The following is a 216,696-nucleotide window of genomic DNA, read 5'->3' as shown; positions in this document are numbered from 1 at the left end:
CCATTTTAAAATGCAAGGGCTGTCCGAGAGTTTTACCCATTACTGCACCTAAGGAGAGCAGCTACCTCAAACTCCCTCCTCTTTTGGGGTCCTTGATGTTATGATTTGTAGAAAATACCAGAAACTGCACAGAACACATGTGATCAATGACATGTAATAAACTGAAACCACAGTTTTACCGGCAACTTAATCCAGCTTTTCCTGCTGAGTTATCTTTCATGAGTTGTGCATCATTCTCACTGCTTTATGGTCCCTGCTTGCTCTGTTAACAAAAATACAAGTGGTTACGAAATACCACATGCCCTGACAAACTGTCCATCCTTTTGTGACTCTCCTGTGAAAAGCAAGTTCCCTTCCCTTGCAGAGAATGCTGGAAAAGTGTGGGGCGCAGTCTCAGAAGCTGGTTGCGTACTCATTTCTTGTGCTAGTGCTACTCTCTGTGCAGCCGCCAGTGTCTTTTGTTACCGTGAAAGCCCTTTCCACAGCTTGGTGTGGCAATGGCAGCTTGTGGGCTGCTGCCCTATACTTCTTTGAAGTGAGGTTGTAGAGGATAGGGTTGATGGATGTGCTCAGGTGGAAAAGCTGCAAGGCAAATATATTAAAGTACTGGGAGAACAGCATCATCCTGGTGCCCTGGGTATTTATAAATATGATCCTGCCACTGTGGAAAGGCAATCAGCAAATTACAAAGGCCAGAACCACCACCACAGCTATAAGACAAAATAACACATGCAATAGTTAAGGAGTGAGTTAACTTTTCAACCATCCAGTAATCTAAATTTTACATGGCTGATTTTGCAGGTTCTTCTAACTGGTACAAATGTTACATAGAAATCATGGTTTTCCAACAATTTAGTGCCATTAAAATGGGAATAGCATGAAGTCTGATTGTTAGTCTTTGAATTAAAAGATAACTGCTAAAATCTTCAGCCAAACTGTGAGATGAGTTTTCTGAGAAAAATGTAAACAGCTGACAGTGGTGTCACATCTGTGGAATAGCATCAGGCACAACAAAGATTCCCCTCAGCAATGTCTGTAATGCTGTGCATGTGGTATGAAAATGAAAGAAGAAAAAGATGTGTTTTTATGGGAGCACACAGCAGCTCCATTCGCTACAGAGTTGTTCTTTAGCATATCTACGTTAATGAAAAAGACTAGTCTAAATGCTGAACATGTCGCCTGAGCTCCCACTGAATTAGCACTGCTGTAATGGGGTGGTTGCTAACGTAAAGCATTGCAGTGCTGTTGGTCTATTAATTTTTTTCCACTGAAGGTCTTACATGTATCCCCAGTCACTGCTGGAGACAGATGTTTGACTGGACAATCTCCAGCCTGAGGCACTCCAGCTGTTCTTGTAGTCTGGTGCATTTTAGCACATACAAACAAATCCAAATACAAACACTCTTGCAATGGCAACATAGCAGAGGCAGATGAGGAACAATAAAATAAGTGTATTACTGTATCCATCTTTTAATTATTTTTATTTATAAATGCACACAAGTAAAACAAATGATCATTTATGGAGCATCCCTTAAAGTTTAAACAAAAGGGATATAGCCAAAGCAAGTTTATGCCTGAAATACATCACGTGCATAGAGCTGCTGGCTCTGTTAGGGGGAACTGGGCTGGTTCAGTGGATTCTGAGGGGATCGTGGATGGGTGTTTCTGTTGGAAACCCTCCTGCCTACTCCAATGTAAATACCCTCCTCAAGTAAGTTAGCAAAATGTACTCTCCCAGGCTTATTAGTTTCTTCTCTTTGTGCTATGCTGTTTCCATTCAGCTGATTACATCCTTGGTAAAAGAAGTAGGAAAAACCCCAAATGACCAGGGCATTTTGTTTTATGCTTATTAATCAATAGTTGGATTTCTTTTTTCTTTCCTTTTTTCTTTCCTTTTTTTTTTTTTTTCTTCAGATCAGTGACTACAAACTTCAGTGCCCTGGGGCAGATGTAATCTCTAACTTTCCAGAGCCTGACACTAGGCTAGTGAACATAGGAGTCAGAAAAATGAACTGAAACCGAACAGCATCCTACCTCAGCCAGAAGCACTTTGGTGTTACAGGATTTGTCTGCAAATGGCTCGGAAGGGTTGAGCTGCCGTTCCTCAGCCTGCTTGGGCAACCAGGGGGTTTAGCCCTAGGAGAGCTACATAAGACTGCTAAGGAAATCAAACTTATTTTTCAGAAGCACAAATTTACTACCCAGAGGTGTTGCTGCCCACTGGAAGAGACCACTGATATTACCCCACTTTTTCTGAAGTTGCAGACTCCCTTGTACTCAGTTCTGCCCGGCAAAATTCAGGAAAAGGGCATTTCTACAGAAGGCAGTCGTGCTGCTGGCTGCGCAGTGCTGCACCAGGGGACGTCTCAGCTGTGAGAGTCAAATCCCGGCCACAGCAGCAGCAGGGAGCACCGGAGGGCTCGGTGGTGTGGCTGCGATAGTCCCCTTGTGCTACCCCTACCCCAGCCGGGAGCTGCGGGCACTTCAGCGCTGGTCCTGGCCCCAGCCGTGGCTCCCCAGCCCTGGTCCTGGCCCCAGCCACGGCTTGAGGGGGGATGGAGGAGGGACTCACCCACCACCTTGACCATCTGGCGGTGCCCCTTCTTCCGGAGGACGCTGCAGGTGGGTGTTCCTCTGCCACAGCTCCAGGCTGATGAAGCTGTACATGTTGAGACAGATCATGGCCAGGATGAAGTAGGAGGTGGTGACCCAAACATGGTGGCCAGCAGGCCTGACTCCAGGGCCTGCAGGGTGGGCTTGCACTCGCGGCTGAAGTTGTTGTCAGGCTGCTCCATGCTGACCGGGAAGGGTCTGGCAGAGAGAAGGTGGAAGGCCCAGAGGGTGCTGATGGCAGCCTTCACCTGGCGCTTGGTGACAACCACACTGGCCTTGAGGGGGAGGCAGGGAGCTGTCCCTGGTGAGGTGATGTGGAGGGCGGTGCAGCAGGTGCAGCCCTCGCTGAGGCAGTGGGAGGTGGCACAGGTCAAAGGGCAGCGGCAGGAGGATGAGGAGGTCTGAGGCAGCCACGCTGCCCAGGCACAGGTTGGTGGTGGTCTTCATGTAGCAGTAGCTGCAGCTGACCAGCACCATCAGGACGCTGCCCACCACGCTGACTGCACAGAGTGCCAGGCAGGCGGCTGTGACAGGGACAAGTGCCCACAGTGGCAGCGCCAGGCACAGCCGCTCATTGCAGGGCAGCAGTGGCCACAGCTCGCCCCCGCTGCCACCCTGGGTGGTGCCAGGGGACATGGCCGCCTCAGCCCCTGCAGCTGCCAGGCGGGACACGCAACCCACCGGGCAGTGCTGCTGCCCCATCCCCATCCCCCCCCGAGGGGCCAGCAGGGGTGGCTGTGCCCCACCTGGGCCACCAAGCCCACCCTGTGCCCCACAGGGTCCCCGCCACCAGCACCGCCGTGGCAAGGGAAGAGCTGTTTTGTCTGAGGCTCATTACTTACAAACTTGGCTGCTGTTGACGAAGTGTTGGTGCGGCACGCAGACAGGACGGACTGACCACCACAAAAAAGAATGATACTTTTATTTTCCACAGATTTTTAAAGATACTTTGCTACATAGTTTATGTATTTTCTATCAGACTATACAGGTTCGTCTTCATGGAGTCCGACGTTGTACAATTGTAAAGTGATATGTTTGGTAGTGTATCTATAACGTTTTAAAAAGTTTAGAGTTTTTCTTTTTTTAATTTGTTTTTGGAATGTACAGTATATGAGGTAAAATTAAGATTACATTAAAAACTGTCTTCAATGCAGTAATATGCACTGAGGCTCAAATGGCAAATACACTATTAAATGACTATCAAAAATAGGAGCTCATTTGAATTTTACTATGAAAAACATAAGTCACTGCAGATTAACTGTAGTAACAAATCTTACCGTTTTAGACATTCAACCGTAAGAAATCTCTGGGCTGTTACACGCAACCTCATTTGCACTGCCAAACATGGCACTTTTAAGAAGGTTCTAGAAAACATCAGTTATCGCGGTATCCTGCGGGAAGGTATCAGCCTATACGTACAAATGACAAATTCAAAATAAAATGTAAACATACAGTACATTTTAAAGACAGATCGTTCTCACCACGTGGAGGCCAAGTTCTTTGCCATTTCTTTTTTTTTTTTTTTAAAAAACCAAACAAAACTCGGCAACGTTATTCTACAGCACAGATCATTGGACGTATAAACAAGTACGATACATGCCCGTTCTAATATAAGAGAAATTCTTCAGAGATCTTCAAAGCACAAGACAGAGGTTCCTTTTTTTATTATTATTAAGACTGACAGAAGTGTTTAATACCATTAAAAATGCTAAACTGAACACAACTAGAAGTCATTAATGATCCACTATCTTGTAACTCAAATAAATTAAAAATAGCTAATTACAAAGTGTATAACAAATAACGTAAGTGTGATGAGACAAGGATTTTTTTTTTTTTTTTTTTTTAAAGATAGTTTCACTACAAGCTTTGTGTCACTGGCAATCGTTGACATCCAGCAAGATGTTCAATGGGATACTTGAAAAATTCAGTCTGGTCATTCAGTAACTCACAAATGCAAGCTCACAAAACATTGATGAGTTATGCAATTGCAAAGTGCTCTAATGCAACATTAACCACATGCAATCAACAATTTGGTACAGTATCCAAAGAGACATTACATTAAACATTAGGATCTCAAGAAAAAAGCAGCTTTAAGTTTTCTGGTGCAAATTACTACACTTCGTCTTTGATTTGGTGCCCCAAAGAAAGAAAGACAGAAAAACGAAAAAAAGGCAGTGCTTGATTCTGGTGGATATGGCAAGTGAATGTTGGGGAAACAACAAAAATTCAGTCATGAATTTTATCTCAAAAACCTATTAACTAGCCGAAATCAGGGGGCACAGACATCTGTATAAACTGCATCCAATGAAAGGTCAAGTTCGGAAATGTGTTTTTTCAATTTAAATAATAAGTCTAAGAAGTTCTGTCATACTCTCCCCTTCTATGTTCGTTAAGAAGTGAAAGAGGCCATTTTTCTAAGTAAACATCAAATCCTGGGGGTAAGATAAACCACTTGTGCCATCCCCTTGCAGTCTTTCGAAAACATCTACTTGCAGTGAAGAACTCCACATTTATCAGATAAGAAGCTTCCTTCATGCATACTCTTCCATCCAGTTTATTATTTGCTGCCTGAGAAAAGCCCCTTCTGTTTTTCAGCATAGATCCTGCTTCCCAAATAATTAAGACAAATGAGGAGGTAGAAATACAGCGCTAAATTGCTTTCACAGCATCAGATTAATATTGTATACAGCACAAGTTTGTTAGTGTAAATTTTAAATGCGATCTACACATTCTTCCCTGTTATGGTAGCAACCCTTAAAAGCATGGGCCAGGAAACCATTTTTACACTCTTATTTACTGGTCAAACCCTTTTCAGGAAACATTGCTTGCCTGCCCCATATAGAGTTTGTACTGCAAGAAGGCATATTAAAGAAAAGATTGTATCTCTGTGGCTTGTGTTCTAGTAACACGTGCCAGCCTATACCTACCAGTAAGCATTTTCAAGTGGCTGAAAAGGTCTGCATCAGTCCCAATGCCGGTGCTAAATGCCTGTTTTTCGTAAAAGCAAGAGAACAGAATTACTTTTAGATTATGGGAAAGTAAAATGTAATGGGCAGCATTCTAAAATAAATCTCTTTTCTTCACTTTATTACAAAGTACTGAATGATAACAGCAATCAGAATGGAAAAGATAGCAAAAAGTGCAAGGATGACAGCAGCACACACTTGGTCGCTCTGCGACCACTGTGTCCTTGTGGTTTGCACAGTGTCCTTGTTGGTGCTTGCCGGCGGTTCAGTCCTCTGAGAGATGAATAGCACTGGTGCACTGTAGGGGCCTACCAGGTCCTGATGGCCGACTGGCTCTTGGCACTGTCGAATGGCACATGCGCGGAAACGGTATTCACAGTTCAGCTGGAGGCCTGTGTAGCGGAATGACCAGTCCGGACCCTTATAAATCTGGCAATAAAGGGGAGGCAGGGGAGGAGAAAAAAAAAAAAAAAAAAAAAAAAAAAGAGACAGACATTCAGTACAAATGTCCTACATACACATATGTATCTCAGTACGGTTCTGTTTATGGTGAAGGTAACTGTAAAAAGGACGACTCCTCACCAGTGTTCTCACTCACGCAATGAGAAGTGGACAAAGAGCTCACAAACTCAATTTAAATGCCAGATAAAGTCTCCAGTTCTTTTGGTGAAACACAGGAAAGAACTACTGCAGGAGCGGGCTGGAAACTAGGACCATGCGTGGCAATCAGTTAGCTGAGGGGAATGTGCTCGAGCTTGTCTAGACAACAATTAACATGATGAGGCATGTCTGCAGAGCACAGGGGAGCGGGAGACGGATGGCGCCAAGGATGGCACCAAGGAAAGGTAACACCTTGCTGTTAATTGATGGTAATTAACCACCAATCAGGGATTGCCTAGTATGCAATGCTTAGCTTCAAGAACCAATCTGTTTAAAACGCGCAGCTTCTGAAAGTGTATATAAACTCGTGCTTCTGTACAATAAATTGACATTTGCTTGCATCAAGCTGCGTCCCATCTCTTCATTCGCCGCAAACTACAAGTGCTTTTATGGCATAATGAGTACACACCAAATAACCTCTGTCAGAAGCCCCAGTGTTGAGGTGTTTTAGTGACCACTTAACGATGTGACTACTACACCATGGGATGTAACGTACAATATCGTTATCACAGAATTTTAGGTAATCAGCTCTGTATAGAGCTACTCCATTAAGTCTAATCCATTCCAACACACTCTGTTGTAGTTAAGATACTGTGTGTTTTAAATACTATAATTTATCCCAATAAACACTGTATCAGGAAAGCCACAAGTCCTCTCTGTGAGTCTTAATTTCATCAGATCCGAAGACACAGATGACTTCTTAGGGTGCTCTCCAAGGGTCTCTCTGCTGGCTGGTTGAGTTCAAAACTCTTCAGCATGGAGTGCCGAATTCAGTGAAATCTAAATGCTGGTTTCTCAAATTAATTAATTTGCAGCTACATAAAGGTCCTGTAAGAGCCAACAAAATCCCATGCAGGTGCAATTTCCTGTTTATAGGTATACCGATAGGTACTGAGCTATTAGGTGGGTAGCAAAATACAATTTGATTTCTCTCTTTAAACCACTTCACCTATTCTCCTGACACCCCATTATCTGGATTCGCTTTATTTGATTGGTAGCAGGATACAGAAATCCCACATCGTGCAGAAGCATTCCCTATGGTTATCATACTGTTAGAGTGCATTTCACAAATGCAAGCTACCAACTGCTACAATGAAAGAGGCAGGAAATCGCTTCCAGTTCTGTTGTTTGACGAGCTCTTGCTGTGCTTGTGGCTACTTGTAAGACCTAGAAAGTCCTCTGGCAGCCAGGCAGCTGAGCTTTGCTGGAATCTACAACTCGGAGACTTTTCTTTCTCTCAAGAAAGTTTTCCCACACTGACACAGGGCAAATCCTCACAAGCGTAGCCTCCTCAAAATTCTGCTAATTTGTATCATGCATTTGGTCGCCATCAAACAGGCCACAGACAAACATCCTACTGTAGCTACAGCTACTCCAGCTGGCATGGGTTGCTGCCCTCAGCTGCTTGTCCCCAGTGCCTTGCCAGAAGCTGCCTTCCCCTCAAATCTGTTTGCTGGGGTATTTATACAGTTGCTTACTAACATCTTCGAGAATGTATATAGCTGATGTATATAGCTCAACAGCAGGTTACTAACTTACTTTGTCTGAAGCATGAAGGGACCAATGACATGAGCAACTTGGCTGACTGATCAGGGAGAAGGAGGAGAGTGAAGTTTTGCAACGGAAATGGTAGTAAACAGCTTCGAGTGGACTTCCAGGCAGTTTACCTTTTGTCCACATCAGAGAAAACTGTCACCATTGTGTCTAAGTATCTTAGACCGTTCCCATGGTGTTTACTTCTTGACTGTTACAATTTTAATTTTTGCAAACTAATCTTCTCATTTTATTTCAATTTACTGTGCTGAACTGCTCTGGAGACGCAAAAGGAATCACGCACCTCAGTCTACTTTGTTTTTTCCAGGCTTAAAGTGTAACCTTTATTTTCTTGTCCAGCTCCTTTAGCAATGCACATTGGTAATCAAAGTGTGATTTGACTCCATATCTAGAAGCAATGCTTGACCATGCCCTACTTATATATTTAATGTTGCATTTACAATTTTCAAGTTACAATTAAAGAATGTTCACATAGCAAGGTAATGAACACCTTGGATTATGGTTCACCTTTCACTGAAAAATTTAGCAAATGGACATAACAAACACAGCACAACACTGAAAGTTTGAATTATGAAACTATTAAGGCCTATAATCTACCAAAGCATAGGCAAAACTTATTTAATATTGACCTACAATAAAATTATAATATACCAGAATTAATTGTGTTTCCTTTCTGGAAGGAAACCTGCTTACTTAATAGTGTGAAACAGAGCTTCCAAGGGGCTAATTTCATGTCAATTACCAGACTGTTTATAGGGAAGCAAAATTAGCACTGCACATCCTCTTATAAATGCACACTAATTTGTAGCTTGGCGTTTTGAACTGCATGTTTAGATAATCAAACCTGAAATTAAAACACGCTCTCAACTGCTCACCTCTTGTTGTTAAACTGAAATGGTCCTATGGTAAAAAACTAATTGCTGAATTACATTTAAAAAGTTTCTCTACACCTGAATGTCCACCTTGCATAAGTAGGAGGTCCTTCCTATCTGCAGTTCTCTGTGCAGGAGTATGACTTTGATAAAATCAAAGCTTTTACAATATTGTTCACTGCCATCAACCAGCTGAGTGCAAAGAGAATCCTTTGTTCTTTTCCTTGCAAGTCTCAATTCTGTACCATTGGGTGGATGTTTCCTTTTTGCCAGTTCTTCCCATTAGCGGACAATTTCCTCGCCACTTGAGGGATCAAGCTGTATCTAGTAAAGATCACTGTAGGACAGAGAGCCTGCAACTTACTGCAGTAAGTATTTCTATTAAATAAATCTCTTTTCTCTATGACAATGATTTTAGGAGATAATACCTTATATTATTTAGTAAAAAAAGTTAGCATACTGAAACACAATAATCTTTAATCTAAACTAGTTACCACAAATAACTAATCAAAGGAAAATACAGTAACTTAAAAACATCATACCTGTTTGAATTCTGAGTCTTTTCCCACCATGACCTGAAGACAGTAGATAACCGGATCACCCTTCATGGGCTGCAGAACCTCCCATGTGATTTCACAAGTGTGATCGTTTATTCTCTCTATCCTTGGTGCTGAAGGCAGAAAACACAGAAGTGACAGCTAGCTCAGCCTTCCCCATCACTTCATGCTATATTCTAACATCTTGTAAAATTCCATATTCTTTCTGCTATTTTGTCTCAGAGAAACAAAAGATTCATTCAATTGTGTTCTTCCTACAAAATTTTCTGGAACAACAAATTCACATAGGTCTCTATTGCTAGTTTAGGTATCATCCAAGAGAAAGCAAGTAAAATTTGGTGACTGCAAGTGTATACTGTATGCCCGCCCGCCCCCACCCCCCAAAAAACCCCAAACCCCAAACCACCAACCACAAAACAAACCAACAACAAAAAGCTGCTATGTTTAAGATTATTCTAAACATGCTAGGGAGAATTTTCACCTCAAATTACCGTAATAGCCTGGTCACTCTCTCCTGGTAAGCAAGGATTCAAAGTACAAACCTTCTTATAACAAAGAATGAATCAACTCCAAGTCTCTCATTTTTGGAGCGAATATTTTAGGCTTTAGGCAATTACATGAAAGGAGCATTCCCTTACTATCCCTACCTGCACTTGGAAAAGGGGTTAGCATTCTAAATACCCCAAGTACAACACAATACCGAAAACAACCAGGCATCCCCCCACCCTCCAAAAGAAAGAAGCAGCACCTTTACCTTTCAGGGCAGCTGGAACAGATTTGGGAGTAGTGAAAACATATTCTTGAGAAAGGGGACCTTCACCAGCTTCATTACATGCCTGAATACAAAATTTGTATGACGTAGATTCACTCAGCCTTTGTACTTTGTATGTGTGACATGGTCCTCTGTATAAGGATACAAACCTGAAAATGGAAAGAGTAGCTTATTTTAAACACAGAAAAGGACTTCCAAAGTAGCTACAGAATTGTCTTGCAACCTATTCCCATAATTTCCCAGAATCTAAGGAGAAGTCCAGAAATACTTATTTCAGAGTTAAAACAATGTTCTGGCATTATTATAAAACAATAAACTCACTTTCCAGCACCGAATTTTTATTTCCTATGTCATCTCCTTTACACAGAGTGCTACGGATTGTGTCTTGGCAAAAATGATCCTAAGCATTTTCAGAAACCCTTCAGTGCTTGAAACAGAAATGGGAAAGGACAGCAGCCCTGTCTCTCAATGAGCTGCGTACACTGCTTCTTTTTGTGTGCTATGTACTCCTCCAACACCTTTAGCTTTTCAAAAATCAGGTAACTAGGTTTTAGCTTTTTGCTCTTTGCAACACTACACCTAAGAAAGGGTCATGATCCAACTGCTCTTGTTCATCCTTGTCAGAGATGGGTGACTGATGAAGCTCACTCAGATCTGCACAGGAGGCCAGAGTCACAGTTGTAGCACAATCCAAGTCCCATTCTGAGAGCTTTGTAGACCGGCCACTTTCCTTCATGTTACAACTCTTACGAAGACTGATCTTGGCAGCTCTCATTTCATTTTCAGTTTTGGTATCCCCAGGACACAGCACAAGTTTTATCTCTTTCTGCAGGGGTTATCATCTACTTCAGCTTTTTCTTTTCTTTTAAATTTAATACAGGTACCTGCACATGTCCTAGTCTTTGGTAATGGCAATTAATTTCTTTCCAGTTAAGAGCCCAATTTCTTTTTCTCCTTACAGCAGAGCAATTTCACCTAGCAGATCTATTTTGTCTCACTGTCAAGCTAAAGCTAGTCAAGAGATTTAGACATGAGACACAGTGTAGCAGTACTGTTCATTTTACCATTTAGGCAAAGGTATTTGCTGTACCATCTCAACTTACATTCTGATTTAACATGAGAGAAGGGATCCCTTAAAATAATAAAGTATACTATGTGAGTTTTGTTTTCCACTAAAAATAATTGCGTATAAAGACAACAGAGAGTAAAGAATTCACCCCTTCCAATATTAAGTATGTAAAATCCACGAGACTGATTAGACGAGACTTGGACAAAATACTTAACCAAATGCAGAACAGAGAAAAGTGTGCTGGTACAGAACAATTCATTGAACTCTTCATATTGAACTATAAATAAAAAATTATGAAGTTTTTAATCTTGTACTTCCCAGCACAGATCTCTAGAGCTCTTCTTGCCTTGCTAGACGAGATGACCTCCTGTATCTGTTGCAAATTCAGCAAAACATATGGAATTTTGCCCTTTGCTGCCATCTCCCAAGCATCAGACCAGAGCGATACAGGGCAGATTAAAGCGATGCCAAACCAACCTTCCGTTCTTATCCTCCATTTGAAGGTGGTACTGAATGGAGTCAGTTAACGCTTTTGCAGTTCCCTCTCCCCACTTCAGCTTGAGAGTCTGAGAACTGTATGCAGCACATTCCAGGCGAGGTGGATCCGGGGGGAGAGGCTTTGTTTTCAGTTTTATGGTGTGGCTGAAAGGACCCGCTCCAAGACTGTTTAGGGCTTGAATTCGTACTCTAGTTGGGGGCGGCAGCCATAGAGAGGGAGAGAAAATTAACTTGAAATTATTCATTCTAAAAAACAACTGATCATTTCCACCATTTACATGCAAGAGATTAATGGTACCAAATAGACGGTACTTTCTACAATGAAGGTTTTTATCAGCATTATGCTTTGATAGACTGTCATGAATATGCAGGAGTATCATTTTCCGTGCCACGTTTTAAGGAGCTGGATCAATTCAAAATAAAAATATGTTAGCAATTTGCATCATTCACATTAGTGAAAAGATGCAAAAACTCTATCAGCTACTTCAAGAGTGGACCATCCTCCTGACCCTGCAGGCCTTGTACCAAAATTTTTGATAAGACACATTGGAGAGATGAGGGAAGGTAATGCCCCCCCCCCCCCCCCATCCAAAAGAGGTGAATCGGTATCTTTGGCTATCACAGCAGGTGAGTTCAAGGATGACTACAGGAAAGTTTTACAGGCTTTTTGAAAAAGATCCAATTCATGTGAAAATAAAGTGACGGTGCCCAGCCACCTCTCCTGCTGTTTTCACTGGTAACACATCTCTGGGTGCCTGCAAACACAAGCCATCTTGGGTCTGTTTGGAAAGGGAGAGGGGGAAACTAGAAGAAGTCAAAGGGCAAATGGCTTAGGGTCTGTAGAGCTTGAAATTCAGGGATAATTTTTTTTTTTTGATACTCCATGGAAAAGAATGCTGGAATTAGGTTTACAAGTAAGAATTAAAAGAAGTAGCCAAGAAATCTATTTCTAAAAAGAAAAAAAGCAGAAACGAGAGAAATCTGAGACTCTTCACATATCTCACATGTAGCCATAGAACGCCAAATGTGCCAAATCTCATTTTGCAGACTAACATTTTGTCTAAAGTAGTGTGTGCAGGCTTATGAATAAATATTTCTCCTTCACTACTGTAATACTGAATGTTACGTTATCTTATTATAGAACAGAACTAAAGTTAATAATTGCAATTTTTTATTTGCATGAAGAGTTGACAGTGTATCCTATAAAAGCACTTTTGTGGGTAGAAATACTGAAGTGTCTGCAATAGCAGCTTCTCTTTTTTCAGTTTGTTGACACAGAGAGCAATGGCTCTTCAAATTGCTGGCATTATTGTTAAATACTTGTAAGACACAGAAACACTGTAGTCTTACATACAGCATTAAAAAAGTAAAAATGCATCTTTAAGGATTCAGAAAAGTTCATAGCTAGATGATATCCTAACTATACTGAAATAAGCGTGGGCTTAAATTCTGACTTCAGTGGGACTGGCATTCTCCTCTAAGTTTTAAAACTGAGGACATGTTTTGGTAACAGGAATGTAGAGTACCCTCCAGTAGAATGATTGATTTTTACACTCATATTTTCCCATAACCATTAGGCCAAACTAAAGGGATGATTTCAGCAAATAAAATTCTTCAAAAAATGTAATAATGATTGACAGATTTTCAAACCACCACTCTTCATGCTGACTGTCATACAAATACTTGCTACTTCTGCAGAAAAGGCATTGCAAGTTGTGATGAGCTGCCATTACATCAGACAATCCAGTCAAAGACTGGACATGGTCCTTCCTTGGATGGATTTTATCTTGTCAAACAGATTAGAGGTCATCTATCTATGAAGCAACCAGTCCAAAAAAGTTATGAATCTGAATCTGTAATCTGAATTCATTTAAACCGACACATTAATAAGACAGGCGCAACAATACAAAACTAACATAAACTGTTCTTGAAAGCAAATAAAACCAGCACAGCTCATCTATTTATGATGATCATCATTACAAAACTTCCTTTTGCTCCATGCCCATGTACTAATGCTTCTCAGAGAGTAATGCAGAGAACAAAAAATACAAGGAAACAAACAAAGACTCTGCTCTGGAGGAAGAAACAGTAGGCTGTCAAGTAGCTGTGCATGGCATACCTGTAGGTAGTATCCGGCTGTAAGCCATCTATAATACAGGTCAGAACCTTCCCAACAGTTATTGGCTGCTTATCTCCAAAATCTATGCTGTAGCCAAGGATTTCAGATCCATGGTCACAAGGTTTTTCCCAGCTTATAGCAAGGCATGTGGAAGGAGAATAGTGCGGACTTTCAACTTCATCTTCACTCAGTCCCCGAAGACAAGTCACAACTGCAGGTACAGAGGCTGGAGTCATACACGCCACTACTTCACTGAAAGGGCCCACGCCTGCAACATTCACTGCCTGCAAACGCAAAGGAGACCATGTTTCCACAGCAGGGTCAATTCCCATTTCCCAATGTCACTAACAATAGTTTTACGCCATACCTGAACCCTGCAATAGTATATAGTGGCAGGCGAAAGCCCTTTCATTTCACAGCTGAGCCCAGGCCCACAGTAAGAGATCTGCATGCATCCTTCCACACCACCCCACTCCAGTCGATACTCCGTGATGTCAGCTCCATTACTTACTGGAACCTTTAAAATGGATATAAACAGTTAGAAGTTAAATTCACTGACTGAAAAAACAAACAAACAAACTGAACTCTCCACATATTTATTGTTTTTTTCCCCCACAGGAATGTTACTCTCCCACTTCTTTGCAGATTTTTGATTTAGTACAATACAAATAAATCAGAATGCACTACTGGCCTTGGGTCACCTATACTTTAAAAACACTATTTACTGTTGCAGAGACTACTCTATACAAAGTTAATTGTGATTTCAGTTGTTAAATACAGGAATCATTTGGCATATGGCATTTGGCTTAAGAGCCTGAACAGTCAATGGCAAGAGATGGTCTTCTTGACAGGGTGATTTAGGGTACTGGAGTTTTCACCGACTGGGTCTATTGGGTCTATAGCGCAGGGATGACAATATGCAAAAGCACACTGCAGAAACACACAACATGCAAAATCCTTACAAGATTAAAGGACTCTTCCTTTGGAGCGTGTCATGGCTCTAGCGCATAGAAACTAGGCTGCGAGCACAGTGGGAAGCATTGTGCACTCTGCCTTTTCCCAGGATAGAGCTGTGAACCAACTGGGAGAGACACCTAAGCAACACCACAGACCTGGACTGAAACACCTGCTCCAGTAGCCTGTTTTTCCTCACTACCTGCCCCAGGAATCCAAACTTAGCCTCCCAATTTTGGGAGTTGAATGGTTTTAATACTCCTTATAAATAATTAACTGAAGTACAGTTAAAATCACATGTACCAGTGCCAGACTAAGATACAAGACTACAGAAATGTATCAGCAGTCAATGAAATCATAAAGAAAAAGCCAACCAAAAAGCCAAACATTGCCCTGCACCCCCCCACCCCCACCAAAAAATTTCTTAGATCATGAAGGAAACAGGAAAAAAAATGGTGCTGCTGTTTTGGATTAAATATTCCAAGATGGCAATCACACCCAGGTGCACATAATAATTGTTCCAAAACATGTTTTTTTTTTTCTTTACCCTTCTCTTAAAAGAAAAGTATTTGCTATTTCCAGCCTTAGGCTTTGTAAAGCTAAGTGACGGAATACAAACAGCATTTCAAAAGATAACAGTTGATGCTCTTGAGCTGTGGCTGGTAAGGACTCCCTTCCCCTTCTCTCATTTACAACGAGATGTGTTTGGCGAGAGAACTAATGCAGCTGTGGATGGCTGTGCAACTGTCAGTGAAGACAGAGTAATTTCTCTATGTTACCGCTGTTCCTGCTGTAGATCCAAAGGAGTTTATCTTAACAGAAGCAGGGCAATCCAAGCCAACAAGTGCAGAAATGACAACAAACTGGGGGAAAGCATTTCAAATGCTGAAGGGTATGGCTACCAGAGGAATTTCAACAAGCAGCATTTGATACAAACTTCAGGAAGTTCAACTAAGACAAAGGCAACACAAAGTCCTGGATCTGGCGTAGAACGGTACAGGCTGAGGAGCAACTTCACCAAAAAAGAACCTCTGTGTCCTGGTAAGAAAGCTGATTGTGAGTCAGCAATATATATCTGATGAAGGTGAACTACATACTGGCTGCATTAGCAAAAGAGCAGCAGGAAGGCTAAAAGGACTAATGATTCCCCTTTGCGCAGCACTTGTGAGGATGCATCTCCAGTACTGTGTCCCATCTTGGGCTCCCCTACACGAGACAGACAGTGACGTAATGGAGTAAGTCCAGTGAAGGGCCACAAAGGTGGAGTGCAACACACAACAAAAAGGTAAGGCTTATTTGATATTAAGATGATAGGGCTAAGGGGAGATCTTACTATTGCCTTAAATGACTTACTGGAAAGGTACAAAGAAAATGTCAAATTCTTCTCAGAGGTGGCACAGTGGCAAGACAAGAGGCAAGAGTCATGACCTGCACTAAAGGATACTTTGAGTAGACATAAAGGAAAAAAAATGCTACAGCATGAGAGGGTTTGCCCAGAGATAGCTTTACCAAGCTGCAGAATCTTCACCCTTGGAGATAAGTAAAACTTGACAAGGCCCTGAGAAATCTGACCTAAATGGAAGTTAGCTCTGCTCTTAGAAAAAGGTTGAACTAAATGACATCTAGAGGTCCACCTCAATTACTCCATGATCTATAAAGCAGGCACCTAACATCAGTCAAATTAATCCCACCTGAACATTGTAAGAAACTTCTTCAAAAACCTTTGCCTTGTAGACATTTAAGGAGAGCTCCTCTGACATACCCAGTAGAAAGCATGAACTCTTATCTTCCAGGTAAAACAGTTTAATCTTCTTTTTCTGTATAGTTCTGTAACTCAGATACTTCAGTCTGTCTCAAGCCACTGAAAAGCTGTGTTTAAACAGTATTCCCAGGCAGAATTTTCCTTTTTACAAGCTTAATTTTTATGTATTGCATTTTTTTAATCAGGCATCTAAATACTATGGGATTATAGGAAGTCTGTGAGGCTTTTGCTACATTATCACTGATGTAATTATATAGAATCAGATCATATTATAAAAACAGCAAATGCACAATAATCTATTGTATTATGTGGATATATTTGCCCTGAGGAAAGATAACTACATTACAGAAAAATTTCAAGAAGAGCCTGCATCAATCAGAAATGCAGCAGTTGTAGCAAATCTCTTACAACAAAAGAGCAAAGTAACATCTCAAGTACCTGCAGACTGCCAGCTTACAGCTGTCATATAATTGTGTGATGAATTACGTTAAGACTTTACCTACTGAGAATTGGATAATCAGGTAGGTACGTTTAAGAATGTGATCAAAATACAGTCTTATGCTTTTAAAGTTGAACTTAATAATATGTAGAAGACAATTGTGTTATGACAGGTGTAACGTGGCATTCTTACCTCCCACAACACCTGAGCACAGGCAGCAGATCTGCATGCCACTTGAGGGGGCCTGCACTGATCTGGTGGTCCAGGTGCCGTAGTTATTTCACATTTTTCCGAGTAAGGTCCAAACTATTAAAAAGGGAGTTGATACAACTAAATTGTAAAAATAAAATTACTACTTTTTAAATAACAGTTTACCATAGTAGGGACATATAACAGCAACCTGAAAATTTATATTACTTGCTTATAAAATAAAGCTTTGCAGACTGTGGATTCAGGATTTATCTCAGTATCTGACTACTCTCCAGAATAGCCGCAACACTCTTTCTTCTCTACACCAATATAAAATAAATGAATAAGTTTGACACTTCAAACTCTCAGGCAAAACAGGGAAGTGCCGTCCAAATCCTTATTTTGAAGTTACATGATGGCTGCACTGTAACATAACACACTTTGTAACTGCCTATTTATATCTATCTAAAAGAAATAAAGGATTCAAACAATGCTTGAGCTATAAATCACTCTTTGCAGGGGGCAGATAAAAAGTTAGGTCAGTGCTTCAAAGCCTTAAGCTGCAGACCTCTCCACAGCATCAACTGGTCCTGATAGTTTTTATGAAGAAAATGTTATTGAACAAATGCAAGCAGACGTGCCTCTCTGTCTTTGAATTAGGACTTTGGATACATAATTAAATAGCTTGTTCTACAGCAACAATTTATTGAAACACATTTAAGACTCCAAATAGGGAAAGTAGTCTTGTATCTGACAGAACATGTACTCAGAACTTAAACAAAATTTAAAAAGCAGTCAGGAAACGCCAATTATTATGTTCTAGAATACCAACAGCCGTAAAAATGAATGTCAATCAATTTACAAAGCTGTATACAGAAAACAATTTACTGTTTTACTTCACATAAGAATACTAAAGTTGCAACAATGCTTTGATAAATTACTTGGCATATCCTAACCACTTCCCAATGCTATTATCCAGATACGACATAATTAGCTATTTTCTTTTCCCTTCATTTAAACCCCCTCTTATTATAAACTGTTTAACTAACTGTTCTGACACACAATAAGCTACATGAATCAAATGAATACAATGGGAAATCCCAATTTTAGAATTACTGTTAAATGCTTCTTTTAAAAGAGAAGATCCTTAATAGTAATTGCAGTCTCTGGAACTAATTTCGTTTCAGACTGCCTCCTTACCCCAGCCTTGTTAGCTGCTCGCAGTCTGAAGTTGTACATCCTCCCTGGAAGAAGGCTGCCTATTGTGCATTCAACATCAGAGCCTTGGTAAACTTCCCTGTGTTCATTGGTTTCTGTCTGAAACATTTCCAGACCATAACAAGTAATGGGTGAACCACCATCTACCTGAGGTGGTCCTAAAAATAAGAAAGAAAGAAAGAAAGAATGAAAAGCTTGTTTAATTTTAACACATAACACATTTAGATCCCTTACACTCTTAACAGTTGTAATAGAATTACCCCAGCGCAGCTGAATTTCTCTTGCTCTTGGTCTACCCTGTAGCCTTGGAGGCTGGCATGGACCAGGAACCACTGCTGGTGTCTGCACCAATAAAGAATCAGATGCCTACAAAGGAAAGATAGATTAATGAAGTCATCTAGGCCAAAACAAACACTATCAAATTACGCCACAAGTAAAGGCAAATACTTGAGTAAGAAACAGAATCTTCCATTATTTGAACTACATCTTCAAAATACATGAAGATGCTTAAGTGATCTGGTATGTATTTCTCATGATACTTACATAAAACATGCTACAGTAATCAGAGAATATACAGAATTCACTTTTGCTTTTTTGTTTTGGCACACAGACGGGGGGCAGAATTAAAAACAGTGGTTAATTATTGGTGCAAACGTAGTATAGATGCTTGAAATATGACTTGTTCAATGTAAACTCTTCTCTTTTCCATCAAACTGCAGTTTAATGATTTCTAAAACTTTAATCTAAGGGCTGTATATTTTCCATGCAATAACTCTCAGAAAGCAGAAGTGGGCAGAAATGTCATTCAGAAGAGATTAAAAAATGAGATTCCAACTTTTTCATTGCTTAGTAATACTTAATGTGCAACAAACTTCCACCTCTGATTTGAAACGTGTGCAAAAATAAATAGCGTAACAACAAGCAGCAGATGGCACTGACTGCTCTGGATGCAGACAGAAATGAGTCAGAGACAGTGCGGGGTTATTAGCTTCAGTGTGATACAGAAGAAATGTGAAGTTAGTAAGCCTTTTAGTTTACAAAAGAGATGCATTGTAGAGTCTCATTTCACAACTTTCTACATATGCTTCAGAAAGAGTGGATTGGAAGCTCTGCTGCTTTTCAGTTCCTTTGAAATGTACTGTTGCACTGAACAACTCATTCTACTTAAAAAGCAGAATGTTTCTCTGGAGGCTTATGTCCATGACAAGCTACAGAAAAGTTCAATTACATCTTTATTATTCTTCTGTTGATTTCTGACACTTTCAGAAAGTATCAGGACTTTCTGAAAGTTATTTTCTCTTGGGTACTCAGTAATGTTTATTCTAAATTAATGGGGTTAGGCTGCGGGGAGGGAGGTTGGCAGAGTGAAAGTCTCCAACAGCATACATGCACTTGTGGTTAGGTGGCTGGGAAGTATACTGCCTTCTCCCTTCCCCAACAACAGCGAGCTGAGCTATGGTGAGGGGAAAGCATCGCAGCTGAGCCAGCACTGATGGAGCCCAGATTTACGCTTAAGACAAGGTGGCTGTGGGCAAGGCTATCTTTGCAGGAGACTTCTATGCGGAGGAAGATACTAAAGGGGGCTGGGAAAGAAATGGCAAACACCAAGATTTTCAGATCAGCTTGACAGTGAAGCCCTGCTGGAATTCTGTAGAGAGCCAAGGCTAGCTTTGTTATACTTGCTGCTGGGGAGAAGAGAGAGAAGAATACAGCATGAGATTTTGGCACCGGAGGCTGAACTACATACACCACAGAAGTGCCAGCGCAAGTGTGTGTGTGTATGTAATGTGTATATATGAGGGAGGATAGTATGACACGTCAAATTGCCTGGAAACAGTGAAAAGTAGGACAATGTAAACATTTTGACGGTGGCTAAGGCAGCACGGGAAATGCCCACGGAGCACAACCTGTGAAGCCTAAGGAAACACTGCCCTCCCCTGCCTGCTGGGCTGGCTTGGCTGCTCAGACAGGATACTCCACTGATCACATGGAAAATACTAAATTTCCATTGTTGTCTTGGGTTAGGCGTTAGGAAATGACATTCTATCAATGTATCACATAGTAAAAGACATAGCATCTGTTTCTGTAAATAAGAAAAATCACTTTAAACAAACTAGAGTATCAGAGAACATTCACATTTAATTCTTTAAGAAGCGGGCAAAAACTTGAAACACTGTGCATCAGTACTGGAACTTTTTTTAGGTACTAATTATGGCTATTTTCCGAGGCATTTCTGTACAGTTTTTGCTTATTAACTAGTGGACCAGATTTTCTTAAAGAGAGAAATTTATTTAATACAAATATTAGCTCATGTTACCGTGCTTTGTCCTCCTTCCCCAATGCAATATACACGTAACCGATAGGAACAGCCAGGATTTAGTCGGTCACACACATGTTCCCTCGCAGCTCCGCTGTAGACTGTATCCCATTTGTTTCCTGAAAGGTACAGGAGTAAGTTTGCCATGAACCAAGGTGTAATTTGCCACACTTCAGTACCAGACACAGCAGGTATCCTTGCTTCATTAAGTAAGTGTGTGCCTGATGTTTATAAAAAAAATTAAGGCTTGCTTTGAGTTTCCTGGCAAAAGAATCCAATCATTTAATAAAGACAGTTTCCTAGGTAAATTTATGCAGATATTCTGAAGTGAAATTTCTTCATTATTTGTTTTCACATTAACTAGGAGAGAATGTACTTTTAATGAAGTAGTTATTACTGGGCCAGTAAGCACATTCAAACATCATAACCAAACGGATAGGAGATACGAAAGCAAAATCTTCCACGGAAAAGAAGCTTTTAATTACAACATTCATTTTGCAGACTGTAACTACAGTTTACAATTGATAAAATTTGTTTTATTCCTAAATGGCCTAGCACCATCTGAAATACTGATTTCATTCTTTCTTACTCAGCCAGACTCTTATATGAGAAACTTTGAGCATTCTCTCTCTTATTAAACAGATTAAGCAGGGAACCTGGGGACTTTTAATTAGATCTCCAGCAACTCAATAAGTCACAGAATTTGGAGCGCTGGGAATGAAATGTAATGCACAGCTCACTAAACCTGCACGAAAGGCTCAATTAAGTAATTCCAAAAGTGACTTTATACGGACACATGATGGAGTAAGGAAAGTGATAGACTAATTATCCGAAGAACCACACAGGCTGCCATTACAATTTGGGGACAGTGCGCTGTCTCAACCAGAAACAGCACTGGAGAAGCATAAACTTGCATTCTCAATGTGACTATGTTTCTGAAATCAATGAGGCTACTGAAGAGGCCTGGATTTTTAAATAATTTAGCTGGACAGCTTTATGTCCAGTTCAGAAATATCGTTAATTTCCCTTCCGTAAGAAAGGACAGAAAAGCAAACAGCAGAAACAGTTATCCCAACTGCATCACTGTTCTCCTTTAAAAGTGACAAATGAAGCACTAGTTTTTCTTTCATCTGTCATACAACCAACAAAGCTACATGGCCCTGTCATCTTGCCCTAAAATGTCTGTAATGTTTCATTTCATTTCTAAAACAGAATACATCTAATTAATGTCAGACATGGAGCATCTCTTTTGATGCAGAGTTCTGTGGCATCCTCTTTCTAAGCCAGAGAAAAAGAACCTCATGTATATGAGCATCATCATTCCTATTTTTTTGATGGCACTTCCTTGCAATAACTTTCCCTATGATAATACACATTTTACTCTTCCCACAAGCACACACATGCAGAAAAAAACACAGCTGATTGCAACAGACGCTCCCAATGCTTACCATTTAAGCCTTCAGACATTTCCACAACATACATATTTATTGCTGCTCCTCCATTGTCTTTTGGCGGATCTATAAACAACAGCAACATTCCAACTAAGTGATGTAAATTAAATGGTTTTGTAGCTTTTGGAAAGAAATTTACCAAAGGAAAAATCAACAGCTGGCTGGAGATGGGTGATTGTTTAGACAGATAGCATCCTAGCTAGCCCTAGCATCCCAGTTCAGGACAGCCACAAATCACTTATTCTCCACTACGTGAAGCTGCCAGCTCACAACCTTACTGCATACTCCACAGTGAAGAGTGACAAGTTAATCAGGCACCTGGGAGATGCCACAGCAAACATTTCCATTAGTCTGAAGTGCCATGGAAGGCCGCCTGATTAAGGTTTCAGGGACATAGATCTTAATGGTCCTGTAATATGGATTACAGACAGGAGACTATTATCATACTGATTTGCATAGAAGAATATTTCAAAATTATTTAAGGACAGGATTTCAAAAACTTCAGTATTTTGGGAGAGAACAGAAGCCAGGAATTCTACACTGATAATCTCTTAAATTTTTAATGCATCACTAGAAATTGAGTGCAATATCCTCCCTGGTACAATATTCATGTACAAGATACGAACTTACAGACCTATCTTTGACATATAATCCTACTACTCTTTCTCAGAGCTGACTTAGAGAGCAGCAGAATTAAAATGATGTTGAAAAACAACATTCTAAACAAACATGAAGACAGTATGATACTTCAACACAGAAAGGTACTGCTGCCATGACATCACATTATGTATGTGCTGGATGAAACGGTGTTGGCTCTTAGACAAGGGTTACATATCATATCACACCTGCTAAATAAAATGAGACTTATTATATGGCACACAGCCTCTTCTGGTTGGAAGGTAACAAATTACTTGAAATTAAAAATAAAATTATAACATTATCTCACAAAAAAAAGTGTTACTGTTCAAAATAATGACTAGTAAAGGTTTTATACATAAATAGGCATTTTAGACAATTTTCAATTTACAAATTAGGTATTTCTAATAACTTCATATACATCATACATCAGTCATAAAATATCAAGCATCAGGCCCTAATGTAGCAAAGCACTCTGGAAAGATGCAAGACTGGACTTGCTGAGTACTACTTATACTCTGCAAGTAGCTTTCTTATTATTAATGCAAAATAATTAAACACACTATTAAACAGAAATAGGTAAGCAGTTTAATTATCTGTGACAATAAATAAAACCTTTAACCATTTGATCTTCTGCTCGAGTACTGCATCACAGAGTACTGTTTCACCTTCTCCTATTTCACAGCGTAACACTAAAAACCCCTGAGCCTAAGGAAGTTTCTCAAGATCCTTAGCAAATAAAAATATTGATCTATCAAAACCAAACACTTTGAATAGACAGGTTTAACTTGGATCTTCTCTTTTAATAAAAACCCAGAATGTTGTGGCACCTACTTTTTGTGCACAAGAAACAGAACTTCTTAGCACACAAATATAACCCCTGCAATAACAGTCTCTATTAAAAATTGTGTATTATTCTTCCCACACAATTACACTATTATACTGCCACCCTAAGTATTGTGAATTTATATTCTCCTCTTAGTTCTATAAGTGAATCACAATGGCTCAGCTGACTGAAGTGTTACTGAAGTAAAACCTGGCCTTCTGTATAGATCTATATATATAAAATATTTTTTTATATATGAAGTACATATTCTAAACAGAGCTGGGCAACAACCTTACCCCAGGTTATTTTGAAACTCTGTGCATGAATTTTTCCTTTCACTGCAGGTTTTGAAGGTACTCCAGGCTTGTCTGGACAAGTAATGTATTCTACTGTCTCACTTGGACTGCTTTTCCCTTCTGAGTTGTAGGCAATGACCTGCAAATACATTAAAAAAAATTACAAACAGAAGAAACACACTGGCTAGTGATATGCTATTCACTGTTAATGGTAAGATCAAACTAATTTATATTTATACTTAGACAGATAGCTACATATTAAATTATCACAAGAACTAAAGCTATTTTATGCCTTCTTTTTCATTTTCATTAGTCGCATAGTTAGACAACCACTATACCATACTTAAAAATTCCTGCAAATTGCCAGCAAAATAAAAAATCTTTAAAGAAAACAACCCTGGTAACTGTGAAGTTGAAAAAAAAGGTATTTCACAAATCAAATAACCTTCTCTATCCCCTGAGTTTCAAATGTTGGTGCAGAAAGTTACGCTTCTACTTAGGACACTTAAGAGCTGCCTGGCCATAGAAGGTAATCAGGACATGCAAATCTCAGTGACGTTAATGGAATCTGTGGGTGCTCAGTATAGCATGAGCCACTTTATTTCAAGTCAAGGATCTGAAAACTTCGGTTTTTTAAAACCCTTTAAGATACTCAGAAATTAGATAGGTCCAAGAACAACTCTTTCATCGGAGCTGTGCAATTTATTGATAATGAAATACATGCGTGAGGAAAAAACCTTTATAAAAGCATGGAAACAAAAGATGATGAGAAAGACATACTGTGAAGAGGCCACTTTTAAACTTTCACTGGAGGAATCTGGAAGTATTAAAACTTCAACTGCAATTCCCTTCCCACTGAGATAAAAATATTTTCAAGTAATTGAGAGCAAAAAGTGACGCTTTACTAGCTGCTAAAGAAACCTGGATAATCAGAGGTCTCATACTACTGTATACCTTCTTTTAAGGAAAAACATTCAGAGATAAAGTGTTTACATGAGTAAGTAACAGCAAAGGTGATATAAACTCTTCAGCCCCAGGGAAAATTATGGCAAATGTTGTCATGGAAGTTATATACAGGCACATAAAGCACAAGAAGGTAATTACATTTATCAAGGGTAAATCATGTTGGAAGGCACTCAACGTTGTTCAATGATGAAACAACTTGCTCTATAGAGGAGGGGAGAGCTGTGGACACCATCTGCCCTGATTTTAGTTTGACATGGTCTCCCACAACATACATGTAGGAAAACTCATAGGATATAGCCAGAACGGATGGATCACAAGAAGGATGTGGAAAGCCTGACAGAATGTCAGGCTTAGGTGGTTAATGGTTTGAAGGCAAATTGGCAGCTGCTCATGAGTGGATTTCCTCAGCAGTCAATACAATGTCAGATAATATTCAGTATCTTTAGCAGTGATCTGGATGACAGGAGTGACTGCACCCTCTTCCCCAGGTTTGCATAAGGCACCAAACTAGGAGCAGAGAGAGATCTGCTGGAAGGAAGAGCTGCCACACAGACTTCGACAGGCTGGAAAATTGCATCAACAAGAACTGTATGAGCTTTGACAAAGATCAATATAAAGTCTTGCACGTGGGACAGAATAATCCCAGGAGCAGTAGTCTGGAGTCTGACTGGCTAGACAGCTTTTCTTTTTTCAGCTTTGCTGAGAAGGACCTTGGGTCTCCAGTGGAGAGCAAGCCGAATGAATCGGCAAAGCACCCTGGCAGCAGCAAAGCCAAACTGTTTCACCTGGGGTGCATCAGCAAGAATTTTGCCAGCAGAACAAGGGATGTGATTATGCCACTCTATTCAGCACTTTTTAAGCCATGCCTGGAATACTGTGTCCAGTTTTGGTCCTCTCAGTTCAAGACAGACACTTGGAAACTGCAGAGAGTCCAGAAGAGGGTCAGCACGATGATTAGAGGGTTAGAGAACCTGACACAGGAAAACAGTTGAAGAACTTGGGTTTATTCTGCCTATGAAAAAAGAAGTTTCATTGCAGGGAGATCTAATCACAACCTTCCAATACCTAAAAGATAGTTACAGAAGAGATGAAGATTCTGCCTTCACAAGGACTTGTGATGATGAGACAGACACAGTACGCACAAAGTGTGTTAGTGAAAAGTCTAGCTGGATGTAAGAAAAAAAATGAATCACCAGGAGAACAGGCTGCCTAGAGAAGTGGTCAAATCTCCCTTGCTGAAAACACTGAAGTCTCAGCTCAACAGGGCTAAGAGTGCTGAATTGCCTAACCTAAGGCCCTGCTTTCTACACATTTGGCCCAGATGATCCCCCAAACCCCCTTTCACTCTAGACTCTTCTGTGACGCTAGGAAAGCAAATTGCTGCTATTCTTTACTTTCTAGTTGTGTCTGCATTTAACTACATATTCCTATTTGTTCCTAGAGAAAAGCTGAACGACCTAAAAAAGGGTTTTTAACTTTTACATTTCTGTTAAAAATGAGCAGAATCAAAATGACAGCAGCAATGTTAGTACAGACTGAGAAAAGGGAATGTGAGCTAACATGTCTCTCAGATACTAAGTCACCTGATACAGTTTACAAGATTAACAATCATCTGGTTGTCATTGTGCCCTTATAAATGAAGTTAAACAGGCACAGTTAGAGTTTATGTATTACAATAAGGTTTCCAATGGTTATAAAGCTTCTTTCAAAAGCCTTAAGGAATATTACTACTAATTAAGTCTCTCCCCTGTACAATAAAAATTAAAGACCTGATTAACACAACATTTGTTTCTCCTTTATGCCTTGTGAATGAGTGAAGAGAGACTCCTGTTTACTGTTTTGTTAAGAAAAATAGGGTAGAAACATTGATTTTTTTATTTTAATGAGAAACCTAGGATGTTTAAGTTAACTATGTATTTACTAGAAATGTGTGTGATTAACATACAAGATTACTTTAATCAAGTCCTGTAAAAGCCAGTTTCAAGTTAATCAGCTGTTCTTTAGTTTAAGCTCAAGTATGGCCATAACAGTCCTAGCTTGGTACAGTTCTTGGAATACACTATATATTTAAAATTATTTAAATATTAAGTTCTGTTAAAAATCCCCAAGTACTCTAAGATTAATTCCCACCATAACCTATTCTGCTTAAGAAAGTAATCACATTCATAAGTGCAAACTATCTCCTATCATTTGAAAAGGAGTACTTACATGTTTTAGTGTTAACTCAAAACAAACTGATCAACCCTTAAACTTTCATATTGCAAAGAGATGCTGTTCTTCAGCAGTTCCCACCTTCCTTATGAAATAGTATTTTTGGTGTATACAAGCAACAGCTATCAACATTTTTTCCCCTTGTAGACACAGATGAGATTATTCTGACTCTGCTTCATACTGTGGAACATGCCTTTAGCTTTGTTCCAAAACCCAAGCAACTGTTCAAGAGTGACTCTGAACACAGAACAGCCCAGGTTGGAAGGGACCTGAAAGATCATCTGGTCCAACCTTTCAGGGAAAAGTGAGCCTAGAGAAGATTATCTAGCATCCTGTCCAGTTGTGTCTGGGGACTGGACCATGTCCCTGGGGAGGCTGTTCCACTGACTGGTTGTTCTCACTGTGAAAGATTTCTTTCTTATACCAAGATGAAACCTCTCCCAATGCAACTTGCACCTATTGCCCCTTGCCATCTCCATGTGGCACCTGGTGAAGACAGCGTCTCCCTCCTAACTGTCCCTTAAGTACTGGAAAACTGTGACAAGGTCTCCATGAGCCTTCTTTTCTCCAGGGAGAAAAAAATCTCATTCCTTTAGTTTTTCCTTACAGGGCTGGTTCTCCAGCCCTCTGAACATCTTCATGGCCCTCCTCTGAACCCTCTCCAATATGTTTGGTGGTTTTTTTGAACTGTGAGGATCAGAACTGGACACAGCACTCCAGCTGTGGCCTGGCAAGAGCTGAAGACAGTGGGTGATCACCTCTCTTATCTGTGCTAGTAGTGCCCCTGCAGATGCAGCCCAGGACCCAGTCTGCCTTTTTTGCTGCAGTGTTGCACTGCTCACAGTCAGTTTGTCCACCAGGACCCCCAGGTCTCTTTCAGCAAGGCTTCTCCTAGCCTACACTGCGCTGCTTGGTTATTCTGACCCAGGTGCAGGACTGGCACTCATCTCTGTTAAACTTCATACTGTTCTTGCTAGCCTACTCTTCTAGCCTGTCCAGGTCTCTCTGCAAGATGTCACCTTACACAGATGAAGTCATCTCATCTTCTGGTATGTTCATCTCACCACTCAGTCTGGTGTCACGAGCAAACTTGGTAAGGATGCTTTCAGTATCATTGTTTAGATCATTTGTGAAGATGAACAGCGTGGGGCCCCATATTGATCCCTAGGGAATCCTACTTCTGCCAGGCTGCCAGCCTGAGTAAAAAACATTGAACTTCACCCTCAGTGTGGCCTGTTGGCCAGTTTTCTACCTATCTCTCAAACCACCCATCCCGTTTGTATCTTGACAGTTTGTCCAGGAGAAGGCTGTGGGAAACAGCATCGAATGCCTTGCTGAAGTTGAGGTAAACAACACCCACTACTCTTCTCAGGCCAACTGAGTGTTACTTTGATGTAGAAGGCAATCAGGCTGTTCAAGCATGATTTGCCTTTGGTGTAGGCTCTTCCCAATCACCTGCTTCATTTGGCTTGTAATAGTTTCTAGCAGGACTCTTCCATTACTTTCCCAGGGACTGAAGTAAGACCAATTAGCCTGTAGTTCCCTGTGTTCTCTTTTGGGCCCTTTTCGTAGCTGTGTATGACATTTGCCCTCTTCCAGTCATCAGGGATATCCCCTGATCTCCATCACTTTTCAAATATTATAGATAGTGTCCTTGCAACAATGTCAGCCACTTCTCTTAACATCCTGGAGTGGATTCTGTCCTAGCCCATAGATTGATGTGGGTTGAGCCCTTCTTCCACCACTGGTGGGTTGACACAAGCCTTGTCGTAGCTACTTGATCCTGTGACCTGGGGTCCAGCTATGATGGTAAAGGCAGAGGCAAAGGAGGTATTGAGAACCTCTGCCTTACTGGCATTATTAGTAACTTGCTTCCCTGCCCTATTTAGCAATGGGCTCATGTATGTCTTCCCTGTGTTTCTGCTTACTGCTCACATACCTAGAGAACCCCTTCTTGTTCTTGACATTTCTGGCAGATTTCAGTTCTAGCTGATCCTCAGCCTTCCTGGCTACATCTCTGTATGTCCTAGCAAGGTTCTTGTAGTCCTTGATGGCTATTTGTCTGCCTTTCCACAGCTGGTACGCTTTTTTTTTTTTTTTTGCTTTTAACCACACCCAAAACCTCACTGTTAAGCCAGACTTCACCCTGAGCTAACAAGTTTATCACTCAGGACTTAGAAGAATGGGCTCGGCACCACGGTAATATGAATGAATTACTAACTTGAGCTCAGTGCTCATTGACATGATTTTTTGATCAAGGTTGCTCTTTACCCCAATACTTGCGGGCATGTTTAGAGTCTATCAAAGAACCCCATAGCTGGACTAAGTAATATTACCTGTGTATAAGCAACACTGAAGCCAAATAAAAGAAAAAACAACTCCAAACAAAAAACCTGCTAAGAACATTTACTTATGACCTGGAATTTCAAGATACCTGCAACTGTCATGCCCTTGCAGCGGTTCTTACTCCTGCAGAGATGATTAATGAAGCAGGTGTTTTGAGATTGAAATTTTAAGAAACTGGCATCAAATTTGGCTTTCCTTAAAAAAAGGCCCTCCCCACTTCTAAGTCAATCTCAAGTTACTCTGGTGCAAAAACCCAAACCAATCCCAAAAGCAAATATATGAAAAAATCTTACCCTAAATTTGTATTTTGTACTACGCCTCAAATTCTTCACCGTATAGGTAAGATCGTCACCATCATATTTTGGCTTGAAACCGTATCCCTGCAGAATTATATAGGATTACTTGAAACATTATATTTGCAGACCAGACCACGTAACATACTTCATACAAGTAAGTTTCTGTTTCAGACCATAATTATTATGCTCCCCTGACAAAGTAGTAAGTGCACCTTCAATTACTTACAAAAACACAAGGTATTTTTTTGGAGAGGGGGAAACTAACCATTCTCCCATCAGAAAAGGAGAAAAAAACAATAAGAAAAATATACACAGTGTAAACAGGAACTATTCAAAACATTTTCAAAGGTAGAAGAGGACTCATTTTAAAACAAAGGTGGTTAGGCTGAAATGACACCTACAGGGACCACACTTCATGATGCAATTACTTTGATCTTACAAGCTCTTGTAAGGCTTAACTTTCACATGCAAACTCTAAAAGTCTTTGCGGGATTGGAGCTTAATAACACTGAACAATTACTGTCACAATAAAAAGGAGAAAGCTATGTGGCTTGGTCACAGCAACTGCAAGTCATTAGCTTAATTTCAGAAAATACAGTTCCTTGCAGAATATTCTAGCAAAAGTAATCACTGTTACACCTAATACAATAATAAAACAAACAAGACACATTATAGTCTCTTTAATTATTGAAAATAAGTATTCTAAACTTACTGAGTTCTCATCCTCCATCTCTAATATATATGAGATTCCTTCATCTGATGGTGTTCCTGAGGGTTTTGTCCACTGTAGGGATAACCAAGTAACTCCAGCATTAATCAGCAAAGGACTTGCTGGTGTGGTTGGGGCAGTGCCTGAGGTATGATACAGGACTTCTTCACTAAAACCACTGTTTAAAACAGACAGTATGTAAACTAAATAGACACAACAATATCTAGAAAAACACAATTCTTACTAAACACAACTAAGACAGTTTCTTGGACATACGCACAACTGGAAATCGCAGGCTGGTACATGAAGACTAAGCTTGCCTATGAGTCTGTCAGTTACAAAAGGTCTGAACAAGGTTAACATGTTCATAATTGAAAGTTTCCTTTATATGATATAGTTACAATGTTTTTCTAACAAAAATATTTTGCTTTTTCATGTTGTCATTCTTCTGAAACAATGGAGTTTTATATGCAGTAATGTACTAATACCACAGTGTCCACCCTATTCAGAATGAAAACACGAGAACATAAAAGCATATATGGGAAGACCTGAAAAAAAATTTTGCTTCCAAGGCAACAATTATGTGCTTCAAGTATACTGTGAAGTACTAGTTTCTCTAGTGATTCAGAAAACAATAGAATAACAGCCTCATTCAATGTTATTTTAAGAGTTGCCAATATGAAAGTCTTATTGCAGAACAAATTAAGTAGTGTACACCAGTGAATTTCCTAATACAACTGTCAACCTTATCTGATGATGCTTAGATACGTGTTGAAATGAAAACACATAAAAAGACCTACTGTGGAACAGAAGGACGCAGAAGTCAGTATACAGGTACTGTGTTTTCACAGATGGTCTGATATGTATCCAGCTAGACTAAAAAAACCCCACCTGTTCTCAGCTGGCATTTGCTGCTTCTACATCAGGTCTGAAGAAACATTTACAGTCTTATGAGCCAGTCTAATTTTTTTTAACTACATGAAATTTAATGTCAAAGATGTAATTTTAATCTAAAAGCTAGGTATTACCTAAGTGAGCATCAGGAAGCCCTGAAAACAAAATTCTCCATATGGCTTAAACAACAGCACCAGTTAAACATCTTGTGTGCCAGAACCTGACCTTTCTGAAATAATCTCAATATAAAGATAACTCAACTTCACTTTCTTTCCTACCCAACCTACTTATAATAATGCACAAGCTGTAAATTTTGGTCTGCACTAAAGTCTTTTTGTCATTAAAAAAAATAATAATATTTTAAAAAAATCTTACAGACAACACATTATCAAGTGTCAATAGCATCCAAAGCAGATATGCAGTCCGTGAGGACATCCGGACTGTGGGACAGATTTGTGAAGCAAGAAGAGAAGAAGTGCAAAACAAGAAAAAAGTTTTTAAATCTGGGGGGAATACTAATTTTTTTTCTTGCAAAAAAGTCACAAGCAAGAAAATCTCCAAAATGAAGATTAAGTGATGCATACTTATGCATCTACACAATGTATCTACTAATTTCAGCATTATACAGGTAGGTCAGAGAAAGCATGAAGAGATGCTATACAAATACTAAGCCTATCTCTATTCACGACAAACAATTGAAGGAGTGTCATCTTACAAGCAGACACAAGGTGAAAAACCCCACACCTTAAAAAGATTTATTATCTTTACTTGATTGAACCACTCCAAATTACACTGAAATCAACTAAGACTTCCAGTGACACCCACATTGGAATCACTCTTAATGCATTTAGAAGTACAATAATGCTATCTATCTTTGAAATAATTTTATTTTTCCAGTTTTCTTTAGCCACTGTTTCATATGTGGTTAGAATTAAATATAAAAATATGACTAACTCAAACATAAAATATTTGTTCTTGTCAGTAAAATAATTTAGACAAAATTCTGCCTCCAGATGCCTAAGGTTCTCAACATTCTTCATAAGGAATGATCTGGCACTCTACCCTAATAAGTATTATTTCAAGAGACTTCTTAATTAAATAATACCATAAAGGCAATACAAATGCATCTTTACAAGGCTATGAAATATTGATTTAAAAAATCTATTTGGCATGATTAGTTTAAGAAGGGTACTTAACTAACCAGTGTCTTCTACCAGCTTATGCTGTAGGAATCTATAGTACATGTAGGTATTCCTAGAGGGTATATTTACACTCAGATGTAAAAGGGGAGTGGGAAGAGAGCCCAGGCACTGAACCCTGCTTAACTGCCAGCGGACTCAGGTTTTATTTTTTTTTAACAGTTCCAACTAAATCACATCGTCAAGGCAAAGCAACTCAGAGAATAATCCATTCCAGAAACATCATCCAGAAGGCAGTAACATAATAAAGACTGTGTCTGAGCACATCAAAAGTCAGTCTAGCCTACTACAAGTGTCCTCTGACAGTAGCCCAAAGCAGGTGCCTAAGGAAAGACACAGGAACAAGCACTACAGGCAACACATTCCTCAAGTACTCTCCAAAACCTCCCAACACACACCTCATCTCCTGAGCCAGCTGTGGTTTTCACATACGTAATAGCCTGCCAAAGATTTCTTCCGCCCAGCATGAGCTACAACCCCAGGTCTGGCTCCTTATTCTTTACACTGTCCTTCAACACTGTCCAAGCAGACATTGTTCCCGCAAACACCTCCTTGTACACGCAACACACACCCTCTATTTCATGCTATAAAACCACCACTGGTGAGCTGCATCATAATGCTCATAATATTTCAAACACTAAATTAAAAAAAATGCAAAACAGCAAATTTAGGCTGATGCCTAGAGAAGCCCTGTTTTTATGCCACATAGGACCTCAAGGTCCAAGTGCTTCTAGGTAGCGTGGACACTGGCAGTCTGCTCTAGAGATGATGAGCCCTGGCAGTATGACTATTAGCCAGGTTTATTTGCTTTACCTGAAGACCAAGAAGCATTCCCAACAACTAATGCACCCAGTAGTACAAGTGTAACTTGAGAAACCAGTGATGATTTGGTTTTTTTTCCTCCAAGTTCTTACATATATTCTCTACTGAAGTCAACTGTCATACATTCAAAAGATCAAAATAAAGTTCGGTACTCTGTAACTTCTGAAAAGTAGCAATTTAAAGAAAGAACCACATGCCCTAAGCATTCACAATAAGCTCTAGAATGTTGAAAGAATTCAGTGTTATGGTAATGTCATAGTCTGTCCATTTCCCAGGGTAACAGGAGACTTGACACCTTAGATAAAGGGACATATCCAAGTCACAGGACATGTCAAAGAGCACAATACAGATACACCTAACAGGTCACAGCGGGGTTCGGTCTGACTTACTTCCTGATCCAGCAGAGTTACTGACACCTTTTCATACTGTCACCACTACAACTCTAAATTAAGGAAGGACAGTAAGCCCTAGAAAATTGCCACGGCAGCTTCAGGCGCTAACCTTAGATCTAGCACCATGTCAAACCTCCCTGGAACCAAAAGCAGCAGAGAGCAAGGTACGAGGTACCCTCTGGTCAGCACAGCAGCAGCACAAGCACTGCAGCATTTAAACTATTCATTTCTGGTCCTCTGGCTGAGTTGCTTGTCTTTTAGCACTATCCCCAGAATTTTAGTAGAAGTGCTTATTACATCAGACACAAAAGCCACAACTGCAATGAATGTGTGAGTCTCTACAATATAGTGCTTAGCCAATAATTCTATTACGAGAACAAGCAGCAGGAAACATGTCCAAGGTAGCAACTTCAGTGATCAATGTAGGTCTATAAAGACTGAAGCTAAAAACAAGCACAGCCTGAGCTGATTTCACATGAGAGCAGCCGGGTTGTCTGTGCCATGCTTGTGCTCCCCATTCCAGGAGCATCGCATACAAAAGTCTGAGGAGCTCTTCAGGAAATGAGGCCAAGTCTGGCAGAAGTAGCTGTATTATCTGCTTCTAAGAGGGGCTGAGATTCGCAGCATTTCTACAGTATGTATGGATATACGTAGTGGTTTTAGTATGTAGCCATTCCATGCCTGGACAAAACGCATTATGCTGGGGATCACAGAAGAGCTGAAGTTGGAAGGGATCTCTGGAGGTCATCTTGTCCAACCTCCCCTGCTCAAGCAGGGTAAAGTGGTTCATTGTATGCAGCTAATCTGCAAACGAAATAATCCAATCACACACTGTGAATTAATTATGTAGCTGGACTAGGTGATCACTGTCAGTCCCTTCCAACTAAATTATTCTATATTCCACTTCATTCCAGTTAGACAAAAGACCTTTTTCTTTAAATGCCTTAATATGTTTCTCCTAAACAAGCACGCACATGCACATGCATTCCATATTTATATATGTAATAGTAGTATTTACCTCATTCCCATGTCATTTTTGGCTGCTAGCCTAAAGGTGTACCCCATTGCTGGTGATAGTTTAGTAATCCTATACTGCTTCTGTTGGCCATAATAACACTGGCAAAACTCTCCATTTCCTTTTCCCTAAAAAGGAATAAGTTAATCACATTATTCACTCTATTATCTATGCACCCATCAACTAAAGTAACATACAAATGTGAAGTAAATTCATTTTTTGAAATTAAACATAACTCATGGCTCTCCCACATAGTGAGGTAGTAGCGTATGAAAATTTGTGTATATATTGAATTAGAGGTTTTTTTCCTTCCTTTCCATTTCCCAGCTCCACAGGGCTGGAAGGAAAAAGCCATGAAGCTTCTGCAGCTCTGCTATTTCAGGATAGCAGGTAGGGACTGGAAGATGCTCAAACAGGCATAGCAGATCCACTCCCTTTGTACAAAAGAAAGACTGTTAAAGGAAAATGATCCTTTGGTGTCAGCTCTTGAAAGAAGTATTGGACTACAAGTGAAAAAGCCACTATTAAGAGCAGCAGAATCATGTCCTTAAGATCCTACTATTTTATATTCCCCAGGAAAGAAATTAGGCAATAATCATATTTTGATAATTGCTTCAGGAATTACATATTTTTCACATGCCTCCAGACAGAAGTCATAATCTTCATACAACTTCACGTGCACAGTCACATACAAGTACTTCTAAAAAACCCTACAAAATAAAAATAAAATAGAGTAACTTGCTTACTTCATCCCATTCTAAAAGGTAACTGTGGATTTTAGAACCATTATCACAAGATGCCTGCAACAGGAAAAGAAGAAAGTTAGAGCTCTAACTAGATACAAGACCACTTAAGGAAAAAATGCATGTATGGGGCAAATCATGACAAGACCAGCAGACGGCAAATGACGCTCCCCTTATATGACTGTTTCTCTTCCCAAGACAGTCCTAGTACATTCTCTAGCCAATGAATGCTTGTACCATGTTTATGGGTTTGGTTTTTTAGACTTTGAAAAAGTATTCTGGCAGCAATGTAAAATGCTGTAGTATTTTTCTGAGCAGCTAGATTGCAGGCAGGTCAGCCCAAATCTCAGCCTCTCCAGACCACTCCATTTGGTTTGCACAAACAAGCCTATGTTCAATGACAGGGAAAGGAATTGATTCCACAGTACAGCAGGCAACTGGAACTCATCAACTTAATCTACAAAGGTCCCTTGCTTTTCTGGGAACGCTTCTCTTTTTGCTAAAGTCCCCATTTAATCCAGTACATCTATTTCCACTCATGGAACTGTGACTGAAATAGGTATGTTTGACAAAAATGTTCCATTTCAATGAACTGGCATTTTATTGACAGACCTGAAACAATTCTGAAGAGTTTAAAGTATTTCTTTTAAAGGCTGTTAAGCAAATTCTTACCTTCCACTGAAGAGTAAGAGAATTTTTGGTCCGATTAGTTATCCTGGGCAGATTTGGAGTCTCAGGTTCACAACTTGTTGTGGTAAAACTCTCTGCTTCTGAAGGGCTCCCCTTTACACAGTTGCATTCTACTTGGATTCTACAGTGGCAAAGAGCCAATTAACATTTTGCTTCAAAATCTGTGTATACAGTTTCCAAAGAAAACTGAGTGTTCAGAATTACGTTACTTGTCTTGCTACCTCGTTATTAAAATACCACTGTTGTAAACAAATAACTGGCAGAAGCACCTTGGTCACTACAAGTAACACAAAAGAAAAGAGTCCTTTACTTTGGACATACATCGTTACCGTCAGTCAGCTTTAGTTTCACAATGACATTTGAATTATGTCTGTTACTTGCTGTACTTTGTTTGGGAAATAATGGTAACATCTTGCAGGCTCATTATCTGTTATAGACATATTAATTGATATTATGAATAATTCTTCTCCTGCAAGTGCTTTTGTCATGTGAGCACAGTGAAGCTGTTGATACACTTACAGAGTATCCTCTGCACTCCTTCAAGACCTTGCTGAGTCTGTTCACCCTGTCCTTTCTTTTAGGAAGGCTAACTCTCCATGTACTTCAGCAGAGTGAATTCTTGCTTCTGTCTCAAAAAGAAGTGGTTTGTTTTTCTGACAGCTTGTCTCCAAAAGGAAATACAGGATTATCTTCCAGCCTCACCCTGCTCCCCTAGCTGTGTAGCTATGCCTTGTCTCTTCCTTGGGTGAACAAGCACATTAATTTCTTCCGATTATCTGTTCTTTTGAAAGAAAAAACATAAAAGCTAAAAAAGCACTTTCCTGTGATCACTGGTGTGAGACCTAGGTTGCCTGCTTGTGAAGATGCAAAAGTCCTTATATGTTCTTGTTGCATGAACAGCAAGTCACAGGAAATTTGGCTTTGTAGATTTTGTGAACAGGGAGACAAACATTTGAACAGTGACTAATGACGCACACAAAGCTGTGCTTGCATACAGTTGCAAGTATGTAATTTATCAGTTATCTTCACAGTTTAGACTTCCTGATCTTCACTATTTCGGGCAGTGTTCACAACTGGCATAATTCTGCTTAGGAAGAGCTTACATGGCTAAGCCGCCTATTCCCATATATGACCTACAAAAACCAGAACTAAACAAGAAAGAATCTGAACGTAGCCTGATAAAAAAGGACTTACATAGGAAAAAACAAGTCTTAGGCTCTGACCCTTATGGTCCATGCATTTGTTGGGTAAAGTGCATTAAAACTACTAAAAATAGGAACAAAACCACAGGGAAACAGTTGCATACGAAAGAGCTTTGAGTCAATTTACCATTCATCCTTCTCCTTAACCTGTGCTGCAGACCATACAGGAGCCCAAATCAAATGAGGGCTGTGATAATAACAGACCTTTTTCCTTCTGGTTCGGCGACCAGGGCAATACTCCAGAAAACAGCACTAGGAAGTGTAGAACCCTTCACACCAAGGACCATGAATGTAGCTCTCCCATACTTCAGCCTTCTCCTTGTCTGATGTTACCAGTTTGCCAGTTATGTTCATTGGGGGGTACATGTTCTTTGCCCTTCATTTTCTTGCTGACATACCTATAGAAGCTCTTACTATTCTTTGCGTCCCTTGCCAAGTTCAGCTCCAGATGACCCTCCAATATTTGAAAATGGAGGGAAGAACACCAGCTAACAACATCTTTCCAATTCTATGTTATTTCTTCAGTATGACGTATCGAAACAGCAAATTCTGCTAGAAGGGTAGAATTACATTGAGCTAGGCACGTATTTTGTAGTGCATATGAGGTCAGATTCACTGGTCTACTGGAGTAAAGCAAAAACAGCATAAGGTGACCTTCAGGTGGCCAACAATGAGCATCTTCCTATGCAAGGTACTTTGCTGCTTGTGGAAAATTGAGAGAAAGCACGTAGTATCTGTACCTGGCTCAAAGGACAGTAAAAAGTCACTATGCTGGCATGAAGGAAAGAGCATGGATGTTGGATGGTGGCACAACAATCTTCTCTTGTGTTTCCCAAAATGGACTGCGTGGTCAGCTAAGCCAAAAATGTTGATTTGTGACTCAAAGGAGGGCGGGAAGTGGTAAAGACAATCTCTGAAGACTTATGCAAATACACAGATACAATGAAACTTTTAAAACATTTCCACTGAATATAATGAGTAGAAAAAGAGATACTCACTTTGCATGGTAATCAGTTGCTGGCCTGAGATCATTTACAGTAACTTTATTTTCTTCTCCACTGGAGAGAGATACAGTTTTGTTTAAGAGACTTTCAGAATCCCGTATGATTATAAAAAGACACATCATCTAACCTATTCGCCTAACACTGCTAAGAAATTTATTCGCTAACAGTTTGTCTCTGTTGTTAAATATAGTGAAATGTAAATGCATTTATCTTTGAACTTTAGGGGTTTCTTGTGTTTGATTGCTGTTTTTTTGCCCTGGTGGTTTTCTGCCTTTTTTGTTATTTTGTTTGTTTGGTGGTTGTTTTTTAACGAAGAATCCTTACTTTCCTTTTTATGCAGTAAGACCAGCTTCATGTGTACACATACACATTATTACACAAAACCCACTGAAGTACCAGGGCCTATAGAAACTCGGTTCAGCTTTGCAAGAACGATTATCTAAAACTGTACGTGACTGCATACGGATACTTGTTAGCACCTAGTAAACAGAAAAGGTGCCTAAGTAACATCTATTAGACATCAACTTAAGTTAGCAAAGCTCGTTTCTTTTGCTCTAATTTCTAGGACAGGGACATCCAACTTGCAATTCAGGTACTGCTCCTAAGAAATCCATGGAAGGTGACTAAGATAACTAGCTAGATACAAAGACTTACAATAATTAGAGAGCTCTACAAGCTCTACACCCTTAGTGGTAAATTTTACTGTTGTATTTCTCCAAGTTGCAAAAAACTGATGGAAAAACGTTGTGTTAGGAATTAAACAATTGAATTGTTTTATTTGTTTTGCTGTTGTTGGAGTTGTGTTCTGTGTGAATCCAGTATTTTCATATCGTAAGACTGTCTCTTACTAAGAACATTTTCAGGGAAGGGAGGTATAACTTTACTGGGAGTAGAAGCATGTGCTCAAGTACATAACTACAAAACCAACTGCTATTTCTCACCAGTCTATCTCACTACTTCAGAACTGATAGCTTCTAGTGCAGCTGGTTGAAATACATCTAAGTGATATTAAAACACACCAACATCTAAGAACAAGGTCTTTACATTCTAATTGATGGTAGAGACTTTAGTAATAAACCAACAAATTCTACTAAAAAGGTTGTTAATTCCAAAATAGAAGTTAAAACAAAACTGCTGATTATTTAAATCTCCAGACATGAGACAGATTTTTAATGAGGTTTTAAGCCACATAATGCAATGCAACAGCAATTAAATAAAAATAACGAACACCTACATGTATACAGTTTTGTACTTCCCATCTTTTCCGGTATTTGAAATCATCACTTCGTAAGTGTAAACCTCTGGTACGTCATTTTTGTCAGCATCTTCTCTGGTATCGCTGGATGGAGGGGACCATGTAAGTAGTGCTGTTCTTGCCTGTATGTCTGATACCTGTAGAAACAGAACTTTTGAGATCTCTGCCATTTAAATGCTATTGTATATAAATGCTGCTTTGCCACACAGGACCAGATAAAAAGAGAACAAAATCATATACCAGTACCATATCAGATTATTTATACTGATATAATAGCTACTAAATAGTTTTTACAGGTAAAATCAAGCTAGAAATACAAGAAATTTCATGAGAAAACTAATCCTAGGGCACAAGGCTGAGTGCAAAGAAACTTCTAAGTAATGAATGCCACCTAGTGGGCTATAGAAAACCGAACGGTATCATTCGTGAAGCAGAAGAGATGGCAAGCATATATCATTAAATCAGTCATTTCATTAAATAACGTTTCAGGCATTTTTTCCTTTGATATCACTGGCACTAAGACTTTTTTTTAGTACTCTCTTGGTGATTCGGTTTTCTTATGAAATACATAGAAAACTCAGGAACTTCTCCAGAATGGCTGGCATTACTCTAACAGGTACGTGAAGAAACTCTGCTTTGGGAATTTAATTATGACTGTGAAAAGTAGGTTCTCCCATTAGATTAGAACCTATTTGGTTAACTACTCCAGCACATTTGGGTTTTTTTATCAGGATATTAATAGGGATACAACTATGTGAGGTTCTAATCTAGTACGCTAGGGAACAGAATATTCTAACATATCTCAATGTACTTTGAGCTCAGGCACTTGTGCTGAAGGCATGCTTACAAGGTCCGTGTGCATTTACACATATATACATAACAGGCAACATCCTAAATAATTCCTGTGGTGGTGCTTGCCTGCACAGCCCACCCTTTGCAGAAAGGCCTGAGTAACAACAGTTGGTGTGACAGAAATATGAGTATAAACAGTGTGTTGCAAACGCAACACCTCCAACTGTCTGAGAAGTGTCTGCCCCAGCAGACTCATTAGGCTAAAAGCCAGCAGCACTCTGGTGGATTAAATGGTAACCAGGGAATCACAAAGAGACTTCCAAAATGAAGAAGTAATCAGCTTTGGAAGTATGAAAGCATCACAAAAAATCCTAACAAGAATAAAAGATGCTGGGGTGGAAGAAAGCAATGATCAAAACCTGGCCTGACAGTACGAGGAATTGCCCTGCCACCATCGCCACCTTCATCCAGGTCTGATGGATACCACAAGTAGCTGCACCCCAGCTGGTACAACAGGATTTCAGGGTGCAGCAGGCAGGAGCTCACAACTTGGGGGGGGGGGGGCACATGTGACCTGGTAGAGAGCTTTATCAATGGCTTGTGGATTAAAAGATTGCAGGGAACAACAGATTTTAAGGAACAGCACAGTTACATGCAAAGCTAAAGCACCACCATCTCTCAGAGGAGACACGCACTTAGGGGCACCCATGCTCCCAGAAGAGTGGGTGCTGCTCCAAACCCACACATGCTGCAAGGGGTTGCAGATGCTCATATTTCTGTAGGTGAGTGCACAGGTGCATGCATGTGATTACAAATTTTTAGGATCCATTATAGAAGGAAGTTTAGAAATTTGTGTTTATTAATATTGCATGTCTGTTGTTGTGGTTTATATGTTGTACCCACCTATTATTTCCAATAATTTCATAAGAGAACAGAAAACTTTTCACTATATGAAATTACTAGTTTTACAATATGACTGTAATATATATCTATTTTGGGAATAATTGCTTTTGGGAATCTACTACCAGAGTATCAGAATCAAAATGCTATCTTCACAGCTGGTGCTCAAATTGCTATCATCTACTGAACTAAAGCCTGAATGGGGCAACTTCAAGAATGCAGCAGAGAGGAGATGACTTACTGAAAGTAGACAAGTAGAAAGGAGGAGGAAAATCAAAACCGATGAGCCTCAGTGTCTTGGAAATAATATCACTAAGCCCTTATATGCTAACAGGACAATAAATCACACCCTGAAAGGGATCAAATGCTAGTAAGATTACCCATTGAACTTCTTGGAAACACAATTCAAAGTTCAGTAACAGAAATTCCACTATAACCTTGATGTGGTCACAAACAAACACTCAAATCACCTCAGTAGAATGCTAGCATTTTTGGAAGTCTTTGGAGTTACGGGAAGCATCTGGGGTGGTAAAAACTCACTCTCAGATACTCTTAATCCCTCCCTCCTGGATTGCAGAAGGCAGCATGGGATACTGATGGAACTGTAGGTTTCTGGAGGACCAGCTGTGGCCCGGGATCAGTAGGTCCACTGTAAGATGATCTATTCCTATGTTTCGCTATCTTAGCAGTTGATATTTTTTTCCTAAAGTCGAGGGAGTACCTCTCTCACTATCAACTAAGCTGACTAGTCCTAGCCACCACAGAGCTGAACATCAGATCTTCCCTTCCTTTCTGCAGTATGTGTTTGAAGACTGATAGGATTTGTGTCTCCCTCCACTTATCTAAACCTCTGATCATTCTCACTGTTCTCTTTATTTCCTACAGTTTTATTACCTTTAGTGCTTTGCCCAGAACTGCACATAACATGTTATCTGTCACTCTGCTAATACCAAACTGCCTTATACACTTCACAGATTACATTTCTCTTCATATACTTTAGTCTGTCTATCTTCTTTTACACCAGAGAAGGAATGTGATTGGTATGAGTGAAAGGTGGCTTGGTACATAATTGTACTGGGTTTGCATGGCGTGGCAAGGTTTTGGTAGTGGGGCTACAGGAGTGGCTTCTGTGAGAAGATGTCAGAAGCTTCCCCCTGTGTCTGACAGAGCTGATGATGGCTGGCTCCAAGACGAATCCACCACTGGCAAAGGCCGAGACTGTCAGTGATGGTGGTAGCATCTCTGAGACAGTGTATTTAAGAAGGGGAAACACACCCCCAACAACAAAAGAAACCCTGTGGAAGACCAACAGCAGCCAGAGAAGAATGAGAATGCATGAGAGGCACATCCCCGCAGCCGCCATGGCAGGCAGGAGGGGCAGGGGGCTCCAGGCCCGGAGCAGAGGTTCCCCCCAGCCCGCGGTGAAGCCCACGCTGAGGCAGGCTGTCCCCCTCAGCCCGGGGAGGCCCACGGAGGAGCAGATCCCCACCGGCAGCCCCTGGAGGCCCCACGCCGGAGCAGGTGGGTGCCCGAGGGAGGCTGTGACCCGTGGGCAGCCCACGCTGGAGCAGCTCCTGGCAGGGCCTGTGGCCCCGCGGGGAGAGGAGCCCGGGCTGGGGCAGGTTTGCTGGCGGGGCTGGGGACCCCGGGGGGACCCAGGCTGGAGCCGGCTGTGCCTGAAGGACGGCACCCGTGGGGGGACCCGGCTGGGGCAGGGGAGGGGTGTGAGGAGCCGCCCCTGAGGGGAAGGAGCGGCAGAGGCAGCCTGTGAGGGACTGACCCCAGCCACATTCCCGGCCCCGGCGCTGCTGGGAGCGGGGAGAGGGAGCGGGAGTGAAGTTGGGCCCGGGGACAAGGGAGGGGTGGGAGGAAGGTGGTTTAAGATTTGGGTTTATTTCTCATTATCCTGCTCTGATGTGATTGCTAACAAATTAAGCTAATGCCCCCAAGCGGAGCCTGCCCTGCCCGTGAGGGTCACTGCCGAGGGATCTCTCCCTGCCCTCACCTCGACCCACCGGCCTTTCCTTACATTTTCTCTCCCTGCCCAGCTGAGAAGGGCAGCGGTAGAGCCGCTTTGGTGGGCACCTGCGTCCTGCCAGGGTCAGCCCGACACACGTCTTATCGGAACATTAAAATATTACGAGGTTTCAACTGTTCAGTACAGAGAAAGCAGGAAGAGTGGGAGCAAGATCAAAGACAGCATTACAGACTATTGAGTAACAGACAACTCACAGGACTTTGACTAGTAAAATTAAACCCAGAGTATTAGTGGAAATCATTAGATTATCAACAAGCATTAACTGAGAACAGGGTGAAATGCTCTTTAATCTCTAACTAGAAGAAAAATTGTTATCCCGAGTTACTAGCCCAGGGCAATATTTGTTGGTCAACTCATGTAAACCTTCCATAAGGCTTCTAAAATAATCGATGAAAACTGTTAACACAGTAACTATATCACAATGAAGCAGTATTATGTACCCACCCAACAATCAGCAACTAAGTAGGTTGCTCCGGTTGTTTCACTTTGTGTAAACAGAGTATGTGACTAAAGATTAGTATGAAAAAGCTTTGCTTTGGCAAATTTGCCAAAACTTTAAAGCAACACTGCGTGGAACTGAACATGATCAGAAATGCAAAGTGAAAAATATTCACAGAAGCTGAGAATTAATGACATCCTCATGGTGCATAAAAAGCTGCAGTGTATAAAGACCTACATAAATTCTCTATGCGTACACACGACACACATATGCATAGGGGAAAGAGGATAAATATGTTAGCCAATAAGCTATTATTTAACAGAATTTATAAGAAGTTAAAAGATTCAATGAAATAAAAACATCTAACAGGTTTAAAGATAAAACCCTTTTTTTTTTGTTTTTTAAAAAGGAAAATTATCATGGAAGGCTTCAAGTCAGGCACTGATCTGCTATTGGGAAATGTAGAAATTGAAACTGTAAAATGTTATTTTCATCCTGCATTTGCAGTATGGCAGAAATCCCTATCCGTCTTATGTAACTCTCTTGCTGGACTAGAAAATTTACAACCCACACCCAAGTCACTCAGCCCTGTAAATGGTGCCCAGTGAGACTCATGGGTCTGCAATAAACCAGGTCAAGTTAAACCACTGGTTCCCCATCAGTGATGTACACTCACATTAAACAAAGGAGTTGCAAGAAGCCAAGCCTAAACTAGTAAGCCCTGCTGAGGAGCACTGGGGAGTGAACTACTCATGGAACAGCAGATGTAAGAGGCAGATACTGGAGGGACTGGAGGGCCTAGGAGAACAGGCTCATGGGCAGAAGAACATAACAATAGGTTCAACACTTAACTCTTTAGCAGGGATAAACACTGGAAATGATTTTCAGACCTGTTCCTCATATACCTGAATCCCACTGAAGTTGCTACCTTCTTTTCTGCAACCTCAGATAACAGCAGTGGGGGAGTGTGAGGACCTTGTGTGAGGGGTCAGTAATCAGACAAAAAGAAGAGGGGCAACAGGAGTGGGACTGGGTAATATCAAGGTTTTCCTGCTGGACCTACACTTTATATATTGTTACGTATTTCATAACTTCTGGAGCTTTTCAAGAAATTCACATACAGGTGAATGAGTATATTCAATCACTCTCAGTTGCTAAAAAAAAGTCACAGCTGCAAGCACTGACAAGAGAGAATCAGAGAATATAATTTAAGTCCTTTTTAACTTGTTTATAAAACATTTGATACTGCTTTTCAGATTCAACTTCCAGCTAAAAACGTAATTCTTAAAAGACAGTTCTAGGTTCAGTTATATTCTTCCTCACAAGACTATTAATAAGGGACAAAAGCAAAATATTACAAGATTAAGTATTGCTAAAATTAAGATTTCCTATTAAAAACCAACTTTCCCCTATTGTGTATATGCACAATGGCAGTCTTACTATTACATTAGCATGTACTATCTTAACACAAAAACTCCAGCTTCACATAACGCAATCATATGACAGTAATTTCTAATTTCTTCACTGTCCTTTATCCTTGATGTTCCATAAAATCCCAATATTTGACTTTTTGAACACTAGGCAGAGCTCTATTATAGAAAAGAGTTACTAAAGTTTCAGAAACTCCTGTCAGTTCTCAAGCACAAAACACTAGCATATTTTCAAACAATCTCTGCAATACAAAGATGAAAAAAGCCTTTCTGAAGAACAAATACTAAGATCAGAAGAATCCACTACACGTAGGTGCCCTGAGACACTCAGGAGTAGCTTTTTCAGAAGACCTGGCATTATTTATTACTTTGTATGTTTATTCAAGCAGCTGTAATTGGTTTTAGTTGCACTCAACTCTGAACACTGTGTGCTTCTCCAAAGCACAGTACAATACTTGAGTCAGGCCCCAGCACCGAGGAAACTAAGAAGTGGGCATGTTTTCATTAGCAGTCCAGCTTGTGAAAGTGAATCTCCTTATTAAGTATATTACACATGCCATTCAGGTCAAACAAAAGAGCAGTTCTAGCACGTGCAAACTGGACTGTGTTCAGTGACACAGGGTGCGCTGAAACAGTGAGGTCCATCACAACCTAAAAGCCTGCAAGCATACATGGAACATGCATGAACCACAAAACAGGATTTACACACTACATAACGAGCCCTCAAATTTTGAGTTCCTTTTGCCTCTCATTAAATACACAGCCTTGCACTTCTTTCTTAATTTTGCTTTTGCCTTTTCAGGTCCCCTTGTCTTTTCTTCTATTTGCATTGTTACTTAGTTAATGGACATGACAGCTAGTGAGGACTCTGCTCAAATGCTGAGGACTCAGCATGGTGCAATCTGCAGAACCACTCCAGCTTACATATGGATATAAAAAGTTCAAGACCACTGTTAAGTAGAAGGGTCATCTGGTGGCAGTACCTTGTTATAATCTTAACACTGCCACGTATGAAAAGAATGGGGGATCCATAAAGGGAGAAGTTTAAGAAAATGAGAACACTCATAAAAGCACCTAATAGGGGTCTGGAAGCAGCAAAGTTGATGTTCCCCATACTGCACAGAATTCATCAAAGAGATGCGTGAACGAATGAACACCATAGAGTCCACCACCTGCTTCAGATGTGCATGCTCTTGGCCTGAGCATTAAGAAATGGGACAGCCCAGGACAGGTCACAGCCTTCAGCATTACTCCCTATCTTCTGGAACAGGATATCGTGCAACGGAATGTGACCACCACAGCCAGTATCCAGTATCGCCTGCACCAGCGCAAAGTTCGACCAGGGAACAATGTACTGACGATCCATCAAGAGCAGCACTGTGGCACAATCCCCGCAAGGAGTGCTTCAAGCAAAACATTAATCAAAAACCTACAGGAGTATTTCTGATGAGAACTATAAACGGAAGGTGTGAAAAAACACAATCTCCTGGTTCACTTGTGGGAGGGTGAGGAAAACGTTTCCTTGGAGAACCTGTGGGAGGGTTGCTTCTGATCCTCCAAGGCCTAAGTAGGTAATGCTGCCTCCCTTTCTCTTATCACTTCACACTCCCACAAGCTGCAACATCAGCTAGTCTTCCACCCACCCACAGCCCTGACAATCCCTTGCCTTCGCAATGTGTAAGCCTCTCCAAGTGCTGGGAAGTTTGGCTTTTTGCCTTCTGTACACTAGTCTGTAGCAGAGTACTACTGCCTAAGCCTGTGATGTCTTCTGAGGTCTGCAAAGAGATCACTTGTAGGCACAAAGCTATGTGCAATGATGTTCAAGTAAGGACATGGTGGGGAGGGAAAATAACATGCTTGCCTAAAAGGCATGGACGATTGAGTGTTGAGGGTGGAAGGAAGTGAAAGAAAACAAAGCAATACTGGCACGCTATTGCTGCTTCTTATGTCATTAGCAACACAGCAGAACACACAACCTGTTGATCATACTTCTCACAGTCTCACTCTAACCACCCTAGGAAGCTCACAGTTATCACTCCCACTGGTGGTGCAGCCACTGATGACATCTGGACTTGAATGGCATCCTGTATGCCCTGACCACTGGCAGAAGACTCTGCATTCTTCTAGAGAACTGGTTCCTGTACTTTCAGTCAGGACAGAAAGGATCATCCACATTTTCACGAAGTTAAGAAAGGGACAGCAGGCACTCATGATTTGAGGGCTGCTGAGAAAGCTGTCGTCCAGCACACCCCAGTGACAGCACTATCTTGCAGTAAGCAAACCTTGCAGCAAAATTGTTTTCTGCATCCATTCTGGTACAGTATGTGGCTAAACTAGGCACACATTCCCTTGTTGGGACAAACTCTCATTACTCTGAGCCAAAAGGGGTCAAAGACACCAGACCCCTTAGCTACACAACCCTGATCCATTCCCAGAGCAGGTATGTTTTGTACGGTGAACAGCAGGGACCATACAGAAAGAACAGCACGTTGCTGTGTTAAAAGAAAACAAAACCAAAAGGTAATTGTAATCCTCAACACAATGGGCCAGCAGTGGTACAGAATCTTTCCTGCTTCACTTTGAGAATGGAATAGAATTCTTCTAAAAGTATTTTGATGTGTAGTTTCCTAGGAAATGTGTGTGTGCATATCTATTATTCATATTTTTATGTATGTAATTTTTAACAACAAATAGCTCCCTTAAATTCTTTCTAGCACCATCCTAAGTTCAGATTGTCTCTACTGCTTGATCTAACAGAGTAAAAGCAATAAGTGTTTCCCAACATCTGTGGAGATGAGCTGCATAGCTGGACAGTGAAACAACAGGCAGCAAAACAAAACCTCTGCTGGTAGGACTTTACAAGTACTTGCTGTCAGAAGAAAGATGAGATGTGGGAAATCTGGATTACATTCCAGGTCCTGGATAAAGATCAGTGCTGTCAGATGTAGACTAAATTTCTTATAGCCATAAGCCCTTTTCACCTTTTTTCTCCAGCTTCTTGAAGTCTGGTCCTAATCACCAGTTCTTCATTCCAGTCTGTACTCCTCGTTTACTCCACCCAACTTCAGCCCTTTAGTCTCTCAGTAAAGTTACGGTATCCTTGTCTCACCAGTCTTCATCTTTCTTGGGTCGTTTCAAGTCAGTCTCTTACTACTACTGCCCACTATCCCCACTGCTCTCAGTCTTATTAGTAAGACGTTCAGCCTCCCATCACCCTTTCATGATCAGTTTGCTTGTAAAACTAAAACAGAAAAGCTACTTGCTCTCCATCTTGTTCTTCCAATAGTTCACACCTAAAATTCTGTTTGTTCCTGGTCTCATTTTCTTATCTTAAGACACCTCATGTATTTTAGGATCTCTCAAGTCTTGATTGTCCTTCAGACCGGTGCTCCTTGTCAGAGAGCTCTCTTCTTCACTCACTCCCTTCCTTCCTCACACTTTTATCTCCCTAAGCTTTCTTTTCAGTCCCAGTTCCTCCTCCAAAAATTCTTTTTATTGCCCCTCCACTAGCTCCCATCACCAAGGTCACCCTGTTAAACGCTGCTGAACTTGACTGTCCCAGCTACTATCTACACTACAGCAACAGCTAGATCAGCCAGCTTCCACCTCCATGCTGCTTAGCCACCAAAGACACTGGGGCACTGAAGACATGTTAACCCATTCTGATGCTTGGACACAGCAGGACAACAAGCATTCAGGACTTCCTCTATCATTCATTACAATCCCTGCTCACCCCTTGAAACATAGAATCACAGAATGGTTCATGCTGGAAGGGACTGCTGGAGGTCATCTAGTCCAAACCCCTTGTTCAAGTAGGGTCATCTAAAGCCAGCCAGCCAGAACCACGCCCAGACAGCTTTTCAGTATCTCCAAAGAATGAGTCTCCACAAACTCTCTCGACAACCTGTGCCAGTACTCAGTCATCCTCACAGTAAAAAAGTTTTTCCTGATGTACAGAGGGAACCCCCTGTATTTCAGTTTCTGCCCATTGTCTCTGGTCTTGATGCTGGGCACACTCAGAAGAGCCTGGCTCTGTCCTCTTTGCACCCTGCAGGTATCTATACATACATTGATAAGATCCCCCCCTGAGCCTTCTCTTCTCCAGGCTAAATATTTCCAGCTCTCTCAGCCTCTCCCAGCCAGGCTGTAAAGCAACATATGAAAGAAGAATCAAGACTGGAGCTCTAAAATCAGGGCCAGCCTGTCTGGGAGGTGGAAGGGAGAAGGTATGTAGCTGGTGAATGGCAGTGTTGGAAGTCCAATGATCATTCAATCTGATCCTTTTTCCTTCTTATCTTTTCTCTGTATGTTCTTTCTTCCATAAAAGTTTACTTTATTAGTTACGTGAAGCATGTGTGCTGTGGTAAGCTTAGGACTGACAAAGGATGAAAAGCAGGGTGCCTGATTATGGAGGAAGTAGCTGGCTGACTGGACAAACCCATGGCAAACTCTTCCTGGAGTTTCAGTTGCATAGACTTTTTGTAGTTTACAATAGGGAACGCAAACTGTTTTTACTCAGGCAAGCTGGTGGCCTCAGGATCGAGATGCAGATTTTTGGAAAAGCTGTGTAAATCCTCACAGAAAGGTCAGGACCAGGGAAGGCCCAGATGATGAAAGAAAAGGACACAGGCCTGCTGTCAAATGCAAGAAACTACTGAATTTACCAACAATGCTTTAAAGAGTACCTATGCAGAATTATGGATTACAGCTTTACAAACTGCAAAAAAAAGTGGTAGATTTTTCAAGCAGGTAGGTCAAAAGCCCACTGCTGACAGTCACCTTCCTTAGCAAATTTTGTGTCTCTTACCTGAAGGCACCAGAGACACTTAAAGAGAAATCTGTCATAATTTTTCTTTACTTTTCAGATAAGTTTTCCAAAACTTCTCCCATGTCTAGAGATATCCTGGTGTGTGAAATCGCCTCCTGGAGTTAAAACTAAACAATGTTACAGGTCATGGAGAACAGATTTTACAGTAAAAGATGGTGTTAAGCATCATCTTATGTTAAGCATCAGCATTGTGTTACCGGCAATGTTGCAAGCTCTTTCTCTATTTATCTTTTATAATTCTGTTAATGCTGAGATTTCAGAGTGGCCAAGAAGAATTTCACATAGCTATCAAGACAATTTGAGCTTCATAAATGTTAAAATACTAAAAATTACTTTGGTCATTTACATTTCAGTGACTGGAAGTAAGCAAGTTTTCTGCAAGTTTAACTTGCAAGTTAAGCAAGTTAAAGATCCTTTAAACTTGGAGAGAGAAAAGGACGTATCACCGTGTAAAACAGCAAAAGATACATTCTAATTTTATAGAAAGCTTTATTTACTTACCACTGGTTTGGCTATATTAGAAAGAAGTGCTTCAAGTGCTTTTGTTTCTTCATCCTTTTCTTAAAAAACAAAATCAAAGCAAACAAAAGGTATCCATGAATATTGTTCAGCACCTTTACAGTGAAATAGCTCTTCAAATTCAACAACACATGGACTGAAGTATGTATAAAATAGAACACCTTGCATTCATCTAGGGCAACATAAAACCAAAAAAGCTCCCAAAGAAGCTGTTCATACAAAACTACTTCTAAATCTGTTCTGTGATTTATGGAATACAGAAAGCTTGGTTATCTTTTATTAACATATAACTTTAAACAAACTACTGCTATGAAGAAATTAAGCTTTTGGCTGAGGTATTTCCTATAGATTTCACTTTGGATGTAGATACAGTCAAGTTCCAGTAGCTAAAATACGTTACTGCACATCCGCTGGAAGACTATTGGTAACACTATTGGCCTCCTTCAATTGCAAGGGCAAACCTTAGCTTAGCCTTCAGTTACATCTCCGGGAAAGAATCTAAGGTGTTTTGTTTCAGCTGAAGGTATAGTTGAGCTTTACGACTCAACATTTATAGAAGGTGGTTTATGTGCTTTCTCCCACACAATATTAAAATTTTATTATCTCAATAGTGTAAGTGAACAGGCTACTTAGTTTTTAAGATGTGGCCACGCATTTTTATTTAACCTGCCTTAAACTACAATGAAAAGAAAAACAAAGCCTGGTAACATTGTTTAAAAAAACCCAATGGGTCAAATCAATTTACAACGTTATATTTCTAAGATTATTTATGCTGTTGAAACTAAATGCATTTTCTGACTTCTGTTTGTTGTTACAAGTCTAAGTCACAGCACATAGTCTTCCCAAGCGTCTTTTGAATTAACTAGTTTTGAAAAATGGACTTTTCAATTTTTCATATAAAATACTTCTAAGGAACCATTAACATAATTTTCCTAAAATGTACTGTTGCTTACATATGTTATGACCTGTGCTTTGGTAAAGTTAGCTCACAGATAAGTAACACCCAACAAAGCAAACTGAAGCCAAGACAAATGCCACTCTGGAACTATAGTGACAAGTATTCATTGAAGTCTGGAGCACCAGTTCTCAACTTCTGAATTCAGGTTGTATCTCAAAGGTATCCCTTGGTACTAAGATTTCACAGGGTATCATCTACACAAGTTTTGAAACAGCTCTTGTAGGTTGCAATTTCCTAGTCTTGGTTACCTGTATTTTCTTCACATTCCTTTATGTTTACAGCAGTCTAATATATGTTGGCACAAAATCATCACCTCAAAGTAAACTTCACTGAGTTAAGAAAATGTAGTTTCCCTCAGCATCACTAGTTACAGATCTCTATTCTGAGAAAACTGTACTTGACTGATGACCAGTCTTTCACATTGTGCTCTGAATATGAAGTGCTATGCCAGTGACCTGAAAGTTGCACAGTGACACATCATCAGATTCAAAAATTACTGTATGACCAAGACCGAGTGAATTCAGTCCATTTATGAGATCACAAGCTTTCCAGTGAAATAAAGGTATTAATAATAAACACACTCCCTATGGTAGTGTCTTAGAAACCATGAACTCACATGGACTAGTGCAAGGACCAGCCTTTTTCTACAAAGGCTTTTCAACAATGAGTTGATAGGGATGGACATTACATGAGTTTTATGTAACAACAGATCTCTTTTACAAAATATTCCTCTTCAACAAGTTGATTATATATTTCCTGTGTCAGACACTTGGTTCTTTTCATGCTTTCTTCAATATTAAACAGGCCACCAATACCCAGCAATTCCTTAAAATATCAGCACCACTAACTCTGGACAAAACAATTTTCTTTAAACAGCTTTATGAAGTATGTTTAGTAAGATTTGCTCCAGTCTACATGAAGACTTGCACGTCACTAGTTTTGTTCTCTTAGGCCCATTGTTCTGATGTGACAAGCATGTTGATTGCCCTTAACTCCATTCTATGTAAGTCAGGGCAGTTACAGGCTGCCATTTAACTTCAAGGTTGTCAGTGTGGTGTTCTATCTATAAATGCTGTGCTCAGCCTGACTCTGGACTTGCACGTGTTTTTTTAATTATACACACACATATATATTTATAGTTTTTGTTAATACTTACCTTCTACTTCTGTATCTGTCTGAGAATTACTTCTTCCTTTACCCAAAGACTTGCTTTTGGTGGAACCTGTGCTTATACCAGCCGCATCCTGTCCTTTTGCAAGTCCATTATGTTCGCTTGTGGGAGAAGGACATTTCTGAGGAGATGATGGAGGACTGTTTAACTTATCCTTCTGAGTTCCATGTCGATCTTTCAATTTCTTTTGCAACCTTTCATATGTTTTACTAGACCTTTCATCTCTAAAGTTGGATCTTCCATGAGCAGACAGAGTATCTAAATGAAAGTAAAGAAGAAAAAAATTAAAAATCAGAACAGAATGTAATTAAAAATATATTTAAAAACGCTCTGTGTGTTAAGTGCAAATTTTTGTGTAAAATTACATCTCTGCTTCTACTGGAAAACTGAAGTTGACCAGCAGACGAACTAATACACACTAACTGGATATTAACAGTGCTAGGGAAGAAAATGTAATCTTTCCTTCCCACACTTTTTTTCTACTTAAAAATTATTCTTAAAATGTTTCTATAATCTTCCTTGAGCTGTACGCTACATGGTAAAGTCAGCACACTACTGTATTACATGGGAAGAGGTTTGCTCTAATGCTGAATAAAAAATACAGAAGTTTTAAGTTTTGGAATGCAACTAGAGCCCAATTACTCGACTGGTGCTTCAGCAGAAATCAACAGGGAAAAACCCCACAAAAGCACAGTGCAACTGAAAGATATGAGAAGACTGAAGATAGTATGGCTAGGTCTTCTAGTACACTGTATCTGTACACAGCAACCAGAGGTATTGCTGCAGTACCACCAAAGTCCCATCTCTAAGTCTGAACATGGTTTTGGTAAAAAGTCAGTAGCAGACTAATAAAACTTAAACTGCAGATTTGTGAACTTTTCTATCCCATTCTAAGGTTTTTATCCATTTCACCTTTATGCTGCTCGTAACAGCTTACTGACTCAAGACTTTAAAACAGTGTACCACATGGAACCAGCTCCTTCCTCAGTGTAACGCTATCAATGACAAATGAGGAAAGCTTTCAAAAAAATACATCCTTCAAAATCAGCATAGAATTTGTGTATTTTGAGGTAAGCTGGATTACTTGGTCTGAAGAATGAAGTGCATTATTTGTTACTTCTTATGTGCTAGGAAGTATAGAAAACAAGATCAAATAAAAACATCCTTGCAAGAAGGATAGAAGTCACAAAACTAAAGAGCTTTCCAGTTTCTGTTTTTTTTGTGTGTCAGCTTAGTTCCCAGAAAATTTGGCAAAGGACTACTAGATAAGCTGCGACCATTTAGAAATCTGATTTTCACTACCATTAAAAATTTAGGAACTCTTGTAGAGAACTACCATGCTCTAGAGTGCTTCTGGGTTTGTTTTTTTCCCTTAAATTCAGATTCCTCATACAGGAGCGTAACTGTGGGCTTTACTTCTGAAGGCCATAGCCAGCGTCAATGGTCCAGAATTAAATACAAAATCTGTTACAAATATGTAACAAATTACAGCATCCCTAATCCTCTCCCTAAATCCAAGGACATCTTACACATATATTTAAAACAAAGCAAAACCAAACAATCCCATTTTATCAACATTTTTTTGCATTAGCAGTTTAGCAAATTACCACTGAATTCATATTTAAAGGGATATAACCTAGCAGCAGAAATCTAAAAAAATCTTATTCCATTAAGAACTACCCTTTATCTTTTATGCATTTAATTATCATACTCCAACGTCTCAATTTAGCAAACTAGAAGCAAACAACTGCCAGCTACAGGAAACCAAGAAATTAGTAAAACTATAAATAAGCACTCGAAGAATATCTAATTATGTACTGTTACCAAAGTAGTGTGAGAAAGAAATGAAGTACAACTTAAGAATACAGAAACACTAAGAATTCCATGAAGATCAAGACATCAGTATATCCTTATCTGACAGCTTTGTAAATCACAAGTATTTAAGCACAGTAACTAGCTGGCAGATATTTTTAGATGATTTTAGTAGTATCATAGAATGCTGAAATCTACACATATGCAGTGACATGACAAAGCTGTGTTTAATCTACTCCTCCACAGCTTCCAAATTCTTCCTCTAAAAACAGCAACCTGGTGTTGCTCTCTGGAAGTTTTTCAAGGTCAGCATCCACCTTATAACATAAGTTTATCTAAAGAAAATCAAGTCTACCAGAAATGTAAATATTATCTAACAACATAACCAGAGTTAGTACACACATACACTTTGGCACTAAAATGTATTAAAGGCAGATGTCAATAGCACTACCAAAGACAGCTTCAACTACAGTTTGAGTTTAGGTTGGTGGCACCTGATTATTCAAACTGCACTTCAATATGGACATTGGACTAAATGCATACAGTTTTATAAAAAATAGAACACTTTTTTTTTCAGAATCAATACTAAGACCTCTTGTTTCATGCTTCAAACAGGATACTTGCAAGATATGAGATCTCAGAACAGTACTCAGGTATGGATTTAAACACTGAAACTCAGGGGAAGGCATCAGCATCACTACAAACACTTCGTGCACTGCTTTCCTGGGCAAACCTATAACTGATACACATAAAAAATAATATGCATGTTTAATGGATCACTGAACTGACAAGTCTAATTTATTAAAATAACTTTTTGTGGGATAATAAGCTTCAGTAAACAAAAATGGTATCCTCATAAAACTTTTTGTATAGCTCTCATTCAAGCTGTAAGTCTTGCTTGATAAAGCCTGTATATCAGCATAACAGATGATGGAAAAGAGTACAGCATTATTTCCTTTCATAGAACTTGCAATATTCAATAAGCTACTTACCCAGCTCCCCATATACTTGTGAGGTGTGATACTGTGGAATGTACTGCGTTGCCATGTCACTAGCTCCGGTCACAGGTGAGTATATATGACGTGGTGGAGGGGGTATCATGGCTGGAAGTGGAAGGAAGCCAGGCAGTGGGGGATGCGGAGGCCTGTGTATCACTGCGTGACCACCAGGATGAAATTCTGGAGCCTGAGGAACCACCACAACCCTTCGAACTCCGTTATCCTCAATAACCTGTACAATGAGAGAAACCACACAACAGAAGAGAAATGACAGTCTGAAAGGTATGTTTCTACAGATACTTAAACAATACCAGGAATAGTAACACCCTTCACTTTGAGAAAAGGAAAACAGGAGAGCATAAGAAAAAAAAGACAGGACAATGAAAGGGCTACCTCATTAAGTGTATTAACTGCAACAATGGCATTAACTTCTCAGTGTGAAAGGGAAAAATACTGTTAAAAAAATCTGACTGTAACATCTTATAAGCAACCAGTTATACTTACAGCATAAGCCCAGCTTCTTCCCAGGGTCCTGTTTCCACCCTTAGTCACACTGCTTGTATGCTACACTATGTGTGTTCTGTATGTTCTACAGTGCAACGACTACCTTGGTCCCTAAAAGTGATGTGGTGGGTGGACAGACCTCACTCCGCATAAATGGTGAGAGGAAAGGCACAAGAGTCAGGTCTTTGCTCTGTGCCCAAGGCAGTCCACCAACACTACCCCAGGAGGCACTTGCCATACTGCACCTGCAGGCATGCAGCAGCCATCATCTGCATCAAACTGTTAAAGCAAAAACCTAGCAGGATGGTGGCCAGCCCTCTCAAGACTCCTTCACAACTCAAGGTAGTTTTTATAAGGAATTTTTTCTTCCTTTTCTTCCCTCACCTGTTAAAACGTCTTGCACCCTGAAGGAAGCCACATGCTACTTGGAAAACAGGGCAGGGGCCTTTGCAGCCGCCTTTGCCAGACTCTAGTGTGCAAAGAGGCTTGTGCAAAGATGGCAAGCGGGAGATGTGACAAGACAGCGTTCGTCCGAGGGACCCGAGCGCAGCCCTTAGCAATGTTACCAGAAGTTCAAAGAAACAAATGCAGCATATGCAATCCCATGATGAGAGTAACTGTGATCACGTAAGATGTATGGAGCTGAGGCATGCTGTGCACAGTACATGCAGCATGTCTGGGGTCTGTAGCGTGTAGGGGTCTGGTGGAGAGCAGGCACGAAGGCATGTACTGTAGAAAGTGCTGAAGCAGATAATGCTCTTTCACAGAATGAGGGCCATCATCAACTGGACCAGAACCAGCGGTCTCTCCCTGAAGCACATCACAGACAGGGAAGACTGCCATCATTATCCTCTCTAGATGTTTGTATCATTAGTGGCAAATTCACAAAAATACATGACTGCTGGGAATATCCAGAGATGATCTTGGCATAATTTGACTATTACGCATCATGCTGTCACTAACTTTAGTGTCTGGGATGCCAATTAATAAATTGTTTTCCACTTCCTAGCAAAATGCTGTAAAGTAGTGCCACAGCAGGGACTGTAATACAAGGTTTTGGATGAACATTTACCTAGAAAACAGGGAAAAGAACAGAATCTGGAATGTCATGGCTACATTCAGAAGCAGAGGGCAAGGCAACCCTATGACATTAAGTTTTCACTGACATTTGAAATGAGGTAGGGACATATACATGTACACCAATGAGTAACCCAGTACAACAGGAGCAAATCAATAGATCAAAGCACTTGGTGCCAAGCTGCTTTCAACACAATCTGGAATGGAGTTTCTGCTTTTGTTTTCTCTGACAGCAATCTAATTTGTACACCCCAAAATTATCCTGCTAGCTTAACGAATGCAAGGTAAGGGAGGCTGGTCTAGGAAATTGTTTCAAAACATCACTGCTGTAGTGAGAAAGACAGCATGTGGACACAGCTGTATGCTCCTGGTGTAACAGCAGAATGAAGATTCTAGGCATATGAATAACATTCAGAAGCCATAGAAGTATGTGCACAATGGAGCTGATCCCCCCTTACTTACCTAATAGAGAGCCAGAAATTAATATAAATAATCCAAGTGAACACAGCTTTAACACACCTACATACCGTGTGACTTTAAAAAATGGGTTGACTATTTTCAGTGTACAGAAACTGTCCCTTGTTGGGACAGAACAACCACTCTTATAGTCTGTGCAACCATAGCTGTGTGGTGTCCTAAAGGGAGGATATATTAACAGCAGTAAATATAATTAAAACTTCTGCTGTCCAATGAAATTCTCTAAACACTGAAATGTAGTTTTAATTAAGTCCTTTTTGCTTACAAAAAAAACCCCAACCTGCAATTTATCATGATTTTATAAGCAGATTCAGATTATGTAGGAAGCAGCTTTTATTAAAAAAAACAGACTACTTAGTTTACAATGTATTTGTTTTCTTGGGTCTGCTAGTAGCCTAAGTAACTCAAAAATATTCATAGCAGCAGGGACATTAATAGTGTAAAATGAAGAGTCTGGCAAGTCTGTAACTGTGCCCCTAAATCAAACATGAATTCAATGTTAGGCCTCTACCAGGCAGCTACACAGCTAAAAACCCTCCAAAAAGCAGTAAGAGATCATGACAATCATAAAATTTTAAGTTAAAAAAGTAAACAAGCTATCTATTATTCTAATTATGCTAGCAAAACATGCAGTTCTGGCATAGGCCTGTTTGGTTGAGTGAGCCAAACAAACATCACTGGAAAACTCACTACAGACAGGGAATATAGACAGCTTAGAGGATGAATGAAGATGTGCTTTCAGAGATTTACAACTAGAGTTCCAAAAGAAGAGGAAGGGAAAAGGAAATCAATTTATGAACTGCTTTTTATTTATGTGATATAAGAAGAATAAATATGCTTTATTCTGTAGTTATCCCCTACTTCTAATAGAGGACAGTACGCTGTATCACTGCCAAACAGGAACTGAAGCAAGCAGATGTGTAACAGAACTAAATGAAAATGGATAGACAAAAGATGGTTATGCTGAAGGTGTTCTTTCAGACTGATGGCTTTAGACATTTAGCTGGTTTCTAATTTCTCTCAAGATACATCTGCAGTTGCTGTCATTTAAAAATTTACTATGGCTGAAGAAACCACAGAAGTTCCTTGGCTGGGATTGCATTAAATCTGGGATAACTCTTAGCTCAATAGTGTTAAGACCTTCCTGTTTGCAAGACTACTATCAAATCTCGCTTGTAACAGGAGCTTCCACCATAAACCTCAATGGCTGGTATGTTTTGTCAACAGTAAATACTTCCGAAGTCTTATAAACTACAGGTTTCCCTGGACTATGATACTTTTCCTCAGATGAAAACAGCAGACATGAGCTCATTCCACCTGTACTCTGAGCTGGAGAGATGTGAGGCACCTTCAGTTCAAAAGTCAGAGAGGTGTGTTAGCACACCACCTGCTTGCCCTAACAAGCTCCAAGGAAAGGCTAACAAGCCTGCCTCAGCAAGGCCCAGTCCTTCAGCCTGTCTGCTGCAAGCGGTCCTTGAAGGATAAATTCATTTTATAAATATTATTCAGATTGGCACAGGTTACCCAACTTTTTAAACATTAAGTACTTCATCAACTGAGATTAAGTACTCAAGAAATACGGTAAAATTCAGAATCTCGCTTATGTCAAAAATTCTTTTGGTTCTTTAAAAATGAATTCTAATAGGAATCAAGACTTTTTACTATGACCTAAAGCTAAATGGACTTTTATGATTATTTTTAATTAATTTTTCTTCTGCTTGTTTGGGAATTCAACTATGGAGGATACACGAATCAACTTATGAGCCAACTTTCAACAGAGGAAACTTAGAACCACATGGTATTAGACTGCCCAAGCCAGTAGTTTTTTCTTTTGCTAGAGGACAATTTTTTAATGCCATTCAGATAATTAGTCCAACATCTGCTAGACACTGTGGGTTTTCTGGTTGCATTTTATGTGTTGTAGTCTCTTCTCAGTATACACCATGGGATGCATGCTGAGTCAGAAGTAGGCTGGTCACAACAACAGAATTTAATGAGATGTTCTTTTAAGTTCTTTCTCAAGATGTACATCATGGAGAGAGCTATTCATCTGCTCTAACTTCCAGGTTGACCTACTAACCCTTAGACTTGTTCTATAGCTGAGGGAAAGAGATACCACCTAGAAGGTCACACCCTCTCATTATAATACAAATGTCAAAAATAGCCAAGAGGAATCACCCTTTTAATCTATTTTAAATGCTGGCCAGGTAATCTAGCTCACATTTAATTTTCAGACATCTAAATTAGGAATCGCACAGCAGTGAGAAAACGAGAGGCCCATTTTCAGATAAGCTGTGGAAACATGTATTATATGGTAATTTATTCCCAATGGACAGCTGACATTTTTTCCATCCTGTTTGCTACACTTTTTCTAATGGACCTGTTTTTACTCCTTACCTGCAGGGAACTTCCCAGACATGAACTATGTACATATATAAAATTATATCAGCAGAAAGAGAAAACATCTGCTAACACAGAAATCAGCACAGGTCCTGCACAATGAGCTATCTGGGTCATGATTGTATTTTATATTCAAAGGACATCTAGTACATTGGCATCCTGAACTCAGTAAGGAACTGGGCTTGTGTTGTCAGGTAAGCAGTAAACACATAACTAAACAGACACATACACAGCATGAGAAGTCTCCCATCACAGAGATACTACGGGACATCTCTCCTTACTTGCTTGCTTGACCACAGTGACTCTGAAACTTGACACATAAATTTACTGAATTAGCTATTATGGTTCTACTTCCATAATCTGCATCAAAATAAAGTAAAAATGAAATGAAGGGACATACCTGTGGGGCATATCCAGGAGGCACATAAATAGTAGGCACTGAACCATTTGGGGACATCATTGGAACCTGAGCAGGACCTAAATGGGTTACAGAAATACTCAGTACAGCACCATATAATCATTTGACAAAGTTGAAAGAACATACTTAACTGCAATATCTCTGTGAAAAATATTCAAAATAACATGGATAAACAAAGGCAACAAACTGTACAGATAAAATTATAGCAAAGGGCACTCTTGGAAAAAAACACCAGAAATGAAACTACAATAATCCACCAGCTGTATTTCTCCCTTCTCTGTCAGTAAGCTCACAGAAGAGCTTATGTAAAAACTTAAGAGGTAACAATTCAAAAGAAGTATCCCAAGATGGAAAGACAACAAAAGAGACTTTAAAACATAAACAAAACAAAAAAATATTTGAAACAAATTGCTGAAACCAGATAGTATTTAGTTAAGAGTTGTAAAGAAAATTACAGAATTGCTGCTCTATTATTATAGTCTTATCACCTGAAGTAGTCTCAGTCCCACAGGAGTGGCAAACACAACACTGACTTAAGGTCCCAGGGGAAAGCCAGTGTATTACAAACCAGTAAGTCTACTCCTACTAATGGGAAAAGCTGTGATACCCTGATGATCCTTCTAGCATGCAAACCAGAAAGAACAGAGTTCGTAGACACTTAGATAAGTATGACACAATGGGAATGTGTTAAGGTGGCATTTGTGGATGAAGTAATGCCTGGAAAATCTGATACCTTCAGAAAACAAAGGGATGCTGTCACATACCTGGGTTTTCCAAAAGCTTTTCACAATCTCTCTCAAAGACTCTTAAAGAAGTAATGCTGTCTTCAGTTAAAAAGGGAAAAGGGCTTTTAGTGAATAACTAACTAACTGGCTGGAGAACAGGAAACAAAGAGAAGTAAATGATCAGCTTTCTAAGTGCCTAGAGTGACCATCGGAGTCCCATGGGCACACAAAGAACCTGTTCAATGTATTAGCAAACTGGAAAAGGAAATGGACAGCGAGGTAACAAATTTTTGGTATGCTCTCAGAAAGCTAGTAGAAAAATCTCACAGTACTCAATGACCAACTGATAAAAAAGCAGCAGAAATACTGCTGGTAAGTACCAAGTAATGTACCTGGACAAAACTAGTATTTATTTACAGTGATAAGCCATAAATTAGCTATAAACAAACACACTATGAAGTTACTAATATATTTCTAAGGAAGTATCAGCCAAGCGTTGGTCAGTGGCATTTGCAGAAAGAAAAAGAACATTAAAAATCATTACTAACAGAACAGAGAACAAGCAGAAAACATTATGCTATGGTATAAATCCACGCTGTACCTCAATACTTTTGAGCGCTATGTTTGTCTCCACCTTTCAAAAAGAACACACAGACCTAGAAAATGACCCCCCCCAAAAAAGTTTACAGGCTTTCCTCCTGTTTATCAGAAAAAAAATCAAAGACACCAGGATACTTCCACCTGAAGATAGTTAAAAAACAAAAGGGCTGGCAGCAGAGGAATAGTAAAAGACCTATCAAAAAAACAAACTGCCTAAAAATGGAAAGATAGATCATTTTCAGTTTCTCATGTGCAAGGACCAGAGATATTAAATCACCAGGTCAAAGATCTAAAGCTGACCAAGGAATTTCTCATTCCTCTTCAAACACACAGCTGTGTAACACACTGCTTTAAGAACATTGTGGAAACCAAAGGTTAGTTTCAGGAGAAATTAAACACACTGCAAGAGGTAATCCATTAAGAGCTGTAAAAAACAAGTATTACTTTTGGTTCAGAAAGCTAGAAACAAGAAAGCTATTTCTGTGTGCCTGCCCTATTCTTATGCTCTCCCCCTTAGTATTTGATACCAAGCCTCTATCAGAGCAAGCATGCTGGCACAGGCTTCAAGAGGGACAGCCTACAGTTATTCTTAGATTCCTGTATTCAAAAATACATAAGGCAATATTTGCTGAAGTTTAATTATCAAAGAAAAACTGAAACACAATATAATCTGACCAGGCTTTGTGGCAAGTGCATAAGGTTGGGATTCAGATACTCCAAGCTACATCCTCTACATTTCCAATTCAGTGTAGTGATGCTAACCAAAGCACCAATCCAACTCTTAGTGAAATTTCTGTAATGCTTCTGAAAAGGGAATTCACAGTTACATGTTAATGTTTTATAAACTCAGTTAAGATCTGCAAATGGAAAGTACTAAGTAAATGCGAAGTGCAGCATATAAGATTAGCATACATCATTTTGGTAAGTATTACCTTGACAGAAAAGGAAAGACAACTGTCCAAATGCCAAGAGCAGAGAACCAGAACAAAAAGCATTCTTTAAAAAAGTAGCATGTAATCCAACTTGATTACACGTACTATAGGGACTTATTTAGAATTAAGATATGGAAGTTTTGAAATCTACTACCTAAAAAAATCGCATCTTTATTATTGACATTTTAACCTACAACTGGGGGAGAGGCTGAAGAGACTTTTTAAATAATAAGGCCTTAATTAAAAGATTAACTGAACTGTGTAACAGCAAAAAATATAATGACTACAGTAAGCTATAAATTGAGAACCAAACGTTCTTCAGGTCTTTTTGCTCAGCTGAAACTCAAAAATATTTCAGTGAAAGTTTCTCCCCGAGTATAAAGTACTAAAAAGAAATGGAAGTAAAAAAGATGTGAATGAGAAGCTGAAAAAGTGCTTCAAAGCATTAGCTTACAATAAATTCAAAAATGTCAACAGTAACGGGAGCGTATTTATTGTAAGCTACCATTCAACCAAATCTCAGTTTACATTCTTATATAAGAACACAGCTTGTTTCTTGTATTGCTTACATGTAGTTTTTCCATAATGAATACAAAACATTGTGACTTTTAGTAAACTCACAATTTTAAACTATATAAGGTTCAGGTAAATTGAGAACTAAGACTTCAGTTACTTGAACTTTTTACAGCAAACTCAATGTCCTTGGGGGATGAAGGAACTCTAATATGAACAGCCTGTTTCTTTGTGGACTGGTGGATATTTCTGTCTGGCTTTTTTGTTTTGTTTTGCTTTAAATATCTAAAGAACAATCTTTTTCAAGTTTACTTATTTAGTGCTTTTAATCTAACAAACAAAAAAATCCCTACCCCAGTTATCTACGATCCAGTACAAAGGTTGATCCACAAAGCCATTATCAGTATACCCATAATGTGGCAGTCACAAAAATAAAACACATAAAGGCAATGTATGAACCTAAAAAACTACTGCAATGTTAGAACAGAGTCAAATTAGTAGTCTGAAAACTCACATTCCATCTTTAGCACTTTGAAGTTCCAGAATTAATGAAAATATATTAAAGATCTAAGGGTGAACTCCAATTTACTTCTGATTAGATTTTCAAGTGGCTGCGGAGTGAAGTTAGATTGCAGAGGAACAATCAAGAAAACAGAAAGCATGGGAAAAAAGTTGGCAGACTTTATGTATTTTAATGAAAGCACCATTTTTACAGTGAAATTATCGATTTCTTGGCAGAAAGCATATTACTACCTGCAAAAATTTTTAAAAAACCCAAGCTTTCCTGTAAAGGTAAAATGCTGTAAAACAGTGTAAAAGCAGATTATTTTTTTTTCCTTTTAGAAACAACTACTGTGAAGATCTTGTTCTATTTCAGTGAAATACACTGCAAGAGGAATTTTCATGCTTTTAGGTATCGCTACACAGGTCCATGACAAAGCCGGTGTGTTTTACCCTGAAGTGAGACCGATTGTAAAGAACCAGCCAACAGCAGCATCAGGAAATTTGTGTTAAGCAAACAACTAGTTGTCTATATTGCACACAAATGGAAGTGACTTAATCCAAACCACTGTATTATGGATGTTGATGGCTTTTGTAAGAGAAGGTCTCAAACCTTTAATATACGTTCAGGTATACAAGTTCTCTTATGTAAGAAGTGGAAAAGCAGCATTGTGGGAGAGAAAACAAACATTGCAACATTTTGTTTTATTCTTCAAAAATGACTCATCAAACACAGGAGAGGTTTACTAAACTCAACTGAACCCAAGAAACAGCTGTTTCACCACACTTTGTTTATTATTGTCCTGAAATCTGCTATTTCGCTGCTATGAAAGGGAAAACTTGCCTTTAGGTAAGCACTGTGTCCTAAGTTAAAAAAAATAAAATATAACAACTCAAGGCGCCTATCAAAGATCACACAAAACGTAGAACACGTGTCCTGAAAGAGGAAATACGTTAAAAAAATTTCCCAGCAACGGAGGAATACCTCCCCTTCACCAGCAGCAGCTTAACTTCTCCAACACGTTTATTTGAGCAGCCTGTAAAAACCTCGTCATGCTTCATTACGGGCACCATACACGTGCAGCATAATCAACAGCACTGCACGCTCGCTAGAACCGTGACAAACCGATCTAAACATAGCAACACCTGAACATTTGAGGATGCCGCCACCGCCTGCCCGGCATCCAGCATGGCTCCATTTTCAGTCGCTCATAAAAGGGCCTGGGCGGCGGTGACCACGCCGCGCTCCCGGCGCAGAGGAGCACTCGCCGGCCGCCTGCGTGAGCCCATGCTCTTCCGGGGCAGTCACCGCCCACAGCCCGCTCCCGTAACGCCCGGGCTGGCCACGGCCTGCCAGGGCTGCCCGCTCCCGGCGCGGCTCCGGGCCCGCCCGGCCCCCGGCACGGCCGGCCCCCCTCCGGGCCCGCGCACCGCCCCCGGCGGGGTCGGCAGCGGTCGGGTTCCCCACATCTTTCTCCAGCCACCTCAGCTCTCCCCCATCCGCCGCCGCCGCACGAGCGCCAGCCGCGGGGGCCGCCTGCAGCGCCGCGCCCTGCTTTTGTGTTCCACCGCGGCGGCCGAGCCGGGCAGCCGGGAGACCTTACCGCTCATTTCGGGCTGCGCTGCGCCCGGGCCGGGCCAGGCCGAGCGGGCGGGCGGCTGCTCCCGGCGCGCCGCGGCAGGCGGGGCGGGGCTGGGCGGCTCGCTCAGGTGCGCGGCTGCCCGCTCCGCCCCGCACCGCCGCTCCGCCCTGCCCGCGCCGGGCCGCGGCCGGCAGCCAGACCAGCGGCCAGCCCGGCGAGGAAGGCTCCCGTTAGCCGTCCCGCAGGACTCCTGTGCTCTCTCTTTTTTACTGTAGCCTACCGATTGGCGTTGGCTGGTGCGATGCGAGTTCTTCAGTTGAAAGCTTTTACGTTAATTAGCATAATTAAGCTATAAAGGATTACTTCAGCCTGATCCTTCTGTAGGATTTACCTGTGTAGCTGAACTGCTAATCAGTTTACACCTAAGAAAAGAGGTGCACAGACAGACCTGGCTGCAAACACACACTTTCTGGCATCCATCACATTTGGAGAGCTGCAATGACTTTGATACTAATCCGCGTGGATACTGCGGCTCATGAACGCTGCTATACTTAGCATTAGTCTAATGTGAACAGCGATGAATCACTGTTATCCCCAGGAGGAAACAGCATTCAGGATTTACTGCAGCGCATTAGGTTAACTATGGCTCTATAACCGAACACCCACACTTTGACATCACACAAGCGATGATATGCATCACTGACGCAAGCACTGACAGGATCAAACACAAAGGCCACGGCAGCTGAAACAATAGAGTGCACAGCTGACGTAGCAGCACGGCCCTCCAACACCACCAGGCTGCAGCAAATCAATAGTCCCAGATGCCACAAATAGTTGCACCACTCTGTCTTTTACATAATGGCTAAGACTTCAAAGTTTTATTTTGGGCTCCCAGCAGCTACAATTAATTACAAAGGCCAGTAACAACAGTCACAATTGGTCTACATTTGGTTTGTAGGCCGTGCCTGGGAAATACTTCCAAACTAGTACTTTAGGTTAAAGGGCGCTAAAACATTGTCACAAAGCATCAGCAGCTTTACATTGACTAGGTGCAATGTAATCAAAGCAAGTACTAACAAAGAAAAGCAAACGCAAGACTTACTGTTAGGCCTGAGCTGGGGCAGTGGCACAAGAAGGAACAGTGAACACTGCAGGGACACAGGCCATCAGAAGACTTCAGTTTTCAGTACTGTCAGTTTAGCATATTCCTTCCGCTCTAAATTAACCTTGACAAACAATTCCTTCCCCCATCCATGCACTTTTGCCACAAAGGCTGGGAAATGGCAACTGACAATGCAGCAACATCCATTTACAGGTATTAATTGGCTACAAAAATCTATCAGTAGACTGCAAGCTGGCAAACGCAAGCAAAAGCTGAAGGTAAAATGTTCACATAGTTCCTTTCAAAAGCAGGGGGGAAAAAAGTATCAGTTTCATCCATAGAGGCTTTGGAATAATGGATAAAAGAGCAGAAAGCTATGAAGCCTAACTACAGTTATTTCTAAAGATTACATCCTGAGGAGATCCTGATCTTTCCCATGAAACCATACATACACTTTTGAGGGGTGGGGGGCGGGGGGAAGGACATGAAATCCCTTCTCATAGGCAAAGTGCAGAGATGACAGGTTCCTGTAACACTTTATCGTTAATACAGCTATCAGTTTTCTTTTATAATGGCCTCACATACTTTCAAAGGAAAAAGGTGACAATGGTTTCTATGTTCAGATGTTAAATGTACTTACATTTCACCTGTTTCTAAACAAAGACCACAGTGCAATTTTGTGATTAAAAAAAGACTGCAAGTCCATGCCTTTGCACGGTGCAAACCACAACACAAAGTTACACTTTGGAGCTTGCAGAAGGATTTTAGTTCTTTTGAGATACTCCAACAATAAAGTTTTCATATATTCTTTCTGAAGCAACTGTGTCGCACAGGAATTGACTCCATCCTACTTTGTTAAAAAAAGTACCAATGAATCAAAGATATTAATGTGGAAATACAACACAGACTTTATACTGTGCAGCCTAGATTGTTAAATTGTTCTGTTTTGTTTGCTGTTTTAGGTTTAGACTTAGGGCAATTGTTTAGTAACTATGTGGAAGAGTTATGTCAAAAAATTGTTCTCTCTCCCTCATAGTCTTCCAATTTAAATATCAGGTGAACCATAAATCATTGCAATTCAAAGGGAGTCAAATATGACACACTATTCTTAACACAGATACCTTGACAAAAATGTTTTTATTCTTAGCAGGAAAAATAATCTGCACTCATTCTAATCTAACTGCACTGCGTATTTGCTTTGCTTTTTCCTCAAGGAGAGCCTAAATACCTAGCACTTAAGCTGAGCAGTACTGATCCGCAACTTTTTCAGACTAATATTAATTATTTGTATATACTGGTTAATCATGCTCCACTTGATTGACAACATTCAGGATAAACTGCAATTTAATCATCCAACAGTTGTTACCACTAGAATTCGTAGTTTTTCCGAAATGTATTTTTTATTCATAACAGTTGTTACCACCCCTCCACCCCTCACCCCCATATAACACTGTAACACTGCAGCAGACTGGGAAGTTAAAAAGTTAAAGCACTTCTACTGATAGCTACTCTACTTGTGGTTAAGCGTCAAACAGCCTAAGTGAGTCTCCACAGCTGGCAGTTCTTGGTGCGTAGACAGTGGCTTCTACAAAAGAGCATGTTGATTCAGAGAAGTGAGATCTTGGAAGGAACAAGCATTAACCTCAACTCCCTGCCCACCCCCACCCCCTACCCCCCACAGCTGTGCTAAAAAATGAAATTACGTAGTATAATTACTTGTAAAGGCCTTTTCAGTATCATTATCTTCAACTTACGACACTAATGAAGTTGGTTTTTCTGTGCATGCTTACCTGGCTACATTGATTTGAAACTAGAGTGCAAAATTATCTGGCATGTTCTGCTGTCTCAGAACTGGCATTCAGAGAAGCTCCCCGCCCTCTTGTGAAAATTTCTTAATATTTTGCCCCAAATTATTATACACAGACATATGGGTGTGCATATATACCTATGTACAGATTATGACTTGAATATGACATGTTGAATATTACTTATATAAATGTATTTATATACATTTATAATGTATATAAATACATATATGTAAAATGATGTATTGATTAAGAAAATCAATAGCATACATATAAATGCTGAAACAATTTTACCAAATTCTAGGATAAGTATTTTAAAACCATGGATGAAAATACATAAAAGACTGTGGATATAATAAAATCGTGTTTGTGCAAACTGTGACTGAGTATTATGACACATAGTGTCAGAAAGTCAAGCAAGAAATTAATACCAGAAAAAACTGCCAAAAGAAAATTCAGTGCCCAACTCAGATTCTTATTTCTACCCAAGGCAGATACCTCTAAAGATGTACTGCTCTGAGTCCCTGGAATCTACTAGTATTGTGTACTCTAATGTGAAAACCTCTGAGTTGTCTAGGCTTCAAGCTAATTATATAAACAAATACAATGCAGATTCAGATGTCCATTTAAAATAAAACCAAAGTAGAACAAAAATTATTATTATCATAAGCAGCTGAAGTCCTTCTAGTATCTAAAATAAATACCACACATATTCTTCTTCAAAGGGACCAATTTGGGAGTGGTCATTCCTAACTGGAAGACATAAAACTAAATTAGGAGGACATGGGGTGTCTCAGCTTTCCAGGAACCCCATAATCCAGGATTCTACGTGATTCAGCAGAAAGAGAGGAAACTAGGTAAATCTAGAATGACATTGGCTCCACAACTAGAGTACTTCCAGGGTGCAAAACCAGGGCTAAATATTGTTCTTAAAGGTAAAAGGTTAATGAAAACTGCTGATTTATTAAAAAAAAACACAAACCAACAAACAACCCCAAACCCTCACACGGAACAGATCTGTCCCACAGAAGTTTTACTCTCTTAGATGCAATTCTTGCATTAGGTGAGTGAGTTTGCTGTTCTGGTCAGATGAAAAGGTCTTCTGTAACAACGCAAAGAAACGGAAAGAGAATACAGTCCTACAGGACTTCCTTTCTTCACACTCACTACATAAAATTATTTTTATGTCTGTATTAGAGGTGTTCATTTAAATCTACCAACACCGACATGCAGTTTCACAAACAAAATGTTCAAATGTAGGTTTCTAAGCTATGAAATACATTTTGAAGTAACACTATTACACAGTTATCATGAGTGAAGAAAACACTCCCCAAAGCTGACAATTCAAAAGGTGACATTTGATAATGCAAAATCCTTCTGTTATGACACAAACTGTAGGGAACAAGCCTGAAGCAAATTACACAATCACTGCACAACAAAAATGAGACATAAGGCCAAACTGAAAACTGATGTTACACACCTTACACTTTGCAGCATCTAAGGCAAACACTTGGCTTCAGCGGGGTGATTCACTGGCTACCTCCAGAGTACAACACTGTGCTTCTGCACTTTTATCAGGGAGCCACCTCATACCAAATGACACAAACCATTAAGCACACACAGCATGCCCTCAAGTGGGTACCTGGTTCGGGCTTGCTCTAGTCACTCTTCTGTCCAATTTCAGTAGAGTACATGAAGTTTTCTGAGAGTAGATTCCTACTGTTGGGAAAAGGTCTTCTGTTCAATTAGCAGGTAGGCTAAATTCTTGCTATGCTCAAGCAGATTAACCCCACAGCTTGCTCCTGTCTAGGAGAGTGCTATGAACACCACACTATGGAATAATCTGGGTCAACTCTGTTGAAGAGAGGCCACTAGAAACCAGAAAGCAACACACTAAGCTCCTGTCCCTGCTAGAGTCATTTAACTCCTTTAATCCATGAGTTTCTAAATGGAAAATACAGAGCTAGCCTTTAAAATAGGAACCAGAACCCAGGAGTTCACCTAAATCATACAGCAGTCCCCAATACATCAACAGAAGATGGCAGATTGCCTTCCCGTGTAGTTTCCCCTCTAGAATATTTTCTTTTTTTGAGGTGAAAATGCCCATCTCCCAAAAATGACACTGAGAAAAGCCTAAACTCCAATACCCTGAAGCCTCATGGCTAGGGGACTCTGCTGGAAACGGGGAGGTACAGGTTCAGATTATGTGGTACATTCAAAGAGCTAAAAACCTCAGATGTCAATTCTGGGCAAGTGCGTTAACCTATTTCCTGCTGCTGTTACCGTTTGCATTTGGGGATAAACAATATAACCCAAGTAAACAAACAGCCTTTCTTTTTGAAGAGAGAGAAACGTAACATTTATATACTGTCTCTATAGTGTCTCTGCTCTGGCACGTCTTTGATGTCTGGCTTCTGGCTGTCCCACTGCAGCCTCATGTTCTGTTCAATTACAGGTATGTAGAGGACTCCATGGTCAAAACAGGAGAAGCAATGATTGAGTCAATGTGCTTGCTCGGATTATGTCATAATTCAGTGGGTGACCTGGGCTGCATCTGAGACTTCTGCAGCTAAAAGCTTCTGAAGCTAGAATGAAGGTGGAATTCAAACACCCCGAGCATGATGCCTTGTGATTATAGTTCATTTCACAGACGTACTTTTCTTCTGTCTTTTCACCAGTAACAAGACAAGCCTATGAATCCAGCTACAATAGGAGATGCTCCGAAGACAGTGAAAATGGAAGTTTGAAAAATTATAGCTCTTGAAAATTCTTAACATTGCAACTGACATGATAAATATTTAAACATTTAGATTAAGACTTCTGATTTTTCTAATGAGTTAAGGTCAACACACAAGAATTTTCATGTTCAAAAAGCTTTGCAGAAAGTTTGGTCCCAAAATCATTAGCCTACAATCAGGGTACATATAAAAAAGAACATTCTCAGTCAGACAACATAGAAAGGCACCATGCTTAATACCAACACTGGCAGCCTCTTCTGTAGTGAAATGTTTCTACTATCATACAGATCACTAAACACCCTCAACCAACTCCTACTGCAAACCTCACGCTTTACCATTGAAAACGATTCAAAAGGGTTTTTCAGGATCTGTGTTAGCTTAAAAAAAATTGTCACAGGCTAACTAATAAAGACTTTTAAGAACGTTATTTAAATCTTTCAAACTTGTTTTAGCTTTTAAAATTTAAAACACCCAAAAGATCAAATTTTATGTGACAAGGGTTCCTTGATTCTCCACAATAAACTCTACAGATCACTTCAACAAGGAATCGTTTTCTCTAAATCTCAAGCAAATTACCACACAGGGAAAGTATGTAAGCTCAAACATTAAGAGCATCTATGACAAAGGTTGTTGTTGATAAAAAGCTTTCAACAATGTTAATAAATATGTATTATCAGAAAGAAAGTATCTGATAAAGCAGTAAGCAGGGACCAGACACAAAGATAAGCCTATGCCATTGCAGTGCTGTCTTCAAATTCAATTTGCTCTGTAACCAAATACATTTTAGAAAGTAACGTACCCACTGCTTCAGCAGCCAAAACGTACTCAGAGCCAGAAAGAACTATGAAAGGAATCTACTTACCTGTGCCAAATAAAGAGGCCAGGAATGAAATGACTAACCTGGCTCAGACATACAAAAGTTGTCATTCCAAACCAGAACAAGGAAAAGACACAGGCATATGGTGGAGCTCCTTACCATACATTATGTATGGATCAATATATCCCTCTACTAAGGAGCTGAGACAAGAAAATTGCTTAATGGCTGGAAAGTAAACATGTCCTTCGTGCAGAGACCTTTTTAGTACTTCACTACTGTCTGGAGGCAGGAGATCTAAATTTTCTGCTGCTGGACTGTCAGGGCTCAAGGACTGGAACAGACCTCATGAATCAAGTCTATTTGCCTGCATTTGCAGCTTCATTCCTCTCCTCCATTATCATACATCAAGATCCATCATAAATGGATTCTACATAAAAGCATCAGGACCAATTTTAGTTGGTTCTTTTACCCATACATTTCCCACTGGAGTGCTGTTCTAGATGTAGCCAGGAGGTTTCTTGTAATTAGATAAAAATTATTCACAACCATTTGACATCCAACTGGGCTCTAAACCAGCTCTGGCATTAACTATTACATTTTTTTTTACATGATTTTTTTTTTTTTAAGTCCCTGTTGTTTACTTACCTAACAAAACTCATTTTTAGCCAAACCAACCAAGCTCTTCTACTCTCCTTTTATAAAATAGGCTCCTTATTCTCTTGAATTTCCTAATAGCTCTTTTCTACAACACCTGAAATTAGTTTCATTTCATCTTTTGTAAACATGAATTAGCAAATTACAGAATCCTGTAAAATGCTACTAAACAACCCAAGCTGTACTAGCAACAACTGCCCTGATGCGTTTTATGATCATGGTAACCTTTACAGATACATTATATTGGAGATACTACTTATCTTGTGAGTCAAATAGCTTGCCTGCTTCTTCCTCCTCCTTATCAAGTTTCAAGTGAAGAGATCCCCATTTATTATTTATTAATCTTATGCACAGCCTTGCATTGTGTATAATTGCATCTCACTCAGTTCAGGGGTACCATTCAAACAACACTCCTTTAGACAGTTAATGCATGTTCTTGTTGATTTTTTACCACTTCTGGAATACAGATTTCCCATTGGTTGTTTGGATGATTAGCTTTGCTGAAATGCCAAGTATTTCTGGAATATCTTGATAGCTGAAAGATACCCGAGTGCATTGCTTACTGAGTGATTAAGAAGGGATATATTTACATTCAAAGCTAGGCATGCATCATGCTTTAGCATTCAGCCCCTTCCTAGTTCATCCACAACTTAGAACCTTAAAAAAAAGAAAATTAGTAAGGTTATATTGATTCTGCTGAAGCTCTTTAGAGATAGAGATCAAAAACATTCTGTACCATGCTTTGAATTTTGCAGCATAGAGACAACATGCAGGTATCTGGCCTCAAGACTCCACTGCATACCTGCAATTCTTGACACCTGCATTCTCCAGTCCTTCTATTTATTTCCCACTGGCTTTCATATCCTCCAAAGCTATATCCTATATAGATATACCCTTGTGTGACAGTCAGCCTCTTTTTCTGTGTGGCATGTTCCCAGAAACTTCAGACCTCTGTTCAGCTCTCTGAAGCTGCACAGAAACGTTTACCTGCGAACATACTGCTTGTCCAGACCCAGCAACACAATGCCACCATACAACATGATCCAGCAACATACATTTACATGCTTCTGAACAGAACCCGAATCCCAACACCCTTCTATTTAACTGTTGTCACCAACATGAGACTAGATTCTTTCCCATCAAAAATAATGGATCTGTTTTTCAGATTAGAGGACAAGGCTCAGTAACTGGGGGGAAAAAAAAAAGTGACACCACACTGAAATTCTATGAACATAGCAAACGGTTGGAATGCTATTATTGGCAAATCTGTGCTCTGGGTGGTATTTTAAAGACCTGTCAGAGGATGAACTGGGGAAACAACCTACAGATAAAGCTGTGGGGGCATAAGAATAAAATTCCTGGTCTAGTATGTGTCATACCTCTGCTGGAAAGGAACATAATGAAACTTGAGAGTGTATATATAGCTGCAATTAACAGAAAAGATAGGGTATTTCCAAGGTACATTTTCCTGCTTTTTATGCAGTCTTTCTTTGTATACAAATTAGAAGGGTGCAGTAAGCATAAAACCACACCTTTTACAAATCTTTTATTGAAAAGGCTACATACACATCATGTCAGATTTAGAACCTGTGTAGAAAAGCACCGTTCTAACAAACACGGGCCAGAAGTCCACAGTAAAAAGTCATCAAAACATCAATAATCAATCTCAAAAACCTCGTGCTTGCCAGTCCTCTTGTATCCAGCAGTACAAGTCAGGGAAGTGAGTGGAAGTCAGGCTTACACTAGCCAACCCCTCTGTGTCACTGTTGAGTATTTGCTGATACCCATTTTCATTTTTCAGCTCTCTTAGGAAGTGATTTTTAAAAATCATTCATGCTGGAAGAACGCTAACTGGTTCCAGTTGCTCAGACTGCCCTTGTAACTTTCTAAATACTTTCACTTATTGGTGCATTGCTTAGTCACCAGATACTCCTCAAAATTGCACTGCCAGTTGTGTCACACTAAATCAGAAGTAGTCACTCTGCTTTTGACCACTTACGATCCAATTCAGAAAAAAAATTGTTTAAGGAAAACCAAAAAGTTTAGCTTCCTGAATTCCCAAACTCATCTTGGCCTTTAGGCACTCCAAGGATCTGCCGCCTGCAAGGCAGCTTTATTTGTATGTACTCTCTTTTGAAAAATAAGAGTAGGAAGTCAGATGAGATTTCAGATTTAATTGAATTTAAAAGCTAGATAAGATTCAACTTACTTTTTAAAAAATCTAACGAAACAATTTTGTCCCTGATCACAAAATATATGGAAAGCATAACAAAAAGTAAGAATAAATGCTAACTTTTGTATGTTTCATACAATTTTCTAAACCTGCCTGCTTCTTAAAGAGTTTCACTGAGGTGTCTCTTGGCTGCATAAACCATAACAGCTAGCGCTGTCAAGAATGGTGCCTTTCAGAGCTCAACCTCTTCAAGGCTAAAGCAGCTGAGGATGTGATGTAACACAGTAACACACCACTCACACGCTGTCTTTCGAGAGACTATCTTAAACACAACTTATGGGGGAAAACAGAGAAAGGCTGACAACTCCCTGTAGACACATCTTTCTCCTTCTATCTGTCATCTTCAGCTTACTTTCTGATTCTTGGAAGAGAAGGCTGCAGTATCATTAAGTTACAGCTCCTGGACCTAACGGTTCTTTCCATGCCCTCTTCCTGGGAATTTGTTTTCACCTGCTATAGTTGTTTGGTTTGGTTTTTTGGTTTTTGGAATTGGCTTGCTAAAGCTGTGTTTTACAAGTAGGGCTTTCCCTATTTTAGGACTTTGACTCAGCCCCATGGTCCTGTTGTGGTCTTTGTTCAGCACAGTCCTCCTATTTTAAATGCCCTGTCTGTATTTCATAAGATTTTTCTAGGGTTGTTGCAATACTTCATAACAAAGAGGTCATCACGAGGAATACTCACTGTTCTACTCACAGTAATTTACTCACATCTTGTTGAAACTTGAATTCCATATTAAGTCCTTTTAAGAATTATTAATGAAGCAATATTAAAGACTATTGGTTTGGCATTTATAGTCCTTGTTGCAGCTCACCTTTTGGTTGTCACGGAAGGCACATCCATTCTACCTTTGAATACAACTGTCAAGATCATCCAAGGGAAACCCAATATACACGGTGTTCATGAAGATGGCCCATATGTAGAACACCAAAGGGAAAGGATAAGTGAAACTGCTGGTGAATGGCCTACTGAAAAAAAAAATTGACAACAGGCACAGGAGATGAACCATATGCTCACAGAATAGCTGATTAATCAAAAGGGAAGGAAGGTGCAGTCAGCTTCTCTAGCAGCGCTAATACTCAGGACCCATCTACAAGTTACAGGGTGCTGTACAGCCATTTGAAAAAAATCTGAGGCTCTTTCGATGGTGGTGTCCTGGGGCACCTGCTCCAGACAACTGCATTTTCTAGAAGAACTGGAAAGCCCTTTGCACTGTGAAGCTTCTCTTTCTCAAAAAGAAAATAAGAACAGCACTGTGGATAGCTGTATTTAAGACCGGTGAATCTGGCTCTTCCAGCCTTGAAACCCCATGTAAATTACACTGTTTCTTAATGGCTTTAAGTGGCTGAACATAGTTTGTAATTGGTCTTTAACTCACATTACACAGTAGCTGTTTATATTGCTGCACAGCTAGTCTATGTGTTTGTAATGACCTTGCTAGCTTTCTCCTCTTCTTCCTTTCCCTCATTTGGATAATGAACTGCTTTAGATGTAAAACAGATTGCTGCATGTCTGCAAAAGGAAGAAGGGGAGGCGAAGTTATATTACCGTGGTTTTAATGAAGTTGAAGAGTGTCATGATCATGTAAGTCATGCAAGCTGACAAAATCTCAGCCATTTAACAGACAGTCAAAAAAAGACAACTGTAATCATTTACTATTAATAACACATACACAGCCATATCTATCAAGCCATGCGCTGCTGAATCATCCATTAGAAAAAAAAGAAAAACTAAGAACAGGATAAAAAAAATCCCTGTATTCAAAGTTGCAACATTCAGTTAGATATTATATTCTGGCAAGAAAAGTGTACCTGGACCCACGTGTACAACACAGTAGCCTTGCACAGATGAAAATGAAGGAAAGGAAGACTAATATCCTGGTCTCTTCCTGTCGCTACCTTGGTGCTCTGTCTGCACCACAGCCGCGGAGGCACAGCAATGTCAGGCCCTGTAAGCTGCTGGCATGGCTGTGGCAGCCTGGGTGTGCATGGGGAGCTTGCTCCATCTTGAGGAGCTTGTGGAAAAACAATGGCTGGGAATGCTGCTCCACAGCCACGAAGACAAAGACTTCGGTTTCCTTCCCTGTCCATCTGCCACCCTTCACATGCCTGACGGTGATCCACGAGATAAGGCAGCCACGGCTACTTTTTGGAGTACAACTAGAACAAGAGTAATTAATTCAAAGCTATTAATTCCTTAACAGTAATTTTTTATAGAAGCCTGAATACTTTCACAGCTACAGCTATACATCAAGGTTGTAGTAATACAACTTGAATCTCACAAGGTAGAACTAAAAGAAATTTCCTGGGGTCTCATTTAACAATCTGCAGCATTTTCCAACAGATGACACACCGGCATGTATTCATCCTGTACATGTGGTGAAAAAGGATCTAACAAAAGAAGTACTTTATGCACAAAGTTCTAGCCTTTCCATTTTTTTGAAACCCAGTTCCAATTCTACTTAAGAATAGGTTTCTATAAAACAAAAGCACTATTTGTTTTAAAGAATCAGATAATTAAATTTCAAACCTTCTATTTAATAAAATAAGTTAGCATGTTTTCATAGCATGAAACTTCATTATTTCAATCAACCAGATTGCATCCAATACAGAAAATGTTACCAGCATAAGTTATTCTAAATTTTAGGATATTAAGTGAAAATTCTAAGTAGAATCTTTTTTCAAACTCCTCTTCCTGCATCTCTGATTTAGCTCAAACTGATTACTTACACTAGAAACCAAGAAGAGATCTTACACAAGTTCCCCCCCACACCACCACCCCTGTAAAGCAAGTAATACAGGGCTATTTCTTTCCCGTCAACAGCATAGTCAGGGACAAAATCTGATGAACTTGACTGCAGTGCCAGGGGATACCAGACACAAACCTGTCAAGCTTAACATGCTTCATACAAGACTCATCCAACTGATTCCAGACTCAGTCCACAGCAGCACCTGAATCTCAGCATCTTGAGTTAATACTTCACAGGCTTGTGGGCTAGACATGACTGACAACAGTCATGGAAACCAAGATTTAGGGGCATTCACTAGCTGCAACTTAGGGCTGTAACTCCGTTCCCAACACGCACCTCCAAGTACTGGTGCCATCCTTGTGAAATGTGAGATGTTAGATGCTCATAGAAATGGATGAGTTCGAAGAGTTCAAATGCCTGAGGACAAAGGCATTCACTGTAGGTAGGACTGTGAAACACCACACTCAAATGAGGTGTTTTCAGGATGCAGCCTTACTTATTTCAGCTTATAATAGCCAGGCTTTAGCTCCAGAACGGAGACATCTCATTTAGGTATCTAAAATTACGTGTCTGCGTGCAAGTTAGGACTTCAAATTCCCATTACAGCAAGTGGAGATCTAGTCAGTACAGACAGTGGAGCCTGGAGAGCTATTCGGTGCAAACTGATGTCAGCTGAAAAGCACTGTCTGTACTATAGCTAGTGACTAAATCTTCACCAGTTATAATGGCAGCTTAGATCCAAGGCCACATATAGAAACACACATTTAAACACCTAAAATTAGATGTCTTCAGTATGCAGCTGAAGCACTGGTATTTCAAACAAATGTCTCCAGAATCTTCCTGCAGTCAGGCTGGGTTTGCAGTGTGGAGCTTGCAGTGCAGTCCAAAGAGGGAATAGAGGAGGACATTGCAGAAGATACAAGGGAAGATTAAATGATCAGAACATACAGGAAAATGAGGAAAAGGAGAACCTGAGTGAACACTTTGTAATGCATACAGTAAGTTATGAACTCATTCACATCTCAAAATGTATGAAATAAGTCAAGACAGAATAAAAGTTAGAAAAATATCTAACAGAAGAATGAGAAAAATAACATGGCAAAAATGTTATAGACATGTTTTGTCCACATAAAGATAATAGATCTAACACATTCTAAACAGAAACCAGTAACAGAAAATGAAGTTTTCCCTAAAACGCACTACAACCAACATAACAAAAGGGATCTGAATTAATGCATTTCCCTTTTAATGTTGTTGGGTTGTTGTTGTTTTTTTCAATTTGCTGCTGCAAAGGCAATAAAACAGGTCTAGTTTGCTTTTTAATAAAACTTTTGCCAAGTTGAGTTTATGCTGGGAATAGCATGTTTTAGAAATCTAGTATTTATAATTCTAACAGAGTGGGCACAACAGTAATGCAAGCTGCTCTGGCAGAAAAGCAGCATGATAAAGCAAGCTTTTCCAGCAACAGCTTCTTGTATCATTGCTGACTGCCTCTAGGGGCTGGAGGAGATTGGGACCACCAAGATCGAGTCAGTTATCAGACTTAACAGAGGAAAAGTTGTCAGTTCCCAGAGAAGGCTGAGGGAGCTCCGTTATGAAGCTAATTATCATGGCCACTCACAGAGCAGAAAAAAGTTGGACCTAACCAACAGACTTCTGGATTGCTGTTTTATTCCAGTCAGAGGAGTGACCTTGTTTTGCACTACTTTGCAAGTTTTGTTGAGTTACTAAAACAAATTTGAGAGATGGTCCTGAAGAGTGAAGAATGCCTCTGCCCTATTGCAAAAGGAACTACAGAATCAAGTAGACATATCTGTGGCAGCTTTAATTCAGCACAGTACTAGCAGTAGTACTAGAAAAGCTCCGGCAGCAGGGCTTACAGGCAAGTTTTACCTGCCAATAGCACTTGAATTATGGACTAGATTTCTCCTACGTGTCAAAACCAATACATGAGCATTCTACATGCACTCCAGCAAGGGCTTAAATCCATCATTATTTCTTTACTTTATCAGAAAGGTATTTGCCATATCTCCATCCAACTTTTCTGCTAACCTACGTGTAAATGCAGAATGGTAAGTCTGACAAAATTTGCAAGGGCATTCATGCACCCTGTTTATCACTCTAAGCTATAAAAAGAGCAGCTCCTACTTAAAATTATTTTGAAATAAGATAGCTCCAAATCAAGCTGCTACAACCACGCTTCATGGCCACTTCCTCTCGTCATCATCCTGTTGCAATCAGAAGAGAATCAAGTCTCCTCTGCAGCCATACTCCTATATAGCTGACCAATACCAATGCTTTTATTTAGTTTGATTGTAACTACCTACAAATACAAAAATCTATAAAACAATTTCTAAAATGTGTATATTGAAGGCCATTTCCAAACAGAAGTGCTTTAAAGTTAAGCTGCTCCTAGACTCAGCTCTGAAATTCTACGAGGACAACCTCAACCAAGAGTTAAGTGGCTTGAAGTCACTGTGGCTTGCTGTGACCTCAGCTGACATGCCTTCGCTTTCCTGAATGCCTTTTATGAAGGTCCTCTAAATACTTCCAATGGAGATCCTAAGATCCTAAAATTAATGTGGAGGAGGAGGAGGTTAACTTAAGTATCCATATGCAGCTTCAGCCTTGCATATCATGTTCAGCTTTCTACAGCACTCACACAGAAGGAATGAGCAAGACAAATGAAATGATTTACCATTTAGGGTGGGGGTTGGTTTTTTATTTTAGCTTTTTTTTTTTAAATGAACTGATGTATAAAAACATGTATCTTTGTCTTCAGAAGGCTACAGTGGAGAAAAACTGTAAAGCGTCTTTCAATACCAAAAGGAAAGTAAACTTACACATCATCGTGTAACATTTTAGTACTCAGAAATGAGAAACAGGTAAATGGAAACAAGGATGAAGACCTATTTTCTTCTTGGGCTACGGAAAGAAAATATCATCTTCCCTGGGTGGCTCCAGTAAGCTGTTCTTAGTGGGAGCAGGAAAACTAGAACACTAAAAACTTTGTAATACCCATCTGTGTTTACATGTAAGGTTCATTACCCAGGCTCTTAAGCTACCTAAAAGACTAGATGCGCTCAAGAAGAGAATTATTGTTAATAGTGTCTTATTGGTTTTGCTAGTTTGTTCCATTACTACAGACCTCTCTATTTAAATAAATGTTTTTATTCCTAAACTTTGCCCAGTGCTAAGAAGGGTAACAAGTTACTTAATAAACAAGATGCAGTATTTCTAGAGGTGATGTGATACCATAAATTGACTTCAAGGGTGACGACTGCAGTGCCAGGTATCCTAGTACATTCTAAAATCACTACAGAATGACAGCACACACTTCCCCCACTTAACATAATGGCTTCAGGATTTGATAATAAGCTGTGGTCTTCTTGTGAAAGAAGCACCTTCTAATGACCTTTGCAACTATCCATCTGCAAAGCTACCCCACGCAGCCTGAAAGAACTCCAAAAGTTCCAGGCATTGTAGGATTCCAGAAAATAACCAAAACTTAAAAGGCTCCCAAAAACAAAAAATGGTGAAGCGCTCCAAAAAGCTCTCCAGGGTGGAGAGCATCCACAAAAGCACCAGAATGAAATGCCCAAAATATCCAAATGTTGAAACGGTTTGAAAAAGCCTGGGGTGGAGAGCTCCCCAAAGGCCCATGGCAGGGACCTTCTGAGGGGCAGAAGTCCCTTCTGAGGGGTTTGCAGCAACTTGTACAGAATTTATGACTGGTCCTTAAACCACCTCCAATATTAACAAATTAGTTTTAAATAAAACTCAACACCGAAGCACTGGATGATACTGAGAACAAAATAAATCTAGGGTGTTTTTTTTCTTGGTTTGGTTGCTCTAACACAATCTGAAAACAACCAAAACCACGTGAGACCTGGCAGCAGATAACAGTAGGTAAGAGACTGAAAGCAGCCCTGCAGAGGACTTGGTGATACTGGTGGATGAAAAAGTAGACACAAGCTGGCAACGAGTGCTTGCAGCCCAAAAAGCCAACTGTATCCTGGGCTGCATCAAAAGAATCGTGGCCAGCAGGTCATAGGAGGTGATTTTGCTCCACTACTCCACTGTGGTGAGACCCCACCTGAGTACTCCGTCCAGCTCTGGGGTCTACAGCACATGAAAGACATGGGCCTGTTGGAGTGAGCCCAGAGGGCCACAAAGATGATCAGAAGGCTGGAGCACCTCTCCTGTGAAGACAGGCTGAGAGAGTTGGGGTTGTTGAGCCTGGAGAAGAGAAGGCTCCCAAGGAGACCTTATAGCAGCCTGCCAGTGCCTGAAGGGAGACTACAATGAAAGCTGGAGAGGGGCTTTGTACAAGGGCATGTAGTGACAGGACAAGGGGGAACGGCTTTGAACTAGAAGAGGGTAGATTGAGATCAGATATTAGGAAGAAATTCTTTGCTGTGAGGGTGACGAGACACTGGCACAGGTTGTCCAGAGAAGCTGTGGCTGCCCCATCCCTGGCAGTGTTCAAGGCCAGGCTGGATGGGGCTTTGAGCAACCTAATCTAGTAAAAAACGTCCTTGCCCATGGCAGGGGGGTTGGATCTTCAAAGGTCCCTTCCAACCCAGACCATTTTACAATTTTCTAACAGTTCTGTTTACACAATATTCTGGGTAATGGGTAAGTCTGATGTTGCAAAGCTTAAGTTAGTCTTAGAACAAACTAAAGTTTGTGTTTCACAACTGTAGTCTCAGAACTGATGTGATCTTCTCTTCCTCTTGACTTCCTTGAAAACACTTTTCAGAAGTATTTTATTCCTTATTTTAAAGAGGAAAAAATGAGTTTAAGATCGCTCAACTTTTACCCCAGACACTAACCTGATACTTCATGCTATGAAATGAAGTATTTATGACTCATTCTAATTTACATATTTTTTCTTATTTTATTAAAAAAAATTGCAATTTTCCTTTGCAGAGACATATAGAACACAGTCTCTCTTATGTCAAGTAACATTTAATAGCCCTTAGCTGTAACTTGGGACTGTTATAAAATGTGCTCAAGATGAGTCATCGTCATTCATTTATTCTGCAATAGGATGAATTCATGAATGAGCGATCTGCAGTAATTCACTTCTACAAAGAGAGCCCATTCATACATTTCAAACCTGGTTTTCTGATTCACTGCAATATAGCTGATTATTTCACTTTAAACAGAAGAAAATTTTGGCTTAAGGAAAGTTTCCACAGAAGTTGTGAGGATTTCTAGTATTCAAGAACAGTTTCATAGATTTTAAAGTGCTCTTCTGAAAATGAAGATTTTGGTCTAACACATGGATACACAGACAGGTATCTTCCTATCTACCTAGCAAGCACAGTGTCTTTGGAAAGTAAGAGACTGACAAATGGTTTACATTGAAATTGCATCAAGGGGGAGCAGAAGTCATTGCTATCAGACAAACCACTAGGCAACCAAAGAAAATATTTTATGAAAACAGAAAAATGGCCATTGGCATACAGAAGTGCTCACATGAAGCTGTATTTAAGTCAAAATACATACAACCAATTAAGATCCAAGATTGCTAACTACAAAAATATAAAGCAACCACGCTTCTTATTTTGCAGAAAGATAAATGTAAGATACCAAGAATAAAATACACAAATTATTTTAAGTCATAAAAAATCCACCAAAACAAAGGAATGGGATTCACCAAGAAGGAATGGTCCCTTCACCACCACTGCTCTTTTGCCAGCCTTAAGAGATTTCAAACCCGAAGAGTCTATTCACCCCATCTTAACTGCCATGGAAGAGGCCCACATTACGAAGCCACCTCATAGTTCCAAAACAGTCAAAGCTTTACGTATCATCTGTGAGAGTTATACCAGCAAACAGACAGTAAGTCAGTACAGAGATCTGAGTATAAATACAGCATTTTCTTCAGAAACTTAGTTCACAGAAAAAGCACTGTGTGCTTTTCCATTAATTGGTGCTTTAAGTTTTCATTACTTCATTGATTCAAGGACAGCTCTAAAATAGTCACTTTATTCACACCTCTCCTTTCTCCTGGAGAGGCACTGACTCTCCTTGTTTTCAGGATGAGAGGTTTTTACCTTAAGTACAGAGTATCCAAAGTAAGGATAGTTCTATTTACAAATAAAATAACTGACAAAAGCAGCACAAAGATTGATGGAGCATCTCAATGTTTCCAGCAGACACGGATATGATGCAAGAAAATACAATTAACATTACAGTGAGATTCATAAACACTGCACACTGACTTCAGCAGACAGTACAATCTCAAGGTGAACTGACCAGCAATAAAGCACAAGAGAGATCTAGAATTATCCAAGGAACAGTGACTTACCAAATCACACAAACTAACATATCTGGGTATCAGTGCTCCTATTGGGTGCATCCAGAAGCAGCTCACTACCTCTCAACTTCCATTCCTCCTTTTTAGTACTATAATTACATAATTTCAATTAAAACATATATCCATGCAAATTGCCTTGCAAGAACCTAAATTTACATTTTATTGTTTTCATCTTTGGTCGATGTATAACATTTTAAATGCTTGCTACCCTTTGTAATCTCAAATGATTTCTCTTTTTCCTTGCGTATCTTTTAGTAAGACTTTACTCCAAAGAAACAATACTTTTATTAGCCATCATTTTGCTAAGTATAAGTTAGAATCCAGACTTTAAAAAGTAGTACTTCAAAATTTTCTGTTCCTTAAAAAAAAATTGTACTATGTTCAACACTGAACTGAAGCCCCTGTATTTTTCTAGAATACTGAACTTCCCACAAAATACAGGATTAACACGAATTAAATAAAGTTCTCAGAACCGGTTCATTCCAGAAAGCAAACATCAGAAACTAAGAGATATTTGTTTGGTGGTCACTTACCATTCTATCACAAATAATTAAGTGTTGTGAATTATAAATGTAAGCTTTGCAAGCCTCATTTTGAAAGGGATAAGAGAATGCTTGTAACAAAGTACTAAGTGCATTTCATGAAAAGTCTTTGCTTGTACTAATGCTTTTCGTCCAGGTGAATTCTGAGTGTGATACAAAACAAAACATTAATTGCAATATATTTGTTGTATGTAATTACATTTTTCTGTGGGCAATATGTGCTTGTGGTTTTGCAAAGCAGTATACACATTTTTAACATGCAATACTACTTCTTTTTAGATAATACATCACAGAAAAAGCTGAATATGTATTTTTTGCAGACACTTAACTCAATCCAGTCAGAGAAGAGTATAAAGATGGGTAAATATTTACAGGAAAAATTGAGATTGGAAAAAAGAAGAAACATTATAATTACTAAATTAATCCCACTGATTGCATCTCCACTGAATTTCAGCCATCTTTACTTTCTTCATGCCTTTTTAAAATAAGCATCTTTGCATGCTTATAAGTTTTTCTCCAAACCATACTCATTATGTATTTCTGCATTTTTAACTTTGATTTGACCTAATAACTGAGCACACACAGTGAAGAAAAGAACACGGAACTGATGTGAGCTTGCTTTCTTTCGAGTTAATGCAATAGCCTCCTGTGGCTGTAACCCATTTTGCAGACTGGTCATCCATTTTGTAGTCAAGTCAAGGTCAAACACTATGTTTGAGAAGTGGCAGGGCAAAAAAGGACCACTGGTACCAAATCACTCGCTACAGTGTACACTATCTGATACTGCTCACTTTAAAGAAATACCTACACAGAAAACATGAAAGGTGACATGCCTCATTAGTTGCAATACATATAATTAAAAAGGTACAGCATCAATTACTAAGGGGATTTTTTCTTTAAGACAGACAGACCCAAGAAACCAAAAGGTAGAAATATCTGTTGGCATAGCACTCATAAAATACAGAAATGTCTCAGGAGGGGCAAGAATACACCAGAAAAACAACATTCATGTGCAACTCAGATTCTGTACTAAGGTTAGTGAACATACAGATATAAAAACCCTCTATGACCCCTGTTTTAGTACCAACTATAGGTCAATATTTTCATCTCCTGGAAAGGGGAAGGACCAGAATGTCTGTAGGACAGGAGGTTTGCAAAAAGCTGTGGAACTAATTTGGGATGTAGGTTCTTAGATTGCCAGTGCCACTTTTCAGGAAAGTTGTAAAGACCATACCTCAAATTACATCTAGTGACTCCCAGGAACAATTGTCTGGTAACTGCTCACACTCACTTTCATATTTAAAGCATGAAGAAAACAGCAGCTGAATCAAATCGCAATAGCAAGCTGGCTATTCAGGAAGCAAGAAGGACCAAACAAGGATAAAACCTGTACCATGAAAGGTTAGAACTGTATCTATAAAGGTAAGATCTCCATATTTTTTCAGTTCATCACACACTTCCTGCTTTGAAGATGATCATGCAATGAAAGTGTCAATTCACACACAGCCCACCCCTCCCCTAAGCCCACCTGATAAATCAAAAATTGAAACAAAAAATGCAATGCATGTCACTCTGCTTGCTATTTTGTACAATAAAAGTAAAATATAACTTATCTGTTCTTGAACTTGAATTGCAGGACAAAAATCACTATGTTTCCCTCAGATATTGCCAAGTAATTATTACACAACATGTTTCAAATAAACCCTACAGAACTGTGAGCTGCTGATCCATTTGTGGTTCAAAGGAAGCAACAATACTATGCAATCAGCACAAAGTTTTGAAAAATGGTGCTAACTGACTTTAAGAACTGTCAACATAAACTTAATTACGGTCCAAGGTCTCCTTTCCATCAGTTAAAAGGACCTGCCCACAACACTGGAAACCAGACTCTCTTCTCACACTGGAGAGAGGGGGGAAAGGAGCTGGAAAATACTTACTTCGACTTCCCAGAACAGTGTCTGTTAAATATCTCATCTGGGCCAACATCCAGAAAGAAAAGAAGGTAGGATTCATTGGCCCAGAAAACAACAAGCAAAAAAGTGACCCTATAGCTGAATCTGTGGATATTCCCTTATAACACAATAAAGTGGTATTCTAAGCAGCAGCCAACAGCTGCTGCTCATTTCTTGCAGCTGTAGATAGGCTTAACTGCTAGCTGTTTTCATTCAGAATAGAAAACAACATCCAAACTGATCATTGCATACAGGGATGCTACGCTTAGACGACATATTTATATTTTGAAGGTACCCTTGCTAGAACTCAGAAAGGACAGAATTTGGCCCCTAGAGATAATGAAAAACTAGTAGTGGGATAACAGACAGCTACTGTTGGGACAGGCAAACAGTGTCCACACGACAGTAGAGAATAAAAAAAATAAACTCAAACCAAGGTAACAACCATAGCTTTTAATCTGAGGTCTGTATAATAAATGAGGTTAGTCAAAAGTTGCTACTACAGTGCTTCCCTGTTTGCCTCGCAAGCTGAAAATGTGTTGTGCCCCCCCCTCCCCGTGCTTCCCCTCCCCCAAGAAATTTAATTTCATCTAATATAAGAAATAGTACTTTGTTTTTTGGTAGTGAAATCTAAATCCAATGATCCTTAGCACATAATCTTTTAGGTCTTTAAAATCATTTCTGTCAGTCTTACTTTCAGCAACACAAATTGCCTTTTATTAATCCTGATGCAGACTCAGGAAATATTAAAATAAATTTATCAGCTTTACCTGTAATGCACTGAAACTGTCCATCTTCTCTTCTTATTGTAAATGCTTCCCCTGGATTAACTTGCACAAGAATAACCTTAAAAATAAAAGAGTGTTTACAACCATTACACATGAGTATGTTACAAAAGTCTGGTACGTGAGAAAAAGAGAAGTTTTACTGGGAAAAAACAACTTTCTTTTTTTTCTGGTTAGTAAATACCTTATTTTTCACTTCACACTGTTTGCTGCCGTCATCCCACAGAGAAAAAGAGATAAGAGCAAGAACAAGTACAGATATTTTTAAACAAGCATTTTTCAAAGAACCAAGGAAAGAACAACAGAGTAAAACAGTACCTATACAAATTTTATTTTCTCAACTGCTTAGTATAATTAAAAAACTATTTGTACAGCTTAAATGATTTCAACAAATTACATTAACTTCGGCATTAATCAAACCATTATATAAAGTTTCAGGAGGAAGCCTAGAATTCCCAGTGTTTGAATTTTCATCATAACCACTTGACAAATAGTTTTCATCATAAGGGAAATATGGCATTCATTTCCTTCTTGACATGATCCAAGCACGTTTTTACATCCATTAATGATAAAACATTATTAGAAGTCATGAGAAAGTAAGCACACCAGATGCACAGCATGAAACAGTATGTATGTATAGTTTTATTTGTGGAAAACTGTTTAGCCTAATTTTGTAAACCCAAGCAATACAGAATTGATAGCAAAGCACACTTATCAGCCAAAATAAACAGAAGCAAAGCTACCATTTTAGACTTCCGTATTCTCATTTGAAACCTGACTTTCTGTAAGAGAAGTTTGTAAACATGAAGAACCTAGCTAAAGTTATGAAGAAAGGAAAAAATAGACAGAAGAGCAGATGCATTTCATAATTGCCTTTCTGGACACATCTTTCTTCCATCTCCCTTGCATGTGTCTAAATACGCTGTATGTCCTCCTCCTAGTGTGAATCAGACACAAATCTTTATATACACAACTCTTCAACATTATGGCCAAAAATTTACTCTGTTAAATTGCTGAAAGAAAATAACATTTGTCTTGCTTACAAAAAAAATAACACAAACAACAAAAAACCAACCAAACCCCAAAACACCACCAAAACAAAACACCACAAACCAGAAAAAAAATGAGTGTTACTGGTTTTAGGAACACCAGAGAGAAAGAAAAGGGTGAGGAAGAGGCAGAAATCATATTAATTCATCCCCCTCTGGTAGAGCAACTTTCTAAATTAATGAAAAGATGGCAAGTTCTACCCTAACATATCTGCTACTTCAATGAAATATGCTAGATACTCACTTTTTCAAACTTGGCTCATGTGATTCAATATTGATTTAGGTCATTTTTCAGCATGGGCTTTAAAAATACTGTTACTGGAGGAAGATGCCTCCAGAAGCTTTGGGTTCTTTGAGAAAAAACAATGAACTATATCATTATTTACATTTTATCATGCCAATACATTTTCCAGATCTCCTAAAGTGTGTCTGAACATAAAATTCAGTAAGAGTTAGCATTCACAATAAAATCTAAACTTAGAAACAAGAGGATTCTAGACATGAACTTCAAATAAGACTTACAGGTCTTCAGAAAATATTGTATTGTCAGAGTTTATTCCAAAGTGTTTCAGAAAGTGACAAAGGAGAGAAATATGAGAGGATGACTTCTTACACTTTCTTTTTCAGACTCCCCAAGCAGGCATAACATTTAGAACATGTATTTCATTGATTTACTTTCTCCACTCTACTACAACTGAAAGTTTCAGCTTCCAATTTAGACTGGAATAAAAATACCTAAAAGTTGTTCTCATGTACTCCTGAAAAACTTTCTGTCTCTTACGCGTGGGTTGGATAACCACATTTGCCCAAGCATTTTGGCTGATTTAGTATGCCTTAACGCCTCGGAGGAGCCATTCTGGCTACGGCTGACATGTCAATCTGTATGATTTTCAGCTCAGTATATTCTGTCTCCACTGTATGAACTATAAGAAGCAGAAAAGCTGCAAACCCCTCAAGTTTTAGGGCAACGGCTGGTATAACTCCCTGGATTCCTGCTTTTAAAGTAACAGGGAATGGGGTTGACTGGTATTCCTGCTTTGTTCCCATTTTTTCCTATGTGAGTGCCTGAGGTTGCTAACCTGGGTAATAATGTTGCCTAGGGAACGCGCCTGTTTTCTTCCTCCAGACCTCTGCTGCATGACATCCGAACTGGAGACTCCAGCTAGCAGAGCGGATCTGAGCAGGGGAACTGGCCTAACTGCAGCACGTGGGCCCTCTGCTTCCCAGTTTTCTTTTATCGCAGTTTCTCCCGTGTAAGAATCATTGTTCACTGCACAGTTTGAAGGTGAAGGCTCAGCACACAGCGAGAAGGGGCACTGTTCAGCAGCAGCCATGCTGCGAGGCAACAGGCCTCCTGATGGAATCCAGCACCACTCCGACACACAGGATTTCATCAGATTTTCACATCTCTGAGGACATCTGACTTCCACTCAAAAGGGTGGGGAGACTCATGGACTTAATGCAGTTTAATTAGACGCTCAGTTCCCAGGAACAGGAAATAGAGCCTTTTTGTCAATGGACTATTAGTCTGCTTGAAGTCTGATTGCATTTATTTCACTGGCTCCCACTTTCAGCCTTGCTTTTATGTTGTGCACTCACATTTGTATTTTACAATTGTTCCAAGATAGGCTGCATTTGTTGCCAAGTGTGCCAAAAGAGAATCTGAATCAGGGCTGAAGTAATTTCAGAAGTTTCAAGAACTGCTGGCTTCAAAAGTCTTTGTGTTGGGGTAACCTGTGTCAGTGTGACCAGCAATAGTTGCTGGACCAGCTTTATCACTGCTGAACCCCGCAGGAAGCGACTGCTGCTTTGAGAAGGACTTTTTTGACACTTCCCACCTCCGTACATACAATGTGAAATAAGAAAAATGAAACCTGTGCATGCGAAGAGAGAGACTTAGGTCTTTCTACTATGAAGAGGTGTTACCAAAGAGAGACAATCACTTGCAGAGATTCCATCTTATCTAATAAGTCTGTTGCACATAATCAAAGATGCAAGAAAATTTCTCTAAAGGAAAAAGTAACACGGATCTTTCACAGCATCGTGTGTCAGGCCACTAAAATCTACAGGTTGCTTAGTATTTATAGCTCTTTCATTGCATTCTAGGTGGCTTTGTGCAGGCTTGCACATCTCATTGTCCAGCGTGCTGCTTCATGAACCCTGACATCAGCACTTAGGAAAACCAAGGCCCTCATCTTTCACACTGAGTATTTCAGGCCTTCATCTCCTCCTTCTGGGTGAAACTTTCATGTTGGCTCAAAATAAGTGAAAAGTTTTGGAAAAATCTTATGGTTCAGCCTCTCCTCCCATGCCTCAACTTTTTTTGCATTGCTTCACTCACAGCACCTAAAGCTCTGCTATCCAAGGGCTAACACACATTATTCTATACAGCTTTCCATTGCCTGCTCCTCTAAGATAACTATGATAATCTGAAAAAAATTGTGATGTATCAGTCTCAGTGGAAGGTATCTTCAACAAAGCCACTTTTCAGGTGTCATTTCTGTTTCTAAGTCATAGGATGGTTTGGGTTGGAAGGGACCTTAAAGATCACCTAGTTGCAACTCTCCCTGCCATGGGCAGGGACATCATCTACTAAACCAGGATGCTCAAAGCCCCATCCAGCCTGGCCTTGAGCACTGCCAGGGATGGGGCAGCCACAGCTTCTCTGGGCAGCCTGTGCCAGTGTCTCACCACCCTCACAGGAAAGAATTTCTTTTTAATATTTAATCTCAATCTACCTTCTTCTAGTTTAAAGCCATTTCCACTTGTCCTATCGCTACATGCCCTTGTACAAAGCCCCTCCCCAGCTTTCCTGTAGGCCCCCTTCAGGCACTGGCAGGCTGCTATAAGGTCTCCTTGGGAGCGTTCTCTTCTCCAGGCTCAACAACCCCAACTCTCTCAGCCTGTCTTCACAGGAGAGGTGCTCCAGACCTCTGACCATTTTTGTGGCCCTCCTCTGGCCTTGCTACAAGAGGTGCATGTCTTTCATGTGCTGTGGACCCCAGAGCTGAATGCAGCACTCACGGTACGGTTTCATGGGAGTGAAATACAGGTCACTACAAAATCCTTGACCTGCTGGGCACGCTTCTTTTGATGTGGCCTAGGATACAGTTGGCTTTCTGGGCTGCAAGCACCAGGCCATGTTGATCTTTTCATCCATCAACACTCTTCCCAGCCTGTATTTATGCTTGGGATTGCCCTGACTCATGTGCAGGACCCTCGGACTTGGCCTTGTTGAACTTCATGAGGTTCACGTGGGCCCACCTCTCAGGGATGTCAAGGTCTCTCTGGATAGCATCATTTCCCTCCAGCATGCTGACAACACCACACGGTTTGACATTGTCGGCAAACTTGCTGAGGGCGCAGTCAATCCCACTGTCTGTGTCACCAACAGTGATGTTAAACAGCACTGGTCCCAATACCAACTCCTGAGGAATGCCACTAGTCACTGGTCTCCATTTGGACATTATGCTGCTGACCACAACTCTTTGAGCATGACCATCCAGCCAATTCCTTATCCACCAAGTAGTCCACCCATCAAATCCATGTCTCTCCAGTCTAGAGACAAGGATATCATGCAGGACAGTGTCAAATGCTTTGCCCAAGTCCAGGTAGGTGACGTCAGTTGCTCTTCCCTTATCCACCAACACTGTAACCCCATTGCAGAAGGCCACTATAGCTGTCAGGCACAACTTGCCCTAGTGAAGCCATGTTGGCTGTCACCAATCACCTTAGTGTCACATTTAAAATACCAATTAAGGACTGCACAAGCTTAACAAAATATGTGAATTTTAAGACACCAAGCCCTTAATACAAGTCCCAGAATCATATAAGTGCCTTTAAAGCATAACCAACTATAACAGAACTTAATAAAATTTGGAAGTGTAGTTTCTCAATGCTAACACAACTTTGACTCAATGTATTTGTCTCTCAAGTTCAAAACGTTACGGCATTGCTATTAAGAAATCAAAGTATTAGGTCTACAACTAGTTTTGTGTCATTTCCACTAGGGCTATAAATTGTTTCCTTTAAACGGTTATTTAATGATGATCCACATGACCTCAATATAGTTCCTTATGAAAAACAGTACACAATCTCTTTTCAGAGATTAGCTTACAAGTTGAAAATAGAAGAGTGCAGCTATACGTTTATGCTAAAAACAGTTCTTGCATAAATAAAACAAAATGACCAGCCCAGTGGCTGAAGTATGAAACACCTGAAACATCAGCTGCCAAAGACTGTCACAGTTTTAACAGTGAAATTTCATACTTTTCAATGTTACTTAATTTATTCTACAAAGGATATTTTTAAAGATAAATCCAGATCAAATGAACAACACACAAAGATTTGTAGTAATTTAATTAAATGGGTGTGGATTATAGAGTTTTCTTTGTTGTGCAATATTAAAAGCAAAATCCATCCTAAAAACACAGAAAGGCTTGCAAAAAGGAATAGTCTTCATTAAATCCCCTTCTTAGCATGGAACACTATTTTCCCTGATTTCAAAACATTTACTTCACTCTCCATCCACCATCAGTTCAAGATACATAGCCCAGATAGGAAGCTGGTGTTTGCCAAACAAAACTGAATCATGCTATATATGAAGAAATATGTTTTTCCTGAAATTGCCATTTAAACTCAGGCAGCTGCTCAAGCCAAATAAAAACATAAGAAATGTCCTCATGGTCTGGGTCAGCAGTCCATCTAGCCCAGTACTTTGTGTCCAATATATCAATTAAGATGCTGTTTAAGGAAAGGAAGTAAGCCAAGTCACTTTCTGCAGTCCACCTCTGTTTTTTGTCCATGAGTTTGCCTAAACTCTTTTCAGTTTGCTTAGAGTAGGAATTGCTGCCTCAACCTCCTGTGGCAGCAAGTTTCTGAAATTCACCTTTCAGCCATTTTAAAACCATATCCTACTATTTAAACATTCCCTAGTTTCTGTGCTATGGGATTTGCTGAACAACAGTTCTGAGTAAGTTTCACCCACCTCCTTCAATATTTTTTAAGCCTTGGCGATTTCCCCTTCCTTGTCTTCAATATGCGGAAACTGGGAGGTCCTAATATTTCTGATCTCTCCTAGGTGAGCTGCTTCATCCCCTTGACCATGTCAGTGGTACCTAAACCCACATCTGTATTAGCAAAGTAAGCAGTGCTTAGGAACATTCCCAGGTGCTGGAACAGTCACCACAACACAAGTTAATACCAACAAGCAAGCTTCTCCCAGACAATACTGGAAACCATTCCTGCGACCACTCTTACCAGGCAGTCTGCACACAGACACTCTTTCTGGAAGAGAACATGGTTTACTAGAACTGACTTGTTCCATGACATTTGGTCTCAAACTCTGGGAACATTCTTGAGCACACTTAAATTACTAATATATAAACAATTCCCAACAGTACCCTGAAGGAGTATTACAACATTTTGCCTTTTTGAAAGCCTAGTTAAGGGGCATCCTCCTCTTAATTAGGTTTGAAAATCTATTCTTCACCTTAAATCACAATTTGAGCTGGTCTTAGAAGTACACTCTTAGAACACAACAGTTCTATATAAAACCATTTTATAATATTCTCTCCCTAAAGAATTCCAAATGAAAATATCATTTTATTGTAGCTCAAGTAGTATGAACACATCCTACAGAGACATGCAGCATTGATTTGGACATGCTAGAGATATAACGATAGTTTAACAATAATTTCATCTGAAGATCTCATATACGATTTAGCTTTACTACATCAGTGTGAATAGGATGAGAAAGTACTCTGATTTTGCATCTAAAAATCAAAGGCAGTACAAACATTCAAAGAGGAGAATGTTCAATGTTTCTTACTTTTATTCAGTGAACTTGTCACTATCTGCAAGAGAAACTACAGGATGTTTCTGCAGACTGAACCAGGAAAGGAGTTTAACTCTAGCTCATTTCTAACGCTGAAGAAATGAAAAATAGCTGGAGTAAGAAAAGAAATTATAAGACTAAGAATACAAACAACAAAATGTGGAAGGGAAATCTGTGCAAGTCAGAGCTGCAGCCATCTCAGCTCAAAGGGTTGCGCAAAAAAAAAAAAAAAAAAAAAAAAAAAGGGAAAACTGAAGGCCAAATGTTAACTTATCTCCAGAAAGGTCTAGAAGTAACTTATCAGCAAGAAGCAGAGGCTGCAGAAGCCAAAATAACAATCTTAGAGGTATTTTGCTCCACCAATATTGTCACAGCAATGCCTTTTAAAAGCAGAACAGCAACAATACAAAATGTAGCAGATTTATAACTTAATAATCCTTGTTTTTATGGATACAGAATACTTTCATAAGCAGCCCAACATTTTGCTTGTGCCAGTCAAATATGCAGGTTAAGGTATTTCTTCATTGGAGTACAGTGAGGGACATAACAGAATTTAAAATACAGAGCTAGCTAATCTTGCTTTGAATAGGTTTGTTTGCATAATTAAAGCCCAAAAGCCCCATTAACTCCACCAAAATAACAATAAAAATGACCCTTTATTCTGTCAGTAAGATACAGACTTCTACAATCATCTCTACTTGCGCTTCCATTCTACCAACAGAAGTAGTGATGTACCAGCAGATTTCCAGGATTCAAAATAATTTCAGCTTGCTGATGGGAAAGAAAGGCAGATCGGAGTTGTGGCATCATCACAAACACGTATTTACGTTACAGTAAGCAGGGGAAAATTTCCCCAGTGCTCTCTAGTCACAAAAAAAGTCAAACTATAAATAGACTTGCCCAATTAATGACTGTTCTTCATCAAGTGGTTAGTAAGCAAGACCAAAATAAAACCTACAGACATTATTATTGTGAAGTACCAATACCAAAATTGGATTTACCCTGATAAGAACCCTAGATGAGGTGAAAGACTTGCAGAGCAGGAAAACAAAAGCACTGAAGACTAATCCGCAAGCGTGTTACTTTGCTGTTTTAAGGCAACATCCTTCTGTAGCAGAAACTGTGAACAGTTACAAGTCCAAACTACTTCTGTCCTTATGGAGGTAAAAAAAAAGCACGCCAATAAGTAAAACCTGAAATAAGTCAATAAGCTCTAAAAACAAACTTTAAAAATGCCTCATAGAAAGTTTGACACGTTTTTCTTCCTTTTGCTCACCATTATACATGTGCAAAAGCAGCTCTCTGAATAAAACTTCAAGGATAAAGAACAAGGCTCCAAGCCCAAATACACAACACACACACAATACAGCCACCTAAAAAACCCAGTGCCTTAAAGATATTTTGGTCACTTCTATCAAGTACATATGCAGCGGATCTGCAAGGGAAAAGAGATTTCATTTGAAAAAAACCTACCCATGCAAAATATTATTGCTAATGTATCACATATATGGAAATAACATTTTTAATGTATTGCTTAAGTTCTAGAAGTTTAAAATCAGACTGAAGTAGAAAAATCCAGAATTAAGACAGTTGCTAACCTTCTCCACCCTGCTCCATAAAGTTAGAAAGATGTACCTAATTTGGGGAAATTTTTGCAGATCAGATTTGAATAAGGCTTGTGGAAGAGTCTGTCTTACCCTTACCACATAAGGATGCTCTTACGTATTACAGGTTTTATAGCCACAGTTCAAATAATACCTGTATTTCTACAAGGACAGGACTGATTTAAATCTCTTGATGTTTGTGCTGGCTTAGAGTTAGAAGTTGTATTTTATTCAGATAAAGTAAAATTTTGTTTACAAGTTTGGTATTCACAGCCACACTTTCAGATCTTTTGTAGTAGGTAAAAAACTGAACCGCCCAAATGCATGCTTTTATACCTAAAAGCTTCTCTGTCTGTAGAAGTTATTAGCTACTGAACACAGAACATAATTTAAAAATATTTAGTCTTCCTAACACCTATGGTTTATTTCTAACCAGCAAAGTCTCAACTGAAAGATTGAAACTACTGTTTTAGAGTTACTGGGATACGAGAGAAATATTTTTGAACTCCCATTAAAGAAAAATCTATATACATCAGTCTCTCAAAAATACCATAGCTCTTAAACAGATCCTTCAGTATCAAGGACTATGAGCCTTCTGAAGAGGAAAAGAAGGTTAAATATTTTAATCCTGACTGAGGTTAAAGAAACCAAAATAAATTATCGTGTCATGTGTGAAGTTGTGGGATAAGCCCACATGAGAACTGGCACTCTGTTCTCTCCACAGGCTAGCACTGTCTACTGCCACAAAGGCAAGAAAACCAAAGGATCTGGATTGAATTTCAGTGTAAAGGGATATTTGGAATCTTTCCCTCTCCCCAGTCATCCCCCACCTCCCACTGAAGGGGAGAGGAACTGAATGGGTTACTTGATATCTTCCTCTAAAAGAAGTTACGCTTGGTGAATTTACATATTTTTCCAGAATGAGTGAAATCTGGGACAAATTCTCCAACCAAGTTAAAAGCCTCTGTATATATGTAACAAGAATGCCAACAGATCTGTCACTCAATATATCATAACAAATAAAGAAATGCAATCCTTTAGCAGTAAAGCCAATTAATGCATAGTCTGGCATACATATTAAAATACTGAAAAAAGTGGAAAAGTAAGAATGCAAGGAGAAAGTGGGGGGGAAGCTAGGGTATGTTATATTAATTTTACTCATTGCTGAAGTCTTAAATAATACGAAGAAATAAGAGTAATTATATTACAACTGTAGTTAAAGCATACTTAAATAATGTAGTAAAAGAGGCTGCTCCTGTACAGTAAGAAAAATTACAAATTGGAGCAAAATAGTACTACTGAAAAGCAGAATTCTGTTTTTCTCTCATTCTGGAGTGGTTTTGGGGGATATGTGATTCTTTTGGGGTTGTAGGGTGTTTTGTTTTTTTCCTCCAAACAAACTTTCTGAAACCAAGAGGGTAAAGTGTTCCAAAACATTTCCGTGAACCTCCGAAACCACAATTCAAAGAGAATCTAATCAAAATCCATTTCTACACTAGCAGAAACGATGTTATTTTCTGGTATGTTTTACTGGAAAAGAGACAAGAGCTTCAGGGTTGGGGTTGTTTTTTCAGTTTTGTTTCTTATTAATCTGAAAACATCTATATTTAGCATTATATGGTTATAGGGTGCTGAGTCGATAGCAAATGACTGTCAGCAAAAGTCACAAACATTGGATAGACTTACCAAAATCATATTTCTAAATGCACTAGTAATATACATCAACATAAAAAAACACAGTAGTCATTTGTCTAAAAAGACTGTAACTGAAATAAGCTCAGCAGTACTGATGAGAAGATTTTTAGCCAAAAGGACAAAGGTAAATTAATTTTTGAACATTTTACAAATTTAGGAAAATGCTGCAGCTAATGCTCTTGGTCATTCTTACTTCAAAAATTTTAACACTCAACTAAACCTGTTAAGAGGGTGGTACAGCCAAGCTCTTTGTAAGATGTACACTGTATCTTTAACAGTCTGTCTGCAATAAGATTAAAAAAAGGTGCATTTCTGGAAAAGGGCGAGTATAACACAACACAACTTCCAGGCAGAGGCACATTTATGCTCTGTCATTAGAGCACATATTCAGAACAATCACATTTTTCTCCACTAATAGCTCCAATCAAGATATTAATTAGTGACATGCTTTATCTCGCAACCCATTTGAAAAGCCTTAGCACTTTGACTTACTGTTGCTCGCATCCTTTTTATTTCTCTCATTCAACTGGTGCTACCACAGTGACAAAGGATGAAGGAAGATTCAACAGTCACCACTCCAGCTGCTCCAATCTGTTCCATTCACTTAATACTGAGGTAATCTTCGGTGATGTGTTGAGCATCGCCCCCCCCTTCTTTTAACAGGGCACCTTAACCTAAACGCCACGGAGCATCTCCCTTTACCTTCCTCTATAGCTGTGCATCCACACAGCATGTGGAGGCAGGATGTGAAAGGTAGGATCAATTAACAATATAGTCAGCAATACCTACCTCAAGCCTTCCTTCCTATCAAATTAGCCAATGTACAGTGAGCTTCCTGCTGTACACAAATGTATCATGTCACCATAGCAACTAAATCAACAAATAGCTGCTGCAGCATCTGCTTCTGGATCATCTAACGTCAGTCAACAGAAGGTTCAGGTTTAAGAGAACAAAGCTTCCAAATATATGCCATTTTATAACTGCATTTTTAATTTAGCCTCCCAATTCCCAGATCGGATACGCTAACTCAGAATGAACCAACTTCTGACTTCATAGTTGAATCTATTATGCAGCTTATGACTTCAGTTTGCAAATAAGCCAGAAAGGGGGGGAGGGGGGGGGGGTTGGGGGGAGACGGACACGGACAGGGGACGACCCACTTTATAAGAGAATAAAAAGATATAGCAAAGAAATAGTCAACTGGAGTCTGTTGCACTCTTTCTTAAATACTGTGTTATTCTACACTATGCATTTATTAAGAGGCATGAAAAGAAAGAAATTGTTTCCCACACTTTTTTGTTTTGCTTTGTAATTTTGTATGTCTGCCCTAAATATTAACATATAAGACAGTTCTGGTTGTGGTATTATCTAATAAAAGGTATTTCAGATGGCTGACAAAAAAGGTTTCCCTCTGTTAGTATCCACTTAAGAACTGAAAACATCCAATATTAGTTTCTGGCAATTGCACGTCTGCAATCTTTAATCCCAGCAATAGGAGGGACCCACTGGCACACCCTCACCTGCAAAAAGACAGCTACCAAGGGCAAAACACGCATCCCTCCCTACTTGTAAGAAATTACTTCAAATACCATACATGCATCCCTCTGGTTTTAGTCCTAATGCATAGGCGGGCAAGACATATGAAATTGCTTTGTAACAACTTGGTATCTGGAATGCCACAACATAAGATTACCGATTAAATGTTACCTCAAGTATACACAATTAAAAAATTTACTTGGACAGTAATGACTTCAAAGGTAACAAGCAAGTGTACATACACACGCTTATGTAAAAGGACTCAAACCTACAGCCTACTTAGAACATGAAAGTAACTTTCCGCTATTTTATCTTGAAGTCATAATTCTAACGTTTGATCAACATGGAATTTTTTACCAAGTAAAAGCTATCAGTTATTCATATCCAGTATATTTTATTACTGAACATATTTAATTTTCAAAGTGGGTGGTTTTCCATCTATATACAGTTTTTTGTTACATTAGGTTAGCTCCATAGAGTGGACCAGTGAATAAGGAAAACCAGACACAGACTCAAGATGCTAATTCTGCTGTGGCTCTGTCGTGGACTTACAGTGTTTTGTGGGTTTGTTACTTCACCCATGCCAGAGTTTCCCTGTTTGTAGGACTAGTACAACAGTGTATGTATGTTTGTGAAAGCTACTGTTCAAAGATCACTGCAAGACTTGAATGTTGTTATTCATTAGCAGCACAGGAATTGCCAGATGAAATCACGTGTGGTCCAGCTAAGGTGATGTCAGTTACAAACGCAGCACAAGTTATTTTTCCATTGATTGTGTGTTCAAAATCTGCTGTCATATCATAATGATGCTAATGAGACTATGAGCTACTGTTTTCTGTGATCAAACCCACTAACACTTAAAAACTGATTAAATGGAAAAATGCAAAAGATCTATGATATGTAACAGGTATTACAGACAAGAGTAAGATTATTAAATAGGAACAGTTGACATCAATAATAAAAGCCGAATTAAAAGTGTCTTAAACAATTTAAGAAATTCAAGATTGTGAGAAGTGTTACTTCCAATTAATTATTCCTTAAAGTAATCTTTCATAAGATTTATTTCCATCTTCTTTTAGACTTCCTAAAGATTTCCTCCCTTTGTGTTTATGTTGGCTAGTAACAAAGAGTTCTGAAAACTTTAGGTTGAGCTCTGTACTATACCATACCAATTCATAGCTGACTAAGCACACAGCACTTCTGTGTTATCTATAAGGAAAAGTAACGTCAGAATTTTCTTTTTTGCCTCAAATTACCTTCTGTTTTTAGTACAAATGACAAGAAAACAGGCTTCTCATTGTTATTTATAAAAAAGTGTCCTGTAGACATTGATCTTTGTCCAAGTAACACAATGCAATGGTCTTAACACTAAAGTTCTAAAATCTTTTCTTTTCCACCAAATTTATTTGAGGAAATTCCAATTAACAGGTTTTCCACAACTACAGAATCCTCTACCTTAGCATCTGCTAATACTGACTGATAATCTAGAAGGATCTATCTGCTCCATATATGGAGATTAACATCTTTCTAATGAAGAACAGAAAAGATCTGGATAGTAAAGGCCATTAACATATCTTAGTTTTCAGGACTAGGGAGGAAATCCATACAGAATTAACTGTTACATAACACATTACAGTAACAATTTATATGTTTTGGATTTTGACAAAACCACACACAATCCAAACTATTTCATCTTACACAGGTAGTAGCAGCATGTCCTGAAGAAAGTGACAGAAAGCAGACATTTTTTCAGTGATATGCTCCTAAGGCCTATGTGTATTTTCAGAAGAGGCAAGAGTAAGCAACTCTGCACTGTTTTTCTAGAAGGCAGCTGACAGATAGTAGAATTGGCGAACATTTCATCTTTAACCACCGCTACAAGACACTGTCAGTAACACTGAATGCACCTAGATGACAATAACCCTAGACACAACTGGAAACAGCAAGGTTGGAAAGATGACTAGACTTTTCACTGGCACTGACATTCAAAAACGATAGATTTCAATAAGCTTTCACTGCTTTTTGTAGAAAGGCAGGTTGGAAAGATCTGAGAATTGGTGATTTATTTTTTTTCTAATTCCAGCTAATAAATTGATTTTATTTATGAAAAGGTTTTTTTAAATCCTTACTGTACTCGTTTTCCCCCCTTCTCTTAATGTGAAAGACAATCAGCAGAAAGCTCATCACTGGGCAGGGGGGAGATGGTTTGGATCCTTGTTTTGTAAAAATGTAAGGTTTTCTGAGAAGAACCAGTAAAAGATAAGCATTAAAAATCTGCATCTAATCTCACTGATAACTGTTCCAAGACTTGTTAGTGTCCACACGTAACACTGTCAATCACTGCATGTTTCCTGAGTGTGTCTGTCTCATTCTTTATTACTGAGAAATACTTAGAATTTTCACCTACTTGTTTCTGCTTTGTCTCGTCTCTTTTGCATTCTCAGTTCTCACAACTTGGCTAAGCAAAGTTTTGTTTGTCTCATTTACAGCAAACCCAATATGTTTCATTAGCATTGACACAGTCTGTGGTTAGCAGATTGTGCACAGAAAATTTGCTATTGAAATAATCCCACTAATATATCTTTAAATCAGTAAAAGTATAAACATAAGGATAACAGAAGTGTTTCAAATAATCTGGATAATGCAACAGTCAAACATTTGTGCTTCAAAATTTTAAGCTAATCCTTGTTTACAGGGAGTTAGAAGGATGCAGTGTTAGTGACAGTCACTGAACTCTGGAACTTTGAGGCATCTGGCACCGGCCAGTGGTTAGACCCATCAGCTTCTATAAACAAGAACTAGAAGACTTCAATCAGATTATTCTCATTTCACAATGATTTGTTGTTTGAAGTCCACAGGACTTCAGCTTTACAATGCTGAGCAAAACTACATGAGGGACAGAGCTCATACTGCAGAGAAAAGTGGTAGCAATGGCTAAACTTTCACCTAATACTTTGCAGGGGCTAGTCCCCTCAGTAGACACTTTCCCTGATCAATCTGCATACTTGCCAACAGTCCAAAACAGAACCAGGGAGTAAGTTTTCATTTACATTGTAACTAGATGATAACTTATAGGTAGACAGCCAATTTAATTTTGGGAAACTAAGTAATTTAACAAAGATTGTCTTACGTGAAAATTACAATGAAAAAACCACAAACCCCCAGTTGCTTAAGATGCTACTAAAGCAAATCAAAAATCTCATTTATAACAAAAAAAAATAAATCTAATTAAAAAAAATCAAATCTAAAAGTTCTGTAAAGTGCTAGATGTGGCATTGTTCAAAGAAAGCCAGGCACTTTGAAGAGTTTTGATTTGCAGCAGGTTTTTAGATATCGTATCTAAAATAAATAATAAAACAAATAATCTGCTCTGCCTTCAGTAATCCTATTTTCTTCACAACACCTGTGGAATCAAAATGCCCTTGCAATTATTTCAATTAAGTATCCAAACTGAAGACACTTTTCACCTGTACTTAAACTGGATGTACTTTGAAGTTAGTGTGCTTTGACTGCATGCTGTAGCAGCAGTTGCCATGAAATACTTTTACTTGGTGTTTCAGCTACACAGAAAAAAACCCACCCAAACCTCCACAGACCGCGTACTTCCAGGTTCTCTGAATCTGCTGTGAAGATCTCAATGCTGAGAAGAGGGGAAGAATTAGTTTCCTGGTTATCTCACATTTGAAACAAGCTGAACAGCTGTGCCATTGTTAACGAGTTCTGCTAGTATTTTCCTTCCACATAATACCTAGTGATAAATGAAGAATCTTAGAAACATTACAAAAGCTAGCCAAGATGAACAAAGCACTGTGACCAGTTAACAGATTTTCAGCTCAATTGTACTTTACTTAAAATAATTTCTTTGCCAGTAATATCTTCACATGTCTGAAAGTGTGTGCAACCAGTCAGGCATCCACTAAGAAACAATATTTAACATTATAAAGTGGTCATGATCAACTTTTGGCCTAAGAGACGAATACATTATTTCAGAAAGGTCATAAAGCTACACTTGATTCCCTCTCTGCAGGCTGAGGCAGAGCCCTTGCAGCCACTGCCCTGACTTCCTTCACCCTTCTGAAGTACCAAAAAAAATAAGAGGACCCAACAATCAGGTTAGACATGCTCTTTCTTTCCCCTACAACCAGTAAGTGCCATGAACAGCACACTAGCAGTGGAGATCTTCAGCAGCTGAGCTCACTCTGGCTGTGCAGCATTCTGTAATTTCTAGTCATTTCAAGGGCTGAAGTGATAGGTGGGAGAAAATGGTACCACCTTCTTATTTTTTTCAAGAACTCTGCTGAACAACTCAAATCAAAATTTATAATATCCTTTAAGAACAATCCCCTTAATGAAACCCAATTGTAAGAATTAAGAGGAAAAATATAGATCAGCAAGCTGAAACTGAATTTGGACATTCAGTTCCTGAAGAGTTTAGAAGATTTAAGAAATATATAAGCTGTTGATTCTGTTGATTTAGAAAGTATATGGACTAGAAGACAATTTGATATTTTCCAGCATTGCTTCTGATGGCTCAGACTCCTGTTTGGTGATATAGCAAGTTAAAAGCCCTTAACATTTAAGACTGATGGATGCGTCTTTAATATTTCTACCTTAAACAGAGCAAAAAAGGAAGTGCCAAAGGAAAAACTGTATTCTGTAGTTATTTCATATAGCATTTAATTTAAAAAAATAATTAGAATGCTAGGAGTTTCAATAGCACTTCTAAAGTAGCCTTTTTCTCCCTGACAAAGTGCCCTATTCACTCAGCTTTGTGCAAATCTGAGCATCACTGTATAAAAACACTGTGTGACAACATGGACCTGAGCCGGAAGAGAAATTAAAGGCTACATCCTCAATTTGATCAGATCGGGAAGGCTTAGTCAGTGCTGGAACAAGGGCTTGGTGGGAGAAGTCTCTACAACCTCAATTCTTTCCCATCTGTTTTCTCTTCTACTTCAAAAAGAAAGTGAGAAAAATTAGAGCCTAAGGCCTTTTTTGCTATGGTGTGTAAACCCTGGTCTACCTCTTCCTGGAGAATGCCATTCTGGCTGCTCTATAAAGCGCATATAATTCTGTAACATGCAGAAGGTCAGATGGACTTTGCCCTGTTATAGAGAAATCTCTCTATCACCAGGCAGTAGAATAGACTGAACTATTTCAGTTGGAAGGGACCTACAGCTGCCATCTAGTTCAACTGCCTGACCAATTGAGGGCTGACCAAGCTAAAGCATGTTATTAAGGGCATTGTTCAGCTGCCTCAAACACTGACAGGCCTGGGGCATTGACCACCTCTAGAAAGCCTGTTCCAGTGTTTGACCACCCTCTCATTACAGAAATGCTTCCTTGGGAAAAAACAGGTTTCAGCTAGCAGGGGACATCCTTTAGATTACTTGTTCGCAAAGTAATTCTCACATATTTTAAGACTGGAGTTTCTGTAGTTAAAAATGTGAATTTGCAAAGCAGTTACATTTTTGTCACAACTTAGAGAGAGAGATTACAATTCCTGTCCTCTGAGGAAACGTATATAAGCAATATGGATGACTTCATAGGTCTTGGACTCTGGCATTTAGGTCCTGGCTTACTTGGCATTAAATGTTCCGCAGCACAGAGGAGAGGAGAGAAACAGACCAAGGAACATGCCCGAGTCCAGGACGCTGCTTGGACATAACTTTACCCTTCCAAACCTTACTGGTAGTGGAGCACACAGACTCAGGCACTAGGTCCACTTGCAGACTGCAGAAAGGAATTGGGCTAGCTCAGTGCTTATAGCTCCAGGCAACTTGCACCTTCTCATCTCATTAAAAAGAAGAAAACCACAGATCTTTAGTCACCTTCCTAAAACATAAAGGAGATCATCTTCTGGTCATGCTTATTTCTCCCCATTGATTATATGAGCAACCCACAGCGACTGTCTTCAAACCCCATTTTCACATGTCAACCAATTCTCCCAAATGTCAGTTTCTGAAGAGATTTTTCAACAGGGGAAATCTTGCCTCAAGTATCTTGGAAAGAATTTACCATATCGGAGACCAAAATTAATCTAGGATTCATACCACACCAATGCAAAGAGATGTTTTAGAGAGAAAGGAGGGAGGATTACTCAGAGCAGTTTTAAGAGGATACTTAATTCCATGAACTTTCATATTAAATACAAGTAGGAAAGGCTATGAACTATACAGCCTTCACTCTTGTTTCTATTTTCAGAAAGTAAATATCAAAATAAATATACTTGGATGCTAGTATAAATTGTGCAATAAATCTGATGCTGCTTTCTGCTAACCAAAAGCAGCATAGTATTCATACATAACTATACAGCAAGGATTTTTGAATCCTCACTTTCTGTTGAGAATGATGGCTTCTTCTAGGAAACTCTGCAAGTTTTCAGTGCATCTGCAATCAAGGATACTGTTTAAATACATAGGAGAAAATTCTGATGTCTGTGGCAAAAAAACCCAAGCCAAAATACCACTTCAGACAAAATGTCATTCTTCCTGATTAAAAAAAAATATGGTTAACTCAGATACAGAAAGAATCTAATAACCTTGTGGCATCAAAACTCACATCCTCGTAACTTTTTTTTTTTTTGAGTGTGGTATGTTTTTTTAAAAATTATAGCCATCAACCAGTTAAAAAGTCTATGGAAAATATTTTTTTTGTCCTACGTAAGATTGATTATGCTTTTTCCAGGGATGGTTGCTACACAAAAGTACTAAACAATCCTGGAAAAAATACAGCTTGATAATCAGCTTCAGTAAGCTGGCGCTGCAGCATTACATGCAGAAGAGTTCCAATGGCTCCAGTGAACACAGTTCTGGTGTGCTTCAATGCTATGAAGTCACTGAAGGATGGAAGAATAATTGTCAACTAAAACAAACTTTAATGAATCTCTGAAAGGAAAAGTTAGACGCATCTGCTAATTCAATAAAGCCAAAGGGGAAGTACAGGAAAAAAAAAAAAAGAAAAAAACACCGAAATAAAGACAGCAGCAGCCATGCATGTACCCTGTACTCTGAAATCAAAACACAGATAAAAAAGGAAAACAGCACAATACAGAAAGCAGTGAAAACAATTATAACAGTACATGTTGTTAAACAACTTTTAACACCGATTCTTTTTCTTGTATAGGAAAAGATCATGAAATACACACAGTGCTAGGCTCATTTTTCAGCAGCAATGCAAAACCAAAGCAAGCTGGAACTTCATAATGTACCATATGCTTTTCAGAAACAGAAGTGTCAGAACTAACACTAAGGAAAAGCATTTAGTAATCTAGTTTACACCTTCACCATTCAATTTCTGTGTGACTCCATGTATATAAAAAATGTGAAAGCAAAAAAGGGGATTCTCAGAATTATTTCATTCATTTTTATAGCCATCTATTACTCTGCTGACTGAAGACTTCTGGCCATGATAACAGGTTAATATCAACTTTGAGAGCAGAGGTTTAAATATTTAAAGAAGAAATTGGTTTTAGAAATACTAACTTGTAGACTTGATGCTAAGTTCTATTTCAGTTCAAAGAATTTGCACTTAAAGTCACACACAGTATATATATATATATATATATATACACACACAACGTATTACATATACACACACAGAGACACATCCTACATATGTATACATACAGAGTGGGATTTTTGGAAAACCCACAGGCATCTAAACTTCTAAAAAAAAGTTTAGAGGGTAAGATTCCCAAGCTACAAATATTACTTCATCACTATACCTTCCTGAGAAATAAAGTTGACTGAAGGTCAAACACTATGTGTCCCATTCCCCAAAGAAAAAGAATGGTTAACAGGTACTGGGCTACTTTGAGAATGCTGTCTGCCTTTTTAGTAATAAATTACACCAAGGTTATACAAGGATGTCTCACTTTGCTACTGTTAGCTTTAGTGTGGTAGGTGTGGTGTGGAGAGGGTCCAGAACTTCAGGGCTGCTGCAACCTCGTGTCAGCAATTTACTGATTTGTCTTGGAATAACACTGGATGCTATAGAAACTTTCCAAAACAATTTAACATCAGTCTAATATCAGGAAAACAAAGCCTGCTAAAGAAAGCAGTTTGAACTCTTGCCTCCTCATTTCCCTCTCAATCATGAATTTACCTCCTCCCACCGAAACAGGACTCGTAACCAAGTACATCCTTCCTGTCCAGCCTTGGCAATAATCAGTAAAACCTCACTGCAGTAGTTACCCTCACATGAAAAACCCTCAAGCACTTCTGTCCTCATACCACATTTTCTCAGTGTCACTTGGTTTGTATCAACTCCTATGGATTTTCTCCATACATTATCCATGACCTTACTCACCACCGAGATATAAGTAGTACGTTACCCAGTCACGTTGAACACAGTGATGAGAAGGTACAAAAGCAGTACTTCTGTGTTTAGTAGAGGGGGAGGAGCTAATGGGCTTGATCTTTGCTTTTCCTTCTCACCAATCTTGTCCTATGAAACTAACAATAGCCCCTTGTTCTGTGGGGACACAGAACAAGGCAGTCTCCCACAGCAACACTGAGTAGCATATGAACATCCACACAATTTAAGTTTCCCATGTTTTCTGGCTGAACATGCACATTCCTCTAACTTATGTGGATCATTTTGTTTTAACACATGGTGGAAAGTTACAGCTTTGATCTGATCAGACACTTCCACTATTTGAAGCATATGACCTTTCATCTTAACATGTTCAAATATTTGTACTTCTATTTCACATTTTAATCTATTTCAAATACTTGAAGTTCTGCTAGCAGTTATCTTGAAGAGACAAACTCCTAGAGAATAGTACTGAATGGTCTATATTCATTTGGTAACTCAGTTAAGCAGTATATACAAAAGTCTCAATAATCATAATAGCTAATTCTGGTAAGATGTAAGGAGGGGAGAATTGATTAAAAAATCCTCAGATATTTTACAGCTGAACAAAAACTTGCAAATTTGGGATAGTGTTAACTAGTTTTATATGTTGATATTTCTGATGTTAGACAAACTACTTAAAGAATTTACTACTAGGTTTTCAATACCTTTTCAGTCAGGAATGACTAAAACTAATCAAAATAGCTACAGTCCAACCTACACACTATGAAGACAGAGGAACATATACATTTATTTACACAAACAGCTCTGAATTTTGATTGCAGGAACACAAGTTCTATAACGTAATCTGTAGTGCTGACAGATTATGCAATCTACCTCCACAATGCTGTTATGAAAGAAACTGTAGATGTAGTTTTTGTCTTTCAAGGAAGTAACCCCTATAGAATGCATGTACTGTAGCTAAGCAAATAGGACAAAAATTACCAACTCCATCATGGAGGCAAAAGTCTTTACACCTCTTGTAGCTTCAAAGATACAAGAAAAAAACCCAAACCCACGGAACACAATGAACTAATACTCAGGCTAAAATATTTTTCATTGGGAAGTATATACCCCTTTCATTAACATACCATGTAAAACAAACAAATAATTTTAAGACCCTTATAAATAATAGCCTGCCTGACTTTTCTGTGGCCTAAAGTCTTAATTGGGTAACGTTGACAGAGTAAGCAGTACTTGCAATTCTGGATTTCCCATATTTCAGATACACAAAGTATTTTCTATTTAGTGATGGCTTTTAAATCACCAGATGCAAAAGGGTTTCTTGTAAAGTTTTCTGCCACTGAACATATGCATTTGCAGATTCTTCATGAGTCATGTATCAGATGCAAATGAAGGACAGAAAATTAAAGCCACTACTTCCACTAGACACCATGGAACACAGAACAGTAGACAACGTGGTGCTGTAAGCGCTAGTTGTCATGAAATGAAGAAAGAAACTGACTTCCTTTACTGAGACTGAGAATCTGCCCAATGCTTTCTGAAGATTCTTTTTCCTTTTTTAAAATAAACACTACCACTACTAGTTCTACTTTAGACAGTATTCTTAATGAGCTGCTTTTTATTTTTTTTAATGAAAAAGGACACCAACAGCATATATGATGTTTTTCCCTTAAGAACATGAACAGAAACCCCCAAAATTCATTTCTTTGAAGAAATTCTTTGCTTGTTTTTCTGTTTTAATCTTGCTTGGCAGAAGAAAAGGAGACAACATTTTAATGAAAAAATATCACCAAAAGAACATTTAAGCTCCTATCAGACTCAAAATTTTGCACCATTACAGAGTAAGCTTGACAGCACAGCTTGATAGTCTTATTTTTGGGAAAGGCAGAACAAGTAATTCAGTCTCAATGATCTTTGAAAGGTCACGGTGATTAGGAGAGGTTCCCAAGGACTAGAAGAAAGCAAATGTTACCGCAATCTTCAAAAAAAGGGCAAGGAAGAAGATCCAGGGAGCTACAGGCTGGTCAACATCACCTTCAGCTCTTGGAAGATGAGTGAGTAAATCTTCCTAGAAGCCATTTCCAAACACATTAAAGAGGTGATTTGGAATAGTCAGTATGGATTCACAAAGGGGAAGTCATGCCTAACAAACTTGGATGGCCTTCTGCAATGAAATTAGTAGCTCGGTGAATGAGGGGAGAGCAGCAGATACTGTTTATCATCACTTTAGCAAGTCTTTTGACACTGTCTTACGTAACATCCTCACAAAACCGATGCAGTACAGACTGAACATAGACATTGAGGTGGACTCAAAACTGGCTGAACTGCCAGTCTCGAAGGGTTGTGATCAGCAGTGAATGTCCAGCAGGAGACCACTCACTAGTCATCTACCTCAGTGGTTGATATTGGCGCAGGTAACGCTTACTATCTTCTTTAAAGATCTGGATGATGGGACAGAGTGCACCACCACCAAGTTTTCAAGTGATAAAAAGTTGGGAGGAGTGGTTGATGCACTGCCATCCAGAGGGACCTTGACAAGCAGAAGAAATAGGCAAGCAGGAATCTCATGCATTTAAACACAGGGAAATGTGGAGTCCTGTACCCAGGCAAGAATAATCCCATGCACCAGTACACACTGCGGGCTGACTGGCTGGAAAGTAGCTTTACAGAAAAGAATGGCAAACAAGAAGCTGAATGTGTCAGCAAGGCACTCTCAAGTCAAAAAAAAAGGCAACAGCATTCTGGGTTGCATTAGGAAGAGCATTGCCAGCAGGTCAAGGGAGGTGATCCTTCCACCTACCCAGCACTGGTGAGACAGCTGGAGTTCTGGGTCCAGTCCTGGACTCCCCAGTAAAAGGAGGACATGGACACACTGGAGAGAGTCCAGCAAAGGGCTATAAAGATTATGAGGGGACTGGAGCATCTGACTTGTGAGGAGAGGCTCAGAGAGCTGGGACTGTTCAGCCTGGAGAAGAGATGTACCAGGGGAGATCATATTATCAGTGTGCATGAATACCTGAAGGTGGGGAGACCTTCAAACAAAACCAAGCCACACTCTTCTCAGCGGTGCCTAGTGAAAAGACAAAATGCCACAGGCAAAACTTGAAATACAGAAATTCCACTAAAATGTAGGAAATATTTTCGCTGTGAGGGTGGGTTGAATACTGGGGAACAGACTGCAGGAGAGGCTGTGAAGTCCCTTATCCTTGGAGATACACAAAAGCCAAGTGGACATGGTCCTGCGTGACTTGCTCCAGTTGACCCTGCTTTGAGTGGAGAAAAAGCTGGACTGAATCATCTCCAGAGGTTTCTCCCAACCTCAAGTGTTCTGTTACATATCCATAAGAATTTTTAAACAACAAGAGTAAACAGAAAGAATATTCACAATTGGGTAAAGAAACATCAGTGGTATGTTTGACTCTGCATAGGTATGCTTTGTTCTTCCTTGTTTGCAAGGCTTTAAAATTGAACTTTTCAAGGCAGAACATGTAAGGGAACAGTAACAGTTCCTCTCTTGCATGTTAACATATTACTACTTCTAAACTGTCAGTATTTGGAAGAAGAATCAGAAGAGAAAGCAAGTTTGGATATTGCTTTTTCCTTTTTTCTGAAATGTTCTGTCCACACATCTATTAAAAGAGATTTATCAGCTCTTTCTCTGTATTTAAGCGTCCCCTACATTGCAAAGATCCCACTGTAACCCAAATCTTATCTCCTGAGCTGTTGCAATGCATTCTCCAGTCTCATTTTAGAGCTCTTGTCTGTGTTTTCACCCTAGAAATTAACTCCTCTTTATGAGAAATAATTTCTTCTGCATAAAGATCAAACATGGGAACAGCAAACTGTAAGAGACTTCCCTTGATCAGCAAGAGACTGAACTTGATATTACAGGCAGTGATCTCTCAATCTATTCAGATACTTCAAACCACCTAATTTTTCACTCATTTTCTCCCAGTAGAAGCTGCTCCAGAACTGTGCTTATGGGGTTAAAATATTCTCCCTAGGTTAAAGATATGGAGAATGCATATGCTTTTGCTGACACTTTTTCCTTACTGGAGCTGACCTTTCTCAAGTGTTCTGAAACCATAATCATAAGTTTTTCTATCACCTTGACTGGTTTTGTCTAAAAAAAAAAAAATAATTAAAAATTTGAAGGAGTGTCCAGGCAGACATTAACAGACAAAACCATGTCCCATCATTCAAGATACCCAGTTGCAAGCATCAGCCTAGAGGCCACAGAGTTGTTAGTGTATGTTGTGCCTGAGCTAGTAAGCTCTACCATAGGGGTATTTTTATTAACCTTAACAAGGTCATATAGCTTCCAAATCAAGACTCAAGCATGGCTAGACAACTTGGTAGCTGTTTGATCCCATCCTTCCATGAAGATGTTCTTTCATGAGACAGGTTTTCTGCTTCATACTCCTTATACCAATCTCTTATCTGCACCAGTTCTACCCTCACCTCAATCTCTAGAACACATGCATGACCAAAGCTTCACAAAAATACTGCAAGTGAAGGATTACTGTCTTTTACAGTGTTAATGATGCTGTTGGAAGAAGAAGAAGGAAAAAATATATATATATGTATTGACATTTCCTTACCTGTTGTGCTCCATCCCCACTAACAATAGGGGAAGTTAGTAGAGGGATTTCACTACTTATAATCGAAGTGGTATCCAGTAATGGTGGATGTTCTGCCATCATTGATGGTACACTAATTCACAAGATCACCTGTAAAGAAAAGTTACTCAAATGATTAAACTATATAAATATTTCTGAATAATTATCCCTAAAAATAGCTTCACTTAAAAAAAAAAGATTATGAAGTTAGACACCTTTAGAAAGTATGTTTCCATAACATTTCAGCAATCACATAAACTTGTAGATGTGTGCTGCCAGCTAGTATAAGCCTTATTTACAGAGGCTGGTTTAGACCCCCTCTAGTGGCTGAACGTTAGAAGACGACACATCACAGCCTTGGAGCTAACAAACCTGAATCTCTTAATTTTGATTACAAACCAACATTTTGTCTAAGTGACTGGCACTGCTGCCAAAATGCCTGTTGAGGTGGGGCAAGGGAAAGAAGCAGTTGCCTTAGAACTTACATATATACTATGTATGTAAGTTTTTGTTTATATGAAACTGGTAAAAACCTGCAATCTATGAACAGGGACATAGTTTCTTTTTCTAATCACCAACCCACTTTTCTAATATTGTAACAAATGAGACATTTTATGAACATCTAGTTACTAGTAAATGTCCTAGTGAGACAAATGAATAATAAAAAAAAGTATCTTCTGAACAATCTGACATTTTTTACTTTTAAAATGTATTAGAGACCCCGAATTAACTGCTGTGCTGTTTTGATAACCAGTGGCCCTTTAATAATTTTATCAGCAGCTAAAACTGGTTGGGGGTGGGGGGTGGGGAGGCAGTGCCTGCACACAGAATTATAATCCTTATAACTATACTATGAAAAAGCCATCAGTAGCACATACTGTAAAGTTACATGAAATCTGAAGACAAGAAAAAAAGCCAGGCAGACAAGAGGCCCATGAAAGCAGTGATCCACTTCAACTCTGACGAGTAACAGCACAACAGAAAGCAGAATTCAACCGAATATTCCTTTCAATTACTTTAACAAGTTGTAAGTAATGTGTTTATAATATTTTGCATGTTAGTGCTATGTGAAGAGTGGATGGAAGAATTAAGACCAGAAAAGCTTAAGATTACCACTTTTTCATGCTGGAAATATGCTGGAAACTGCAAGTCTAATAAGCTGCTTTTGAAATTGTATTTCATTTTCTTACAAAATAACCAAAATCACTATGTTATACTGGTTTAGTGTATTGGTTTAACTCCATCCCAGCAAGACTCAGTACACTTAGCTTTCAGGGGAAAAAAAAAAAAGATCAAGGAGAATTAAGAAATTGATATTTCTTAACAAAACAGAAAGACAGATGGAAAGAATCCACTAGAGGTGAATGGTACATTTAGAATTCCCACAAGTTAATCACATTTTGCATCTGAAAACAGTGCTTAACATCAAACACAGGCATAAAGATTAAGCTAAGAACAAGCCTGTACAGTATTTCTGAAGCAGAACTGCCTCTCTTAGCCAGTACTCACAGTAGCCTAGTGAAAATAAGTAGGTACATCTTTAAAGTTACACAGCCTGATGGTCAGTAATATTACAGGTTTTTAAATCTTTGCCTTGATACCATCTGCCTAATGAAACTCTCTACAAACACTTCTACACTTTTAACACAGATATACTGTCTGCTCATAAACAGAGATGCTTACTAGTTACAGCTTGTAACTTGCTTTAAATGAAGAGATACCTGATAAAATTCAAGGAGTGATAAAGTCAGCTAGTTCTAGACGTTCTAGAGATTATATTTGGTTAACTTAAAGAGCTGACGTCAGAAACATTCTCTAAGCTATCTCCATCCCACCCAATTGACTGCTTTTACTTGTTTGCCCCTTTAAGGCAGATGATACTGTACATCTGCTGTGGGTTGAGGTCTACAGTACAGTGCTGTCAGTACAAGAAGACTCACGCAGAACAAAGGCTTCACATTTTCTAGAAATTGCGTTAACAGAGCACTATAAGCCTCTTGTACAGCTGTATATAGATAGCATGATTTAGCTATTCCCATACTGAAGGTTGTCCTGTTACAAAAGTATGAACTCAGAAAAAAGTATTCTGAAGTTATTTTAGAGGTTTCATTTACTTTCCAGGTATACTCTGCAAAGATTAAAGTTAGGGGTGGGGAATATAATCCCTTAGGTTAAAAGACTTTGAAACCTGGCTGTGATTACTTAAGAATTCATCACTGCTTATGCCAAGTCATTTACACCTCCTTAGCCAGACTAATTAGTCTAACCAAGCAATTGAGGACAGAGTTTTTTTATATTCCTACCTTACTTTAAAAGCTTTCTCACTCATCAAAAAAATCCTCCAGGCTACAGTCAGTCTCCACCACTTCTGCAGGTGGCAGAGGGCTGATGAAAGTTACTTGGATCATCTTTCAAGCTAGCAAGTTTGATGATAAGCTTCCCAGGATATTATCCAATGACTGTTTGATTTAAAATGAATGTAGAGCCTGGAAGCAGAGGTTAGAATCAAGACATCCCTTCTTCCCACAATAGCTACAACCAGGCTTACTCTTGTGCCATCTCTTGGTCTTTCAGCTCCAAATATTTTGCACTCCTATCTGAACTGTCACAGACAGTAAGGTAATTCCTATATTATAATACAACATATAATTCCAAGCTATAAAACAACATACTCCCAGACTAAGCTGGCTTGAACTTCCCCAGGTTTAAGTTGAATCTGGCTCATTATCCCCAAGCCACCACACCAATGACTAGTCTCATAAGAAAGCACTAACCTTTTTTATCACATACAATGACTTTTGACTGAATTTATAACATGATATACTCACTGCTATCACCATTTATTAGGCATAAATCAAAACATATCTATCAAACTGGACACCAGTAAGAAATAAACATAACCCAAACTGACTCAAATACAACTGTCATGACAACTTGTTCAGCCCCTCCAAGACACGAGTAGCTCTGGACACGGACATACCAAACATTGTGTCTCAGGTTCGTTCATAGAATCATTCAGGTTGGAAAAGACCTTTAAGATTAAAAAGCCCAGCCGTTAACCTAACGCTGCCAAGTCCACTACTAAATCATGTCCCACACCTACATGTCTTTTAAATACCTCCAGGGATGGTGACTCAACTGCTTCCCTGGGCAGCCTGTTCTAATGGTTGACAACCCTTTCAGTGAAGAAATTTTTCCTAATACCTGATCTAAACCTCCCCTGGTACAACTTAAGGTCACTTCCTCTTGTCCTATTACTTGTTTTCACTCTTCATCAGCTTTGTTGCCCTTCTTTGGATACGCTCTGCTATCTCAATGTCATGATAGTGAGGGGCCAAAAACTGACACAGGATTCGAGGTGCAGCCTCACCAGCACCAAACACAGGGAGATAATCACTTACCTCGTCCTGCTGGCCATACTATTTCGGATACAAGCCAAGACACTATTGGCCTTCTTGGTCACCTGGGCACACTTCTGGCTCGTGTTCAGCCAGCTATCAACAAGTACCCTTGGGTCCTTTTCCACCAGGCAACTTTCTGTTCTCTTGCACAGGTGTTTAATGATTTAATTTGTACAAAAATTAGGTTCTCACAGGCACTTGAGTGCTTAGGCAGGTAGCCCACTTTTGGCACATAGCCTTCAGTGCCTTAACTAGGACACAACTAAATTCCATGTTGTGATGCAAGTGTTTGATTTATTCTGAAGATGAAGCACACTGCTCTTCGATAAACCTTGACAGGAGGTACTAGGTATAGTGTTATTCATGACACCTTCTACCACAAAAGTGCTGCCTGTCAGACTGCATCGTCAATCTAGGGCAAAAAAAAAATAAATCAATGCTTTCTTGACAGCACATTATTAGATTTCTCTGCAATGTCACTGAACTAGTCTTGAAGACTAAAGCTTTGAACTTCACACCAATGTGGGTCTATGCTACATGTATCATCAAAAGCCTTTTCAATATAAGTAGTCAAGAGGCAGCAATTTGTACAAGTCAGCGTGCATAATCTGGTCAGACAGTAAGATACGGTATGTCTGCCAGTTGCAGATGCCTTTTCTTTTTAGCTATGAGGACTAATAAAGAGACAGGAATTTGAAAATGGAGAAGTACTGTGTGGCGGAAGAAGTCAGCCAAAATGGACAAAAGGTTGGCCTCAAAATAAGCAGAAATGCTCAATAAATGTATCTTGGAAATAAATACATTTGATGTAAGGATATCAAATGGGCACAGACAGAGCTTTTAGATCAGCAGATCCAGATAAGCTTGCATTCAAGACTTCGGGAAGAAGAGATCTATCCAGATCTTTGAAAAAGACTTGCAAATAACATGAGTCCTGTTGAAGTCTTGGAGGTCTGGAAGAAAACCAGAAGTCTTGCATTAAATACTCTGCTGAAAAAGGGTGAATGGAATGATCTAGGCCTGTTAGCAAACAGTGATCTGAGACCAAATAAAATTTAATAGTTGACACTGGATGTTATTTGTAAAGAATTAAAAGACAAGTATGATTGATGGAAAAAAGCTTATCCAATTAACTTGATGAGATTCTTCTGGTGATGGATATTCCTGATAAAGGTACTAATCAGAGAACTGGAAAAAACAATCTTAAACTTTATTTAGCAGCACACAACATTTCTTTTCAATGAAAATACAGAAGAGATATTACATGGATTAAAACTGGACAGACAGCCCTTTAGTAACAGTAAATACAGAGTTGTTGAGTACATGAGTTTCCAACAGGAAGAGAATGTATCAGTTCTTGGCTTCTCATTACAAAACATGTTTTTAACTGAGCTGTCAGAGAGAGTGGGGAAAAAAAAAAAGGAAGTCAGAAGGAAGTCTGGAGATGACACACCATGACAATGATAAGAGACAATGATAGGAGTCACTTCACTACAATGGCATGAATAGCTTAAAAAACTACGCATAACAAAAGGTTTAAATACATAAAGGTAAAGCTGTTCTTTCTAAAACAAATAATTAACTCAATCCTGTGAAGAGCTGATTCTGAAAAGGATAAATAATAGAAATGGACAGCCAAACAAAAGCTCCTCAAAAGGCTGTATCAATTATACCAACAGCTATACCTCACTTAGCAACAAGGAGGATATTTTCCCTGCCTCTCTGCAAATCACTATCTCTACTGGAGTAACATAACAAGCTTGTCTCCAATTTGCTGACAAAGTTGTTGTTGATACCTGTTCAAAAGAAGAGTACAAATTACAATAACTTCTTGAAAATACTGAAAGTGAAGTATATGCATACCATAATTTCAGCCTTACTCCACAAAAAACCACTCTGGATGATATAACTGTCTTCTGACTATCTAGTTTCCCAACACACTCAGGATTTAGTGCCATCTTGAAAAGGACACGAGAAAAGCAACTGGCATTTGGACAACAGGTAAGGCTCAGCCTGCAGAGCCACTACAAACAATTCACTAGGCTATTGTCAAGATTTGCTACACCACCAAAAACTAATAGCATGCACAGCCTTCAGAAGGGGTTAAATAACACATGGGATAAATCTAAGGGTTTATTTAAGGCCAACTCACTCCATTCTTGTGGACATGTTAAAAGGGACCAGACAAGAAAGATGACACATTCGATGAATAGATAGGTAATACACTGTTGCTAAGCACAGAAGTTGAGAAGTAATTTTCTACTGGTGGTGCATTAAAGGCACAGTTATTTAGAAATCTATACTGACTTGTGCACAGCCACAACTGCTGTATAAACAGCTATCTCATTTCTTGTCTTGCTACTGAATATACTGAACTAGTCAGAGACATTCAAGGTGTAATTCAGGATTGCTAACTCAGCTGACACTGTTCTTTCAGAGTCTGCACTGAATCTGTCCTAGGATGCAAGGTAAGTACAAACCCGAGATTTCAATCAAGTTGGGTAGGTTAACACTTTGTACAAGACTTAGGTAGCAAACTACCTATTCCCCACTACTCCCAAATGAACTGCTATTCATTTTCCTTATTATTTGAAAAGACTTGGAAAGATTTTTCTGAAGACTATCAAAGCTGAAGCAAAGTAAAGGTATCTAAATTTACTGGACATAGTTCATTTAGACTCCAGGGCTTACGCCTGAGGAACCATGAAGGAATGGATTACACTAACAAGCCAAAAGGCTAAATGCTGTTAAGGCTTAAAGACAGAGTTCCACTCAATAGTTCAGGAAGCAAGTTTGCCTTCCTGAACTGTAATGACAATTTAATTCAACCCTTAAATGCTTTCAGATTTGGTCCTTTAATGTTTCTGTAGCATTACTCTCATGTTCTAAAGATATACAGGACTCTGCTTTTTCCTCAGTTAATTGTTCATTAAGGGTTAAGGAATATTGTAAGGCTGAGATCATTGGGCAGCACATTTCCTCTGCACATGCAAAGAATCAGTGTTTCCATCTCCAAGAGACTAGCAGCTGATCTTAACAAAAGCCTCTGAAAAACACATCAGCATTAAATCAGTTGGATCACCAAGGTAAAACAACAGGAGTCAGCAGCACGCATCCTCATAGCAACGCAGGCTAACAGCACACTGGGCTGTATTAGCAGAGAAGCACAGCTGATGGGGTGAGGGAGGCAATTGTTCTCCCCTACTCAGCATTTATAAGGTGTTATCTGGAACACTGTGTCCAGTTTTGGTCTTCCCAGCCACCACCTCCTCCCTGGTATAAGAGGGATGCCACAGACTGTTACTGGGCTTAGCACATGAAAGACAAGGAGAAAATAAGAGCGCTAGAGTAGCCAGGGTGCCATCAACTTGCTGGATCCCACTACCTGAAGACGCTTGTTGAGAGCCTTACATCAAACTCTTCTTAGAGGTAAGCAGCAGAAGTACAAGAAGTGATGGACATATGCTGCACCACTGGAAATTCTGTCTGGCCATAAAGGGAGGGGAATGGATGGACAACAGACATCTTCACAATGACAGTGGTGGAGCACTGGCATAAGTTGCCCTGCAATGCTGCAAAAAACACAATCCTGTAAATCAGTGGTCTCCAAACAGGGGTGCATGACAATCCTTTGGGGTGTGGGAAGAAAACAGGTTTCATCATTGATAAATAAAACATACCATTAAATAGTGGTTTTCATCTTTATCTCATCCCTTCTTTTACGTGTATGCTTTATAGCATATATACTATATTGGTAGAGTACACATATGCATATAATTTTTAAAATGTACATATATTGGAGGTACAAGCTCAAAACATCTTTACTGATGGGGTGCATGATCGAAAAAGTTTGGAGACCACTGCTGTAGAAAGTCAAAACCTGACCACGCAAGGTCTTAACAAAGGGCTGAAGAAGGCAATCTCCAAAGGCCCTTTTAAGCAGAATTCTTCTGTGAATTCCAGAGTACTAGCCAACCAAAACACAACATGCAATGGTATATGTATATATAATGTATGTAAAGTTAAATGGTTTTCAGTAGATTCAAATCCAGAGATGGACAGTAGTTTGTGACAGTAGAGCCCCCAAGCTCTTAAAAACTGCCAGAGTCTCAATTCAAAATTTCAAGGTAACAATGACAGTGCTAATCAAAATTCAAAACTCGCAGACTTTGGAAGACATACTCGTAGAACTGTCTGTAACAAAATTACTTTATGCTCTGGCCATTCTCCTAAGAAAATTAAGAAAGCTGCATTACAGGATAATTACAAATTAAAAAGTTATACTTTTGTATTAAGCACACAACACAAACAGGCTTCCCATTATGGTTGGACTGCAGGCACTACTCTGACAAATGTAGTGACAGCTAATAACAATGCTGTGGGCAAAAAAAATATTTAAGGACTCCTCCTATCCTAGAGATTCACTGCTTCTGGTTATCGAGTTTGATACAGAAAACAATTAATTGTTTTTCCCACAACTGAGGGACTTACAAGGCCACACTCTACAGTGGTACGTCTGATGCCTACTGAAGGAGGAGTTTGCACTGCTGCTTTTTCCTCAGTTTTTGTGATTTACAAAGTGCTTCTTCTCTATCTACCTACTTATTAACACAATACTTATAGCAACTTGATACTCTTTCACATTCAAATTCTGTCAAATCTGGTGACCAGATATAAACAGATTTATTACTACAGGGCTGTTCACAAGAGCCTTGATTGTATACAACACGAGGATGGAAGTTTAAGCCAAGACAGAAATGCCTAATACAGAAAGGTGCAGCATAAGGAACAGGCTCAATGAAATCAATACTGAAACATTTCCAAACTGCATGTTGCTATTAAATGGCAAGTGGACAAAAACTGGGCTATTCCATGGTTTCTTTGCCAGTAATACAGTTTCATACATGCTTCAGCCTGTATCACATTACAGCTGCCAATTCAAGGTTGCCATAAGGTGTGTTTTCCCAGTGGGCTCAGTACAGCAGAGCAGGTGTGCATTCCTCCTTCACCTGGGTGCTCCTGCAGCTACGCTTCCCCAGGAACCACAGGCAAGTCTCATCCTCATGGTCCATAAAACTTCCAGTAAGAAGGAAAAGCTTCTCTGAACAGGAGACAACACTTTCTAGGTTTTACCAAAGGCCAAGGAATGAACTTACAGAACCAAAACCACCATAAAACCATCACCCAATCTTAATACGGGAAATGCTTTGATTTTGTCTTCTCCAACATGAAGATAGCAGGTGCACTTTAAAAATAAATATCTTTCAAACAGCTGAAGTAATAAAGCCCTATTCTACTTAGATTAGAGCCTCACTTCTGAGTGACTCTTTTCAAGAGGATGCAAGCTACTATTTAAACATTTCCTGATTGAGGCGATTATAAGTACTCACCATGTCCATTCTTCAGTGCCTACTGTGAGATAAATTTATTCTTTCCTACAGTCTTTAAAAGATATCTCTTGCCTGCCAATTTGAGTCTTGCAAAAACTATCACAATTCCTTCTAATCTGTCAAATTTGCCATTCAGTTCAGAAGTCATCAGATAAGAGTAGACAAAGGCCCAAGATGTACAAATATGCTAAAACGAGGAAAATGCTAGAAAAAAAAATGCACCGATGCATCCCTGCAGCGAAGAGGAAAGAACAAAGCATATGCAACAGATGTTAGTCATATCACTTAATGCACTACCGGGAAAATGTCAGATACAGTGATGTAGCTGGTATAGAAGTGTATTAGAATATAATTACCCAGAGATCCATAAGGTTGTAGCTGAGCTACTGAAGTTATGAAGCATGCTGAAGAGTTTTGTGTTTGTTTTTAAGAATCAGAATTGAGCAGAATTATTGTAATCCCCCCCTCCCCAATTTACCATATTTTCTAATCACACAGTTTTGGATGTGGCAATTATGGTATGGTGTTTTTATTTTTTCAGTTCTGAACTAATTAATATGTAATCTATTTAAAACACATGCTTTGTTCCTTATAAAGTATTTTTCCTGTTTTAGAAAAGTGTTTCCTGGAAAACTACATAAAACATTTTCCAACAGAATAGAGAAGTGTTATTTTTTGTTAGCCGAAAGGTGTATTTCTTTTTCACTAATTTGGCAATCTCCTTTTAAGTAAAGTGAAACTGAAATGGCTATTTCCTTCAGTCAAGTTCATAATACTAAAGTTGCAGATAGGCAATACAGGAGAATTTAAAAATCACACTTTCATAAAGTAAATCAACAAAGTCAAAGTCTGACATTACTAGAAACTGTAAATCATAACAGTTAAAAACAAAGCTAAGCAAAATGTTTTGATAAGCACTGGAACTCCCTATAGGAAATAAGAAACTGCAACCTCTAGCAAAATATGGAAATACTTCAACTGTAGCTCTCTAGTGGTGTCACAGACACTAAACACAATTTCCAAAGAAGTCTGAGAAACGCAATACACATCTCTGTTCATACTATGTTACCACTGGAAGGTGAACACTAAAAGTTGTAAAATTAATGCAATACTAATATAAAAAAAACACTGATTGATGAGAAAATGCAAGTTGCACTTGAACAGCCAAAACGGTTCCTGGATCTAACTCACCCCCAATACTTACTGCCTGTTCTTCTCAAAGCAAGAATGGCCCAGCTACCCAGCAATACACCTCAGCATTGCAGGAGTTCAGCGTGTTACAGTAAATTAATACTTATTCAGCCTACCTTCATATTCCAGGTTGTGAACCACAATGATTTAGATGCAGCTTGAAATGCAGTTCATGCATTCATGTCATGGGTACTATAACCTATATGAGAATGCACAGTAGATAATTGAAAACATTACAGCTGTTCAGGTTTAATGCGTTTGTATTTACGAGCCAACAGTTTTTGAACCTGTGCCAAAGATGCTAAGCTCTTACCTGCAGCTGATGTAAAAACCTAAATTTTTGAAGGTCAAGACTACACAGAGAAGAACTAGACACTGATAAACCAGTCACCCTGAAAGGCACAGTACATTCACGGACACTTGTCACCTCATCTGGTCTGGTACGACTGTTAAATACTTGAGGTACATAACAGGACCAGTGCAATGGAGACTGCCTGAAAACACTGCATTATGGTTTTACTGTTGCTATTATTAGATTCTTAAAAAAAACCAACCACCTACAGTCCTTACCCAGAAGAAGTATATGTAACTTGAAGTTGTTGCATAACAATTCACTACTTACTATTTGCCCCTCCCTCCTCAAAGAGAAGAATCCTAAACTGGTTTCATAACTTTTAGAAAGTGGTAAGTGCAACCATATCACAAATCAGAATTATTAATCTGTTCATTTTACTCAGTACTAATTTGATAGTGAGCATTTTAAAATCAATGATGAAACGGACAGCACCGGGGTGCAAACTAATGCCTAGTCTTTTGCAGGTACAATCAGTCTGATTCACTGCCACATGTTGTTTGTGAGCTATACTGTAGCCTCCTTTGCCTTGCAGGAACAACTTCCTTTTAGGTACCCTTGGGAAGCATCCTCAAAAAGAAATGAGGAGAGTAAACCACACAGTGTATTTTCTGCACCGCTTATAAAGATCTCCAAAGCAATTTCAGTTTATTTATGCTACACTGATCTAAACTATGAGGATGGTTTGTTTTACACTCCTGTTACTCTCAAAAACTTCCTTAAACCCTCCCACTTTTACTTTTATACCAGCTAAATTACATTCTTCTAAGCTTCTGCCAGGATTGGATTTCCTTCAGTTTATTTTCTGCAAATCACATGGGTTCAAAACCAGCTTGGCTCTTCCCAGTTAACCATTACTCTTGCTTTCATTTCCGTTTAAGAACATGCATTTTTTTGAGAAAACAAGCCAAGAATCAAGCTACTTCCCCATTTGTTACTAACTCCCCCTTTTTGGTAGCTATGAGCAGGAAGGACAAACTTGCAAAGTAATTTTTTATGATTCCTTTAAGGCAAACTAAAAACATGGATATATTTTTATTAATGTGATGCAACTGGTCAGTGAGATAAATTTATTGCAGAGACAGCTGATGGTGTTGTTGCTACAAAGAGTGCATGAATCAAGTAGAACAAGCAGCTTTTAAAGAACTCTTATAAACAGATTTTTCTTGCTCATTGTGAAAAATGAAAACTATGCTATCTAAATGCAAAATGACATAGGATCAATGGGGCTACAAGTCTAACAGATTTTAAAATTTCTCTCCACTGAGTTATTTTGGAAAGCCTATAGGTCTCTGCTTCCATAAGGAACAGGATAATAGCACAGAACATGACAAGACAAGACAGGCATATAGAAACTACTTCCCAAGAGCACAAATCCACCAAAAAAAAAAAAGAAAAAGTGTTTTGAGGCCTCACACACACATTTGAAAGATGTTCTTTTATTAAGACTTTAAACTGCTGTGAATCAGTTCTGCTAAATTGTACTAGCGGCTCCCACTCGCACCACTGCAAGCAACTGGTCAACACCACAACAAATGAAACTGTAGGACAGACATAGTTTAAAATTATTCTTATAAAAATCACAGTTTTAACATAAACAGTTGCCTGATCCATTTCACTTATGCAAATACACAAGTGAATGCCAAGCATAGGAATAAGCAGAGAGGACCTGCTTCTTCCAGTGTTAATGCACAGCATTCATGAAGCTACAGACCACAATAGTAAAAAAGGTCAAGAGGCAGTCACCCTTCACTTCCCTAATACTAAACTTAAGTCCCAATGGTACTGAAGCAGTTGCTTCCATACCATAAAAAAAAAATTAAAACAGGATAGTCAAACAGCATCTCAAGCTAAATGCAACCCTTGAAAACAGAGTATGCTACTTATGCAAGAGCTCTCCATTGGAGGAGTCTGCAGCTACTGAAGGGGAAGACAGAAGACCAACAGCACAAGAGCAGGCTTCTCAGACGATACCAGCACTCCTTTCTCCCAAGCTCCACCCCATCCTCCAAGAAAAGTTTTAGTCAGTCAAAACACCATGGGACCAACTAGTCTGATTGCTCAATCAAGTCAAGAGGACAAAGCTGCTCTCAGCCTCCTATTTTACATATGAAGTTGCAACACTGAATAGTTGTCAATTCATTAACAAAAATGAATAGTTGTCAATTCATTAACAAAAATGAATAGTTGTCAATTCATTAACAAAAATGAAATAACAACAAGTGAAACTAATCTGTTTGGAGCTGTATCGCCATGATGTACATAATTAAATGTGCTGGAGTACTTTTAAGACATATTACTTGAATTGAGGTAATTTATCCTCACCATTGAAATGCCAGAGTGGAACATGCATATATACTAATATCGTTACATGTGGGCTGTCAAGTTATTAGCAAGCCTGAAGAAATTTAAACAAAGTACATTTCAGCTGCAACTAATTGTCAACAATCACCACTCCTGCAGATTCTTCTAGTCCTCATTTCTTAGTACTTTGTTACAACATCTTCAATCTACCTTCACACTAGACAAAATAGTTAAATAATTTTCTTAAAATACGTTTTTTTCTATTTACCTTTTTGATAGATTCTACAGGATTTGCAGAGGCATGGCAACTCTTGTGGCTTATGATATTTACTCTTACTGTAGGAAGTCCCGTAACAGCTTATCAAAAGATACTGTGAAACATTAGTGAAGAGTTACAGTTACAGTTCTCTCTCACTGCCAAGGCACTGCAAGTCAAAGTTTTTCTGTTGGATCTTATCCATTAAATTCTTGCTTACAGATTAGTTTTCAGCTACATGCACACTTTTTGCAGATCATTACTACCACCATCTAAAATGTCTTCCTCTGCCCCAAAGTAAAACTAAACCACTTGATATTCTGTTGTTTGTGTCTCAGTTTCCTTTGGTCAAGTCATCTAGTATATACAGTTCTTCCAGTCAAAAAGAACAACAAAACCCTGCAATTTGAAAACTGAAAGTTAAGAGAAAGCTTTATTTTGTAATCAAAGGAGTAAGAGATGGTATTGTGTATACTATGTTAGCAAGGGGAAATGAGACAGCAGCTTGGCAGTAGCCCATGCTTGTAGAATCTTGTATAAGAACTTGGACTTTGTTTAGCACAAACATGGATTTGCACATTGGGGAAACTCAGTAACATTCACAAGACAGGATTTGCACTTGTGAACTACAGGGGTTTTTTACTTTATACTGTAGGTAACTTTAAAGTTCTAGGTTTGTTAATTTTCACCTGAAGCTATTCAAGATCAGAAGACATTAAGAACTGAGCTTCACACATTTAAATGCAACCAACATACAAAACCCCAAAGCAAATTAAAGAAGAACTGCAATGCAAAAGGTAAAGTTAATATTTCTGCATCACATATTCCTCTTCACTCCCCGTTACTGAAGAAAGTTACTATCTATCCACACCTTTACAGTATTTTTGGACCTTGTCGCTTTCCCTGTGGACAATTTCCCAGACTTTGATGAATAGGTTTTTTTTCAAATCATGGTGTGCACTGGTTCAATTTTGTCAGTTTTCACAGTTGTGAAACAGGTTTTTGGACACTATATTATAGAAACCTGTATGTTGCCAGGAATTGGAAGGCATTGTTTTAGTGCTTCTGGAAAGCAGAAGACATTTATCACATCTTAGAATGTGCTGTGCTTCTCTCTTACTAATGGATTATAAAAATGAGGTCTACCAGTTAAACTGGGATTAAAACCTTTTAGATATTTTCATTTTTGACAACTCTTTATGCCAAACATAATTAAATATATAACAAAGTACAACATTTGCCATTGCCTATAAATGAAGAGCAGTGCATCTTTTCATTTGTCCTAAATGCTTCAGAACAATTCTTGAAGCAAAGCGGGGTGGGGGGGGGTGGGGGTGGTAAACTATAGGTTTATTCAGGACTTCTGCAAACTGCCATTGGGATGGTGTTTGGCACCCAAGATACTAAACTGAAAGAGAGGGTACCAATGTTAGCCTGGGTGATGCTTTGCTTGCAGAACAGTATGACCAGAAGAGGGTCCAGGCATCCTGAGAAAGCAAAAACTTACAGGGAGACAAAAATATAAATTCATATGTGTATGGTACATACACAGGCAGGTCTGGTGAGACTGATACCAACAAATGTGCTTGCCTAGACATAAATAGTGAAAGTTTGTTTGGAGCTATGAACACAAAGAGGGCAAAATATGTCCAGTCAAACTCAGTTTGAGAGATACTGGGAAGACATCACCAATGATCATGGTGTTAAAAGTTTAAATAACAGGTTTGGAAAACACAAAGATATTCTATTCCTGAGGTACCACAACTGTAAACAGAAAAGCATTCTAAACCCGTACATCCAAGAAGAGTACTAACATAGTCCTCTACACAACTGTGCCATCAAAATAAAGGCCACCAGTTTCTGCAGCACTTATTCTAACCACAACAGACACTAATACAACCACAAAAGGGTGCATGACCTAGCAGGTGAGTATAAAAAGTATATAGAAAAAGAACATTATACAGGGCAGTCCAGCATGAAAACAGGAGCTAAAAATTCTATTTAATTATTGACAAAAGGGCATAGCAAATTCTACTTAAATTTACACTTTTTTAAAGTCATCTATGACAGCTTAGCAAAGAAGTCTGAAGATATTCACTGGTTACAAGCTCAAGAGTATGTAAGCAGCTGGAACAGGACCAGATCTCTGGGGGGCAGACAGAACAACAACTTCAAAAAAATTTGTTCCATCTGAAACTAAATGTAAATTAACTGGAATAATTAAAGATCACAACCTACAAAAAACATGTAGTAATATTAAGTGTTACAGACATTTTCTAAACACCCTTCTGCCCCATCAACCCTACAATATACAGGCCCTGGGATGGCAATCCAAAATATTACCAGACATAAACAAAACCACTAAACTTTATGGATAGACAAGTTTAAGAAAAAGGCTAATAATGTTTTTCTACTGGCATCAAGTGAACATCAGCATTAAGGAAGCTCAAAGCTTACTGTGTATGGCAAAGAACAACCAAAAAAATGGTCATTTCTGTAGCTCAGGAAACATTGGCCCCATGAGCAACATAAACATTGTTTGAGTTTGCTGAACAGAAAAAGTAGCAATGTACTCATTCCAAACTATCATCACTTTCCTGAGATACAGACAGTATCTTTTAGTTAAGCTAAAGGGTTGACAGTCCAAGTCAAATCTATTTTTACTAGATCTGGTCCTACAGGAAAAGCAATGGTTCACAATTCAACTCGTGCGCTATAAACTACAGCCAAGTTGAATTTTGCTACAAATTGCCTGGGAATTTCCCCAAGCCAAAAATCTTAAAGAATGGATTATAAAATAGAAGAGTGCTATTGACAGATATAACTGAGATATTCCAGTTCATATTTTAGGTCACAGAGACACGCTGATGAAATAAGACCTGTTACCTGTAGACATTTTAGCAGACACTGAACTAGAAATCCCTTAACAATTAGAAGCTGGAGGTCAAAAAAAGGTACAGAGTTGCTGGATGCTGGAGGAAGATAAGAATTCCTCAGGTTCCAGGAGGTACTGACAACAAACATTAACGGCTGCAGACAACACCACTGTCTGGGAAGGGGGCCTGCAGCCTCACAAAAACTGTCTTCTTTAGCATCTGTCTGTCTGGGAATGAACAAGACTGTATCTTTGCCAGTTTCTCCCATCGACCCAAAAAGGGGTACTAGGCTAGGTTATAGGATTTGCCAGTTTGACAGAGGTGTCAACAGACCATCAGAACACCAGCACTTAACACCTTCCAAGCATCCAATTTTTCCAGAGACCAACACATTTACAATAGCATACACTATTTCAGAACGGACCTGCCAGCAAGGTAAATTAGTGCGTTGCTAAAAGCATTTAGAAGTTAAAACCATTTAGGAAACTGTATTGACAAAGATGAAAAATTGTACCTCTCCTGAAGTCAGGCTTTAAGGGTTTTCCTTCCTAGTAAGTCCTAAGACAGAACACTGCAGAAGTACGTCCAGTTAAGTAGCTAAAGTTGCAAGAATAATTATGAAGGATCTTTTTGAGGTATCTTGAGCCAAAATGATCATCGGCATAACACTGTATTAGCTGATGTAAGTCCAAATTCAAGTAAAATTAAATGGCCACAAGGCAAAGAATAACAAAAAAAAGCATCCCAAGATCCACAGGACTCACAGCGCAAAGAAAATGAATTATTAGCCTGAATCATAATTCAAAGTTCTGCAATTCCATTACATTATTGCCTATAAAAATCAAAAGCTTCTGAGTTTTAAGTTCGCAAACTAGTCGAAACTCCAAGCTGAAAAAGGTAGAAATGCCACTAATGGATTGAAATCAGACACTCTGTGTCACATGTTACCTGAGCATCACATAACTCATATACCTAGAGGTTGTTATACAGCAAAAAGCCTCAGAAGACCTCCATCTGCCCTGAAAAAGCAAAGACACTCATCTAATTTTGTTTTAATATTATCACGTACAGTAGCCAGCATGTGACACTGTTAAAAGTAGATTGCCCTCATCTTCACCAACCGACCTAAACAAATCATCACCATGTCCCGGCCTTTCTGAGGACAAGGATCTGCTCTTACCTAAGGCCTTATCGATGACAATCAATGTCTGATGCTCCAATGTAACTGATTCAGCATGTCAATTTCACACACACACACCCCCCCAAAGTCACCAGAAAAAATATGCTGGTGTAGTTTGCCATAACAAGTCCCAGATTAAGTTCACATATGTCAAGATGACTTGCATACATTCTATATATACAGAATAAATCTACAACTAGATGCTGTCTTTCCAAACTTAATCAGCATCCTTCCTGCTCCTCCATGCTTAGTAGGAACATAAGCTATTAAGAACTCTACCCAATTTTTAACGTTGAGCATTATAGACACTCAGCTACTTCTAACTTTCACATACATACTCAGCCTTCTCCCTATCTGAATGCTTGTTAACCTCTCCATTCATCATGTGATTAAATTTCATAATTATTTGACACCACTTCCTGAAAAAAAAAAAAGCAGAAAAAATTTAACTGACTGTACTTTCTGGATTTTAAGGACTGCTGAGTTGCTGTAATCCATACTATTTCACAACACAGAATATAAACACATCTGTGGATGCAGACTCACATCATGGCTACAGTTAAATTTCTATGCTGCATAAAGCAGAAAGTTACCCATTGCCATAACAACAAAATAGCTTCTTCTAAGGTCAGAGTTTAGCAGGAGTGGGACCTATAGCTTCTAAGACAGAAGCTACCAAGTATTCAGCAGCAAAAAATTAAGATATTTGAAGTCTTCATACAGTTTAAGACATCTATAATGTCATTTATAATACAAATACAGATATGTATTTGATCAAATGCAGAATTAAATTCTAAAAACAAAAAGAATATTTAATGTAAATTACTTCATGACGTGAGATGCTCTGGAATAACATGCGACATCCAAGGTAGTTGATAAATTGCGTTTGACAAGGTTAAGCAAATTACTAACATGTCTTGAGATGCCAGTCATAAAACACAACTTGCTTCTACCAGCATATTTTGCCTTGTTTCTACTGCTAATTTTCTTTACTCTGCACAACAAAAATCAGCTGAAAAGTTTCATTTTTGCTTTTAGTTGGTTTCACTTTCTCGTTGCCTGGAAGCAACAAAAAGTTTCTGTTTAGGTTAAAAACAGTCTTGGTTAATACTCGGGAAAGGAGGAATCGAGCACGAATCTCGCTGAACGAATGCCCCTGCTAGCACTCGGCAAGACGATTACGGTGTTTTTGGGAAGATTTTTGTTATCTAAATACAGAAACACAGGCTCAATCCCTTCAGCTGGGAGTTCCGAGGGAGCCTTTACAGCTTAGCAGAAGGAGAACAACAACAAGAAAAAGAAAGAGGTGTTGAAAGCCACCACTTCCTTCTCCTCCCCGCCTGTCACCGCCGGCTCAGCTGTTCTGGTCGCGCTTCGCAGCTGCTTCTCCCCAAACAACCGCCCTCCTTACGCGGCCGCCGCGTACAGCCCTGCCCCGCGGAGCCCCCCTGACAGCGGCACCGCCGCCCCGGCCGGCAGAGGCATCTCCGAGCGGCGGGGAAGCCCGCGAAGGCAGACAGAAAGTTTCTTCAGCGGGGCTCCGGCCGGCGGCGCCGGCTCCCCGGCCCTCCTCGGGCAAGCGGGGGCAGAGGCGCGGGCAATGCCGTCTCCTCAGGGGTCGGGCTGCCCGCGCTGCGCCCGGCACCGGGGGCAGGTAGAGGCGCTGCCCCCCTCCCTCGGAGCCCTCTCCCCACCCGGCTGAGGGGAAAGGGGCGGTTTAGCTGGCCGCCTCGGGGCGGCGAGCGCGCCTACTCACCGCCATGGCCCCGCCGGCTCTCCCGGCTAACGGTTCGGTCTCCGCCACCGGCGGGCAGCGGCACCAGGGCGGGGAGCTGAGGGGAGTTCCCGATGGCGCAGCTCGGGCAGGGGCGGCGCCGCGCCGGCCGCTTCCCCCACCCCCTTACCCGCCCACTCGAGGTACCTGCGCTTCGGCCGCCGCCCCTCCGCCGCCTTTTCCTCCCCTCCTCGCACCTGTCACTGTCTCCCGCGGCCGCCACCGCTGCTGCTACTACTATTGCCGCCACACTCGCCTCGTCGCCTCAACAATCCCCACCACCTCGCCCGCCGGCGCGCAGCCGCCATCTTTGTGGAAGGCTGGGAGGGGCCGCGAGGGGGCAGTTGCCGCCGGCACGCCGGGCGCCTGCGCGGAAGCCTCCGTGCGGAGGAGGGGGGGGTGTCCGCCGGCTGGAGGGGCGTGGTCAGGCTTGTGGGCGTGGCTGGTGACACGAGGCGGGGCCTGCGGGGAGGGCGGTGCGGGAGCCGTGCGGGGGCGGAGCCTGGGTGGCGGCTGGGGCCTGGGCCTGGCCTTGGCCCTGGGCTGGGCTTTGGCCTGGGGTTGGAGCGTGGCCTTGTCCCTGGGGTCTGGGGTCTAGGGTCTGGGGTCTGGGCTTGGCCCAGGGCTGGGTCCCGGGCTGGGGCTTGGCCCAGGCTGGGCCCTTGCTGGGTAGAGTGAAGGGTAGGAAGGGCTGCCCCTTCCCTATACACTGAGACAACCATTAACACAGAAAAGTCAAAGGGCTTTCAGGCCACCTGCCCTGAGGCCGAGCAGAGCCCCAGGAGTGTGTCCATGACTGAGCACCTGAGGCGTCCCCTGCCTGCTGCCCAAGCATGTAGTGTCCAATATCTGAGGGGGGAGGGGAAGGAATGTGCTTTTCCAGGGGCTTATGCAGGGAGGAACCATCTTCCCTCAACACCTGCAATGTTCAGCTGATGTCCTGAATACTAATTTGCAATTATCCTTTGCTTAATGTTTGTCCTTTCAACCATTATGGACCAAATTTATTTTACTACAGTCTTTGGCTTAATGACCTTCTGCAGCAGTGGACTGAACAGAATGAGATGTTGTATAAAGTGGTTTTGTTAATTTGCCTTAAAGTTCTGTGTTATTAAGATAATAAGGTGCTATTTCTCTTGCATTTCAGCAGTGTTCGTATCGTTCTTACAGCTCAACAGCGCGCAGAAGGTAGCTCCTATCAACAGAGGATGCACCAACCGATGTTTTGCCATCCCGGTTGCTCGCTATAGGCCCCCTTTCCAAAACTCATAATTTCACTGGTGAATAGCAGTCTAGGCTATGATATGTCAGATCTCAAAAACTAGAGAGACTTGGGCCTGATCAATATTTGGATGAGCTACCTCGTTAGGGACTGCGGAAAGTGCTGCTGGTGATTCATTCAGTGGCATTCGTCTGTCTATGAGTCAGGGCTGAACAAATGCCACTGCACAGCATTTGTGGGTTGTACCATCCATGGGCATAAAACTGGAGATCTTTGCCAATTGCAGCTGTTAGGAGATCACTGATTTTCCTACCTCGCTCCAGTGTCAATTCAGGTTTTGAGAATTAGCCAGGCGTCCTGGTGGAATATAGCAAAGGATTTCAGCCGTTGCTTTTGTCAGGCACCACTCAGTGGTGGTGGGGTCAGGAATGGCAACGGCAGCAGTGGCCGTGGAGATTGTTGTAGGCAGCCCCACATCCTAGCTTTGTGTCAGACCATACAGTTATGTATTGGTGCATGTACTGATTGTACATGCCCTGTTGCCTGAGAGCTCTGGGAGAGCGTGTCCTTCATGCCTTCTTCTGACTTCTCAGGGATGCTGCTCCCTCACAGCCCTTGCAGGTGAAATTAAGAAATCTGTGTAATGTCTTGGGTGTGTGGGTGCAGACGTATAGCTGGGACAGGGAAAAGATGCGAGTGTTTAGGGCTCTTCTCCCTATACAAACACTGGTCCTAGTGGTGTGTAAGTTTGTATTGCATGACACAGTCCTTCACCTGCTTCCTTCCTTTTTAGGTCATAGATCTATAAATAATTGTATATAAAATTCCATTTTCTGCTGGAAACCCAATTAAAGTCACCTGGAAATCATTCTGAATAATATTAAAAGTGGGTGGAAGGCATGGGGGAACCAATATAGTGACCTCTTTATCTCCTTTTAGGGGCTCATGTGTATAAACAGATTTTTCTAAAAAAAGAACTAAACTAGATTGAAGTTATTTACTAGTCTAAATTGCCTGTACAGATCTCAGCTACTTCTAGATGACTGACCAAATGCTCTTGCTTTCATCCATCGCAGAACTTCACAGAAGGACTCATGGAGAGAGAATTTCTTTACGGTATCATACCAGATATACATCCAAGTGCTAATGGTAAACATTTAGGAAATTGATATTGTAGCTACACCCAGTAGAGGAGGAGTGAGGAGAGAAATCCATCAGGGGAATGTTTTGCAGACTACCCTCTTAAGTCATAGTTTTGACTGTATAGTAATACGCCCCTTACTGTGGCTCTCATTTGTTCATTCAAACAAAGGTACTGTCTCCAGAGAACTGTGAAGAACTGGTGTTATAACAGTCATCATTTCATGTTTGCATTGAGTTGTATTTACTCAGCAAAGTATGTAGCCATGTAGTGCTGGGATCAGAACTGGGCAACTCATGCTACTTTTAAAATCTACATCAATTGATCCAATTATCTGATTCTCTCCATCCTTACAAGATGACCTAGACCTGGAAACATTCAAGGTCAGGTTGGATGGGGCTCTGAGCAACCTGATCTAGCCGAAGACATCCCTGCCTGTTGCAGGACTAGATGACATTTAAAGATCCCTTCCAACCCAAACCATTCTATGAACCATTCTGTGATGAAAACGGGAAAACTTCTAGTTCTAAAGTTAAAATAATGTGGCTTAAGTAGGAAAGTGTAGCAAGTCTACACACAGCAGCACCCTCCTCCACAGTGAGTGACCTGTTTTTACACCTCAGCTGAATTTGTAGGTCACCTGTAGTACCTGTGCCAGAAGGGAGAATAGAGACTACTCTTGGTAGTCGTGACACAGAGCTCCCCAAACCTGTAAGGGCATTAGTTGCCAAATGCTTGCTGATCAGCAGACCCACCAAACTTTACAGTGTCTTGTGTACCACCAAGAAACATATTTATCATTCAAAAATCATCTGGAAACTCTACTGGGAACATTCACCATGGTCTCACACACCACAGGGACAGCAGTTTGGACTACGGACTATGAAAGCCATAAGGTCAGTAGCACTGCTGTCTTCTACCAGAAAAGTAGCATCTGTGTAATACAAAATGATTAGAGAAATTATGTTTTATTTATTTTCTAAAACAGGTAACTAATGCATGGATATAGTTCCCCTAAAATAAAAAAGCTTTAAAATCATAGTAGCTTTACTATGAGTGAGGTTTCATTTTGATGTATTGGTAAAAAATTACAGAAAACTTAATTATAAAAAAATTGAGTTACTGATTCCTCTATGTCATTTCAAGTATACTGTGTCTTCACTTGAGCTGCATAACACTCACCATATTTGTCCAGATTGCTTTCAAAGAGTCTGCCAATCAGTATAAATTGTTTGCTGGTGTCTGGTTTGTATGAAAGGAGTTGAACTCTAAGAATCCCACTGTAATATCAAAATGATGTATCAAAATCAAAGTTTGATGAGAATGGTTTAAAGCTAGACATGCTTCATTTCAACAGTAAAATACATGTTTCTGGGGAAAAAGGAGCCTGAGATTTAATTGATATGATCAGCTGTGTTTTTACAGAATTTGGAAAACTAGTGGAACTCAAAACACATTGAGCAATGACATATAATAAAATATTAATCATGTCTACAACTATTTTTTGACACTTTTTAAAGAATAAATATTGTATGATATATTTTACCATTTCCTCAAAATGCTGTTGGACACCTTAAACAGACACAAATCCACAACTCTTTGGCTTTTTTCCCTGCTTTTCAGGACACAGATGATGAAGTAAATCATTCTCTGACAGGCTTAAACCAGCGGAAATTTTAAAATGATGGTACCAAAATGAATGGAAGGATTAAATGGATAAAAATGCTAATCCCATCAGAGACAACAAAATTCAATCATTCAGTTCCTGCATTACGGTAGTAATTCTAACACAGTATCAGGAATTTGAGGGAAATTGCAGTTTGTTGAATTCAGAGGAGAGCTGGAATCTGTCATTTCCTGCTTTCTGATTCGTCTCATTTTCTGGAAGAAATTCCACCCATTTCAACTGAATTACTTACAGAACTGGGTGTTGCTTAACAAGAACAGGCATGGCAGATTGCTCATGTAATATGTTCAGGTGCTAAACCAAACCAGACTCTATAAGAAATATTAATTAGTTAAAAATTTTCAAACTTGGTGCCAAGATTTAGACTTCAAAAACAGTACCTGGAACTGAGCTGACAGAGCAGTCTAATTATGTGGCATTTAATTTATGATATGTTTATTTGCCAACTGAAAAAGCAAAATAGAGTCAGGGATTACATGCACGGGAAGAGGAACTACATGGTTTAGACCCCAAGTTCATTTATCTTACATTATTAAAATGAAAAAAAAAAAAAAACCAAACCCAAAAGAAAGAATGTCACAAACCTACATGTTATAATGTTACTTTTCAAACTCAAGTCAAAAAACCAAAATAGAAATGGTGAAAAATGCCCAACAATGATGTTCACCTTGACATTCTTGCAAATGATCATTTTATACCTTGCAAATCTGTATTTGTCGAAATCAGTCACTAGTTGGATTTTTCCCATTATGAATTAAAGCTGTGATTTCATATTATCTACTGCCTTGAAACAATACTTAAAGCAGTGGTTGTAGGCATTAACAAAGCAATATTTATTGGCAGCCTCATCACTTCTAAAAACACACTGTGTTTGTTTTGGCTTTGTAAGCCGAGATATCTCTGAACTGTCTTTAGTGATCTCCTAGTTAACAGTTGGCTTGCAAAAGACAAAACTGAGTAATCAGTTAGCCCTGGTTGTAATCAAAATGTTTACCAGGAGCATACTTTGAATTTGTGCTTCTGCTTGGAGTTTGTTTGAAATAATTTTGTAGCCTTCCTTTTCAAAACATGGTGAAAAGTTAAGACATTAAAAGACCAATTGTATGGAAAAAGAAAGACTTAGAAAATCAATATGCAGAATTTAAGTGACTAGGTTACTGTTCCACATTTATTTAGGAGCTTTTCCCTTCCTAAATATTCATGAATATCATACACAAGTTGAGATTTTTCCAGGAGATTTGCTCTCAGGGTAAATGGTAGCTTTCATCTGATGGGCCACTGAGAGTCAAGTGTGAATTTTCTGGAAGATCGACTTTCTTTTGGTGAAAAAGCTGTACCTGGCAGAGTTTAGAATGGAGTAACCATGCTTAGGACTTTTTGACCTAGTTGAGTAGCAAGGAAGTTACCTGTCCTATTTGAGCAGCTCTGCCTCTAACTTGAGGAGTTTTGAGACACACAAGATTTCCATTATCTCATCCTGAAATGCTGGGCTTGGGGTTTCTGCTATGACTCTTTTTTTTCCAGCCCTTTGAAATACCAGGCTCATGTTGTGCTTGCAAACAAAGAAGTTGAAGAAAGTTTTCATCAACCTCTTCACATAAGGGTGTATTTCAAGCTTGTTCAGTAAAAAGGCCTCGCAGTGCAAGTCCTTGTCTGGCAAGATAACAGCCAGAGTTCAATGTGCTTATGGAATACTAATTAGTAGTTTCATTCAGATTTTCCTGTTTTCTTCTTTTCTTTTGGATTATTTTCTCGCCGCGCCCCCCCCCCCCCCCCCCCCCGAAGACTGAATATTTAGCATGTTGCCAACATTCTCTGTGGTTTTCTGGAAGAATTTAACTGCTTTGCAGTGGCTTGGAGAAAGCTGGTTCCTCTCATATTTATTTCAAGTCTTTTTCTTCCAAATGAAGTATCCAGACGATGTGAAAGCATCATCTGTGTGTTTAGACAAATATTGTTTGCACCTAAAAACTCCATGACAGTGGAAATCAAGTATACTTCCCTAGCTTCAGAATAATGGAGCCATTGAAAAATCTTCAAACCAGGATGAGCACAAAGAACAGTCTTGTTTTCTGAAGTTCTGTGCAGGAAAAAGCTCAAGTCATGGTTGATGAGGTGTCTCAGAAATGTTAACAGTGTCAAGCAACTGGCAATTGGTTCCTGTGGCAGGAAATAGCAGAGGCAGCTCAGTGCTACAAGCAGTAGAAGCTGTCCTTATTGTTGTTGGAATTGTAGTTTCCTCCTTTTTAATCATCATGTGTTGTAAGTGAATTTGTTTTAGCCCCTGGAGAATACACATTTTGCTTTTATGTGGTCTCTGCTCATTTGGTAAGAATGGTACTGGCTAATGTACACACAACTCTTGGGCAAACTGAAATATTTAGCTGGTCACTTGGTTTATGCAATTGCCTTTGTTGCAGAAAAGTTTGGAACATGGCAGGATGAAGAAAGGGAATAACCTATGTCATGAAAGGCTATTAAAAACAAAGGCACCACCTCTGGCTTAGGAGTCTCTGAGCCACGAATTGCTGAGGGCTGGGAAAATATTCAAGAGAAGTATTACCATGCAGTTGCCCATTGCATTGCTCTTGACCATTGCTGGAGACAGGAAGGCGGGCTTTTACACTATGCCTGTTCTCATCTACATCTGCTTTTATATTTTGTCTGTGCAAAAATATTGTAACAAAGAGTAGGCTATAAAGAAATTAAATTATGTTGTGTTAGTCTGTAAGGAAAAACTACCCCTTTAAAATCAAAGGCCCCAGCCAAGGTTTTGTGCAGTTCTGTATGACATAGTTGATACAGTTGGTAATGAACATTAGTATATGTGAGGCATGACCACAAAACATAAGTACCTGCTACAGTCTTAGATTCGTGCCAGGAAAAATTGCTCAATGAAGTGAAATCCTTTTGTTTTCCTTGAAGCATCTCTTTGGTTCTAGCTGATTCTGTTTTAACACTGAAAGCTGTTTAATCCTGCTTTCATTTTCCCCAGGTAACCTGTAATCTTTCCACACACTTCAAGCAGAGATGGTAGGTAGTTAAACCTTGTGCGTGGCTGATTCTGAATACTACTGCAGATACTTCTGTGCAACTCAGGACACAACTGACTGTAGAAGGGAGCAGCTTCTGTTTATTTTTGCATGTTCCTAGGAAGAAATATACAACTGGCAAGTGTTCCCTAATAAAGTATTAAAAATAAGAAACATAAAGGAATAAAAAGAAATAGTCCAAGCTTCTATTTAATATTTTTTAACTCAAGTATTCTTTGAATCCAAGTAATGGATATGTTCGGTGATCATAACTCAAGCAGATTTCTTGTATGCTGGCCTTCCAAATGATAGCAGTCTTGCATTACCTGGAAGGATCTATTTTTGGAAATGAGGGTCACACAGCTTGAAATGATGATGGTGTAAAAAGAGAAAATGGTATTTCTTCTGCATGGTCTAGGAATCACCCCTCATTTGTTCTAGGGCAGATGAGCACCACTCCAAAGGCCCTGGCAAGTGAGAAGAGTCCAGAGACACAACCTACAAGAAACAGCAATCATCTTTTACATGTTTTCTCCATGAGTGGTTTTTTTTTCTATGGTAAGTACTTCAATGAGCATTTGTTAAAATATGGACATAGGAACTTCAAAAATATAGAAACTTCATCATTATTATAATGCCTCTTAAGTAATGCTCCCCGCCCTCCCTCTGGTTTTCATCATTGTTTAAGTTTAAGTTTTAAATGTAAGTCCATGTTCTTCATACCAGTAACTGATGTGGAGCATCAATGTCACACTTAAAATGAAAAAAAAAAAAAAAAAAAGATAGTTTGCTTCAGACTTCTTTTCATGTAGTATTTTGGGGTTCTCATCTTGCTGAGGGTATTAAAGCATGGTCCTTACTACAGAAACTTTATTCTGGAGTGAGCAATTCATTTCATGCAAAATTTGAGATGTCTGGGGAAATGTTAATTTTGGGTTTCCTGGTAGAAGGTGTGAGATTTATGTGGATTTTCCCCATTTCAGATTTTAGTCACATCATAGCCTGTCATCGTAGACTTGGTTAACTCTTTCTCCTCCTTTCCTCTAGGATATTGGGTCTTCAGTCTCAGATCAGTCATGGATCCTTTCATTTTGGTATCATTTTTTGTACCTTTGGTATAGACACTATTCTTACATTTTATTTTCAGTGTGGTGCAGCCCACTTCATTTTTTTTCCTATTCCATGGGTTTTTTTTCCCTCCGACTTTAAATGAGAAAAGGTAGAGACCAAGTCCACCCAAGCTGGCTAGTGTCAGACATAAAAGTCTCTTACAGTCTTTCTTTCCACTGGTACTTACTGACTGAAGTTATAGAATGATGCAACGTATGACTCTTTTTTTGTTGCCTTCTATGTATCTGTAGAGATTCAGCTCCTCTGGGACCTTCACTTGTTTCAGTCTTCAACTTAAGATTATTTTCTTTAATTTCTTTCTGCTGCTGGCACAATGGCACGTTCATTAACCACTTCAACCCAAGGTGCTTGGAAGAAAGCATCTTTATCTGGTGACACAGATCCAATAGCTTTTGCCTAACAGAATATGTGCTTTTACAGAGCTCTTCCCCTGATATTTTTGTGTGTCTGGACAGAGAGCCCGCTGAAAGGTATAACTGACTGCTATAGGGAGAACGGTTTGGCTGCAAGATAAGGAAAGCAGTCTAGACAGATCTGTCTCAGCACACATGATAAGATTGTTCTGCCTATCTGAAGTTCTGTTCCAATCGTTTAGTCCATGTTTAGATTTTTAGTGATGACATGCTATTTCTTCAAGGATTTTTATGAGGAGCAGTCAGACTCCTCTAGCCTCACAACCTCCTACAAACTGTAGTTTGTTTGGAATTTTAGGTCCTGTACTCAGGGCTGCTAGCCTCACTAAAGATGTTTTCTTTCAGTGGAGGAAGGTTTTATGTATTCCTTCTAAAGAATTTTGCTGTGCAATAGCTGAAGAATTTATGTTTATTCTAGTATCAGGTGTTTTGACATTTCAGGCTGCAGGGGCATTTGATGCAAGGTGTGTGACAAAAAGATGTGGGGCTATGTCAGGAATACTAAAGTCTATGATGTTATGATACGATGTTGTTGCAGAATCAATCAGTGCCTCTCTTGGGTTAGATTTGTGCATACCATGAGAGTAACCCCCAAATATCCACAAGACTAGACTTGTGGGCTGTTAGACAGAGAACCTGTCATATAGTCTTACACACACCTCTTAGACCACTTTTTCACTTTTCCAGGCACATTTTTGTTGCCTGCAGACAGTCTGCCAAGGAGTCTTTTTTTAGTGCAAGGGGAGAATATGTCCAGCAGCATTTTAGAAAACCTTGTTGGAAAGTGATAGAGTCACCGTGTTGAACTCTGATCCCCTCTGAAATAAGAATACAGCAGAAAAAGTTCTAGAGGAAGCAACAAAAATAGGCTGCAGTGTGAGGCAGAGACAGAAAGGTCAGGCTGTTGGATGCTGTGAAGAAACAAACAAGGTATGATGCGGTAGGTATATGCAAACTCTTCCTTAGGTTCTGCAAAAGCATGAGCTCAAGGGAGTTTCTGGTGAGGTTAAAATGGCAATACACCTCAAACGGATTAAATGTGTCTCTCCAAAAAGCACAGAGACTTTCAGAACTCATTACTCAAGCAAATGTTTAGGAGGAGTCAAAAAAGAATTTCTGCTGATACCTTAAATAGAAAATAGCATGCAAGAGGTTATAAAAATTCATGTTTCAGGATGAAAGTCAGCCACTTCCTATTTAGGGTCAGGAAGACACTTCCCCTGGAGGTACACTATTAAGGATTGTCTACTACAGGATTTTTTTGCTTTATATCTCAGTCCAAATACTTTCAGCGACAGTGTTTTGCTAGATGAACCACTGTTTGGTAACTGCAGGTCTACTCTGTTCTAAATTTAAACCACCTTTTCAAATGTCTCAGACCATGCTGTCCTAAAACTATTTTTTTTTGGTCATATATGAGCATAAGAAATAAGAGGAAATAATTTCCCTGCTGATCTGAATACATATCTATTAACTTATTTAATCAGAGCTTTGTGTGTAGAGGAGACAGTTTTCTAATAGTTTTTTTCCCTAAAATACTGTAGGCTAAATCCTGTCCACCCTGGATAACAAAAGCCAAATTGAAGGAACGGTCCCAAATTTAGTACCGGTGTATTGGTACAACATCTGAGAGCAATGAAACACTCCTATGTTTTTGCTGTGGCACTTATCTCATGAGTGAGCAACTGACTCACCTTCCTGTCTGCCCTGACTTGGGGAGATAGAAAGTGGATGGGACATTGTCAGAATGGACAACAGCAAGTGAACACCTCCTGATAACCCATGAATAGGGCATCAAGCAGCCATCAGTGCAGAAAGTGGAAAAACACAATTAATCCTCTAAGTATGAGAAAACCTGCTGTCTTTTTCCACAAAATATCCCCAACTGACTAAAAATTGCTTCAGCTGGTTTTTAAATGGTAAAATATTTAGTGCAGTCTTTCAGAGATATTAACTCGAGATCTGCTTTAAGGGGTAAATATGAGGGCTATGTTGTGCACCCTCTCTGAAACACTGGGAAGAATCTTGTTCACAAGGAAAGCATCCTCTTTTCCTTGATCCTCTGTATCAGATGATTCTTATTTGCCACCACTATGTTAGCAATAGCACATACATTTTGGGCTGCATGGCAAAGCTTGAGTCATGAAAGTTGAGGTATGTGGTAAGAAAAGGCTTTGGTACACCCATAAAGCTGTGTCTCTGGGTGGTAAAAGTATATGGGATTTTATCTCTTATTTTATTAGGCAGATTAATTACAGGGTTGTAGCTATCACCCCACAGTTAAATCACAGGAGTCTTATTTTTTACTCTCTTGCTCAGTCCTCTCCATACTTAAATCTCTCTCAGAGTGGATTTATTTTCCACATGAAACATTAAAATGAACTCTCCTGAACCATTATGCTGCTTGGAGAAGTAGCATCTCTTTAAAAATATAGATATATTCCTATGGGTTTATGCAGTCAATAACTCAAAATAGCTTGTGTTCACCACAGCACAGCTATCGTGGACTCAGTCATTCACACAGAGGGTCTTTGTTACGTTTGAAAAATACCGATTTTGAAATCAAAGGATCTGGTTCTTATTTACATGGCTGTGCCAAGAGGCCTTACAGTGGTTGCAAATGACATTGCACAGACCTCCCGGTCTCAAGTGCTGAGGCATGAAACTTTCACAACATCACCCTGCTCAGGCTTCCCGCAGTGCAAGACCCTTCCTCTGGCTCGGGCACAGCAGAGCCCTGGGGTCCATTGCCCAGGGTGCTGGGTGGAACCCACCCATGGTCTATGGGCCCTTTTATGAAACATCTCAGCTAGTTTCTCCCGATAGCATCATGTGTATTTGTTTACATTTTTAATATTGTCTCACCTCCTTGTTACTATCTGATTGACTTTTCTTGGCAGTGTCTGGGTTTGTCATGATTTCGATATGGATATGCATTTGTATTATTTTGGCTCAAAATGCTGAATCAAATTACCTTTTTTCACACTCAGAGAAGAAGTTGCTTACCCAGTTTGTATGCATTGGGTTCCCACTCATTTCCAAGCGATGTCTCTTCAGTGTGGAGCAGCACTTCTCCAAAAAGTGTGAGCCAGGTCATTAGCTGCAACAGCAATTTTCATTTCTCAGTGGGGGTGTTCACTGCTCCAGCCATAACTTACAAATAGAGATGCCTCTCATCTGCAGCCCCCTGGAACAGGAGTTTTCATCCTATACCTCTGATACCTACTTAAGACTACGTGAGATGAATTAATTCTGAGAAGGGCATAGATATCATTAAATAAACACTTTTAGGCCATTTGCCCACATGCTAACATGACGTGTTGTGGAGTGTTGCCTGCTTGTATCCCAGCATTTGCCACCTAACTGTTGGTATATCAAGATACATCCCCAAAATGCCTGACTGACTTTAAAGGGGACTTAAAATGCCTGGCTGCTTTGTGGAACAGCAGCCAGATGATTTGCAATCAGATTAATTACAATTGAAATGGTGACAGGTACATAACATCACACAGAGACCACAAGGCCTGCCTGCACTTGGGGCCTTCTTCCTCTGCTTTGGAGGATGCAAGCGCACACGAATATCCCTGGAGACCAAAAGAAATCTTTTGGTTTCATGTATTAGGTATTCCTTGTTATAAAAGAAATAAATAAACACATTTCATAGAATAAATTATTTAATCTGGCTTTCAGCTTGATATCTGTTTATATGGTGACAATTTCCTTCTCCACTGTATTCTCTTTCAGCTGTAATATTTTCTTCACTTTGCAGCCAACTTATTGAAGTCATTTGCCACAGAAGGTTTTGAAACATTATTTATGGCTCCAGTCTGTCACCCACAGACAGCATTCTGAGATGATGTAATACAGCTGTACATACCATTTCTGTATTTTTCTTTGCTTTTTTAGTTTTTTCTATACTTTGTCCTTTAAAAAAATTTACAAAAGATAATATTTATTTTATCTTGTGTTATAATTCTGTAGGAAGATACGTAAAAGCTAATAGAAATTATCTTTTCTGTTCCATTTCTGAAGTTTTTAGATTAATTCCTATAGTGCAAAAGTGCTAACGTTCTGATCAATTCAGCTGAGTGTATCAGCAAACTCCAGACTTCTTTGTCTTTGTTATATCTGGATTTGGGATTTCAAAATGCTTTTGAGACTATTTTCATTGTTAGGAAGGGAAGTGGTGTTTTTTTAGAATTCTTCAATGAAAGATTTCACAGTTAGCATGACATATGAGACTCATTTCCTCATTTGTTACTATTTTAAACGTATACTTATCCTCCCACTGTTCCTGAAAAAGTTCTGTTTCTTGTAAATTTTCCGCCCAAAAAACCCTACAAAAACTAAAGTAGGTCCTTAACCTGGGAAACAGTGGCCAGTCCCTTTGAATAATGAATAGGAACGGTTGATGCCTCTGAAGGTCACCTTTCCATGGATGTTTTGATAGGGCTCCCTTTGACAATGCTGTGCTTATTGTACACACCAGCCAGGCACTCCAGGTTTCCTTACAGTCAGTGGAGAGGAATGGGCACTTCATCGCATTTCATCCACATTGAAGACAGAGGTATAAAAGATGTGGATGGGTTGCACTCTAACTGTAAAAGGAAAGTCAAGAGTCCTCTGCCTATGAGTTTCTCTCATTCCCTGATCCTGAAGTCAATCCCTGCCCAGTTCCTGGCATAGCTCAAAACCCCTCAGAGCTGTGATACCTGCCTACAGTTTTGGTACAGCATCCAGAAGTGACTGGGGTGCAATGCCCAGACGTTGTACTTGCTAGGAATAGACAAGGAGTCGTTACAAAGATGCATTCACCGGGTTCATGGCTTCCTCCCTCACCCCAAGCTTTGCACCACAGGTATGCTGAAATGTAGAGACAATCTTGCACTTAGATGATTTGTAAATGCTTGCATGCATTACACTGGTTGGAAACAGAGTGTATTTCATCCCACCTGCCTCTGCTTTTTCTGTCAGTGCATTTGTGTGATCTCCTGGACTTCAGAGATTTGCATATGTAAAAACTCGTACCCTGGGTTTAGTCATTCTTATAAAACTGTCAGCAGTCACAATATATGAAGAATAAGAAGTAATGAAGTAATGAAGAATAAGAATACTGATTTGCAGAGTGCTATTTAATGCAAACTTGCCAAGTGTATCTTCTTTTAGAGATCTAATAAAGACCAAAGTTGTTTGTGATGACCATATAATTAAAAGGGAAATGTTCTCTTTTCTCATGGTCGCTGATGTATTGATATGATCAGTTGTGGTAAATTAAGTTGCATCTGAAAATTTATTTCCTTCATCATGTTTGCTAGGAGACCAGCACAGAGCTTTTTAAATATGTTTCCTCATTTTAACTTTAACTGAGTTCTTTTGATTTCTATTACCTGTGGTTTGTAAAATCATTCTGGTTAGGGTTTTTTATTTGCTTTGAATCTCTGATATGCTCCTAACCTGAATTAAATCCACAGCATTTTATTCATCTTACTTTATATGTAAATCATTGTTTTCTCCAATTGTCCTTTTAGGGAAGTATCAGGAAAAGAATGTTTAACCTCTGTAGAAAACCATCTCCTAAACAGAGAACTAATTTCTGTCTTGCAGACAAAATAGCTACTCTCCAGTTGCTTTAGTGCAAATCTAGTTATACAATCCTTCTAGCAATTTTTTGCTGACAAAATCATACGTAAAATAGTGGGTTTGGTTCGAGGAATTTCTAAAATAGGACAGTGATGTTTTTCTTTCTCCTTCACAGCTTTTATGGGGGAAAATTTCTCCCAGCAGGGAAAAAAAAAACCAAAATTTTGATGGCTTTTCTATATTTTTTCAAGCAATGCTTCTGCTCATAGTCTCCCATATTGATTTTTCAGTCCAGACTCTCTCAGTGATAAATATACTTGATAGAGTTATTTGGCTAAAATATAGTAATTAATAGGCAAGATGTTGTTCTTAAGATTTAGCAATTGGTTAATTAAATACAATTGTCCACTAGTTAAGTCATAAATGATTTTACTATAAACTCAATTTTTTTCTGATTTATCTTTCCCTTGTTGTATCTGAGTGCTTAATTAAAGCAGTCCAGTCTGGTTTGGGTCTAAACAGGAGATACAGACAAGTTATGAGGAATGCACAAGTCCAGGCTAAGCTCAGCTGCACCATGTTGATTGCATAGAGTATGGTCAAGGCTTCCTGGTGATTCTCCTGTCTAACTGCAAAGAGAAAGATTTGGGGATTTTTCAGACCTCGTGCTTTGCTGGTCTGTAGGAGAGCTGCTAAACATGTGAATGGAAGCATCAATACTGACAACAGTTTTGCTTTAGCTGTAAAACGGTCTTGCGTCTTTAAAATAATTTTTCAGCGCTGGTGGTTTAGGGCAGTCAGGTTGTCAGGTTATTGGTGTTGCAGAGACTTCCTCTCCAGGCAAGAAATTAGAGGCAAAGAGAAGAGAGGCAGAGAACCTGAGTGTGGACATCTGAACAAGATCTTCATCTTCCTATACAATTAGTGAAGGAGAACACACCTGAGTACTAGTTCCTTACTCTGAGTTGTCCTTGGGAGTGACTTTCCCCTTTCTATTGACTGCCAAGGGAGCCAGGGAGGCTGGTTTTCTAATTTAGGCACCAAAGTCAGGTACCAAAAATTGGTAAGACAGGAATGGTGACACAGTAATGGGTTTGTTCTTGTGAATTTGCCTGTGAGATGTGCTGGTCAGTAAATACTTACTGGCAGTGGTGTTGATGAGAAATCGTCAAGCTTTGAGCAGGAAATTGGAGCTGACATCTCAGGCCTACCAAACTCTCAGATGCTGAATTCATGGGAATTGGTATTTCACCCCTGTGGGTGAAATGCAGCAAGATATACACCCATCCCCATGGTAGCCTTTCTGATCAGGTGCTCTCTGCCAGCACTTTGGAGCCTATAGGGAAAAGATGCTCTGATCCACAAATTGAGTTTACCCAACTTGCCTAGGAGGAGATTGCTTATCTCCATTACTGTAGGGAAGCACAGAGGTGGATGGAAGACATTACTAAGAAATGAACATGGAAAGCAATTTTCCATTTTCATTTTCAAATCTATATGACAATGATACTCTTAATTGAAAGCTGTGTTTTCCTGCAAAAGCAAAAGAAAGCCTGTCTTTTCTACCCTGCAAAGTTCATTGTGGTTGCTAGAGAAAACAGTCTTTGAAGACTTCAATGACTATTAAAGTCTGCGTTTACTGAGAGTTTCCCCTAAATCTCTCACAATACAATTAAATGGTGGTCTATTAAAGTCTGCGTTTACTGAGAGTTTCCCCTAAATCTCTCACAATACAATTAAATGGTGGTCTGTGTAACTGATTACTATTAGCTATTGCTGGACATATCCTGATATTTTACTTAAGATCAGAGGTCACACACATGGGTTTACCAGAATTTTCAACTCAGAGGAAGAAAGTTTGCCAAGGGGTTTGGCTACATCTGAGGGCATGTATGGGCTGTTCATGGTGCTAAAAATCCCTGCCTTAGGTCTGTGTAGCTGGGTACATGCACGGGGACCAGTGTGATGCCAAGAGGAGACATTAGCTTGAGGCCCAGAACCTGCAGTGCTACCTCCAAAGTGTCTTGTCCATCTTTTGGAACCAGTTTTGCAGGTGCATCTACCCTGTTCCTTGCTCCAGATGTGGTGTTTTCAGGATTGCTTCGGTGATCCCAGCACCAGAATCCCCTATGCATGTAGCCACATTGTGCAGAAATATTATCCCCAGGTTTTTAATGTAAAAACATTGGGTAGGAGCTAACAGAAAGTGGCTCACCAGGTTCAAAATGATGCCTTGTTCCTTAAGAGTTGGAAACAAATTGTAATGGAGTTACCCAGCAACTTAAACATTACCACTTGACATAAGGGAACTTGCTTACAGATCTTGCCAGGGTGGGTAAAGAAAGAATAAGACAGCTGGCATAAGAAGGTACACAGCAGATGGTCTACAAACTCCCGTGAACCTTTACTCCAGTCACTCTCTAATCCTACTGCAGCTGCTGAACCCTGACTGCATGTAAAAACAAATACACCTGAGGAAGAGGGATCAGCTACTGAGAGAGACTTTCTTTCCCTAATTCTGCATTTGTACCTGCCAGTGCTGTTTTGGCTGTCATAGCAAGGTGAGATCAAAGCAGCATCTTCCCTATATCCAGGAGAGATTAGCTGCTGGGGGTATGTGTTTTTTTAAAGTAATTTTTTCCCTGAAGTTGACTTGTATGAGTCAGTCAGACCCAGAAAAGGGAGAGTGCGTGGGTACGAGAGGTTTGCACAAGATTATTACACTCTCTCAATATTCTGTGTTTCTTGTCATCTGTCTGTAGTTTCAGAGAATCCAAAAGTTAACCTTGGACAGGAAGCAAAGCACAGCTCTTAAATGCTTATTTTTCTGGTGTCTTTTTTTTTTTTTCTTGTTCTGAGGTGCTTTTCTGGAAATATAATTAAATGACTGGCTAAAAAAACTATGTGAGACATGATTTATACCGGGAGGATAGCTTGAGCTCCTCCCTCGGAGCACCCTGTGCAGAAGTGCTGTGTTTGACTTGTCTTGCAGGGCAACAGGGACGGGTGTTTTCATCTTCTTTCTGGTGAAAACCCACCATGTTGTTACCATATTGTAGGGAGGGGTGGCTGTGTGGTTTGCTCAGGAGTCTTTAGGAAGGCTTTAAATAATATTAATTATTATTTAAAGGTGGCCACTGGGAACATGATGAGCAGCAGCTTCTAAAAGGAGGAGGCAGGTGGAGATACCATTAGGTTACTGACAAGACCACTGTAGGTAGAAAGGGAAAAGTAAAGTTGCAGTAGAGAGTGGAGTTTCCCGAAGGTGAAAGACCTCCGGAATGTCTTAGCAACTTCACTTACAATTTAGAAGTAATTCAGTGGCAAAAGAATAATGTCAACCTGCCAATACCAACAGGTGGGATGAAGGACAGGTTCTTCCCTGCACCATTGTCCAAGGAGGAGGAAAGAGGAAAAAGCTTCAAACTCTCAGGCAGTTACTTAGGGACATGGTGAATGCCAGGGAAAATGAACTGGGAAGTGATAGTGGAGAAACGGTCTGGAGTATGGAGTGATGGGGAAGCCATGTGAAAGAAAAAAAGTTTGGAGCACAAAAAGAGACAGAAGACACAGGTGAGAAAATATGGGAGGATGGGAGAGGTTGGGAAAGGGACTTAAGATGTGGTTACTTATTTTCAAAGAGGGAGAAGAAAGGGTAAGAGCAGAAATGGAAGCAGTGAAGAAAGAGGCTAAAACCAGAAACAGAGTTAGAAGAAGAGGGATTTTCTAAGAAAAGTAGGGTTGAAGAAATGTTCTTGGAGATCAAAAAGTAAGTAAATTTAGTAAAGTATTAAAAAGAAAAATGAGAGAGTGAAAAAAAAGGTTGCAGAAAGAAGAATTAGTAAGTAAAGGAGAGTGAACAAGAAAAGGAGAACATAGTCAAGGGAAATAATTTTTATGCCCTAGCAAGCTTGATTCTGACCTATTTTGCTATAAAATATCTTTAATATTTATTGGACAGACAGTACCAGGGGAACTTTGAGGGGACTGGGGAAACTAATCTGCCTGACCCTAGAAGTCAGTGGTGCTGGCTGAAGCTCTGCAGCAGGAAGGGGAGATGCTGGCTCTGAATTGGCAGTCCCAGCAGCTAAGCCTCACTGACCTTTGCAAGCTTCTCTCTGCCAGCGCAGCGGCCAGGTTTCAGGTTTTAAGGTACAAAAACACTTTCTGAAACCACAACTACAAGAGAAACGCAGTGAAGTCAAATCACTGCCTGGGCTACATACATTGTTTGCCAAAGTAGGATGAAGTCAATAGGCTTACCAGGATGATATGTACTGGCCACAGAGAAGGAAAAAGAAGGGTAAAAGTAAAGAATAATAAAATAATTTAAATGGAAAGGGGCCTCTGCACACCTCCAAAACACAATCAGTGCTCCAACCCCAGACGCCTTGGTGATGCTCTGCAGGACTTGCTCCAGCGTATCAGTGTCTCTCTTGTACTGGTGAGACTGAAGTCACTCACAGTACCCCACATGAGGTTTTGCAGCAGAGACACAGGCTTTGCAGCTTATGTGTGTAAGAGGATAAAAGAACCCTGAAGGTTACCAAGACAGTGCAAATGTCCAAAAATCTCTGTAGCTACTTTGTTATTAAACTTTCAAATTCTAGGCATTTCCATTTTAGCGTAACTGCATTCAGTGTTGTAACTCCAGTCCAAGAAAAACCCTTCTAGTCTAAAAGCATGCAGTTTAACAATGATGCCCACTTAAGAAGTAATTTCTTTCATTTGGTATTTAACTGCTTCCTTTTTCTCAGATTCCAGAGGGCTGTGCGGAGGGAAAGGAAGTTTTGCCTGTCACGTGGCTAATATTGTGGAGATTGAAAATAGCAAAGTATACCAGCCAAATTTGGCATTACCCTGTGCTCAAGTAAGCTGCTGCTTACCTACTCTTCTACTATGAAATAATGCAGTTTAGTATTATATATTTATGATTCACCTGCTTTTGATCAAACAAAATCCTGTCACTTGAGGCAAGAGAAAGGTCTATTAAACACAGACACCAGGTGACTTAGGATATGTGTTGTTTTTGAGGATAATGTTAGAGCATGAAACCAAAACTTGGTTCAGAGGCTGCCCTGAGGCCTTTTGAGGTTACATTTTTTTAAAAAGCAGCCAATAACCCTCACCTCCAGAATGACAAAACTAATTTCACTGACTCATATTTCCAATAACAGTCACATCATTGTTTTGAAAACAAGCAAACCCAATGACCAAATCCAAACAATTTCATTGAATGGAGTGGCAGTGAGAGGCTGAGCTTTTATTTTACCTACTAGCTCTATAGTGACAGTCAGATGTACCTGGAGGGGCACTTCAGAGGGCAGGAGAATGCATGTAGAATAAAATTGTGGTAGGTGCTACCTTATGGAATGAGTATCCATATACCCTTAAGCAAACCCTGCTGTTATCACAGGGAACTTTTGCCACGCATTACCCAATGCATACCATTTCCATTCCAAATACCCATTACATAAATATTTGTCATCCTTGCTTGTTTTGCTACGAGCTGTGTAAGCTCTTTAAGGCTGTACCTCGTGATCTGGACACTGGGTTCATTTAGTCATGTTTGGTTCCACTTCCCTACGACTTCTTCCGTGAGTTTTGACTGTTAACTTACTGGAGTTTCTCTGTACTTCAGCTCACAGCTCATAAAATAGGAGCCAGGGCTCTTGCTGGCCAAAGATAAAGCACTTAACTCTTATGAGGGTCTTCCATACCCAGGTAACAAGGCTGTGTCCAGAGGATTTAGCAGGACCACTAGATTAAAGAGCTGATATATTGTGTAAGGCCAGACACAGCCCTCTCTGACTGGGGATGTCCCTTTAACAAGGCACACACATATCCGCCAAGCAATGAGAAAATGCATCTTCAGTTTCTCTCTATGAAAATATTTACATGCATTTATCAGGCTGTCTCTCAAAAAGTTATAGAAATAGCCACTTTCTATGTCTCCTGTGGTCCAGTAAATACTTTTCTGAACACTATAAAATGTTCCCAATAGAAATGTTGCAAGGTAGATACAGGGCAAGGTAGGTATGAGATTGCACCCAATTTTTTACATAGTCCAGTGTACCTAAAAGATCATCATTAACCAAAGAAAAAGATGAGATTTACTACAGGCAGATCAGTAGATGTGGTGTTGGCATATACACCTAAGGATGAGCCACTACATCACAGGAAAACCTCTTTGTAAACTGGTCCTGTTAGTATGTTTTTCTCTTGGCCTTGTAGGAACTGAATAATAACCTGTCTTACAGAAAGGATGCTGTGAAGATACAGTTTTTTTAACCACCTTCACTAATGAATACAGAAGATAAGATGGTATCTCACACCCACCATCAGTGTAGCAGAAATCAATGAGCTTACATTTCTTCACTGTGGTATCTGCTAGCACCAAAAGAGGACACAATTGTTACCTTCTTCTGAGTTGACATCAGCGTGGACATTTTCACAGCGACATTCCTTGAGGAGCAGAGAGATGATTCTCAGGGTATTGATGTCTTTGTCATCATTTTTCTTTGCTTACAGATTTTTCTTTGAATTTGGAGTTCACAAAGTGAGGGACAAGAAGCACCACCGACACATGGGGAGAGCAAAGGCACTTTTTCAGCCAGGGTCTTTCTCAAGATATTTTAGGATCAAGATATTTTCAGTACATGGCAAAATAATTGGAGGTGACGTTTTTCCTTTTTAGAAATTTTCAATAGGGCCTATTTCCATAGTGATTAGTTTTAGAACTGAGCCAATTCCACACAGAAGAAAATTTAAAATAAAAGTTTCTCTTTTTTCTCAGTGCCTATTCTTTTCTAGGATTCAGGAGGGATTGCTTGGAACTTAATGATTTTGCAGATGGCATGAGCATTACGTCAATGTTGGCAACGAGATATGATATCATTATTCCTTGGAAGGTGTTTTCTTTAGGCTGTTTGTGTTCCCTTGCAGTGCACCTTCAGTCCCTACCCATACCTGCTTCTGTGTCTGCTCTTAGGGATGGAAAGATTGATTTTGTCCAATTTTATCCCCCACTCTGAAGCTGTTAGTTTATAACATCTACTGAGACTCTTCACGCCAGGTTTTGTGAATGGCAAAGCTGCCTAAAAGCTAGCTTCTTAAATGGTGAGCCCCTTCTTTACAGAAAAATCCCTACAGAAAAACAAACAGATCACCCGCTGAACTCACTATACATATGGTGGTGGCCTATATGATCTATTTCATTTTCCTTTCTTTTTCTACCCATACACACACATTTGTATGCACACTCACATTTTGAGGACTAGCAGGGAAATTCAATGTTGTAATTCTTATCCCTTCTCTGAGCTGAGAAATTGTTAACGATGCTGACAATTAAATATCACAGGCATCCGACTGGGCACTCGCTGAAACTAAAATTCAAAAACTTCATTTCCAGGTGCTTTGCTAACTCCAGCTATTTCTGCATCAGGCATCTACATTTCATTTTTTGAGGTTGTTCCAAAGCCACCACAAAGAAAGACTTTGAGTTTCAGAAAAGAAAATAATACAAGATATTTTTGAAAAAAAAAAAAAAAGTTTATTTGGTAATGAAATAAAAAGTCAGAGGCTGGAGAGTGTCTGTGGAATGTATCTGCGTCCAGGTCCTGTTCTGTTTCCCTTGGGAAATAGAGGTCCTGTTGTATTTCCCTAGAGCTGTGCTCCACACTGAGCAAAACGTTTCAGCCTGGTAGGAGCTGCCTATATGTCTCTGTGCAGCCTGGAGAGATTCACAGCTACAGCAGCCCTACTCCGGGTGCCCTGGCTTGTAGGACCCTGGGGTCGGTTGCCTCTGGCTCCCTGCTGCTATCCTACTGGTGGCACTGCAGGAATCCCCTCTCCATCAGTTTTTGGAAGCTGCCAGACCTAAATAACCCTAGAATTGAATGAGAAGGGAACTGAACACATACTGAAGGGCTTTATGATGTGAAGGCTATTCAGGCTTGCCTTTCCCAAACTGAATTTGGTCAGTACAAGGCAAGTTTGTTAGAAGTGTCACAGGATATTTAAAGGGCAAGTATTAGTCACACTGGTGCAGAGCAGTGTGGTAAGACTAATATGAGGCTTGATTCATAACCTGGATTAACAGAGGGTACTTTTCAATGTGAAGGTAAAAGGGACAGCTCTGACAAGAAAGAGTACACAACACTTAACTGTTCCTCTCCTGCATAGAAATCAATTTGTGGTGTATGAAACTGAATTAAGATGACAGTGCCCCTCATCATGTGAAATAACATGTGACTCAATGTTGGAAATTATCTCCATCATGGACAGAGTCTTCATACAGATGTTTTCTCCTTTATGGAAATCTTAAAGCACGTGAAGTTGGAAAAGATGAATAAAAGACTCTACAGCTCAATTTGCTTTGCAGAGGAAGACTTTGTGCTAAAACTGCTGGCCTGAATGAGAGATGAAAAATAAAAATGGCTTGTTTCAAAGCTCTAATGTGAAAAATGCAGCAGCTTTGCCCTGTGCTTTGACCATTTCTACAATGAATGGTGACATTTGACTGGCTTCTCACTGCGAAGGGAAATTTAACACAACTATGCTGGCGTCTTAAAGGTCAACTGTCCCTCTCTGACATTCCCTTCTTTAGTAAGAGAGCTGGCATCACTGCATGTGGGAGCAGTCATGGTCTTCTCAGGGTCTGTCCCTAAACAGCCCTCAGTATTGTGCACAGCTGCACGAGTCCATTAATACGTCCCTCTCAAATGCCCATCATTTTAATTTAAAGATCATTTAAAGATCAAGTACACTTCCATCTCATGCAAATCTGCACACACTCTCATTTTTAGTGTGGAAAATTCTTTGCGTCAGAGATATACTGAGGTTACAGGAAGAGCTCACAGGACCATAGAAATGTTGGTTGCAAAGGGCTCTAGTCTGACTTGAAGCCAAGTATATCATCAATGCTGGGTCACATCGCTCATAGCTTTGTACAGGCAAATCTTGAAAACCTTCAGGTCTGGAGATGCCACTGTGTCTCTGGGTCCTTGTACAAGTGCTGCGCTACACTCCCAATGAAGCAGCTCTTTATGCCCGAGACAAGAAATCCCATAGCAACAGAAGTTCCCTGTGTTAATGGGACTTTTTCTTTGCTACACGTGTGGAGTCCTCCGTTTGGGACACACTCAGCTGACTGGTATGAGTCGACGTTGCCTTTCAACAGTCTGAATTACAAACCTGGTATGAACTTAGATGGCAAATGTAAAGCCTGCAAAAATTTGTAGCAAACAAATTAGCTGTGCAATGATATCATTAAACCATAGTGAGAACTTTTGTTTGCCTTTCATTGCATTAAATAGGTGGGAGTCCTTGAAAGGGAGCACTGAATGACTCATGAAGTCATTTTGTGCAGTGTGGAAAGCTTAGGGCTGTTCCAGTTTCTGTTGCAGGGGAGAGAGGGGTGTCTAACTCCCTGTCTCTTTCTCAGACCTTTCACTGGGCCACTGTTTCCCTACAGAGCAGAAAGGCGGTTCTTTAAACAGGTGTCTAACCAGGACCCTGAATATAAGCTCCCTCGATGGCTTCATTAATTACCATGTATCAGCTGAGCTGGTGTCATCTATATGCACGGCTATACCCCTGACCTTGTCATCTTCTGCAGTGAGGTGATATGACCTAGTTGTAGCTAATGCTGGGTGGCATTACTTGCCAGGGGAGTGGGCCAGGAGCATGCTGCAGTCTCACAGCTCTTCTGCTGCGCCGTGGTGTGAGAAAATGCTGGTAGCTCTACTGGAGATGCTGGTAGCTCTACTGGCAGTTTTACGGAAGTGCGTTTCATTTATTATCCGAGGTCATGGTTAAATGTTGCTTGCACTCTCAAGCAGCTGAAATGCAAGAAGGCTGTGTTTCAGTGCTAAGTGAAAGGATCTCTTTGTGCAGCTAATCTTGCAAAGTGCTGTGAAGTTTGTCATGACACATGACCGCTATCTAATGCAGTTGTGTCAGTCAGCATAGTCCATGGATGTTTAAATGCAAAAGTTCCATAAATACTTCCTCTGCTCTGGAGAAAAAAAAAAAAAAACCAAAAAAAAAAAACCCAAAAGAAAATGCATAAAGCCATCTAGTATCACTACATGAAATATAAACCTTCCCTGTCTGAGATGCAAAAATCGGAGCAAGCTTTATTTATTGCTTGTTTGAATCTACATAGTTGTGTTTGCTTCTCTATTAGGGGAGGAAGTGCCAAACTGCTTCTGCTGCCTGGGACTGCCTGTGGGGTGTCTGCTGCACCTCTCCACATAGGAAATGGTGCAAAATCCCTCTTCTTCTGAGGTGTCAGGCTTGGGGTTTTGCACACATAAGATCTGCAAGTCTTACTGTTGGCAAAAAGCAGTGAGGACTGTGATTATTTAGTCATTGTAGAGTTCAAACCTTTCTATTTTCCCCATAGCTTGTGCTTTAACACTCTGTTGATGGGCTGTGCCTGCTCCTGGAGCTGCATGTGCAATTCCTGTTGACTTCAGTAAAGACTGTATGGGATATCTGAGACAGAAGTAATTTCGTAATGTTGTTTTCCTTTCTGCTCCATATTGCTGTATTCTGTAGCATCTGTTTAATAAGCTTCTTTTTGCCACTGGAGATTCTCCTCAATCCACAGTGGACTGATGTCTGCAAGCCAATAACTTTTTTCATTCAAAACATTTTAACTGAATATTTGGGTCACAAAGGGTGAGATCCCAGCCATGATTTTGCTTTATAGATGTCCACCTGCCTCCAGTGAATTTTTCACAGGATCCAGTTTGCAGTGATCACCTGGAGAGTCCATGTGGTCCTTCTTCTTTTTGTTTTTGGTGTTGGTTTTTTTAATGGCAGGAGGCACAGTTAAATTCCACTTAAAACTGAGCCTTAGGCACCTCTAGAGCAAAAGCTTCTGATCAGATGAAATTTCTCTGTGGTCCACACCATGATTATCAATGTGGGCTACAAACATAGGCTGGGTGGACACCATCAATTTTCTTTCTCCTGGGGCACACCTCTGTGGGAGCAGCTGTGGCATAGAGGTGCTCAGAGACAGAAATGATAGCCTCTGTGCTGTGATCTCTGTGTTAGGCAGGGAGCAACAGGGGTGTTGAAATGTCAAGGGGCCTGCGGTCAGATGGACACGCTTGCCAGAGGTTGGTGCATTGCCACTCTCTGTGGCCCCTGCTCTGCAGTCCCCTTTGGGTGGGTTTGTGCCCAAGACATGCAAGGAACAATTATTCCAGTATTGAGTGAACAGCTGGCAAACGCTTCAGCCAAGACTTCATCAGGAACTTCTTGTTGTTTTGGGGGTTTTTAATTATTATTTCCTCCGTTTTTGAGCACAGTAGTGCAGATGTCCATTTTCAGTCATGCATCAACATGGGCATCAAAGTTTAAGGATGTGTTTGCTTGTTCAGGCTTGTTTCTGTTTCCCTTCAGTCCTGCCATTCCTCCAAAAAGCCTGCTGTCCTTGGGTACCCTGACAGGTTTTGCTGGGCTTCCTCTAGAGGGAATGTGTGTGTAAAATCATGGGAATATAATCACTCCTTGGGGCTGACCTCTGCTAGCTCAGCTGTTGCTTCCCTCAGATGGCAGCTCTTTCTGGATTACTGTTAGTGGACCAAGCATTTCCTTCCTTTTTGGCTCTCCCATGCAGACCCACTGGAAGCAGAAGACAACTTCAGGATATCAGAAACCTTCTCAAAGACAGGTGCTTGCTGCCTTGGGCATGAAGCAGGCTGTTTTTCAGTGAAGGCTTCACTGATGCTCACAATGAACAAAAGTTCAGTTAGAAGGAGGCTTTCCTTCATATATAAGGAATCAATTGCTTTTTAAGTTGCATTTATTTTCTATGGAAATGTCATTTCTAAGGGTAAGTGGCTGACGATGCCTTTTCATCCTTCATGACTAATCCAAACACTGCCCACATCTGTTGTGACTGAACATTTTACCAAGTTACTGTTGCTCAGTGACTTATGTTAAAAGAGCCTAGGTGATTCATTTGAAATGCTAGTGACCTTGTGGTGAAAGGTAATGCCACAGTTGACCTCAATGAAGTGAATTACAGTAGGGGTGGATCTATCTTCTGGAGTGATACCTCCGATCGAGGACTGCAAGTAGCCTTATAGGGCAAGCTGAGGGAACTTCTGATGCCAGCGTTAACACCAGATCACCTGCATAGTCCAGAGGATGGTGTTAATCCAGTGCCTTCTATATGTGTTGTGTTCAGACAAAATGATGACAAAAACGAGCCATTTCTGAATGGCTTAAGCGGGGCAGTGCAAGGCCAGGGATTGCACAGTGATGAGTCTGTGCCCTCCTTCAGCCCCGTTTGAGCTCAAGGAGGCTGCTTATGCAGGCTGTTTGCAGTCTTCCATCAGAGGTGTGGAGCTGTGAGAAACACAGACCTTTCTTAGCTGCATGCCAGATAACTTAGCATACAAAAGGATTTATTTTGCTGTGTAAGTCTGGAATTTGTGTTTGCTTAGAAAAATAATCAACATAAAAATGATAGATTTTGCTTAACCTATGAGACAGCTGAGATCTTTATTGAATGCTCCACGATTTGCTGTACTTTGTCATGGATGCTTCTTCAGGTGCTTCACAGAGGCTCTGTCCACAGCAACCAGTTTCCAGAGCTTCATACAGGCTTAACTCATCACCTTAACTCTCACAATGCTTTGATGCTGAGAAGTGTTAATCACTAGTTCTGCTGGATCTCTTTCTTAAAGGTATTTCAGCCCTGGGGTAGATTACCTTGGGTCATTTATTTACTTCTATGTGCATAGCAAAGGTGTGATCATGCACCTGAGCATGTGAGAAACTGTATGTGGGTAAGGAGAGGAGGGAATGAGTGTCTCCTTTATTATATGCCAACCTCTAAGAATTTCAGGCACATCTGCTCAGCAAGGAAAGGCAATCTCATGCCTCAGGAGTGTCTGGAGTTGCTGGGATTACATGTCAAGTCTCCTCTCCTATGTTGCACTAGTTTTGTGCTCGTTTAAGTACTCTCACATGTACACTTGTGCAGACCTGTCTCAGGAAGAGTCACAGGAGGCAGTGCCTCCTGTTCTGAGCTGTGTGACCTCCTTTATGTCCAGTATTTTCCTCCAGGTTTCATACAGTATGAGGTGATTTTGACTCACAGTTTAAACTCATAGAGAATGGAGAAAACCTCTTGTGAACAATATGTGTAATCAATATGTACTGAGGAAGTAGAACAACTTCCTAGCCCACATTTATTCCTAAAGAGAGGGCAGGAGTCAGAGACAACCCACCAGGCTTTGCTTTTGCTAGCGGTGTAGGCAAAAATAAATGCTGGCAGGGTCCTCCTACAGAGTCGAGAAGGAAAAGGTGTGTTGCAGATATATTCCTGCAGTATATTGGCAGTTGGAATCAAACGAAGTGAAGAGGAGGAGGATAGGGAGTACTGCTGTGTTGCCACCACCACACCATGACACCCAAAAACAAAGCATGGGAGTCCCTGACCTGGGAAACCCGGAATTCCTGCACGTGCTGCTCAAGGTCAATGTCTATGGGCAGGACTGAACTGTGCCTCAGCCTGAAAAATTATCAATGCCCACATTCCACCCTGTAGATGACTGTAAGCATTTTGAAAGTTAATGGCATCATTCTGTCAAGATCATCTGGCCTTCAGATCTAGGCCAGGCCTAGCTAAAGCCCTGTATTAGGATGCTTAATGCAAGGGTGCATGGGGTTCTCTTATTGACCCAAGGAAGTCTCTGATGTGGTTGGTTGTTATATTTTAGTGATGAAAAAATGACTGTAGGACTTTGACTAAGACTTGATGTTGCTGAGAAACATGTTTATCTAATTGCTGTCAGGCAAACTCTTGGTATAAAAAGGGCAGTGGACTGAAATATCCCTCTGCTGGCACCCCAGCTGTTTAGCTCTTACCCTGTTATTTTTAAAATTTATTTTGTAACCAAAGCAAAGCCATTGATTTTTCTGAAATCATTTTCCTGACTAAGCAGGGAACTCTGTTATCTCTGAGCCAGGGAAGCATTCAGTCGGTATTCATTCTGGATGGCGCAATGATTCATCGATGTTACAAAAAGGAAAAAAAGCTCAAAGTGAGCAAATTAAGTTAAATTCACAAGAATCAGGCTGAGCTAGCTGCTTCAGATCACTAAGATGTTGATGTGTTGCTCTGTGTTACTGAATTGATGTATCCCAGTTTTAACACTTCCACACACTCCTAATTTTATCGTTCCTCCAAACCAGAACCACAGGTGCCGCCTTTGTAATGATTTCTGGTAGAGTTGCTGGGGAGGAGATGTTCAAAGTGCAGAGCTGACTGTATGGCTCAGTACTGTGTTTAAGATCTTGCTTTTTAATAAGCTGAACAGAAAATTGAGTCTATTTATTTACAGACCCTAAAGGCTTGAAATCCACCTTAAAATAAAGGTCTTAATTTTGTGGTTCAGGCTACTTCCTGACATGGTGATCTCAAGAATTGCTATTTAGTAATTATATTACATGAGTAGCATAATGGTGTTTCTTTATTATCATGAACACCTAGGACCAGATGTGTTCCTTGCATTACTTGATTTTAATTGACTTAACATTAGGAGCAGGGCTCATGTGAATTTGCCCCAGGTGCTTGTAATCTAACTGTGAGACTTAAAGGTTGTAGCAGGAGCATAACATTGATTTACATAAGACACTTCAAGAAAAAAAAGTACAGGGGATAAAGGGAGACCTTCATGGTGCCCAGAGGGAGAAGGCAGCATCTCCACCAGCATCTTCATGTTATCTTGTGTTCCATGGGCAGCAGAGAGTCCTCTCCTCAAGTCTTCTCTGACTGGATGCTGGCAGGACACGCTCACCTGCTTTTGTGGCAGAAATTAATTCCCATGTTGCTTCATATGAGCCAGCTATAACTCCCCTCTCTGTCTTAAAGATCACCAGGATGCTGAAAGCTGTCTGTAATTCTCAGTGTGTGGCAGGCTTGCATCTTTGAATGCCCACTTGTTTGCTGTATATCCCTTAGCAGAGACTGTATCTTGAGATCTGTATCCACTTAGGACACCCACAGTCCAGGTGTCAAAACTCTGCCTCTGCACCACCTCTACAGCTGACTCATTACAGGGAAGGTAAACAGAAATTTGTAATAGGTCACAGCAGTAACCAGAGATTTCTTCCACTTCTGAGACTTGCTGTTTCATTTGAGGATGGGTAAAACAGGGATTTCAGCTTCCAGAGGAGCAGATGTAGAGTGATACCCAGACTTTTCCTCCTGTTTTCCAGGAGCAGCTTCAGCCACAGGTAGTCCCAGGGTCATTCTCAGGAGCCCATCTAGAGTCAGGAGCCAGCTGGACCACTAAAACTGGAAATCTTTGATCCAGCTGACCTGTGGTCCCCTTTCTTGTGATCATGGGTCAAGCATGTCTCTGCTCACCAGACAGAGCCTTGTATTTCAGTGCCCTTGTGCCCTGCCTAGTAACAGCAGAGAGGAGCATCTTTGAGTCTCCCTGCCCTCCACATGCAGTTCATTGTGACAATCCTTGCTTTGTGCAGAGTTCAGTGAATATCACAGCTTATCTAGAGAGCTGAGCATATGCAGCACTTTTCAAGGTTAGTGGACTTACAGTGTTCAGCATTGCTGAGATGGCTGTTTAACGCAGATTTAGAAGAACTAACTTTAAATCTGGAATATATTTTCTCGCTGCATCTATACATTGTTATTTTACTGTTGGACAATAATAATTTAAATCACTATAGTTTGCTGAATAGGTTTGTGTGAGCCACAGGGAGAATGAGTCCCCCTGTTAGGGGGAAGAGCCGTGCTGGGATGGAGTCCCAGCAGCAAAGCCCTGGCACCTGCTCTTCCTGGTGCCACCAGGCATACGGGAGATGAAGTAACTTTAGAGGAGTCCCATCTTGCCTAGCAATAGTCATACATCCACACATATGTACATGTCTCAAACTTCAGCAGCGGTGAGCCTAGGTTTCCAAAGCTTTTTTAGTAAAAACAAAATGGGCAGCAGGATTGTGACCATTTGTGACTCCCTGCAGTCTGCTGTCCTGGATGACTGCTTGTCTTGGCTGCCAAAGCTTGCTGTAACTATGGACCACCTCTGACCAATGCAATAGGTATATTGATTAGTATGGACTTACTCCTGATGATTTTGCACCTGCAACAGAAAACCCATATGCAGTTCAAGCTGAGGGCTGACTGGTTAGACAGCAAGCTCTTCAGAAGAGGACCTGAGGTCCTAGTGGACCCCAAGATGAATATGTGAGCAGCATACCCTTGTAGAGATGGATGAATACTAGACTACATAGCAAGAGAAGATAGCATAGCACAGCCAACAGACCAAGGGAAGAGACTAGTCTCCTCTACTGGGCACTAGGGAGATTACATATCAATTACTGTGTCCAGTTTAGGGTTCCAGTACAAGAAAGATATTGAAAAGCTGGAGCAAGTCCAGCCGAGGGCCACTAAGATAGCCAGGGGGCTAAAATTAGACTGGGGAAGACAAAGCTAAGGGCCGTTTTCCGAACCCAAAAGGGAATTGAGCCAGACAGTTCTCTGGGAACACAAAGAAAGATGAAAATCAAGTTGCAGCAAAGAAAATTCTGATTAGACTTAAGGAAAAATTTTCATTGAAGGTGGTCAAACACTACAGCAGGTTGCTCAAAAAGCCCACAAATCTTTGCCTTTGAAGGTATTCAAAGCTTGACTAGATGAGGCCCTGAGCCAGCTGATTTAACTTGGAAGATAACCCTGGGGGGCTGAGGAGAGAAGTCAGCCTGAGTGACTTCCAGAGGCCACTTCAGGCTCTGTTCTTGCATGATTCTGTGCTTTTTTTTCGCTTTCCAATGTCCTGGACACACTCATGTGCTCTGTGCTATAGGCCAGTATATATTTAGACAAGCTGAGTGCAAGCCCCTATGAAAGTAGCATTCCCACAGTGTAAGAGAGAAAAGTCCTCATTCATTTCTACAAGAAGCTCCCCAGTGTGCTGAGGAAAGGCAAGTTTATGTCATTCTCTCCCCATCCTCTTCGCTGTAGCTCTCTAGCACAGTCTAACACTTACATGCTAAGTTTAAAGGCAACGGGCTAACTTGTACTTATTTATTCTAGAAAGGTCACTTCAGACGTCGTATCTGGATTCTGGGAGGTCCAGCCATGACTCAGTCTTCCAGCTTCGTTGATTTAGGTAGCAAGAAGCCAACTGCATTGCTCATGTTCACACATCCAGCATGAGTCAGTAGTTTGGCTTAAAGTTGTAACTGCAAGAACCTGGCTGCCAGAGCTTTAGTCTGTCGCCGCCTGATACCTCCTGTCTGGTTTGCCTTGACCCCAGTCCTAACTTGGTGCTTTCAGAAACCAGCCATAGCAGTGTGACCTCTAATACCTTAAACCTGCACGATCCTAGCGGCTGAAGAAACTACGGATCTGCAGCAGGCTTCCCAGACACATGGGGTCTGACCGGGGCAGTGTCCCTCCAGCGTGCACTGAAAGCCCGTTCTCCATCATGCCCTCAGCACTGGGATAGCTCACAGGGGGCCCGTACCCCTCACTGCCGGGATGCAGCAAGCACCCGTGGCAAGGGAAAGGGGTGATCACCGCACCATCTGGGAGAGAATCCAGGCAGGTCTGGCAAGCTCAGTCCCAACAGCGTCCCAAGCGCTGGCTTGAAGAGAGCAGTCACATCCCGGATGTGACTCCACTGACAGTTCCAGGTAAAGAGCTTACTTGTTTGTCATGTACAGTCCTTCCACTGTGCTTCGTCACGGACCAAGTACAGCCTGAGCACAACCCTTCAAGACGTGCTGCTTGCCTTGCCTGCACAGCCCTGCAGAATGGCTTGGGCATGTTCCTTTGGGCCATTATCTGAGGGCACTTGATTTGTCTAGTCAGGAACAGTTTTAGGATGAATTGATGTTTGTATCTGTGAAACACAACCTGAAACCCTATGTTTTCATCAAGGCAATATGCACTTCTCCTAAAGCAGATTTGTTGTGATTTAATTTGTCCAACCTTGGAGCTTTTGAAAACAGATTTTATATATTTAACATTTTTTAAAATGAACATCGTGTGCCCAGACTTTCCTATCTCCCTTTCTGTTCCTATTCGAGCGCTCAGGAGGGAGGGATTACCCTGCAGTGGTAAATAGGGATAAGTTCAGGGTTATGTTTCTGGGGAAGCTGCCTGAGGAAGCATAGCTGCTACAGACCCACAGTGTGTGGATGAGGTTGAGAAATCATTTGACTGGAATCATCCCTGTGTTTAGCCACTGGTAGTGCTCCATCCACAATGGGCAAACAAGATGATATGTGGTTAGGAAGGCTTTGCTTTGAGTTTTATTTTACAACCCAAACCCACAACAATGGTCACATGCAGTTTCTGTTTCTTCTAGACTAGCAAAGTTTTGGAAAATAAAAAATTTGCAGGTTGGCACCATGAACATGAGATGAGCAGCTGTATTTTTCCTTTACAATTTTTCTTTTAAAATAGCTGCCAGAAGATACTACCTTCCACCATGGCTCCCAAATATTCTGTTTACTAAGTTTAGTAGATTTTTAACCAAATCTCATTTTGCAACCCTCCTTTAAATCATCCTCTTTCTGCACAGGCTACTGTCTCTTTCTTTTATGAATGGCTGGTCCCCCTGATGATTAAACAACAAATACAATTTTCTCATAGACTGTGTAATTGCTGTGCAGAAATGGAAAGAATAGAAGAATAAAATGGAGCTATGACTCAGTGCTTGGCAGGCTGTGGATGGAAGAGGGGTGTACGAGAAGTGATGAACGTGTTGGGGATTTCTGCACAGAAGTTCAGTTTTTAAATACACTTAGCTGATACAATTAATTAAAAGATAAAGTGCTTAAGTACTTGACTAATCTAACTGGGACAAGGGAATAAAGCAGTTTATATTTCTTTAACAGTTTGTAAGTCAAAATAGCAGTATCTACCACTATAGATAAATGCCTTGGCAGAATTCCTGTGATAACCCTGATTCCTAAGGCCTTCTAAGTCAGCTCTTTTCCTTTTTATAGCACGTAGTCAGCTGATCCTTGTGATCTTTTTAATCCAAAATCCATTTTTAATTAATTTCTCTCATTTCTAGGAACCAACAGCCACATTTTTCCTCAGGTATATAAACATAATTCCTATTGATTTCAATGGCAGCTGGCAATTATGGAACTGAGAACAATTTGGTCCTATTTATTTATATTTTTTTTAAAAAAAGAAGCTTTACATGGAGAAGACTGTGTCTAGATGAGGCTACCAAAAATGCTTTGCTCATGGAATTTCATTCTCAAAGTTAAAAAACTTCTTTTCTGAAATAAGGAGACAGCTACTGGTAGAAGCACTTAACTTACTGGCTGACTTTAGTAATAAAGAAATGAACACTTGTTTCAGGAATTTTTCCCAGCCTGCTAAAACAAAAATGCCTCCAAGGAAGCAGCTGTCAGTCATTTTCCTTTCCATAAAGCCATAACCAGAGTTGGTGCCTTTGTAACACTAGATGAGAGCTAAGCCAGTGGTGGAGTCCCAGGGCAACAATAACTGCGAAGACAAGGATGGTGTGTTCAAACCAAGAAAAAACATGCTGCTCAGAATGAATGAAGCTAAAGCAAAGGTGCAAGATGCTGTGTGAGTCTGTGAGGAGAAAGATTATGTATCAGTAAAGACTCACCTGGAAAAAAACCTAGAAAGGTAGACTTAATTTTTTGTCTTGAAGCCATCCACCCATGAAAAACTGTTCACGGTTTGGGTAGGCAGAGCTCTGGGAGATGTCCACCTCCTCTGTCATTCTGTGGGACGCTGTGAGCTTGCACTAGGAGACTTTGCTGGGAGTGTCTGCTTGGCTCATTCAAGTGCCTTACATGTGCTCATACACAATTCCTTGTGTATCAAGCCAGTGGTTTGTGGGGTGGAGCTGAGGACATTGCCCTTCTGACTTCATTTTAAATCCCGGGCTAAGCTTTGTGCAGCCACCGAAGAGGAGGATCATCAGTGAAGGGCATGGAGGAAAGATCATTTCAAATAGCTCCTCTTCTGGGATGAAGGACTTGTCTTGCTCCTGGTGACCTTGTGTGTTGAGTCTGCTCCTTCACCCTGGGGGCAGGTGGGTGCACTGGGTCACCACCGTGGTGGTGACTGCAGTCATATTAATTGACATCATCTGCATTGCTCCTGAAGTCCCCATACACTCAATGTACTGCTCTCAAATCTCTTGTATTATATTGCTTTCATATAGTACAGTGACTCTTGTGAGGACTCAATGCCCTGAAATACCCTTGGAGCATGTGGACTCCCCAGACATTTTGAGAAACCTCTGCAACTCATATTTTCTGTGAGGCTAGGAATGAAAGAGGGGCTCCTGTGCCCGGTGGCTCCTGTTCTTCCACTGCACGGAACTGGAATTAGAATGGGAAGCACAATTAGTGACATGAAGTTGTCAGGAACGTAATTAGAGAAATTTCAGCCATGTGTGGAAGTAGCAGAGATGAAGCTTTGCGTGAGGTGTTATGGGTTTGTGTAAGTTGCTATGTGACATGGAGAGCAAACATGAGGTTGTACTGGGGAGCTCTCAGTTTCAGTCAGTCCAGCAAGATATTAGGATCATAGAACAGTTTGGGTTGGAAGGGACCTTTAAAGGTCATCTAGTCCACGCCCCCTGCAATGAGCAGGGAAATCTTCAACTAGATGAGGTTGCTCAGAGCCCTGTCCAAACTGATCTTGAATGTTTCCAGGGACGGGGCATCTACCACCTCTCCGGGCAACCTGTGCCAGTGTTTCACCACTCTCATTGTAAAAAGAAGTCTTCTTTATATCTAGTCTAAATCTACCCTCTTTCAGTTTAAAACTGTTACCCTTTGTCCTATCACAACAGGCCCTTGTAAAAAGTTTATCCCCATCTTCCTTATAAGTATTGATAGGCCACAATAAGGTGTCCCCGGAGCCTTCTTTTCCCCAGGCTGAACAACCCCAACTCTCTCAGCCTGTTTTCACAGGAGAGGTGCTCCAGCCCTCTGAACGTTTTCTGGCCCTCCTCTGGAGCCACTCCACCAGGTCCATGTCTTTCCTGTGCTGAGAACCCCAGAGCTGGACACTGTACTTCAAGTGGAGTCTCACCAAAGCAGAGTAAAGAGGCAAAATCACCTCCCTCAACCTATTGACCATGCTTCTTTTCATGCAGCTGGGGATACGGCTGGCTTTCTGGGCTGCAAGCATGTGTTGCCAGCATACGCCCAGCTTTCCATCCACCAGTACCACCAAATCCTTCTCCTCAGGGCTGCTCTCAGTCCTTTCATCTCCCAGCCTTTACTGATGCCAGGGGTTTCCCCAACCCAGGTCCAGGACCTTGCACCTGGCCTTGTTGAACCTCATGAGGTTCACATGGGTCCACTTGAACTTATCCAGGTCCCTCTGGACAGCATCCTGTCCCTCAGGTGTGTCAACCACACCACTCAGCTTGGTGTCATCTGCAAACTTGCTGAGGGTGCACTTGATCCCACTGTCTATGTCACTGATGAAGATATTAAACAGTACTGGTCCCAGTACAAACCCCTGAGGGACACTGCTTATCACTGATCTCCATTTGGACATTGAACCATTGACCACTACCCTCTGGATGGAACCATCCAACCAATTCCTCATCCATTGAACAGTCCCTCCATCAAATCTACCTCTCTCCAGTTTAGAGAGAAGGATGTTGTCAGGGACTGTGTCAAAGGCCTTACAGAATTTCAGATAGATGACATCCACCGCTCTTGTCCTCTGATGTAGTCACTCCATCATAGAAGGCCACTAGATTTATCAGGCAGGATTTTCCCTTGGTGAAGCCATGCTGGCTGTCTCAAATCAACCTCCCTGTCCTCCATGTGCCTTAGCGTAGCTTCTGGAAGGATCTATTCCGTGACTTTCCCAGGCACAAAGGTGAGGCTGACAGGTTGGTAGTTCCCAGGGTTTTCCTTTCTACCTTTTTAAAAAATGGATGCAATGTTTCCCTTTTTCCAGTCACTGGGGACTTCACCTGACTGCCATGACTTTTCAAGTATCATGGAGAGTGGCTTGGCAACTCATCAGGCAATTCCCTCAGGACTCTGGGATGTACCTCATCAGGTCCCATAGATTTATGTATGTTCAAGTTCCTCAAGTGGTCACGAATCTGATCTTCTCTTAAGAGTGCGAGGGACTTTGTTCCCTTACTCCCAATCTTGCAGTCCATCTACTTGAGAAGTGTGGGAAGAGAGTCTGTCAGTGAAGACTGAGGCAAAAAAGTTGTTGAGTACCTCAGCCTTCTCCTTGTTGCTTGTTACCAGTTTGCCAGTCTTGCTCATCAGAGGTGTATGCTTTCTTTGACCTTCCTTTTCTTGCTATGTACCTATAGAAGCCCTTATTATTCTTTACATCTCTTGCCAAGTTTGGCTCCAGCTGTGCCTTGGCTTCTTGACCCCACCCCTACACGACTAGGCAGTGTCCCTATACTCTTTCCAGGATACCTGTCCCTGCTTCCACTGCCTGTGCATTTCCTTCTGGCCCTTTAGTTTGACCAGCAAGTCTCAACTTAGCTATGCAGCCTATTACCTTCCTTTCCTGATTTCTTATACCTGGGGATTGAGAGATCTTGTGCTCTATGGAAAACACCCTTAAAGGTCTGTCAGCTCTCTTCTGCTCCCTTGTCCCTGAGGGCAGTTTCCCTTGGGGCCCTATTGACTAACTCCTTGAACATCTAGAATTTTGCTTTCCTAAAATTCAGGGTCCTGACTTTACTCTTTGCCTGACCCACATCCCGCAGGACTGCAGACTCTACCAGTGCATGATCACTGAAGCCCAGGCTGCCTCCAACCTCGACATCACTAATTTAGTGCACTTGTGTTGGTGACCAACAGATCCGGTATTGCATCCCCTCTTAGGGCTGTCTATTACCTGGCTTAAGAAGCTATCCCTGATACATTCCAGGTGTCTCCTGGATTGCCTGCAGCTCACTGTGCTATTTTTCCAGCAGATATCAGAGTGGTTGAAGTCCCTCAGCAGGATGAGAGCCTGTGAGCTTGATGCCTCCTGTAGCTGGAGTAAGAGGCTTCACCAATAGGCTCCCCTTATCAAGTGGCCTGTAGCAGACACCAACCACAGGGTTCCTTTTGTTGCCTCAGTCTCTAATTCTTGCCTATAGCTGTCAACCTGCTCATGGCTATCCTTCAGAGACAGCTCTTACACTCTATCCAATTCTTGATGTAGAGGGAAACCCCTCCACCTCTCCTTCTTCCTCACCTGTCCCTTACAAATAGCCTGTAGCTATCACTAGCCATACTTCAGTCACGGGATTTGTCCCACCAAGTTTCAGTAATAACAACTAGGTCCTAGCTTTCTATCAGCATGGTGGCTTCCAACTCCTCCTGTTTGCTGCCCATGCTGCATGCATTGCTGTAGAGGCACTTCAGTTGGGCTGTCGGCTGTGTCATCTTCTTAGAGGAACACTTCTTAATTGCTTTGAGGAATTTCACTGGTGTTTCCCTGTTGCCTCCTGTTATGTCAGAAGCCCCTGGCTCATCTTCATAAGACATCAAGCATGCTCCAGTGTAGAAAGCGCATCTCAGAGCAACAGGCTGAAGGCCCTTGCTAGCATCCTGTCCCTCTAACCTTGGTGTGTTGTCCCACAGCTTGTCACAGGCAAGCCTCATATTACTCCACTCCTCCTTCAAGCCTAGCTTAAAGGTCTGTCAGTGAGTCCCGCTAGTTCATGAGCAAAGAACCTCCTTCCCTTTTGAGAAAGGTGAATCCCATCTGATCCCTGCAGGCTTGGTGCCATGTAAGCCAACCTGTTATTGAAAAATACAAAGTCATGGTGGTGATACCAGCCATGGAGCCATGTATCAATAGACTGAGTCCATCTGTTTCTTCAGATGTCACTGCCCACAACTGAAAAGACAGAGGAAAAATAACCTGTGCTCCAGATTCCCTTACCAACCATCCCAAGGCCCTGAAGTGTCTTTTGATTCCCCTTGGACTACATGTTGCAGCTTCATGGCCACCCCCATGAATGAGCAGCAATGAGTAACAGTCTGAGGGCTGTACCAGGTTAGGAAGTTTCTTAGTGATGTCCTTAAGCCAGGGCCCAGGGAGCGGAGGCAGCAGATGAATGTTTCTAGAACTTTTTGCTGGGATGGGATGTCTATTTCAAACCCACTTGTGTAGTAGAAGATAGTGTGAAAATCTATTTTACAGTATTTATGCTGAGGTTGAGGGCTTGGAAAAGGCTTGGTATTGTGTTGGCCAGCCACTGAATCTGTTTGAAGGAGGCAGCCTTTATTAATCTTCCAGCTATGAGACCTCTTCTGTAATGTTTTGGCATTTGGTTGGCATGGCTGTTCCTGTAGTATTTGCAAGGATTCTGAATAATACTGAAACACTGACAGGGCATATGGACATTTTCTATTCATAGTGGCTTCAATGAGACATTCTGCATGCTGTATTTGTATATGTCATGTGTCTCTCATATTGAGGATCGGGAGTGTGGCATGGTGGAGGAAGGCATTTAACTCTCTGATACTGAGAACAGCCTGCTACATACCTTTGCCCTAGGAAACCAGTTAGGAGAAAAGACTTCTAGTTTAGGGGAATTTGGTGATTTATAGTCATAGCTGTTTACATTGTCTTTGCTTAAGCTCTTGTCAGGTGCACTATAAAAAGCACAGGGAAAGTAAATTTTTACTGGGGACTGTTTGTAACAGGGTTGCATGTGTGGAAAGAGCACTTACTAGCATCTACATGGGCATTGCCAAAGTTTTCTAGGATGTTATGAATTGCCAGTTGTTTCCAACTGGGATAAAGGAATAGGAAAGGTGGATGAGACTGAAATAGAATTGCTGCTCTTGACTACAAAGTCCCACCAAAACATGTGCTTAAGGACATGGCCAAGGCTGCAGAGACATCAAAGGGGCAGGAGTCTTTCCTTCTCTGTAGTTTTCAGTATTTCCACACTGGCTCATATAAATGTTGGCAGGACTGCAGTCTTTGACAGTGCTGCAAGTGGCATCTTTTATTTTTTCATTACAAGCATGAACATTACCAATAAATGTATAGTGACTAGAGAACTTCTCAATACAGAAAGAAGTTTATCTGTCTTCTTACTGAATAACACACACTTATCTTTTAATTTCACTATAGTGTATTAGAAATGATGTTTTAATGTTACTGATGTGCTGATCAATTCATATTGGTCTCTACGGCAAGCTTTGTCTTCCTCATTACTTACTTGCCTGCCTCATTACTTACCTGTTAGTCAGTGCTCGGCTTAGTCATAATTTTTGCCAACAGTGATTGTAGATACCTCCAAATCACTAATAAAGATTCTGAAAAAAACTACCCCACTCCTTCGCACAGAAATATGTATCTGCTCTCTCTTTCCAAGATTGTTTCTTTTCCATCTTTCCAGGGGAAGATCCTAAGAAGCTTTAAAATGGGATAAAAACATATTTATTCATCCTGGCCCTAAATAAATTTGCCATGATCCGATTCTGAAAATGTCAAAAGGAAATAGAGAAGCTTCATGTAGTAGCCTAGTATTTTGCTCTAGAGACAGAAACAAATTAGTATGGACATCTTTACGTTTGTATGTTAGGAAAAGACAAAAGCTCTGTTTTTCTTCCCCATGAAAGAAACTGATCTCTGAGCTAATGTACAAGAAGGCCGGTTCCAGTCCAGTTCTCAGGAGGCTCTCACAGAACATTTTCAAACCTCTGTGAGATGTGGGGCAGGGTGTGTGTGTGTGTGAGGGGGGAGAAACATAGATACTAAAAATGAAAAGAAGATTATTTCTTAGGCTGATATCTTCTGAGATAAAACAGGCAATGATACTGATATTAACACCTACAATTTGAAATTTCATTTGTTAATCTTGTTAACATGTTATTTTCCTTCTATTTCAGTTAATTAAAAAAGACAGATCTGACCTGACAATGGTCTCCATGGTGCTTGTAATCACACTTTCCTAAACCCTGACACACTGCTGTTTGTTATCATGTTTTCTTTGGTTTCCTGTTGTTTTTCAAGCCATTTTTCACAGCTGAATAAGAGCTGATAGGAGATAACATGCCAAACAAGGTTGTGTGAGTTTTTGCTTTGAAAGCAACAGTAGTGAGAAAGCCATCATTTGCTAAGATTGCTGGTCAAGTGTTTCAGATAAGCATTTAACTGACAAAATACAGGCTGATGGAGAATGAAGTTGCCTGCAAATGTATAGAGAAAGCCAGAGCTGTTGTATCTTTCAAGAAGCAAGAAAAATCTTTCCACTGATCTATTCCTTTAATCCAACACAGTAAGAAGTGGCTTTCCAATCTGAGTCCTGATGTAGTTACTTGCGTCACTGCTTGTAAAACAAATCAAGCAAGAACTAAGGGGAAAGACCTCTCTGTTAATCCTCACAGCCTTGCAGTTTTCCCTTGACTGATTATAAAGTTCTTTCCAAACACTAATTAATCATGTTAAAAGGCCACATATACTGGTATTCTGTCAATTTTCAATGCCAAATATCCTTGCTGCCAACAGGCAAGAAGAAGTTAATGAATGGAAGAGATTATGTATAAAAATAATACAACTGGTACAATGATGAGCAAGGAAAAACTGAGACACATGAGAGCTAAAAAGAAAGAGAGGAGCATTTTTAGACCTTGTTGAAGATTTCAGGTAGCATTATGGCTAAAGTACTTTTATTAGACAGTAAATAGGTCTCACCTGAAACAAAGTTAAACTTCTGTCTTCCGACTAGCTTGTTGAAGAACTCATTATTAGTGGTATGGAAATCACCAGCATAAAATTTCTTAAACTACATAGTGAAAGGCAGCTTAACAGGGTGATTTTGACTCTTGCTCAGTATCTGAGGTATCCTGCAAACTCACAGAACTGTTGAGCCATAGGAAAATCTGGGTTGGAAAGGGCCTCTGGAGGTCCTTTTGTCCAACTCCCTACCCAGAGCACATCCGGTTATAGCATGTTGTTCAGGACCTTGTCTGGCCAAGTTTTGAATACTTCCAAAAATGGAGATGCCACTGCCTCTCCAACACCTGCTCCAATATTTTACCATCCTCATCGTGGAAATATGTTTCCTGAAATATGAATGGAATTTCTGTTTTTGCAGTTTGCGTCTGTTGCATCTTGTCCTATTGCTGTACACCTCTGAGAAGAGTTTGTCTCCATCTTCTCTGCATCATACTATTACATAGCTGGGGTCAGCAGTAAGATCCTCTGTTGTAGTTGTAATCCAAATCAGTTTGCCTCACACAGGGCACCAAATGTTACAGCACAAGCAAACTAGCAAACTGCAACAAGGCTTTTACCATCAGATTCTACTGTCTGTGCTGTTTCTCCTTCCTCCAGAGGCCAGACCACACTGCTCCTCCTTCATCCAATCTCTCCTTTCACACTCCTCAGTGCTATTTAACCAATTAGTGGGAATGAGCTACAGCTGCACATCATCCATGTCAATCAACCCACTGCCTTCATTCCTCTACAATCCTCCAGTCTTTCTCTTCTTCACATTGAACAAGTCCAACACCCTCTTCTGTGGAGGTTCTTCCCAACCTCCTCATATATCCACATGCTTCTTCTGGCTATCTGCTTTCTCAGTTGACTATAGTATAACCTTGAGCCCGGAATTAGATGTCTGAACCCCACTGGAATTAATCTGGGTCGGCCAAGAGAGAGGACAAAATCAATGGTCTTTGTCCGTAATTTGAGACTTGTGAAGAAAAACTGATTCAGAAACTCCATGGTAAAAGAAAGAATAACTGACCCAGAAGAATGCTGTGTTTTGTGGTGGCAACAGAAGAGGCTCTATGCAAGCTGAAGGGACTCGTCCAAACTAAGTTTGTCTGGCCATGAAGGCTTCTGCCTAATTAGCAGACTTCCTCATTCTTGGATCATTTTGTTGGCTCTAGATGGTTAAAGTGTCCAGTGGTGAAATGGTTAACTCCAAAGTAAAATTCCTAGCAAACAGATTTTGTGTTAACAGCATTAAGAGTTCATGACTCTTGGACAGCTGTTGTTTCCCTCTGTATAAAGATGTTGTATCCAGAAGGCAGCAGCTGCAGCCCTGAGGACTGGAACCTTTCTTTTTCAATGACAGCACAAGCTCCTCAAACTCTGGTAAAGTATGAAGCTTTTGGTGGGAGGGACCACTAGGTATCTGATCCATTGAAGATTAGCAGAATCAAAGAGTATTAAACTCAAATAACTTCTGAAAAAGCTGAATTAAAAATGCGTAATGGGAAGAATGGCTTATGGAAACAAATCAGAGTAATTACTTCTGAACTTGGTAACTTTCTCGTAAATAGGAAACAAACGTCAGAACTGAAACCAGTGGGTCATCTTACTGAGATCTGCTCTAACAAATGACCATGTACACTTCTTTTCATTATGTGACCAGAGGGTCAGACTGGTCTTATGACAGAAGGATTTTGAGAAGAGGAAACAATCACTGTCCAGAATACCCCACAGCCATTGCAACAGAGCTGTGACCCAGAGAACAAGAGGCTGGTAATCAGCCTAGGGGTGAGGTAATGGGCAATAACCAGATTATGCAGCAAATTTTTTCAAGTGACATCTAATGTACAGACCAGCATGATTACTCCCTCTCCATTTTTCAGTCCCTGGAAAATGACTTGTGATGCATCAAGTGATGAGACAGTGGAACGTGACACCACAGACAGATTTGCCTGTGACTCTGAAGAGCTGTTCAGAGCTCTGCAGAGAGAACCTGGGTTCAGGCACGTGGCCAGCAATCACTAAAGATGGGGATGAGAGTGTTGTTCTGATGGAGGTACCTAGTACAAATTAAAATGGATCCTTTCAGCAGCAATTTATCCCATTTAAACTAAGCAGTGATTACTAGTTTGTAATCATACAGATGTCCAGGGACTAAGGTGTTTCAAGGGCCACAATTAACTGAACTCAAAACTTGCTCCCAAACAAAGGATTGACTAAAATTCCCAAGACCCCAAGACCTCTGAACTTTGCTGCAGAGGAAAATTTGGGTCCAACACGATTAAAAGTGCAGTGTCCTTGCTCATCCAAGAACTTTAGAGGAGCACAGCAAAGCAACTACTTTATGTACATTTTCACTTCTTAAAAACGGTGAATTGAGTTCACTTTAGTGCATCATATCATGTGCTTTTCTCAATGACAATGAGCATCAACCATCCTTGCGCATGATGTTTTATCTGGGCTTGCATGGGGATGACGGAAGGAAGTAACAGGGAAAGAGGTTCTCCTTTTTTTTTGAAGTGGGTGAGATACAGCAAGAGTGATTTAAAAGGAGAAAATCTGGCATAAAGAGAGAACTGCTTGTGCCTCTGTTCTCGGTGGATTTTTGAGTCATTCATGCAGTGCAGTAGCTAGGGAGCCTGAGTGACTCATACATTGCTAACTATGGAGAAAAAATATATTTTCTGAAACATTCAAGCATTACTCACATTTTCACTTAGTATCAGCTGATTCTAGTAGCCTCATTCCACCTTTTGGGATTTAGTACAATGGGTTATATAAAAGACAGATTGGGCTCACACTGCCTTTAAACTGATGTGCTAAATACAGCATTGGGCATCTTGCCTAGATTATGAAGTATTTTGAGTGCCCCTCAGTTCAATATGGAAGTTACCTTTAACAGGGAGGACCTGGGAAAATTGCAAAATTCACATTATAACTGACTTAAAAGCTCTTGATAAGTCTTAACTTCCCTTTACTTACGGGCTGAACTCTTGCTAGCACAGCTCAGTGTTTGGCTGCTCTTTCCCACAAGGGCACAAACTGCTTAGGAGTACCCAGTAGTGATATGGCATGGGTCAGCGCGGATGCACTGTAAGGCTGCGCGCCGCAAAGATGTCCAGGAGATCTACATATGTTAGGAGATCTATATATGGTCACACTGTCCATAATTTCATCTGCTTTGTAGAATATTTGGTAACCAGAAGTCTGACATAGAATTCCTAATTTATTAGATAAAAATGAGTCATTTTGGTTTTAAAGAAAAGTGAAATGATGTAGACCCTTTTTGCAAATAGTCTTGAGGTCTATGGAAAAGTGCTGTGTAAGAGCTACGCATCATTTGCGTAGGCTTTTTGTGAACGTTTGTGTGAGGTAGGTCCCTGCTACAAAATTCTACTCCAAAGCAAACTTCAACATTTGTGCTGCATTATTCTAGGAACTTTAATATATCATTGTGGCCAAGCATTTAGTATGAATCCAAAGAAAACTGGATTTTTTTCAGGATAATGTGCATACTTAGTTTTATTAGCAAAGATTACAAAATAAATAAAACCTTTGTGAGTTCTGGAAAGGTCGAGGATCCTCAGTATGAGGCATGTTTGTGCTCCAAATAAATAGAAGCAAAGGAGTGATTTCTGTTAGACAGTATTTCCGCAATGGTCTGATGTAATTACGTGCTTCTTCCTCTGAAGTCCCTGACAGCCCAACTCAGAGACAAGACATTGACCTCACACTGGGAAGGTGTATTTCACGAAAGACCACTGAGAGACTTCCAGTGCCTCCCCATGACCCCTTCCTCTACCCAGGGAGGCAAAAGCATTTTCCTGCAGTTGAATGGGGAAGAACCAGAGGTGCTCAACTGTTGAAGCACAGAAAAACATGGATTTATCTCTTCTGATGGCCTAGCAGAGCACACAAGGAAATATAGGCATGGATGTGGACACAGCAAGCTTGACTGGCTTTGCAGTGTACTAGGATAGATGTCAATCACCAAGGTTAACACTACCATTAAGCCTAATTCCAACTCATGACGCATTTGCTTAGATGTTGTTCCTTTTCCAAATAAATAAATAAATACATTTATTGAATTTAATTTATAATTTTTAATGGATAGGACTCCTTTCAACATCTGGCTAATATTTATGAAACTAACAGGTGCCTGTGGAGTAAAATAGTGCTTCATCCTCAGTGTGGTGATATCCAGTGCTCAGGACTGTCACAGGGGAGTCATGGGCCACCCCGGGGTTCAGTCAGGCATGCTCTGGGGTGTGCATATCTCAGATAGGGACAGATGGTTGATTGCTTACTGGAAATATGTAGGTTAATTCCCTAGAGGAATGTAGGTATCTTTATCTGATTGCACTACAGGGGAAAGTTGGGCAGAAAAACTTCAATGGGAATTGTGGAAGCAATGAAAAGTCACATCACAGTTTCCTGTGGATTGAGACAGTATTAGGCAATGCAGTTTGAAATTGTTACCAAAAGTCAAGGCAGTGTTACTGCACAAGGGCTTGTAGATTTTGTAAGGTAGTTTTTAGGAAATTAATCAAGAATAGGGCAGAAAATGTTGTTGTATTACTTAATGAGCAGTGTAATTGTGAATACAGGATGTAGTTCTGTTCCGCCCGTCTCAGAGCTAGAAAGTGTTCAGAGAAAGACAAAAATGAGTATAAAATGTTTTCCTAACTAAAAGAATCAAAGTGGGCCAGGAGTCTCCACCTCAGGATACAGGCAGCTGAGGGTCTATAGAGAACTATATATCCTGTCAGGGTCCATCGTATTTGGGATGCCATAGAGAAGGTGAAAGTAGAGGTTCTTCACAATTTCTCACACTGTAACTTTTAAGAACCAGAGGGACTCCAGCCACCAGCAAATTTGCACAAACAGAAGAAAGTATTTTTTCACACAGTACCTCTAAAATGATGGAACTGATGGCTGTGGTAATTGTGAAGGTGGAAACCATACAGATATTCAAGGTAGACTGATCAAATTACCTCTGACTGTGATTATTAAGTGTGATATTGCAGATAAAATCTCCTGCTTAGGAAGTCCGGCAACCCCTTGTGTCGGTCTGACCCTGGCAGGATGCAGGTGCCCACCAAAGCGGCTCTACCGCTGCCCTCCTCAGCTGGGCAGGGAGAGAAAATGTAAGGAAAGGCCGGTGGGTCGAGGTGAGGGCAGGGAGAGATCGCTCGGCAGTGACCCTCACGGGCAGGGCAGGCTCCGCTTGGGGGCATTAGCTTAATTTGTTAGCAATCACATCAGAGCAGGATAATGAGAAATGAAACCAAACCTTAAAACGCACCTTCCCCCCACCCCTCCCTTGTCCCCGGGCCCAACTTCACTCCCGCTCCCTCTCCCCGCTCCCAGCAGCGCCGGGGCCGGGAATGTGGCTGGGGTCAGTCCCTCACAGGCTGCCTCTGCCGCTCCTTCCCCTCAGGGGCGGCTCCTCACACCCCTCCCCTGCCCCAGCCGGGTCCCCCCACGGGTGCCGTCCTTCAGGCACAGCCGGCTCCAGCCTGGGTCCCCCCGGGGTCCCCAGCCCCGCCAGCAAACCTGCCCCAGCCCGGGCTCCTCTCCCCGCGGGGCCACAGGCCCTGCCAGGAGCTGCTCCAGCGTGGGCTGCCCACGGGTCACAGCCTCCCTCGGGCACCCACCTGCTCCGGCGTGGGGCCTCCAGGGGCTGCCGGTGGGGATCTGCTCCTCCGTGGGCCTCCCCGGGCTGAGGGGGACAGCCTGCCTCAGCGTGGGCTTCACCGCGGGCTGGGGGGAACCTCTGCTCCGGGCCTGGAGCCCCCTGCCCCTCCTGCCTGCCATGGCGGCTGCAGGGCGGTTGCTCTCACCTGCTCTCACTCCTCTCTCCAGCTGCAGGCTGTTGCACAGGTTTTTTCCCCCTTCTAAAATATGTTGTCCCAGAGGTGATACCACCATTGCTAACAGTCTCAGCCTGGGCCAGTGGTTGGGTCCATCTCAGAGCCAGCTGGCACTGGCTCTGTCGGACAAGGGGGAAGCTTCTGGCATCTTCTCTACAGAAGCCACCCCTGTAGCCCCCTGCTACCAAAACCTTGCCACACAAACCCAATACACTCCGCCTTTGGCAGAAATCACCAAGAAGACGAGTCTCTTGTGAATGCCCCCATTTCTACAGTTCTTCACATATTTTCCATACTTCCCACCATCATTCATGGGGGAGCTGCCTTTGAGGAAAGCAGTTATGCAGGTTTTTTTGGACATCCTTGTGTTTCTTCTCATCCTGATCCTTTTGCTGGGGATTCTTGGGCTCACAGGCCAGCTGCAGAGAGCTCCTTCTCTTGGCTGCATGAGTCTGGCTTTGTGCATGGGGCAGGGAACAGTATATTTAATAGGAAATGAAAGAAATGACAGGTACAATGTCCCTTGGGTAGCTTGGACCAGGTGGTCACACAAAACTTTGATTTTCATTAGTGAAAGGGGAAATGCCACCTGGGCAATCTCACCAGGATTGTTTTCTTAGTGAATCACATTCTTCTTTTCAGGGAAGGGGGTGACCTATGTGTGGGATCCTTGCTTCCTCCTTTCACCCACAAACACACAATCTCTGTGTGCCTGTGCTCTTCTGCCTCAGATGGATACTCCAAAGCCATAAGTGAAGGCAAAGCTGGATGTCTCTGCTGGGGGCAGATTTGGAAGTGCTGAAATGTGAAAAGCCAGGGCAGTGTGGTGGTGTGCTGGAGAAGAACAGAGCCTGCTGTTGTCTGGGTGACACCACGGGACTAGCTGGGAGGTGGCCATGCCCGCCAGGACTGCTGCCACACGTGGGAGAACATGGCGTTTTGGGGAGTCCTGTGGGTGGTGGGACATGTTAAAGGAAGGGCCACAGGGAGCCAAGGCTCCTTAGGGCACCCTGGAGAGAGACAGCCTTGCAGGAGTTGGATGGGAGACCTCAGCCACTCACCTGTACGGTCCTCATCTCCCACCGCCCATAAAGGGAGCTCGTATCTCTTTGCCTGGCACTGGGGAAAATCACGTTATCTGCATGTAAGGACATTCAACACCCCATCCCACCCAGGCAACCAGCATTGGTGTAGTCAGTGGTGTCTCAGCATGGAGGTCTCCAGCAGAGGAGACCAGTAGTGCCAGGACCCACACTTGTCCTCCCAGCCTCACCTCTTCTTCAAAACCCACTCAATGGCAATGACACAAGATGCACTCTGTTCATGATGACCCTCCTGGCAGCTGTGCCCTGTGGTGTGACTAGCCCTTGTATCCCAGCCTTCCCAGTGATGGGGTGCTCCCTGGCCTCTCAAAGCTGCATCAGGCAGAGCTGCCACTTTCAAAATGGCACGTCTCATGTCTTTATCCATCTCTTCCACCTTCCTCCTTCCTCTGTGCTGCCTCATCCAGCTACTCAGCAGGGATGGACATAAACACAGTGGAGACTCAGGAAAGGAGCTGTGCGACAGTCCAGGCTTTGCTTTCTCAAACGTCACCAGGCGCATACTGTGCGGGGTCGTGTGACGGGGGACGGAGGGCATCCCCTTGTTGCTCCAACCTCTCCATCACATTAAGCCTCTGCTTTAGAGTGGAAACTCTGGAGCACACACTGCCATTTCCTATTACTCTGTGCATGACTTGGCACACTAAGGCCCTCTGTGGCACGTCTCCAGGAGCTACTGTAACTCTCTGTATGCACCCTATATGTTCAGGAGGAATCACTGGGGAATTAACACTGCTGTTTCAGCCTGCTGCTGTGCTGCATGAATAATCATGGAAAAGATTTGCATTCATTCAACAGTGTGTGGGAATGTTTAAATTATAAAACCCACTTTCATTTCATTAAGGGGGAAAAAACCAACAAAAAATCATCATCCATGTTAGATAGTCGGAGATCCTTAATTAGCTTTAAATGAAAAGGTTGCTGTCAGTTTAGGTTCAGTTTAGAAAGATGAATGATTTGTTTGATCACTTGAGAAACAGGAGGTCATGTTGCTCAGTAGTTTGTTATTACATTTCAGTAGTAGTGCCCTCATCCGAAGTTAACTAGAGTTACAGAACTGACAAAGCACCACACAGCTGTATCTCTGGCTTTATGTCCTTTGATAGTTACTGCTGAAGCAGAAGATATCCTTACAATGAGACACAAAAATATGCAGGAACCATTAAGAAAACCTTTCTCTTGCACTTCTGTAAATCCAATTCACATTTAAGTGAATCAGCTGTATTTCCTCTGGGGGAAAAAGAAAAAGGAGAAACTTAGGAACTCGTAGTGGCTGATTATTTTTTGACCAAAGAAAGGCCTTTAGGGGATATTTTCATTTTTCTTTTCACAGAAAACCAGAATCTACCTAATATGGAGACTGTTTCTTCCCTTTGCTTTACTAGACTGTACAGTGTAGGTCAGTCACATTCCCATCCCTCAAGTGGACAATGCCTTATTTAGAGGAAGATGCCAGGTAAAGGCTTTCTGGGTTCCTCAGATGTAAGGGTCTGCGGCAAAGTGATGGATATGCAGGCCTGCATCAGCACATCCACTTGTGGAGGAAGATGTGTCAGAGTTGTGGGACATTGGTGGGGATGGCACTGCATAGGTCGATGGTGGTGGGGCACACTGGTGGTGCCTGCAGATGGGACCCACCTCTCTCTTTGCACCTGCAATAAGCAAGATTTGCCCATCAGCTCCCTTCACATTAGGCATAAATGCAATCGTAGGCTGCAGGTCCTCTCCTCCTAAGGTAACCTTCTAAATGCATTTGGACCTGTTCCACCCTAAAAGCACTGCCTGACTCCCAAAAATCTGTGGGTGACCACCTCATGCCCTGTCTGCAACAAGGAGTCCAGGGAGGGTGTCCAGTTCTGCTTGCAGGTTGCATGCCAGAGGCAGACACAACATGCTCTGATTCGGGGTGAAAGAACCTTTTCCCTGCTTATTGCCTGGCCAGCTTGGCATTTACAGCTGGGCAGAGGCAACAATGCCAACGGACTACAGCATGTGGGCAAACTCAGACACTGACCTGCCCTTGCTGACAAAGCACCTTGTTGGCCTCTCTGAGGGCCCTTCACACACAGGTGATAATAAAGCAACACGTCACCACAGCCTCTCCCTGTCTCCTCTGTCCTGTCACGCAAACAAAAGTCAGTCTGGGAAAGGCCACAGGTTTCTCCCTAGGATCCATGCTCGGCTGCTCCCTCCACCTCACCCCCTGCTGCTGGCACGGCACTGCCGCTGCTCCCCATCTGTGCACGTGCCACTGGGATGTTGAAACGGAAAAGTGGGTCTTTAGTTTCTAATGGGAACTGCCAGTTTCTAGGAAGCGCATGCAATGCCCTTCCTGATCACAAGCAGTCATCATGGCTTGGGGAGGGACCGCTGCTTAGTGCTGGGCACTTTATTAACTAAAAGAAAATTTGTATGAAAACCTCAGATTCTGGGCAAATCTGGGTTTGTATCCACTGCCAGATAGCCACTGCAGTAGGTCCAGACCAGTGCTGCTGATGTGGTCACGGGCTCCAGAAGCTCCTTCAGGGCTTCCCCCGCCATATTCTCCTCCATAGCACATCCTCTTCAGTCTCCTCAGGTGGCTCTACTCCACCCTGGGAAAGTCCTCGACCAACACAGCACCTACTTGTCATACCTAAACCCTGGACCAGGAATTTGTCATGGGACCATGAAATCCCTTGTTGATACTTTTTTTTTTTTAATAATCCACGCCAAATCCCACAAGGCTGAAACCACCACACTGTGCCCTCAACTAAACCACTTGACTTTGCAGGTGCAATTCATCACACCTAATTCAGCCAGATGTCTGGCATCCCAAGGTCCTTTTAGAGGTGGCCTAGAAAGTGTTTCATGTGACATGTTGTACGCTATATCTTAGGATGTGAGGACTACTCTCTTGAGGTACCTATTTGTCCTCGTCCAAATGCTTTAATTAAATTAATCTCTCTGTTCCTGCTCCTATACCATCTCTTCACCATTTTCTTTCCCTTTTCATCACATTTCATCCATCTGTAGTGCGCTGATGTGTTAACTGGTGAGCTTTTCGCAGCACAGACTTTATTTGTGTTTTTACAGCACCTTCTAGATAAGATCCTTCAACCTGACCCTTTCCTCCTTTCCTCCAGTCAACAAAACAACCACAAAACAAACTGCTGTGGAGTGTAAGAGGGAAAGCAAGGTCCAGCTGCTGCCGTTTGTGGCTCAAAGGTGCCTTCTTTGATCCACATCAAAATACAGGCTGGTGCAGCTTGTGTGTTCACTATGCAGCATGCACCTGACATGCAGTAATAGCTGTCTTCTAACAGCCTGCAGGGCAGCCCTGGGGCTGTCTCCTCCAGGCACCGGTCAGGACTGTTATGCAGCACTAACACATAAGCTCTGTTGTTGCTGTGGGTTTCAGTGAGGTGGTGACTGTTGCATGAAAAACTGCCTCTTGTCTCAAGGAGCCAAGTGAAAGGCTGATAAGAAAAGTCATTGTGCAAGTACTTCCTAGCATACACAGAATGTTTTCTGGTTCTTTGCTCACTGCTATTTCACCCTCAGCCTCATTCTTCATTTAAGCCATCTTGCAACAACCAAGGAATTTTGACCAGTGAAGTAGTCTTTCTCTTTTTCTAACCCCAGCACCATGCAGGACAGGACCTCGCTCCAGAGCAAGGGGTTAATGAATTGTTACACTAGAAATATTATCAGTACCGCAGATAATGAAAGGGTGCAAACCCCTGAACCAATGTTTGTGAGACTGGGTTTCAGAAACATGGGTGGTAGTCCAGCCTTGGCTTCCAAAGCACATTGTCTGAGAGGCACAGTCTAACTTTTTGTTTCAATTAAGTTGTCCAAGAAAACACCACAAATTCAGGCTGGAAGGTGGGATGGTGTGTTCAGTGACCAGGTAAAAAAGGCGCAACTCAAGCTTTCTGTTAAGTAGGTGGAGTGAAAGAGCAAACCAACCTTGAGGAAGGTGTATGAAAGGAATAACACAATGCAGTTGGCTGAGATAGCTATCTTTTAGGCCCTATGATTCACATGACATTTGTGCCTTATTCTCAGCTTCTCAAACGTCTGTCTCCTACTGTAATTATTTTTAGCTTGGTTTGTTAAAGCAACAAGGTTGATGTGATGAGGCTGCCCATCTGCCTGGCTGTCTATTGGTCCCATTTGTCCCTTCTCCCCAAATCCCTGTGAACCTGCTGTCCTGTTTCAGTCCAGTTTGATGGCGGGATGGAGGTCTCAGAGTGAATTATGCTACAAGTGCTATTAAAATTGGCTGCCCTTTGGGGAAGGACCAACACACCTCTTGGTGGAGGAAAGGGCAGGGCAAATCCAGCTGTTGGTACCCTGTGGCAGCAGACAAGTGGGTGGTGGACATGCACTTACTCATCAGGTAATCGGGACGTGGGACACTTGAAACCTGAAACAACATGTGCTGTCTCTTGCCTGTGGGAGGATCTCCTAAAGGCCACTGGGAAGCTGGGCCACTGCCATGCAAAGGCAAGGGGAAGAAGGACACATTTGTTCGGTTAAAGCCGCCTTCCCTGTGTCTGCAGCTCACCTGGCAACACCTGCATCTGTAATCCTGGTAACTCTCCAGATAAAGGATTCATCTCATGGTAGGTGGCTGATTTTGCCTGTTACCTGCATCCTGATGTGAGCTACTTCAGACATGGATTTGATGTGACTACTGAAGCTGTGCATGCCTCTGTTTATTCTGTGCACCTATCCAAGTGTGAGAGGAGATCAAGGCCTCTTTGGGAAGCTTTGCTGTTTGTGCAGGAGCACAGAGTGATCAGTCCCAACCCTGGGTTTCTGGAGATGCTGACTTATCTGTTGTCCATCTTCCTACACTGCCGAGGTAGCATTTAAGCATGCAAACAGATGCTGTAGTCTGGCAGGGAGTACATAAATGCATTCTTAGGTTTGTCTGTTGGGGCTGCTCAACTTCTAACATTAACTGTGTGTCTTTGCAGGAATGAGACTGCTCTGTGCAACAGTCTAGGGCTCTGAAACCTTTCGATACTCTTTGTGTGTCCTCCCTCTACCAAACTCTCTTACTTTTCCTTTTTTATAAGCTGATTAATCAGGACAAAGCTACATCTCCTTTCCTGCAGGGTATTTCCTTCCTTCTCAGGTCTTTCCATAGTGCATCACGCACACTTCACCTTTTTGCAGATATGAAATATGTAATCCCGCTCAGGTGCTCCCAGGATCCCTGTGTGACTGGCAGCTGATGAAACATCCTGTCTTTTCATTTTCATGCTTCCTTTCTTCAAAGTGACTCAACAGCCTCTGCAGCTCCTAAGCTTCCCTGCCAAACGGAGTGCATCTCATTTCCATGCCTTTTTAAACTTACCAAAATAAAGAAGTCCACGTGTTCAACAAGGAAAACGGTGCAGGGTTACGTCATGGCAAGGACACTACTGGCAAAGGCATGGCCTGGGCAGGGAGCTGACAGAGGGGTTCAGCTCTTGCCCAGCTCCTTTTTCATCACTTCTATTAGGATCCCACTCTGCAAATGTCATGCTTAGTGTTTTGATGACTAAATTTCAATTGAAACCATGTGATCTGCTTGTCTATAAGCGAAAGACTTGCCTGGTTTCAGAATATGAATTACAGTCATGAATTCACCTTTGGCTAAACTTCATGTTTATTCCTAGTATGAAGCTATGAACTCTGCTCCTGCAGAGAGGAAATCATTACCCACGTCAGTGCCCTGAAAGAGGAGGGCCTGAGGAGGGAGAAGCACAAACATCACAGAAAAAGCCTATCGTGCTCATTATGAATAAAATAGCCATCCCAGATTTAATCACGGAACAGAATGGCTTCAAACAGCATTGGAGGCCTGGTTTAGAGGCATAGGACTGATATTTCCCCCCTACCATAAGAATTTTATTTCAAGTGATAAAACCAAGGAGAAAACACTAAAAAATCAGGGGAAAGTGGAAGGATCCTTTGCAGCACGTGTCAGTTTGCGTCTGTGTGGTGTGGAGCAGAAAAGCAGTTTCGCTGCAGCCTGACCTCACTAAAACTTCCATTCCCAAACGTGGACTTTGCTGACTGTCAGAAATAAGCTGCTCAGAGGGGCCCAAAGAGACTCCTGCGCCGAGGCAATGCCAGGCAGGGGACTGGCAGGGGACGCTGATGCTCCATCCTCCTTGGGTGCTCCCTGCATGAAGCGGGGGCAAGCATCCGAAGGCACCTGTGTGCCACATGGCCTAGGATTCCCCTCCGATAGGGAAGTCTTCACTAGTTTTTTTCCTGGCACTGCTAGAGGACACGTAACTACCATGTGTGACATCCACAGGGACACTAAAGTCCTCTCGTTTACAGGAAAGGCTGAAGGGGAATGTATAAGCTGTTAGGGAGCAGCCCAACAGAGGCAAGGCTGTCCCAGGTCCAAGTGCCCAGGTCCAGCAAGTAACAAGGTTGAGCGTGTATTCCCCATAGGTACACACAGAAGCACGCATTATAGAACACACACACACATAGCTGGATGCACTGATCTACCCAGGCAGATGTGGCCAGCACTCACGTAAACACAAACAGCACCAGTGGCCTCATCCTGTTCCCCTCTCTGGCTGAGCAGGATGACAGTCCAGCAGTGGATATCATACATATACAGTGCAACAACACTGGATATGAATTTTTTGTTCAATGTAATATTCTGGGGTTAATACAAACTGCTTTGGATGTTACGGTTGACATAAGGAATACTGAATCTTCTCTTCCCTTTCCAAGGTTTTTTTTTATTTAGCTGGGAAAAGTTTTTAAAATACCCCAGAGCTGTCTCTGTTGCACACAAGCCTCTGTGCACCACTCCCAGCACTGTCCCAGCACCAAGCAACATTCATCCTCTGCTTCAGAGCCGTGTTGTTTGTGGCATCTCTTCCCAAAAGCAACTGCATCTGGGTGATGGTGAAGGCTTGGGACACCTCCAAACAGTCAATTCACCCCTGCTGTTCTTCAAAGGACAAGCAAGGTGAAACGATCCCTTTCTGGTTTTTTTTCCAAATTGGCATTTGTTCTACGGTAATCTCCTTTATTGTATATGAAACAATAATGAGCGTTGGTAAATTACTTTAGTTATCAAACTCTTGTTTTATTTTATGGTTTAATACAGAAACTATTAATTGCCTTGTGTACAAAAAAGAGATTTTCCCCTGATCATTTAATAGCATGAAGGACAAACACTTTTATGTTTCCAGTGCATTATTTGGTAGGTTTCTGGTGAGCAAGATTTTCCTCAGTCACCACTGGGTTGTGGTGAGATAACAGAGAGCTGGAGCAGAGCCTTGGGTCAGCAGCAGCTAAATAACAATGTCCTTCAGTGTTCACTTGGCAGCACTGGCTGGCCCCAAGTCCTTTCTTATCAACAGAGAGAGCTGCAGCAACACGTTGAGTAGTATCTGAAATCAAAACTTGGAGGCGAAATCAAAGTTAGCACTCTCTGTAACATCATTAACTGGCCTGGTTTCCATCAGAAAAAAAAAAAAGCTAAAGCTAAAGCTAAAGCTTTTACCCAAGCCCAAGGAAACCTATTGCTGTTTTGTTCTTTTTGCTGTCCTCAGGTCAAGACTAGTCAAATACAGCTGCTGCACGGAGTTGAAAGACTTTTGTACTTGGGACAGCCTTGCCTTGGCTATCCAGTCATGGTGCTGCACTTGGGAAGACAGTCATTCTCCTGGACAATCTCTGTGGGCTCTTGCTGAGTTCCAGTTTCTGATACCTGCATGATCTCACAGGTAAGTCAGTTTGGGAGCAAGGGAAAAGGCAGGAAGACTTTCCTTGGAGCATACCACACAGCTTGCTGGCCATGTGCTCCCAGCTGCATACCTTCAGCAGCACACTGTACTGGCTGGAGCGGTGTCCCCAGTCTCCATTAGTTAATGAAGCCAGCAGCAGCGGCACATTTAACCCTATAGATCTAGGGGGAACCAGAGAACTTTTGCTTGCTCCATGCTTGCCTGGCCCCAGACCTCACACCCCGCTGCTGACTAGAAGGACAGTCTCAGCTGTTAGTTCAAACGTGCCCAGTTATGCTAGCTAGTTTCCTCATGGATTTAACATGTCCACAAATACTATGGCCTATTTGCATGAACATGTTACCCATAGCTGTAAGCAGACTAAAAACATCACCTCACCAGTTTAATATCTGTCACTTGTGTTGGCAATAGCAATGATGAGACCTGGTCAAAACCCCACTGAATTTCTCAATCAACTCTGGTAGACCTCAGATCAAGATGGTAAGGAAGGATCCAGTGATCCACAGCCAGCATAGCCACTAAAGGAGATCATTTCACTGTCCCAACAGTGCCTTTAAGCACCTTGAATTTGTACAAGAGCTCAGATTTATTAAAGATGCCTAATACTCAGAGGCCTGACAGACACTAGTGAGTAGTGAACATCTCCAGCAGGAAGAAAACTCTTAATCAGATGTCTAAATCTGAATGTTGGCAACCGTAGAGAGGGGGTCCTCTTTCATTGTGCCTCTTCTACCATGTGGGAAGGTAGAGCACCAGCAGGGCTGTCTGCCAGCATGCAGTGACCACAGGGATGGTGCTACAGCGTAGGCAGGGATCTCTGGCTCTCCCATAGACATTGCTGCAAAGTGCTCATCAGTACTCTCCCCACTGCCAGTACTGCTCCTCATAAGACTTCATGCAGGTGCTACACAGATAAGTCGTCCACCTGCATGCCAGCTCCCTGCTTCCCCTTCTCGATATCATGCCTTGCTGTTATGGATGAAAGCAGAGAGGTGGGGTTTTTTACCTCTGTGAAATTAGCTGTGAAAAAATCATAAGAATATTAAGTTTCTTTAAACATCCAGTACAAATATTCCCTTTGTTTACACACAAATCCATTTCTGGCCTTATTTCAGAAATTAACCATTGTGTGTATAGCATCTTTCTCCATCAGCTTAATATGCAGAGAAATCCTGTTCCCTATCATCAAGGTTTCCTGTGTTTGCACTTTGTCTTTTTTATATGACAAGTTTGTGCCTGGATTACTGAAACGATTTCTTACAATTTCCAGTGCTGGGAGATGAAATAGGTGAGTAGGTTCAGGATTTTGCTTTCCACCTCCTATCTTTGTGTGAGGCAACTTCCCTGTGTATATGCCTGAGTTACTAAAGCAACTGCTAGAGTTGACAGTTCCTGCCACTTGACACAGAGTTGTTTGTTGAAGCATTTCTTTACAAATGTAAAGAAAATTCATTCCTGTCTGGCACAGTGTGAGAAGATAAGTGATGCCTTGAGAGAGGGGGCTGCACATTCGAGTGGAAGGTACTGGTACCCACCAAAGGCAGCGTGCTCTGCCAGACCAAGCAGGGACAGGGATATGCTCCACTGGCCTCCTGGCTCATGGAGTACCTTGCCATTTTCCCTTGAGGAATTACTGTTCAAGTAACCAATCTGTAAAATGGGGATAAACTTGACTCCCACAGCTGTTCCCAAAAGATCCAGTAATGTTTTCCCCAGTATTTTCAATCTCTGGAAGTCCCTGGATATACCCCAGGACCTTGCTCATGGTCTCAGCACCCAGCTCTCCCAGCAAAACCTTCATTTCTCATTCGGCGTAACCGTCTGTGACTCAGCTCTGAAATACAGTGTTTTTCCACTGAAGCTCTGAAATACAGTGTTTTTCCACTGATAATTTTGATAAGTATAACCTTAAACTGGGCTACATTACAGATGAGAACCCAAGAACATTTTTAATCTCCTGTTATTTACTTGTAACATCATGAATCATAGCATTGCACAGTGTACATGATACTCCTTGATGATATAATTACGGTGGTCTCTATATACTGAGCTTTCTTAATTCATTGTATTCAACATGCACCTTTTAGCAAGGTATGTTTTAATTTTCATGCACATGATTCAGTTTGAGACTAAACTTACAATTCAAAACCAAGACTCAGAACAGCCACATCGTGCCAGCTGTGTTTCTGCTGCATTTGCCGACCTCCCACTGCAGCTTTGCTCCTGTCCCACATGTGAGCAGCACTGGGTGGCTACAGGACGGGTACAGCAAGATGACTGCTTCGACTAATGTGTGACTGGAGCTCATTCTCAGCCCTATCAACTGTGACACGTTTACACAACAAGACATACCTCCGTGGTCGTTGTGAGTTGCTCATTCTGAATGACAGAGGTCTCAAAGCTAAGTGCTTGCAGCAGTGGGTGAGGTAGGGAGTCTGGCCAGTCCCTCACTGGTGCCCTTAGCTCATTCCTCAAAGGCAGATTAGGCCAAAAATTTTGAAGAATACTAAAAAATCTCCTCCAGTGTCTCTACACAGTGTGTCCTTTAAGGACAAGCAGGGAAGGGGAGGGGTTCCGCAGACTTAGAGGGCTGGAGCTGTGGGTGTCCAGGGCAGGGAGGAGCCTGTCACCCCATCTCCAGGCATGGCACAGACTTCAGCAGGATAAGCAGGGCTTGTACCCACATGGATGAGCTCCCATCTTTCCCCAAGGATTGCTGCTTCCAGGCCATTACAGCTGGCCTGGATGCTGGTACTGTGCACACCCAGTGCTGACCTCAGGCACTTCACCCTCTCCCCCACCACTATCTCCAGGTCAGTCCCAACTCACATCTCTGCTGTGAAGTTTGCCAGGAAGGAGAAGGAAATCAGCCTTTCCAGGTCCAGGCTGCATGGTCCCTCATCTACTGCTAGTTCAAGAAAGGCTGAAGCTGCTTGTTGAGGCTCAGTGTTAGATTTGAGACGCTGCTAGTTACTGAGATCCAGTGGATCTGCCTGGAGAAAACCCCTTGAAACAGCAAGCAGCATCACCTCCAGACCTTCCTCCAAGTGTACAAGCAGTCTTGTACAAGGCCATCTGAATCTGCATTGAGCAGGGAGCTGATACGGAAAGCTTGCTGCAAATTCCAAGGAAATGACCTCTGCTGAGGTAACCTTTGCTGAATTGAGCATCACTGAATAAGCAGCACTCTGGCACCCTACCTTTTTGCCCCATATTTTCTTAAAATTGTGCATTCATTATCTGCTGCATTCCCAGCCCTGCCTTAGCTCTCCCTTGGTAGTTGCCGATATAAAGCTTTGTCGACAATGTGTCTCTTTCTGTGCCACCCAACCTTGCAGGGAGGATGACAGTAATTTTCCAGGCTTGCCCCCCCCCCCAGTTCAGCTGACACCAGCTGCTGCTGTGTCACTGAGGGGGCCACAGCCATGACAAAGGTGAGTAAACAAGCGCAGGCTGATGAGCAAACAGCCTTACAGGTGCCTTCCCATCACGGAGTGCATCCTACAAAGCCTTGGATTTTCTTTTGTTTCCTTTCCTTCTCCCACGTCTGATTTTCATACTTATGAACATGCAAATGCAACAGGGAAATTTAGGAAATCTGTTACTAAGGCAACTGATTAGGTGATGATGCAATTACCTTATTATTTGAAAGTCAGGGTGTCCTGCATTGCAGTAAGCTCCTACCAAAGGGGAGAATGGAAGTTTTCATACTTACCCACTCAAAGGCAGCATGGCCCTCAAAATGACTTGCCTTGAGAATATACCAAGTGTCAGAAGCCAACAAAATCCGACTGCCTTAGCTGTAGAGTGAGCAGAGGCAAAATCTCCTCGTTGCTCCAATACCAGCAGGATTGGGGAGGGGACAACTCACTGTCAGCAGTAAATGTCACGCAGCCCATGGGAAAAAAACACTTATGTGATGTGAGAAATTAACCGGACATCCACTTATAATTACATTTAATTTTAAAGTAGAGAAATCAGAGCAGCAAAGATGCAAGTCCTTGGACCCAAATGTTGTGCCTAATGCAGTGATACTGATGACAGGGGACTGTGGTTCCCCAAAGCAGTTAACTTGGGTTAACTTTGAGAGATCATTTTCCTGCAGTTCAGCCTGGGCCAGTTCTGCTGTTGCAGACTCTGTCTTTCCCCAGTTTGACCTCCTGCAGCTCTATCACAGGCTTTTCACCTGCATTTTCCTTCCTCCTTCGTGGTGTCTCTTCACACGTTGCCCCCCACCCTTCCATAAAATCTTGGGCCCCTGCAGCACTTCTTTCACTTGAATGGTGGCCAAAGACTAGATCTCTGCATCAGACCTTTGCTTGGACCTCAGCACGTGCTGAGCTGGGGATGGGAGGGGCAGGAGCCAGCACAGATGATGGGGACCTGATCAGCCCCTAGTGAGGGTGATATCTCCTGCCTCTTCCTCCATGCCCATCCTCAGCACACTCAGTCTCTTCACAGCCTGCCAGCCTGGAGCCCCAGGACTTGCAGCCTATGTACCTGCTGCTCATGCTTCATGCAGACCTCTCTTAACTGGAGGAGTCACCTCAGGTCTGCTGTGGCTCTGGGACCCCACTCAACCCAGTGACACTTGCAACTCAGCTGCCTCTGCCAGCTCCCACTGTGAGTTTCCATGCTCCTCTGCACAGATCTGGCTCTGTCCTACATGCTAGGAGACACATCCTGACCTTTTTTTTTTTTTTTTTTTGCCTCTGTTTTCAAAGTTTTTCCTAATAAATCCTCACACTGCTCCTTTGCTTACAGGCAAGTCACAATTATTATTTCTGGGGCCCCAGAAATGGTGCTGGAAGAATCAATAAAAGTCAGCAGATAAGGATCTGGAGTGTTAGGGTTGTCAGATGCCAGTTGTGGCTGTTGGGGCTTCCTGAGGGCTGCTGGGGGTAGCCAGAGGCAGGGAACCTGCACCATTGGAGAGTGTGTGTGAAAGGCAAAAAAGATAGAGGAGAAAGCAATGCAGAAAGCAGCAGCCTGCTGCTTTTGGTCCAAGATACCAGGAGCCTTGTAAAGGAGCAGGAGATGTCAACCTGCTGTCCTGGACTTCATATGGCCTCTTTAGTCCCATGTTCCTGCCCTTCTGCAGCTGCGGAGATGGCATTTGAAGTGATGATTTTGAATAGCTTCAAAAGCAAAAACCCTCCTGAGTCACGGCTTGCTCAGTGAGTCTGGTTTTGCACAGCACCACATGGGTCCTGAGCTCTGTGTGTGGCATCAGTTAGGCTAGGTAACACAGGCATTGTGTGCCCTGCCAGAAAAGTTGGAGGTGGTGGTGTCCAAAACACTGTAGAGAAATATATTCCGAGGAACCGGGCAGGAAGAGGACTGCAGAAGACCTGCTGATGGTGCTTGCACTGCCTGGCTGCTCAGCGGCTTCCCAGAGCCAGCCCCGTGTTCAGAGGGTGCCACAGCAGTGGCTGCACGCTTGAACTCCACAGCTGTCACCTTTACCATTCTGTGGATCTCTCTTCCTTCCCACTCCTCACCCATGTAGTCCTGGTCACCTCTTGTCTTCCAGGTATGGTGCTGAGAGGGTGCCAGAGCTGCCACTATGCATCACCAGGCAAAACCGGCACTTGTGGGAAATCTTGCAAGTGGTGCCACAGTCCAGGACAAGCTGCTTTTCTGGGAACAGCAGCTGACCTGAGAAGCCAAAAGATACTGTTCCTCCTTCTCTGTAGGGAAGATGCTCCACAAAACTCCCCCAAAAGCACAGGGAAGAGATCAAGAGGGCTGGATACAGCCTGAGGTCTAGGCGATATGCCGTGGCTTATGCTAGCAGAGGAAAGCTACTGCATGATCTTCTTGCAGCCATTTGAAATGGGGCCTGTATTTGGCTAAATCTGCCATCTCCAGAATTTAATTTGCCGCTGAACATTTTTCTCACAGGGGAAGGTGAAGCCTTTGGTGCGAATCATCCAGGATGCCCCCGCTCCCTGGCCCTGGGGCAGGGCTGGCATCGGCCGCCCGCCGTGTACTGCGCTTGGGCGCGTGTGCGCAGCTGTGTGCTTTCTGCACTGATTTCCCAGTGGGCCAGGGAGGAAAAATGAGAAGTAAAATGAAATTGAAAAACTACGTCTGCTCTGTAGGAAATGCTCAGGTAATACAAATAGCAAAGGAGACAAGGCCACCCCCTACCACTTTCTAAATAGAGGCAGCAAGCATATGCAATACTGGTGAAACTAAAATGATCATCACCTTCCTCTTGAGGAATTCATACAGTTCTGAAGTTATTTTCTTGACTGTAATATACTCTGCTTTTTTCTCCTGTTCTTTTTTTTTTTTTTCTTTATAAATACAGTATCTTGTAACACCCTTTTACAGCAGGGCTTAGGGATCACAGTTCTACAAAAGAGATGGCAGCCTAACTGCAGCCAGTCAGTACCTAGATGCTTGAATCCAATACAGCAGGCAGGGCCACAGGAAGGTCCTGTGGTCAGAAGCAGAAGTGAAAAAGTCAGCAAAAAGTGAAAGGGTGGTAAAATAGTGGCAGGGGAAGGGATGAGGGTGGCTAGGGAAAGTGGTCCTATGTGGGCAGCCTCTTTTATGTTTGTTTCTCCCCAGGCAGCCCCTGGGCTCACATGGGAGGCACTCAGACATGATCCCCTTAACGCCTCTGCTTCTCAAAGCCCCCGTGCCTCTAACCCCCTGCCCAGGGTTTACTTGGGCTGTGTTTCTGAAATGGCTTTCCTCTGGTGACATCCTTCTGAATAATATGGATTTTGCAATATGTGAGATGAGAGCAGCTGACTCACGTCTTTCTTCTGTGCTCCCTGAAATGAGAGGGAGCTCATGCCTGGAGGCAAAAGCAAGGTTTGCTTTTAGCTACCTGAAATAAGCCTGTTGACTTCATGCATTGCCTGTGGTGTTTTACCAAGTGCTTTATGCTGCTTTATGCCAGAGCACAGAGGGTGCAAGGCCATGACCTTACCACAGTGTTTCCCACCCACGCTGTGCTGGGAGTCAGAGCAGCAGAGAGAGGGGCCCACTGGAGTTCTCCAGATGTGCAGCTGCTGCGCACATCTGCCACTGGCCTTACGGGCAGCTGGGATGGCTGCTGACACCCCCACATGCCTGTGCTTCAAGCACTGCATATTGCTGAGGAGGGGGTGCACCCCACCACCAGGAAACACAGGCTCCCAGCACAGCTCAGAGGGCCACCTCCACCTCATAGACCATGGGAAATCCAGGCACAAAACCAGTTTCATTCAAGTCTCTCCAAAATGGTGGATGATGTCAGAAATTTCCTCTCCTTTCCGCAGTCCAGCTGGAAGCTCCTGCCCTCACATAACCCCCCTCAGCAACTTGTTCGCTTTAGCCACAGCGAAGAGTTCACTCCTAAAGCCACTATTTTTTTCTTCCTAGAGGCAAATGTGACTTGACTTTTTTGCATGCTTTGTGGGAAACTTTGACTTCAGTTCAGCTCGGAAGGGCTCTGAGGTGCCTTGGCAGATCATCCCAAGATGGAGCTCCCCGTAGGGTCCAGTCAGGATTTCTGCCTTTACAAATTTATCTACGTGATTGTAATACACTTTTATGGCCAAAATCAATTGGAGGATGCTTTTAGATAGAAATTGTTCTTTATTTTTATTGTAGTATTTATTTATTCATGGCAGTAATTAGGGGTTAATAATGATGGTCTGTCTGCTTCCAACTTTTTGCTCCTGTAACAGCTTCCTTATACAGATGTACCTGTGTTGAAGCTCACTCTGAAGGGTATGGCAAAACTGTAGTTATAGGATTTTTGATGTGCATTTTTATGCTGCTCTGGTGTCAGATTTGAACTGAGGGTGAGTAATAGAAATTCACTAACATTGAAATATCTGCTAGTGCTGAGCCCTTTACAAACCCTCCTGCTCACCTCTGTCTCTTCTACCATTTCATTTGTTCCTCTGGTTTTTAATCCAGGAGTTGGTATTTGCACTGGGCTTTTGTAACAGTATTGTACAGTATCGTGAGTGCTTTCTGTGAGAAGGTACTGAATAAATACAATCACAGAATCACAGAATGGTTCAGGATGGAAGGGATCTCTTGGAGGTCATCTGGTCCGGATGTAGTCCATGAAGCCTGGCTGACAGACCAATAACATGATCCTTTTCCTGGTTGTGGCAATGTAAATCAGGAGTTAACATTTCCTGTCAACTCTAGGGTGCAGACCCATGGTTAAGCCTGAGTTGATTTGCTTTGGAAATGGGCTTGGACTAGAAGGCAAACCCCAGAATTCCCCAGAGAATCTCAGAAGTAAAGCTTGACCTATTCCCTGGTGATCTGGACTTCCAATTAGGATAGGACTGATTTGCCTTGCAAAATACGAACTCTTATTTTGCACAGCAAGGGAAGTATTACTGAGCCAGAGAAGCGCTCAGGCTGGGGCAGACCTCTGAAGCACATCCTCCCAATGAAGTTCCTTGCCATCCACAAACTTGATGGGTGTGCAGTCTTATCCCCTTCTCTGGGCCACTGAGAGGTATCCAACAGGATGCTTACAGAAAGGGGGAAAACACCCAAGCATGGACAGGACATCAGTCTGAAATCAGGAGTTATGTCAGCATAGGGAAGGAGCAAACCCAAGCCAAGACTTGAGGTAGACACAGCCTGGCCAAGACAGCCCCCCGTTACCTGCACACAGCGGCAGCACACTCACCAATTGCCAGCAGCAGTGCCAAATCCTATTTTCCAGGTCATCAATCTTACCAGTCATTGTAAAACATTATATAACTCAGCTCTACTTGATATTCAGCCTGCATCTTGCATCTTGCTCTGCAAGGCTTAAACCAAATATCTCAGCAGATTTTGCAAAATCAGATCCAGCCTTATGGTTTTGTTGTTGTGGCTTAGTGTGTACTGCTCCCAGCCCTGCAACACCATGCCTCGCCCACATGTGCTGTGCAATGACTGCTGGGCATCACCTCAAAAGCCTACTAAAGCATGCTGCCAAGCTTAATGTAGTGGGCTATCCAGTTAAATGCCTGAAAGACGCAAATATACCCAGGTGAAGGAACAAGTTGCTCAGCTTTGCTGGAGTAGCTTCTGTAGCATTGAGTCTGTAGCAGGACTGGCACTGGCCTCCAGTGCTTCAGCCCTCCTCTCTGTCCTCTGCTGATGGGACAGTATGCAGCCCAGGGCGAAGGATAACCAGGGAGGATACGCTTGAAGGAGGAGCTCATCGCTTTGCAACCCCCAGGTAAGCCTGCGTGCCATGACAGCGCATTTCCCAGCACATTCCTTAGGGCTGTGCACAACCCATGAGGTAATTTTTTTGCTCTCTGCACCAGTTTTGCCTAAAATACCAACTTACATCCATTTCTGGTCCCTCTTGCAACCCACAGTCCTCAGCCCAATGTCACCCAACCATGCAGAACTCTACAGTTCCCTGTATCTTTTCTCCACATTTTCCTACTTGGAAGTTTTGCAAGTGGCAGAGGGCAGTTTCCATATGAGACAGTCCAAGAGGGAATAAAGACAGCCTTACTGGGCCAGACCAAAGGTCCATCTAAGCAGGAATTCCAATGGTCTCTGGATGGAGGAGGAAGTGGACACATAGGAAAGAGCACAAAACCAGGGTGGGAGGACACAAGGGTGCCAGCCCCTTGTGCAGCTTCTCAAAGACAGAAGATTTGCCCAGTTGGAGGCCATAGCAATCCCACCTCAGCAAACAAACATCTAAGAACACAAAAGCAGGGATAATCAAAAATCTTCATACTCCTGCGTTCAAACTGTATTGCTGCCTTTTTTCCCCCAACATGCTGTGTCAGTATAATAACTAAAGCCTATGAAAATGCTGAAAGTAAACCCCCCACAAAAAACACCATGGGTTCCTAATGCAATTCTCTCCTATGGGACCAGCTGGGCGAGGGGACCAGCCACACCTGACAGATGTGACAGCACTCAGATCTGGCGGAGATGAGGGCCATGGCTGGCCCTGCCTAGAATTTAGATGTGGCTTCTGTTGGCAAAATCTTTCCTGCCTACTCTCTGCTGGCATTTAATATCTGTGCAGTTCATGCTCACGAACGCTCTAAAGCCCTAGCCAGTCACCACAGGCTAACTGCATTTAAATATTTGTGGAGAACAAATATCACTTTATGTGTTTGGGATAAGAGAAATCGCTCTTTGCCTTGAGTTGGCTAGACTGTATGAATCACAAATGTTACAGTCCACTACATAATTCCAGATTGTGCATGGTGTTACAGCACATGGTTATGTTCTCTGATTTGATGGCTTATTTAACTAATCAGCACAGCAGGAGCAGTTCATTTCAACTATTCCAATAAATGAGAGCTCTGTAATTTGCACACGCAGCTGTAATAGTTGCAATGTTTCATTCCTGCTGTGCTGCTTAGTTACATAAACGATCTAGTTGGAATCAATACTTATTTACTGTACCTAATCAACACAGTTTGAATTACAAACACGTGGAATTTGCATATAAGCTGAGCCGCCAAGTTTTCCCTCAGGTACGGGTATCTGGCAGTTTCTTAATCCATTCAAAAGGGCAGGAGAAAAGGATGTAAAAAGCAGCGGAATAACAAACAGCCCATGTGAAGGCTTTGTTAGCTCTTTTCACGGGAAACAGGGATTTGACATTCATAACAAGAGGCTGCTGGAAACCACAGAGGAAATCCACAAGAGCAGCCTCTCCTCTGCTGCAGAAACTTTGACTACTAATTTCCAGGCAGCTTTCTTTACCAGCGGATGGGCTGATGGGCTGGAGACAGAAGGAGCAGACAAAGGTCCCGGGTCTCATCGTGAAGCCCAGTGGCATCCACCAGTCCCTGGGCAGAGAGGGGCTGGTGAAAGCCTCCATGCCGCATCAGGGCTCTCATATCGCAGCTGGTGAACAGCGCTCCCAGAGGAGTCCTGATTTAGAAACAATCCATCATGTTCATTTCTTACCTGATGTCTAATACACAGCAGCGATACAGTGTCCCTACCTAAGGCACACGGGGCTTGCCGTGTGTAGCGTGGCTCCTCTTCATACACCCTCGAGGCTGAGCTCTCACCAATACTGGTATTAGCAGTGAAAGATGGCTTAGGGGATGGCTGGCCACCCACTTCACAGCCTTTTCTAGCATCCTCCTTAAAACGCTGGCCGCAGTGTCCCCCGGGTGCCAAAGGGGTGAGCTGTGCTGGAGGCAGGGAGGTCTCTGCTCTCATGGGCAGAGGGGCTGCTGGGCCAGGTGAGAGCCGGGGCTCTGCCTGCCTTCCCCTCACAATGCACACCTTGAAAGATTAAAATAGCACTGTACTCTGTGTCCATTTGAAAAGGAACTGGACTGTCTTGATTCCAAAGATAATTTTCCCCTTGTATAGAAACTAACGGCAGGGATGGGGTGAGGGATGGGACGGAACTGGAAAGGAAAAGGACTTCATCTTCAAAAATGCGTGGTTTTGATCTCCCAGTTCTCAAACAGGTTTGCATTCTCATTTTTGTTTTATTTCAATATCAAGATTAAAAAAAATACATTTTCCTGGAGGAGTGTACAGCCAGTTTGTCACAAATGTTTAATGAGAGTAGATGGAAAGCAAAAGCTGGTGATTCTATGAGCTCATGTGCCTTCACGTGGTACATCTGGGGTTGTCTTCCAGAGCTGGCTCTGGACTTCATAGTGCTCTATGCAAAACTGCATTTTGCTGCCCAGATGAGGTGGATGAAATGAACTTCCCTGGGGAGGCAGATTTTCTGCCCTGACTGCCCTGTGCTGGGAGAAGAGGTGGTCTCTGCTAGTGTCCCAGCATAGCCTCTGCCCCCTTTGGGAACAGCAGGGTGGGGAGCTCTGCTTCTTAGGGTACCCAATGCCTGGTGCCTCAGCCCTTGAGCTGAACACCCTGCTTAGCCCACTAACATAGGCACTGGATCCTGTTTTCAATGTCCCAGCATGTCTGAGATGTCTCCTTGGCATGACAGCAGTGGCACAGGTCACAGGGCAGAAGCTAGGGGCAGGTCTGGTTCATTGGGGCATCTCAAATGCTCTTCTATTAAGCCCCAGCTGTTAAAACAGGGATAAAAAGACTTCCTGACAGGGAGATTTCTAGGTGTTGTATTCCTATGTTTGGAAAGCACTAAGATACAGGGAAGGAGCATGTGGGCTCAAAATATTGTATTCAATTAACTTGCCCTGCTACTCTCCCCGAAGCAGAGTACCTGCTCTGGCTGCACCATAAAGCAAAATATCCCAGTACCACAGCACCAAAATACCTTGCAAACCACAGCCCTTTGGGGATCAGCTTGCTTTATGAAGCTCCCTCTTTGGTTTTTCTAGCAGTACTAAAGGAAATGACAGCAGACGTGACAGCCTGCTCCCCTAGGCTTAGCAGAGTAACGTGGCAGAGCCCCAAAACCAAATCAACGTGGCAGGTCCCTGTTAGGCATGAGGGCTTTAAATGGGGGCTATCCCAGCAGACAAAGGGCAATGCCCCTGGTATCAGGGTGGATTTTGCCCCCAACCTACTGAAAGACACAAGAAGGCACAGGCATGGCCTCTGCACTGCGCGCTTTCCCCGGTAAACCACACCAAGACCTTTTTCCTAGCACAAAGTGAAGTATATGAGCTCAGAAACCTGTGATTGTAAGGCAAATGCAACACCTCAGTGAGCAACCGTGAATACCTTCTAGGAATAATTTTAAGAACAGCATGTACAATACTATGTCCCAGCTATTACTGGATTTTTTTAATAAAAGCTGTCCTGTGAGGTACCTGGAATGACCCTTGCAGCCCCCCCGCCCGTAACTGCAGAGCATGTGCAATGTCGGACATCTGCTGCAAAATCCAACAGAAAGCCCCTCAGAGCCTGCTGCTTTGTTAGCAATAATTGCACCATGGCACTTTGTTGCAGCATGCTTCTCACAGCGTCGTGTAACCTGAACGCACCTCCTTGGGCTTCATGGGATGCCAGACAAAAAAGAATAATTTGAGCATGTCTCAGATCTCGGCTTGCTTTAGTACCCACCAGTGTTTTAAACCTGCAATCAAAAGAATCAGGTTTAACATGAGCCCAGACAGATATTGCACCAACAACTGCTTTTTTTAACTTCCCAGGATCTTCCTTGATGACCTCTGCATGAATTTGAGGAAAAGCTCTTGGCAGGTTAAGAAAATTGAACCTCAGTATCACTTTGAGCCTCAAAGGATCCACTGCTTTAGGATGCAGGTGAACTGGTACAAACTGCAGCAGGCAGTTATCCTGATGTGGAAACACATTCCCCAGCATAAGTGCATCCCCACAAATACATGTTTTCTCAGTATATGAATGTGGAGGAGTCTTGGTCCAAACTGCCTGGCTGCGTGGGTGCAAAGCCTTGAATGCGGAACAGAAGGCGCATGCCCCTTCATTGCTCCCAGTTTTCCTTATTTCTGATGATCTTCTGCACTTGCCAGTTTTGCAGCATCACAGAGCCCCGCAGGCTGGTACAACTTGCTTAGAACGCATTGCAGCTGCTATTGCATTTGCATTTTAAGTCCAGCCCAGTGCACTCAGGTCTTGGCTTTAGCACTTTGGCAGGTGGGTTCTGTTCACGAAATCTGTGTGGTGGGGCACTTGTCACCCTGTTCAGGTTGTGTGCGGGAGCTGGCAGAGTAATGCAGGCATTTACCCTGTCATTTTTTATTTCACTCAAAATGTGTTTTCAATCCTTATCTATTCTGTGTCCATGAGCATTTTAAATGATTGAGTGGATGTGGATGTGCTCTGGTATTAGCTCCGGCCTTGTTATCTGCCTCAGATTTTGCTGGGAACAGCTGAGACAGAGCTCTCAGAACCCCTGTTTCAAGCCATGCCAGAAACATATAAAATAATAATATTAAATAATAAATAATAAAATAATAATTATAATAATACAAATAATAGAATGTCATAACTACAAATACTATAAATAATATCAATAATATAAACAGTATATAGCTATAAATATTATACTATAAATAATTAATATATAGTATGGACAGAGTCTGACCATTTCTCTGATGCTTCTGACATGTCGGCACACAAGCACTTACCATATGGGAACAGAGCTGGATAAAGTTGCAGTTTAAACAATTAAGTCTTCATTTTTTAAATCTTCCTGTTCTGTTTCTTCCTAGCAGGATGATCCTCCCATTCCCTCTGTCAATACTCAAGCCATTTTCCTGATGAACAGGGCCGTGCTCATCACAAAAGGGAATGGGAGCAACACCCTTGACCAAAACTGGCACAGCCCAGATTCTCCATAGAGCATCAAGTGCTCACCAGATCCGTCAGCTCCACCACTTGAGGAGCCAGCCCAGGCAGATTAAGCAAATGTGAACCATGAATAAGTTAAAAAACCATATTGTTTAGAATAAATAAAAAAATACAGAAAAATAAATTAATAAATGAATAAAATGCAGAGGGTGACATTATTCATGGAGTTCCTGGTGGCTGAGGTGGTGGCCGCCCACACCTGACCTGTCCAGGTCTGCAGCAGACTGAGGCAGAGGGCTGGAAGCAAAGGGGGCTTTGTGGGTCCGTGGGTGTCCATGGGAGCAAGGCCCCCGATGGGGCCAGCAGTAGCCAGCAGAGGGCAATGCCCTCATGTCTTTTACAAGTGCTTAAAAGGCTGGAGGATTTCTTGCTCCCAGGCGCAGGGGGTGGACGGTGAAGAGAGAAAGGCTGCTGGGACATGCCCTGACCAGCCCCAGCAAAGAGATCTTCCCAGGCCAGGCTCTAGTTTCCCGTCTCTCCATGGCCACGACCATGCAGCGAAGCCCAGCTCTCAGCGAAGGCAGCTGCCCCCGTCCCCTGCCCCTTTCATGTTGGCACCGTGTGTTTATTGCAGTGCGCGTTATGGTGCCTTCTTTGTGTGGCTGCCTGTCCTGCACATTAGCTGGTTTGTTATGATCCCGGTAAGAAAGGCACTCAAACTCTGTGAAGTATCATTTAAAATGCTATTTATTAGGCCTAATAGTATAAAGAAAAAGAGAATACTATAGATAACCTGACACCTCTTTAGATGCTGGGGACCTTAAGTTGTGCAGCACCAAACTGGCCTCCCATCAGGCACAGCACGATGTGCACACCCTGTCTGTAGAAAGGGTTACCCCATTCTGGTCATTCAAGCTATTACAGGGTTTTCTTACAAGAAAACAACCTTGTTGTCATTTCTGCCATCCAACAGACAGGCTGTTCACATGAGAACTTGTTGCTGTACTGTCAGAGTAAGGCAAGGCCATGCAGGTGGCATAATCTGGTATGGAGTGGGAGCTGCCTGCGGGATCCTCTGCTGCAATGACCCAGCTGAGTCTGTCCTGCACTGAGGGATATGTGCAGCAAGGCACAGCCCTGGAGCCATCTGGTATGTCTGGATCACCCACTCTTCCCGCTGGAATCACTACAGGTGCTGTCTCCCCTCTCCCCAGTCTCAGGACTAGTCGTCATGTTGGTGCTTGGGTTTACCCTGCAGATTCAGATATAGACAGCTGAAAAATAAGCCTAGGAAAAATCAAAGCATTAAAAAATGTTTTAATCTTTTTTTTTTTTTTTTCCTCCCACAACAAAGGGCATTATATTTCCCTGGTATGCTGGTCCCAGTTTTTAAATAACTGTTTTTCCTCCTGACAAAGCAGCAATGCTATCAGTCTGAAAGATACTCCCTTCATTTTTATTTCACATTTCTGCCAATAATCATATTTGTACCTATATTTAGGTCTATGTCTCTATCCACGAAAGACAAGAAAACAATTCTGGCATGAATGTACTTTTTCACATGCCAAATCTCCATTTGCTTGAATAAAATTCCTTCTCCAGACATTTGTCTACCCATCCACCCAACTACTCATCCATCCACACAAGCAGAAAACCCCCTAAAAATATTTGCAGAAAAACAACCAAAAAGGAGTACAGTTGCAGCTGTAATAAACTGTAGATAGTAGAGAATCCTATTTTTAGATTTTTTTTGACAGCCCTTTCCTCTCTGATTTATGCTGTATTGCCAGTATATTTATGATGGGACGACTATATGAAGAGGACACACACCTAGTTGTTGGCTGAGCGGTTTTTAAAAATTCAGTTTGTTTTAGTGCTGCTGTTCACCTTTTGAAATATTAGGAAAGAGTCAGAAAAGATAACTTGGAGGGAAATTCTGCTGAAATCTTTCATCTGGTGTGTTTTTTCAAGCAGGTATATTAAATAACAGGAAGAGAGTTCTGCTTTCCAGCAGAAGTCATGTAGATAAGAAACCTAAATGGTTTAAGATGAAGTTTTGATCATGGATAAAAAAGTAATCTTTTCACTGCTCTTACAGCTCAGGGGCTGCAACCAAAAAAGGCTGAACTTTCCCCAGGAAGCCTATTCCAGTTTCACACTTGTATAGCTGGGACCTTAATTCAGTATATGGGGAAGACATATAGGCTGTTTTTCAAAGTCCTTCTTTCCATGAAGCTGGTGGCTGTGTCTTCCCTTCTTTAGTGGTGCTGAGCCCAGGGTTTGGAAGGGAGGTGGCTCTGTCCATCAGTCTTCCATTGCTGCTGAAGTTTGTTGAGTTATTAAACATTGCTATTGAATTTTTATCCTAGCCCAAGCTTGTAACAATGAAGAAGAAACTGCAGACCAAGTGAGGGAAAAGAGCGTCTCAACAGTAAGATCCATCTCTCAGAGTTCCTCAGGATGTGTACCACAAGGATAAACGCGGTGCTAGCAAATGGTGGAGGGAAGAGGTCTGCATTAATTCTGCTCAGGTGGATTATCTGGTTAAATCTTCCAGGTGCAACTTCTGTGCTCCTTTAGGAGTCAGAAGTATATGTGGGAGAGATTACACAATATTAAGTCTGACAAATGAGTGTATCTGAGGAGAAACATTTAAATAAGACTTTGCACATTTACTGCTTCATGTGGTTTTGGCACTACAGGCCAGTAAATCTTTTTGTGAAGACATTATAAGTAAATATTTTCTTTTCACTTGATCCACATTTCCATTCACTTGACTGGTTGTGTATTTGCAATAAAATATGGGATACCCCAAGAACACTTAAACAGTGCCAAATAAATGATGTTGGTATAAAACTATCCATTTTTTTTGCAGCAACCTTCACCATCTTCCCTGCCTTCCTGCATGCCTCATGATTTCTTAGCCGCACCTCCCCCAAGAGCATGACCAAAATTCAATGGCATTACACTCCCTACCTCTCACCAGGCCTTTGCTCCTTTAGCTTCTCCTTGGGCTTGATGGGTTTTGCCCAGCAACCTCCCTGCTCTCCCAGCTGCTTTCCAGCTCTTTCATGCAACACTGAAAGACTCTTTCTGTTTCGGTGGTCTCTGCTTCTCCCTTGGGTTCAGCAGGAAGGGTGCAATAAAACAGCAAGTGAGGGAGCTTGCTGGGGGAATTTCCTCCTTCATCAGCTCCTCTGAAGCCTCTGCTAGGAAGGGTCTTGGTCAGGCCAAATGCAGAAGCATTTGCAGTATAAGCCCCCACAAAGAGGATCTTCCACCTTGTTTTGGTAGACCTGACATCATAGGGACCAGCCTTACTAAAACCAGCATGGGACACGCCAAAATACAATCCTGAGCTTGTGCTGCTCCCTTGTCCTAACAGTGGACTCAGGAGATTTTCCGTGATTTATTCCTTATAAACCAATGCCATTGGGTTATTGATATCTCCATTATAAGGAAGTGTTTAGATTCCCTCATGGCTCTTGATACCATCATTAATTTAGAGGTCACTTCATGTGCTGCATGACAGCTGTGAGCATCACTTCTGCTAGTCCCCAAGGGTTATGCCTGCCCTGGGCTGCTCTGTCTTGAGTGTCCTCATTACTTGAGGGAGGGTAGCTCATCTGTTGAAGCTCTAGCACCACACAGATATAAGTCAGCAGAAAGGAAAGCACACAAAGAAGGAAAGCAGAAAAACCCATAGGTGATTAAACTTTAGTGTCTTTGGTTTTGACATTAAGACTCTAGCAGACTTCAATACATGTGCCTTATGTTGCCACTGGAAATGTGTGTTGAAGTCTGTGGGCAAAATAATCCTACAGTGTACTGCAAGTTATTCTCTAAATTAGAGAAATGAGTTAGTTGGGATATAAAAATGGAACATGGTGAGCTAACACAAGGGAAGTCAATTCCCTGACAGTTCCCAGCATTTTCAGGGCAATTTAGGGTATGCACATTGCAGAACCCAGCTGTGGGGAGAAAACAGACATCTTACCTTTGGTACCATGCCTTTCAGCTTCCAATAACAATGATGAACTCCAGCTAAAGCAGTTGTTTGCGAATTTATGATCAATCAAGGTTATTGGGTCTTGGCCTTAGGTCAGCAGATCTCTAAATGGTCGTTAATCTCTATGAAACACTCCTCATCTCTTTTTTTGCTGTTTAAATGATGAGTAACTGTGAATTACAAGAGAGTCATTGCCATATATCAAGTGGTTCAAGGTTGGTAAATCTGAAATAAATTAACAGTGGTAAACCGAGCTCTAATTAGAAGTTTGTTCCCGTTTACCTGTACTTTGCTGTTTCTGTTGTAGAGCTGGTTGTCGGGCTGTACTGAAAGCTAATGTGAAATTAAGCTTGCAATGCTTTTCAGAAAGAGTTAAAAAGAGATACTGGAAAATACAATACACAATTATCTTCTGCAATGCACTTTATTAAACAAGGTCTCTAGCCTCTTGTATCTGAGATACACTTTATATTGGCAGCATGAGCCTTGGAGGAGGGCTGAGGCATAAAAATAGGGTGAAAATAATGAAAGAGAGAGCATACTTTACGTAGTTCACATCTGCAGCAAAAAAAAAAGAAGAGAAAACATGAAAAGAAACAGTCTCCTCTGTTGAACAGGAGACATTCAAAATCTGCCTGGACGTGACCCTGTGCAACCTTCCCTAGGTGAACCTGCTTCAGCAGGGTATTGGACTAGATGATCTCCAGAGGCCCCTTCCAACCCTGACCGTTCTGTGATTCTGTGTGAAGCAGTTTTTAATAGATTATGCACTCTCAGTACCAAATAAAACTGTTCTGAGAATTCCTAACTTTATGTTAAATTGGCCACAATGGCCAAAGTGATATTTATAATATAATTTAAAGGAGAGAAAAGAACCAGTGAGAAAGGGAGGCTGCTGTGCACCAAAAGTATTATTTACTAAAATGAAAGTACAATACACCTCTCAGGAAAAAGCTAAGGCAGTATTTTATATGTAAAGTGCTTATGGCCCTAAACTGATACCCAATTTCCCAACAATGGGTGTAAAAATCTGCCCAAACCACCCCTCTGCAGGGCAGCATTTCCCTGTGCAGGTTTGTTAGACTGGACGCAATTTTGCAACTAAGATACCACTGACCTCTGCTGGGAGGAACCAGAGGAATTAGGCACGTTCAGCTTTTGTTGTGGGTCCTGTGCTGGTCAGATGTGGTGGAGATTCCTCTGGCAGGAACAGACATGTGTATATATGTGCATGTGTGTACACAAAAAATATACATGCACAATTATGTGCAGCAGCATGCACATTCCCTCCCTGCTGTCGCTGCAGTTTCCCAGGAGACAAAACAGTAAAATCCATCCCAGTACTTACAAAAATAAATCTACTTTGCAGTGAGGAAGACTTAAACCTCCTAAAGGGAAGCATCTCTACTAGTTTTCTGCAGGATATAACATCATACATATGTAAATGTATGAGATTCAGGGATCTTTGGTCTTCTAAGAGTTGAAGGTGAGGATGGGGTCCTAAAGAGCTGGCTTGTAAGTGATGTGACTGAAAAGCAAAGGTGTTTGTGATGACTGGCACATCTTCCAGGTGGCTCCTACTGAACACACTGCAAACCCACTGAGCACGAGCAATAGAGTTTCAGATAATTAAAGGTTTAAATTGGCAATGCACAAAATACGTGGGGAAGAGAGACAGATTGTGCACACAGAAGAGCTCAAAGAAGTAGCATAGAAAAATACTCATCTTTCCCATTTGAGCACGGCTAGCACTGAGTCACTTTGCCAGTAAAGAAAGAAGACCTTTCTCTTCATGTAGGCATCTCCCATCAGTGGCTCAGAGAACACAAGCTGGGAACAGTCCATTGGGGAAAGTATTTAGATGGGAAGAGTCAGACCTTATGAGCTGAATTAATTTGTTCGCATATGAGTGGCATGAAATTACTGTAGAGCAGAAAACAGATCAGATGACTCTGCAATGGAGTAGCAAAGGACATACAAGATACCATATGATATTTTGCTCAATGGTAGCTCAGGTTGAAAGTAGTACTGACCATACAATTAACAGCCACACAGAATAGGACTGTGTCTGAGGTCTGCTTTGTCCATGAAACAAAGTCAGTTTATGATGGAGCAACAAATCATTCAGACTGAACAAAAAATATAGACCAGCAGGATTTATTCCCTTACTGAAATATTCTAGCAGCATTCCAGCTATCAATCTACTACAGGAATTTATTGTCACAAGGACAGAAAATGAATCAGGTGTTAAGACTGGAGATAGAAATTAAAAGACTGATCTTGATTATATTAAAAAAGAAATGACAAGATTTAATGAGACAAGATTTAGTGTGGTTGAAGGAGAGAAGAGTCCAGATTACAAGACAGAGAGAAGAAAATGGAGTTGTCCACAATGATAGATGATGCAGAAAAGGCCAAAGGGAAAAGATCTGCGTTTCATCTTAAAGACTTTGCATTGGGATGGCGGCTGGACATGCAAAAACAAATGTCAAAGGAATTAAATGCAAAGTTGAAAAGGAGTTGAGCTGGGTTTGACGCTTGGCCAGAGAAACAGTATCTGAAACTCTGGAAGAAGGTACAGTTGCCATTAGAGAATATACAAGAGGAGAAAACCGGGAAATGAGAGAAGAAATCAGAAGGCAGGAAAAATCTGTAAAGGAAGGGAGGATGCAGCCGTTAAAGGAGGAGAGGAAGAAGCCCTGTGGCTTTTTCTGTTCTAGCCATTCAGATGATCTGGGAATGTCTTCACCTAAGATGTTTCTTAAGTATAGAGGGAAGCTGTTAGAAACAGAGGACGCCAACAAGAAAGGGCCAGAGTTAAATAAATAAATAAATAAACTAATAAATAAAAAACATGCTGGCTGGACTGAACCTCCTGTACCTCGAAGTGCAGCAGGAGTTAGTCCCATTTTTAGACAGCAAATAAAGAAAGCACCAGCTGGGAAGCATTACTGATCAGCCATGGAGGTACATTCTGCACTACCTAAAAATTCCATGTGACCTTCAGTCGCATCCTCATGCAAGGCTGTTTGGCACTCTCCAGCGGGGAGGTGGCAGAAAAGACAACTGTGGCAAGTCCCACATAAGAAAGGAAAACCAAATCCTTGGTGCTGTACAGTGAGAAAAGGCAGCGGGCTACTTCTGCTTCCTTCAGCCTGTATGGGTTTGTCTATACGCAGCTCGGCCTTTGACAAGAACCAACTGTGGGCTGTCGCCTTGTCCGTCCCAGCTGCAAAGGCCATCCAGCTGCTGTAAGCCTCCCACTTCCACCTCTCGGTGGGTGACATGGGTCTCCACTCAGGCAGCAGGACAGGGTCTTTCTCCCAGTTGTCTCATCTAAACACAAACTACACTTCAACATCTTTGTATATTTTTGGTTATTTTTTCATTTATCTGAGGGAAAAGACACTCACTTTAACCCTCCCACTGCTGCAAATTCCTACATTATACTTCGGCTCACCCTTTCTGACTCTGAAGGACTTTTAGACATGGTCAAGGAGGCAGTTAAGGGCAAGACTGTCCTGTGCAGGCCAGACTATTGTACTTTTTCCCCCATGTATATTTTTGTCGTACCCCATATTAAAGACATCCTTAGAGAGCTTTGCATGGCCACGGTGGCCCGACTCAGTGCAAACGCCTGGGGACTTCTAAGACCTGAGGAGTCCCCTGAACAAGACGGAAATGGATTTGCTATGTGAGCTTGGCAGAGCCATAACTCAGCCATACAGAAAGTCACTGAAGGAAAGATATTTTGCCAAGAACAGGTGCACATAAATATCTCCCACTAGACTTTGACTGTGCTGAAATACTGAACCAAACCCTCCTGTTGGGTGGTAATTGTGGAGCAACATAACTAGCACAAAGTATCAGCACCAAAATTTTAGCACAAAGTACTGGGATCACAATTTCAGCAGAAAGCCTGATGCTTATGAGTATAAAACTTGATATTACTGTACAGGCAACATTATGCTTATTAATAACAGGTACTGAGAGTTAGCAGGGGAGGAAGACAGGACTAGTGTGGCAAAAATTATTTTAGATATGTTTATTTGGTCACCTGGAATAAAGTAAGGGTAAAAACGATAGAAGCTTTGTACAGGCAGAGCAGGGTAGGTTGCACACATCAATATTAAAGCAATTACCTATACAGATGTAATATCAGTGATTTGTTACAGTGATTGAAATACAAAATGTGACTATATATTGCTATTATGTGCTCATCTCCTCAAATGACATGGGAAGGATCCTGGATGGTCAAATGCCAAAACCCTCTGTTCACTCTTTGTCTTAGCAGGTAATGGCTCAATTTGCCAATCCAATTTGGTGGATTTTAATTTGGGAAGGATGTAATAAAAGTAGTAAAAGAAAAAGTACTTGATTGAGCATCTTCTGGGTTGAATTGAGGCCCTGCTGATATTGATTAAACTGTACTGAAAACTGGCAGAAGTTGCAAATTTCTTTGTGATTTAAATATCTGGGGGGAATCCAGATGCAGTTTAGATTCCTCTGCCTAAGCGTTGCCCTGCTGGCAGGCTCATTACCTGGTGTGCAGTGCCAATTCACACACCAAGTCGAGGTATTTCTACTCCTTTATTCTAGTTTGCACAAAGTAGGGAGCTGGGAGGTAACCCACAAACGCCTAGCTCCCCAACTGTCAAAACTTTACGCTATATATACAGTTTAGCATACAGAGACATCATCCTTCATTGGTTACAAATTACCTAATTCCTTCGTTACTTAGTACTCAGTTTCCTATTTGTCAATTATTCTCCTGCTTCTCATGTTAATTAGTTTGCACGCTCAGTCTCAACTTCTTTTTGGGTCTGGGGGATTTCTTGAGTCGGTGGCCAATGAGTCCAGCGGTCGAGATCTCCCCCTGCCAGACTTACCTTCCCCCTAGCTTTTGCTGAGCTTATTCCTCATGGTGAGCTTCCAGTCAGCTCACCTATCTTGTAGGGGTGCTTCCTTTTGAAGTGGCTCTTTTGGACAAAGGACTTATCGGTGCTTAACGAAGCGCTTAGCAGGATATACAAAACTGCTTACAACAACTCACTTGTTTCAAATACACAAATTTACTTATATCTTGAATTAACTATTAATAACTCATTTGTTTCAATTGTCCTAAAGTAAAACTTTTAACAATAGATTTGATTTTAATTCCCTTAACCATTTGATGTCATAGGTGCCTATGCTACCAGACCCAGCCACGTGCAGGAGTCACCTGGTGCCACCTGAGATGCCCTGTGCTCCCACGACACTTTGTCAGAGCTGGCAGATATGACAGTAATAACAGTAGACCCATGCCCTGGTAAGCCAGGCAGGATATCTTGCACCATTTAAAACAGCACCAAGCTGACACCACAAATAACTCCATAGGGATGTTTGGACAAATGAAACACAGTTCCGTGTCAGTACAGCCAGAGAGGCCTAATGAGTCACTGAGTTGACCAGTTGTGAGAAGGGGGTCTCTGCTAGCATCCGTCATGCCTGGTGCCATTCGGGATGAGCTTGGGTATTCCAAGACTTATTGTCATGTCTATTAGCCCCACAATGACGTTGAAAGACCTCTAAGTGGCACTAGACCCCTACGTATGGGTGACTAAATTGACCCTTGTACCACCACTGTTGGAAATTTAGACCTCATTGACATGGAGACACCCTTGCCTGGTTGTATTAATGATCTGCATTCTACCCAAGCTGTTTGTGAGAGGAGGAGAGCACTGAGCATGTGTGCACCTGTTAAGAAAGGGGGCTTCCTGCACCCTGAGATCTTGGCAACCCCACATGACAGCTCTATGACCAGGCAGGTGAGCACCATCAGGCTTGTTTAGGAATGGGTTCATGCCTAGGAGACTTTTCTCCTGCCACTGAAAAGTCTCTGGCAGGCCAGGTTTGTCCCATGCCTGTCTTAGACATGGTAGTTTGGAGATGGCTGTGCAATAAGAAGTGAAATAAATGCTTGTAGGAAACCTTTTGTCTACAACAACTTTTTCCTAGGCATCTCAGACTTCCTTAGCTCAGTCCATGTGGCTGGTAGGTGCCCAGGGAAATGGCTGGCTGCAGCTGGAGTGCCCAGCCGTGCCTGTTTCATGGCTTGCTCTGCTGTGTTCTTTCCCTCCCTTGTGACTGGCAGTGCACTTCCCCGCTGTAAGGAGGTAGCGTGCACTTGTGTATGGACATTTACATGAGTTCACTCAGCACCTAGAAAATCCTAATATACAAGAAAGGTTTGCAGCAGCTTTTCAGCTTGGGTGCCACTTCATCTGCCAGGTGTGGTGTGATCTGGAGCTGTGAGTTCCTTCACATATAGCAATTTTTCAAGTTAATGAACATGTTGAATTATCAAGTACCCTTTTCATAGCAGGTGAAGAACTTACCTGGGTATAAGTATCCATAGAAAAAGCTTAGCTGAGCACATTTGGACATTTTTGGTTTTTTGATGCCTAGTTCACTTGTTTTATGCAACCAAGATGTTTCCTTGGGAGGTTAGTGCTTCTTAATCTGGTTTTATAAATTTAATTTGGAAGTCTCCATTAATTCTACTGCCAGGGCATGTATACATGTGTACATGGGTGTGGCAAAAGAAAAAAGAGAGAGAAATAGCTGTGAGGCTAACATACAAACATTTCTAAGAACCAGGGAATTCTCCTTTGAAGAGGATCTTATTGATTACTCTCTCTGTTTAGACCACAAACAAATTATTCTCTTGAATTCTTGAGTTTTGGTCCTTGGAAGGTGGGCAGGTCTTTGCAAGATGGAACATACAGAGACATGCTGAATGGCTGAGGCATATTGAGATGTGTGTGACTCTAACCATACACCACAAATGAAAAAAAAACAACAACCAACAACCACATTTTGAACTGTCACTTATGAGACCTTAGTTCTGTGTATGTATGTCTATATATGAACGTGTGTGTATATGCTGGGGAGCAAGGGGAGGATTTGAGACCTTGCCACACTACCTCTATGGAGAAACTCCTTCCAGGCTTCCTCCACCCACCAAATCCAGTGGCATCCCAAATAAGCAGGAACACATCCTGACTTTCCACCCAATTAGTTTTTTACCAGGTAGTCGCTTTTCCTTGTACTCTGGGGAAACAAGAAGTTTTATAATAGGAAGAAACACTGATTCTCTGTTTTTCCCGTGGCATCTACAGATTCCTGTACCCCTGCTGCTGTTCCCAGTACAAAAATCCCACACCCTTCTGTCTCCCTTACTATACAGCATGTTGATGGTCTAGCTGGCAACACAAGTGACTGCTCAGCCTCTGCTGCAGCCTTTTGCTCCATGGGGCAGTGAATCTGGGTGTCTCTCATCTCCCCGACACCATTATAAAACATACATGCCTTTAATATAAAGACCCATTTCTTAAAATCTTCATCCCCTGTTGCCAAATGTGGTCAAAAGTGGCTTTCACATTCAGAAGTTATTGCAGGGAAATGACAGGCTGATGACAGGCGGATGATACGGTCCTTTAACTTTGTTTTCATAGTGAAGCAGAGTAAAAATACACATGATGGTAAGCACATACTGGGCTGATACTGCTGGGTAGAAACAGAGGTGTTGGTAGTACAGTCAGAGCAGAAAAAAAATGAGCCCAAAGAGGCTGCTGGGGGATCCCATCAATAAGTCTCTTGGGTCCTCTGCTTGGATCATCTCTGGAAGTTCCTAGGATGCAGTTACCAGCTGCAGCAGGTGCTCAGATGCCTCCTTCAGCCCGCTGCACCCTCCGTTAGCTGTGTTCAAACACTGGATCATCTTTTAAATGAGGTTCCAGCTGGGGAGTACCCATGAGTATCCTCAAAATCCTTAGACTGTGAGCAGGTAACAAGAGTCACCTATGAGCAGCTGAGGATTTGTCCTTCAACTCTGTTTCCTAACATGCTCATCCTGTTCCTCTCTCCTCCAGGGTAGTATTCTGTGGGTAATGGGATTTGTCTGTGATAACCAGTAATTCATTGCCTTATACATTTAAGCTGTATGTCTTCCTTGCAGAGTGTCTTAGCATATGACTGGAAGCACCAGAACAAAATGACCCCAGAAGGGACAGTAACAGTGCATTTCTCTCCCCCATTCACTTAATTTTCCGATGAAGATTCTTTATTCACCTGGGTGCTTTTCCAGCTATTGGCCTATTAAGAAATCCATCACTAATAAGTTGAAAAGTATGTTTTCTCCCTCCAGAAACATGTCAGCAGCTCCCACGTTGGCTCCACCGGGCAATGGCTGACGCAGCTAACCCTAGTTTCCCCCGCAGGCAAGGTCACGCTATATCCCTTGCAACGAGTTGGTACTTAATGCAGTAAATCACATTAAATGGCGTCTCGCTTCCCTGTGCAGCCTCTTTCCCTTGTGCCTGACTCCCCCATCCAGTCCAGTTCCGCTGCTGCTGTTTTGGGAGCTCTGAGATAGCAATGAATGGCCCCCAAAGGCAGCCGAGGGACCTCAGCTGTGGACACATCCCAGCTTATTGGGGTTTTCCAGCGCCTGGGTTCCTCTTTCTGCTGTCAGTGGGGAGCTCTGGAGATTTGTGCTGCTCTTTGTGGCCAGAGTCCTGTGGACTCTGCATCTTGCCTCTGCTGCAAATCCTGAAAGGCTAGGACAGGGCACAGGGAATTAATTTCTTTATATACAGACATATGTATATGTGTATAGATATATAAAAGAAGTAAAAGAAAGCCATGTCAGGCTAAGGTGCTGTCCTGTAAGTGGAAGGTCACATTATTGATGCCTCTGGCAACCAGTTCTGCTGAAGGATGGATTTTGCTCATTTCCATGTAAGGCAAAAAGGCCATGCACAAGCAGACAGGGTTTCTTAGAAATAAAGCCTGAACATAATGGTCCCTCAGGATTCAGCTGCTGGTTACTGTGGAGGCTGCTTGACAAAACAGACCAGCAAGGTCTCTGGCCTCACAGCCTTCCAGGAGTTTAGCTTCTTGGAAATGCAAGCAGGCAACATGGAAACCCAGGCTCTTCAGGATCCCCACAGCACCCTCGCCTAGATATTTTGGGTCCAAACCTCATGGCACCTGGTAGTCCTTGGATTAGGCTGCTGGGGTCAGCTCTGAATGTTTTTGCTGGATAATACCACACCATCTCACCTTCCTGCTGCTGCACGGGACCATTTTTACAGGGTGTGCCTGGACAGAGTCCCTGTTCACTGAGAACTTATCTGGGACAATTTTCTAAAAGAAGCAGCTTATAAATCCAAGCCAACACATGCTGATGCTGTGTCACAGGAAACTATGATGCTCATCCTCCATAGTCATCCTGAAAGACCTGCCTCCTCAAATGTGGCCTGAGTTTTGAGTCCTTTCTGTGCATTTCAGCTCTTTTTATCTTTCTGGGTGCATTGACATTTCCAAGTCTTGTGCTGTGCAAGGACTCTGACTGACAGCAACTACTTCTCTTCTTGTCCTTTCTCTGGAGTGCTGGGGACTGGAAATGCAAGAGCTCAGACCTCCACTCTCATATGTCACTGTGCATCAGCATCATCCAATCACCATGGAATTGCTCTAACATAGTGAGAGCTGCAAGAGCTCGGCAGAACCTCTTGACAGGACTCATAGATATTTTTAATTGTTTAAGAGCATCACTTTAACAGCCTTAAATCAGTCAGCACTGGCACAGGACTGTATTTGTCTTCAAGTCCCAGAGGGCTCTTTCTGCATATTAATGTGTAGTTTGAGTGTATGCTATTTGCTGGTGCAGTCTATTTTTAGCAAGAAGATAGGCTGTTTTGTGTTGGCTCAGAAAGGTGAAAGTTTATCATTTAAAGAGCTTGGTGATCTGTACCTAGGGATTTACTTGTATGAGTTTGCTTGTCAGCTGCTGTGTGATGGCTGCATTTGAAAAACTTGCATTGCTTCATTGAAAAATCTATTCAGCAACACCAAATTGCATGCAGTGGTTATTAGTATGAAGTCTATCTAAATGTCTAAGTGATGGAGCAGGATTTGCTTCATTTTTATTCATAATTCTGCAAGGCTGCTCACATTTTGTATTCAGTTCTACCTATAGAAATCTGAAGCAGTCATTGACCTCTGTGGAGCTACGCTGAGTTTATACATTGGTGCAACAAGGCACCAACAAAAGACCAAAAAATTATTCATACTCTCAGGGCTCTACTTCCAGCTGAAATCCTCCAAACACTGATAAAACCCTTTTCACCACACTTGCAGATTAAGAATGGGAATATTACTGTTACAGCTGCTGTTTTAGGTAATGCAGTTGTTCACAGTGCTTGTTACATTTTATTTATGGGGGTGTTGAAACGCTATAAGTTTAAGTGAGTGGCTTAAGGTCACACAATGGAGAAGTGTCAGAGTTTTCTCAGTGCAGAATAGTGATGAGTATAGTCCAAAGTAGGCTGCCAGTGCACCAGGACAGCTTCATCTCTCCTTACTTTAATATCCGTTGTAACCAGTACCTCAACTCAAACCTTTCCCAGACGCCACAGATCTACCTCTGTGTCAGTAAAGAGAACAGTTCAGGGTCTCTTGTTTCACTCTGAGACCAAGTAGTCCCCATGCTTAAACTCTCTTCCTCTTTGCTCCTATTTGAGCAAACCCTTTTGGACTAGTGTCTCAGACTCTCTTGCCCTCTCTACCCCTCTAACATGCAACCCTTTCCCATCATGTAAGTGCTGAGTTATACCGGGTTTATGTAGCAGCCATAGTGAGACTGACATATATTAAGCTTCTCTATACAGCTTCTCTAACTGCACCATGCGTCGTCCTCTCTGTCACTGAATGGCTTTCCTTCTCGGACTTCATCAGTAAGATTTTCTTTCTCTCTCCCTTTATGTCTCTCTTACGTCCCTTTTCTTTTCTTTTGTTCATACTTTTCTGTATCGCCCATTGTTTCTTTTTTTCCCTACTTCTCATTTCCATGCCTATGTATGGCACATGGAAGATATGCTTTCCTTCCCTTTGCTCTTCGAGGCCAGGTCCTGACCCTCGGCTCTCCCATGCTGCCAGCAGTCACAGCGAGGAACCAGGGTCTGCCCGGCCAACTCCTCACACTTCCTCTCCTGGGACAGGCCATTCATGCAGCCTCTAACACCCATTTCTCATCTGGCAAGACTGTGGAATGCCAAAGAGAGCTGTCCCAGGGAAAAGTCCAGGCCTGGTATCACAAGCTGGCTCATGCTATGGTAAGTTATTCCTCTAAAAAGTTTCTGTTTCTGTTTTCTTTCCTAGTTCCCCCTCTCCTCACCACTGTTTTTTTCCTATCTTGAATGTTCTTCTCTTCCATTGTCCCCTGCTTCTCTGTCTTCACACCGTTTATTTTGTGCACATGCTGGTACAGCAGATGGGAAAGTCCCCCCTCAACATTGTTGATCATACTGGTCTTCCCACAAAGCCAATCCCTGCCAGCTAATTTATAGACCTGTTGCTGCTTGAACTTATTTCAGGCTCCTTAAGTTGGTGTGATGGCATCCACATCCTCTGATGTCACTTGCAAGCAAACAGCCTTGGTATTTCCCTCAAGCTGGGGAACACTTACTGATCAGCTCTTGGTCAGTACCGCTACTTAAGAGGGAGAAAAAGAGATGTAGGTAGGCGGAGCTAGTGAAAAACTAAGTCATTTATCCTTCTCTGAAGAAAGGTCACAGCAAGTAGTGCTGGAGGAAGGAGCTAGAAGCTGGAGAGAGCTGTACTGTGGGTCCTCCAGAATCAGACCTGAAACTCACCCTGTTTTACCTTATTATTGAAAATCTTATCGCTAAAAGTAGGCACATGGTAAAAAAAATAAAGCAAAGAACTCCTGCGTCATGTCAAAAAGCCTGTGGGAAGTGGAAATCAGAAGCAACTTCAGTACTGCAAAACATGAGACCACATACTCTGTTGAGTATCTCCACATTTCTAGATAAAAGAAGTCTGGGCTAAACCCAGAATCTGATTATCTGCTTCTCTGCAAGCCTGTTATTTCACTCCCAACTGCATTTTGGAGGGCTCCAGCTGGTTCTCTCCAGGGCACTTCTACATGATAGTGGATGTGAGCTGGTCCAGGCTGCTTGGCCTCATCTTTATCCAGCCGCATAGGCATTGCCATAAAGCCTCATGACAAAAAGCAGACACATGACCCTCCTCTGGTGGAAAAAAATAAAAGAAAGGGTGAATAGAAGTATCCTAGCTAACCACAGGGCAAATATGAGCCCCGGGAGCACCATGTAACCATGAAAAAATCCAGTGTTGTTTGGAGATTTATCAGTTCCGTAATTTATCATTCTTCCCAGTAAAGGCAGGAGAACTTGCCATTGTTGATTTTTATTTCACTTGAGCTGAAACAGAATGTACAGTCCTGAACATGCACGTACAGCAAGATGCACTCAGCCTCAAATGGGTGCAGGGAAGAATGACCAGGGTGATCAGGAAACTGGAGACACTGTGCCAAGAGTATGTGATGTGTTTAACCTCACAAAAAAAACCAAAATAAAAATGTTTCCCCTCAATAATGTATCTTGGCAGATAACCTTCAGATGGGGAAAACCAGCTACGCAAAGCACAGGGGAGTGTCAACACATGAATGAAGCAACCATGACTATATGTAGATTGGAAACTGGAAAACTGATTCTTGCCATCAAAGCACCATCATGTGGAAAAAGACTGTCAAACCAGTATT

General features: G+C 41.3%; 2 protein-coding genes across 6 annotated transcripts; both read right to left on the bottom strand.

Moving 5' to 3' along the window:
- Nucleotides 1–1,914: 1,914 nt before the first annotated feature.
- Nucleotides 1,915–3,387, bottom strand: MLNR (motilin receptor). The gene is given in 4 exon segments (XM_013301425.3): nt 1,915–2,610; nt 2,612–2,714; nt 2,717–2,964; nt 2,966–3,387. Coding segments are annotated over 4 exon segments (951 nt in total). The 5' UTR covers nt 3,322–3,387; the 3' UTR covers nt 1,915–2,366.
- A 131-nt stretch (nt 3,388–3,518) lies between these two features.
- Nucleotides 3,519–130,552, bottom strand: FNDC3A (fibronectin type III domain containing 3A). 5 transcript variants are annotated; one of them, XM_055801705.1, is made up of 26 exons: nt 130,409–130,552; nt 111,470–111,598; nt 86,815–86,890; nt 60,256–60,332; nt 55,392–55,629; nt 52,573–52,845; nt 50,441–50,499; nt 39,492–39,649; nt 38,252–38,311; nt 36,034–36,172; nt 35,365–35,418; nt 34,622–34,746; nt 30,300–30,474; nt 29,585–29,671; nt 23,769–23,907; nt 22,008–22,076; nt 20,560–20,678; nt 18,503–18,608; nt 18,225–18,400; nt 17,028–17,141; nt 14,048–14,197; nt 13,681–13,964; nt 11,541–11,750; nt 9,977–10,143; nt 9,208–9,335; nt 3,519–6,008 (listed from the first exon to the last, which is right to left on the bottom strand). In XM_055801705.1, the coding sequence occupies exons 2-26, from the start codon at nt 111,569–111,571 to the stop codon at nt 5,694–5,696; spliced, it is 3,600 nt and encodes a 1,199-aa protein (XP_055657680.1). In that variant the 5' UTR covers nt 111,572–111,598; nt 130,409–130,552; the 3' UTR covers nt 3,519–5,693. The 5 variants fall into 5 exon arrangements, with proteins under 5 accessions (XP_055657680.1, XP_055657681.1, XP_055657683.1 ...); XM_055801706.1 differs by having other exon boundaries at nt 130,359–130,548; XM_055801708.1 differs by lacking the exon at nt 130,409–130,552 and adding an exon at nt 130,194–130,319.
- Between the last annotated feature and the right edge of the window lie 86,144 nt (nt 130,553–216,696).

The sequence above is a fragment of the Falco peregrinus genome, chromosome 4 (assembly GCF_023634155.1).
Source record: "Falco peregrinus isolate bFalPer1 chromosome 4, bFalPer1.pri, whole genome shotgun sequence".
Lineage (NCBI taxonomy): Eukaryota > Metazoa > Chordata > Aves > Falconiformes > Falconidae > Falco > Falco peregrinus.
The sequence above is the reverse complement of the archived record's forward strand: the minus strand, read 5'-3'. Positions and strand labels throughout refer to the sequence as shown.

Coding starts and splice junctions, on each gene's coding strand:
- FNDC3A (XM_055801705.1), bottom strand. CDS start 111,571: ATGATGGCAGAACATCCACCATTACTGGATACCACTTCGATTATAAGT. Junction 23,908..29,584: donor GTACAAAATACAAATTTAGG/GTAAGATTTTTT, acceptor ATGTATTTGCAG/GTCATTGCCTACAACTCAGA. Junction 22,077..23,768: donor GAGTTTCAAAATAACCTGGG/GTAAGGTTGTTG, acceptor TGTTGTTTATAG/ATCCGCCAAAAGACAATGGA.